At 47.2% G+C, this 239,025-nt stretch overlaps 1 protein-coding gene across 3 annotated transcripts; it reads left to right on the forward strand.

The window, feature by feature from the left end:
* Positions 1-8,974: 8,974 nt before the first annotated feature.
* On the forward strand, positions 8,975-231,448 carry PPARGC1B (PPARG coactivator 1 beta). Of its 3 annotated transcripts, XM_038772527.1 has the most exons (12): positions 8,975-9,052; positions 190,106-190,279; positions 200,235-200,447; positions 203,271-203,387; positions 207,124-208,219; positions 208,692-208,728; positions 209,081-209,145; positions 210,319-211,081; positions 217,295-217,370; positions 220,164-220,285; positions 222,346-222,500; positions 223,358-231,448. In XM_038772527.1, exons 1-12 carry the CDS (start codon positions 8,975-8,977, stop codon positions 223,459-223,461), a joined length of 3,000 nt encoding a protein of 999 aa, XP_038628455.1. In that variant the 3' UTR covers positions 223,462-231,448. The 3 variants fall into 3 exon arrangements, with proteins under 3 accessions (XP_038628455.1, XP_038628456.1, XP_038628457.1); XM_038772528.1 differs by lacking the exon at positions 203,271-203,387; XM_038772529.1 differs by lacking the exons at positions 8,975-9,052; positions 190,106-190,279; positions 200,235-200,447; positions 203,271-203,387 and adding an exon at positions 204,807-204,948.
* The last annotated feature ends 7,577 nt before the right edge of the window (positions 231,449-239,025 follow it).

The raw sequence follows: 239,025 nt of genomic DNA on the forward strand, positions 1-239,025 counted from the left end.
ATCAGCCCCACCGAGCGCTTCTGATCCTTGTCAGTAAGCGCTCAATGAATATGACTGAATGCATGAATCCTTGACTCCTCTCTATCAATCACGTATTTAATCTATCGCTGACTCCTGTTGGTTCCGCCTTTACAACACGGCTGAAATACGCCCCTTTCCTCTCCATCTAAACTGCGACTAAGTTCATCTCGATCCCGCCTGGATGACCGCGTCGGTCTATTACTCTATTTATTTATTTATTTTATTGTGACTCTATTTATTTCACTTGCACACGTTTATTTATTTATTTTATTATTACTCTATTTTACTTGCACACGTTTATTTATTTATTTTATTATTACTCTATTTACTTAGTTATTTTATTGTGACTATTTATTTATTTTACTTGCACATGTTTATTTATTTATTTTATTATTACTCTATTTACTTAGTTATTTTATTGTGACTATTTATTTATTTTACTTGCACATGTTTATTTATTTATTTTATTATTACTCTATTTATTTATTTTACTTGCACACGTTTATTTATTTATTTTATTATTACTCTATTTATTTATTTTACTTGCACACGTTTATTTATTTATTTTCTTACTACTCTATTTATTTATTTATTTTATTGTGGCTATTTATTTATTTATTTTACTTGCACATGTTTATTTATTTATTTTATTATGACTGTTTATTTATTTTACTTGCACACGTTTATTTATTTATTTTATGACTACTTATTTATTTATTTTACTCGCACACGTTTATTTATTCATTTTATTATTACTCTATTTATTTATTTATTTTACTTGCACACGTTTATTCTATTTATTTTATTCTGTTAATATGTCTTGTTTTGTTCTCTGCCTCCCCCTTCCAGACTGTGAGCCCACTGTTGGGTAGGGACCGTCTCTATATGTCGCCAACTTGTACTTCCCAAGCGCTTAGTCCAGTGCTCTGCCCACAGTAAGCGCTCACTAAATACGACTGAGTGAACGAACGCATACTATTAATAATCATAATGATGGTGTTTGTTAAGCGCTTACTATGTGCAAAGCACTGTTCTAAACGCTGGGGAGATACAAGGTGATCAGGTTGTCCCACGGGGGGGCTCACAGTCTTCATCCCCGTCTTCCAGATGAGGGAACTGAGGCCCGGAGAAGTGAAGCGACTTGCCCAGAGTCACCCAGCTGACAAGCGGCGGAGCCGGGATTTGAACCCATGACCTCTGACCCCGAAGCCCGGGCTCTTTCCACTGAGCCCCGCTGATCGATCGATTGACTTTTAGATCGATTTTTATCTATCCTATCAATCGTATTTATTGAGCGCTTACTATGTGCAGAGCACTGTACTAAGCGCTTGGGAAGTACAAATTGGCAACACATAGAGACAGTCCCTACCCAACAGTGGGCTCACAGTCTAAAAGGGGGAGACGGAGAACAGAACCAAACATACCAACAAAATAAAATAAATAGGATAGAAATGTACAAGTAAAATAAATAAATAAATAAATAAATAATCAATCAATCAATCAATCAATCAATCGTATTTATTGAGCGCTTACTATGTGCAGAGCACTGTACTAAGTGCTTGGGAAGTACAAATTGGCAACACATAGAGACAGTCCCTACCCAACAGTGGGCTCACAGTCTAAAAGGGGGAGACGGAGAACAGAACCAAACGTACCAACAAAATAAAATAAATAGGATAGAAATGCACAAGTAAAATAAATAAATAAATAAATAAATAATCAATCAATCAATCAATCAATCGTATTTATTCAGCGCTTACTATGTGCAGAGCACTGTACTAAGCGCTTGGGAAGTACAAATTGGCAACACATAGAGACAGTCCCTACCCAACAGTGGGTTCACAGTCTAAAAGGGGGAGACAGAGAACAGAACCAAACATACCAACAAAATAAAATAAATAGGATAGAAATGTACAAGTAAAATAAATAAATAAATAAATAAATAAATAAATAAATAAATAAATAAATAAGAGTAATAAATATGTACAACCATATATACATATATACAGGTGCTGTGGGGAAGGGAAGGGAAGGGAAGGAGGTAGACTGTGAACCCACTGTTGGGTAGGGACCGTCTCTATATGTTGCCAACTTGTACTTCCCAAGCGCTTAGTCCAGTGCTCTGCACACAGTAAGCGCTCAATAAATACGATTGATGATGATGATGATGATTGACCAAGCTGGAACACGGTAAATGGTTAAACGACCGGGTCAGCGGTGGAGTCCCTGCTCTTGACCATGAATGGCATCGAGGCCCGTGCTTTACTCTTTCCGTGTGTGCGATTTATAAATGGAACTTGGCGTCGCAGATATTTGCTGTCATCCTGCCAAGCGCGGAGAGTCACACGACAACCTGCATTTCGGGGGGAAAGGAGTTGGAAGTGATAAGGGCTGCTTTTCACTCTGGAAAATCCTGGAGTCCCAGCCCGGCCAGAGGGGAATGGATTGGGCAGGCTCAATCCAGTCCCCAGGCGCTTAGTACAGTGCTCTGCACACAGTAGGTGCTCAATAAATACGATTGAATTAATGAATATGTTCCCCTTCTCCTCCTCCCCATCCCCGCCGCTTTACCTCCTTCCCCTCCCCACACCACCTGTATATATGTTTGTACAGATTTATTGCTCTATTTATTTATTTTACTTGTACATATTTATTCTATTTATCTTATTTTGTTAATATGTTTTCTTTGTCCTCCCCTTCTAGACTGTGAGCCTAATGTTGGGTTGGGACTGTCTCTATATGTTGCCAACTTGTACTTCCCAAGCGCTTAGTACAGTGCTCTGCACACAGGAAGCGCTCAATAAATATGACTGACTGAATGAATGAATGAATTAATTAATCCCTGTGGAGATGACCTAGCGTGGCTCAGTGGAAAGGGCCCGGGCTTTGGAGTCAGAGGTTGTGGGTTCAAATCCCGCTCTGCCACTTGCCCACTGTATCATATCACTTCTCTGGGCCTCAGTTCCCTTATCTGTAAAATGGGGATAAAGACTGTGAACCCACGTGGGGCAACCTGATTACCTTGTATCCACCCCAGCGCTTAGAACAGTGCTTGGCACATAGTAAGCGCTTAACAAATACCAACATTATTATTCTTTTAGACTGTGAGCCCACTGTTGGGTAGGGACTGTCTCTATATGTTGCCAATTTGTACTTCCCAAGCGCTTAGTACAGTGCTCTGCTCATAGTAAGCGCTCAATAAATACGATTGATGATGATGACCTGTTCTCTATAGTCACCTCCTTGACCAGATTAATTATTCCTTAAGACCTCTACGGTTCTAGTTTTTAATAATAATCATCATAATAATGGCATTTATTAAGTGCTTACTATGTGCAAAGCACTGTTCTAAGCACTGGGGAGGTTACAAGGTGATGAGGTTGTCCCATAGGGGGGCTCACAGTCTTAATCCCCATTTTACAGCTGAGGCACAGAGAAGTTTCTAGACTGTGAGCCCGCTGTTGGGTAGGGACCGTCCCTATATGTTGCCAGCTTGTACTTCCCAAGCGCTTAGTACAGTGCTCTGCACACAGGAAGCGCTCAATAAATATGATTGATTGATTGATTAAGTGGCTTGCCCAACGTCACACAGCTGACAATGTGTGGAGCCGGGATTTGAACCCATGACCTCTGACTCCCAAGCCCGGGCTCTTTCCACTGAGCCACGCAGTGGAAAGAGCCCGGGCTTGGGAGTCTGAGGTCGTGGGTTCGAATCCCGGGTCTGCCACATGTCTGCTATGTGACCTCGGGTAAGTCACTTAACTTCTCTGAGCCTGTTACCTCGTCTGTAAAGTGGGGATTAGGACTGTGAGCCCCACGTGGGACAACCTGATCACCTTGTATCCCCCCAGCGCTTAGAACAGTGCTTTGCACAGAGTAAGCGCTTAACAAATGCCATCATCATTATTATTATTATTATTATTATTATTATTATTATTCTCTAGTTTTTGCTCTAGTTAGTGCACAAATATGTGTGTGATAGTAAAAATTGGCAATAATCATTCATTCATTCAATCGTATTTATTGAGCGCTTACTGTGTGCAGAGCACTGGACTAAGCGCTTGGGAAGTCCAAGTTGGCAACATATAGAGACGGTCCCTACCCAACAGCGGGCTCACAGTCTAGAAGGAGGAGACAGACAACAAAACAAAACATATTAACAAAATAAAATAAATAGAATAAATATGTACAAATAAAATAGAGTAATAAATACATACAAACATATATACATATATACAGGTGCTGTGGGGAGGGGAAGGAGGTAAGGCGGGGGGGATGGGGAGAGGGGAGGAGAATAATAATAATAATAATCATAATTGTGGTATTTGTTAAGCGCTTACTATGTGCCAAGCACTGTTCTAAGCCCTGGGGTAGATACAGAAGTAGCTTGGTTTCGTGGAAAGAGCCCGGGCTTGGGAGTCAGAGGTCACGGGTTCGAATCCCGGCTCCACCACTTGTCTGCTGTGTGACCTTGGGCAAGTCACTTCACTTCTCTGTGCCTCAGTTCCCTCATCTGGAAAAGGGGGATTAAGACGGTGAGCCCCCCGTGGGACAACCTGATTACCTTGTATCTACCCCAGCGCTTAGGACAGTGCTTGGGCACATAGTAAGCGCTTAACAAATACCATCATCATCCTCATCGCATGCATAACCCAGCCCACGTGTTGGACTTTCTTCCTGCTGCTCGTCTGCCCCAGTGACCTTGGGCAAGTCATGTCACTTCCCTGGGCCTCAGTGACCTCGTCTGTAAAATAGGGATTGAGACTGTGAGCCGTACATGGGACAGGGGCCCGATTTGCTTGCATCTGCCCCGGCGCTTAGAACAGGGCTTTGCACATAGTAAGCGCTTAACAAATACCATCATCATCAAATGCCATCATTATTAAAATGAAAAAATAACGCCTATGGAGATGAAAAGTCGGGTAATGGCTCTGAGCAATGGGATAAAGCCACGGCCATGGTTTTGAGGCACTTTGGCCTAAATACAAGAGCCCCCGACGGGGAAATAATAATAATGATGATGATGGCATCTATTAAGCGCTTACTATGTGCAAAGCACTATTCTAAGAGCTAGGGAGGTTACAAGGTGATCAGGTTGTCCCACGGGGGGCTCACGGTCTTAATCCGCATTTTAATAATAATAATAATAATGAGGGTATTTGTTAAGCGCTTACTATGTGCAAAGCACTGTTCTAAGCACTGGGGAGGTTACAAGGTGATCAGGTTGTCCCACGTGGGGCTCACAGTCTTAATCCCCAGTTTATTCATTCATTCATTCAATCGTATTTATTGAGCGCTTACTGTGAGCAGAGCACTGTACTAAGCGCTTGGGAAGTACAAGTTGGCAACATATGGAGATGGTCCTTACCCAAAACCGGGCTCACAGTCATTTCAAAGATAAGGGAACTGAGGCCCAGAGAAGTGAAGTGACTTGCCCAAAGTCACACAGCTGACAGTCGGCAGAGCTGGGATTTGAACCCATGACCTCTGACTCCCAAGCCCAGGCTCTTTCCACTGAGTCACGCTGCTTACCACTGGATAGTGATGGTATTTGTTCAGTCATTCATTCATTCAATTCAATCGTACTTATTGAGCGGATACTGTGTGCGTGGGAGCACTGTACTAAGCGCTTGGGAAGTACAAGTTTATTTATTACTCTATTTATTTTACTTGTACATACTTATTCTATCTATTTTATTTTGTTACTATGTTTTGTTTTGTTGTCTGTCTCCCCCTTCTAGACTGCGAGCCCGCTGTTGGGTAGGGACCGTCTCTAGATGTTGCCAACTTGGACTTCCCAAGCGCTTAGTCCAGTGCCCTGCACACAGTAAGCGCTCAATAAACACGATCGAATGAATGAAGCCGTCTGTTGGGTAGGGGCCGTCTCTCTATGTTGCCAACTTGGACTTCCCAAGCGCTTAGTGCAGTGCTCTGCACACAGTAAGCGCTCAATAAATACGATTGAATGACTGAATGAATGAAATACAAGTTGGCAACATACAAAGACGGTCCCTACCCAACAACGGGCTCACAGTCTAGCGTTCAACCCTTACTATTTCTTTAACCTGAAGACAACCCCCCGCCGCCTTAGTCCCTTACTCTTCTAAGTCACTGCCCCACCCAATCCTGAATAATAATAAGAATAAAGTTGGTATTTGTTAAGCGCTTACTATGTGCCAAGCACTGTTCTAAGCGCGGGGGAGATACAAGGTGATCAGGTTGCCCTACATGGGGCTCACGGCCTTCATCCCCATTTTACAGATGAGAGAACTGAGGCCCAGAGAACTTGCCCAAGGTCACACAGCTGGCAAGTGGCGGAGCCGGAATTAGAACCCATGACCTGTGGCTCCCCAGCCCGTGCTTTTTTCCCTGGAGAATCAGTTTAATGAGCACTTACTGTGTGCAGGGCACTATACTAAGCACCCGGGAGTAGATTTGGCAGAGCCGGGGATAGAAGCCAATTCCTTCTAATTCTCAGGCCTGCCCCAATAGATTTGGGAGTCATGATCCCTATACCTGCTCAGCTTTTATTATTTTTCCTCCCAAGAACATCTTTTCATTATTTCTAAATCAATCAGTGGCATTTATTAAGCACTTGCTGTGTGCCAAGCACCGTACAATACAATGCACATATCTGCAATTTTTCACTTATATTAATGCCTGTCTCTCCCTTTAGACTGTAAGCTGGTTGTGGGCAGGGTGTATATCAATCAATCAATCAATCAATCGTATTTATTGAATACGCCCTGTGCTAAACGCTTACTATGTGCCGAGCGCTGTTCTAAGCCTTGGGGCTCACGGCCTAAATCCCCATTTCCCAGATGAGGCAACTGAGGCTCAGCGAAGTGAAGTGACTTGCCCAAAGTTGTACTTCCCAAGCACTTAGTACAGTGCTCTGCACACAGTAAGCGCTCAATAAATACGATTGAGTGAATGAATGACTGAAGTCACCCAGCTGATGGGTGGCGGAGGTGGGATTCGAACCCACGACCTCTGACTGCCGAGGCCCCGGCTCTGTCCACTAAGCGGCGCTGCCTCCTCAGAGGCTCCGCCCAATCAGGCGTCAGGCCCCCGGACCGCGCCCAATCAGGATTCAGGCCACGCCCCCGGACCGCGCCCTATCAGGATTCTGGCCACGCCCCCCGGCCGCGCCCAATCAGACGTCAGGCCACGCCCCCGAACCGCGGGCCGCGCCCAATCAGGGATCAGGACACGCCCATCGATGACGCATGCCACGCCCCTCAGACACAAGCCACGCCCCCAAGGCGCAGGACACGCCCGCCCACCCGCCGCGCCCACCTCAGGCCACGCCCTCTCAGGCATCAGGCCACGCCCACCGGTGACGCGAGCTCCATTCAATCGGACACCAGGCCACGCCCCACCCAGGCCTCAGGACACGCCCACTCGGGCACCACGTCACTCTCATCAGCGACGCAAGCCACGCCCACCCAGGCGCGAGGGCAGCCCCCAAGTTCACAGGCCACGCCCTCCCAGCCCACGTGCCACGCCCCACGTCGCAGGCCACGCCCTCCCAGGCCACGTGCCACGCCCCATGTCGCAGGCCACGCCCTCCCAGGCCACGTGCCACGCCCCAGGTCGCAGACCACGTGCCACGCCCCAGACGCAGGCCACACCCCTAAAGCATCAGGCCACGCCCCTCAAGGAACAAGGCCACGCCCACCAACGGCATGTCAACCAGTCACCAGACCACACCCCCACGTCTCGGGCCACGCCCCTCAGACTTCAGACCACGCCCCTCAGGCAACTGGTCACGCCCACCAATGACGCACGTCACGCCCAATCAATCAGACTTCAGGCCACGCCCCCTCCAGGACCAGGTCACTCCCAACAACGAGGCCCCGCCCACCCATACGTCAGACCCCGCCCCCAGGGCCCAGGCCCCGCCCCCCGCCCCCCCCCCTGCTCCGAGACTCCGCCCCCGGGACATAGGCCCCGCCCTCTGGCGCCCCCACGCTGCGGCCGGGACCCCCGAAGCCCCGCCCCCGGACCGCGGGCCCCGCCCCTCCAGGGTGAGGACCCGGCCTCCGGGCCCCGCCCCCAGCCTCCCCGAAGCCCCGCCCCCTGCCCGCAGGCACCGCCCCCGCCGGCCCTCTACGCTCCGCCCCTCCGGTCCTGAGGCCCCGCCCCCTGCCGCAGCCAGCGCCCCTCCGAGGCTCCGCCCCGACCGCCAGGCCCCGCCCCCTGTCCCGAAGCCCCGCCCCGGATCGCAGGCCCCGCCCACTCTTGGCTCAAGCCCCGCCCCCCGCCGTACTCGGCGGCCCCGAGGCCCCGCCCCCTGCCGCAGCCAGCGCCCCCTCGAGGCCCCGCCCCCTGCCGCCCCCGGCGGGCCCCCGAGGCTCCGCCCCTGACCGCAGGCCCCGCCCCCTACGGTCCTCAGGCCCCGCCCCCTGCCTGCCCGAAGCCCCGCCCCCTGAGGCCCCCCCCGCCGAGGCTCCCCCGCACCGACCTACAGGATGAGGCCCCTCCCCCTACGGTCCTCAGGCCCCGCCCCCTGCCTGCCCGAAGCCCCGCCCCCTGAGCCCCCCCCCCGCCGAGGCTCCCCCGCACCGACCTGCAGGATGAGGCCCCGCCCCCGGTCCCGTAGCCCCCGCCCCCTGACCGTGGGCCCCGCCCCTCCGGTCCTCAGGCCCCGCCCCCTGCCGCAGCCAGCGGGGGAGGGGGGTCCCCCCGGGGCCCCGCCCCTCTCCCCGGGGCCCCGCCCCCGCGCCGCAGCCAGCCTCCCCCCGAGGCCCCGCCCCTTTCCCCGGGGCCCCGCCCCGTTTCCCGAGGCCCCGCCCCCTGCCGCAGCCGGCGCCCCCTTCTCCCGAGGCCCCGCCCCCTCCCCCCCCCCCCCCCCCCGGCCCCCGTGTGCCGGTCCCCGGGTCCCCGTGTCCCCGTGTGCCGGTCCGGTCCCCGTGTGCCGGTCCCCGTGTGCCGCCCCCGGCCGCCGATGATGGCGGGTCCGGACTGCGGCGCCCTGCTGGACGAGGAGCTGTCCTCCTTCTTCTCCCACTATCTGTCCGACGGACAGGTCAGAGCCCCGGGGGGACACCGGGGGGAGGGGGGGACACCGGGGGGAGGGAGACACGGGGGGACCCCCCCCCCCCCCGGAGGGCGAGCCGGCCGGACGGCCACGGTCGGGGGGCTCTGCTGCAGTCTCAGCCCGGGGGGTCTGGGGACCCGGGAGGCCGGGGGGCCGGGGGGCCGGGGGGCCGGAGCCCCAGGAGGCCGGGGACCCGGGGGGCCGGGGGGCCGGTGAGCCGGGGGCTTGGGGGGCTGGGGGGGCCGGGGACCCGGGGGGCCGGGGGGCCGGTGAGCCGGGGGCTTGGGGGGCTGGGGGGTCCGGAGGGCCGGGGGGCCGGGGACCCAGGGGGCCGGGGGCCTGGGGGTCTGGAGACCCAGGGGTCCGGGGGTCCGGGGGTCCTGGGCTCCCCCGGCCCCGCCCCCCCGTCCGGGCCCGGAGCGGGCGAGCCCCGGGGAAGGGGCGTCCTCCCCATCCCCCCTCCCCATCCCTCCTCCCCATCCCTCCTCCCCGTCCGTCCTCCCGCTGCTCCCCCCGCCCCGCCGGCGATGCCCCCCGCTCATCGATACTGCAACCGGTGCTGCCGCTCAGGCTGCACTGGAGGAGCCCAAACTACCGGACCCCCTTTCCGCTCCCACTTTGGGCGGCACGTTGCGCCCCGGGCCCCGTGTGGTCGCCCTCCCGCCCGCCCGCCCGCTCGGCCGAAAGTTGGCGGCGGCCCGGACACGTGGAGGCCCCCGGCGCGGCTTCGGGGGCCGATGCGGCGCCGCTCAATCAATCAATCAATCAATCAATCGTATTTATTGAGCGCTTACTGTGTGCAGAGCACTGGACTAAGCGCTTGGGAAGTACAAATTGGCATCACATAGAGACAGTCCCTACCCAACAGTGGGCTCACAGTCTGAAAGGGGGAGACGGAGAACAGAACCAAACATACCAACAAAATAAAATAAGTAGGATAGAAATGTACAAGTAAAATAAATAAATAAATAAATAAATAAATAGAGTCATAAATATGTACAACCATATATCCATATATACAGGTGCTGTGGGGAAGGGAAGGAGGTAAGACGGGGGGATGGAGAGGGGGACGAGGGGGAGAGGAAAGAAGGGGCTCAGTCTGGGAAGGCCTCCTGGAGGAGGTGAGCTCTCAGCAGGGCCTTGAAGGGAGGAAGAGAGCTGGCTTGGCGGATGGGCAGAGGGAGGGCATTCCAGGCCGCTCCTTCGTTTCCTCTTTTTTACGGTGTGGGGGGTTCAAATCCCGACCCCCCTCCCCCCCCAACCGTCAGCCGTGTGACCTTAGCCTGGTCGTTTCCCTTCCCCGAGCCTCGGCGACCTCGTCTGGAAAATGGGGGTGAAGAGGGGGAGCCCCACCTGGGACCCCCCCCCCCCCTTTTAGACTGTGAGCCCACTGTTGGGTAGGGACCGTCTCTATGGGATGCCAATTTGTACTTCCCAAGCGCTTAGTACAGTGCTCTGCACACAGTAAGCGCTCAATAGATACGATTGATTGATTGATTGATCACCCGGGATCTTCCCCGGCGCTTGGCGCCTAGGAATTGCTGGAGAAATGTCGTAATGATAATAATCGTGGCATTTATGAAGCGCTTACTGTGTGCAAAGCGCTGTTCTAAGCGCTGGGGAGGTTGCAAGGTGATAACGGTAATAATGATAATGATAATGATAGCATTTATTAACCGCTTACTGTATGCAAAGCGCTGTTCTAAGCGCTGGGGAGGGTACAAGGTGATAATAATAATAATAATGATAATAGCACTTATTAAGCGCTTACTATGTGCAAAGCGCTGTTCTAAGCGCTGGGGAGGTTACAAGGTGATAACAGTAGTAATGATAATGATAGCTTTTATTAAGCGCTTACTATGTGCAAAGCGCTGTTCTAAGCGCTGGGGAGGTTACAAGGTGATAACAGTAGTAATGATAATGATAGCTTTTATTAACCGCTTACTATGTGCAAAGCACTGTTCTAAGCGCTGGGGAGGTTACAAGGTGATAACAGTGATAATGATAATGATAGCATTTATTAACCGCTTACTGTATGCAAAGCGCTGTTCTAAGCGCTGGGGAGGGTACAAGGTGATAATAATAATAATAATAATAATAATGATAGCACTTATTAAGCGCTTACTATATGCAAAGCGCTGTTCTAAGCACTGGGGAGGGTACACGGTGATATAATAATAATAATAATAATGGTAGCACTTATTAAGCGCTTACTATATGCAAAGCACTGTTCTAGGCGCTGGGGAGGTTACAAGGTGATAGTAATAATGATGATGATAGCATTTATTAACCGCTTACTATATGCAAAGCGCTGTTCTAAGCGCTGGGGAGGGTACACGGTGATAATAATAATAATAATACCACTTATTAAGCGCTTACTATGTGCAAAGCGCTGTTCTAAGCACTGGGGAGGTTACAAGGTGATAACAGTAATAATGATAATGATAGCTTTTATTAACCGCTTACTATGTGCAAAGCGCTGTTCTAAGCGCTGGGGAGGGTACACGGTGATAATAATAATAATAGTGATGATAGCACTTATTAAGCTTTTACTATATGCAAAGCACTGTTCTAAGCGCTGGGGAGGGTACACGGTGATGATAATAATAATAATTAATAATAATAATAATGATAGCACTTATTAAGCGCTTACTATATGCAAAGCACTGTCCTAAGCGCTGGGGAGGTTGCAAGGAGATAATAATAATGATAAGATAGCTTTCATTAAGTGCTTACTATATGCGCTGGGGAGGTTGCAAGGTGATAATAATAATGATAAGATAGCTTTCATTAAGTGCTTACTATATGCGCTGGGGAGGTTACAAGGTGATAATAATAATAATGATAGCACTTATTAAGAACTTACTATATGCAAAGCACGGTTCTAAGCGCTGGGGAGGTTGCAAGGTGATAGTAATGATAAGATAGCTTTCATTAAGTGCTTACTATATGCGCTGGGGAGGTTACAAGGTGATAATAATAATAATAATGATAGCATTTATTAAGCGCTTACTATATGCAAAGCACTGTTCTAGGCTCTGGGGAGGTTACAAGGTGATAACAATAATAATAATGATAGCATTTATTAAGCGCTTACTATATGCAAAGCACTGTTCTAAGAGCTGGGGAGGTTACAGGGTAATAATAATAATAATAATAATAATAATACCACTTATTAAGCACTTACTATATGCAAAGCACTGTTCTAAACGCTGGGGAGGTTACAAGGTGATAATAATAATGATAGCGCTTATTAAACGCTTACTATATGCAAAACACTGTTCTAAACGCTGGGGAGGTTACAAGGTGATAATAATAATAATAGCATTTATTAAGCACTTACTATGTGCAACGCACTGTTCTAAGCTCTGGGGAAGTTACAAGTTGGTCAGGTTGTCCCACAGAGGGGCTCACAGTCTTCATCCCCATTTTCCAGATGAGGGCACTGAGGCCCAGAGAAGTGAAGGGACTTGCCCACAGTCACACAGCTGGCAATTGGCGGAGCCGGAATTTGAACCCGTGGCCTCTGACTCCCAAACCCCGGCTCTTTCCATCATGAATTCTCCTTTGGCGGATAAGGCCGCTGGGGCTCAGAGAGGTTGAGTGAGTGGGCCGAGGACCCCCAGCGGAAGGGCGGCCGAGGCGGGATTAGAACCCAGGACTCTCTGACTCGCAGGCCCGGGCTGGAGCCACTAGGCCGTGGCGCTAATACCGGCTCGTTGGGGGCAGGGAGTGCGTTTGATGTTGCAGTGTCCTCTCCCAAGCGCTTAGTACAGTGCTCTGCACACCCTAAGCGCTCCATAAATACAGTGAATAATTCAAATGACAGTAAGCGCTCCATAAATACAGTGAATAATTCAAATGACAGTGAGCGCTCCATATATACAGTGAATAATTGAAATGACAGTGAGCGCTCCATAAATACGATGAATAAATCATCATAATCGTGGTATTTGTTAAGCGCTCACCTTGTGCCGCTGTGCTAAGCGCCCGGGTGGGTACAAGCAAATTGGGTTGGACGCAGTCCCCATCCCACCCGGGGCCCACAGTCTACTTATTCATGTGTGGCCCAGTGGAAAGAGCCCGGGCTTTGGAGTCAGAGGTCGTGGGTTCAAATCCTGACTCCACCGGTTGTCAGCTGGGTGACTTTGGGCAAGTCGCTTCACTTCTCTGGGCCTCAGTTCCCTCATCTGGAAAATGGGGATGAAGGCTGCGAGCCGCCCGTGGGACAACCTTGTAACCTCCCTGGCGCTTAGAACAGGGCTTTGCACACAGTAAGCGCTTAATAAATGCCATCATTATTATTATTATTATTCATTCATTCCATCGTATTTATTGAGCGCCTACTTTGCGTTGCACACAGTAAGCGCTTAATAAATGCTATCATTATTATTACTGTTATTCATTCATTCCATCGTATTTATTGAGCACCTACTTTGCTTTGCACACAGTAAGCGCTTAATAAATGCCATTATTATTATTATTATTCATTCATTCATTCCATCGTATTTATTGAGTGCCTACTTTGCGTTGCACACAGTAAGCGCTTAATAAATGCCATCATTATTATTATTGTTATTCATTCGTTCATTCCATCGTATTTATTGAGCGCCTACTTTGCTTTGCACACAGTAAGCGCTTAATAAATGCCATTATTATTATTATTATTCATTTATTCATTCATTCCATAGTATTTATTGAGCGCCTACTTTGCGCAGAGCGCTGTACTAAGCGCTTGGGAAAGTACCATGTAGCAACAGAGACAATCCCTGCCCATAACGAGCTCAAAGTGTAGTTTATTGTTGTGCTGTCCTCGCCCAAGCGCTTAGTACAGTGCTCTGCGCACCTGTATATATGTATATATGTTTGTACATATTTATTACTCTATTTATTTATTTTCCTTGTACCTATCTATTCTATTTATTTTATTTTGCTAGTATGTTTGGTTTTGTTCTCTTGTCTCCCCCTTTTAGACTGTGAGCCCACTGCTGGGTAGGGACTGTCTCTATATGTTACCAACTTGTACTTCCCAAGCGCTTAGTACACTGCTCTGCACACAGTAAGCGCTCAATAAATACGATTGATGATGATGATGATAAGCGCTCAATAAATAGGAGGGAAAGGCCCCGAGCCCAGCGCTTAGAACAGTGCCTGGCACCTAGTAAGTGCTTCACAAATGCTATTATTATTATTATTCATTCAGTGATAGTTATTGAGCGCTTACTGTGTGCGGAGCACTGTACTAAGCGCTTGGGTAGTAGTAGTATTGTTATAACAAACAGGAAAGTTCCTGCGTGGAGCTGCGGGGGAGGGATTCAGGGTGGTGTTCCCACCCCCTCTCAGACCCCTGGGGGGGCTTTAATAATCAATAACGGTATTTCCGAAGTGCTTACTACGCACCAGGCACTGTACTGAGCGCTGGGGGTGGACACAAGCAAAGCGAGTGAGACCACGTGGGGCTCTCAGTCCCAACCCCCATTTTCCAGAGGAGGAAACTGAGGTCCAGAGAAGTGAAGTGCCTTGCCCAGGGTCCCACAGCAGGGAAGTGGCGGGGGCGGGATTAGAACCCAGGGCCCGCCGAGGCAGGGCACCGTGTCCATCCCTGGGGATCCGAATCCCTTTGGTGTCCCGGCTGGGAATAGCTGGGAATAGGGAGCGCCTCAGTTCTGCATAAATCCTGGAATAGGGAGGGAGGAGAAGGGAAGGGGATGGGTAGGGTGTGTAGACTAGGAAAGCCGGCCTGAGGGCTACTTCCATCCAAATTGTACTTCCCAAGCGCTTAGTACAGTGCTGTGCACACAGTAAGCGCTCAATAAATACGATTGAATGAATGAATGAATAGGGAGAGTCACAGTTCTGCATAAATCCTGGAATAAGGAGGGAGGAGAAGGGAAGGGGATGGGTAGGGTGTGTAGACTAGGAAAGCCGGCCTGAGGGCTACTTCCATCCAACTTGTACTTCCCAAGCGCTTAGTACAGTGCTGTGCACACAGTAAGCGCTCAATAAATACGATTGAATGAATGAATAGGGAGAGCCACAGTTCTGCTTAAATCCTGGAATAGGGAGGGAGGAGAAGGGAAGGGGATGGGTAGGGTGTGTAGACTAGGAAAGCCGGCCTGAGGGCTACTTCCATCCAACTTGTACTTCCCAAACGCTTAGTACAGTGCTCTGCACACAGTAAGCGCTCAATAAATACGATTGAATGAATGAATGAATGAATAGGGAGCGCCACAGTTCTGCATAAATCCTGGAATAGGGAGGGAGGAGAAGGGAAGGGGATGGGTAGGGTGTGTAGACTAGGAAAGCCGGCCTGAGGGCTACTTCCATCCAAATTGTACTTCCCAAGCGCTTAGTACAGTGCTCTGCACACAGTAAGCGCTCAATAAATACGATTGAATGAATGAATTAAAATCAGCCTTGGCGAACTGGAAATGGGAGCAGCCCGGGGATGGGGTGCCTGGGCTCAGAGTGGGGAAACTCATGGAAGTCGATGATTGCATCTGGGGACCGTCTCCATATATTGCCAACTTGTACTTCCCAAGTGCTTAGTACAGTGCTCTGCACACAGTAAGCGCTCAATAAATACGATTGAATGAATGAATTAAAATCAGCTTTGGCGAACTGGAAATGGGAGCAGCCAGGGGATGGGGTGCCTGGGCTCAGAGTGGGGAAACTCATGAAAGTCAATTGCATCTAGGGACTGTCTCTAGATGTTGCCAACTTGTACTTCCCAAGCGCTTAGTACAATGCTCTGCACACAGTAAGTGCTCAATAAATACGATCGAATGAATCTAATAATAATATCCGTTCATTCGATCGTTTTTCTTGAGCGCTTACTGTGAGCAGAGCACTGTACTAAGCGCTTGGAAAGCCACTTGTTTGGTTTTGTTGCCCTTCTCCCCCTTCTAGACTGCGAGCCCGTCGTTGGGTCGGGACCGTCTCTCTGTTGCTGATTTGTACTTCCCGAGCGCTCGGTATATTAATAATACTAATAATGATGATGATGGCATTTATTAAGCGCTTACTATGTGCAAAGCACTGTTCTAAGCGCTGCGGAGGTTACAAGGAGATCAGGTCGTCCCACAGGGGGATCACAGTCTTGATCCCCATTTTACAGATGAGGGAACTGGGGCACAGAGAAGTGAAGTGACTTGCCCAAAGTCACACAGCTGACAACTGGCGGAGCCGGGATTCGAACCCATGACCCCTGACTCCAAAGCCCAGGTTGTTTCCACTGAGCCACGCTGCTTCTCTAGTGCTCTGCACGCAGTAAGCGCTCAGTAAATACGATTGAATGAATGAATAATGGTAATAGTGACAATGATGTTGGCATTTGTTAGTGCCAAGCACTGTGCTAAGTGCTGGGGTAGGTACAGGGTAATCAGCTTGTCCCACATGGGGCTCACAGTCTTCATCCCCATTTTCTGGATGAGGGAACTGAGGCCCAGAGAAGTGAAGCGACTTGCCCAAGATCACCCAGCTGACAAGTGGCGGGGCCGGGATTAGAACCCATGACCTCTGACTCCAAAGCCCAGGCTTTTTCCACTGAGCCATTCAGCAATAAAGAGACACAATCCCTGCCCACACTGGGCTTCCAGTCTAGAGTGGGGAGGCAACAGACATAAAAACAAGTAAACGGGCATCAATGACGACGACGATGATGGCATTTATCAAGCGCTTACTATGTGCAAGACACTGTTCTAAGCGCTGGGGAAATTACAAGGTGATCAGGTTGTCCCACGGGGGGCTCACAGTCTTAATCCCCATTTTACAGATGAGGTCACTGAGGCTCAGAGAAGTGAAGTGACTTGCCCAAAGTCCCCCAGTTGACAAGTGGCAAAGCCGGGATTTGAACCCATGACCTCTGACTCCAAAGCCCGGGCTCTTTCCACTGAGCCACGCTGCTTCTCCAATAATAATAATATTATTATTATAACAATATAATAATAACGGTATTTCAGTCATTCATTCAATCGTATTTATTGAGCGCTCACTGTGTGCGGAGCACTGGACTAAGCACTGGGGGAGATACAAGGTAATCAGGTTGCCCGCCGTGGGGCTCACAGTCTGAATCCCCATTTTTTTAACAGACGAGGTCACTGAGGCCCAGAGAAGTGAAGTGACTCGCCTAAGGTCACACAGCAGATGAGCGGCGGAGCCGGGATTGGAACCCACGTCTTCCGGCCCCCCAGCCCGGGCTCTGCCCACTAGGCCATGCCGCTTCTCTGATAATATAATAAATAGATGGTATTTGCTGACTTCCCAAGCGCTTAGTACAGTGCTCTGCACACAGTAAGTGCTCAATAAATATGATTGAATGAATGAATGAATACTATATTACTATATTATATACACTATATATATATATACATATATATATATATATATATATATATATTTTTTTTTTTTAGACTGTGAGCCCACTGTTGGGTAGGGACTGTCTCTATATGTTACCAATTTGTACTTCCCAAGTGCTTAGTACAGTGCTCTGCACTCACGCTCAATAAATACGGTGATGATGATGATGATATACTATATATAGTATATTATATATTATGATATATAATATATATACTATAATATACTATATTATACTATACTATATTATATTATATTACTATACTATATTATTATACTATATAATTATATATATAGTATATATAGTATAATAAATAGAGTAATATAGTATAATATAGTATAATAGTATATATAATAGTATAGTATTATATTATACTATATTATACTATATTACTCTATTTATTTTACTTGTACATACCTATTCTACTCATTTTATTTTGTTAATATGTTTGGTTTTGTTGTCTGTCTCCCCCTTCTAGACTGTGAGCCCGCTGTTGGGTAGGGACCATCCCTATACGTTGCCAACTTGGACTTCCCAAGCGCCTAGTCCAGTGCTCTGCACACAGTAAGCGCTCAATAAACACGATTGAATGAATGAATGAATGCTAAGCGCTCACTACGCGCCAGACCCTGGACCGTGGAAAGCGATGGGTGCATTTCGGAGAGACGGGGGGCCCCGGATGGAACCGAGATGGCTGTGCGGATTTGGCCTGTTATTTTTCATCAGACTCTTTTAATCCAGCCGCGGCTCTCGTGCAAGGCTCCCTGGAAGCCCGCCAGCCCGGGAAAACGCTCCCGGCATCCCAGATGCCGCCGTCGTGACGGGTATCGGAGGAGCCGCGAATCGATCTTGGCAAGCTGGTGCCGGCCGGCTTGGTGGGGAGGAAAGGGACACCCCTGTCCTGTCCTGTGTGCGAAAGGGGTGAAGCCGGTGCGGAGGGGGCAGGAGAAATAAAAAAAAGCACTAGAGGCATGCGAGGGGTGAGCTTGTTGAAAAAGAAAAACGACGGAGATAATCGTGCGTGTGCCCGCGCTCCCGCTGTCTGTGCATTGCTGAACCTCTGACGAAATTGCAGTGAAAGCTACTGCCGTCACATGCTCCGCCGTCGCATCTGTAACGCAGCCAGGGTCGCCTCTGACGTCAATCCTCGTTACTACTGATGATGATAATCATAACGATGGCATTTATTAAGAGCTTACTATGTCCAGACGAGCCCCCCTCGGCCTACGGTGGACTCCATCCGCTTCTCAGTGGAGCCTTCAAAGCAGCTTCCGTCCGTTCCTTCGTTCATTCCGTCTTTATTTTCCGGTGCCGGGCGGGAGGAGAAATAAAAAAGCACTAGAGGCATGTGAGGGGTGAGCTTGTTTAAAAAGAAAAACGACGGAGATAATCGTGTGTGTGCCCGCGCTCCCGCTGTCTGTGCATTGCTGAACCTCTGACGAAATTGCAGTGAAAGCTACTGCCGTCACATGCTCCGCCGTCGCATCTGTAACACAGCCAGGGTCGCCTCTGACGTCAATCCTCGTTACTACTGATAATAATAATCATAATGATGGCATTTATTAAGCACTTCCTATGTTCAGACGAGCCCCCCTCGGCCTACGATGGCCTCCATCCATTTCTCAATGGAGCCTTCAAAGCAGCTTTCGGCCATTCGCTCATTCGTTCCGTCTTTATTTTGCTCATCTTCCACTCCCTTCTGCGTCACCCCGACTTGGATCATTCATTCAGTCATATTTATTGAGCGCTTACTGTGTGCAGAGCACTATGCTAAGCGCTTGGGAAGTCCAAGTTGGCAACCTATAGAGACGGTCCCTACCCAACAGCGGGCTTACAGTCTAGAAGGGGGAGGCAGAGAACAAAACAGAACATATTAACAGAATAAAATAAATAGAATGAATATGTACAAGTAAAATGGTTCCCAACCCTTCCCAGCCCCAAAGCACTCACGTACACATCTGTCATTTTATTTATCCCCTTGTCTTCCCCCGCCTCCCAGCCCCAAAGTACTGAGACATAGCTGTCATTTCATCTTCTAGACGGTGAGTCCGTTGTTGGATAGGGACCGTCCCTGTATGTTGCCAAATTGTACTTCCCTAGCGCTTAGTACAGTGCTCTGCACACAGTAAGCACTCAATAAATATGATTGGATGAATATACACATCTGTCATTTTATTTATCCCCTTGGTCTTCCCCCGCTTCCCAGCCCCAAAGTACTCAGACATAGCTGTCATTTCATCTTCTAGACGGTGAGTCCGTTGTTGGGTAGGGACCGTCCCTGCATGTTGCCGAATTGTACTTCCCTAGCGCTTAGTACAGTGCTCTGCACACAGTAAGCGCTCAATAAATATGATTGGATGAATATACACATCTGTCATTTTATTTATCCCCTTGGTTTCCCCCGCTTCCCAGCCCCAAAGTACTGAGACATAGCTGTCATTTCATCTTCTAGACGGTGAGTCCGTTGTTGGGTAGGGACCGTCCCTGTATGTTGCCGAATTGTTCTTCCCAAGCGCTCAGTACAGTGCTGTGCACACAGTAAGCGCTCAATAAATATGCTTGAATGAATGTACACATCTGTCATTTTATTTATGCCCTTGGTCTTCCCCCGCTTCCCAGCCCCAAAGTACTGAGACATAGCTGTCATTTCATCTTCTAGATGGTGAGTCCGTTGTTGGGTAGGGACCGTCCCTGTATGTTGCCGAATTGTACTTCCCAAGCGCTCAGTACAGTGCTCCACACACAGTGAGCGCTCAATAAATACCATTGGATGAATGAGTGAATTTATCCCTTTGCTCTCCTCGCCCCCTGCTTCCCAGCCCCAAAGCACTTTTGTACATATCTGTAATTTTATTTCACCCTTTGCTCTTTCCCCCCGACTTTCCAGCCCCAATGCACTTCTTTATGTCTGAATTTTATTTCTCCCTTTGCTCTTTCCCCCTTTCCCAGCCCCAAAGTACTTACGTACATATCTGCGATTTTATTTATCCCTCCGCCCTCCCCGCCCCCGCTTCCCAGCCCCAAAGTAATCAGTCAATCAGTCAATCAATCAATTGATGTACATATCTGCCAATTTGTACTTGCCAGTTTGTACTTCCCAAGCGCTTAGTACAGTGCTCTGCACATAGTAAGCGCTCAATCAATACGATTGATGATGATGATGATATCTGTAATTTTATTTATTTTCACCGACATCTGACTCTCCCACTGTAGAGGGTGAGCTTGTTGAGGGCAGGGAGTGTCACTGTTCGTTGTTGTATTGTACTTTCCCGAGGGCTTAGCATAGTGCTCGGCCTACGGTAAGTGCTCAATAAATACGATCGAATGAATGAATGAACTTTATTGAGCACTTACTGCGTGCAGCGCACCGTCCTAAGCGCTGACATTCCCTGCCCGCAGCGAGCTTACGGTCTAGAGGCGGGGAGACTGAGCTTTCTTTGGCTTGGGCCCAAGAGACGGACGTGTCTAGAGGTCATCGGTACTGTCCGTTTTGGGTTCTTAGAAATCAGGGGCCTCGCGCCGACTTTCCCCTCATCATCATCATCAATCGTATTTATTGAGCGCTTACTATGTGCAGAGCACTGTACTAAGCGCTTGGGAAGTCCAAATTGGCAACATCTAGAGACAGTCCCTACCCAACAGCGGGCTCACAGTCTAAAAGGGGGAGACGGAGAACAAAACCAAACACACTAACAAAATAAAATAAATAGAATAGATAGGTACAAATAAAATAGAGCAATAAATATGTACAAACATATAGGGGGAGAGGAAGGAAGGGGCTCAGTCAATGCAAAGAGACAGGAATCCGGCCCCTTTCCCCAACTTTCCCGAGCCCGACTCACTCTTTTTCTAGCAATCCCGCAGACATTACCCGCAGCGGATGTCATTCGGAAGAAGAGTGGCAAGTGACACGAGGCGGCTTAGGGAATGCTGCAGGGAAAGTTTGAAGTGCGGTTTGCCCGCTCTCTTCATGGGATTACGCGGAAGATTTGTGCTTTTTCTTATTGCCACCCACGGGTGAAATCGGAGCCAACGCTAACTGCAAAGCCACACTCGCCCTTGGGATGGTTCACCTTTCGGGGCCACGATTCAGAAGTAGGATTTTCAGCCTCCGAGTCCTAGGCCTAAACGGAAAAAGTTTAAGTAGGACATTTCTGTCGCTTCTCCTCTTGAGAGAGGGGCAGTTGGAACGTTCCCTTTTTCCAAGGGGTCCTGAGGGGGAATCATCATCAATCATCAATCGTATTTATTGAGCGCTTACTGTGTGCAGAGCACTGTGCTAAGCGCTTGGGAAGTACAAATTGGCAACATACAGAGACGGTCCCGACCCAACAGTGGGCTCACAGTCTAAAAGGGGGAGATGGAGAACAAAACCAAACGTACCAACAAAGTAAAATAAATAGAATAGATATGGACAAGTAGAATGAATCGATCGGGAGAGGAGGACAAATCCCTGTAGCCCACCGTTGGGTAGGGACCGTCTCTGTATGTTGCCAACTTGTACTTCCCAAGCGCTTAGTACAGTGCTCTGCACACAGTAGGCGCTCAATAAATACGATTGAATGAATGAATGAGGAAAAAAAAAACTAACTGATCAAAGATCACATGGATTGCCTTTCGATACTGTTTGCCTAGTTACTCAACATCCAAATGATAGTGAAAGCACTTTGAGATCTTTGGAGACAAGGCAAGGCATTATTGAATGGGTGGTTATGCCCTTAAATGGGACCATTTTGCCATTGCAAGTGCTGTTTCCATCTTGTGATGTTAATAAAATGAACTCCCTCCGGTTAAAAGAACTTCCTTCTATACACACACACTTTCTCTCTCTCCCTCTCTCCCCTCCATCCCAGTATGGCCTAGTGGGAAGAGCCCGGATCTGAGAGATACGATTGAATGAATGAATGAGAGTCAGAGGCCCTGGGTTCGAATCCTAACTCTGCCGCTCGTCTGTAAAAATGGGGATTAAATCCTTCTCAATCAATCAATCAATCATACATCGTATTTATTGAGTGCTTACTGTGTGCAGAGCACTGTACTAAGCGCTTGGGAAGTACAAGTTGGTACTACCTCCCTCCTACCTAGTCCATGAACCCCATGTGGGACAGCAACACATGTCCAGACTGACAACATTGTATCTGCCCAAGTGAATAATAACAATAATAATAGTTATGATACTTGTTATGCAGTTACTATGTGGATGTTCAACTGCTGAATTGAGAAGCAGCGTGGCTCGGTGGAAAGAGCCCGGGCTTTGGAGTCATAGGTCATGGGTTCGAATCCCGACTCTGCCACATGGCTGCTGGGTGACCTTGGGCTAGTCATTTCACTTCTCTGCACCTCGGTGACCTCATCTGTAAAATGGGGATGAAGCCTGTGAGCCCCCCGTGGGACACCCTGATCTCCTTGTAACCTCCCCAGCGCTTAGAACAGTGTTTTGCACATAGTAAGTGCTTAATAAATGCCATTATTATTATTATTATTTCACTTCTCTGCACCTAGGTGACCTCATCTGTAAAATGGGGATGAAGCCTGTGAGCCCCCCGTGGGACAACCTGATCACCTTGTAACCTCCCCAGTGCTTAGAACAGTGCTTTGCATATAGTAAGTGCTTAATAAATGCTATTATTATTATATTATGTGCCAAGCACTATTCTAAGCTCTGGGGTAGATACAAGTTAATCAGGTTGGACACAGTCCCTGTCCCACATGGGGCTCACACTCTTAATCCCCACTGTACGGATGAGGGAACTGAGGCACGAAGAAGTTAAGTGACTTGCCCACGGTCACACAGCCGACAAGCGCGGAGCTGGGATTAGAACCCAGGTCCTTTTGACTCTCAGGTCTGTGCTCTGTCCACTCAGCCTCACCGCTTCTATCGCTTGGCACGTCGTAAGGGTTTAACAAATGCCATAATTTTTATTGTTACAAATCGTAGTACCCCAAGGATTGGGCTAGGCAGTTATTGCGGAATTTGTTGAGTGCTTAGGATGTGCTACACACTGTGGTACGCAAAGTAGAGGCAGATCAGACACAGTCGGTGTTCCTCCGTCTGCGGGAAAGTGAACAGGGGTTTAATTCCCATTTTACAGATGAAGAAACTGAGGCCCACGGAAGTTGTGACCACACAACAGAGCAGGGATTCGAACCCTGTCCGCCGATTCCCGGGCCTGTGCTCCTTTCACTGGGCCACGCCGTTTCTCTGTGGGGGAAGAAGAAGGAGGCCGAGTTGTAGATCCAGGCCCGGTGAAAAAAACGTGACCAAGTGTATTGTTATCCAAACTCTTGTTCTCATCTGGTAGATTCCCTGATTGATGTACCCTGGTTCTGTTCATCGGTGCTTTACATTTATAAAAAATGTGGAGAAAGTAAATTTGTGGGGTCATTCAAAGAGGTGATTCAATCAGTGGTATTTTTTGACCTCTTATTACATACAGAGAACTGTAATAGGCTTTTGGAAGACTACAGTACATCAGAGTTGGTAGACAAAGTGCTACTATTTTACTATTCTATTTACTTTGTTAATGATGTGCACGTAGCTTTAATTCAATTTGTTCTGATGGTTTTGACACCTGTATACATGTTTTGTTGTCTGTCTCCCCCTTCTAGACTGCGAGCCCATTATTGGGTAGGGACTGTCTCTCTATGTTGCCGACTTGTACTTCCCAAGCGCTTAGTACAGTGCTCTGCACACAGTAAGCGCTCAATAAATACGATTGAATGAATGAATGAATGAATTAACCTCTCTGGGCTTCGGTTTCTTCTCAATATCTCTATCATAACAACAATTACTTCCCCACCGCCCCCCTCAACTCCAATGGGCTTTCAGAAAGATAAATGAGACCAGAGCCAAAGGACGTTTTTACACCCGGTAAGAAGGAAGGTGCTTAGTCAATCAATCAGTCAATCAATTTTATTTATTGATCACTTACTATCATCATCATCATCATCATCAATCGTATTTATCGTACTATGTGTGGAAGAGCACTGTATGAGTGGGAGAGTACAGTGCAACAGAATTAGTTTCCTGCCCTAGAGGAGCTTATGGTGTTCCTCAAAGGCACTGCTTTTCTGTCATTGCTGAACCATGTTGCCTGGAGACCTGAATTCTTGGTTTAAAGGCAGCTAATTAACAAATCTAAAAGAAAAGTTAACACTCATATAGAGACAGTCCCTACCCAACAGTGGGCTCACAGTCTAAAAGAGCCAAGTGCTTCGGACTGGGCAATAATTGGAAAATGTGCTGCAGAGTTGGCTCCTCCTTGGTGAGAAAGGAAGGTGCTTCCAGTAACGATGATGATGATGATTATAATAATAATTATAATTCATAATAATGATGATGATGGCATGTGTTAAGCGCTTACTACGTGCAAAGCACTGTTCTAAGCGCTGGGGAGGATACAAAGTGATCAGGTCGTCCCACGGGGGGCTCACCGTCTTCATCCCCATTTTACAGATGAGGGAACTGAGGCCCAGAGAAGCGAGGTGACTTGCCCAAAGTCACACAGCTGACAGTTGGTGGAGGCGGGATTTGAACTCATGACCCCTGACTCCCAAGCCCGGGCTCTTTCCATTGAGCCACGCTGCTTGTAATTGCTAAGCACTTACTGTGTGCTAAGTGTTGCACCAAGTGCTGGGATATGCGATAATCAGATCGGACACAGACTGTCCCACATAGGGGCTCATAGTCCCTCTAGACTAAAAGCTCCTTGAGGGTGGGATCATGTCTACCAACTCTATTGTTGGTTGGGGGAAGCAGCATGGCTCAGTGGAAAGAGCCCAGGCTTTGGAGTCAGAGGTCATGGGTTCAAATTCCGGCTCTGCCACTTGTCAGCTGTGTGACTTTGGGCAAGTCACTTCACTTCTCTGGGCCTCAGTTCCCTCATCTGTAAAATGGGGATGAAAACTGTGAGCCCCCTGGGGGACAACCTGTTCACCTTGTCATCTCCCCAGCGCTTAGAACAGTGCTTGGCACATAGTAAGCGCTTAATAAAAAAAAAAAAAATCCCGGCTCCGCCACTTGTCAGCTGTGTGACTTTGGGCAAGTCGCTTCACTTCTCTGGGCCTCAGTTCCCTCATCTGTAAAATGGGGATGAAGACTGTGAGCCCCCCGTAGGACAACCTGATCACCTTGTAAACTCCCCAGCGCTTAGAACAGTGCTTTGCACAGAGTAAGCGCTTAATAAATGCCATTATTATTATTATTGTATTGTACTTCCCCAAGTGCTTAATAAATGCCATTATTTATTTATTTATTTTACTTGTACATATCTATTCTATTTATTTTATTTTGATAGTATGTTTGGCTTTGTTCTCTGTCTCCCCCTTTTAGACTGTGAGCCCACTGTTGGGTAGGGACCGTCTCTATATGTTGCCAACTTGTACTTCTCAAGTGCTTAGTACAGTGCTCTGCACCCAGTAAGCGCTCAATAAATACGATTGATTGATTGATTATTATTATTGTATTGTACTTCCCCAAGTGCTTCTGTCAGTACTTTGCCCACAGTAACCGCTCAATAAATAGCACTGATTGATTGATGGGGGGGAGGGAGAACTTGTATTTTATCCCCATTTTACAGATGGAGAAAGAGACACAGAGAAATGAAATTGGTGGCTCCTGCCTACCATTTTATTTTCATTCTAGAGAAGCAGCGTAGCTCAGTGGAAAGAGCACGGACTTCGGAGTCAGAGATCATGGGTTCAAACCCCGGCTCTGCCAATTGTCCGCTGTGTGACTTTGGGCAAGTCACTTCTTCTCTGGGCCTCAGTGACCTCATCTGTAAAATGGGGATGAAGGCTGCGAGCCCCCTGAGGGACAACCTGATCACCTTGTAACCTCCCCAGCGCTTAGGACAGTGCTTGGCACATAGTAAGCGCTTCATCATCATCATCATCAATCGTATTTATTGAGCGCTTACTATGTGCAGAGCACTGTACTAAGCGCTTGGGAGGTACAAATTGGCAACATATAGAGACAGTCCCTACCCAACAGTGGGCTCACAGTCTAAAAGGGGGAGACAGAGAACAAAACCAAACATACTAACAAAATAAAATAAATAGAATAGATATGTACAAATAAATTAAGTAAATAAATAAATAGAGTAAAAAAATATGTACAAACATATATACATCATCATCAATCGTATTTATTAAGCGCTTACTATGTGCAGAGCACTGTACTAAGTGCTTGGGAAGTACAAATTGGCAACATATACATATATACAGGTGCTGTGGGGAAGGGATGGAGGTAAGATGGGGGGATGGAGAGGGGGGCGAGGGGGAGAGGAAGGAAGGGGCTCAGTCTGGGTCGGGGGGTCATCATTATTATTATTATTATTATTATTATTATTATTATTCTAAACCAAGGCTCGGTGGTAAATTCGAGTGGGAAGACTTTTCACTTGGGGTTGGTTTAGAGCTGGCTTGCCCATCCGTCAGACATGAGAGGGTGTGGGCAGTCATGCCCTCCTTGACTAGAGGAGCAGGTTTGTGGGCACATGGAAGGGAGTTCCGCAACGCAGGGGAATTCCCAGCTCCGAATGATTATTTCCTTCAAAGAATCTTACAAAGGAGACTCTTCAGGCCCTCTCCCCCACCCCATGTCACCCGCCCTGCAGGAGCCAGGCCCCACCTACCCAGTGTAGAAAGAGAAGCAGCGTGGTGTAATAATAATTATGATGGCATTTATTAAGCGCTTACTATATGCAAAGCACTGTCCTAAGCGCTGGGGAGGTTACAAGGTGATCAGGTTGTCCCACAGGGGGGCTCACAGGCTTCATCCCCATTTTCCAGATGAGGGAACTGAGGCCCAGAGAAGTGATGTGACTTGCCCAAAGTCGCACAGCTGACCAGCGGCGGGGCCGGGATTCGAACCCATGACCTCGGACCGGTCTTGGGACCGGGAGAGAGAGAATGAGTTCATTCATTCATACATTCACACATTCAGTCATATTTATTGAGCACTTACTGTGTGCCAAGCACTGTTTTAAGTGCTTGGGAGAGTACTTGGGAGACACATTCCCTGCCCTCAATGAGCTTACGGTCTAGAGGGGGAGGCAGACATTATTAGTAATCTCCGGGCATCCCGTCTTGCTCCACCTCCGGCTGTGGGGAAGAAGATTCAGGTTTTGTGGACTGAGGGGGGGTCTGAATCAATTTCAAATCGCATAGATCAGCCTCGATCAATCAGCGGTATTTACTGAGCGCTCACTGTGTCAGATCACTGTGCTAGAGAAGCAGCGTGGCTCAGTGGAAAGAGCGCGGCCTTTGGAGTCAGAGGTCATGGGTTCAAATCCCGGCTCCGCCACTTGTCAGCTGTGTGACTTTGGACAAGTCACTTCACTTCTCTGGGCCTCAGGTCCCTCATCTGTAAAATGGGGATGAAGACTGTGAGCCCCCCGTGGGACAACCGGATCACTTTGTAACCTCCCCGGCGCTTAGAACAGTGCTTTGCACATAGTTAGAGCTTAATAAATGCCATTATTATTATTATTACTATTACTAAGCACTTGGGAGAATAAAACGCAGGGTGTGTTGGTAGACGTGTTCCCTGTCCACAGGGAGCTCACGGTCTAGAGTGGGAGATGGACAGTGTAGAGCTAAGCAGTGTGGCCTTGTGGATAGAGCAGGGGCCTGCGAGTCAGGAGGATCTGGGTTCTAATTCTGGCCCGGCCACTTGTCTGCCCCGTGACCGTGGGCAAGTCTCTTAATTTCCGTGCCTCAGTTACCTCACCTGTAAAATGCCGATTAAGGCTGTGAGCCCCACTTAAGACGTGGTTTGTATCCAACCTGATTAGCTTGTATCTCCCTCAGCAATTAGCGCAGTGCCTGGCACATAGTGTGCACTCAACCAATACCATAAAGAAACATTAAAATAAATTATGGATATGTACATAAGTGCTGTGGGGCTGAGGGTGGGGTGAATATCAAGGGCTTAAAGGGGACAGTACCAAGTGCATAGGCGATGCAGAAGGAAGAGAGAGTAAGGGTAAAGAAGGCTTCATCATCATCATCATCAATCGTATTTATTGAGCGCTTACTATGTGCAGAGCACTGTACTAAGCGCTTGGGAAGTACAAATTGGCAACATATAGAGACACTCTTAATTGGGGAATATGCAATTTTAATAAGGCTGTTAAGCTGGGGAGAGTGGTGACACACAGTAACAGGGGAGGGTGGGTATTTTCCATAGTAGATATGAGTGAATATGAAAGGAGAAGGGTGGATAATAATAATAATAATAATAATAATAATGACATTTATTATGTGCTTCCTATGTGCAAAGCACTGTTCTAAGCTCTGGGGAGATTACAAGGTGATCAGGTTGTCCCATGGGGGGCTCACAGTGTTCATCCCCATTTTACAGATGAGGGAACTGAGGCACAGAGAAGTGAAGTGACTTGCCCAACGTCACCCAGCTGACAATTGGTGGAGCCGGGATTTGAACCCCTGACCTCTGACTCCACCGAGCCACACTGCTTCTGAAAAGTAGAAATAATAACCAGTGTGGTCCTCAGCCCCACCCCATATCAATCAATCAATCAATCGTATTTATTGAGCACTTACTGTGTGCAGAGCACTGTACTAAGCGCTTGGGAAGTACAAGTTGGCAACATATAGAGACAGTCCCTACCCAACAGCGGGCTCACAGTCTAGAAGGGGGTGACAGAGAACAAAACCAAACATATTAACAAAATAAAATAAATAGAATAGATATGTACAAATAAAATAGAGTAATATCACTCCTGACTTCATTCAGTCAATTAATCAATTAATCAATCAATCAATCAATCAGGTGTATTGAGTGCTTATTGTGTGCAGGGGACTATACCAAGAGCTTGGGAGAAAACGATACAACAATAGAACAGAGTTCGTAGACACATTCCCTGCCCACAGTGAGCTTGCAGTCTACCGTAATTCCAGTAATTAAAATCAGCCCACTCCATCCTCCTGCCAGTCACTTTCCGGCTCCGCCACATGTCTGCTGTGTGAGCTTGGGCAAGTCACTTAACTTCTCTGAGCCTCAGTTACCTCATCTGTAAAATGGGGATGATGACTGGGAGCCCCAAGTGGGGCAACCTGATCACCTTGTATCCTCCCCCAGTGCTTAGAAGAGTGCTTTGCACATAGTAAGCGCTTAATAAATACCAAAATGATTATTATTATTATTAGTTAAGCGCTTACTATGTGCAAAGCACTGTTCTAAGCACTGGGGGAGGATACAAGGTGATCAGGTTGTCCCACTTGGGGCTCCCCGTCTTCATCCCCTGGGGAAGCAGCATGGCTCAGTGGAAAGAGCACGGGCTTTGGAGTCAGAGGTCATGGGTTCAAATCCCAGCTCCGCCACATGTCTGCTGTGTGACCTTGGCAAGTCACTTAACTTCTCTGAGCCTCAGTTACCTCATCTGTAAAGTGGGGATTAAGACTGTGAGCCCCACGTGGGACAACCTGATCACCTTGTATCCACCCCAGCGCTTAGAACAGTGCTTTGCACATAGTAAGCGCTTAATAAATGCCATTATTATTATTATTATTATTATTATTATCCCCATTTTCCAGATGGGGTAACTGAGGCTCAGAGAAGTGAAGTGACTTGCCCAAGGTCACACAGCAGACAGGTGGCGGAGCCGGAATTAGAACCCATGACCTCTGACTCCCAAGCCGGGGCTCTTTCCACTGAGCCACGTAAGCTCTTTGTGGGCAGGGAATGTGCCTGTTTATTGTTGTGTCGTGCTCTCTCAAGCGCTCAGTTCAGTGCTCCGCTCACGGTGAACGCTCAGTACATACGATTAATTGACTGACTGGGATCGTCCCCACCGTTTTGCCATCATTATTATTATTATTATTATTATTATTATTATTATTGTGGGCAGGGACTGCATCTGTTTGTTGCTCTATTGTATTCTACCAAGTGTTTAATAGCATATTCTACCAAGCGTTGAGAAGCAGCGTGGCTCAGTGGAAAAGAGCCTGGGCTTTGGAGTCAGAGGTCATGGGTTCAAATTCTGGCTCCACCAATTGTCAGCTGTGTGACTTTGGGCCAGCCACTTCACTTCTCTGGGCCTCAGTTCCCTCATCTGTAAAATGAGGATTAAGGCTGTGAGCTCCCCGTGGGGCAGTCTGATTACCTTGTAACCTCCCCAGCGCTTAGAACAGTGCTTTGCTCATAGGAAGTGCTCAATAAATGCCATTATTATTATTATTATTATTATTATATATTATTACTATTATATATTATTATACAATTATTATTATATATAATATTGTTAATATTGTATTAATATTATATCGTTATTATTATATATTATTATTATACTATTATATATTATAATAATATATATTATTATAAGTGCTCAATAAATAGGATTGAATGATGATCTCATCTATTTCAGTGCTTAGAACAGTGCTCTGCACACAGTAAGAGCACACGCGTAGAAGTCAGAGGTCATGGGTTCTAATCCCGGCTCCACCACTTGTCAGCTGTGTGACTTTGGGCAAGTCACTTCACTTCTCTGGGCCTGGTACCTCATCTGTAAAATGGGGATGAAGACTGTGAGCCCCCCGTGGGACAAACCGATCACCTTGAAACCTCCCCAGTGCTTAGAACAGTGCTTTGCACGTAGCAAGTGCTTAATGAATGCCATCCGTAGAGTGGATGCCGTCATCAGGCCAATCGACCTTTCCCAAGGCGTTGGGCTCGGCTGGTTTAGCCGGAGGCTTCCGATTTTCCGTGTCTTTCCATCCCACTCTTTTGCGGGCATCTCCTCCAGGCATAGCTTTTATTAATCAGGGCAACACCTTTGTGAATCATTGGAAGGAGGTGCAGGCTGAGGGAATATTTTGGGGCAGCACCTTTCCTCCCTGAAGGATAAAAAAAAGTTCCTTCCATCAGGCCTGCTTCTCTTCCACCCCCCATGGGGCAGGCAGTCGCAGAAAATAGCAGGTCCGGGAGAGGCCGGAAGCGGTTGCAGTTATTAATTATTTTATCATTGCCGTTACGAGGGTGGCTCTTTCCACCCAGTATTTTCCGCGTTCAGTGCCGCCACTTCCTTGCCGCCTGCTAATGAGAATAACAACAACAATGATAGTAATAATGATGATAATTATGGCGTTTGTGGAGCGCTCTGTTGAGAACGTTTACTTGTACCTATCTATTCTATTTATTTTATTTTGTTCCTATGTTCGGTTTTGTTCTCTGTCTCCCCCTTTTAGAGTGTGAGCCCACTGTTGGGCAGGGACCGTCTCTATATGTTGCCAGTTTGTACTTCCCAAGCGCTTAGTACAGTGCTCTGCACACAGGAAGCACTCAGTAAATACGATTGATGATGAGAAGCAGCGTGGTTTAGAGCATGGGCCTGAGAGTTAGAAGGACCTAGGTTCTAATCCTGGCCGTCACATTTCAACGCTTACAACAGTGCTTGGCACTTAGTAAGTGCTTAATTATTATTATTCTGTGTGCTGTGGGACCTTGGGCAAGTCAATTCACTTCTTTGGGCCTCGGTTTCCTCATCTCTAAAATGGGGATTATGATAGGGCAGACTGTGTCCAACCTGAGACTGTCAACTTGTTAGAGAAGCAGCGTGGCTCAGTGGAAAAAGCCTGGGCTTTGGAGTCAGAGGTCATAGGTTCAAATCCCGGCTCCGCCACTGGTCAGCTGGGTGACTTTGGGCAAGTCGCTTCACTTCTCCGGGCCTCAGTTCCCTCATCTGTAAAATGGGGATGAAGACTGTGAGCCCCCCGTGGGACAACCTGATCACCTTGAAACCTCCCCAATGCTTAGAACAGTGCTTTGCACATAGCGCTTAATAAATGCCATTATTATTATTATTATTATCATTATTGTGGGCAGGGACTGCATCTGTTTGTTGCTCTATTGTAGTCTACCAAGTGTTTAATATAGTGCTCTGCACACAGTAAGTGCTCAATAAATAGGATTGAATGATGATCTCATCTATTTCTGTTCTTAGAACAGTTGCTTTGCCCACTGTAAGAGCACACGTTTCGAAGTCAGAGGTCATGGGTTCTAATCCCGGCTCCACAACTTGTCAGCTGTGTGACTTTGGGCAAGTCACTTCACTTCTCTAGGCCTGCTACCTCATCTGTAAAATGGGGATGAAGACTGTGAGCCCCCTGTGGGACAAATTGATCACCTTGAAACCTCCCCAGTGCTTATAACAGTGCTTTGCACATAGTAAGCCCTTAATAAATGCCATCATTATTATTATTATTATTATTGTGGGCAGGGACTGCATCTGTTTGTTTCTATATTGTACTTTACCAAACATTTAATATAGTGCTCTGCACACAGTAAGTGCTCAATAAATAGGATTGAATGATGATCTCATCTATTTCAGTGCTTAGAACAGTGCTTTGCACACAGTAAGAGCACACGCTTAGAAGTCAGAGGTCATGGGTTCTAATCCCGGCTCCGCCACTTGTCAGCTGTGTGACTTTGGGCAAGTCACTTCACTTCTCTAGGCCTGTTACCTCATCTGTAAAATGGGGATGAAGACTGTGAGCCCCCCGTGGGACAAACTGATCACCTTGAAACCTCCCCAGTGCTTATAACAGTGCTTTGCACATTGTAAGCGCTTAATAAATGCCATCATTATTATTATTATTATTGTGGGCAGGGACTGCATCTGTTTGTTTCTCTATTGTACTTAACCAAGCATTTAATATAGTGCTCTGCACACAGTAAGTGCTCAATAAATAGGATTGAATGATATCTCATCTATTTCAGTGCTTAGAACAGTGCTTTGCACACAATAAGAGCACACGCTTGGAAGTCAGAGGTCATGGGTTCTAATCCCGGCTCCGCCACTTGTCAGGTGTGTGACTTTGGGCAAGTCGCTTAACTTTTCTGTGCCTCAGTTATCTCATCTGTAAAATAGGGATTGAGACTGTGAGCCCCACGTGAGACAGGGACTGTGTCTAATCCGATCTGCTTATATCCACCCCAGTGCTTTGTACAGTGCCTGGGACATAGAGAGTGCTTAATAGATGCCATATTATTATTATTGTGGTTGTTACAAGTGATAGAGCCCAGACCTGGTGATTTCAGAACAGGCCATGCTCGAAGCAGGTAACCGAAATGTCGTTTGGTTGACCACAGCTGCCGGGAGGAGGGGTGACCGAAATGGCTGCTTCCTTCCGTGTTGTCTGGGCCGAAGAAACTTCAAGGCCCATCAGTCAGTGGCAGCCAGGGCGTGGAATCAATCCATCAGTCAATGAATCGTATTTATTGAGCGCTTACTGTGTGCAGAGCACTGTACTAAGTGCTTGGGAAGTACAAGTTGGCAACATATAGAGACGGTCCCTACCCAACAGTGGGCTCACAGTGTAAAAGGGGGGAGACAGAGAACAAAACCAAACATGCTAACAAAATAAAATAAATAGGATATGTACAAGTAAAATAAATAAATAGAGTAATAAATATGCACAAACATTTATACATATATACAGGTGCTGTGGGGAAGGGAAGGAGGTAAGATGGGGGGATGGAGAGGGGGACGAGGGGGAGAGGAAGGAAGGGGCTCAGTCTGGGAAGGCCTCCTGGAGGAGGTGAGCTCTCAGTAGGGCCTTGAAGGGAGGAAGAGAGCTAGCTTGGCGGATGGGCAGAGGGAGGGCATGAGGGCCCGGGGGATGACGTGGGCCGGGGGTCGATGGCGGGACAGGCGAGAACGAGGTACGGTGAGGAGATTAACGGCAGAGGAGCGGAGGGTGCGGGCTGGGCTGGAGAAGGACAGAAGGGAGGTGAGGTAGGAGGGGGTGAGGGGATGGACAGCCTTGAAGCCCAGGGTGAGGAGTTTCTGCCTGATGCGCAGATTGACTGGTAGCCACCGGAGATTTTTGAGGAGGGGAGTAACATGCCCGGAGCGTTTCTGGACAAAGACAATCCGGGCAGCAGCATGAAGTATGGATTGAAGTGGAGAGAGACACGAGGATGGGAGATCAGAGAGAAGGCTGATGCAGTAGTCCAGACGGGATAGGATGAGAGCTTGAATGAGCAGGGTAGCGGTTTGGATGGAGAGGAAAGGGCGGATCTTGGCAATGTTGCGGAGCTGAGACCGGCAGGTTTTGGTGACGGCTTGGATGTGAGGGGTTGAATGAGAGAGCGGAGTCGAGGATGACCCCAAGGTTGCGGGCTTGTGAGACGTGGAAGGACGGAGCCCAAGCTCCAGTGCCAACTATCGGGGCACGGGGCTTGAAGCTCCAGCCAGCAGTCCACAGGCTGGCACGGGGCCGACAGCTGTGATTGCTCTGAAGCTGGAAATCCTCTGTCTGACCCCGGAAGGGAGATGGCGGGTGGCCGGGTTTGGGGTGGGGAGATAAGCGACCGACCTGCAGCCTTCTGTCCTCATCAGGATGGGATCATTCATTCATTCATTCATGTAGTCGTATTTATTCAGGGGGTCTCATTTGGTGGCTCATTGGAAAGAGCACGGGCTTTGGAGTCAGAGGTTATGGGTTCAAATCCCGGCTCCTCCAATTGTCAGCTGTGTGACTTTGGGCAAGTCACTTCACTTCTCTGGGCCTCATCTGTAAAATGGGGATTAAGACTGTGACCCCCAAGTGGGACAACCTGATCACCTTGTCTCCTCCCCAGCGCTTAGAACAGTGCTTTGCACATAGTAAGCGCTTAACAAATGCCATCATTATTATTATTATTATTATTTATTGAGCACTTACTGTACGCAGAGAGCACTTGGGAGAGTACAATACAACAGTAAACAGATACATTCCCTGCCCACAACGAGCTTATAGTCTAAAGGTGGGGAGACAGACCCCAATCTAAATAAGTGAATGACAGATATGTACGTGAGTGCTGTGGGCTGGGAGGCGGGGAAGAATAAAGGGAGCAAGTCAGGACACGCGAAGAAGCAGCAGCAATCAATCAATCAATCAATCGTATTTATTGAGCGCTTACTGTGTGCAGAGCACTGTACTAAGCGCTTGGGAAGTACAAGTTGGCAACCTATAGAGATAGTCCCTACCCAACAGTGGGCTCACAGTCTAAAAGGGGGAGACGGAGAACAAAACCAAACATAAAGAGCCCGGACTTGGGAGTCAGAGGTCGTGGGTTCTAATCCCGGTTCCGCCACTCGTCAGCTTGTGTGACTTTGGGCAAGTCACTTCCCTGTGCCTCAGTTCCCTCATCTGTCGAACGGGGGTTAAGACTGTGAGCCCCACGTGGGACAACCTGATCACCTTGTATCCCCTCCACAGAGCTTAGAACAGTTCTTGGCACATAGTAAGTGCTTAACAAATACCATCATCCTTATTATTATTAAGGGAATGGGAGAAGAGGAAAGGGGGGCTTAGTCTGGGAAGGCCTCTTGGAGGAGATGTGCCTTGAATGAGGCTTTGAAGGGAGGGAGAGTCATTGTCTGTCGGATTTATACGTTGCCAACCTGTACTTCCCAAGCGCTTAGTACAGTGCTCTGCACACAGTAAGCGCTCAATAAATGCGATTGATTGATTTAAGGAGGGAGGGCGTTCCAGGCCAGAGGCAGGATGTGGCGAGATAGGCTTTCCCTGGGTTGGTCAGAAAGGTCAAAACAGTTCCTCTAGACTAAGGCCCTTGTGGACAGGTTTACGTTTCTACCAAGTCTGTTATATTTGGGGGGAGACAAAGCACTTAGTGCAGTGCTCTGCACACAGTAAATGCTCAGTAAATATGATTAATGGATTGACTGATCAAAATGCAGCGCTCTGCCTGGCTCAGTTGAAAGAGCCCAGGCTTGGGAGTCAGAGATCGTGGGTTCTAATCTCGGCTCCGCCTCTTGTCAGCTGTGTGACTTTGGGCAAGTCACTTCACTTCTCTGTGCCTCAGTGACCTCATCTGTAAGATGGGGATGAAGACTGTGAGCCCCACGTGGGGCAACCTGATTACCTTGGATCTACCCCAGCGCTTAGAACAGTGCTTTACACATAGTAAGCACTTCACAAATGCCATCATTATTATTATCATTATTAAATGCCAAGCCTGTCACTGGATCATCATCACTGTTTTTTTTAATGATACCATTAAGCGCTTACTATGTGCCAGGCACCTTACTAAAGCACCGGGGTAGATTGAGGTTAATCAGTTTAGACACCGTTCCTGTCCTGCATGGGGCTCACAATCTTAATCTTCTAGACTGTGAGCCCACTGTTGGGTAGGGACTGTCTCTATATGTTGCCAACTTGTACTTCCCAAGCGCTTAGTACAGTGCTCTGCACACAGTAAGCACTCAAGAAATGCGATTGATTGATTGATTGATTGATTGATTGATTAATCTCCATTTTTTTACAGAGGAGGTAACTGAGAAGTGAAGGGGTTTGCCCAGGGTCACAGACCAGACATGGGGCAGAGCTGGGATTAGAACCCAGGTCCTTCCGACTTCAGGCCCGTGCTCTCTCAATCAATCAATCAATCAATCAATCAATGGTATTTATTGAGCGCTTACTGTGTGCAGAGCACTGTACTAAGTGCTTGGGAAGTAAAAGTTGGCAACATATAGAGACGGTCCCTACCCAACAGTGGGCTCACAGTCTAGAAGGGGGGAGAGAACCAAACCAAACATATTAACAAAATAAAATAAATAGATATGTACAAGTAAAATAAATAAATAGAGTAATACCACCAGGCCATGCTGCTTCTCTTTGGCAAATACATCCAGTGAGCACTTTTTGGGCAACCTCTCTTCATCTCGTTTGGTTCAGAGCCCAGTCCGAGACCCTGCACGCCAGAGTGCTTAATGAATAGCCAGCAGGTAAATCTCCAGTGTTCTGTACCAAGCTAGAACTCCCTCTTCTGAAGGGTGACCCACTTAAAACAGACTCTATTTTAAAGTTGATTTCAAATGCGTTCTTTCAACAAGAGCATCCGGGCAGAAATTTGGTCTGCCTTCCGGCCAGCAGCATGGCTCAGTAGAAAAATCACGGGCTTTGGAGTCATATGTCATGGGTTCGAATCCCGGCTCCACCACATGTCTGCTGTGTGACCTTAGGCAAGTCACTTAACTTCTCTGAGCCTCAGTTACCTCATTTGTAAAATGGGGATTAAGACTGTGAGCCCCCCGTGGGACAACCCAATCACCTTGTAACCTCCCCAGCGCTTAAAACAGTGCTTTGCTCATAGTAAGCGCTTAACAAATGCCATTATTATTATTATTATTATTATTATTATTATTATTATTATTATTATCGGTGTGGCATTTAAATATTGACCCTGGTAGGCCTCATAAAGTGCTTGGTGTTGAGCTGCTTTCAAATCATGAATGACCTCCTGTAAGTCAGGATACCTCGGGAGGATGATCTTTTGGGAATTCATTAACAACTTCTTTCCTGCCACCTTCCTAGAGAATAGTATCAAACACCCTTGGGGATTCATTAGATATTAGACTACAACCTATCTATAATGACACTTAAGGGACCAATTTGTGGGGGTGTTCTTTACTTCTCTGGGCCTCAATTACTTCATCAGTAAAATGGGGATTCAGAGCGTGAGCCCCATGTGGGACAAGGACTGTGCCCTGACCAACCTGATTAACTTGTATCTACCGCAGTGCTTAGAGCAGTGCTTAACACAGAGTGAGTACTTAACAAATGCCATCATCATCATTATTTACTCTCCCCTTTGTCCCCCTCTCCATCCCCCCATCTTACCTCCTTCCCTTCCCCACAGCACCTGTATATATGTATATATGTTTGTACTTATTTATTACTCTATTTATTTTACCTGTACATATCTATTCTATTTATTTTATTTTGTTAGTATGTTTGGTTTTGTTCTCTGTCTACCCCTTTTAGACTGTGAGCCCACTGTTGGGTAGGGACTGTCTCTATATGTTGCCAACTTGTACTTCCCAAGCGCTTAGTACAGTGCTCTGCACACAGTAAGCGCTCAATAAATGTGATTGATTGATTGATTGATAGAGCCTGAGCTGGGAGTCAGAGGACCTGGGTTCTAATTCATTCATTCATTCAATTGTATTTATTTATTTATTTATTTATTCATTTTTAATGGCATTTATTAAGCGCTTACTACGTGCAAAGCACTGTTCTAAGTGCTGACAAATTGAGCGCTTAGTGTGTGCAGAGCACTGTACTAAGCACTTGGAAAGTACAAGCGTGGCTCAGTGGAAAGAGCCTGAGCTTTGGAGTCAGAGGTCATGGGTTCAAGTCCCGGCTCCGTCAATTGTCAGCTGTGTGACTTTGGGCAGGTCACCTAACTTCTCTGGGCCTCAGTTACCTTATCTGCAAAATGGGGATTAAGACTGTGAGCCCCTCGAGGGACAACCTGATCACCTTGTATTCTCCCCAGTGCTTAGAACAGTGCTTTGCACATAGTAAGTGCTTAATAAATGTCATTATTATTATTATTATTATTATTATTATTATTATCACAAGTCGGCAACAGCTAGAGACGGTCCCTACCCAACAACGGGCTCACAGTCTAGAAGCTTACAGTCTAGAAATCCTGGCTCTGCCATTTTTCTGCTGCGCGACATTGGGCAAATCACTTAATTTCTCTGTGCCTCAGTTACTTCATCTGCAAAATGGGGATTAAAACCTCCTCTCTCCCCCGATTTAGACCGTGAACTCCGGGTGGGATAATGATGACTGTCCAACCCGATCATCTCGTTATCTTCCCCAGCGCTTAGTACAGTTCCTGGCACATAGCAAGTGCTTAACAAGTACTGTTTTAAAAAAAGGGGAGTGGGGATAAGAGTCGTCTCCAAGGGAATCAGTATTAGGGCTTTGGACTCAGTTTAAATTTACGTTCCATGACAACCCTGTGATTGTATTTATTTCTTGGGATGGCTTGGCAGAATCAAATCGTTTAGAGGAAAGGAAGCTTTCTAAACCCCATCTGATGGATGCTGCCAACAATCTGGTCCGGGCCGACTCTCTGAACGATGTTACTATGGAAAACTTAACTTCTCTGAGCCTCCGTTACCTCATCTGTGAAATGGGGATTAAGACTGTGAGCCCCATGTGGGACAACCTGATCACTTTGTATCCCCCCAAGCGCTTAGAACAGTGCTTTGCACATAGTAAGCGCTTAACAAATGCCAACATTATTATTAAAACGGCCCTGTCAACCTTAGCCCGTCTCTTCTGTTCCTGGCTCACTTCCCCTCTGGAAATATGTCCATTGGACAGCGTGGCTTAGGGGAACGAGCCCGGCTTTGAGAGTCAGAGGACGTGGGTTCTAATCCCGGCTCTGCCACTTGTCTGCTGTGTGACCTTAGGCAAGCCACTTAACAAGTTAAGTTCCCTCATCTGTAAAATGGGGATGAAGACTGTGAGCCCCACGTGGGACAACCTGATTACCTTGTATCTACCCCAGTGCTTAGAACAGCATTAGGCACATCGCGCTTAACATGCCATTATTATTATATTGGGCATGTCTCTGGTGCAGTATGTGCTGGGAAAAAGGCACAGAGTCACGCTTAGTGATCTGAACTTGACATTCATCCCACCCTCAATCTCACAGCCCTTGTGTACATGTCCACCATTTAGTTTATTGTCTTTCTCCCCTGCTAGACTGTAACCTTTGTTCTCTGTCTCCCCCTTTTAGACTGTGAGCCCACTGTTGGGTAGGGACTGTCTCTATATGTTGCCAATTTGTACTTCCCAAGCGCTTAGTACAGTGCTCTGCACATAGTAAGCGCTCAATAAATACGATTGATGATAATGATGGTCAGGGAACATGTCCGCCAAGCCTTTTGTATTGTGTTTTCCCCTGGACTATCTCCTGTTGTGGCCCTGGGTCACTGCCTGATTAATCTTTGAAATGATGGATCAATGGTGGATTGTAGGGAAGCAGCGTGGCTCAGTGGAAAGAGCCCGGGCTTTGGAGTCAGAGGTCAGGGGTTCAAATCCCGGCTCCGCCACTTCAGCTGTGTGACTTTGGGCAAGTCACTTAACTTCTCTGCACCCGTTACCTCATCTGTAAAATGGGGATTAAGACTGTGAGCCCCCCGTGGGACAACCCAATCACCTTGTAACCTCCCCAGCGCTTAAAACCGTGCTTTGCACATAGTAAGCGCTTAATAAATGCCATCGTTATTATTATTATTATGGATCGAGAAGATGGAGACCCCTCTCCTTCCTCCCCCCGCATCTCTAGATTCTGTTAGATGAATATGAAGATATCTGGTCTTTCCCCAAATCCCTTCACAGTCTCCATTTTTCAAACGAATTTGTGAGGGGGAAAAAAACAAATCTTAAGATCCATCATCAGTTCAGCCTCAAGTCCCGACCCAGTAATCCCAATTTAATAGCTCCCTCATTGACAGATTGACTGTCTGCATTTTGGGCTTATCGTCTCAGGGCCTTTCCTCCAATCCTTGCCGCCATCTCGGGAGCCTCGTGACCCTCAGGGCAGGCTCCAGGATCTTGTTATCAAGGGAGCAGCACAGAGTTGTCATCACAACTAGGTCTGAAGTAATAATAATAACTATGGTATTTCTTCAGCGCCTACAATGTGCCAGGCACTGTACTAAGCTGGGGTGGATACAAGAAATCAGGTTGGACACAGTCCTTGTCCCACACGGGGCTCACAGTCTCAATCAATCAATCAATCGTATTTATTGAGCACTTACTGTGTGCAGAGCACTGTACTAAGCGCTTGGAAAGTACAAGTTAGCAACAATCCTCGATCCTCATTTTACGGATGAAGCAACCGAAGCAGAGAGATGTGAAGTGACTTGCTCAAGGTCACACAGCAGGTAAGTGGCAGAGACGGGATTAGAACCCGGGTCCTTCTGGCTCCCGGGCCCGTGCTCTATCCATTAGGCCAGGCTGCTGCGGAGGCGAAACCTTCGACGGAGAAGTAAAGAGGAAGGACAGTTAAGAAGGGGACAGGGAAAGGAAGAGGAAAGATGGAATTGGGGGGACTGCCCTGGGGCCACACAGCACTTGGAAATTGTACTCAATCAGTCAGTCGGTGTTATTCATGTCACTCCCCTCCTCAGAAATATCTAGTGGTTGCCTGTCAACCTACCAGTCAAGCAAAAACTCCTCGCTCTCGGCTTCAAGGCTGTCCATCCCCTCGCCCCCTCCTCCCTCACCTCCCTTCTGTCCTTCTCCAGCCCAGCCCGTACCCTCCACTCCTCTGCCGCCGCTAACCTCCTCACTGGGCCTCATTCTCACCTGTTCCATCGTCGACCCCCGGCCCACGTCCTTCCCCTGGCCTGGAATGCCCTCCCTCCACACATCCACCATGCTAGCTCTCTTCCTCCCTTCAAAGCTTTACTGAGAGCTCACCTCCTCCAGGAGGCCTTCCCACACTGAACCCCCTTTTTCCTCTCCTCCTCCCCATCACCCGCTCACCTCCGCCCTACCGCCTTCCCCTCCCCACAGCACTTGTATATATTTGTACAGATTTATTACTCTATTTATTTTACTTGTGCATATTTACTACTCTATTTATTTTACTAATGATGTGCATATAGCTATAATTCTATTTATTCTGACGGTTTTGACACCCGTGTATGTGTTTTGTTTTGTTATCTGTCTCCCCCGTCTAGATTGTGAGCCCATTGTTGGGTAGGGACCGTTTCTATATGTTGCCGACTTGTACTTCCCAAGCGTTTAGCTCTGCACACAGTAAGCACTCAATAAATACGATTGAATGAATGAATTTAGTGAGCACTAAGAGGCACAGAGAAATGCTCAGACTTGTCCAATTTACTGCTGTTTGTGTCTTATAATAATAATGATGGTGGTATTTGTTAAACACTTACTATGTGCCAGGCAGAGTTCTAAGTGCTGGGGAGGATACAAGCAAATCAGGTTGCGCACAGTCTGTGGCCCACGTGAGGCTCACAGTCTGAATACCTATTTTACAGATGAGGTAACTGAGGCCCAGAGAAGTGATGCGACTTGCCCAGGGTCCCAGAGCAGACAAGGGGTGGAGCTGGGATTAGAACTCAGGCCCTTCTGATTTTGTAAGCTCCTCCTCTAGACTGTAAGCTCTTTGTGTTCAGGTGTTTCCTTGCTCTGTTGTTATTGTACTCTCCCAGGTGCTTAGTACAGTGCTCTGTACACAGCAAATTCTCAATAAATGCCATTGACTGATGGTTAGAAGGTGGCCTCTGGTTTCCTCATCAGGGGGATGACTGGGCAGCGTGGCTCAGTGGAAAGAGCCCAGGCTTGGGAGCCAGAGATTGTGGGTTCAAATTCTGACTCTGCCATTTGTCAGCTGTGTGACTTTGGGCTAGTCACTTAACTTCTCTGTGCCTCAGTTACCTCATCTGTAAAATGGGGATGAAGACTGTGAGCCCCACGTGGGACAACCTGATCACCTTGTATCCTCCCCAGCGCTTTGAACAGTGCTTTGCACGTAGTAAGCGCTTAACAAATGCCATTATTACTATTATTATTACTAGATGATTAACTTGCCCTTGTATAGGACCTTAAAGTTACTTCTTTGGCAAGTCTGTGTTGTCCATCTGAACTTTTCATTAATAAAAATGAAAAAATCTTCAGTTGACATGAGAATGAGCCAGTTCAGATTACTAAGGAGGTGGAAGGAAATAAACTCATTTCTAGGCCATTTGGGTTAACACTGGTTTTATTTCTCTTGAGGGTAAATTAACGTGCTATAATCCAGGTTAGTCAAAATGACTGTTGGGATTGTTGGAGAGGGGGGGACTTTGGACATTTTTCACCATGGATAATAATGATGTTATTTGTTAAGGGCTTTCTATGTGCCAAGCACTGTTCTTGGGCCCCGGTTTTGGCTCGGTCACCAATGTAGTACTGTGTGGGCGATATTGGGCAAGTGACTTCCCTTTCATTCATTCAGTTGTATTTATTGAGCACCTAATGTGTGCAGAGCACTGTACTAAGCGCTTGGGAAGCCTTCTCAAACCCCCATTTTTCCAAGTAGAACACAGAAGGGAAAATGCTTTCCTTATACCATTATTATCATTCATTCACTCAGTTGTACTTTTTGATTTGAGTGCTTACTGTGTTCAAAGCACTGTACAAAGCTTAGGAGAGTACAGTATAACAATAAACAGAGCCATTCTCTGCCCACATTGAGCTTATCATTATCATCAGCATCATCACCATGTTTCTTTTAGAAATCCTGTTCCCCCTATCCTGTTCAGTTCTGCCTCTGCCAAACCATTCATTCATTCATTCAATCGTATTTAATAATAATGATAATAATAATAATAATGGCATTTTATTAAGCACTTACTATGTGCAAAGCACTGTCCTAAGCGCTGGGGAGGTTACAAGGTGATCAGGTTGTCCCACGGGGGGCTCACAGTCTTCATCCCCATTTTACAGATGAGGGAACTGAGGCGCAGAGGAGTGACCTGCCCAAAGTCACCCAGCTGACAATTGGCGGAGCCGGAATTTGAACCCATGACCTCCGACTCCAAAGCCCGGGCTCTTTTCCACGGAGCCACACTGCTTCTCTTATTGAGCGCTTACTGTTTGCAGAGCACTGTACTAAGCGCTTGGAAAGTATAATTTGGCCACAGATAGAGACAATCCCTACCCAACAGCGGGCAAAGGGTTAATGATTACACAGTGCTTTGAGTTCCTTAGAGAAAAAATGTCATGTGAATACAAATCTCAGCCCAAACAAACAATTAGAGATAAAGGGTTGTTCCCAAAACAGGGCATTCAAGCAGTAGCCGCTTAGTTGGAGTGCTGGAACCCAGCCTTTATTTAGGGAGGCCTGTGCAGCACTTTGGTGGAAGCCAAAAGATTTTCCCAGCTGTGTTTGCTGGAGTCCTCCTGACTGTCTCTTCAAAAGAGGGGGACTGTATATATGTTTGTACATATTTGTTACTCTATTTATTTATTTTACTTGTACATATCTATTCTATTTATTTTATTTTCTTAGTAATAATAATAATAATAATGATGGCATTTGTTAAGCACTTACTATGTGCAAAGCACTGTTCTAAGCGCTGGGGGGATATAACATGATCAAGTTGCCCCACGTGGGGCTCACAGTCAATCCCCATTTTACAGATGAGGTAACTGAGGCTCAGAGAAGTGAAGTGACTTGCCCAAGGTCACACAGCTGACAATTGGCAGAGCCGGGATTTGAACCCATGACCTCTGATTCCAAAGCCCGGGCTCTTTTCCACTGAGCCACGCAGCTTCTCTATGTTTGGTTTTGTTCTCCGTCTCCCCCTTTTAGACTGTGAGCCCACTGTTGGGTAGGGACTGTCCCTGTATGTTGCCAACTTGTACTTCCCAAGCGCTTAGTATAGTGCTCTGCACACAGTAAGCGCTCAATAAATACGACTGATGATGATGATGACTGAGGAATGGGAGTGGCAGACAGCTCTAGATTGTAAGCTGCTCAAGGGCAGGGATGGTGATTTTACTTTCACATACTCTGCAAATCCTAGCGCAGTGCTCCGCAGAGAGCAGGTGCTTGGTTACTACGGTTCAGTGATTGATTTTTCTATTCCTCACACCACAGAATCCCCCCATCGATTACCCCTTCCTCACTGTATGGAGCTGAAACTCCTGACCATCGACTTTAAGCACCGAATCAGTTCTCTCCCTCCTACTTATCCTCGCTTCTCTCCCACCGCACCTCAGTTTACACTTTTCACCCCCTTTCAAGCCAGCCTCCGCACTGTGCCTCTTTCTCATCTGTCTCACCGTTGACCTCTCGCTCAATCTTCCCCCTTCTGCCTGGAAAACCTTCCCCCTTCCCATAATAATAATAATAATGGCATTTATTAAGTGCTTACTATGTGCAAAGCCCTGCTCTAAGCGCTGGGAAGGTTGCAAAGTGATCAGGTTGTCCCACGGGGGGCTCACAGTCTTCATCCCCATTTTCAAGATGAGGTAACTGAGGCACGGAGAAGTGACTTGCCCAGAGTCACACAGCTGACACTTGGCGGAGCCAGGATTTGAACCCATGACCTCTGACTCCAAAGCCCGGGCTCTTCCCATCTGACAGACCACCTTCTCTCCATCTTCATAGTCTCCGGATCTTCCTTGATGAATTAATTTCTCATCTCCCCACCCTGTATCCCCCCTATTTCTACTTAATAATAATATAATAATAATGATGGCATTTTTAGACTGTGAGCCCACTGTTGGGTAGGGACTGTCTCTATATGTTGCCAACTTGTACTTCCCAAGCGCTTAGTACAGTGCTCTGCACACAGTAAGCGCTCAATAAATACGATTGATTGATTGATTAAGCGCTTACTATGTGCAGAGCACTGTTCTAAGCTCTGGGGGGGATACAAGGTGATCAAGTTGTCCCACGTGGGGCTCACAGTCTTAATCTCCTTTTTACAGATGAGGTAACTGAGGCTCAGAGAAGTTAAGTGACTTGCCCAAGGTCACACAGCAGACATGTGGTGGAGCCGGGATTTGAACCCATGACCTCTGACTCCAAAGCCCGGGCTCTTTCCACTGAGTCATTTGCCTGCCGTCTAAGCACTTTAGGTACTGCTATCCCTCCCTGTAGTACTTCTCTAGTATTTCCTCCTATCTGTAATTTATTTCAGCATCCGATCCCACCCTAGATTGTATACTCCTTGAGGGGAGGGATCTTGTCTGTTCAATCTATTGTACTGTCCCAAGTGTTTGGTTTCCTTTTTGATGTAAGCAGGAGGGATTGATGGCTTTGTGGATAAACAACATGCCACCACCCTGCCCCATGGCTCTTGGGATTGAAGGATGCATTCTTCACAGATTTTTACTTTTGTTTCTGAAATGAAACAAATGAAATGAAAAGTACCATAAAGGATCCAACTTCCATAGGAAAATGACTGTCCTACTCTTTCTAGGGTAGTGTTCTATGCTATCCTTTTTTTTTTTGCACTGGTATTTGTTGATTGCCTAATATCATTCAGTCACTTCACTTCTCTGGGCCTCAGTTACCTCATCTGGGAAACGGGGATGAACAATAATAATAATAATAATAATGATAATAGCATTTATTAAGCACTTACTATGTGCAAAGCACTGTTCTAAGCGCTGGAGAGGTTACAAGGTGATCAGGTTGTCCCACGGGGGACCATAATAGCATTTACTAAGCACTTACTATGTGCAAAGCACTGTTCTAAGCGCTGGAGAGGTTACAAGCTGATCAGGTTGTCCCGCGGGGGGCTCACAGTCTTCATCCCCATTTTACAGAGGAGGTAACTGAGGCCCAGAGAAGTTAAGTGACTTGCCCAAAGTCACACAGCTGGCAATTGGCAGAGCTGGGATTTGAACCCATGACCTCTGACTCCAAAGCCCGGGCTCGAGCCCCACCGTGGGACAACCTGATCACCTTGTAACCTCCCCAGCGCTTGGAACAGTGCTTTTCACATAGTAAGCACTTAATAAATGCTTTCATTATTATTATCATTATTATTAAGAAGCTGCTAGCACTGTAAGCCTCGTTAACAATTATTATCGTAGACTAGACTGTTAGCTCCTTGTGGGCAGGGAACACGTCTGTTAGCTCAGCCAATTGTCTGCTGTGTGACTTGGGGCAAGTCCCTTCACTTCTCTGGGCCTCAGTTCCCTCCTCTGTAAAATGGGGATGAAGACTATGAGCTCCCCGTGGGACAACCTGATTGCCTTGTAACTCCCCAGCGCTTAGAACTGTGCTTGGCACATAGTAAGCGCTTAATAATTGCCATTATTATTATTATTACTATGTGCCAGGCACTGAACTAAGTGCTGGGGTAGATAAAAGCTAACGAGGTTGAACACAGCCCGTGTCCCACATGGGGCTCACAGTGTTAACCCCCACTTTACAGATGAAGTAACTGAGGCACAGAGACGTGAAGTGACTTGCCCAAGGTCACACAGAGCTCACACAGAGAAGTAGCATGGCTTAGTGGAAAGAGCCCGGGCTTGGGAGTCAGAGGTCGTGGGTTCTAATCCTGACTCTGCCACTTATGAGCTGTGTGACTTTGGGCAAGTCACTTCTCTGGGCCTCAGTTCCCTCATCTGTAAAATGGGGATTAAGACTGTGAGCCCCATGTGGGGCAACTTGATTACCTTGTATCTACCCCAGTGGTTAGAAGCACTTAGTACAGTGCTCTTCACACAGCAAACGCTCAAATACTATTGAATGAATGAATGAACAATGTTTGGGACATATTAAGTGCTTAACACATACCATCATCATCATCATCATCCTGCTGGCCCATGCTCTATCCATTATGCCATGCTGCTTCTCTGTGCCTCAGTTCCCTCATCTGTAAAATGGGGATGAATACTGTGAGCCCCATGTGGGACATGGACTCTGTCCAACCTGATTAGCTTGTATCCCAATCAATCAATCAATCAATCAATCCCAGCAGAACAAAGTGCTTAATAATAATAATAATAATAATAATAATAATGGCATTTATTAAGCGCTTACTATGGGCAAAGCACTGTTCTAAGCACTGGGGAGGTCACAAGGTGATCAGGTTGTCCCATGTAGCCCACTGTTGGGTAGGGACTGTCTCTATATGTTGCCAATTTGTACTTCCCAAGCGCTTAGTACAGTGCTCTGCACATAGTACGTGCTCAATAAATACGATTGATGATTTATTAAGCACTTACTATGGGCAAAGCACTGTTCTAAGTGCTGGGGAGGTCACAAGGTGATCAGGTTGTCCCGTGTAGCCCACTGTTGGGTAGGGACTGTCTCTAGATGTTGCCAATTTGTACTTCCCAAGCGCTTAGTACAGTGCTCTGCACACAGTAAGCGCTCAATAAATACGATTGATGATGATGATGATGATGTGGGGCTTACAGTCTTCATCCCCATTTTACAGTTGAGGGAACTGAGGCACAGAGAAGTGATTTGCCCCAAGTCACACCGCTGACAACGTGATTTGAACCCATGACCTCTGACTCCAAATCCCAGGCTCTTTCCACTGAGCAACACTGCTTCTCATAGCTAAATCTTAAAATACCATTAATTTAATTTATTTATTACTGGAAGGGAATCATTGGCCCCGGGTAGGCAGACCTGTGTGATATGATGACCTCAAGTACTACTGCTTATTTTCTACCAAGCTATTAAATAATAGCAGTTCTCAGTGGGGTGGCTTTGGGGCTGCAGAGGGGGAATGTGAAGAGAAGGCTTTCACAGCCTGTGACCTATAGCCTTCAGCATTTTCTCTGTTGCCCTTTGACCAAGTTGAAGAATTAGTAGCACGGTAGTTAGTCATCTTGTTTTTACTTTCAAGCCCCCGGGAACCAGTCAGTCGCCCTGATGGTTGGGCTGGTTTGGAATGAGAGGTGATCAGAGCAGTCGTTGGGACATTGTTATGTACACAGCAGAGGAGCTGTGCCATATTAACACTGGAGCCTTAGGGTGGGTGCGGGGTGCAGGAAGATTAGACTTGGGAGGGCCCCGAGGACTCAGACTGTGGCTTACTTTTTTTAAAAATGGTATTTAAGTGCTTACTATGTGTCAAGCCCCGTTCTAAGCACTGGGGTAATTTAATAATAATAATAATAATAATAATAATGATGATGGTATTTGTTAGGTCCTTACTATATCATCATCATCAATCGTATTTACTGAGCGCTTACTGTGTGCAGAGCACTGTACTAAGCGCTTGGGAAGTACAAGTTGGCAACGTATCATCATCATCAATCGTATTTATTGAGCGCTTACTGGGTGCAGAGCACTGTACTAAGCGCTTGGGAAGTACAAGTTGGCAACATATCATCAATCGTATTTATTGAGCGCTTACTGGGTGCAGAGCACTGTACTAAGCGCTTGGGAAGTACAAGTTGGCAACATATAGAGACGGTCCCTACCCAACAGTGGGCTCACAGTCTAAAAGGTGCCAGGCACTGTACTAAGTGGCAGTGTACACAATCCCTTCTAGACTGTGAGCCCGCTGTTGGACAGGGACCGGCTCTATATGTTGCCAACTTGTACTTCCCAAGCGCTTAGTACAGTGCTCTGCACACAGTAAGCGCTCAATAAATACGATTGATTGATTGACTGATGGATGGATGAGAGTTCATAGGCTAACAAGTGGAGAACTGCACATTCAACATAAATGATTCAGAGAGGCAGAGTCTACCTGCTAATAGTGGAATCTGGCTGTATGGGTTCATTCATTCATTCATTCAATCGTATTTATTGAGCACTTACTGGGTGCAGAGCACTGTACTAAGCGCTTGGGAAGTACAAGTTGGCAACATATAGAGATGGTCCCTACCCAACAGTGGGCTCACAGTCTAGAAGGGGGAGACAGAGAACAAAATAAAATAAATAGAATAAATATGTACAAATAAAATAAATAAATAAATGGAGTAATAAATACATACAAACATACATACATGTATACAGGTGCTGTGGGTTAGCTATGGGTTAGCTTTGGCAAAAAAAAATGCACTGGGATTAATCAATCAATCAATTGTATTTATTGAGCGCTTACTGTGTGCAGAGCACTGTACTAAGCACTTGGGAAGTACAAGTTGGCAACATATAGAGACATTAAGAAAGACCAGAAATAGCCAGAGCCCCTTCGTGGTTCAGAAGCCCCCCCACTTTGCTCCTCCTCCCGTCCCCATCGCCCCGACACCTTCCCTCTGCTCTACCCCCGCCCCACCCCACATCACTTGTGTATACAAGTACATACATATTTATGTATGTAAAATGTGTAAAAATGTACATATTTATTATTCTATTTATTTTATTAATGATGCATATATATCTGTAATTATATTTATTTATATTGATGCTGTTGATGCCTGTTTACTTGTTTTGTTTTGTTACCCGTCTCCCCCCTTCTAGAGTGTGAGCCCATTGTTGGGAAGAGATTGTCTCTATTTGTTGCCGAATTGTACTTTCCAAGCACTTAGTACAGTTCTCTGCACACAGCAAGTGCTCAATAAATACGATTGAATGAATAGGCAGTCCGATTAATCAATTAGTAATGGTATTTGTACTTCCCAAGTGCTTAGTACAGTGCTCTGCACACAGTAAACGCTCAATAAATGTGATTGATTGATTGATTGATTGATTAAGCCCTTAGTATGTGCCAACCACTAATCCAAGCGCTGGAGCACAGTTCTTATTCATTTTACCTCAGCCTGGCCAGAGGATCGTTTCCAGTTTAGGCCTAGTGAAGCAGCATGGCCTAGTGGAACGAACAAGGCTGGGAGTCAGAAGGGCCTGGGTTCGAATCCTGGCCCTTCCACTTCAGCTGGACTGTAAGCTTCTTGTGGGTTGGGATAGTCCTATGGTACTGTATTTTACCAAGAGCTTAAAATCGAATTTATTCAATCGTATTCATTCAATCGGGCTTTTGAGTTAGAGGTCACGGGTTCAAACCCCGGCTCCGCCACTTGTCAACTGTGTGTCTTTGGGCAAGTCACTAAACTTCTCTGTGCCTCAGTTCCCTCATCTGTAAAATGGGAGTTAAGACTGTGAGCCCCTCATAGGACAACCTGATCACCTTGTAACCTCCCCAGCGCTTAGAACAGTGCTTTGCACATAGTATGCACTTAATAAATGCTATTCTTATTATTATTCAATCGTATTTATCGAGCACTTACGTTGTGCAGAGCACTGGACTAAGTGCTTGGAAAGTACAATTCAGCAACAGAGACAATCCCTCCCCAACAATGGGCTCACAGTCTAGACGTGGGGAGACCGACAGCAAAACTAGAAAACAGGCGATTGATTAATTGATTGTGTGAACCTGGGCAGGTCACTTCTGTGCCTCAGTTACCTCATCTGTAAAATGTGGTTTAAGACGGTGAGCTCCATGTGGGACAGGGACTGTGTTCCACCTGATTATCTTGTACCTATCCCAGTGTTTAGTACAGTGTCAGTGCTTAACAGAGTCATTCATTCATTGTCGTATTTGTTGAGCGCTTACTGTGTGCAGAGCACTGTACTAAGCGCTTGGGAAGTACAATTCAGCAATGGAGACAATCCCTGCCCACAACCGGCTAAGGCCATTCCCGCTGCAGTGTGAGGATTTTTCTTCTCCGGACCACGTCTTTCCCCTGGCCTGGAATGCCCACCCTCCACACACCCACCAAGCTAACTCTCTTCCTCCCTTCAAAGCCCTACTGAGAGCTCACCTCCTCCAGGAGGCCTTCCCACACTGAACCCCCTTTTTCCTCTCCTCCTCCCCATCCCCCCATCTGCCCCACCTCCTTCCCCTCCCCACAGCACTTGTATATATTTGTACAGATTTACTACTCTATTTAACTTGTACATATTTACTATTCTATTTATTTTGTTAACGATGTGCATCTTAGATTTAATTCTATTTGTTCCGACGACTTGACACCTGTCCACATGTTTTGTTTTGTCGTCTGTCTCCCCCTTCTAGACTGTGAGCCCGTTGTTGGGTAGGGACCGTCTCTATATGTTGCCGACTTTTCCTTCCCAAGCGCTTAGTACAGTGCTCTGCACACAGTAAGCGCTCAATAAATGATTAAACGAATGAATACTCCTGGTCATTTATCTATCAAGTTTAACCCACTTTAGAAGGATGCATAAACTGTTTTAGCCCCGGGGGCTGGTTGTGGTCAACTGTGAGCCCACTGTTGGGTAGGGACTGTCTCTATATGTTGCCAACTTGTACTTCCCAAGCGCTTAGTACAGTGCTGTGCACACAGTAAGCGCTCAATAAATACGATTGATTGATTGACTGAAACAATTCCTTGTCTGCCTCTCTTGAAAAATCCTGTGCATTCACATGGAGAGTTCCACCCTTCCAGCATCTCTGATAGGGAAATCAATCAGTCCTATTTATTGAGCTCTCACTATGTGCAGAGCACTGTACTAAGTACTTGGGAGAAGCAGCGTGGCTCAGTGGAAAGAGCCCGGGTTTTGGAGTCAGAGGTCATGGCTTCAAATCCTGGCTCCGCCAATTGTCTGCTGTGTGACTTGGGGCAAGTCCCTTCACTTCTCTGGGCCTCAGTTACCTCATCTGTAAAATAGGGATTAAGACTGTGAGCCCCCCGTGGAACAACCTGATCACCTTGTAACCTCCCCAGCGCTTAGAACAGTGCTTTGCACATAGTAAGTGCTTAATAAATGCTATCATTATTATTATGATTATTACAATTCAACAAAATTAAGAGGCACATTCCTCCTTCCTCCCTAGCTTACGGTCTAGAGGAGACAGACATTCATATGAATAAATAGGTAATTTATAGTATATAGTTTTAAGATATATACCGAAGTGCTGTGGGGTGGTGGGGAAGTCAGTCATTTGTGGTATTTACTGAGTGCTTACTATGTGCAGAGCACTGTGCTGAGCACTTTGGAAATTTACTATCACAAGGAGCCAACAATCTACAGGGGAAGACAGACATTAAAATAAATTACAGTTCAGGGAAATAGCAAAGTATATTCTAGACTGTTGTCTCCCCCTTCTAGACTGTGAGCCAGTTTTTGGGCAGGGACCGTCTTTATATGTTGCCAACTTGTACTTCCCAAGCGCTTAGTACAGTGCTCTGCACACAGTAAGCGCGTAATAAGTACGATTGAATGAATGAATGAAATATTTACCTAATTACTGTGGGTACCCAGACAAGTTCATAGTTAATGCAGGAGGAAGGGCAGATAGGGGGAATAAAGGGCATACTCTAGGAAGGCCTCTTGGAGGAGTGTGATGTTTAGGAGGAGGAAATGGAGGAAGTTGGTCCCATTCCTTTAGGAATTGCTTTGAAACAAAAAAAAATCCACTAATAGATGTGGCAGCCAACTGATGAAACTGTGTCTCATATAGTATATAGTCCCTGAGAACTGGCCCTCTCCAATATTTCTTCCAAAAACAAAATAAACTTCCCATCCGACACTTTTAGACTTTTAGACTGTGAGCCCACTGTTGGGTAGGGACTGTCTCTATATGTTGCCAATTTGTACTACCCAAGCGCTTAGTACAGTGCTCTGCACATAGTAAGCGCTCAATACGATTGATGACACTGCATTTCAGCATTACTAAGTAAACAACATCACCACTTCTTTTCTTTCTCTTTCGCCCGCCCCCCCCAATCTTTCGCCCAATTTCTCTCCTCATTCAAAAATGGTTTTACTGATGGCGAGATTTTATTTCTGTGGATGATGATGATGGCATTTTTTAAGCGCTTACTATGTGTGAAACACTGTTCTAAGCGCTGGGTTGAGTTGGCTGTCATTTAGATCCAGGACAAGCAATCCCATCGATGAAGAAATTTTCTCTTGCTCTACTGACTCCTCCAGGGTGTAAGCTATCTAGCCCAACTGTGTCTGCATTGCCTTTTTCATATCTGAGTCTGAAAGAGGACATCATCTTTCATACTGCTAAGCATCCAATTATGTATTCTACTTGGAAGGAAAAGAGTATATTCAATTTAGTGATGTTTGGGGATTTTTTTTCATTAAAAAATGTTGGGGATTTGCATGGCTCAGTGGAAAGAGCGTGGGCTTGGGAGTCAGAGGTCATGGGTTCTAATCCCGGCTCCTCCACATGTCTGCTGTGTGACTTTGGGCAAGTCACTTAACTTCTGAGCCTGTTACCTCATCTGTAAAATGGGGATTAAGACTGTGAGCCCCACGTGGGACAACCTGATGACCTCGTATCCCCCCCAGCGCTTTGAACAGTGCTTCATGCATAGTAAGCACTTAACAAATGCCATTATTATTATTATTATTGTTATTATTATTATTATTATTGTTATTGTTATTATTATTATTATTATTATTATTATTATTATTATTATAAGGTTATTATGGTAGTGAAAGTTGGCTCCAAAAATACTGGGCACGCAGGGCAGATTTTGGAGGCAAATTCCCTGCTAGCTACTGTAGACTGTGAGCCCACTGTTGAGTAGGGACTGTCTCTATTTGTTGCAAACTTGTACTTCTCAAGCGTTTAGTACAGTTCTCTGCACACAGTAAGTGCTCAATAAATACGATTGAATGAATGAAATGGGAGGGACGATGAGTTCAGTCTGTCTCCCGCTTCTAGACTGTGAGCCCGCTGTTGGGTAGGGACCGTCTCTAAATGTTGCCAACTTGTACTTCCCAAGCGCTTAGTCCAGTGCTCTGCACACAGTAAGCGCTCAATAAATACGATTGAATGAATGAATAAGTACAATTGAATGAATGAATGAATGACATATTGAGTTTTAGATGGTGGGCTTTATTCCAGTTTTAGATGGCGGGCTTCTATTCCAGCACTTTGTACAGTGCCTGCCACAGAGTAAGTGCTAAATAAGTACCATAAAAAAGTGCCTATTTTGCCTAAGACATGGTGCTTAGTACAATTCCCCCCTCAAGGGATCCCCTCCAAAGGAATTCCCCTGTAGTCTGTAAGATCCTTGTACCTAGAGCCCAGCTAGAGCCTTGTGGTTCTCATCCCGGCTCCGCCACTTTCCTGCTTTGTAACCTTGGGCGAGTCGCTTCACATCTCTGTGCCTCAGTGGTCTCATCTGTAAAATGCGGATTGAGACTGTGAGCCCCACGTGGGACAGGGACTGTGTCCAACCCTGTTTGCTTGTATCTACCCCAGTGCTTAGTACAGTGCCTCACACATAGCAGTCGCTTAACAAATGCCATCATCATTATTATTATTATTACTAAATCTGTTGTATTTTCCCAAGCACTTAATAAATACCATTGGCTGATTGAACGGAGACCTTACAAATTTAACTGAGACTGTGAGTTACATGTGGAACACAAGAACAGTGTCCAGCCTGCTTATTTTATACCTACCCCAGGGCTGAGCCCACTGTTGGGTAGGGACTGTCTCTATATGTTGCCAACTTGTACTTCCCAAGCGCTTAGTACAGTGCTCTGCACACAGTAAGTTCTCAATAAATGTGATTGATTGGTTCAGTGCTTGGCACACAGAAATGTAATGATAATAATAATAATCAGTGGTTTTTATTAAGGGCTTACTATGTGCCAAACCCTGTACAAGATTTGCATGGCTCAGTGGAAAGAGCCCGGGCTTTGTAGTCAGAGGTCATGGGTTCAAATCCCAGCTCTGCCAACTGTCAGCTGTGTGACTTTGGGCAAGTCACTTAACTTCCCTGTGCCTCAGTTCCCTCATCTGTAAAATGGGGATTAAAACTGTGAGCCCCCCGTGGGACAACCTGATCACCTTGTACCCTCCCAGCTCTTAGAACAGTGCTTTGCACATAGTAAGCGCTTAACAAATACCATTATTATTATTATTATTATTATTATTATTATTATTATTATTATTACTAAGCACTAGAGTAGGCAGAAGATAATCTGGTCCCACATGGAGCTCATAATCCAAGTAGGAGGGAAAACAAATATTGAATCCCCATTTAACACCGAGAAGTCACGTGGTTTCCCCCTTCTAGACTGTCCCCCTTCTAGACTGTGAGCCCACTGTTGGGTAGGGACCGTCTCTATATGTTGCCAACTTGTACTTCCCAAGCGCTTAGTCCAGTGCTCTGCACACAGTAAGCGCTCAATAAATACCATTGAATGAATGAATGCCTAAGATCACACAGCAGACGTGTGGCAGAGCTGTGATTAGAACCCAGGTCCCCTGACTCTGAAGCCATACTCTTTCCACTAGGCTACAACACATCTCTAGGATATCCTTGAGGATCATAATATCTAGTGGGCGATGGCTCTTTGGTGACCGTCCGTATTTCCCAGTGCATGTTGGTGTGTGACGTTTGTCTCCTTCAGGATTGTCATCCGTTTGAAATGCTACCTCAACTTGACAAAATGATCAACAACCAGCAACAAACTTCCCTGCACATCTGAAACAATCTGAAACAAGATTTTCAGATTGACGTAGTCTGTGCCAGGCAAAGAACAGACTGGGGTGAGGAGCAAATCTCCGCCCAGAGAAGCAGCGTGGCTCAGTGGAAAGAGCCCGGGCTTGGGAGTCCGAGGTCATGGGTTCAAATTCTGACTCTGCCAGCTGTCAGCTGTGTGGCTTTGGGCAAGTCACTTCACTTCTCTGGGCCTCAGTAACCTCATCTGTAAAATGGGGATGAAGACTGTGAGCCCTCCGAGGGACAACCTAATCACTTTGTATCCACCCCAGTGCTTAGAACACTGCTTGGCACATAGTAAGCGCTTAACAAATGACATTATTATTAAAAGCCCAGGAATCAGAAAACCTGCATTCTAATTCTGGCTCTACCAATTGATTGATTGATTCATTCATTCGTATTTATTGAGCGCTTACTGTGTGCAGAGCACTGTACTAAGTGCTTGGAAAGTACAGAGAAGCAGTGTGGCTCAGTGGAAAGAGCACGGGCTTTGGAGTTAGAGGACATGGGTTCAAATCCCGGCTCCGCCAATTGTCAGCTGTGTGACTCTGGGCAAGTCACTTCAGTTCTCTGGGCCTCAGTTACCTCATCTGTAAAATGGGGATTAAGACTGTGAGCCCCAAGTGGGACAACCTCATCACCTTGTATCCTCCCCAGCTCTTAGAACAGTGCTTTGCACATAGTAAGCGCTTAACAAATGCCATTATTATTATTATTATTATTATTATTATTATTATTATTACAAGTAGGCAACATATAGAGACAATCCCTACCCAACAACGGGCTCACAGTCCAGAAGATTGCTCGCCGTGTGTGACCCCGGGCAATTCACTTCTGTGCCTCAGTTTCTTCAACTGTAAAATGCTGATTAAATACTACCCCCTCCTACTTAGAATGTGAGCCTCATGTGGGACTGGGATTGTGTCCAACCTCATATCTCTGGGATTCCCAGGCTCAGGATTTTTTTTTTTTCCACCCCAGCTCTTGGAAAAGTGCTTGATCCATAGGAAGTGCTTAACAAATACCATTAAATAAAATACTGACCAGTCGATGGGTTCAAGTTTAAGATTTGGAGGGGTTCCCAAACATGCCTTTCTTTGCGTCCTTTGCACGTACTGTGAAGGTCGCGTTCACTGGGTCCTGGGGAAGACTGAATTTCGGGTGTGAACCCTTCGCTGGGTGACGCAGGAGGTGATTTGGTGGGACTCTGCCCAAGATCTTGCTTTTAGGGAGATGGGGAGAGTAAATTGTCCTGGCAGTGTTCTCCTGTGACTTTCATAGATAATAATGAGATTGGTGTCTAGGATGCCTCTGGCCCTACCACATAAAGAGAAATTATGCATCCATTTATTTTGAGTGCTACATCAGTAGGTTTTATTCTTGCAGCAGGGATGCCTTCAGGCCGTGGCACCTTGCCATTTTTCCTGGAGCGCTTCCTCTTGGGACTTCAGGCAGATACATCCTGGCAATCAGAGAAGCAGTGTGGCCTAGTGGATAGAGCTCAGGCCAGGGAGTCAGAATCAATCAATCAGTCGTGTTTATTGAGCGCTTACTGTGTGCAGAGCACTGTACTAAGCGCTTGGGAAGTACAAGTTGGCCCTATTGAGAGCTCACCTCCTCCAGGAGGCCTTCCCAGACTGAGCCCCTTCCTTCCTCTCCCCCTCGCCCCCCTCCATTCCCCACTTCTTACCTCCTTCCCTTCTCCACAGCTCCTGTATATATGTATATATGTTTGTACATATTTATTACTCTATTTATTTTACTTGTACATATCTATTCTATTTATTTTATTTTGTTAGTATGTTTGGTTTTGTTCTCTGTCTTGCCCTTTTAGACTGTGAGCCCACTGTTGGGTAGGGACTGTCTCTATATGTTGCCCATTTGTACTTCCCAAGCGCTTAGTACAGTGCTCTGCACATAGTAAGCGGTCAATAAATACGATTGATGATGATGATGATGATGATGATGATGATAACATAGAGAGACAGTCCCTACCCAACAGTGGGCTCACAGTCTAGAAGGGGGAGACAGAGAACAAAACCAAACATATTAACAAAATAAAATAAATAGAACAGATATAATAATAATAATTGGCATTTGGTAAGCGCTTACTATGTGCAAAGCACTGTTCTAAGCGCTGGGGAGGATGCAGGGTGATCAGGTTGTCCCACGTGGGGCTCACAGTCTTAATCCCCATTTTACAGATGAGGTAACCGAGGCCCAGAGAAGTTAAGTGACTTGCCCAAGATCACACAGCAGACATGTGGCGGAGTCGGGATATGTACAAGTAAAATAAATAAATAAGTAAATAGAGTAATAAATATGTACAAACATATATACAGGTGCCAGAAGACCTGGGTTCTAATTCCACCTCTGCCACTTGCCTGCTGATGACCTTGAGTGAGTCACCTGACTTCTTTGCCTCAGAGACCTCATCTGTAAAATGGGGATGAAGACGGTGAGCGTCACTCGGGGCATGGACTGTGTCCTACCTGATTAGCTTGGATCTAGCCCAGTGGTTAGAGCAGTGCCTGACACATAGTAAACACTTAACAAACACAGGGGAAAAAAAAATCCCTGGCCTAGGAGTCTAAAGTCCTGGGTTCTAGTACTGGCTCTGGCACTTGTCTGCTAGGTGACCTTGGGCAAGTCACTAAACTTTTGCATCTCAGTGAGCCCAATGCTTAGAGCGGTGCCTGACACATAGTAAACACTTAACAAATATAAGGGAAAAACAAATCCAGGGCCTGGGAATCTAAAGTCCTGGGTTCTAGTACTGGCTCTGGCACTTGTCTGCTAGGTGACCTTGGACAAGTCACTTAACTTCTGTGTCTCAGTGAGCCCAATGCTTAGAGCAGTGCCTGACACATAGTAAACACTTAAATACAGGGGAAAAAAAAATCCTGGGCCTGGGAGTCTAAAGTCCTGGGTTCTAATACTGGCTCTGGTACTTGCCTGCTAGGTGACCTTGGACAAGTCACTTAACTTCTGTGTCTCAGTGAGCCCAATGCTTAGAGCAGTGCCTGACACATAGTAAACACTTAAATACAGGGGAAAAAAAAATCCCGGGCCTGGGATTCTAAAGTCCTGGGTTCTAGTTCTGGCCCTGGCACTTGTCTGCTAGGTGACCTTGGGCAAGTCACTTAACTTTTGCTTCTCAGTGAGCCCAATGCTTAGAGCAGTGCCTGACACATAGTAAACACTTAACAAATACAGGGGGAAAAAAAAATCCCGGGCCTAGGAGTCTAAAGTCCTGGGTTCTAATACTGGCTCTGGCATTTGTCTGCTAGGTGACCTCGGACAAGTCACTTAACTTCTGTGTCTCAGTGACCTTATCTGTAAAATGGGGATTAAGTGCCTGTTCTTCTTCTTCCTTTCAGGCCATCAGGGTCAGAGACTGTTTGTGATATTCATTTATTTAGACTGTGAGTCCCATGTGGAACAGAGACTGTCGAACCCGACTGTCTTCGTATGTCATACAGCATTCAGTACAGTGCTTGGCATGTACCTGTATATATGTATATATGTTTGTACATATTTATTACTCTATTTATTTATTTATTTATTTTACTTGTACATATCTATTCTATTTATTTTATTTTGTTAATATGTTTGGTTTTGTTCTCTGTCTCCCCCTTCTAGACTGTGAGCCCACTATTGGGTAGGGACTGTCTCTATATGTTGCCAACTTGTACTTCCCAAGCGCTTAGTACAGTGCTCTGCACACAGTAAGCGCTCAATAAATACGATTGATTGATTCATTCATTCATTCAGTCAGTCATATTTATTGAGCGCTTACAGTGCAGAGCACTGTACTAAGTGCTTGGGAAGTACAAGTTGATATGATTACAGTGTATCTACCCCAGCGCTTAGTACAGTGCTTGGCATCGAGTACGGTGCTCTGCACACAGTAAGCGCTCAATAAATACGATTGAGTGAATTGAGAAGCAGTGTGGCTTAGTGGGAAGAGCCCAGGCTTGGGAGTCAGAGGTCGTGGGTTCAAATCCCGGCTCCGCCGCTTGTCAGCTGTGTGACTTTGGGCAAGTCACTTCACTTCTCTGGGCCTCGGTAACCTCATCTGTAAAATGGGGATTAAGACTGTGAACCCCACGTGGGACACCCTGATCACCTTGTATCTATCCCAGCGCTTAGAACAGTGCTTGGCATATAGTAAGCGCTTAACAAATACCATCATTATTATTATATAGGAGACTGTAGAGTGTAAGCTCGTCCCTCTAGATTGTGAGCTCATTGTGGGTTGGGAATGTGTCTGTTTATTGTTATAATGTACTTTCCCAAGTGCTTAGTGCTGTGCTCCGCAAACAGTTAAGCGCTCAATAAATATGATTGAATGAATGAAGAATAGTTGGGTGCTTAACATATACCATGCTTAATAGCATGGTGGGAGGCAACCAGCTAATATAAAGATCCAAGAGGAGATGAGAAGCAGCGTGGCTTAGTGGCAAGAGCCTGGGCTTGGGAGCCAGAGGCCATGGGTTCTAATTCCGGCTCTTCCACTTGTCTGCTGTGTGACTTTGGGCAAGTCACTTAACCTCTCAGTGCCTCAGTTACCTCATCTGTAAAATGGGAAGTGAGATTCTGAGCCCCACGTGGGATAATCCGATAACCTCATATTTACCCCAGAGCTTAGAACAGTGCTTGGCACATAGTAAGCACTTAACAAATACTGTTGTTAGCATTATTATCCTTGAAGCTGCTGCCTACCTTTAAAAGAATGGAAAATCATCTCCCATTTCCTTGTCAGAGGACTTTCCCTGCCCCTCAGTCCCAGTTTCATTTATTCATTCAATCGTATTTATTGAGTGCTTACTGTGTGCCGAGCACTGTACTAAGTGCTTGGGAGAGTATAATATAAGAACAGACACATCCCTGCCCATAGCAAGCTCACAGTCTAGAGGGGAAGACGGACATCAATATAAATAAGTAAATAAATGCCTGTCTACTTGTTTTGTTGTCTGTCTCCCCCTTCTAGACTGTGAGCCCGTTGTTGGGTAGGGATTATATCTAACTTGCCATATTGTACTTTACAGGCACTTAGTACAGTGCTCTGCACACAGTAAGCGCTCAATAAATACAATTGATTGATTCCAGGTGCTTAGTGCAGTGCTCTGCACACAGTAAGCGCTCAACAAATGCGATTGAATGAATGAATAAATAATAGATAGGGCAAAAGGTGAATTTTTCTCCACACGCCCATGGACAATCAGTATCTGCGTCTTTTGCGTGGAGCATAGTTTGATCAGAATGTCACGCTGTCATTCATTCATTCAATCGTATTTATTGAGCACTTACTGTGTGCAGAGCACTGCACTAAGTGCTTGGGAAGTCCAAGTTGGCAACATAAAGAGACGGTCCCTACCCAACGGCGGGCTCACAGTCTAGAAGGGAGAGACAGACAACAAAACAAAACGTATTAACGAAATCAAATAAATAGAAGAAATATGTACAACTAAAATAAAGAGTAATAACTACATACACACAAATATAAGTCCAAGTTGGCAACATAAAGAGACGGTCCCTACCCAACGGCGGGCTCACAGTCTAGAAGGGAGAGACAGACAACGAAACAAAACGTATTAACGAAATAAAATAAATAGAAGAAATATGTACAACTAAAATAAAGAGTAATAACTACATACACACAAATATAAGTCCAAGTTGGCAACATAAAGAGACGGTCCCTACCCAACGGCGGGCTCACAGTCTAGAAGGGAGAGACAGACAACAAAACAAAACGTATTAACGAAATAAAATAAATAGAATAAATATGTACAACTAAAATAAAGAGTAATAACTACATACATGCAAATATACATATATACACATCCGCCAAGCTAGCTTTCTTCCTCTCTTCATCATCATCATCAGTCGTATTTATTGAGCGCTTACTGCGTGCATCGTCTTATGCTCTGCTTCGAGTCTTGCCGGGGGATAACTCCAGGTGCTGCTGATGAAATGTAGGCTTTGCTGAGGCGTCTGAGTCGGAATAGCATTTTTCCTAGGATTGGAGCATTTGAACAGTCCTGCTGTCTACCCACCCGTAAACCCTGCCGAAATAGAGGCGCGGAGAGCAGGGGTGGTTGGGTGGTCCCTGATATTCACCTTAAACCGCTCGGCAGCGTTCAGACGAGTATTTGCCACCCTGGCAGCGGTGGAGGGGCCCGGCTCCGGCCTGCGATGCCACACTCCTCTGGCAGACGGGATTCACAATCGACGTTATCGAGGTTGATATGAGGCCAGAAGTGGATATTACTGGAGGGGATGTGACTAGAAAATGGGAGCCTTGCTTTGTTTTGACAACCTTCTGCTGCTGCAGGCTAGAGTAGATCTCAGATAATAATAATAATAATAATAATAATAATAATAATAATAATAATAATGGCATTTGTTAAGCGCTTACTATGTGCAAAGCACTGTTCTAAGCGCTGGGGGGGGGATACAAGGTGATCAGGGTGTCCCCCGTGGGGCTCACAGTCTTAATCCCCATTTTACAGATGAGGGAACTGAGGCTCAGAGAAGTGAAGTGACTTGCCCAAGGTCACACAGCAGACATGTGGCGGAGCCGGGATTCGAACCCATGGCCTCTGGCTCCAAAGCCCGGGCTCTTTCCACTGAGCCACGGTAGCGTCGCAAACAGTTCCATCTGATTTCCCCAGTGGGATACCAGCCCATCGGTCGGTTAATCAAGTCATTAATTCGTTCAGCCGTATTTATTGAGCTCTTACTGTGTGCAGAGCACTGTACTAAGTGCTTGGGAGAGACTGTGAGCCCACTGTTGGGTAGGGACTGTCTCTATATGTTGCCAACTTGTACTTCCCAAGCGCTTAGTCCAGTGCTCTGCACACAGTAAGCGCTCAATAAATACGATTGATTGATTGATTGAGAGTACAATATAAAAATAAACAGACACATTCCCCGCCCACAACGAGCTTACAGTCTAGAGGAGGAGACAGACATTAATATAAATAAATAAATTACGGATATGTATAGAAATTCTGTCAGGCTGGGAGGAGGGTGAGTAAAGGGGGTAAGTCAGGGCAACGCAGAAGAGAGTGGGAGAAGAGGAAAGGGGGGCTTCATCAGGGAAGATCTCTCGGAGGAGAAGTATCTTCAATAAGGCTTTGAAGTGGGGGAGAGTAATTATCTGTCAGATTTGAGGAGAGAGGGCATTCCAGGGCAGAAGGAGTGAGCGCCTACCCTGTGCAAGCGCTCTATTAAGCCCTTTGGGGAGTACGATGAAGATGGTGGTTTTTTGTAAGTCCGAGAATTAGAAGAGCCAACCTGTATCACTATGACATACGGCGTGGCTCAATGGAAAGAACACAGGCTTGGGAGTCAGAGGTCATGGGTTCAAATCCCAGCTCCACCAATTGTCAGCTGTGTGACTTTGGGAAAGTCACTTCACTTCTCTGTGCCTCAGTTCCCTCATCTGTCAAATGGGGATGAAGACGGTGAGCCCCACGTGGGACAACCTGATCACCTTGTATCCTCCCCAGCGCTTAGAACAGTGCCCAGGAGGCCTTCCCAGACTGAGCCCTTTTAGACTGTTGGGTAGGGACTGTCTCTATATGTTGCCAACTTGTACTTCCCAAGCGCTTAGTACAGTGCTCTGCGCACAGTAAGCGCTCAATAAATACGATTGATGATGATGATGATGATGATGAGCCCCCTCCTTTCTCTCCCCCTCCTCCCCCCTCCATCCCTCCCACCTTACCTCCTTCCCCTCCCCACAGCACCTGTATATATGTACGTATGTTTGTATGTGTTTATTACTCTATTTATTTTATTTGTACATATTTTTTCTATTTATTTTATTTTGTTAATAAGTTTTGTTTTGTTGCCTGTCTCCCCCTTCTAGACTGTGAGCCCACTGTTGGGTAGGGACCGTCTCTATATATTGCCAAATTGTACTTCCCAAGCGCTTAGTACAGTGCTTTGCACCCGGTAAGCGCTCAACAAATACGATTGAATGAATGAATCGGGTTGGACCCAATCTCTGTCCCACGTGGGGCTCACAGTCACAATCCCCATTTGACAGATGAGGTAACTGAGGCCCAGAGAAGTGAAGTGACTTGCCCGTGGTCACACGGCAGACAAGTGACGGAGCTGGGATTAGAACCCATGACCTTCTGACTTTCAGCCCCATGCTCTATCCACTACGCCATGCTGCTTCTCTAGGCCCAGGGTGCTAATCATCATCATCATCATCAATCATATTTATTGAGCACTTACTGTGTGCAGAGCACTGTACTAAGCACTTGGGAAGTACAAATTGGCAACATATAGAGACAGTCCCTGCCCAACAGTGGGCTCACAGTCTAAAAGACTGGCTCCTCTCCTTGTCTGCTGGGTGACTTTGGACAAATCACTTGACTTCTGTACCTCAGCTGCCTCATCTGTAAAATGGGTATTGACATTGTGAGGCCCATGTTCATCCATTCAATCGTATTTATTCATTCATTCATTCAATCATATTTATTGAGCGCTTACTGTGTGCAGAGCACTGTACTAAGCACTTGGGAAGTACAAGTTGGCAACATCTAGAGACGGTCCCTACCCAACAGCGGGCTCACAGTCTAGAAAGGGGAGACAGAGAACAAAACAAAACATATTAACAAAATACAATCAATAGAATAAATATGCACAAATAAAATAGAGTAATAAATTTGTACAAACATATATACATATATACAGGTGCAGATACCACACTAAACACTGATCTCAGTGTACAAATTTATTACTGAGATCAGTGTTTAGTGCAGTTTAGCATTTACTGCAGTGTCTAGCACATAGTAAGGACTTGACAAATACCAGTGGGGGGAAAAAAAAAAAGTAACTCGCCTTTGACCTGAAATCCGGGGGTGATTTTCAGAGAGACATTTTTCCCACGACTGAGATTTAGAAGTAAGGGAGAAATATTGTAGTTAAAGAGAATCTCAGATCTTTAGTCTATCTTCGGAGCCGCATTGACTCACTGTGGGTTGGTCACTCTTCTTTGCCCCGGGGCGGAAAAAATGGATAAAAAGCAGAACTTCAGCTTGGTGTCTTTGAGAGAACAGGGTTACTAAAAATCACCAGGTGATGGATGTAACAGTTTCTTCCTCTTTCCGCTCATTGCACTGAATTCTCTGAGATGAATCATCATCTATTTACAAAGCTCCATTTTCCTTTTTAATTGTTCTGCTCCACTCAAGGGGGTGAATTTTGGGAGGTTTCGGTTATAAGAGTCTGCCTCAGGTTTGGCTTTGGGGCCCAGAGGGCTTAAGTTTGGACTCCAAGTGGAGTCCTCTAGGTAGCAGCTTTTCTAGTGGTTGGGTCAAATCTGGAAGCTCTGTGGTTATTCAGAAAGTCCACATCTGGTGGAAAAGATTCATAAGTGGAAGCGCTTCTGCTTCCAGTGCCCTGAGTGACCACTCTGCAGACTCACCGTGAACCCAAAAAGATAACCTGTATATATGTATATATGTTTGTACATATTTATTACTCTATTTATTTATTTATTTTTATTTTATTTGCTCTGCACATAGTAAGCGCTCAATAAATGCGATTGATTGATTGATTGATTGATTTGTACATATCTATTCTATTTATTTTATTTTGTTAGTATGTTTGGTTTTGTTCTCTGTCTCCCCCTTTTAGACTGTGAGCCCACTGTTGGGTAGGGATTGTCTCTATATGTTGCCAATTTGTACTTCCCAAGCGCTTAGTACAGTGCTCTGCACATAGTAAGCGCTCAATAAATACGATTGATGATGATGATGATAACCGACTGGTATAAATAGACAGGGCAGAGTTTTCAAAGCCGGTCCGACCACCGCACCTTGTTTCTTTGCAGCGAGAGGTATGTTGCACTGTGAAATCATGTGCATACGTCTGGATAGTATTAAATTCCGTGGGTAATGCATCCGTCTATGATGCAGTAAACGCGTTTGCACTATTGTCGAGCTGGTATTTAAACCAAGGCCTGCCCAATTTAGAATCCGTTACTCAGCCCGTCGGTTTGAAGTGGAAACCGATCTCGGTAGTGATTTGACTGGTAATCGGGAAGAAGGAGAGAGGCCGGGATGCTGTGTGTCAGAGAAGCTGAGTACTTTTCAGCTAACCGTTTAACAAGTGTCCCTCCCCTCATCCCCAACCCCACAGCATTTACGTATAGGTCCGTAATTTTATTTATTTCAATTGATATCTGTCTCCCCGCCTCCGGACTGTGAGCTCCTTGTGGGCAGGGAATGTGTCCGTTGATTATTATATTGTATCATCATCATCATCATCATCAATCGTATTTATTGAGCGCTTACTATGTGCAGAGCACTGTACTAAGCGCTTGGGAAGTACAAATTGGCAACATATAGAGACAGTCCCTACCCAACAGTGGGCTCACAGTCTAAAAGGGGGAGACAGAGAACAAAACCAAACATACTAACAAAATAAAATAGAATAGATATGTAGAAATAAATTAAATAAATAAATGAATAGAGTAAAAAATATGTACATACATATATACAGGTGCTGTGGGGAAGGGAGGGAGGTAAGATGGGGGGATGGAGAGGGGGACGAGGGGGAGAGGAAGGAAGGGGCTCAGTCTGGGAAGGCCTCCTGGAGGAGGTGAGCTCTCAGCAGGTCTCTCAGCTTGTACTCTTGTACAAGCTGAGCTCTCAGCTTGTACTCTTCCAAGCGCTTAGTACCGAGCGCTGCCTAAAGTAAGCGCTCAATAAATACTAATGAATGAATTAGTGAATTGTACTTTCCCAAGTGCTTAGTACAGTGTTCTGCACCCAGTAAGCGCTTAAAAAATACGGTTGAATGAATGAATGGAAGTCTGTTTGGGGGCTGATTTTTAGCTTAAGATGTCATCCTAGGGAAAAGAAAGAGCCCTGTCAGAGCTCAGCTGTGCTTTATACAGATATACGTACATATATGTATATGTATATATATATGTGTGTGTGTGTGTGTATACATATACACATGTGTGTATATGTATATATGTGTGTGCATATATACACACATATGTGTATATGTGTGTATATATATGCACACGTGTGTATATGTATATATGTGTGTGTGTATATATACACACACATATATGTGTATATGTATGTGTGTATATATATACATACATATATGTGTATATGTATATGTGTGTGTATACACATACATACATACATACATACACACACACACATACATGTATATACATATATAGGGGAAGCAGCGTGGCTCAGTGAAAAGAGCCCGGGCTTTGGAGTCAGAGGTCATGGGTTCAAATCCTGACTCCACCAATTGTCAGCTATGTGACTTTGGGCAAGTCACTTCACTTCTCTGTGCCTCAGTTCCCTCATCTGTAAAATGGGGATTAAGACTGTGAGCACCCCCGTGGGACAACCTGATCACCTTGTAACCTCCCCAGTGCTTAGAACAATGATTTGCACTTAGTAAGTGCTTAATAAAAATGCCATTATATATATAATATATAATATATATCTATATATGTGTGTATGTATGTGTATGTATACACACACACACATTTATATATATATATATATATATATATATATATATATATATATATATATATATATATATATATATAAATGACTCCTCTTCACTCCCATCTCCTCTTCTTTCCTCTCCATCCACCAGAAGGGAAGTGTCATTACGCATAATTGTTCTAGGCTGACAAATGGGGGATTTCAGGCTGTGTCAGACTGTGCGGTAGAGCCGCTTTTGTTTTCTCAGTCTGCGAGAGGCAACCGATGCCGGTAAATCACATTTATCGATTTGGCGACAACTTATGCGGCACCTTCTGATCCCCCTTGGAAAGTTCTCTTCCTGTTGGCTTTCTTACAGGCTAAAAAGCCAACAAATCCAAAGTCTGGGAAAGCAGTCAACCTCAGATGCCCCACGTCGAGTAAGCCGGACTGTCGTCCATCTGCACGGCACTCTGCAAACGTAGCCTAGTGGAGAGAGCCGGGGCCTGAGAGTCAGAAGGACCCGAGTTCTAATTCCGCCTCCCCCATCTGTCTGCTGTGTAACCTTGGGCAAGTCGCTTCACTTCTCTGGGCCCCATGGACCTCATCTTTGAAACAAGGCTTAAAAAAATAATGATGGTGGTAACTGTTAAGCGCTCATTATGTGCCAAGCGCTGTTCTAAGCGCTGGGGTAGATACAAGGTCATCAAGTTGTCCCACGTGGGGCTCACAGTCTTAATCCCCATTTTGCAGGTGAGGTCACTGAAGCACCGAGAAGTGAAGTGACTTGCCCAAGGTCACACAGCAGACAGGTGGCAGAGCCGGGATTAGAACCCATGTCCTCTGGCTCCCAAGCCCAGGCTCTTTCTACTAAGACAACTGTGAGCCCTGTGTGGGGCAGGGACAGTTTACAACCTCATTACCTTGTATCTATCCCAGCATTTAGTAAAGTGCCTGGACCATAGTAAGCGCTTAACAAATCCATCAATCGTATTTATGGAGCGCTTACTGTGTGCAGAGCACTGTACTAAGCGCTTGGGAAGTACAAGTCGGCAGCACATAGAGACAGTCCCTACCCAACAGCGGGCTCACAGTCTAGAAGGGGGAGCATACCACGTTAGCGTTATTATAATGCTATTATTAATGATTAAGAAATAATCATAATAATGAAAGCTGGAGGATTAACTTGGGATTTTGCTCAGTACGTTGCTTGCCGTCCTGCCCAAGACGTAATAATGTTGGTATTTAAGTGCTTACTATGTGCCATGCACTGTTCTAAGCACTGTTTCGTTTATGGCTAAACCTCAAGGTACCTTGCTCCCTGAACATGGGAATATCGAACAATATCGATCAATCTAGGTTTGCTACAGGCGTACATGCAATTCCACGTTAACCACACATAGTATCGACAAAGAAAAGATACAAGTCCAAAGTTCTAGATTGTAAGTCAGGGCCAACGTTAGCCTTGTGGTCTACCGCAGAGGAAGAGAACCAAAGTGAAGCAGCATGGCCTGGGCTTGAGAGTCCGAGGACCTGGGTTCTGTTCCCTGCTCCTCCACTTGACCGCTGTGTGACCCTGGACAAGTCACTTCACCTCTCTGTGCCTCAGTTACCTCATCTGTAAAATGGGGATGAAGACTGTGGGCCCTACATGGGACAGGGACCGCATCCAACCTGACTGTCTTATATCTACCCCAGCACTTAGTACACAGGGTAAAGCTAAACAAGTAGAGAAGCAGCGTGGCTCAGTGGAAAGAGCCCGGGCTTTGGAGTCAGAGGTCGTGGGTTCAAATCCTGGCTCCGCCAATTAGCTGTGTGACTTTGGGCAAGTCACTTAACTTCTCTGTGCCTCAGTTCCCTCACCTGTAAAATGGGGATCAAGACTGTGAGCCCCACGTGGGACAACCTGATCACCCTGTATCCCCCCAATGCTTAGAACAGTGCTTTGCACATGGTAAGTGCTTAATAAATACCATCATTATTATTATTAACTATCATTAAAAAAAAAAACAGTGACTTCCATATACTTAATTCGGCACTGTACTCAGCTCTCTGTCCAGGGATTAATTCATTGAGTCATTCATTTAATTGTATTTATTGAGCACTTATTATGTGCAGAGCACTGTACTAAGCACTTGGAAGAGGGCAACACAACACTAAACAGTCTCATTCCCTGCCCACAATGTACTTCATTCAGTTGTATGTCTTGCACACTTACTACATGCAAAGCACTGTATCAACTGCATGGCGTAGTGGCTAGAGCCCAGACCTAGGGATCAGAAGGTCATAGGTTCGAATCCTGGCCCTGCCACTTGACTGCTGTGTGACCTTGGTCAAGTCACTTCACTTCTCTGTGCCTCAGTTACCTCAGCTGCAAAGCGGGAATTGAGACTGTGAGCCCCATGTGGGACAGGGACTGTGTTCATCCCGATTTGCTTGTATCCGTCCCAGTGCTTACTACAGTGCCTGGTACAATGCACGGGATACAAGAGAGGACATGGTGAGAGGCTGTTGTAGATTTTCAGGAAACTTTTCTCTCAAGGGGTTGTCCCCCCAAATCTCAGTGACTTCATCTGTAAAAATGGGGATGAAGACTATGAGCCCCCCGTGGGACAACATGATCACCTTGTAACCTCCCCAGCGCTTAGAACAGTGCTTTGCACAGAGTAAGCACTTAATAAATGCCATTATTATTATTATTATTATTATTATTAATCCCCATTTTCCAGATGAGGTAACAGAGGCACAGAGGAGTCAAGTGACACACCCAAGGTCACACAGCTGCCAAGTGGCAGAGCCGGGATTAGAGCCCACGACCTCTGACTCCCAAGCCTGTGCTCTTTCCACTGAGCCATGCTGCTTCCCAACCCCAGCGCTTAGTATAGTTTCTGGCACCTGGTAAGTGCTTAACAAATACCATTTAAAAAACAAAAACAAAAAAACCCACCGAAAACAAAAAAATGGTGGGAGCTAGCTGCACGGTGAACTCGAGAAGCCAAAGAAACACTGTAAACACATCTTTTAAGTGCTGGGAAAAGACTCAGTGTAGCTTGGGAGAAGCAGTGTGGCTCAGTGGAAAGAGCCCGGGCTTTGGAGTCATAGGTCGTGGGTTCAAATCCCGGCTCCGCCAATTGTCAGCTGGGTGACTTTGGGCAAGTCACTTCGCTTCTCTGGGCCTCAGTTCCCTCATCTGGAAAATGGGGGTGAAGACTGTGAGCCCCCAGAGGGACAACCTGATCACCTTGTAATGTCCCCAGTGCTTAGAGCAGTGCTTTGCACATAGTAAGCACTTAATAAATGCCATTATTATTATTATTCTTATTGTTATTATTATTATTATTATTGGAGCAAGAAGAGAAAAGGTGGGGGGGAGGGGGGAGAAGAGCATGATTTGAGCAGAGTTAATCAGTCTGCAAGTTGCAAATACCAATGGGACTGGCAAGAGGTGACCAGAGTCGAGACCCATCGGATGGTCTTCACGCATGTACGCACGGAAACAACCGATCACTCCCCCCATGGCTAGCAGTCATCGGCCCTGTCATCTCTGAGCAATGGTATATTTGCGTGTACACCCCCGGAACAGCCACAACCGGGCATGCACTCGTGGCCGAGTCCATGGTGCACAAAACGAAGGAGAGCCGGAGCTCCTTCGCGACGTCCGTTTCCATTCCTGGATCGAAGAATGGCAGCCGCAGCACTTAGAAAAACGGAAGATTTCAGAGGCCAGGCGGGCTGATTTGAAATGATGAAGTCAAATGGAATTGCTTTAAGGAGGAAGTCAGGGCCGCGGTGAGAAACTGGCAAGATACCCAGCACCGCCAACTTTTAGGACCAGCCTCATGAAGCAGGGTGGCCTAGTGGAAAGCTCACAGGACTGGGAGGCAAAGCGCTTCGAACGGTGCCAGCGCTTCGAACAGTGCTTTGCACATAATAATAATAATAATGATAATAATAATAATGATGGCATTTATTAAGCGCTTACTATGTACAAAGCACTGTTCTAAGTGCTGGGGAGGTTACAAGGCAATCAGGTTGTCCCACGGCGGGCTCACAGTCCTAATCCCCATTTTCCAGATGAGGTAGCTGAGGCCCAGAGAAGTGAAGTGACTTGCCCAAAGTCACCCAGTTGACAAGTGGCGGAGCCGGGATTTGAACCCATGACCTCTGACTCCAAAGCCCGGGCTCTTTCCACTGAGCCACGCAGCTTCTCTGAAGTAAGCGCTTAATAAATGCCATCATTAATTGGGTCCTAATCCTGGCTCTGCCACTTGTCTGCTGTGTGCGGGACCTTGGGCAAGACACTTCACTTCTCTGGCCTTTTACCTCATCTATAAAGTGGGCATTAAGACAAGGAGCCCCCTGAGGGGCATAGCCTGGGGCCAACTTGATTATCTTCTCTTCGTGGGTTCAAATCCCGACTCTCCCACTTGTCAGCTGTGTGACTTTGGGCAAGTCACTTCACTTCTCTGTGCCTCAGTTACCTCATCTGTAAAATGGGGATGGAGACTGAGCCCCACGTGGGACAACCTGATAATCTTGTATCTACCCCAGGGCTTAGAACAGTGCTTGGCACATAGTAAGTGCTTAACAAATACATTTACTATTATTAATTACTATTATTTACCCAGAGTGGCTCAGTGGAAAGAGCCACAAGAGTCAGAGGTCATGGGTTCAAATCCAGGCTCCACCAATTGTCAGCTGTGTGACTTTGGGCAAGTCACTTCACTTCTCTGGGCCTCAGTTCCCTCATCTGTAAAATGGGGATTAAGATTGTGAGCCCCACGTGGGACAACCTGATCCCCTTGTAACCGCCCCAGCGCTTAGAACAGTGCTTTGTACATAGTAAGCGCTTAATCAATCAATCATATTTATTGAGCACTTACTGTGTGCAGAGCACTGTACTAAGCGCTTGGGAAGTACAAGTTGGCAATAAATTTAATAAATGCCATCATTACTATTATTATTATTACCCCAGCACTTAGTACAGTGCCTGGCACATAATAAGCCCTTAACAACTACTATTTAAAAAGAAAACCAAACAGTAGGTCAGTGATAGCAGGGGGGTGGGGGGGGGCTGGCTAGGGAGGGGAAGACCTTAAAAATTTCCAGGCCAGAGGGTTCAGGGGAGCTGGGCCAGTTTTGGCTGTCATGTGATGAAAGGGGAAACTGATGTTTTCCATTCTCTCCTCCCTCCCCACTCCACCTCGGAGCCTACATGTGGCTCTGAATACAAATGTGATAGGGCATGGCAGGGACATTTGAACTTCAATTAACAAAAGACCTGTGTCTCCAACAGAACCTGACCACGTATGAAAAATCAGCCCTGGTTTTATTCTTTTCCGAAACTAGTAGCAGCGGTATTTATTAAGCGCTTACTGTGGGCAGAGCACTGTATTAAATGTTGGGAGAGGATACAGAGGGGGGAATTAGACAGGTTCAATCTAGGAAGTCAAGCTTCTCCTTGATCCCTTGGACACCAACGCCCAGCAGACTTTATGTGGCCCTGCTCTTTTGAATGGGTGTTTAAAACGCTGTCTTCAATTTGTTTAGAACAGTTAGGGCAGGGAGAAGGGCAGAGTTGAGAGTTGGGGTCGCTCTGATGTTCACCCATCAATGCTATGCATTGAATGCTTACTCGAAATAGAGCACTGTACTGAACAATTAATAATAATGATAATAACAACAATAATAATAATAATAATAATAATAATAATATCCCTTGGACACCAAAGCCCAGCAGACTTTATGTGGCCCTGCTCTTTTGAATGGGTGTTTAAAACGCTGTCTTCAATTTGTTTAGAACGGTTAGGGCAGGGAGAAGGGCAGAGTTGAGAGAGAGTTGGGGTCGCTCCGATGTTCACCCATCAATGCTATGCATTGAATGCTTACTCGACATAGAGCACTGTACTGAACACTTAATAATAATAATAATGATGATACTTGTGGATTCTTTGAGTACAATCACAAGTGTTTCTGAAGCAATCACCCAGAATCTGTTATATCAGGATGATGGTAATAATAATAACTAGTACTATCACAACTACTGCTATTACTACTACTACTGTTACTTCTATTACTACTACTACTACTACTACTACTATCATCAATCATCAATCGTATTTATTGAGAGCTTACTGTGTGCAGAGCACTGTACTAAGCGCTTGGGAAGTACAAGTTGGCAACACATAGAGACAGTCCCTACCCAACAGTGGGCTCACAGTCTAAAAGGGGGAGACAGAGAGCAAAACCAAACATACTAACAAAATAAAATAAATAGAATACATATGTACAAGTAAAATAAATAAATAAATAAATAGAGTAATAAATATGTACAAACATATAAACATATATACAGGTGCTGTGGGGAAGGGAAGGAGTTAAGATGGGGGGGATGGAGACGGGGACGAGGGGGAGAGGAAGGAAGGGGCTCAGTGTGGGAAGGCCTCCTGGAGGAGGTGAGCTCTCAGTAGGGCCTTGAAGGGAGGAAGAGAGCTAGCTTGGCGGATGGGCAGAGGGATATTTGTTAAGCGCTTACTATGTGCCCAAGCACTGTTCTAAGCGCTGGGGTAGATACAAGGTAATCAAGTTGTCCCAAGTGGGGCTAACAGTCTTAATCCCCATTTTACTGATGAGGTATCTGTGCCTGGTAACTGAGGCCCAGAGAAGTGAAGTGTCTTGCCCAAAGTCACCCAGCTGACAAGTGGTGGAGCTGGGATTCGAACCCACGACCTCTGATGGCCCAGCCCGTGCTCTGGGGTGGTCTTGATTGTAAGTTCCTTGGGGACAGGGATCATGAATGCTTAGTACAGGATTCTGCGTGGGGTGAGTGCTCATTGAATATTACTGATAGATTGAGTGATGTAATCTCCCAACTGGAGCAGCAAACTAGGAATAGAATCCCCTCTTCCCCTTCACTTCCTACTCCGATTTATTCTCTTATACTCTTCCAAGCGCTGTGTTCAGTGTTCAGTGTCCTGCATGCAGTAAGCGCTGAATCAATACCACTGATTGATTGATTGATTGGTCCTTGATCACATCCCTTATCTCTCCTTCTGCCTGAACCTGCCATCACTTCTGTGCTAGTAATAATAATAATAATAATAATAATAATAATAATAATAATAATGGCATTTGTTAAGCGCTTACTATGTGCAAAGCACTGTTCTAAGCGCTGGGGAGGATACAAGGTGATCAGGTTGTCCCACGTGGGGCTCACAGTCTTAATCCCCATTTTTACAGATGAGGTAACTGAGGCCCAGAGAAGTTAAGTGACTTGCCCAAAGTCACACAGCAGACAATTGGCAATTGGTAATAATAGTATTTATTAAGCACTTGCTGTGTGCAGAGCACTGCACTAAACACTGGGAAAGAAATGCCCTGGTGGGAATTAGGCTCCGTCCCTGGCCTTCAAGGACTTCTTCAGCCCTGAACCACTCTAATGAAACTTCCAGATGAGGGCCAGAAGCAGTGTGGTCTAATGAATAGAGCACAGGCTTGGGAGCCATAAGGACCTGGGTTCTAATCCTAGACCCGCACTTGTCTGCTGTGTGACCTTGGGCAAGGCACTTCACTTCTCTGTGCCTCAGTTACCTCATCTGGAAAATGGGGGTTAAGACTGTCAGCCCCATGTGGGACAGGGACTGTGCCCAACCTGATTATCCTGTATCTACCCCAGCGCTTAGTACAGCAGCGTGGCTCAGTGGAAAGAGCCCGGGCTTTGGAGTCAGAGTTCATGGGTTCAAATCCCGGCTCCTCCAATTGTCAGCTGTGTGACTTTGGGCAAGTCACTTCACTTCTCTGGGCCTCAGTTATCTCATCTGTAAAATGGGGATTACAACTGTGAGCCCCCATGGAACAACCTGATCACCTTGTAACCTCGCCAGCGCTTAGAACAGTGCTTTACATATAGTAAGCGCTTAATAAATGATATTATTATTATTATTATTTTTATTTTTATTATTATTATTACAGGGCCTGGCACTTAGCAAGTGCCTAGCAAATGCCATGAAATTAAAAAAAAAGTCCTGCTGAATAATTAAGGGGAAAACTAATAAACCTTTCACTCTTTGATAATACTTTTAATTAAAAGGCCTCATAAGATCTTCAGACATGAACCAATTAAAGTTGTGTTCAGAAGGGTAGATACACGATAATCAGGTTAGAGGCCGTCCCTATCCCACATGGGGTTCACGGATTAAGTAGGAGGGAGAACAGGGATGCAATCCCTATTTTACACATGGAGAAGCAAGGCACAGAGATAATAATAATAATAATAATAATAATAATAATAATAATAATAATAATAATAATGGCATATATTAAGCACTTATTATGTGCTAAGCACTGGAAGGCAAGGTGATCAAGTTGTCCCACGTGAAGCTCACAGTCTTAATCCCCATTTTACAGATGAGGTAACTGAGGCTCAGAGAAGTTGTGACATTCCCAAGGTCACAAAGCAGACAGGTGGTGGAACAGGATTAGAACTCAGAGCCTCTGACTCTCAGGTCCACGATGCACCCACTAGGCCATGCTGCTTCATTGCCTGAATTGAAGATTCCGGAGAATTAATTAGTAACAAAGCCACCTAGACTTGATGGTTAAGCATTGGAGGGAGGGAGCCAGGGGTTTTGCCTGGTCTCCAGGCGAAGAACCTAACCCCCTTCATCTTCTAATAATAATCATAATAATGATGGCACTTGTTAAGCGCTTACTCTGGGGTTGGCACAAGATAATCAAGTTAGAGACAGTCTAAGAAGGAGGAAGGACAGGTACTTAATCCCTAGGTCACACAGCAGCTTTATTTTAAGCACTTGGCAAAGCCAAGCAGAATAAGGAGATAATAATAATAATGATGATGGCAGTTATTAAGCACTTACTATGTGCAAAGCACTGTTCTAAGCGCTGGGGAGGTTACAAGGTGATCAGGTTGTCCCAAGGGGGGCTCACAGTCTTCATCCCCATTTTACAGATAAGGGAACTGAGGCCCAGAGAAGCGAAGTGACTTGCCCAAAGTCACCCAGCTGACAATTGGCGGAGAATCAAAGAGTGCTTGCTCTATGACACTCGCTGGAATTTTAGCTCCTCTAGTTCCAAGACCCTGCTGCTCTGGTTTACTGGTGTCCTGTTTGTTTTCTCCCTCTGCTTCTAGCCATCCAGCTCTTCTGCTGCTTTAGTGGTTTTATGTTTCAGACCTCTTTAGGTGTCAGTCCCCAGTCCCCTCTCCTCTTTTCTATACTTAGATTATCCGTCTTGGGAGGGCTAAGGACAACAGGACCAGGTCAAATTCCCACCCTTATATTCTTTCCCAGAGCTTATGACAGGGCTTTGCAGTAAGGTGTTTACACATACTTTTATTTCTACTACTACTACTACTACTACTATTCTGGCATTTTGTAAGCCTGTAACCTCCTTGGCCCTCTCAGGGTCACACCTGGAGAGTTCCCAGGACTCTACCAGTCTCGGCAAATTCCAGTATTCATCATCAATCGTATTTATTGAGCGCTTACTATGTGCAGAGCACTGTACTAAGCGCTTGGGAAGTACAAATTGGCAACATATAGAGACAGTCCCTACCCAACAGTGGGCTCACAGTCTAAAAGGGGGAGACAGAGAACAAAACCAAACATACTAACGAAATAAAATAACAGTATTATTACTGTTACTGGCCAAAGTGGCCCAAATAAGGAAAACACCCCTTAGTTGGAAACACACAGCCTGCTAGACCCGAAATCCATCTTTTTAAAGCAAGGAAGTGGGCAGAAGAACGACACAAATTGTAGAAGCAGCATGTAGAAGCAGCGGAAAGACCACAGGCCCGTGAGTCAGAGACCCTGGATTTCTAATCTCCACTCTGCCAGTTGCTTGCTGTGTGGCCGTGGGCATGTCACTGAACTTCTTGGTGCCTCATTTCTCCATAAAACAATAATAATAATGATGATGATATTTGTAAAGCGCTTACTATATGCCAAGCACTTTCTAAGCGCTGAGGTAGGTACAAGGCAATGAGGTTGTCCCACGTGGGGCTCACAGTCTTAACTCCCATTTTACAGACTCTTTGTCTTTGATTCCCTTGCTTTTGGGGGAAAACTGAGATGAACACATCCAAGGAGTCAGAAATCAGACTTCTTGGTGCAAAACGGAGTGGTGTTGAGAGAGGGGTTGGATCATGTGATCTGCCCATAGGGTTTCTGAGTAAAAAATTGTGAATAATAATGATAATAATAATAATAAATAATTAATAATAGTAATAATAAGCGCTTACTATGTGCCAGGCACTGTACTAAATGCTGGGGTAGATACAAGCTAATCAGGTCCCTTTTGATACTATTGATGCCTGTCTACTTGTTTTGTTTTGTTGGCTGTCACCCCCCTTCTAGACTGCGAGCCCGTTGTTGGGTAGGGACCGTCTCTATCTGTTGCCAACTTGTACTTCCCGAGCGCTTAATACAGTGCTCTGCGCACAGTAAGCGCTCAATAAATATGATTGAAAGAATGAATGAATGGGACTCATAGTCTTAATCCCCATTTTGCAACTGAGGTAACTGAGGCACAGAGAAGTGAAGTGACTTCCCCAGGGTCACAGAGCAGACAAGTGGCAGAGCCAAGATTAAAACCCATGACCTTCAGACTCCTAGGCCTGTGCTCCATCCATTACGCCCTTCTGCTTCTCAATAAAGTTATTAGGCAGAGGGGGCTGCAGGCTGGAACCAGAGGTCTGGGCTAGTGTCAACCATCAATCAAGGGTGTTTATTGAGCATTCACTCTGTGTAGAGCACTATACTGAGTGTTTGGGAAAGAGTAGTACACAAAAGTTGGTAGATACTTTCCCTACCTGCAAGGGGCTTACAGTTTAGACGGAAGACAGACATTAAAATAGCATCCGTAAGTGCTCTGGGTGTAAGGGTTGGGTGAATATCAAGCACTTAAAAGGGGACAGAGCCAATTGCGAGGGAGAAGGGGAAGGAGTAAGGGAAATGAGGATTTAGTTGGGGAAGTTTTCTTGGAGGGGAGGTGATTTTCATAAGGTTTTAAAGGTGGGGAGAGTGGCGGTCTGACAGATGTGAAGCGGGAGAGAGTTCCAGATCAGAGGCAAGATATGGGCAAGGAGTTGGCGGTGAGTTGGGTGAGATCACGGTACAGTTAAAAGTTGGCCGTGAATGAGTGAAGTCCAGAATGTAAGCTCATCAAGGGCAGGGAACATGTCTGCCCACTCTGTTGTACAGTACTCTCCCAAGTGCTCTGCACGTGGTAAGCACTCAATAAATACTGATGATGATTATTCATTCATTCAATCAATCATATTTATTGAGTGCTTTCTGTGTGCAGAGCACTGTGCTAAGCACTTGGGTAAGTACAGTACAACAATAAACAGACGCGTTCCCTTCCCACAGCGAGCTTACAGTCTAGAAACTCCTCACCCTCAGCTTCAAGGCTTTCCATCACCTCACCCCCTCCTACCTCACCTCCCTTCTTTCCTTCTCCAGCCCAGCCCGCACCCTCCGCTCCTCTGTCGCTGCTAATCTCCTCACCGGGCCTCGTTCTGGCCTGTCCCACTGTCAACCCCCGACCCACGTCCTCTCCCTGGCCTGGAATGCCCTCCCTCCGCACATCTGCCAAGCTAGCTCTCTTCCTCCCTTCAAAGCCCTACTGAGAGCTCACCTCCTCCAGAAGGCCTTCCCACACTCAGCCCCCTCCTTCCTCTCCCCCTCCTCCCCCTCCCCATCCCCCTGCCTTACCTCTTTCAATCAATCAATCAATCAATCGTATTTATTGAGCGCTTACTATGTGCAGAGCACTGTACTAAGCGCTTGGGAAGTACAAATTGGCATCACATAGAGACAGTCCCTACCCAACAGTGGGCTCACAGTCTAAAAGTCTTTCCCCTCCCCACATGCCTGTATATATGTATATATGTATATATGTTTGTACAAATTTATTACTCTATTTTACTTGTACATATTTACTACTCTATTCATTTTATTTTGTTAATATGTTTTGTTTCATTGTTTGTCTCCCCCTTCTAGACTGTGAGCCCGCTGTTGGGTAGGGACCGTTTCTCTATATAATAATAATAATAATAATGTTGGTATTTGTTAAGCGCTTACTATGTGCAAAGCACTGTTCTAAGCGCTGGGGGGGAATACAAGGAGATAAGGTTGTCCCATGTGGGGCTCACAGTCTTAATCCCCATTTGACAGATGAGGGAACTGAGGCACAGAGAAGTGAAGTGACTTGCCCAAGGTCACGTAGCAGACATGTGGGGGAGGCGGGATTTGAACCCATGACCTGTGACTCCCAAGCCCGCGCTTTTTCCACCGAGCCATGCTGCTTCTCTATATTGCCAACTTGTACTTCCCAGGCGCTTAGTACAGTGCTCTGCACACAGTAAGCGCTCAATAAATAGGATTGAATGAATGAATGAATGAATAGAAGGAGTCTGCAGTGGGAATGCTTGCAACCAGCATAATTTGAGGACACAGCAGGGAATCATTCGGCATGAACAACTTTCCGTGCTGATGCACGGAACTGTGAGCCCATAGTTGGGTAGGGACTGTCTCTATATGTTGCCAACTTGTACTTCATTTCACTGGGGTTCGCATTGGGAAGCTGACGGGTCCTTCCATGAGGATATCGTTTGAGGAAATTGAGTCTCTCCCAGTCAGGGAAGAACAAACAGGATGCTGGTGGTAATTGGCCATGGTCCTTAATTTCCCCAATATCCTCCACTTCTGAAGCCCTTCGAGAGAGAGGATCATAGACCTTGGGAGTCAAGGGAACCTGGGTTTTAGTCCCAGCTCTGCTCCTCCTTGCCTGCTGTGTGACTGTAGGACTCAGTTTCCTCATCTGTAAAATGAAGGTCAGAAACCCTCTCTTCCTGCCTCCTATGCACTTCACGATGTGATTCTCTATCCCAGCACTTGTCAGCTCTTAATAAATGCCGCAATTAAGGAGGTCATGAGGGTTAAACCCCAGAGAAGACTACCTAAACAAAGGGAAACAAGCTTAATTCGGATCAGTGGAAGTCTGGATAATGGAACAAAATTTGGTTTATCCCTTTAGGCTAGGGGCACATCTGATTTATTCCCATCACCTGCTGTGGAGATGTCCCAAGGCTGAGAGCATATCTATTTCCTGCCAATTGCAGAAAGTGGCCAAGCACGTAGGTATTTGCCTGGCAATGGGAGGATTTGAGGGCTGGATCCAGGTAATAATTTACAGGGAAGGAAGAGTGATACCCCCGTCTCCAAAGTGAGGAAAAAAACAAGAGGGAAAGAGGAAACCGACCCTCCTTCCTGCTGCTGTTAACTCTTCCTCTCTGCCTTCCCTTTCTTAGCTCCCTCAGCAATTTCAATCCCTACATGACCGCTTTCTAGGTTGATTCCTCATAAAGTAAGTGGTCGATGTAGCCAGAAACAGGAAGCGGAGCCACCCGGGAGCTTCCGCAACAGCCGAAGAGGCTCTGTGATGTTTAAGCAGGGCCGCCCCCAAGACCAGCACGCCAGGCCACAGGGGCAGATGTGGTGTGTTGGGAATCAATCAATCAATCGTATTTATTGAGCGCTTACTGCGTGCAGAGCACTGGACTAAGCGCTTGGGAAGTACAAGTTGGCAACATAGAGAGACAGTCATCATCATCAATCGTATTTATTGAACGCTTACTATGTGCAGAGCACTATACTAAGCGCTTGGGAAGTACAAGTTGGCAACATAGAGAGACAGTCCCTACCCAACAGTGGGCTTACAGTCTAAAAGAAGAGCACTTTCCACCTGTCAGAAGCTGGAGAACCACCACAGCCTCTCCAAGCTGAAGAGGGGTGACAGGAGCCACAGCAGCGGGAAGAATAACCTACTTCCTCTTTGAAGCTAATTCCTAGTTCACTGGGTTAAGTAGCAGAAGCCCTGGCAGCAGTACCGATAAATAATGATGGGGATAACAGAAATGTTTCACCTCTCAGGCCCCTCAACTTTGCAATAATAATTGCAATAATTATAATTAATTATAACAATAAACTATATTATATTATATCATATAATATATTACATTATATTATATTATGTTATGTTATGTTATATTATATAATAATAATTAATCAATCGTATTTATTGAGCACTTACTGTGTGCAGAGCACTGTACTAAGCGCTTGGGAAGTACAAGTCGGCAGCACATAGAGACAGTCCCTATCCATCAGCGGGCTCACAGTGTAGAAGGGGGAGACAGAGAACAAAACCAAACATAGTAACAAAATAAAATAAATAGAATAGATATGTACAAGATAAATAAATAAATAAATAGAGTAATAAATATGTACCAACATATATACATATATACAGGTGCTGTAGGGAAGGGAAGGAGGTAAGATGGGGGATGGAAGTGCTTACTATGTACCAGGCACAGTGCTAAGTACTGGGGAAGGAGAAGCAGGGTGTCCTAGTGGGTAGAGCACGAGCCTGGAAGCCAAAGGACCTGGGTTCAAATCCCGGCTCTGCCACTTGTCTGCTGTGTGACCTTTGTTGCCTGTCTCCCCCTTCTAGACTGTGAGCCCGTTGTTGGGTAGGGACAGTCTCTATATGTTGCTGACTTATACTTCCCAAGCACTTAGTACAGTGCTCTGCACACAGTAAGCGCTCAATAAATACGATTGAATGACTGAAAGAACTTAACTTTTCTGTGCCTCAGTTACCTCATCTTTAAAATGGGGATTAAGTCTGTGAGCCCCACGTGGGACAGGGACTGTGTGCAGCCTGATAACTTTGTATCTACCCCAGCAGTTAGAATGGTGTCCGGCGCATAGTAAGTGCACAACGAGTGTCATTTAAAAAAGAAAATAATCAGATTGGACAAAATCTCTGTCCCACATGGGGCTAATAAAGGAGAGGGATTTAACAGTAGTATTAACTCTGAGAAGTATTCTGACTCTTCTTAGACTGGAGAATTGAAGGGGAATCCTGATAGATGCATGCACGCGTGGGGGTACACATGCACACGTGTACACCGAAAGTTTGTCTTACACCGGAATAAGACTTGTGCTGCTCTGGTTGCCGTAGTAACCAGCGCTGCCATTGTCTCTCTTTCCCTCTCCCATGCATGTCACAGGAGTAATCTAAAAATACTTGGCAGTCTCTCACTTCTGAGGAAATGAACAGGCCACAGAGACAGGCTTCCTCTGGAGGAGGAGGAGAAGGAGGAGGGGAGCCGGGTCATCAGTCATTTCTAACTGATTTTCTCGGGAATTCTTTCAAAGTCCAGCTCTCTTGAATCCATCCTTCGGTCAAGGAAAGAGGGAGCAGGGGCAAGTCAACTTTCTGGCCCGCCACACTCCTACCTCTGATCTCCACTGGGTTCTGACGATTAGACGTTTGTGGCTTGAGAAAATGATCTGGAAAGCCAACTAACCAACCTCCCTCCTTTCACGGTGTGGGAAATAGATTCAGATTTCCAACTGCCGAGGGCTGTTTCTCCCGTGATCGTTAACCTCTGGGCCTCCCATCCTCCCCCACCTCAAACCGCCCAGAAAAACGTGTGGAGTCGGATCCTCCCGGACTTCTCGGTGGAGGAGTCTTTGAGGCAATCCAGGGTGTTGCTAGGACAGCTCTTTGCTTGGTCAAAGGAGGGACCTGCCTCCTTAGTTCAGTGTTGGCTCCACCAGGGTCTGGGACGATGCCAGCTGAGCATTTGAAAGAAGATTCTCGTGTTTTCTTTCCCCGACCTTTCAGCTTGCTTTCAAATAGGGCATGTAAAAGTTCTGTAGAGAAACCGCTTTTCCATGCAGCAGAATCTTTCCCCCGCTTTTGAAAGCAGGTTACAAGGTGCCACTAACGTTCAGCTTGTTGTTGTTCATCCCATTTGCTTTTTATCATTTTTTTTGCCTCCTTTGTTAATATGCCCACTGTCTTTTCCAGTCCTTTGGGGCAGGAACCAGGAAGCAGGGCCCATTTTCTGTGGAACTGAAATTCTTTAGGATTCAGAGAGTGCAATTGGCCCAGGACTGCCATCAACCTTAATTGAGTGACTTCCTTTCAGGCTCCCTTAATTACAGGGATCAGAAGTCATGGTATTCATTCATTCATTCAATCATATTTATGGAGCGCTTACTGTGTGCAAAGCACTGTGCTAAGCTCTTGGGAGAGTACAATATAACATCAGACACATTCCGGGTCCGTATGAGCTCACAGTCTAGAGGAGGAGACAGACATTAGTATAAATAAATAAATAGATAAATAAATAAGTAGCCTACAACTCTTTTTTCTAGCTAAGGGCATCCTCAACCTCTCATTTTGGCCTTTTGTTACCCTCAGCTTTTGATGAGTTGCCAAGGTAATGTTCTCTCCTTTTATTTAGGCAAAGCCTGAATGCTACAACTATTTCCCAAGTGCACAAATTTGTGGCCTCCACTCTCTTGCTCCTTTTAATAATAATAATGATGATATTTGTTAAGCGCTTACTATGTGCAAAGCTCTGTTCTAAGCGCTGGGGGGGTGCAAGGTGATCAAGTTGTCTCATGTGGGGTTCACAATCTTAATCCCCATTTTCCAGATGAGGTAACCGAGGCCCAGAGAAGTGAAGTGACATGCCCAAAGTCATACAGCTGACAAGTGGCGGAGCCGGGATTCGAACCCATGACCTCGGACACCCAAGCCCGGGCTCTTTCCACTGAGCCACACTGCTTCTCTGTCCCTAGTGCAAGGGTATTTGTTTTTTCTCCAAGGATTATTATGTCTGTAATTTATTTATTTGTACTGTTGTCTGTTTCCCCTCCTCCCCCAAACTGTAAGCTCATTGTGGACAGGGAATATGTCTGCTTATTGTTGTATTGTACTCTCCCAAGCTCTTAGTACAGTGCTCTACACACAGTAAGCACTAAATAAATGTGATTGAATGAGTGAATACTAGTAAAGCATGGCATAGACTGTGACTTCTAGACTGTGAGCCCACTGTTGGGTAGGGACCGTCTCTATATAGTAATAATAATAACAATAACAATAATAATAATAATAATAATAATAATAATAATAATAATGATAATGGCATTTATTAAGCACTTACTACATGCAAAGCACTGTTCTAAGCGCTGGGGAAGTTACAAGGTGATCAGGTTGTCCCACATGGGGCTCACAGTCTTAATCCCCATTTTTCAGATGAGGTAACTGAGGCACAGAGAAGTGAAGTGACTTGCCCGAAGTCACACAGCTGACAAATGGCAGAGCCGGGATTCGAACCCATGACCTCTGACTCCAAAGCCCGTGCTTTTTCCACTGAGCCACACTGCTTCTCATATGTTGCCAACTTATACTTCCCAAGCGCTTAGTACAGTGCTCTGCACACAGTAAGCACTCAATAAATACGATTGACTGATTGATTGAGGAGAGAAAAGGTGGACGAACAGAGTTGTCTGAACCCAAAACCCTGAAGTGAAGTAGTCGCAAGGAGAAGATAAAAAAATTTGTCTGGCAAAGAACCAGCGATATCTCTGTGAGAGATCTTTCTCTTTTCTATTCTTCTACTCAACTTCAAGGACAAATGAAAGAGCATGAGGGAAGTGACAATATATTGTCTTTTAACCAGTAGTTTTCCTACCAGACTGAGCAAAATGCACTGAGATTTTTGCAATTTTTTTTTGCGTGTTTAAACTCCTTGGCCTCCTTGCTTTGTTTAGCTTCTTAAAAAGCAACGTGACCTAGAGGATAGAGCACGGGCTTAGGAGTTAGAAAGACTTGGGTTCTAATCCTGGCTCCGCCCCTTGTGTGCTGTATGACCCTGGGCTAGTCACTACACTTCTGTGCCACAGTTCCCTCATCTGTAGAATGGGAATAAAGACTCGTGGGCCCCATGTGGGACAGGGACTGTGTTCAGACCGATCAGCCCGTACCTCCCCCAGTGCTTAGTACAGTGTCTGGCACACAGTAAGCGCTTAACAATGCCATTAAAACAATCTTTAAAACATTCGTAAGAACCATAAGAAGGGGGAAAAAAGGGAGGCCTGTGAAAAGGATTGGTGGATCTGTCAACTCATGAGTATTTGCCAATGGATTTTAATAATAATAATAATAATAATGGCATTTATTAAGCGCTTTCTATGTGCGAAGCACTGTTCTAAGCACTGGGGAGGTTACAAGGTGAGCAGGTGGTCCCATGGGGGGCTCACAATCTTCATCCCCATTTTCCAGATGAGGTAACTGAGGCCCAGAGAAGTGAAGTGACTTGCCCAAAGTCACCCAGCTGACAGTTGGCGGAGCCGGGATTTGAACCCATGACCTCTGACTCCAAAGCCCGGGCTCTCTCCACTGAGCCAGGCTGCTTCTTGCCTCTCGCTGCTCCGCACACAGTAAGCGCTTAATAAGTACGATTGAATGAATGCTCACAAAGCTTTTGCTCGAAGGGAACCCGTTCCTTTCCCCCGTTAGCGAGGACGGAGGTTTTTCCATCCTCATCCATTAGCGCCCAGTTTTCTGCTGGGCTGCGGCTTGGTCGGTGGCATTTATGCGGATGGTGTGAGGAAAACCGAGAGTCCGGATCTCTCCCATCTAAAATCAACCCAGGAATTGTCGGGATGTGCAGCTCTTCCCGGAATAAACCCAAGGTTTCCCTAGCAGCCTGCTGTGGTGGCTACAGCACGGGCTTGGAAGTCCAAAGGCAGCGTGGCTCAGTGGAAAGAGCCCCGGCTTTGGAGTCAGAGGTCATGGGTTCAAATGCCGGCTCCGCCAATTGTCAGCTGGGTGACTTTGGGCAAGTCATTTCATTCATCCATCCATTCATTCATTCAATCGTATTTATTGAGCGCTTACTGTGTGCAGAGCACTGGACTAAGCGTTTGGGAAGTACAAGTCGGTAACGTTTAGAGACGGTCCCTACCCAGCAACGGGCTCACGGTCTAGAAGGGGGAGACAGACAACAAAACAAAACATGTAAAAAACAAAACAAAACCTTGGGCAAGTCACTTCACTTCTCTGGGCCTCGGTTACCTCATCTGTAAAATGGGGATTGACTGTGAGCACCCCCGCGGGACAACCTGATCACCTTGTATCCCTCCAGCGCCTCAGTGACCTCACCTGTCAAATGGGGATTAAGACTGCGAGCCCCCCGTGGGACAACCTTGTAACCTCCCCAACGCTTAGAACATTGCTTTGCACATAGTAAGCGCTTAATAAATGCCATCATTGTGAGAAGCAGCGTGGCTCAGTGGAAAGGAGCCCGGGCTTTGGAGTCAGAGGTCAGGGGTTCAAATCCCGGCTCCGCCAATTGTGAGCTGTGTAACTCTGAGCAAGTCACTTCGCTTCTCTGGGCCTCAGTTCCCTCATCTGTAAAATGGGGATTAAGACTGTGAGCCCCCCGTGGGACAACCTGATCACCTTGTAACCTCCCCAGCGCTTAGAACAGTGCTTTGTACATAGTAAGCACTTAATATTATTATTATCATTATCTCAGCTCTGCCACTTGTCTGCTGTGTGACCTCGGGCGAATCCCTTAACTTCTCTGTCCCTCAGTTACCCTCATCTGTAGAATGGGGATTAAGACTGTGAGCCCTATATGGGACAGGGCGGATTAAAACTGTGAGCCCTATGTGGGACAGGGGCTGCATCAATCAATCAACCAATCAATCAATCGTATTTATTGAGTGCTTACTGTGTGCAGAGCACTGTACTAAGCGCTTGGGAAGCACAAGTTGGCAACATATAGAGACAGTCCCTACCCAACAGTGGGCTCATCCAACCCAATTATCTTGTATTTACCCCCAGTGCTTAGAACAGTGCCTGGCGCACAGTAAGTGCTTAACAAAGACCATTGTTATTATTATTATTATTATTATTATTATTATTATTATTATTATTATTATTATTAACCTCACCCTGAGCAGTGTCTCTTTCAAGTACTAAGAATGGTTAGACTGTGAATCCACTGTTGGGTAGGGCCCATCTCTATACGTTGCCAACTTGTACTTCCCAAGCGCTTAGTCCAGTGCTCTGCACACAGTAAGCGCTCAATAAATATGATTGAATGAATGAATGAAAGTGACTTGCCCAAGGTCAAACGGCTGACAAGGGGTGGAGCCGGGATTCGAACCCATGACCTCTGACTCCTAAGCCCGCGCTCTTTCCACTGAGCCACACTACTTCTCAGTTCAGTGACTTGCCCAAAGTCACCCAGCTGACAACTGGCGGAGCCGGGATTTGAACCCATGACCTCTGACTCCTAAGCCCGCGCTCTTTCCACCGAGCCACGCTACTTCTCAGTTCAGTGACTTGCCCAAAGTCACCCAGCTGACAACTGGCGGAGCCGGGATTCGAACCCATGACCTCTGACTCCAAAGCCCGGGCTCTTTCCACTGAGCCAAGCGTTCTCCACCGTACTCTCCCAAGTGCTTAGTACAGTACTGTACACACAGTAAACACTCCATAAATATGACTGACTGACTGAGAGATTAATGTCTGTCGCGTATGGCGTCATTCCCTCTTGCCTTCTTATAATAATAATAATAATAATAATAATAATAATAATAATGATAGCATTTATTAAGCGCTTACTATGTGCAAGGCACTGTTCTAAGCACCAGGGTGGTTACAAGGTGACCAGCTTGTCCCATGGGGGTCTCACAGTCTTAATCCCCATTTTCCAGATTGATTGATTGATTGATTGATATAAGTGGCGAAGGTCATCTTCAGCGGTGGCAGTGGTTGCAGCCTTGAGCTGGTGATTTCAGTCCCCCGGGCCTGAATCCGCAGTCGAAGGGCAAGTCAAGGCCCTGCTGAGAGCTCACCTCCTCCAGGAGGCCTTCCCAGACTGAGCCCCTTCCTTCCTCTCCCCCTCGTCCCCCTCTCCGTCCCCCCATCTTACCTCCTTCCCTTCCCCACAGCACCTGTATATATGTATATATGTTTGTACATATTTATTACTCTATTTATTTTACTTGTACATATCTATTCTATTTATTTTATTTTGTTAGTATGTTTGGTTTTGTTCTCTGTCTCCCCCCTTTTAGACTGTGAGCCCAATGTTGGGTAGGGACTGTCTCTATATGTTGCCAATTTGTACTTCCCAAGCACTTAGTACATCATCATCATCATCAATCATATTTATTGAGCGCTTACTATGTGCAGAGCACTGTACTAAGCGCTTGGGAAGTACAAGTTGGCAACATATAGAGACAGTCCCTACCCAACAGTGGGCTCACAGTCTAAAAGGGGGAGACAGAGAACAAAACCAAACATACTAACAAAATAATGCTCAGCACATAGTAAGCGCTCAATAAATACGATTGATGATGTTGATGAAGGGCAGAGTTACCTAGACGGCGCTCGGTTCCCAGAGGAAGCCGAGACCCGGGGCCTTCGAGTTCAACGGGCCGCCCTTTTCGCCGTCGCCGTCGTCCGTTCGGGGCCAGAAGTTCACGGAAGGGACAGGGAGCCGGGGGCATTCGGGGCGACGTTGGCACCGATGACGCCGTGGACCAGCTCCAGCAGGGGACTTGGCCCTGCTCTGGCCTTGGCTCCAAGTTTAGACAAGCGAGCGGGGGCACAGCCAAGCCTCCACGAGGAGGAGGGACCCAAGTCTGGGCTGTTGGGTAGGGACTGTCTCTATATGTTGCCAATTTGTACTTCCCAAGCGCTTAGTACAGTGCTGTGCACATAGGAAGCGCTCAATAAATACGATTGATGATGATGATGGGCTGCCTTAGGCTGAGTCTCAACCTGGGCCATGGGGAACTCCTGTAGTAGCGGCTCAGTGGAAAGAGCCCGGGCTTTGGAGTCGCAGGTCGTGGGTTCAAATCCTGCCACGTGCCAGCTGGGTGACTCTGGGCAAGTCACTTCACTTCTAGACCGTGAGCCCACTGGTGGGTAGGGACTGTCTCTATATGTTGCCAACTTGGACTTCCCAAGTGCTCTGCACACAGTAAGCGCTCAGTAAATACGATTGATTGATTCTCTGTGCCTCAGTTCCCTCATCGGTAAAATGGGGATTAATCGATCAATCAATCATATTTATTGAGCGCTTACTGTGTCAATCAATCAATTGATTGATTCTCTGTGCCTCAGTTCCCTCATCGGTAAAATGGGGATTAATCAATCAATCAACCATATTTATTGAGCGCTTACTGTGTCAATCAATCAATCACTTGATTGATTCTCTGTGCCTCAGTTCCCTCATCGGTAAAATGAGGATTAATCAATCAATCAATCGATCATATTTATTGAGCGCTTACTGTGTGCAGAGCACTGGACTAAGCGCTTGGGAAGTACAAGTTAGCAACATATAGAGACAGTCCCTACCCAACAGTGGGCTCACAGTCTAGAAGGGGGAGACAGAGAACAAAACAAAACATATTAACAAAACAAAATAGAATAGATATGTATGAGTAAAATAAATAAATAAATAGAGAGACTGTGAGCCCCCCGTGGGACAACCTGATCACCTTGTATCCCCCGGTGCTTAGAACAGTGCCTTGCACATAGTAAGCGCTTCTAGACTGTGAGCCCGTTGTTGGGTAGGGACTGTTTCTATGTGTTGCCGACTTGTACTTCCCAAGCGCTTAGTACAGTGCTCGGCAGGCGGTAAGCGCTCAATAAATACAATTGATTGATTGATTAACAAATACCATTATTATTAGTAGGAGGAGGAGGAAGAGGAGGAGTTATAGTAGTAGGGGTAGAAGCAATAATAATAATAATAATGATAGCATTTATTAAGCGCTTACTACATGCAAAGCACTGTTCTAAGCGCGGGGGAGGTTACAATCAGTCAATCAATCAATCGTATTTATTGAGTGCTTACTGTGTGCAGAGCACTGTACTAAGCGCTTGGGAAGTACAAGTTGGCAACATATAGAGACGGTCCCTACCCAACAGTGGTCGCACAGTCTAGAAGACTAGTAGATCTAGTGTACTAGATCACCTAGTACAAGGTGATCAGGTTGTCCTATGGGGGGCTCACAGTCTTAATCCCCATTTTACAGATGAGGTAACGGAGGCCCAATGAAGTTAAGTAATAATAATAATAATAATAATGGCATTTATTAAGCGCTTACTATGTTCAAAGCACTGTTCTAAGCACTGGGGTAGATACAAAATAATCAAGTTGTCTCACGTGGGGCTCATAGACTTAATCCCCATTATACAGATGAGGTAACGGAGGCCCAGAGAAGTTACGTGACTTGCCCAAAGTCACACAGCTGGTAATTGGCGGAGTGGGATTGGAACCCATGACCTCTGACTCCAAAGCCCGGGCTCTTTCCACTGAACCAAGCTGCTTCAAGTAGGAGTTGTAGAAGTAATCATAATTATGTTTTTTTGTTAAGCGCTTACCATGTGCCAGGCACAGTACTAAGCGCAGGGTTAGAGGCAAGCAGATGGGGTTGGACACAGTCCCTGTCCCACACAGGGCTCACAGTGTCAGTCCCCATTTTACTGATGAAGCAGCTGAGGCCCAGAGAAGTTAAGTGACTTGCCCAAAGTCACACAGCTGACAGTTGGCTTAGTAATAGTACTAAACTGTGAGCTCCTCGTGGGCAGCGAAATTGTCGACCAACTCTGTCGTACTCTCCCAGTCGTACAGTGCCCTGCCTAAGCACTCAATAAATAGGACTGATTGATAGTAGTAGTAGCGGCAGCAGCATTTATCGACTGTGTATTTGATGTGGGGCACGATACTGGGAGCTTGGGAAGTACACAATAAAGAAAGGACACCTTTTCGGATGAAGCAGCATGGCTCAGTGAGAAGAGCACGATTTTGGGAGTCAGAGGTCAAGGATTCTAATCCTGTCTCCCCCACTTATCAGCTGTGTGACTTTGGGCAAGTCACTCAACTTCTCTGTGCCTCAGTTACCTCATCTGTCAAATGGGGATTAAAGGTGTGAGCCCCACGTGGGGCAACCTGATCACCTTGTAACCTCCCCAGCACTTAGAACAGTGCTTTGCACATAGTAAGCGCTTAATAAATGCCATCATCATTATTATTATTATTATTATTATTACCACTCCCTGTAGTGGATAGAGCACAGGCCTGGGCATCAGAAGGTCATCGATTCTAATCCCGGCTCTGCCACTTGTCTGCTGTGCGACCAGGGCTAAGTCACTTCACTTCTCTGGGCCTCAGCTGCTTCATCTGTAAAATGGGGACTGAGACGGTGAGACTGAGACTTGCCTAAAAAAGTACCCCCCCACCCCCAGCGCTTAGGACAGTGCTTGGCACATAGTGAGCACGTAACAAATGCCACTGTGATTATTACTCAATTATAATGGAGAGAAATTTAGAAATACTTAAAAAGAGAATTAGAATGTGGGCTGATGGTGATTGATCCTCGGTCAAGATTCCTCGATTTTTGAGGGTGATGCTTTTATCAGGGTACGGCGAAACCCTCTTCGTTCTTCTCCCTCCTTCAGAATTCTCAATCCCTCAAAACCCTCATTTGGACCCCACTTAAAAATCCTCCCGGACAAGGTTTAGCCGGGGCGGTCTCGATCCCTGGCTTGACTCAAGCAGGGTCCCCAGAAAAGTTCCTGGGTCGCCCCAAATAGCCTGTTTGTCACAGCTGGGCAAAGCTCTCTTCCTCCCTCCATCTCTATCATCATCATCATCGTCATCCCGCCATAGCCCTGGAGGTCGACAACCCTTTGGGCTGTTTAGATAAGGGTTTTTCTGTTCCTAAGGGAATATCTTTGTAGAGGAGTGTCCTGTTTTCCTCGTTTACTCCTTCTGCGGCTGCTCTAAATAGAGGTCTCTGGGGCTCCATTTAGAGTTCCCCTGGGCCCTCTGCAGTCCTCGCTAGCTTCCTCTCCCTCCCGCCCCCCTCCCACACTCCCACACAAATCCAGGCCCCCAGGATGTGGGATAAAAACTGCTTTCCCCTGTCTCGGCCAATCCCGGAGAAGCTGCTCAGGGTTGGGAGAGACCCAGGCCCGCTGCTCCCACTGTCAGGCACCACCTTGTTTTTAAGAAGAATAATAAAAGCAAGCCCTAACCCCCAGGGACGGGGGCACGGGCATCGGCCGCCCGCTGCTGAGGACCCCTGGAACCTGCCGAGGCTGGAATGTCTTCTTCATCCCAAGATTCTCTTGGGAATTCTGTAAAGAGCAGGAGCCTGGGATTCAGAGGACCTCCGTTCTAATCCCAGGTCTGACTCGCCTGTCGGGTGACCTCAGGCAAGTCACTTAACATCTCCGAGCCTCAGTTTCCGTATCTGGAAAATAGTGATTCAATACCTGTTCTCCCTCTTACTTAAGACCCCGGGTGGGATAGGGACTGCGTATGACTTGATTATCCCGTGTCTGCTCCAGGGCTTAGCACATAGTTCGTGCTTAAGGAATACCACGATTATTACAATTAATAGTCTAATAATAATAGTAGTAATAATAATGATCATTCTGTTGGATTGTACTTACCCAAACACTCAGTAGGGTGTTCTGCATACAATAGCTGCTTAATAATAATAATAATGATGGCATTTATTAAGCGCTTACTATGTGCAAAGCACTGTGCTAAGCGCTGGGGAGGTTACAAGGTGATCAGGTTGCCCCACGGGGGGGCTCACGGTCTTAATCCCCATTTTCCAGATGAGGGAACGGAGGCCCAGAGAAGTGAAGTGACTTGCCCAAAGTCACACGGCTGACAGTTGGCAGAGCTGGGATTTGAACCCATGACCTCTGACTCCAGAACCCGTGCTCTTTTCCACTGAGCCCCGCTCAGTGCATTGACTGAATGACCAATTGATTGATTCAGATTATCCTCACCATGGGCTTCGGTGAAGCACATTCTTGAAGGGGCGGTTAGTTGATCTGTGGTTTCTGACTCATAGAAGCAGCGTGGCTTAGTGGAAAGAGCACCGGCTTGAGAGTCAGAGGTCGCGGGTTCTAACACCGGCTCCACCATTGAGCAGCTGTGCAACCTTGGGCAAGTCACTTAACTTCTCTGTACCTCAGTTACCTCATATGGAAAATGGGGGTTACGTCTGAGCCCCGCGTGGGACGACCTGATTACCTTGTATTCCCCCCCAGCTCTTAGAACAGTGCTTGGCACATAGTAAGTGCTTAACAAATACCACTATTATTATTATTATTTGAGATCTTCATGCCAATGCCCAGTGGAGTTTTTCATGGGGTAAAGGAGGTAAATGCAGAGACCAAGGTGTCTTAATATTTCAGCTGCGTCTCTTTCCTCTAACCCTAGACCTGCTTTGGGATTGCATTTCCTTTTTTTATGGTATTTGTTAAGCATTTACTATGTGTCAAACACTGTACTATGCCCCAGGGTAGAGACAGGCTTATCAGCTTGTTGCACATGGGATTTACAGTCTTAATCTCCATTTTTACAAATGAGGTAACAGGCACAGAGAAGTTAAATGATTTGCCCAAGTCACACAGCAGACAAGTAGGAGGTTAGTACTCAGGTCTGTCTGACACCCGGGTCCATGCTCTAGCCATTTGGCTTCACTGCCTCTCTGCACATTCTCATTGCAACAGGAGGAGGGACATGCTTATTTACAATAATTATCCTCTGCGGGCTACAGACAAGGCGGACCATTTCATTCCCACAAGAGAAGCTTCCCAGACTTTGTAGGAAGAAGGTTTCACTTTCCCCTACTCTCATTCCTCTCCAGTGTGATTTTTGCCCACTTCATTCATCCATCCATTCATTCATTCAATCGTATTTATTGAGCGCTTACTGCGTGCAGAGCACTGTACTAAGCGCTTGGGAAGTACAAGTCGGCAACATATAGAGACGGTCCCTACCCAACAGCGGGCTCACAGTCTAGAAGGGGGAGACAGACAACAGAACATATTAACAAAATAAAATAAATAGAATAAATATGTACAAGTAAGGGGGAGACAGACAAGAAAACATATTAACAAAATAAAATAAATAGAATAAATATGTACAAGTAAAATAAATAGAGTAATAAATACATACAAACATATATACTGGTGCTGTGGGGAGGGGAAGGAGGTAAGGCGGGGGGTGGGGAGGGGGAGAGGAAGGAGGGGGCTCAGTCTGGGAAGGCTCCTGGAGGAGGTGAGCTCTCAGTAGGGCTTTGAAGGGAGGAAGAGCTTGGCAGATGTGCGGAGGGAGGGCATTCCAGGCCCGGGGGATGATGTGGGCCGGGAGTCGACGGTGGGACAGGCGAGAACGAGGCCGGGTGAGGAGGTGAGCGGTGGCAGAGGAGCGGAGGGTGCGGGCTGGGCTGCAGAAGGAGAGAAGGAAGGTGAGTTAGGAGGGGGCGAGGTGATGGACAGCCTTGAAGCCGAGGGTGAGGAGTTTTTGCCTGATGCGTAGGTTGATTGGCAGTCACTGGAGATTTTTGAGGAGGGGAGTAACATGCCCAGAGTGTTTCTGCACAAAGACAATCCGGGCAGCGCCGTGAAGTATGGCCATACTTGCCACTTGCCATTCCAAAGGGTTGGGCAGCAAGTGGAAGATGGCTCTAGTGATAGAAGATGCTAGAAGACCGCCTGCTCTTTTCCCAAGGGCAGCCCAAAGAGGAAAGAAGACACAGGGCCCTGGAGAGTGCCATTAGGAGGAGGTTTGATCAGCTCTGTGGCACAACGGAGTGCTTGCGAATGCTATTTACTGAGCATCTGTTGAGGGGAATGCACTGTACTGAGCATTTGAGAAGTACCACAGAAACACAGAGAACTGATTTCTAGGCATGGCTCAGCCGTTGATAGGCTACTGTGTCTTCTGGGTCTCCAAATATAAGGCATTAATTAAGTAGGAAGGCAGTGGGGCCTAGTGGAAAGAGCACGGCCCTGGGTGTCTGGAGCAAGTCACCTCATTTCTGTGCATCAGTTTCCTCATCCAAAAATAAGGCATTAATTAAGTAGGGAGGCAGCAGGGCCTAGTGGAAAGAGCACGGCCCTGGTTGTCAGGAGCAAGTCACCTCATTTCTGTGCATCAGTTTCCTCATCCAAAAATAAGGCATTAATTAAGTAGGGAGGCAGCAGGGCCTACTGGAAAGAGCACAGCCCTGGGTGTCAGGAGCAAGTCACCTCATTTCTGTGCATCAGTTTCCTCATCCGTAAAATGCGGTTAAAATAGAGCGTGAACCCTATGTGGGACAAAGGCCGTGTCCAATCTGATTGTCTTGTAACTACCCTGGCGCTTAGCCTACAGTAATACCGTAATGATAATGCAGAAGTTTAGAATTAATGAAATAATGTCTTCCAAGTGCATTGGACTTCTTGGAAGAAGGTCAGTAGAGGTAGTGAAAATAAAAGTGATTTCTGGAATCCTGGGCATAGTTCTACAAAAAACGAGGAACCCGGTGTCACCCTGTTGTCTCCAGCTTTAACGGAGTCATTATGTTGTTGTCATTTCTTGATTTGTTTCCCTTCTTGTTTACTTCTTCTGCATTTATCCATCTTCCCTTAGGTCCCTGGGGAAAAGCCATGAAAGGTGAGAACGTGGGTGAGAGATGTGATAGAAGAACAGACCCTGGGGTGAGGGAGGGAGAGAGAGAATGTTTTTGCCCTTGCGCGAGCTGTTTCTGCTTTTTACTGCTCTTTCGGTTTTACCCTGCCAACGTTGGGAATGGAGCCCAGTACACTTGGGAGCCCAAACAGAGATTGGGGTGTAGTTTAGCCCCTTCCTGCAGGGCTGCCAGCACATATTCTTACCTCAAATTGGCTTTGCAACAGAAAAGACAGAACTGAACCGGAGAGCTATAAAATTGAGGTGATTAGAAAACCTAGGTGAGAAACTTTGCCCTTCCTTATCTGATAGTATTAGGGTTTCTTGCAACGTTTCCATTATCGGACAGAACCCGAGGCGCATTCTGCTGCTTGTCATCTCCAGGCAGGTGATCGAGAACTTCCTCCAAATCGTCCCCCAAGGAAAGTTCATGTGGATTTCTACAAAGAAACTGAGACATTCACCCGTTTGGGCCAGACCTCTGAACGGAAACAGGGCAAAATGCCCCCCAGTATTTTAACCGCCCCTCATACCCAGTATAATCCTCGGGATGAAGAAAAGTGCTGAACTCTGCCCCATTTATCTGTTATTTCAGGCTCAGGCTCCCGTTTTAGTACCGTAGATAAGACATTAGCCCAACTAATTGGTCAAAGATTGAATTCTGAAATCACATTTCCTCCAAGAGGCCTTTCCTGGGTAATCTCTCATCAGTTCACCCTACGTCCCCACCCCCTAACTGCCACTTTGGTGTCACCTAAACATTTGGGCACTCATACTGCAGCCCTCAGGCACCCTACCTTTATATCCTATTATTTCCTCCTACCTATAATTTAGTGTCTTTTTTCCCCACTAGATTGCAAACTTCATGAGGCAGGGCTGACATCTACTAATTCCGTTGCCCTCTCCCCAGTTCTTGGTGCTCAATGCCCTTGGGAAACATTATTTCATTAATTCTCATTCACACCTTTTGACAGAGAGAAGTGAAGTTTTAACCTGTTTTATAACTTCTAGACTGTGAGCCCGTTGTTAGGTAGGGATCATCTCTATTCGTTGCCGAGTTGTACTTCCCAAGTGCTTAGTACAGTGCTCTGCACACAGTAAGCGCTCAATAAATACAATTGAATGAATGAATTAGTCTTCACTCTGCTCTGCTACCCCTTCGCTGCCAGGGGCCAATTTAAAAATGTTTTCCTGTTCCTTTCTGCGGCTCTCAGGCACAGCTTAGAGCACAGGCATGGGAGTCAGAAGGACCTGGGTTCTAATCATCATCATCAATCGTATTTATTGAGCGCTTACTGTGTGCAGAGCACTGTACTAAGTGCTTGGGAAGTAATCCTGACTCCGCCACTTTTATGCTGTGTGACCCTGGGCAAATCACTTTACTTCTCTGGGCTTCATTTACCTCATCTGTAAAATGAGGGAAGCAGTGTGGCTCGGTGGAAAGAGCCCAAGCTTTGGAGTCAGAGGTCATGGGTTCAAATCCTGGCCCCACCACTTGTCAGCTGTGTGACTTTGGGCAAGTCACTTCACTTCTCTGCGCCTCAGTTATCTCATCTGTAAAATGGGGATGAAGACTGTGAGTCCCCTGTGGGACGACCTGATCACCTTGTATCCGCCCCAGTGCTTAGAACAGTGCTTTGCACATAGTAAGCGCTTAATAAATGCCATTATTATTATTATTATTATGTGTATCAACCCAAGCTCTTAGAACAGTGCATGGCACATAGTAAGCACTTAACAAATACTATTATTAGTAGTATTGTTATTATTGTTATTGTTATTAGCAGGAGTAGTGGGGTAAGGTGTACAGTGCAGGATTGGTTGGCTGAAGGACTGGATATCCCCAGGGTGGCCATGGTCGGGTTGACTGACTCATCTTTTAGGGAATTTTTCAGGGTCAGGGCCCCGGTCTCTCCTCTTATGGACTCTCACCTGTTCCCCACCATTTTTCCTCTCATTGCCCACCTCCCCAACTTTAGACTGTAAGCTCACTGTGGGCAAGAAACGTGTCTGCCAACTCTGTTATATCATATTCTCCCAAGACCTTAGTACAGTGCTCTGTGCACTGTAAGTGTTCAAGAAATATGATTGATTGGGTCTGGACAGTTGCCCTGGCCCTCTTGTTCTAGATAATAATAATAATTGTGGTATTTGTTAAGCACTTACTGCGTTCCAGGCACGGTACTAAGCACTGGGGTGTATACAGGCAAATGGCATAGAGAAGCAGTGTGGCTCAGTGGAAAGATCATGGGCTTTGGAGTCAGAGGTCATGGGATCAAATTCCGGGTCCGCCAATTGTCAGCTGTGTGACTTGGGCAAGTCACTTAACCTCTCTTTGGCTCGGTTACCTCATCTGTAAAATGGGGATTAAGACTGTGAGCCCCATGTAGGACAACCTGATCACCTTGTAACCTCCCCAGCGCTTAGAATAGTGCTTTGAACATAGTGAGCGCTTAATAAATGCCACCATTATTATTGTTGTTGGACAGAGTCCCTGTCCCACATAGGGGGGTCACAATTTTAATCCCCATTTTACAGATGAGATAACTGAGGCCCAGAGAAGTGAAGTGATTTAACAGGGGTCACCCAGCAGATAATAATAATAACAACAATAATAATAATAATAATAATAATAATAATAATAATAATAATAGCATTTATTAAGCACTTACTATGTGCAAAGCGCTGTTCTAAGCGCTGGGGAGGTTGTCCCATGGGGGGCTCCCAGTCTTCATCCCCATTTTCCAGATGAGGTCACTGAGGCCCAGAGAAGTGACTTGCCCAAAGTCACACAGCTGACAACTGGCGGAGCCGAGATTTGAACCCATGACCCCTGACTCCAAAGCCTGGGGTCTTTCCACTGAGCCACGAAGTGACAGAGCTGGAATTAGAACCCAGGTCCTTCTGCGGCCCGGGCCAGTGCTGGTTCCATTACGCCGCCCGGCTTCTCGTCTCTCTCACTGCAAGAGAGAAGCAGCCTGGCTCAGTGGAAAGAGCACGAGCTTTGGAGTCCAAGGTCACGGGTTCAAATCCCGGCTCCGCCAATTGCCTGCTGTGTGACTTTGGGCAAGTCCCTTCACTTCTCTGTGCCTCAGTTACCTCATCTGTAAAATGGGGATTAAGATTGGGAGCCCCCTGTGGGACAACCTTATCACCTTGTAACCTCCCCAGCGCTTAGAACAGTGCTTTGCACATAGTAAGCGCTTAATAAATGCCATATATATATAAAAAAAGAGAGGTGCCTGTTGCATTGCCTTAAAACCAGCTTTCAGAGCGGTTCCCCCACACACTAAATTAGCTCGCTGACAGTCTCCCTCCCCTCCCTCAGGAGGTAGGGTATTATTATTATTATTAACGCAGAGCGGAGGCATAACTACAGTTCAGTGGCTTTCCTGAGATTTGTTCCCAGAAGATCGAGCTTCCAGGCCCATGTGCCGATCACTGAGCCATCCCGCCTCTCACCCTGGGTCCTCAGCTACCATATTGATTAGATAAACTCCTAGCTCATTCATTCATTCAATCATATTTATTGAACGCTTACTGTGTGCAGAGCACTGTACTAAGCGCTTGGGAAGTCCAAGTTGGCAACATATAGAGACGGTCCCTACCCAACAGCGGGCTCACAGTCTAGAAGGGGGAGACAGAACAAAACATATTAACAAAACAAAACAAATAGACAAATAAAATAGTCATATTTAGTGAGTGCTTACTGTGTGCAGAGCCCTGTACTAACTGCTTGGGAAGTACAAGTCGGCAACAAATAGAGATGGTCCCTACCCAACAACGGGCTCACAGTCTAGAAGAAATTAGAAGGATTGTGCCCAACGTGGGGCTCGAACCCATGACCCTGGGATTATGAAGCAGCGTGGCTCAGTGGAAAGAGCCCGGGCTTTGGAGTGAGAGATCAGGGGTTCAAATCCCGGCTCTGCCAATTGTCAGCTGTGTGACTTTGGGCAAGTCACTTCACTTCTCTGTGCCTCAGTTACCTCATCTGTAAAATGGGGATGAAAACTGTGAGCCCCCTGTGGGACAACCTGATCATCTTGTAACCTCTCCAGTGCTTAGAACAGTGCTTTGCACATAGTAAGCACTTAATAAATATTATTATTATTATTATTATTATTATTATTATTATTAACCTCAGCCACCAGGTCTCAATCAGTGGTTTGCTCACACAATTGTTGTTTTTTAATGGTAGTAGTTAAGGACTTACTTTGCGCCAGTCACTGTACTAAGTGCTGAGGTGGTTACAAGCAAATCAGGTTGAGCATTGTTCCACATGGGGCTCACAGTCTTAATCCCCATTTTACAGATGAGGCAGCTGAGACCCAGAGAAGTGAAATGACTAGCACAAGGTCACACAGTGGGCAAGAGGCAGAGCCGGGATCAGAACCCAGGTCCTTCCGTCGCTCAGGTCCATGCACCATCAACTAGGTCACGCTGATTTCTGGAGGGGAGGGTAACTCACAGGCAAGCAAGTCTGGAGCTTGGTAACAATCAATCAATCGTATTTATTGAGCGCTTACTGTGTGCAGAGCACTGTACTAAGCGCTTGGGAAGTACAAGTTGGCAACATATACTGATTTCACAGTTACAGCCCTCCTCTCCCCTGTTTACCGTCATGGGGTATACATGTGGCTGTGGAGATGGTCTAAGAAGAGAGGGGGTGGCAGGTTACCCCAAGCCCGAGGCCAGTTGCCAACCTGTTACAACCCCATAAAACATTATAAAAGCCATTCGGGGCAACCTGCAGTGCTTGAACTCTCAGAAGTCCATGATTATCTGCCTGATTCCACACCAAGGGACTTTATAGAGGATTCTCAGGCTACAGCAGAAAGGAAAAGCTTTAGAACCCAAGGGCTTTGGGCTTTGGTCGGCTGGTTGGCTCAATACCCCCCCCTTTCCTCCCCTCGACTCCAGAGCTTGGGCCATGATTTCATGAGATGAGATTCAAGGCCCTGCTGAGAGCTCACCTCCTCCATGAGGCCTTCCCAGACTGAGCCCCTTCCTTCCTCTCCCCCTCGTCCCCCTCTCCATCCCCCCATCTTACCTCCTTCCCTTCCCCACAGCACCTGTATATATGTATATGTGTTTGTACATAGTTATTACTCTATTTATTTATTTATTTTACTTGTCCATATCTATTCTATTTATTTTATTATGTTAGTATGTTTGGTTTTGTTCTCTGTCTCCCCCTTTAAGACTGTGAGCCCACTGTTGGGTAGGGACTGTCTCTATATGTTGCCAACTTGTACTTCCCAAGTGCTTTGTACAGTGCTCTGCACACAGTAAGCGCTCAATAAATACGATTGATTGATTGATTGAGAGACTGGCTATAAGGGCAGGTGGCTGTGAGCCCCACGTGTATCTACCCCAGCGCTTAGGACAGTGCCTGGCACAGAGTAAGCGCTTACCCCACCTTAACCTGACCTGAAAGGAATGCTTAACCTGAAAGGAAGCTGGCAGCAGGAGTCATTTATCCAAATAACCCCCGCTGAAGTTCATTCCCAAATCACCCAGGCCTTGTCTAGCTCCTCTTTCACCAAAACTGAACTTGGATTCTGATGATCCCCAAATTGAACCTGTTGGGGTTGGAGGGGAAAAAGCTGGCCAAGAGGGAGTGTTCTGAGTGATCTTGGATAAGTCACAGAATAATAATAATAATGATGGTATTTGTTAAGCACTTACTATACTTCCCAAGCGCTTAGTACAGTGCTGTGCACACAGTAAGCGCTCAATAAATATGATTGAATGAATGAATGTGCCAAGCACTGTTCTAAGAGCTGGGGCAGAGACAATAATAATAATAATGGTATTTGTTAAGCGCTTACTATGTGCAAAGCACTGTTCTAAGCTCTGGGGAAGTTACAAGGTTATCAGGTTGTCCCACGTGGGTCTCTGAGTCTTAATCCCCATTTTACAGATGAGGTAACTGAGGCACAGAGAAGTTAAGTGACTTGCCCAAAGTCACACAGCTGACAAGTGGCGGAGCCGGGATTAGAACCCATGACCTCTGACTCCCAAGTCCGGGCTTTTTCCACTGAGTCACGCTGCTTCAAAATTAAGGCTATGGGTGCAGTTTAGAAAATAAAAGCACACTACGAACTCAAGATATGATCAGCAGCAGATGAAAGGCATCAATAAACCTGATATTCCACCTAGTCTGGGAATACTCCAGGAAGACCAGGCTCTTAGAAGTGTTCATTCATTTGATCGTATTTATTGAGCGCTTACTGTGTGCAGAGCACTGCACTAAGCAATTGGGAGAGTACAAAATAACAATATACAAATACATTCCCTTCCAGAACCAGTTTACAATTTGCTAACCTGGCTAGTATGTATTTATTTGGTGCAGTATGGAAGCATTTCCCTGCCTTTATTGTCCCATACTTATTCATTCATTCATTTGATCGTATTTATTGAGAGGAATGCCATGGGTTTGTGTGGCCAAGAGCCAGGCTTTGGATCTGCACCAAAGTTTAATGTATTTGAAGTCTTGCCGTACTCCGATAGCTAATTCAGAGAGTGGCTAAGCTTTTTTTTGTGTGTGCAAAGCATTGTACTAATCCTTTGGGAGAGTACATACAACATAAGCAGGCACATATCCTGCCCACAGTAATAATAATGATGGAATTTGTTAAGTGCTTACTATGTGCAAAGCACTGTTCTAATAATAATAATTGTGGTATTTGTTAAGCGCTTACTATGTGCCAAGCACTGCGTTAGATACAGGATAATCAGGTTGCCCCACGTGAGGCTCACACTTTTAATCCCCATTTTACCGATGAGGTAACTGAGGCATAGAGAAGTTAAGTGACTTGCCACGTGAGCTTTCAGTCTAGGGGGAGGAGACAGGCAGAAATATAAATAAATTACAGTTATGTACATACGTGCTGTGGGGCTGGGAGAGGGGAAGAACGGAGGGAGCAAGTCAGGGCGACGCAGAAGGGAGTGGAAGACGTGGAAAGGGGGGTTTAGTCAGGGAAGGCCTTGTCCTAGAGGAGATGTGCCGGCAATAAGGCTTTGAAACGGGAGAGAATTAACCGTCTGGTGGATTTGAGGAAGGAGGAAGTTCCTGGCCAGAGGCAGGATGTGGGCGAGGGGCCGGCGGTGAGATAGGCGAAATCGAGGCACAGTGAGAAGGATTTGAGATAGGAGAGAGCGAGTCACAGGGAGAAGGTTACCATCATGGGGGAAGCGAAGTGGGTGGGCTTGGTTGTTGTAGGAATGTAGAGAGGTGACGTACTTGTACATATCTATTCTATTTATTTTATTTTGTTAGTATGTTTGGTTCTGTTCTCTGCCTCCCCCTTTTAGACTGTGAGCCCACTGCTGGGTAGGGACTGTCTCTATATGTTGCCAACTTGGACTTCCCAAGCGCTTAGTCCAGTGCCCTGCACACAGTAAGCGCTCAATAAATGCGATTGATGATGATGATGATGATGAGGGGGCAAGGAGATGGAGTGCAATCTCAGGTCCTGGATCTTTGCCCCAGAGCTGGCCTGGCAGGGGCGTGAACTCGGGTAGAGGTAATAATGATCAATAGTAATAATAATAGTAATCATCATCATCATAATGATAGTGCTATTTGTTGAGCACTTACTTTACAAAGCACCGGGGTAGATTAAACATAAGCAGTCCCTATCCCACACAGGGCTCACCATCTGAGTAGGAGGGAGAAGAGATATTGAACCCCTCCCCCCATTTTTCTTACCTCCTTCCCTTCCCTACAGCCCCTGTATATATGTTTGTACATATTTATTACTCTATTTATTTTACTTGTACATATCTATTCTATTTATTTTATTTTGTTAGTATGTTTGGTTTTGTTCTCTGTCTCCCCCTTTTAGACTGTGAGCCCACTGCTGGGTAGGGACTGTCTCTATATGTTGCCAACTTGTACTTCCCAAGCGCTTAGTCCAGTGCTCTGCACACAGTAAGCGCTCAATAAATGTGATTTATGATGATGATGATGATGATGAGAGGGCAAGGAGATGGAGTGCAATCTCAGGTCCTGGATCTTTGCCCCAGAGCTGGCCTGGGAGGGGCGTGGACTCGGGTAGAGGTAATAATGATCAATAATAATAATAATAGTAATAGTGATCATCATCATCATAATGATAGTGCTATTTGTTGAGCACTTACTTTACAAAGCACCGGGGTAGATTCAACATAAGCAGTCCCTATCCCACACAGGGCTCACCATCTGAGTAGGAGGGAGAAGAGATATTGAACCCCTCCCCCCATTTTTCTTACCTCCTTCCCTTCCCCATAGCCCCTGTATATATGTTTGTACATATTTATTACTCTATTTATTTATTTTACTTGTACATATCTATTCTATTTCTTTTATTTTGTTAGTATGTTTGGTTTTGTTCTCTGTCTCCCCCTTTTAGACTGTGAGCCCACTGCTGGGTAGGGACTGTCTCTATATGTTGCCAACTTGGACTTCCCAAGCGCTTAGTACAGTGCTCTGCACACAGTAAGTGCTCAATAAATACGATTGATGATGATGATGATGATGAGAGGGCAAGGAGATGGAGTGCAATCTCAGGTCCTGGATCTTTGCCCCAGAGCTGGCCTGGGAGGGGCGTGGACTTGGGTAGAGGTAATAATGATCAATAATAATAATAATAGTAATCATCATCATCATAATGATAGTGCTATTTGTTGAGCACTTACTTTACAAAGCACCGGGGTAGATTCAACATAAGCAGTCCCTATCCCACACAGGGCTCACCATCTGAGTAGAAGGGAGAAGAGATATTGAACCCCTCCCCCCATTTTTCTTACCTCCTTCCCTTCCCCACAGCACCTGTATATATGTTTGTACATATTTATTACTCTATTGATTTATTTCTTTTACTTGTACATATCTATTCTATTTTATTTTGTTAGTATGTTTGGTTTTGTTCTGTCTCCCCCTTTTAGACTGTGAGCCCACTGTTGGGTAGGGACTGTCTCTATATGTTGCCAACTTGGACTTCCCAAGTGCTCAGTACAGTGCTCTGCACACAGTAAGCGCTCAATAAATACGATTGATTGATTGTTGGGTAGGGACCGTCTCTATATGTTGCCAACTTGGACTTCCCAAGCGCTTAGTACAGTGCTCTGCACACAGTAAGCGCTCAATAAATACGATTGATTGATTGACTGATTGCTTTTACAGTTGAGGAAACGGAGGTTCAGAATCAGTAAGAGACCTGCCCAAGGTCAAGCGGAAGGCAAGTGGCCAAGCGGGCAAACCAGAACCCAGGTCCTCTGATCCCTGCCCAGCTTTCTACCCATTTGGTCACGCTGCTTCTCGGTGTGGTAGGGTTAGGGATCTGATAAATCTCATGTTCTCTGGCATAGGCTCTCGGGGTGGCTTTTACTGTGTCCATGGTTTTCCTTTAGCGTGCCAACTGTGCCCAGGCTAAGTTTTTTGGGTTTTTTTTAATGCTGTTTGTTAAATACTTCCTATGTGTCAAGCACTGTTTTAAGCGCTGAGATAGATACAAGGTTGGACACGGTCCCTCGGTTACCTCATCTGTAAAGTGGGGATGAAGACTGTGAGCCCCACATGGGACAACCTGATCACCTTGTATCCTCCCCAGCGCTTAGAACAATGCTTTGCACATAGTAAGCGCTTAACAAATGCCATCATTATTATTATTATTATATAGGGCTCACAGTCTTAATCCCCATTTTAATAATAATAATGGCATTTATTAAGCACTTACTATGTGCAAAGCACTGTTCTAAGCACTGGGGAGGGTACAAGGTGATCGGGTTGTCCCACGGGGGGCTCACAGTCTGGTTCGAATCTCCGCTCCGCCATATGTCTGCTGTGTGACCTTGGGCAAGTCACTTAACTTCTCGGAGCCTCAGTTCCCTCATCTGGAAAATGGGGATGAAGACTGTGAGCCCCCCGTGGGACAACCTGATCACCTTGTATCCCCCCAGTGCTTAGAACAGTGCTTTGCACATAGTAAGCGCTTAACATGCCATCATTATTATTACTATTATTATTAATCCCCATGTGACAGATGAGGTAACTGAGGCACAGAGAAGTTAAGTGACTTGCCCAAAGGCACACAGCTGACAATTGGCAGAGCCGGGATGCGAACCCGTGACCTCTGACTCCAAAGCCCGGGCTCCTTCCACTGAGCCACGCTGCTTCTCCATTTTAAAGATGAGGTAACTGAGGCCCAAAGTCACACAGCAGACAAGTGGTGGAACTGGGATTCCCTCCTGCCAGCTCCACAGCGCTTATGTACATATCTGTAATTTGATTTATTTGTATTGATGTCTGTCTCCCGCCCACCCCCAGGCTGTTAGCTCGTTAAAGGCAGGGAATGTCAATGTTTATCGTTGTATTGTACTTTCCCAAGCGCACAGTACAGTGCTCTGCACACAGTAAGTGCTCAATAAATATGATTGATGAATGATTAGAACCCAGATCCATCTGACTTCCAGATTTGTGCTCTACCCACTAGGCCCTGCTGCTTCTCACAGTTGGCAGACTGAATGCCTCTCCCCAGGACCGTGGGCACTTTCTCCTTATTCCCTGGGCCAAATAGCGTGGATGACGTTGAGAGGCGGGGGCTGGATGGATGGGAGAGTTTTTCCTTTCTGCTCCAGGGAGAAGCAGTATGGTTTAGCAAGCACGGGCCTGGGAGTGAGGAGACCTGGGTTCAACTCCCAGTTCCACCGCTTGCCAGCAATGTGGCCATGACCAATAACAATAATAATAATAATAATAATAATAATAATAATAATAATAATAATGGCATTTGTTAAGCACTTAGTATGTGCAAAGCACTGTTCTAAGTGCAGGGGAGGATGCAATAATAATAATAATGGCATTTATTATGCGCTTACTATGTTCAAAGCACTGTTCTAAGCACTGGGGAGGTTGCAAGGTGATCAGGTTGCCCCACGGGGGGCTCACAGTCTTAATCCCCATTTTACAGATGAGGTAACTGAGACACAGAGAAGTTGGTTGTCCCACGTGGGGCTCACAGTCTTAATCTCCATTTTACAGATGAGGTAACTGAGGCACAGAGAAGTGAAGCGACTTGCCCAAAGTCACACAGCTGACAGTTGGCGGAGCCGGGATTTGAACCCATGACCTCTGACTCCCAAGCCCGGGCTCTCTCCACTGAGCCACGCTGCTTCAAGTCACTTAACGTATATGCCTCAGTTTCCTCATCTGTTGAATGGGGATGCAATATCTGTTCTCCCTCCTACTTGGACTCTGAGCCCCATGTGATACAGGGAACTGTGTCCGACCTGATTATCTCCTATCTACCCTAGTGCTTAGTACAGTCCTTGGCGCCTAGTAAGTGGGTAATAAATACAATTTTTTTTTTATTACGGAATACGTCTACCTGAGTGAAAAGGAGAATAGAGCCAGGACATCTCGGAGTAGGTCAGAAATCTAGGGGCGCACCTTATCCTGGTCTGAGAGCCCTCCCCATTTCCCACACCCCGAAAATGGGAAATCAGGGAGTGTCTACGTTCAGAATGGAATTAGGTTGTTCATTCAATCGTATTTATCGAGCGCTTATTGTGTGCAGAGCACTATACTAAGCCCTTAGGAGAGCACAATAGAACAATAATCAGATTCCCTGTCCACCACGAGAGCTTACAGTCTAGAAGGTCCGCAGGTTACAACAGGCCCTTAGTCATTAAAAGTTCTGTCACAGACATTCATTCATTCATTCATTCAATCAATCACATTTATTGAGCGCTTACTGTGTGCACAGCACTGTACTAAGCGCTTGGGAAGTACATGTTTTTGCAACATCTAGAGACGGTCCCTACCCAACAGCGGGCTCACGGTCTAGAAGGGGGGAGACAGACAATCAATCAACTAATCGTATTTATTCAGTCCCCCGGGTGCTGTCGTGGCTCCCAGGAGCCCCCAGATCTCTCCCAAGCTCCGACAATCCTGGCTTCTTCCCCTCAGGAAGTGATGGGTTAGCCTCCTTCTCCTCCTCCTCCTTCTCTTCCTCCTCCTCCTCTTTCTCCCAGTTTCCAAGCCTTGTTCCCTGTGAGCAGGCAGGGCCCCGTCGTGCTCCCGCTCCTTTTACAGTGTGGATAAGCCGGCCGAGGCGGCACAGTCGTCTCCTCCGGCCTCTGTTCTGCTCCTTTCCTTCTTTGGTCGTCTCTCCCGGCCCGTGGAACCGCTGCACCTCCCCGTTTGCCTCATTCCAGGCTCTTTGGCTTTTCCAGGAGAACATCTTTGGGGACTGAGGGCGGCTTTCCCTCCCAAAAAAGCCCACATGCCAACTGCATGGACACGCGCGCACACGCACACTCATGAGCACACCCAAAAGAAGAAAATGATGGGTAGATATTCTTCCAAAGCATGTATCCAAATAGATACTTTTGCTCGTGGGGAAGAGGAAGGAAGAAAGAAGATAGCTTATGTTTTTAGAGGGGTCTGGGATGTGCTTTGTGGATTTCTGTCTGACAGTTTTGCCTCTGACTCACTGCATGGCCTTATATAACACACACCCTCTGTGTCTCTTAAGAATCAACACACACACACACACACACACACCACACACAAACACACCCTCTTCCCCCCGCTCTAACTTGCACTAATGCACGTGTACAGGTATATTTACATACATACACTGTCCTTCAGATTCAGTGATAACACTGCTGGTGTGATTTAGAGAAGCAGTGTGGCTCAATGGAAAGAGCCCGGGCTTGGGAGTCAGAGGTCATGGGTTCAAATCCCGGCTCTGCCCGTTGTCAGCTGTGTGGCTTTGGGCAAGTCACTAGACTTCTCTGTGCCTCGGTGACCTCATCTGTAAAATGGGGACTGTGAGCCACATGTGGAACAACTTGATCACCTTGTATCCTCCCCAGTGCCTAGAACAGTGCTTTGGACATAGTAAACACTTAACAAATGCCATTATTATTATTATCATCATCTAAACTGTTGGGCAGACACACTTTGCCCCCCTACCCCATCTCGCTACTCCCCTACCCATACACTTTGCTTCTTCAGTGCCAACCTCCTCGCTTACCTTAACCCTATTTTTTGTTGTTTATCTTGCCACCGACCTCTGTCTTGCTCACGACCTGCCTCTTCATACCCGACAGACATTTACTCTCTCCACCTTCGAAGAGTTATTGAAGGCTCATCTCCTCCAAGAGGCCTTCCCTAAGTCCTCCTTTCTTCTTCTCCTACTCCCTTCTGCATCACCCTGAATTGCTCCCTTTATTCATCCCCTGCTCCCAGCCCCAGAGCACTATCCCCCTCTTTACTGAGAGCTCATTGCGGGCAGGGGATGTCTGTTATAGTGTTATATTGTATTCCCCCAAGCGCTTAATACAGTGCCGTAAGGGCTCAATAAATATGATCGACTGACACCCATGTACACAGCACCAGGCCTGACCCGTAAAGATCTCTCTCTTTGCTGTAATGTTGCATCTTCTTCCTCCTGCACCAGTTTTGATTTTGCCTCTTCATATCACAATCTTCCAACAACGTTACCTCACCTGAAAAATGGAGGGAAGTCATAGCATTGGTAATGATATTTATTAAACACTCATCCCGTGCAAAGCATCACACTAAGCACTGGGGAAAAGAAAACCACAGGTCCAAATTAGATATGGTCCTCGGGCATCGAGGAGCTCACAAATCTAAAAATCTGAGAGCAGAAGGGTGGGCCACAGGCACCTAAGGAAGGATGAAACAATAACAGCCGAAAAACAATCAGTCCATCAGTGAATGGTATTCAGCGCTTCACTGTTTGCAGAGCACTGTACTGAGCACTTGGGGAAGAGTGCAGATAGACCTAATTCTTGCCTTCAAGGAATTTACAGTCTAGAAGGGGAGGCAGGCACTAAAATAAATTAAACATAGGGAAAATGGCAGAGTAGAAGGGCTGTGGGGCTGGATTTTGGGTGAGTCCCAAAGCGTGCTCACAGTGTTATGGACAGCTGAGTGGTGGAGGAAGATTAGGATGGAGTGGAGGCTGTTGGATTTGGCAAGAAGGAGGTCATTGGTGACTTTGGAGAGGGCTGTTTCTGTGACAGTATGAAAGACGAAGATAGCGGGTAAACACAGTGAGAAATAGGAGTCCGTAGTGGCTAGAGGAGCAGAGTTCTAAGGCTCAGAGTCCAGCAATCCCATAAAATAGAGAGATTGAATCGTGTCCGGAGAAGCATAAATGAGGTTAAGGTTTTGAAGTCACCCTGTTCCCAATTGGTAGGAAGCGTAGAAGCCGTGAGGCCTAGTGGAAAGAGCACAGCCCCGGGAATCAGAAGTCCTGGGATCTAATCCTGGCTCTGCCACCTGTCTGTTGTATGGCCTTGGGCAAGTCTCTTAAATTCTCTGTACCTCAATTCACTCATCTCTAAAATGGGGAATAAGATTGTGAGCCATTCTTAGCTTTAATCTACCCCAGGGTTTACTACAGGGCTGGACATATAGTACGTGCTTAACAAATTATTATTATTATTATTAAGTGCTGTCGATTTGTTTCCAATTCAGCGTGACTCCATGGATGCATTTTCTCCAGAACGTGCTGTCCTCTGCCATAATCCACAAGCTTCCTAACGGTTCTTCGTTTTTATAGTCTCTAACCGGTATGCCAGTCTGCCTCTTCCACATTTTCCCTGGACTTTTCCTAGCATTAGTTGTCTTCTCCAGAAAATTAGTCCTCCTGATGATGTGTGATTTTAGACTGTGAGCCCACTGTTGGGTAGGGACTGTCTCTTTATGTTGTCAACTTGTACTTCCCAAGCGCTTAGTACAGTGCTCTGCACACAGTAAGCGCTCAATAAATGACTGAATGAATGAATGAATGTGTCCAAAATACGCTAATCTAAGTCGAGTCATTTGGCCTTCCAAAGACCACTTTGGTTTAATTTGCTCTAAAATCCATTTGTTTGTTTTTCTGGCAGTCCGTGGTAACCTCAGAAGCCTTCTCCAACACCATATTTCAAAAGAATCTATGTTCTTTGTATCCTGTTTTTTCACTGTCCAGCCTTCAGACCCATGCATTGTCACTGGAAACAACATAGAGTTGACAATTCGTATTTTTGTGGCAATTGTTACATCAGCACATTTCATGACTTTTCCCAAGCTCTTCATAGCAAGTCTTCTTAACATTAATCTTTGGCATATTTCTTGGCTACTAGTTCCTTTATTATTGATTATCGATCCCAGGAGAGAAAAATTGTCAACTATTTCAATCTTCTCTCCATCCACTGCAAATGTCTTAAAACGTCCAGTTGTCGTGATCTTTGTTTTCTTGACATTCAAATGTAGGCCCATCTTTTTGCTCTGTTTCTTAACTTTTAATATTAAGCCCTTCAGATCTTCTTCACTTTCTGCTAGTAGGATTGTACTTTTTTAAAAAATGGCTTAACAAATACCATTAAAAAGATACTTCATGACCCACATTTTAAGAATTTTGGAGCTTCTTCGATTTAGTATCTACCAACTCTGTGTACTGTACTTTCCCAAGCACTGAGTACAATGCTCTGCACACAGTGAGTGTTCAGCAAATACCATTGACTAATTGATTAGCAAGGAGCACGAGCCCTGCAGTTTGTTCCTGGATACAGAGCGAGAGAAACCTCAAGCGCTTAGTACAGTGCTCTGCACATAGTAAGCGCTCAATTAATACGATTGATGATGAAGTGTGTTTTTCCTCCAAGGGAGTGATGTGCCCTGCCTTCAGACTTGCCTGCCGTGGGTCTTTGCAAAGTAAACCACGAGGCTGGACGACTCTAGCCACTCTAGAAGCAGCGTGGCTCAGTGGAAAGAGCACGGGTTGGGAGTCAGAGGTATGGGTTCAAATCCCCGCTCCGCCGCGTGTCAGCTGTGTGACTTCGGGCAAGTCACTCAACTTCTCTGTGCCTCAGTTACCTCATCTGGAAAATGGGGATTAAGACCCAGTGCTTAGACCAGTGCTTTGCATATAGTAAGTGATTAACTTAACGGGGAGAAGGACAGGGGCCCCGCTGCCAACAGAAGCACCAGCTGGGGCGGGGGTGGTGACGGCACTGGTGGCCCTGCCCACGTCCCACCGCTCCCGGCTGTGGAGATGATCAGGTCGTTTTATTTACCTTACTTGTACCTATCTATTCTATTTATTTTATTTTGTTAGTCTGCTTGGTTTCGTCCTCTGTGTCCCCCTTCTAGACTGTGAGCCCACTGTTGGGTAGGGATTGTCTCTATATGCTGCCAACTTGGACTTCCCAAGCGCTTAGTACAGTGCTCTGCACACAGTAAGCGTTCAATAAATACGATTGATTGATTGATTAACAAATGCCATTATTATCATTGCAGCCAGACTTTCGCATTCAGCTCTTTGTTTCTCAACAGTTTCCGGCTGGCGGGGTTGGCCGCTCTGGGGTAGAAGACTTCCAGAAGTGAAAGGAGATCTCGGTGAAAGGGATTTCCACAGAGCGTGGCAGTGAGCACTCATAATTAATTAATTAATGATGGTATTTCTTAGGTGCTTACCATGTGCCAGACATTGTACTAAGCATCAGGGTGGATACATGCAAATCGGGTTGAACAAAGTCCCTGTCCCACATGGGGCTCACGGTCTCAATCCCCATTTTGCAGATGAGGGAACTGAGGCACAGAGAAGTGAAGTGACTTACCCAGGGTCACAAACTGATCACTGATAGCATGCCCAGATTGAGTGCCAGCTGGTTTCTGCTCTTATGGGCTCCCAACTGTTCCCCACCTTTTTACCTCTCATCCTTCCATCCCTAACATTTTAGACTGTAAGGTTGTTGTGGGCAAGGGATGTGTCTACCAACACTGTTATATTGTATTCTCTTAAAGGCTTCACACAGTGCTCTGCACATTGTGTTCAATAAATGTGATTGATTGGTCTGGAGAGTTGCTGTGGCCCTCTTCTTCTATATAATAATAATAATAATAATGGCATTTGTTAAGGCCCTCTTCTTCTATATAATAATAATAATAATAATAATAATAATGATGATGATGGCATTTGTTAAGTGCTTACTATGTGCAAAGCACTGTTCTAAGCGCTGGGGAGGATACAAGGTGATCAGGTTGTCCCACGTGGGGCTCACAGTCTTAATCCCCATTTAACAGATGACTCCACGGGCTTTGGAGTCAGAGGTCATCATCATCAATCGTATTTATTGAGCGCTTATTGTGTGCAGAGCACTGTACTAAGCGTTTAAGGTCACTAAGGTCATGGGTTCAAATGCCAGCTCCACCAATTGTCAGCTGTGTGACTTTGGGCGAGTCACTTCACTGTGCCTCAGTTCCCTCATCTGTCAAATGGGGATGAAGACTGTGAGCCCCACGTGGGACAACCTAATCACCTTGTATCCGCCCTAGTGCTTAAAACAGTGCTTTGCACATAGTAAGCACTTAATAAATGCCATTATTGTTATCAACAGATGAGGGAACTGAGGCACAGATAAATTAAGTGACTTGCCCAAAGTCACACAGCTGACAAATGGTGGAGCCGGGATTAGAACCCATAATAATAATAATGATGTTGGCATTTATTAAGCGCTTACTATGTGCAAAGCACTGTTGCAAGTGCTGGGGAGGTTACAAGGTGATCAGGTTGTCCCATGAGGGGGCTCGCAGTCTTAATCCCCATTTTACATATGAGGTAAATGAGGCACAGAGAAGTTAAGTGACTTGCCCAAAGCCACACAGCTGACAATTGGCAGAACCGGGATTTGAACCCCTGACTTTGGACTCCAAAGCCCGTGCTCTTTCCACTGAGCCATGCTGCTTCTCTTAACAGTAATCAATCAATCATATTTATTGATGATGATGATAATAATAATAATGGTAATAATAATGATTGTGGAATTTGTTAAGCGTTTACTATGTGCCAGGCACTGTACTAAACACTGGAGTGGATACAAGCAAATCGGGTTAGGCACAGTCCCCGGCCTACATGAGACTCACAGTCTGAATCCCCATTTTACAGATGAGGTCACTGAAGCCCAGAGATGTTAAGCGACTTGCCCAAGGTCACACACAGCAGACTAGTGGCAGAGGCAGGATTAGAACCCAGGGCCTTCTGATTCCCAGGCCTGTGCTCTATCCATTAGAGAAGCAGCGTGGCTCGGTGGAAAGAGCCCGGGCTTTGGAGTCAGAGGTCATGGGTTCGAATCCCGGCTCCACCAATTGTCACACGTGTGACTTTGGGCAAGTCACTTCCCTTCTCTGTGCCTCAGTTACCTCATCTGTCAAATGGGGAATAAGGCTGTGAGCCCCACGTGGGACAACCTGATCACCGTGTAACCTCCCCAGTGCTTTGCACATAGTAAGCGCTTAATAAATGCCATCATTATTATTATTATTATTATCCATTAGCCCGTGCAGCTTCTCCAAGCTCTGCAGGGACATCCCTTCCGACCTCCTGGTCCCTTTCCTTGTCCTTGAATTACCTCCTGTCTCCCAAAGCTTTCCATTGGCATTTCCATCCCGACCTACAGGGAGCTCAGCTATTCTGGTCCTGGGATGAATTTGAGTGGGGTCGCCCAATCATGCCAGACCCTATCGGATAGCAGGCGGAGCCCTTTGGTGTCAGAGGACCCCGTGACCCACCTCAAAATGTGACTCCATCGGCATCTGACCCCGAGTTTTCAGGGCGAAAGAATGATTCAGATCTGAACGATTCAGATTCAGATTAGAGAAGCAGCGTGGCTCAGTGGAAAGAGCCCGGGCTTTGGAGTCAGAGGTCATGGGTTCAAATCCCGGCTCCGCCACTTGTCAGCTGGGTGACTTTGGGCAGGTCCCTTCGCTTCTCTGGGCCTCAGTTCCCTCATCTGTAAAATGGGGATTAAGACTGTGAGCCCCCCGTGGGACAACCTGGTCACCTTGTATCCTCCCCAGCACTTAGAACAGTGCTTTGCACATAGTAAGCGCTCAGCAAATGGCATTTATTATTATTTGTCAGAGAAGCAGCATGGCTCAGTGGAAAGAGCACGGGCTTTGGAGTCAGAGGTCATGGGTTCGAATCCCGGCTCTGTCACAAGTCTGCTGTGTGACCTTGGGCAAGTCACTTAACTTCTCTGAGCCTCAGTTACCTCATCTGTAAAAATGGGGATTAAGACTGTGAGCCCCACGTGGGACAACTTGATCACATTGCATCCCCCCCCCCCAGCGCTTAGAACAGTTCTTTGCACATAGTAAGCGCTTAACATTGAGAAGCAGCGTGGCTCAATGGTAAAAACACGGGCTTGGGAGTCAGAGGTCATGGGTTCAAATCCCGGCTCTGCCAATTGTCAGCTGTGTGATCTTGGGCAAGTCACTTCACTTCTCTGTGCCTCAGTTCCCTCATCTGTAAAATGGGGATTGAAACTTGCGAGCCCCACGTGGGACGACCTGATCACCTTGTATCCCCCCAGCGCTTAGAACAGTGCTTTGCACATAGTAAGCGCTTAACAAATGCCATCATTATTATTATTATTATTATCTAGGGCATCCGTAGGTATTGTCCTTTCCATTTCAATTTCAAAAGCAGTTCCAAAGACCCGTTGAACTCGACCAAGAGGTTAGTACAGAGCATTGGGCCCAGTAGGTGCTCAGGAATTATCTTCGCTGCTGCCACAACTACTACGACTGCAGGAGGAAATGGTGCACAGAGAAACTGAAGGCTTCGTTGTGCGAGACTTCAATAATAAGAATCGGGGTACTCGTTAAGCGCTTACTATGTGCCAAGCACCATACTAAGCGCTGGGGTAAATACAAGCAAATCGAGTTGGGCACAGCCCCTGTCCCATGCGGGGCTCACGGTCTCAATCCCCATTTTCCAGATGAGGTAAGAGGGGCACAGAGAAGTGAAGCGACTTGCCCAAGGTCACACAGCAGACAAGTGGATTAGAACCCGTGACCTTCTGACACCCAGGTCTGTGCTCTCTTCACTACATCTTGCTGCTTCTCAAGGCCTTGGGCTGCCTGGTTTTCCAGCTGCTGAGCAGGCACTGAAGCAGCTACACCAAGAATGACATCATAAGCTTCCGAAACGCAGGAAAAATGGGGAGAGACCCATAGGAAGCAGCTTGGCCTAATGGATAGAGCCCAGGCCTGAGAGTCAGAAGGACCTAGGTTCCAATCCTGGCTCCACCACTTTTGTGTGACCTTGGGCAGATCACTAAATTTCTCCATGCCTCAATTACCTCATCTGTAAACGGGGATTAAGACTGTGAGCCCCGTGTGGAACGGGGACTGTGTCCAGCCTGATTATCTTCGAACAGTGCTAGGCACATAGTAAGTGGTAAATAAATACTGTTGTTATTATTACTAGTAATAAGAATAACAAATGATAATAAATGGAATTAGGTTTGGCTTCCGTTGCAGACTCTCCGTTTTGTAGGATCCTCAGTATCCTTGGGATTAGCAGTTCCAGCCCTCCACCTTCTTTTAATCTTGGAAAAATGCAGCAAATGATTGTAGCTTTTAGATTGTGAAAGGTTCTCACCTTGCTGGGTTTTCATTTTCAGCTTGGGGAGTTGAGGACAGGGAATGTGTCTACCGACTCTGATATATTGTTGCAGTGTACATTGTACTCTCCCAAGTGCTTAGTACAGTGCTCTGCACACAGAAAGCACTCAACAAATGCCATCAATTGACTGACTGAAGCTATGTTCTCCAAGTTAAGGAAAAGTCATTTCGTCGTACTGGTCATACTGGTCGTACTGGTCCCCTGTAAACATGCACAACTGTTTCTTCCAGGTTTCCTGGATCACCGCTGGCACAGAATTCCAGCACAATTTATGGCCTGGGAATCAGAGGACCTGGGTTCAAATCCCTGTCCCACAACTTGTCAGCTGGGTGACTTGGGGCAAATCATTTCACTTCTTTGTGCTTCAGTTACCTCGTCTGTAAAATAGGAATTAAGATCGTGAGCCCCATTGTTGGACATGAACGATGTCCAACCTGATTATCTTGTATCTACCCCAGTGTCTGGCATATAATAAGTGCTTAACAAATACCATTAAAAAAAAAATCAGGCACACTGGCATTGACTCTAATTCTGTGGTTCTGCTCTAGCCCAGAATAGATTACCCAATGGCGGGATATTGAAGACTAAGTGTTAATGACTTGAATCTGGGAGGAGCTCTCCTGGGGAGGAAGTGGATTTGTAGGACCTTTAGGAGAGCAAATATGTCTGGGGTTTTCGGAATTCCAAACCCCAAAGGTGCCAGGTATGTTAGTGTCATTCACTTTTCCCACATAAGCCAAATGCTTTGACCCGGATTGTGAAGTTTAAAGGTTCCCCTTTGGTCATCTGATGCGAAGGAGGGAGGGGAGACCGGTGGGAATGCTGGAGGGGGGGGGTTGGAAGGAACTGCTCAGCTATTCATAGCCAGGTCTCTGGGTCACATGGCCAGGGTATTCTGAGGGGAGGTGTCACCCCCCGGGGTTGCCAATCAGAGGACCGGCTCTCTCTTGCCTAGAGCGGAGCAGGTGCCCCAACTTGAACTGGAAAGGGCTGGCACTAGGAGACAGAATGCCTGAAATTCCCTTCTCACTTATATAGCCTGTCTCCACGGGATCCCATGCCAAGAGCCAAAAGGAAAAACGAAGAGGGGACCGTGGGGAGGCAGGAAGGGAAGGGGGAGAGAAGAAAAACCCCGTTTGAAAACAGCCAGCGGGGCCTGGTCCCATTCCTCCTGTCACTTGCTGGGCAGAGGTAATCCCTCTAAGGCTGTGGGAGTTCCTGGCATCTGGCCTGCCCTTCTAAGCTAGGCAGGAAACGGTGGGGAAGGGAAGCAGGAGGCAGCAGTCGGAAGACGAAACCCCAACCTTTCTGGCTTTTCTACCATGGGCCTCCTTTTCCCTCCAAATTCTGAACCTCCCCTAGCGGGAGTTTGGTGGGCCGGGGAGGAAAAGGCAACTGAGAAGGAGGAGGAGGAAGAGTCTGTAAGATAAGCCTCCATTTGTTCCCGAGCTTCAGCCCTGGGGATGCCTTCCCACAGCCTCGGATCCAAGCAGGGAAGTGTTGAGGGAGAGAGCAGCTGTTAGTTTCCAGACAAGCTCTCACATTTGGGTCACCCAGAGGACAGGGTGGAGAAGCAAGGCCTGGTTTAGCACTCGTTGGGCAGTTCCCTTCAGGAGAGAGGGGTATGTCCAGTTTAGACTCCCTTTCACAACCTCAGTGGACTTTTTTTTTTCCTCCCAGGTTGGCTGTCCCTCAACCTCTTCCCCTTAACTCCCCCCAAAAGAGAGTCAGACGCCTCTGATGGGTGAATCTGTGGGTTGTATCTTGATCATCATCATCAATCGTATTTATTGAGCGCTTACTGTGTGCAGAGCACTGTACTAAGCGCTTGGGAAGTACAAGTTGGCAACAGGGTTGATCCCACCCTGCTTCGCAGATGGAGGAAAATGGGCCAAGATGGCTCCATCTGTGTAGCACCCATTCACAGTCCTCAGGGTCACAACGGATCCGGCCATTAGAATTGGGTGTTGACCTCTCACCCAGCCTGCAATCAATCAATCAATCGTATTTATTGAGCGCTTACTGTGTGCAGAGCACTGTACTAAGCGCTTGGGAAGTACAAGTTGGCAACATATAGAGGCAGTCCCCCCCCCAACAGTGGGCTCACAGTCTAGAAGGGGGAGACAGAGAACAAAACCAAACATACTAACAAAATAAAATAAATAGAATAGATATGTACAAGTAAAATAAATAAATAAATAAATAGAGTAATAAATATGTACAAACATATATACAGGTGCTGTGGGGAAGGGAAGGAGGTAAGATGGGGGGGTGGAGAGGGGGACGAGCGGGCCTGCAGTCTCTCCTCTCTTTTTGCCTCCAGGACATCGCCACTTGGATGCCTGTCGGGCTTAGAACAGTGCTTTGCACATAGTAAGCGCTTAATAAATGCCATCATTATTATTACCTCACGCTTGGTGTGTTGAAAACCAAACTTAATGATTATAGTTATGATTATTGCACATGTTAAGCACTTTCTATGTGCCAAGCGCTGTGCTGAGGCTGGGGTAGATACAAGTTAAGCAGGTTGGACACAGTCCCTGTCCCCCATGGAGCGCACACTCTTAATTTCCATTTGGCAGATGAGGTAACTGAGGCCCAGAGAAGTTAAGTGACTTGCCCAAGGTCGCACAACAGACACGTGGCAAAGCCTGGGATTAGAACCCATGTCCTTCTGATTTCCAGGCCCGTGCTGTATCCACTAAGCCGTGCTGCTTCTCAGCATCCCTCCTACGTTCATTCATTCAATCGTATTTATTGAGCGCTTACTGTGTGCAGAGCACTGTACTAATCTGCTTCTAGGGTGGGCTCATGGACTTCTGCAGTTTAGGAGGCCAGGAGGTTAATCAGGAGAAATTTGCTGGAGGGAGTGGGCTTCTAGGAAGGCTTTGGGGAGAACAGTGGCCTGTCCAATTTGGGAAAGGAGGGAATTCCAAGATTTGGAAACATGTGAACGAGGGGACGGGGGTGGGGTAGATGAGAGCGAGCCTGTCCTAGTGGAAAGAGCTCAGGCCTGGGGGTCAGAAGACCTGAGTTCTAATCCCAGCTCTGCCATTCACTGGCTGTGTGATCATGGACAAATTGCTTCACATCTCTGTGCCTCAGTTCCCTCATCGGTAAAATGGGGATGAAATACTTGTTCGCCCTCCTACTTAGACTATGAGCCCCCTCCTTCCTCTCCCCCTCCTCCCCATCCCCCCGTTTTACCTCCTTCCCCTCCCCACAGCACCTGTATATATGTTTGTACGTATTTATTACTCTATTTTATTTGTACATATTTATTCTATTTATTTTATTTTGTTGATATGTTTTGTTTGTTCTCCGTCTCCCCCTTCTAGACTGTGAGCCCACTGTTGGGTAGGGACCGTCTCTATATGTTGCCAACTTGTACTTCCCAAGCGCTTAGTACAGTGCCCTGCGCACAGTAAGCGCTCAATAAATACGATTGAATGAATGAATGAATCCAAGAGGCAGGGGGAGATGCAGGATTGTGGATCACATGAGAGGTGAGGGCTAGAGAGAGAGATTTTGGAGTCATCCGCTTAGAAGTGGTCGCTGGAGCCGTGGGAGCGGATGAGCTCCCCGAGAGAGTGAGGGTAGAGCAAACAGATTTGGGGAGCCAAAACAGAGCCCTGGGGGACCCCCACAGTAAGAGGATGAGAACCAGAAGATGGGCCGATGAGCAAAACTGAGCCGGAGTGGTCAGAGAGGTAGCAGGAGGACCGGGTGACGACTCTTGCCCCAAACCAAGGACTCGAAACGACAGCAGCGTGAAGTCATCTCAATTTTTCGACTTTTGGGAAAACAAGAGCCACGAAGCGTGGCTTAGTGGCAAGGGCACGGGCTTGGGAGTCAGAGGTCATGGGTTCTAATCCCAGTTCTGCCACTTGTCTGCTGTGTGACCTTGGACAAGCCACCTAACTTCTCTGGGCCTCAGTTACCTCATCTGGAAAATGGGGATTAAGACTGTGAGCCCCACGTGGGACAACCTGCTTACCTTGGATCCACCCCAGTGCTTAAAACAGTGCTTGGCACATAGTAAGCGCTTAACAAATGCCATTATTATCGTTATATGAGGAGCCCAAAATCTTGCTGCTAATGTCATACTTCTTATCGTCCTTGCTTTTTTATTGTTGTTTCATCTTTTCTTATGTGTTTGTGCCAACCGCCTCTTCACGAGGGCCAAGAATCAGGTTAACAAATACCAGGCAAGGGATTGTCTCTATTTGTTGCTGAACTGTTCTTTCCAAGCGCTTAGTACAGTGAGTAAGCACTCACTAAATACGAATGAATGAATGAATGAATGAATGAATGATTATTATCCCTACCTAGAGGGAGGCCTTGGGAGGGCCAGGCTGGAGATTGGGTAGGAGGTGGAGGCGAGCACTTTAAGCTTGTTGTGGGCAGGGAATGTGTCTGTTGTATTGTTATATTGTACTCTCCAGGGTGCTTAGTACAGTGCTCTGCACATAGTAAGTGCTTAATAAATGCGATTGACTGACTGACCCCGGACCAGAAGAATTGCGCTGGGCTGGGAGCAGGAGAATGATGGTGTATTTATCTTGAGTGGCCTCCGGGAGCTTGGGGAACTTGTCAGATCAGCTCCTTGCATCATCCTTGGACTCCGGCCAAAGATGTGCCGATATCCTCACATTTTTTAGGGGGCGAAGCAGGGTGTGGCCCTTGGCGTCCTGTCAGTTTTCTCATCCTGCTCCTTGTGCGCTGCTGCTGAGCGTGCTGCCGGCCGCTTGAACACGCTCCTGTTGCTCAAGAGCAGAGAAACCCAGGACGCTCTTCTACCTCCTCTCCGATTCCTGAAGGTTTTCCATTAAGCGGCATTTCAGCGGGAACCCAAGGGGATCCCGTCTGCCTAACCGAAGGCCTTCTGGGCCTCCGCTGGACAGAGGGAAAGCCTTAATGAATGCCTTAATGCTCCCAGCGCTCACTGCCCCTCGGGGCCCTCTGCGGGAGAGCCTTTCAGACAAGTTATCGGAATAACAATTTCCATTTTAACCGTTCTTCCTCCAAGCAGGGGAATTTCAGCGTACTTGGATGCTTTGAATTTCCAGGAAAGGCGTCACTGGGCCTTTCTCCAGGTAGACTCGTGGGGCGGGAGAGCAGCTCTGGGGACCAACTTCACTTTTGCACATTCTTGGGGTGTCCCCCTCTAGACTGGAAGCTCGTTGTAGGCAGGGGATATGTCTGTTTATTGTTATATTGTACTCTCCCAAGAGCTTAGTACGGTGCTCTGCACACAGTAAACGCTCAATAAATTAGACTGAATGGAAGAATGTTGCACTGACACACAAAGCCTCCGCCACTTGTCAGCTGTGTGGCCTTGGGCAAGTCACTTAACTTCTCTGTGCCTCAGTTCCCTCATCTGTAAAATGGGGATTAAGATTGTGAGCCCCACATGGGGCAACCTGATCACCTTGTATCCTCCCCAGCGCTTAGAACAGTGCTTTGCACATAACATTTAACAAATACCGAAATTATTATTATTATAAATTAATAATGATAAGCATGGTGTAGTGGGAATCAGAAGGTCATGGGTTCTAATCCTAGCTCTGCCGCTTACGTGCTGTGTGACCTTGGGCAAGTCACTTCACTTCTCTGGGACTCAGTTACCTCATCTGTACAATGGAAATGGAGAGAGTGAAAGGACCTGGTCCAACCTGATTTACTTGTATCCACCCCAGCGCTTAGCGCAGTGCCCGACACATAATAAGCGCTTAACAGATATTATTATTATTATTATTTTGGCTCTTGTTAAGTGCTTACTATGTGCTAAGCCCTCAGCGCTCTGGTAGATACAAGACAGTCACATCGGGCACAGTCCTTGTCCCACACAGGAGTCACAGTCTAAGAGGGAGGGAAAACAGATATCGAAGGCCCGCTTTACAGATGAGGAAACTGAAGTGACTTGCCTAAGGTCACACAGTAGGTGAGTTGCAGAGGCGGGATGAGAACCCAGATCCTCTGATTCCCAAGCCCATAGTCTTCCTTTTAGGCCAAGCTGCTGCTATTCCACCCATCCGCTGCCCATATTGCTTCATAGTTTCGTTCACATTGCAATCTGGGGCGGCACAGAGATATATTCCCTCACCCTCTGGCGCTGCCTCTGATCAGACCTAAATCATTCTGGAGGGCTGAATGCCAGCCGGACTCGCCACTAAGGTGATGGGGAATTTCTTTGAAAGAAACGGGGAGGTCCGCCCGTAGCTCTCCTCTCTACTGGGGAGCAGAGGTCTTGGGTGTCTCTGCATCTAGTCCTCTGGACTGGAGGAGCAGTAGGAGTAATAGTAATAATAATGATAATAGTAATAATAATAATGGCATTTATTAAGCACTTACTATGTGCAAAGCACTGTTCTTGTACTTCCCAAGTGCTTAGTACAGTGCTCTGCACACAGTAAGCGCTCAATAAATACGATTGAATGAATGAATGAATGTTCTAAGCGCTGGGGGGGTTACAAGGTGATCAGGTTGTCCCACAAACCCCCGTTTTCCAGATGAGGGAACTGAGGCCCAGAGAAGTGAAGTGACTTGCCCAAAGTCACCCAGCTGACAAGTGGCGGAGCCGGGATTTGAACCCCTGACCTCTGACTCCAAAGCCCAGGCTCTTTCCACTGAGCCATGCTGCTTCTCTAATATTACTTGTTAAGCACTTACTGTATGGAGGAACAGCATGGCATAGTGGATAGAACGTGGGCCTCGGAGTCAGAAGGGCATGGGTTCTAATCCCGGCTCTGCCACTTGTCTGCTGTGTGTGACCCTGGGCAAGTCACTTCACTTCTCTGGACCTCAGTTACCTCTTCTGTCCAATGGAGATTAAGACTGTCAGCCCCACGTGGGACAGGGACTGTGTCCAGCCCTATTTGCTTGTGTCTATCCCAGCGCGTAGTACAGTGCCTGGAACATAGTAAGCGCTTAAAAAATGCCACCATTATTATTATATGCCAAGCACTGTACTAAGCTTCTTGTGGACGGGGAATGCGCCTACCAACTCTATAGAAGCAGCGTGGCTTAGTGGAAAGAGCACGGGCTTGGGCGTCAGAGGCTGTGGGTTCTAATCCCACCTCCGCCACTTGTCTGCTGTGTGACCTTGGGCAAATCACTTAACTCCTCTGTGCCTCAGTTCCCTCATCTGTAAAATGGGGATTAAGACCGTGAGGCCCCACGTGGGACAACCTGATGACCTTGTTTCTACCATAGCGCTTAAGACAGTGCCTGGCACATGTAAGTTGTTAACAAATACCATGGTTATTATCATTATTGTACTATCCCAACCACTTACAGTGCTCTTCACAAGTAAGTGCTCTATTAATTTGATGAATTGATTGATCTTAGGTGTCGCTGAAGAAGTCCGCTGTCAGTAATTAGTACTGAACTCCATTTTTAAGGCCGTGTATTTTTTGGTTTGAGGAACCATCTTAACCGCAGGTCTTCTAGACTGTGAGCCCACTGTTGGGTAGGGACCGTCTCTATATGTTGCCAACTTGTACTTCCCAAGCGCTTAGTACAGTGCTCTGCACACAGTAAGCGCTCAGTAAATACTATTGAACGAATGAATGAAAGGTAGAGCAAAGGCGCCCTTCATGCTAACCGCCCCACCTCCCCTGATTCTCCGACCCCCTCTCTTCCATTTCAGGGGTGAAGAGCAACTTATTTCTGACCTTCTGATGAGGCGGCATGAACGGTCAAGGTGTGTATAAGGAAGGGCGAGGGTGGGTTTGGAGGAATTCTGTGCCACTGGGAAACCCAGTCCGTCCCTGGATGAGGGCGGAGAATCCTCCCTCTCTTTCTGGGCGACTTCCTCCGTCGTTCACAGCAAACGCTCGGGCGCTCTTCAAATATACTCTTTCTTTATAGTGTTTGGAAGGTCAACCGAAGGGAAGTTGAGGATCGTCGGAGAGATAGGTTTACCCTTGATGCTACGGGTCCAAATAATAATAAAATAATAATAATAATAATAATAATAATAATAATAATAATAATAATAATAACAATAATAATAAACTGTGGTGTTTAAGTGCATACTATGTGCCAGGCACTGTAATAAGCACTGGGGTGAGAAGCAGTGTGGCTCAGTAGAAAGAGCCTGGGCTTTGGAGTCAGAGAGTATGGGTTCCAATCCCGGCTCTGCCAATTGCCAGCTGTGTGACCTTGGGCAAGTCACTTCACTTCTCTGGGCCTCAGTTCCCTCATCTGTAAAATGGGGATTAAGACTGTGAGCCCCCCTGTGGGACAACCTGATCACCCTGTCACCTCCCCAGCGCTTAGAACAGTCTTTGCACAGAGTAAGCCCTTAATAAATGCCATCATTATTATTATTATTACAAGCAAATCAGGTTAGACACAGTCCTTGCCCCGCATGGGGCTCATAGTCTTAATCCCCCTTTTACAGATAATAATAATAATAATAATAATAATAATAATAATAATAATAATAATAATGGCATTTGTTAAGCGCTTACTATGTGCAAAACACTGTTCTAAGCACTGGGGAGGTTACAAGGTGATCAGGTTGTCCCACAGAGGGCTTACAGTCTTTATCCCCATTTTACAGATGAGGTAAGTGAGGCCCAGAGTAGTGAAGCGATTTGCCCAAAGCCACACAGCAGACCAGTGGCGGAATCAGGATTGGAACCCATGACCTTACGACTCTCAGGCTCATGTTCTGTCCACTACAGGAGCCGGAGAGAAACAGGAAACCTTTTTGCTTGGGCTGAGGGGCAGAGGTAACCTCGCTGGCCTTTTGCTCGTTAGGAATGCCTTGTTGGATTGTATAAAGTACAGGACTGCCAAAACTCATTAGCAGGAAATTGACATTAAGGGGAAATGATGGGGTTGTAAAAGAGATTAATAGATCCCTGTCCCTTCCAGAGCCAGGCTTCCTTCTTTTCTCGGGCCATCCTAGTGAGGACTATGTAACCACTCTCTTCTCTCACAAAGCGCTAGGTCTATGAGGCCTCGCCCTCAGGAGAATGTAATAATAATAATAATAATAATAATAATGATAATAATAATAATAATAATAATTAATAATGGCATTTGTTAAGCACTTACTATATGCAAAGCACTGTTCTATGCGCTGGGGAGGTTACAAGTTGATTAGGCTGTCCCACGGGGGCTCACGGTTTTAATCCCCATTTTACAGATGAGGTAACCGAGGTACAGAGAAGTGAAGTGACCTGCCCAAAGTCACACAGCTGACAAGTGGCGGAGCCGCAATTTGAACCCACGACCTCGGACTCCAAAGCCCGGGCTCTTTCCACTGAGCCACACTGAATGTAGAGAGACAGGAAGGAAGTTGTCACTGAGATGCTTAAGGGGACAGTGCCCCACTGCCTCATCAGCTCCCCACTGGAAATATTGTAATAATAATAATTGTGGTATTTGTTAATCGCTTACTATGTACTAAGCACTGAGGTAGTTACAAGCAAGTAGGATTGGACACAGCCCGCGTCCCACGTTGGACCCACAGTCTCCATTCCCGTTTTACAGATGAGGTAACTGAGACCCAGAGAAGTGAAGTGACTTGCCCGGGATCACACAGCAGACGAGTGGTGGAGCCGGAATTAGAACCCGTGACCTCCTCACTCCTGGGCCCATGCTCTGTCCGATACACCGCGCTACTGTGAGTAGCTAGGTGGTTCGGCTCCCCCTGCCCGTCTTCCCAATTTTCCCCTCCCGGCTTACTGCCGGCATTTGGACAATCCGAGGGAAAATCCGCCGAGGCCGGGGCCGCTGAACCTGCAGGAGCAGCTCTGTAGTTCCCTTTTCAAGATGATTCCTTCCTCATGTGATGGTGGCAGCGGGTGGGATGGAGGCGGCGACAACCCCCCACGCCGGAGGAGCGGGAAGAACGGGGTGGGCGTGTGGGATTGGAGGCCCAGTTGCCCCAGACGAGGGAAGCAAACGTCCGTACCCACATTCGCGTCGTCATCATCATCATCAGTCGTATTTATTGAGCGCTTACTGTGTGCAGAGCACTGTACTAAGCGCTTGGGAAGTACAAGTTGGCAACATATAGAGACAGTCCCTACCCAACAGTCCAGAACTCAGTGCCAGGCACACTGCCATCCTTGTTTGCCATGAGAAGGATTTCTACTGTAGTAGTAATAATAATAATGATGGCATTTATTAAGCGCTTACTATGTGCAAAGCACTCTTCTAAATGCTGGGGCGGTTACAAGGTGATCGGGTTGTCCCAAGGGGGCTCGCAGTTTTAATCCCCGTTTTACAGATGAGGTAACTGAGGCCCAGAGAAGTGAAGTGACTTGCCCAGTGTCACACAGCTGACAAGTGGCGGAGCTGAGATTTGAACCCATAATAATAATAATGATGATGGCATTTATTAAGCGCTTACTATGTGCAAAGCACTGTTCTAAGCGCTGTGGAGGTTACAAGGTGATCAGGTTGTTCCACAGGGGGCTCGCAGTTTTAATCCCCATTTTACAGATGAGGTAACTGAGGCCCAGAGAAGTGAAGTGACTTGCCCAAAGTCACACAGCTGACAAGTGGTGGAGCTGGGATTTGAACCCAGAATAATAATAATAATAACAATAATAATAATAATGGCATTTATTAAGCACTTACTATGTGCAAAGCACTGTTCTAAGTGCTGTGGAGGTTACAAGGTGATCAGGTTGTTCCACAGGGGGCTCACAGTCTTAATCACTATTTCACAGATGAGGTAACTGAGGCACAGAGAAATCAAGTGACTTGCCCAAAGTCACACAGCTGACAAGTGGCGGAGCTGGGATTTGAACACATAATAATAATAATGATGATGGCATTGATTAAGCACTTACTATGTGCAAAGCACTATTCTAAGCGCTGTGGAGGTTACAAGGTGATCAGGTTGTTCCACAGGGGTCTCACAGTCTTAATCCCCATTTTACAGATGAGGTAACTGAGGCCCAGAGAAGTTAAGTGACTTGCCCAAAGTCACACGGCTGACAATTGGCGGATCTGGGATTTGAACCCATGACCTCTGACTCCAAAGCCCGGGCTCTTTCCAGTGAGCCACGCTGCTTCTTTAGTAGTCACTGGCACCGTGGTGGCACAAACGCCGTTTCTTCTGATGCCAAGGCACAATATAGAGGAGGAGTGTGGCCTAGTGGATTGAACCCGGGTATGGGAGTTAGGACTTGGAGTGATTTAGTGGCTAGACCCCGGGCTTGGGACTCAGAAGGATCTGGGTTCTAATCCTGGCTCTGCCACTTGTCTGCTGGGTGACCTCGGGCAAGTCACTTCCCTTCTCTGGGCCTCAGTCACCTCGTCTGTAAAATGGGGATTGAGACTGTGAGCCCCACGTGGGACAGGGATTGGGTCCAACCTGATTAACTCTCACCTACCCCCGTGCTAAGAACTGTGCTTGGCACTTAGCAGGTACCATAATTATTAATCCCAGTTCTGCCAATTGCTTGCTGCTTTGTGACTGGGCCGAGTCACTTCACTTCTCTGTGCCTCAGATTCCTCCTCTGTAACGTGGGGATTCAATACCTGGTCTCCCTCTGACTTAGACTGGGAACAATCTGATGATCTTATATATACCCCTACGCTTAGAACAGTAAATGGTACAAAGTAAGCATTTGACAAATTCTGTAATAATAATAATAATGCAAGCAGGTTTGCATACTTGGACAGATGTTCCAGCACAAATTTATAGTGGAGTCTTGTGTTGTGGCAGAACTGAATAAATTGGGATTCTGGGCTCCTATCTCGGAGTGAAAATTAGGGAGAGGCCTAGCTGACCGACAGCCGACCTGCCTTTCGTTCATTCTGACTCTTGTTTCCCCTAATGACGCATACTCTAATCGTTGTCCCCTGCTGAAAATCGGTGGGTGTTTTTCTTTTATTTCATTTTATTCTTGTATCGGAGGGCATTTCTTAAGTGCTTACGTAGTGCCAGCCACTGTGAAGTGGAGGGGTAGATGCAAGATAATCAGGTTGGACGCAGTCCGTGTCCCAAGTGGGGTTCACGGTCTTAATCCCCATTTTGCAGATGAGGGAACTGAGGCCCAGAGAATTTAAGAGACGTGTCACAGCAGACAAGTGGTGGAGCTGGGATTAGAACCCGGGTCCTTCTGGGCCCGAGCTCTATCCACTAGGCCTTGCTGTTGTTGGTGTTTTCGTTGTCCTCTCTGTTTGCTCGCCTGAAAAACCTAATCACTTTGATCCTCTTTGGGAACTGGGGAGTTATTTTTATTCTCATGGATAGTGGGTTTGCTTCGATGGGTTGCTGTCCATACACATCGCTGGCCGTTACTACCTGTCTAAATTTACATGCACTGTGAATTAATTACATGTGCTTGATAGTAGAGATCAAAGATTGGGTGTGGGGGGTATTTATTTATCACATGTGTTTTTGTGTGTGTGTATGAATATAATCCGTGGACAGTTCAGCGTGATCTTTAGGCCTGAGAGAGGTGAGACCAAACCTAGATGTCAGACTGAAACAAGCAATAAATATTGAAAACACTAACGTGCACTGCAGATACACAGTCATTTTGTTATGGGCGAGAAGATCTGATAGAGAGTGTGCAGGACAATAGATTTTAATCTATCCATAATAGGAATTGTTTTGTTTGCGTGTATGTGGACAATAGATTTTAATCTATCCGCAATAGGAATTTTTTTGTGTGCGTGTGTGCGTTCTAACGTCCCAGAAGAAGTCACTGATGGAGGGAAAATTAGAAGTGACTACTTTTCAGACTTGCTTAACAGAAAGTGGGTTATAGATTAAAGATATCTTGAAGCTGAGATCTACCTTAAATAACCGAGCAAAACTCTGCAAACGCGGATGAGTCACATGGCTTATTCAAGCCTTTTCTCAACATAATATCTGTGGTATTTATTAAGTGCTTACTATGTCCCAGGCAGTGTTCTAAGTGTTGGGGTGGATACAAATAAATCGGGTTTGACACACACCCCCGTCCCATATAAGGCTCAAAGCCCGAGTCCCCATTTTACAGATGCGCTAACTGAGGCACAGAAAAGTCCCAAGGTCACACAGCAGATAAGCGCTGGAGCCAGGATTCGAACCCCTCGCATGTGGACCAGTGAGGCGATGCCGTGGGATCTCAAAGATGTCTCTATCACCACCATCTTCGATCACTCAATCAGTAGTATTTACTGAGTGCTTACTATGTGGGTTCAAATCCCGGCTCCAGCAATTGTCAGCTGTGTGACTTTGGGCAAGTCACTTCATCATCATCAATCATCAATCGTATTTATTGAGCGCTTACTATGTGCAGAGCACTGTACTAAGCGCTTGGCACTGTACTAAGCGCTTGTACTTCACTTCTCTGGGCCTCAGTTACCTCATCTGTAAAATGGGGATTAAGACTGCGAGCCCCCCGTGGGACAGCCCGATCACCTTGTAACCTCCCCAGCGCTCAGAACAGTGCTTTGCACATATTATTTTTGGTTTTATTTTATTTTACTTGTACATATCTATTCTATTTATTTTATTTTGTTAGTATGTTTGGTTTTGTTCTCTGTCTCCCCCTTCTAGACTGTGAGCCCACTGTTGGGTAGGGACTGTCTCTATATGTTGCCAACTGGTACTTCCCAAGCGCTTAGTAGAGTGCTCTGCACACAGTAAGCACTCAATAAATACGATTGATGATGATGATGATATTATTTGCACATATATTTATTCATTTTACTTGTACATATTGATTCTATTTTTTTTTGTTAATATGTTTTGTTTTGTTCTCTGTCTCCCCCGTCTAGACTGTGAGCCCACTGTTGGGTAGGGACTGTCTCTATATGTCGCCAACTTGGACTTCCCAAGCGCTTAGTACAGTGCTCTGCACACAGTGAGCGCTCAATAAATACGATTGAATGAATGAATCGTAAGTGCTTAATAAATGCCATTATTATTATTATGTGCGGAGCACTGCCTTAAATTCTTGGGAGAGTACAAGGCAATAGAGATTGAAGTCAATCAATCAATCAATCGTATTTATTGAGCGCTTACTGTGTGCAGAGCACTGTACTAAGTGCTTGGGAAGTGCAAGTTGGCAACATATAGAGACAGTCCCTGCCCAACAGTGGGCTGACAGTCTAAAAGACCCCTGCCCACAAGCAGCTTACAGTCGGACATTAAAATAAATTACCGATAGAGGAAATCATCATCATCATCATCAATCATATTTATTGAGCACTTACTATGTGCAGAGCACTGTACTAAGCGCTTGGGAAGTACAAATTGGCAACATATAAAGACAGTCCCTACCCAACAGTGGGCTCACAGTCTGAAAGGAAATGGGAGAACATTGGGATACGTACACAAGTGCTATGGGGCTAGAGATGTGGAGAGTCACAAATGGTTTATATCCAAGGGTAAATGCAACATAAATGAGGGCTTAGTCTGGGAGGGCCTCTTGGAGGAGAAACCATTAAAGCAAGGTTTTGAAGGTGGGGATGATGGTGGGCAGCTGTTTATGAAGTTTATGTTGGAGAAACAGCATGGTTCAGAGGAAAGAGGTCATGGCTTTGGAGTCAGAGGTCATGGGTTCAAATCCTGGCCATGCCAATGGTCAGCTGTGTGACTTCGGGCAAGCCACTTCACTTCTCAGGGCCTCAGTGACCTCATCTGTAAGATGGGGATGAAGACTGTGAGCCCCACGTGGGACAACCTGATCACCTTGTAACCTTCCCAGCGCTTAGAACAGTGCTTGGCACATAGTAAGCGCTTAACAAATACCATTATGATGATGATGATGATGAAGTGGGAGGGAGTTCTACGCCAGAGGGGTCAGGTGGGGAGATAGACAAGATCGAGGTACATTAATTCATTCAATCGTATTTATTGAGCGCTTACTGTGTGCAGAGCACTGTACTAAGCGCATGAAGTGGATGGTTCATTCATTCAGTCATATTTATTGAGCATTTACTGTGTGCAGAGCAGTGTACTAAGCACTTGGAAAGTACAGTTCAGCAACAAATAGAGACAATCGCTGCCCAACAATGTGTTCACAGTCTAGAAGGGGTTGGAATTAGAGGAACGAAGGGTGCAGATTGGGTGGTGCTAAGGAGGGGAGAGCTGCTTGAGTGTCTTAAAGTAATTCAATCATGTGGAGCACTGTATTAAGTGGTTGGGAAAGTACAGCATGGCTCAGTGGAAAGAGCCCAGGCTTTGGAGTCAGAGGTCATGGGTTCGAATTCCGGCTCCGCCAACGTGTCTGCTGTGTGACCTTGGGCAAGTCACTTAACTTCTCAGAGCCTCAGTTCCCTCATCGGTAAAATGGGGATGATGACTGTGGGCCCCATGTGGGACAACCTGATCACTTTGTATCCCCCCCAGCACTTAGAACAGTGCTTTGCACATAGTAAGCACTTAACAAAAGCCATTATTATTATTATTATTATTATTATTAATATTATTATTACAATACAATAATAAACGGTGACATTCCCTGCCCACATTGAGCTTTCAGTCTAGGGGTGCGAAAGACAGACATCAATACGAATAAATAAAGTTATAGATAAAAGCCGTGGGGCTGGGAGGGGACGAGCACGTCGATGGTGAGGAGTTTCTATTTGGCGTTAAGATCTTGAGGAAGAAAGGTAAAAAATGTGACTAGTTTCAAGACGTGTCTCTACTCTCCGGTACCGGCCCGATGGTAGCCAGAGTCCTCCTGGACCGGCTACTAAAGAATATCATTGGCCTCCTACACCCCCAGAATCACAATAAGGCTTCAGGCTACAGAGTGGCGCAGGGAACGCATAAAAGAGATGTGGGAAGCAGCTCTAAGGCTGCTTTACGGGCCGCACGGACCTCGTGAAAGCGTTTGACACCATCGGTAAATCTAGACCCTCGAAATTGCCTCATAAATCTGGCTGTCCCGAGTCGTTCAGTAAGATTCCCAAATTGCCTCATGACCTCTGGGCTGTCTGGGCCGCAGCCAGATATGCCCCGTCAAATCTCTTCCTTGATGGCCGCACAGTCGCCCGCAGCTGGACTTCCAATTTGAAAGACAGCTCTTTGTACGTATACGTAGAGAGGCGAAAATCACTGTAGTGGACGTCCTCGTCGATGGTACTTAGTGAGCACTTACAGCGTACAGAGCACTGTTCTAAGCGCTTGGGAGACATGATTCCTGACCATAATGAGTGTACGGTCGACAAAGAAAGAATTCTCACCCCCAAATTCTGTCGTAACTTGGGATTGAACCGAGGTCACTGTGATCAGAACGTGGAGTAACAGCTACTATATCATCCCGGCCTGCCAAGGAGGACCTCGAGGAAGAGAATCAATCAATCAATCAATCAATTGTATTTATTGAGCGCTTACTGTGTGCAGAGCACTGTACTAAGCGCTTGGGAAGTACAAGTTGGCAACATATAGAGACAGCCCCTACCCAACAGTGGACTCACAGCCCCCCGCACAGATGAATGGTCCAGGAATCTTCCAAATGGCTAGAAATGATCTTTTCCGGAGAAGTTGAGTCTCACCTCTTTTGTGGCCTAAGGGTTGCTGATGATTTCTATTGTATTTCGGGTATATTTTACTCTCCAAGCACTTAGTGCAATGCGCGGTACACAGCATGCACTCAATAAATACGATTGACTGACCAAGTTGGTACACGTTCTTTGCCCACCACGAGCTTACAGTCTAGAGCAAAAGAGAGAGGGGAAAAGTTGGGAGCCCATGGGAGAAGGCATTGGGTACACCGAAAAGGGGATATGGATAGAGAGCCTGGATCAGAGAAGCAGCGTGGCTCAGTGGCAAGAGCCCGGGCTTTGGAGTCAGAGGTCATGGGTTCGAATCCCGGCTCCACCATATGTCTGCGGTGTGACCTTGGGCAAGTCACTTAACTTCTCGGAACCTCAGTTCCCTCATCTGTAAAATGGGGATGATGACTGTGAGCAACCTGATCACCTTGTATCCCACCAGCACTTAGAACAGTGCTTTGCACATAGTAAGCTCTTAACAAATGCTATTATTATTATTATTATTATTATTATTATTATTATTATTATTATTATTATTATTATCATTATCAGCAAAGAGCAGGGGATGGCGAATTGCATGTGCGTAGGTGATGCCAGAGGGAAGGCGAATAGAGTATATGGATGAGTTAGTCAGGGAAGGCCTCTAGGATTTTTGTAATAATAATAATAATAATAATATTGGTATTTTTAAGCACTTACTATGTGCCAAGCACTGTTCTAAGCGATGGGCGGATACAAGGTTATCAAGGTTGTCCCACGTAGGGCTCACAGCCTTAATTCCCACTTCCAGATGAGGGAACTGAGGCACAGATAAGTGAAGTGACTTGCCCAAAGTCACACAGCTGACAAGTGGCAGAGCCAGGATTAGAACCCGTGACCTCTGACTCCCAAGGCCGTGCTCTTTCCACTGAGCCACGTTGCTTCTCAATAAGTCTTTATAAGGCTTTGAAGATGGCGTGAGCAGTGGTCCGTTGGAAATGAAGGGGAGGAGGTGGCCAGATGGGTAGGAAAATGTGATTAGGCCTCAGGGTCTTTTGAGGCGGGGGCTGCTCTAGAGTTAGGTCTGGGCCCCACTTCTTTCACCTTTCCCTCCTGAAACCATTAGGAAACTCAGTCCCTGAATAAAAAAGAGGACCGCTTCTTCATTCTTCACCCCTTCTCACTCATTTCTTGTCCTGATTCACCAAGTGGACCCCCTCCATTCATTCATTCAATCGTATTGATTGAGCGCTTACTGTGTGCAGAGCACTGGACTAAGTGCTTGGGAAGTACAAGTCGGCAACACATAGAGACGTTCCCTACCCAACAGCGGGCTCACAGTCTAGAAGGGGGAGACAGACAACAAAACAAAACATGCTAACAAAATAAAATAAAGAGAATAAATATGTACAAATAAAATAAATAGAGTAATAAATACGTACAAACATATATACATATATACAGGTGCTGTGGGGAGGGGAAGGAGGTAAGGCGGGGGGATGGAGAGGGAGAGGAAGGAGGGGTTGTAAACTCCCTGTGGGCAGGGAACATGACTACTGACTGGTATATTGTAGTTTCTCAAGTGCTTAGTACAGTGCTCTGTCCATGGTAAGCGCTCAACAAATACAGCGTGGCTCAGTGGAAAAAGCACAGGCTTTGGAGTCAGAGGTCATGGGTTCGAGTCCCGGCTCTGCCGTATGTCTGCTGTGTGACCTTGGGCAAGTCACTTAAATTCTCGGAGCCTCAGTTACCTCATCTGTAAAATGGGGATGATGACTGTAAGCCCCACGTGGGACAACCTGATCACCTTGTATCCTCCCCAGCGCTTAGAACAATGCTTTGCACATAGTAAGCGCTTAACAAATGCCATCATCATCATCACCACTGATTGAGTCTGGCCTTTTTTAAGAGCTTATTATGTGCAAACCACTCTAAGAAGTACGAGAAGACACCAGATAGTTGGGTTAGACACAGCCCCAGTCCCACATCTGAGCAATCAATCAATCAATCAATCAATCAGTCATATTTATTGAGCACTTACTGTGTGCAGAGCACTGTACTAAGCACTTGGGAAGTACAAGTTGGCAACATATAGAGACAGTCCCTACCCTACAGTGGGCTCACAGTCTAGAAGGGGGAGACAGAGAACAAAACCAAACATATTAACAAAATAAATAGAATAGATATGTACAAGTAAAATAAATAAATAGCATAATAAATATGTACAAACATATATACAGGTAGGAGTAGGAGGGAGAGCAAGCATTGACTCCCCATTTTATAGATGCAGAAACTAAGGTCCGAAGAAATGAAATGACTTCCCCAAGTTCACCCAGCAGGCAAATGGCAGAGGTGGGATTAGAACCCAGGGCCCCTGACTTCGAGGCCTGTTCTTTTTCCAGGCCTCGCTGTTTCCCACCCCACGCTGTTCTATCACCCCGCTTCTCTCTCGGTTTCCTTCCTCCAGTTCTCTTCCTCCGCATCCCCGATTTAGCCCAAGCTCTGCCGCCTCCTTATTCATCCGTGCCCCTTGCAGCCATTTGGCTGGGAAGCAGAGCCACGTTCCCTGCCCTGCTTTAGAGACGCTCCTTGCTCGTCTTCTCCCTGACACTCCCTTTCCAGAAGGGCTCCGGCGGACCCTCTGGGATTCCCCGCAGAGGCTCGGAGAGAATGAGCATCCGGGTTCAGGGGAGGAAACCCTTCCCCTTCGCCAACTACCCTCCCGTCGCCCGGCAGCCCAGACAACCTGGCTGGTTGGATGCTGACTCCGTTACCGGCAGCGCGATAACAAATTAGGGTGCTATGTTTAGCCGTGCAGCCTGTAACCCCGTCACAGTGTTGTTTGCACATCTTACTACACAATGTGGCCAGGTTTCCCCCAATCCCATGGGCTCTGGCGTCATCGTTTGCATCAACACAGAGTTCCTGCTAGACCCTAAAAGAGCTCTTTGGCTCACGTGGAGTTGAGGGAAGGCGAAGGCTTGGAATTGGCCACAAAGCAGCGTTTTCTGAGGACAGAGCCATCTCCTGGGTCCCACCCACCTGGAGTCATGCCTTCCTTTCATTCATTTTGTTCATTTATTCAGCAGTATTTATTGAGTGCTTACTGTGTGCAAAGCACTGTCCTAACTGCTCGGCAGAGTACAATATATCAATAAACAAACAAAACACCATCCCTGTCCACAACAAGCTTACGGTCTAAAGTTTTGTCCCGCCGGGGTCACCAGTCCACTCTGACCGCCCCACTGGGGCATTCCTGGGACTTTTGGAATCAGCCCTCAACCTCCCTCCTGTCATTTCAGCAGTTCTTCTACCCCATGAGAGTCGCTTCTAATATAGAAGAGACTGAGATGTGCAGTTTCTAGGTGAGAGCAATGGCCCTCTCAGGCTAGAATCCCGTTTCCAGGAATGTTTCACGTTTGAGCTGTGGTGGTTCCTGCCTTTAAACCGAATTGGGGACGGATGGATGGCGTTGGGATGGGGAAAAAGGAGAAGCTGTGTCACATCTGGCAGGACGGAAGCAGTTCTTGCCACCCAGAAGCCTCTAAGGGCCACGAGCAACAGAATGTCTTTGGATTTGGGCTAATTAGTGCCGGAAAAGTAGGCGGGATTGGGAATCAGGATTCCTCGTTTCTACTCCATGCTCATCATATTTGCCCCGGCTCCACAGCACTTATTATCCATATCCTTATAAATTACTTATTCAAACCAATATCCGTCTCCCCTTCTAGACTACAAGCTCGTTAAGGACAGGGAACGTGTTGCTACTTCTGTTGTATTGTACTCTTCTAAGCATTTAGTACAGTGCTCTGCACATAGTAGGGAAGCAGTGTGGCTGGGGAAGCAGCATGGCTCAGTGGAAAGAGCACGGGGTTTGGAGTCAGAGGTCATCGGTTCAAATCCCGGCTCCGCCACTTGTCAGCTGTGTGACTTGGGGCAAGTCACTTAACTTCTCTGTGCCTCAGTGACCTCATCTGTACAATGGGGATTGACTGTGAACCCCAGGTGGGACAGCCTGATCACCTTGTAAACTCCCCAGTGCTTAGAACAGTGCTTTGCACGTAGTAAGCGCTTAATAAATGCCGTTATTATTATTATTATCATTATCATTATTATTATTATAGTCAGCTGTGTGACTTGGGGCAAGTCACTTAACTTCTCTGTGCCTCAGTTACCTCATCTGTAAAATGGGGATTGACTGTGAACCCCACATGGGACAACCTGATCACCTTGTAAACTCCCCAGCACTTAGAGCAGTGCTTTGCACGTAGTAAGTGCTTAATAAATGCCATCATTATTATTATTATTATAGCAAGTGCTCAGTAAGTACCATTGATCGACTGATTGGTTGGTTTCGAAACCTTGGGCACCAATTGCTTCTTTCTTTGATCCCTGATTTTCCCAGCTTCTGAATTCCAGGGAAAATGGAGCGATCTGAGTCTCCGGAAGCCGGGACCATTCTGGGGTCAGGACACCCATGAGTTTTCCTGTCTGAGGTATTCAGGAGGGGTAGGCAGGGCTGAGTCTGCCCGCGTTGTGCCTCCGGCTATCAAAAACTAGCCAGCCAAGGATTAATTGGCATGTGTTTCTTCAGCCAAGGTAGCCATCGCCAGGCTTCCCCGAGGCTCTGTTTTGGCTGCTGAGGCACTCTGGGCTGCTCTTTGCAAATCCAGTGCTTAACAATGACCAGGCACCTGTTTTTTTCCACAAGCTTCCACTCTGGCCTAGCACAGAAAATAGGGGTTCAAGCCAATGAAATATAATAATAATAATAATAATAATAATAATAATGATAATAATAAATAACATTGAGTCAGCACTTACTATGTGTGAAGCACTGTTCTAAGCACTGCGGTAGATATACGTTAATCAGGTTGGACGCAGTCCCTGTCAGGGGATCGTAATCTAGGTAGGAGGAAGGATAGGTATTGAATCCCCATTTTACAGGTGGGGAAACTGTGGCACAGGGAAGTTAAGAGACTTGCCCAAGGTCACACAGCAGACAAACGGCAGAGCCAGGATTAGAGCCCGGGACCTCTGACTTCCCAGGCCCCTGCTCTTTCAATGGGCCACGCTGCTTCTCACAGGGACATCGGAAGAGAGGAGGAGAGTTGAATGAAGTGGAGTAGAGCTAGGGCATCTCCATTTCTGTCCCCCATCACGGAGTCAGGCTCCAAAACAGCATTTTGTCCCCAAACCTGAGGGCCACCATAAAACCTGTTCGCCTGCTTCTGGGGAATCAGGTCAGATAAGAAGCTAAGGGCCAACGTTTGTGGCTACTACCTATCATTCCGGCCTAGTTTGTGGCCCCCTCTGCCCCTTTATCCATTCATTCAATCGTATTTATTGAGCGCTTTCTGTGTTCAGAGCACTGTACTAAAGCGCTTGGGAAGTACAAGTACAATTGGCTCCGCCAATAGCCAGCTGTGTGACTTTGGGCAAATCACTTAACTTCTCTGTGCCTCAGTTACCTCATCTGTAAAATGGGGATTAAGACTGTGAGCCCCCTGTGGGACAACCTGATCACCTTGTAACCTCCGCAGCGCTTGGAACAGTGCTTTGCACATAGTAAGCGCTTAATAAATGCCATCATTATTATTACAAGTTGGCAACATATTCCGGTTCCAAGTTCTTATCCCACAGTAGCAGTTCTTTCATCTTACCTTGAGGTTAGGCCTCAATCACAGGCCAATACATACTACTGTCCTGGGTCTCCCCCCGTCTCCCTAATCCTGAAATGTCTCGGGATTTGAAATACACCTTTCGGCCCGTTCCCTGTTACGGCTCAGCGCTCTCTCGGGCCGAGCACTCAGACGACAAGAATCCACATGCTCGGCCGGATCCAAGACCCATCTTGTCTCCTCATGTTTCTCTGTATCCAGATTTTATGAGGGAGAGGTAGCCAAATGGAAAGTGCAAGGGACCAGAAGCTCTAGTCTCCGCTCCGCCACTGGCCTGCTGGGTGGCCTCGGGCAAACCACCTAACTTCCATACCTCCGTTGCTCATCTGTCAAATGAGAATAAAACACCTCTTTTTTTTTGATGGCATTTATTAAGCGCTTACTATGTGCAAAGCACTGTTCTAAGCGCTGGGGAGGTTACAAAGTGATCAGGTTGTCCCACGGGGGGCTCACAGTCTTCATCCCCAGTTTACAGATGAGGTCACTGAGGCCCAGAGAAGCTAAGTGACTTGCCCAAAGTCACACAGCTGACAGTGGGCGGAGCTGGGATTTGAACCCATGACCTCTGACTCCAAAGCCCGGGCTCTTTTCCACTGAGACACGCTGCTTCTCTTCTGCCTCCCTCTTAGATGGCGAGCCCTGTGAGGGGGCAGGTTATGTCCACTCCGGTCTTCTAGACTGTGAGCCCGCTGTTGGGTAGGGACCGTCTCTATATGGTGCCAACTTGTACTTCCCAAGCGCTTAGCACAGTGCTCTGCACACAGTAAGTGCTCAAGAAATACGATTGAATAAATGAATGAACCGTGTATCAACTTCACTGCTTAGCACAGCGCCTCACACAGAAGAAGCACCTAATAGATTCCATTTTAATTTTCCTTTTAGTATTTTGATGATTATTCTTGCCCTTAGGTGATCCTTATGGGCCTAATGCTGGGGTAGGGGAGGGGAGCGACTAGGATTGCCCGAAGGAAGCAGCGTGGCCTAGTGGTTAGAGCACAGGCCTAGGAGTAAGAAGGACCCGAGTTCCAATTCCAACTCCGCCACTTGTCTGCTGTGTGACCTTGGGTAAGTCCCTTCACTCCCCTCCGCCTCCGTTACCTCATCAGTAAAATGGGGATTAAGACTGTGTTCTCCATGTGGGACAGGGACTGTGTCCAACCTGATTAGCTTGTGTGTACCCCGGGCCTTAGAACAATGCTTAACACATTGGAAGGGCTTAGCAAATACCATCGTTGTTATTATTATTTATAACTTGTGATAATGGAGACCAGCTGCTCATTCTAGTCCGGTTGGTTTTACCACTCGGGGCAATCGGAGCATTTGCTTCCCGCTCTCAGTCCAGTGAAAAAGTCAAGTGGAGATAGGTGGGCACGGGAGAAGAGAACCGCCCCCCAGCAACCGGCTCACTAAAAAAGGCAGCACCCCAAATTCTCGATAGATTGTCCGCTTAGCTCTGGAGGGGCTCAAAGGGAAAAAAGAATGAAGCCATTTCTGACTCCCCAAGTGACTTTCGCCCATTTCCCCTCATGGAGGAGGAGCGTGTTGGGGAAGGGGTCAAGAAGATGCCCCTAGAACCCTGCTGCTTGGGCTTTAATAATAATAATAATAATAATAATAGCATTTATTAAGCGCTTACTATGTGCAAAGCACTGTTCTAAGCACTGAGGAGCTTACAAGGTGATCAGGTTGTCCCACGGGCGGCTCACAGTCTTCATCCCCATTTTCCAGATGAGGTCACTGAGGCCCAGAGAAGTGAAGCGACTTGCCCAAAGTCACCCAGCTGACAAGTGGCCGAGCCGGAACTTGAACCCATGACCTCGGACTCCAAAGCCCGGGCTCTTTCCACTGAGCCACGCAGGTGCCTGGATCTCGGCTGGGCTGACTTCCAGGCTCCGAGTCCGGTCCCGGGTGACCTTCTGGAGCCTTCGGTGGTATCAAAAAGGAGGGAGTGTTACTGGGTTAGAGGGAGCCTGAGTCACGAGTGAGCGGGCATTCCAGGCCTGGCATTGATTGGCAGAGTGTCCTTGGCTAAGTCACTCGCTGTCTTTGCACTTCCTTCTCCAAGCTCACTGTGCCTCGTTCTTGCCCGTCCCGCTGTCGACCCCAGGCCCACGTCCTCCTGGAATACCCTCCCTCCACACATCTGCCAAGCTAGCTCTCTTCCTCCCTTCAAAGCCCTACTGAGAGCTCACCTCCTCCAGGAGGCCTTCCCACACTGAGCCCCCTTTTTCCTCTCCTCCTCCTACCTCCTTCTCCTCCCCACAGCACCTGTAGATATGTTTGTACAGATTTATTACTCTATTTTACTTGGACATATTTACTATTCTTTTTATTTTGTGAATGATCATCATCAATCGTATTTATTGAGCGCTTACTGTGTGCAGAGCACTGTACTAAGCGCTTGAATGATGTGTTAATGATGTGCATCTAGCTTTACTTCTATTTATTCTGATGACTTGACACCTTTCCACGTGTTTTGTTGTCCGTCTCCCCCCTCTAGACTGTGAGCCCGTTGTTGGGTACGGACCGTCTCTATACGTTGCCAACTTGTACTTCCCAAGCGTTTAGTACAGTGCCCTGCACACAGTAAGCACTCAATAAATACGATTGAATGAATGAATGAATGAATGAACGAACGAACTGGAATCAGGGTGCCGGGAAGAGAGGCGAACCTGAGGCTGCTGGCCAGAAGGGATGATATTAAGCGCTTACTATGTGCCAGGCTGTATTAAGTACTGGGATATTTATTACTCTATTTATTTATTTTACTTGTACATATTCTATTCATTTTATTTTGTTAATATGTTTGGTTTTGTTCTCTGTCTCCCCCTTCTAGACTGGGAGCCCGCTGTTGGGTAGGGACCGTCTCTAGATGTTGCCAACTTTTACTTCCCAAGCGCTTAGTATAGTGCTCTGCACACAGTAAGCACTCAATAAATACAACTGAATGAATGAATACAAGCTAATCAGGTAGGACACAGTGCATGTTCTACCCCGTGTCCACAGTCCATGTCCTAGAGAAGCAGCGTGGCTCAGTGGAAAGAGCCCGGGCTTGGGAGACAGAGGTCATGGGTTCTAATCCCACCTCCGCCACTTGTGACGCTGGGCAAGTCACTTCACTTCTCAGGGCCTCAGTTCCCTCATCTGGAAAATGGGGATTAAGACTGTGAGCCCCACGTGGGACAACCTGATTATCTTGTATCCCCCCCCAATGCTTAGAACGGTGCTTGGCACCTAGTAAGCGCTTAACAAATGCCATCATTATTATTATTATTACTAAGCGTTTATTAGGTGCCAGACTGTACTAAGTACTGGGATAGATACCAGCTAATCAGGTAGGACACAGTCCACGTCCCACGTGGGGCTCATAGTCTTAATCCCCATTTTACAGATAAGGTAACTGTGGCCCAGAGAAGTTATGTGACTTGACCAGGATCACACAACAGACAAGTGGCGGGGCTGGGATTCGAACCCAGGTCCTTCGAACTTCCAGGCCAAGCTGCTTTTGAGAAAAACAACAGAGGAAAGGCCTCCCCCTCTAGACTGAGCTCATTGTGGACAGGGAATGTGTCTGTTTCTTGTTGAATTGTATTCTCCCAAGTGCTTAGTACAGTGCTTGGCACACAATAAGCACTCATTAAATATGAATGAATGAAAGGAAATCCAGTGGCCCGCAAGCCTCCTTTCCTCTTTTTGGGCTCTTTCTGGGGGAGCCCAAACAGACTCAAACATTACCCCACTGTTGGGTAGGGACCGTCTCTATATGTTGCCAACTTGTACTTCCCAAGCGCTTAGTACAGTGCTCTGCACACAGTAAGCGCTCAATAAATACGATTGATGATGATGATGATGATAGACTCCCTGTGCTCCCCAGATCTCTGTCCCGACTTTCCCTCCCCACCCCTTCCCTCCCAGGTTGGTGCGACAGTGCTTCAATCCATCGTATTTATTGAGCGCTTACTGTGTGCAGAGCACTGTACTAAGCGCTTGGGAAGTACAAGTCGGCAACATATAGAGACGGTCCCTACCCAACAGTGGGCTCACAGCCAAGGTGACCTTGGAGGCAGAGCTGCAGGCCCAAGTGTGTCAGTCAGTGGTATTTATTGAACGCTTCCTGGGCGCAGAGCACTGTACTGAGTGGCTGGGAGAGAAGCAGCGTGGCTCAGTGGAAAGAGCCCGGGCCTTGGAGCCAGAGGTCATGGGTTCAAATCCCGGCTCCTCCAGTTGTCAGCTGGGTGACTTTGGGCAAGTCACTTCACTTCTCTGGGCCTCAGTTCCCTCATCTGTAAAATGGGGATTGACTGTGAGCCCCCTGTGGGACAACCTGATCACCTTGTAGCTTCCCCAGTGCTTAGAACGGTGCTTTGCACATAGTAAGCGCTTAATAAATGCCATTATTATTATTATCATTATTATTATTCCCACCCCATCGCTTAGTACAGTGCCTGGTACATAATAAGCGCTTAACAAACAAATGCAATTATTATTACTATCATTATTACTGAGCAGTGAGGGAGAATACAAGCAAATCGGGTTGGGCACAGTCCCGGTCTCACATGAGGCTCACAGTCTTAATCCTCATTTTACAGATGAGGTAACTGAGGCCCAGAGAAGTGAAGTGATTTGCCCCAGGACACACAGCAGACAAGTGGCACAGCTGGGATTAGAACCCATGACCTTCTTACTCCCAGGCCCGTGCTGGAGCCACTTCTTCTTGGGACTAAAGAAGTCGTTCATCCCACAGGGCCGGAAGGGCCCCGATGTGTGTGGTGGCTACTATGTCTGAGTATTGACTGAATGTCCAGGGGCCCTCAGGACAGGGCTGACAGGGAGGGGGACTGTAAGCACGTTGTGGGCAGGGAATATGCCAACCAACTCTGTTATAGTGTACTTTGCCAAGTGCTTAGTACAGTGCTCTGCACACAGTAAGCGTCCAATAAATATGATTAATTGAATTGACAGGGGAACAGCGTAGTGACCTTTCCCAGATCTCCCTCCCATTTCAGCCATATCAGCAGGGAATATGTCTACCGACTCTGTTATATTGTACTTTGCCAAGTGCTTAGTACAGTGCTCTGCACACAGTAAGCGTCCAATACATATGATTAATTGAATTGACAGGGGAACAGGCTAGTTACCTTTCCCAAATCTCCCTCCCATTTCAGCCATATCAGCAAGCACACTGGGAAGCTATCGTTCTTCCCTCAGACTTGGCGGGAGCGCTCGGCCTTTTTGGGGTGGATCGGAGGAGCTCCGATCTCTTCATCTCCTTAATGATATTTCTTAAGCGCTTACTATGTGCCAGGCACTGTACTGAGCACTCGGGTGGACACAAGCTAATCAGGTCTGACACAGTCCCTGTCCCACATAGGGCTCACAGCCTAAATAATAATAGTAATGATAATAATAATTCATTCATTCATTCGATCGTAATTATTGAGCGCTTACTGTGTGCAGAGCACTGTACAAGCCGTTGGGAAGTACAAATCGGTAATAAACCAAGCGGTTAGTACAGTGCTCTGCACACAGTAAGCTTCAATAAATACGATTGAATGAATAATGGTATTTGTTAAGCACGTACTATATGCCAAGCACCGTTCTAAGCACTGGGGTAGATACAAGGTAATCAGGTTGTCCCACGTGGGGCTCACAAGTCTTAATCCCCATTTTCCAGATGAGGTAATGAGGCCCAGAGAATAATAATAATAATAATAATGATAGCATTTATTAAGCGCTTACTATGTGCAAAGCACTGTTCTAAGCCCCGGGGAGGTTACAAGGTGATCGGATTGTCCCACGGAGGGGCTCACCGTCTTAATCCCCATTTTACAGATGAGGTCACTGAGGCCCAGAGAAGTTAGGTGGCTTGCCTAAGGTCACACAGCTGACAAGTGGCGGAGCCGGGATTAGAACCCATGACCTCGGGCTCCCAAGCCCGAGCTCTTTCCACTTCAGTCACACGAGCACACCTGGAATATGGTCTGCCAGCACCTGCTTGATTGACAGCTGCCACTCACAGGTGCCGTCAATCAATCAATCAATCAATCGTATTTATTGAGCGCTCACTGTGTGCAGAGCACTGTACTAAGCGCTTGGGAAGTCATTCGCTTCCCCAGAGATTTGCCTCTTCCTGCATGCGTTAGCTTTCCTGTGCTCTGCGAGACCGGTGGCTAAGCAACAACAAGCGCTTGAGTCGATAAGCATCTTTTGAGACCTCTCCGAAGGCAAGAGGCAAAAAAATGATTGTACCGTTTACGGTGTTTCTGATTCGGTCAATTCAGGGGCATCTTCTGGAGTCCCTACGGACCAGAGCCCTAAGAAGTCGAGAAATTTATGCCCATTACCTCCCGTGGCATAGCTGGGGTTTAGAGGGGAGGTGAGGAGAAGCGGAGACTTCTCTCCCTCATCCATCTAGGACACATCCCCCTGCCCCGCCTCCGTTTCCTTCTCCCGCAAGGTGAAATTTCCGGACCGGGCTCCTCTCCACCGACTTGACAACCGAGAGCCGCACCAAGCCGATATTCCCTGGCTGTGCGGCTGCAGCAGAAATCCGGCTCTGGCCAGAGCGAACTGGTCTCTTTCTTTTGTGCCTTTGAAGGTTTACAGAGGAAAAATAAGTGGAGGGATTTGAATTCTCGTGTGGGGACAGTGCTGTGCACATAGCAAGCGCTTAATAAATGCCGTTATTATTATTATCTGTTTGTGCCGCAACAATGGAAATGAACCGTGTTGCGTTCACTCGATTCTTCCGATAACTGTCCCAGTAATTGCTCCAGTTGACGTTGTCCCCTTCCGTCAATTCCCTCATCGCCTTCCCCTCCGCCCACGCGCTCCATGCCTCCTGTTTATCCATCTGTAGAGAAGCCCGGGGTCTGCCTCCCTTGGATGTATAGATAAATGGACACACTTGCTTGTTTGAATGCTCACTCCTCTCTCTGAAATAGTCATTTCCATCAATCATCATCATCATCATCAATCGTATTTATTGAGCACTTACTGTGTGCAGAGCACTGGACTAAGCGCTTGGGAAGTACAAGTTGGCAACATATAGAGACAGTCCCTACCCAACGTGATCCAGGGATTGAAGGAAGGATGAATAAGGAGAAGCAACATGGCCTGGTGGATTGATAATGGGCCCAGGGCTAATCAATCAATCAATCAATAGTATTTATTGAGCACCTGTCTATATGTTTGTACATCATCATCATCATCATCATCAATCGTATTTATTGAGTGCTTACTATGTGCAGAGCACTGTACTAAGCGCTTGGGAAGTACAAACTGGCAACATATATTTATACATATTTGTACATATTTATTACTCTATCTATTTATTTATTTTACTTGTACATACCTATTCTATTTATTTTATTTTGTTAGTATGTTTGGTTTTGTTCTCTGTCTCCCCCTTTTAGACTGTGAGCCCACTGTTGGGTAAGGACCGTCTCTAGATGTTGCCAACTTGTACTTCCCAAGTGCTTAGTACAGTGCTCTGCACACAGTAAGCGCTCAATAAATACGATTGATTGATTGATTGAGCGCTATGTGCAGAGCACTGTGCTAAGCACTTGGGGCAGTACAATTCATTCATTCATTCAGTCGTATTATTGAGCGCTTACTGTGTGCAAAGCACTGGACTAAGCGCTTGGGAAGTACAAGTTGGCAACATATAGAGACGGTCCCTACCCAACAGTGGGCTCAGTCTAGAAATATAACAGAATTAGCAGACATGGTCCCTGTCCATAACTAGCTCATTAGAAAGACGTGGGTTCTAATCCCGGCTCCGCCACTTGTCTGCTGTGTGACTTTGAGCAAGGGATTTAATGTCTCTGTGCCTCACTTACCTCATCTCTAAAATGGGGATTACGGCTGTGAGCCCCATGTGGGACAGGGTCTGTGTCCAACCGGATTGGATTACATTGCGGTATTGACACCTGTCTACTTGTTTTGTTTTGTTGTCTGTCTCCCCGCTTCTAGACTGTGAGCCCGTCGCCGGGTAGGGACCGTCTCTCTATGTTGCCGATTTGTACTTCCCAAGCGCTTAGTCCAGTGCTCTGCACACAGTAAGCGCTCAATAAATACGATTGAATGAATGAATTAGCTTGTATTGTAATAATAATAATGATTGCATTTGTTAAGCGCCTACTGTGTGCTAAGCGCTAGGGTAGATGCAAGGTTATTAGGTTGTCCCACGTGGGGCTCACAGTCTTAAATCCCCATTTCCAGATGAGGTAACTGAGGCACAGAAAAGTGAAGCGGCTTGCCCAAAATCGCACAGGTGACAAGTGGTGGAGCAGGGATTGGAACCCACGACCTCTGACTCCCAAATCCATGGCTCTTTATAATGGCATTTATTAAGCACTTACTATGTGCAAAGCACTGTTCTAAGTGCTGGGGGATACAAGGTGATCAGGTTGTCCCACCGGGGGCTCACAGTCTTAATCCCCATTTTCCAGATGAGGTAACTGAGGCACAGAGAAGTGAAGTGCCTTGCCCAAAGTCACACAGCTGACAAGTGGCAGAGCTGGGATTTGAACCCACGACCTCTGACTCCCAAATCCATGCCCTTTCCAGTAAGCCACGCTGCTTCTCACCAGGGCTTAGTATTCATTCAATTGTATTAATTGAGCACTTGCTGTGTGCAGAGCACTGTACTAAGCGCTTAGTACAGTGCCTGGCCCATAATAAGCACTTTAAAAATGCCGTTTAAACCATTTGAATCACCTACAAACCCCTGCCATAGCGTCTGTCCCCCTCCACCCCTCTCATCCGCCCCCCGGCAATGAGTCGTGAGGCCTGAATCCAATCCTTCCCAATTCTCATGAAGTTACTCAATTTTTTCCCGCCTCCTTGTACCGCAGTGAGTTCTGAGTTTTGCAGTGCTGCAATAGAAACCATAACGGGGTGGGGCGAGCTGGAGGAGGAAAGGGCGCGACGGAAGAGCGGTTGCGTGTGGGTTGTTTCAAGCAGAGTGCAGAAGTGCATCCTCATTGCCTTCGGGGGAGCGGAAAAAACGATTTTGGATAGGTGTCTTGTATGGAACACCCTTGTAGGATTTCAACTACATTTCTCTGGTTCCCAGGGGCTTGTCTTGGGAAAGGTAGAGGGGTGACTGTAAGTTGGCTGGTGAGAAAGAGTCCAGAAGGAAATTATGTTTTGTCAAAGCGTCTCTCGTTTTCCAGGTATCTCTGGGTGCTCTAAATTACAATTGAGAAGTAGCCTGGCCTAGTGGAAAGAGCACAGGCCTGGGAGATAATAATAATAATAATGGCATTTATTAAGCGCTTACTATGTGCAAAGCACTGTTCTAAGCTCTGGGGAGGTTACAGGGTGATCAGGTTGTCCCACGGGGGCGCTCACAGTCTTAATCCCCATTTTGCAGATGAGGTAACTGAGGCCCAGAGAAGTTGGGGAGCTGGACAGGTGGGACAAGGCGTTGAATGAATGAAAAAGGTTGTATCTTCAGAAACTGTAGTGTGGCTCACCTGCATTTTCCAGCGCTTAGAACAGTGCTTTGCACATAGTAAGCGCTTAACAAGTACCATCATTATTATTATTAAGTGACTTGCCCAAAGTCACACAGCTGACAATTGGCGGAGCCGGGATTTGAACCCCTGACCTCTGACTCCAAAGCCCGGGCTCCTTCCACTGAGCCATGCTGCTTCCCCAATAGAGATCTAATCCCAGCTCCGCTACTTGCCTGCCATGTGACTTTGGGCAAGTCACTTCACTTCTTTGGGCCGCAGTTCCCTCATCTGTAAAATGGGGATGAAGACTGTTAGCCCCACGTGGGGACAACCTGATGACCTGGTATTGGGATGAAGACTGTCAGCCCCACGTGGGACAACCTGATGACCTTGTATCTATCCCAGCACTTAGGACAGTGCTTGGCACATAGCAAGTGCTTAACAAATACCATCATATATTGTTATTATTATTCTCGGTGCCCCAGCCCTCGTCCTCCCCCTGGCCTGGAATGCCCTCCCTCCGTGCATCCGCCAAGCTCGCTGTCTTCCTCCCTTCAAAGCCCTACTGAGAGCTCACCTCCTCCAGGAAGCCTTCCCACACTGAGCCCCACTTTTCCTCTCCTCCTCCCCATCCCCCCCGCCCTACCTCCTTCCCCTCCCCACAGCACCTGTATCTATGTTTGTACAGATTTAATACTCTATTTATTTTACTTGTACATATTTACTATTCTATTTATTTTGTTAATGATGTGCATCTAGCTTTACTTCCATTTATTCTGATGACTTGACACCTGTCCACATGTTTTGTTTTGTTGTCCATCTCCCCCTTCTAGACTGGGAGCCCGTTGTTGGGTAGGGATTGTCTCGACATGTTGCCAACGTGTACTTCCCAAGCACTTAGTACAGTGCTTTGCACACAGTAAGCGCTCAATAAATACGATGGAATGAAATGAATGAATGAATGAATCTGTAGTGTGGGGTTGAAGTACCTGTTGTCCCTTCCACAAGATTGTGAGCCCTTTGTGGGATAGACACTTTGTCCAAGCTGCATATTCTGTATCTATTTTAGGATTTTCATTCATTCACTCAATCTGAGCGCTCATATATACGTGTATATATATATATATATATATATATATATATATATATATATATATATTTGTGTGTGTGTGTGTGTGTGTGTGTGTGTATGTATTTAAGGAACTCTACACTCTCAGACTTAGTATCCAATCCTTTCTTACCATGCCAATCTGTCCGAGACCTAGGTTCCCCACCAGTGGCATGGGAGTAGTAGAGACCGGTTTAGAACTCAGCTCCCCTTTTTTATGGTATTTGTTAAGTACTTACTAAGTATCAAACACTGTTCTATTAACTGGGGTAGATGCACGTTAATTAGGTTGGACACAGCCCCTGTCCCACAGGGACAGTCCAAGTAGGAGGGAGAACAGTAATTTAGTCCCCATTTCACAGTCGAGGAAACTGAGGCCTAGAGAAGTTAAGTGACTTGCTCAAGGTCACACAGCAAACAGTTGGCAGGAATTGGGATTAGAACCCACATCCCCCTGACTCTCAGGCTCATGCTCTTTCCACTAGGCCACACTCAATCTGCTTCCCAATCCGATGCAGAATCTTTGTCATTTTATGAGTTTCAGCTGAACAAGAGACTGTTGGGTTCTTACGTTATTTCAAGGAAATTCCTGGGCTTTCCTGAACTTCCCACCTCTGTTTTTTCTGATCCCTGTTTTGCCCAGGTTGGGACAGATTGATTTTGACCATCATGTTCATCAGAAGGGGGATAAGCGAGTGGAATCAAAATGAAAAATCTAGATGCCGTATGAAGGTGACAGAAGCATTTGACATACGATCAGTTAGCCTGGGAATGGTAGGCAAGTGAAGCTTTCTCTTTTGATATTAGGACATCCTGAAAGCAATAGTGATCTAGGTTCATTTGTTTTCACGGGACCACTTCTCATGGCTTTTTCTCATATGGGTTACTAACAAACGACTGCCCGTCTAGGGGTAAGGGGCTCGTGGCTCGGAAGAAATTGGTCATGGCATTTGAAAATATTGTTCTTGTCTGACCTGGACCAGTGCGGATATTGGCATTCATTTGATGCTTCAGAGGAAATGCGGGGCTGGGAAGACTCTGAAACGGAACTGTGAAGAACTGCACAGGAGTGACATGATGATGAGTTCACATGCTTGAGGAGGAGGCTTGATTACATTGAGCTCAATGCATAATTCAAGATGCCGGTACTTACTTTAGGCAAATGATACTTACCTCTCTCACATTCATTCAATCATGTTTATTGAGTGCTTACCGCGTTCAGAACTGTACTAAGTGCTTAGGAGAGTACAATATAAAAATAGAAAGACCTATTTCCTGCCCTCAGCATGATTTATCTGCAGCATGTTTTCTTTCCCCTGGGCCAGGAACAGTCCAATATCCAAACGTGTAAACAGAGACAGAAATCTTCACTCCTGAAGAGACTTATGATCACTTACAGCATTTTGCCTAGTTGCGGCATTACTGTTGCTCTGGCTTTTTTTTTTTAAGTATTTGTAAAGTGCTTACTATGCGGCAGTCACTGTACTAAGCACTGGAGTAGATGCAAGTTAATCGGGTTGGACACAGTCCCTGTCCCATATGGGGCTCACAGTCTTAATCCCCATTTTACAGATGAGGTAACTGAGGTACAGAGAATAATAATAATAATAATGATAGCATTTATTAAGCACTTACTATGTGCAAAGCACCATTCTAAGCGCTGGGGAGGTTACAAGGTGATCAGGTTGTCCCTCGTGGGGCTCACAGTCCTAATTCCCATTTTACAGATGAGGTAACTGAGGCACAGAGAAGTGAAGCGACTTGACCAAAGTCACCCAGCTGACAAGTGGGGGAGCCGGGATTTGAACCCTTGACCTTCTGTCTCCCAGACTTACGTTCTATCCGCTAGACCACACTGCTTCTCTAGGGTTTAAGTCCCTAATGCCATTAAATACTAATAATAATAATGGCATTCGTTAAGCGCTTACTGTGTGCAAAGCACTGTTCTAAGCACTGGGGAGGTTACAAGGTGATCAGGTTGCCCCGCGAGGGGCTCACAGTCTTCATCCCCATTTTACAGATGAGGTAACTGAGGCACAGAGAAGTGAAGTGGCTTGCCCAAAATCACACAGCTGACAATTGGCAGAGCCAGAATTTGAACCCATGACCTCCGACTCCAAAGCCCGGGCTCTTTCCACTGAGCCACGCTGCTTCTCCAAGTGTCATGAAGTGTCATTGTCATTAAATGTCATTAAGTGTCTCCCCCTTCTAGACTGTGAGCCCACTGTTGGGTAGGGACCGTCTCTATATGTTGCAAACTTGTACTTCCCAAGCGCTTAGTCCAGTGCTCTGCACACAGTAAGTGCTCAATAAATACGATTCAATGAATGAATGAATGAATAAAAGGCCAGTTCTGAAACAGGCCCAAACCTTCAACTTAGAACCGGGCACAAAATGAACACATTAAGAAGCAGGATGGCCTGATGGATAGAGCATGAACTTGGGAGTCAGAAGACCTGGGTTCTAATCCCGGCTCCACCACCTGCCTGCTGTGTGCTCTTGGGCAAGTCACTTTCTGTCTCTATGCCTCAGATACCTCATCTGTAAAGTGATGATCCGATACATATTCTGTTTCCTACATAGATTGTGAGCCCTGTGTGGGACAGGGGCTGCGTCTGACCTGATTATCCTCTCTCTTCCCCAGGGCTTAGAACAGTACTTGACACATAGTAGTGCTTAACAAATGCCACCACGGTCATGTTTAGGAGAGCCTGGCAGGTGTTGTGGAGAATAAATGAGTCCTTTGGTGATGTTTCGATGGGCCGTGCTAAGTCTATGCTTAAGAAGCGGCAGCAAACTCTTTACTTGATAAGCTTTTTATCTTGTCTCCCCCTTCTAGACTGTGAGCCCGCTGTTGGGTAGGGACTGTCTCCATATGTTGCCAACTTGTACTTCCCAAGCGCTTAGTACAGTGCTCTGCACACAGTAAGCGCTCAATAAATACAATTGATTGATTGATTGATTGATTGATCCAATGGTGCTCTGCAAAAATCATGCTTCAGTTGAATAATAATCTCTAAGGCTGAACCGTGAGGCCGTCTGACCTAGTGGAAAGCGCGCAAGGTAGAGAGTCAGGACACTCACATTTTAATCTTGATTCTGCCACACTGTGATTTGGCACAAAATAAAAATAATAGAACTAATAATAATGGCATTTATTAAGCGCTTACTATGTGCAAAGCCCTGTTCTAAGCACTGGGGAGGTTACAAGGTGATGAGGTTGTCCCACGGGGGGCTCACAGGCTTCATCCCCGTTTTACAGATGAGGTAACCGAGGCCCAGAGAAGTGGAGTGACTTGCCCAAAGTCACACAGCTAAGTGGCAGAGCTGGGATTTGAACCCATGACTTCTGACTCCAAAGCCCGGGCTCTTTCCAGTGAGCCACACTGCTTCACAAAAGCATCCTGGCCTGTGGTAAGACACAGTAGTCAATGCCTCTCGTGCTTCCAGGTGACGTCATGGGGTGCAGTGAAAAGACCGATGCCACAATACTTTCTCTTCTCTCTTCAGTGAAAAAATTGATGCCAAGATGCTTTAGAAAATTAAAGTGCTCTTTAAATTCACGATAGTGTACGTTAAGGCACAGTTAGAACCAAAGGGATGTGAGTGATGTCCGAGCTGTGAAAGGCAGGGCAGCCCAAATGGTTTTAGGCTGGACACTTGGGAAACTCCTGGTGAAAGAACACGCATCATTACTTTTGCTTTTCTTTCTCTGGAACAGGAAGTGTGCATGATCTGTGTGGTTGCCACTGAAGTGGGCTAGTCTCGCACCAGGAAGCCGAGCTCTAAAACCCCCATGTGTTAAAGCTCATGATGAGAGGATCATTTACTCTTTATTTCTGCTATTCCTCAGCAACAGCAGTGCAATGAAAATGTGTTGCTCAGAAGAAAGGCGGAGTGATGCACTGTAACCTGCCCGCAGCCAAGCATAGAGCAACTTGGCACCTGTCATGCCCATACATTAGGGTAAGCAGAGCCCAAGAGAGAAAAATGAGACAATTAGGCCCCCAGCTGTTCTACCAGGAAGGCAAATTTGCTTTTTTTAATTTTTCTTTAAGAGTTTTTGTGCTCAAAGCGCGTGGGCCTGGTGCCTTTATCTTCGGGTGCAGCGTGGCTCAGTGGAAAGAACCCGGGCTTTGGAGTCAGAAATCATAGGTTCAAATCCCGGCTCCGCCAATTGTCAGCTGGGTGACTTTGGGCAAGTCACTTCACTTCTCTGTCCCTCAGTTCCCTCATCTGGAAAATGGGGATGAAGACTGTGAGCCCCCCGTGGGACAACCTGATCACCTTGTAACCTCCCCAGCGCTTAGAACAGTGCTTTGCACATAGTAAGCGCTTAATAAATGTCATTATTATTATTATTATTTTTATTATTATTATTCTACGGTGATCCCCAAACACTGAACATATCATTCCTGGAACACAGAAAGGGCAGGAGCCCCAATGCCTAGAATGAAATTCATAATTGGAAGGTCCAATTCCCACTTTGAAAATCTGTCCTGCTTTCGCAGTTGTCTTCCAACAGCACCTGCTGTGCTACCACCTCCAACTTGCTTCTGAAAGTCCCATTATTCTCTTTCAGGGATGGGTGTGGGTTGTACTTCCCAAGCGCTTAGTACAGTGCTCTGCACACAGTAAGCGCTCAATAAATACGATTGAATGAATGAATGAATGAATGGGAGTGTGAGAGGCGGAGAGAATGAGGTCCAGTCACCCATCCTGCCTTAGCTAGAAAAAGAGACAGACAGACAAGCAGAATCTAGGATTGCTTCTATTCGTGTTGGAAGTGTCCATAAGTGAGAATAAATTTGGGAAACACCCTTCTCACTGGATTATCATCTTGGAGGAGCGTGGCTGTGTTTGAGCTTTGAAAATGCGCTTCTCGAGAGAATTTGGATAGGGAATGGTCTCCCTCACCTTCAGAGGGGATGGGATTGTTGCTGGGATCCCGGAGGAAGGATTTTACTCAATAGTTAGTCCTTCAAAGGATGCGGGACGGAGGATCGTTCTTATTACTTCTTTCCTCGGTGATTGGTCCCTGCGGAATCTTCATGGAGGCGTGATGTTCAGAAGGTAGTTTAAGAAATCACCGGCTGGTTGGTGCTGCTCTCTAGCCAGTGTCATTTGGTAAAGAAATCCGACTTTGCTTCCCAGAAAACAACCCTGAACCGTCGCTCAGCCTATGTTCTCTCCACTAATCGAAAACCTCCAGTGGTTGTCCATCTCCCTCGGCCTCTTCATCACACCAGAACTCTTCACTGTTGGCATCATGGCTCTCCACCACCTCTTTCTGTTTTCTTCCATTTCCACTGTCTTCATCAGCCCTCTCCAGTTCCCACTCTTCCCTGCTTCTAAATTTCCCCACCATCAGTTTCCTGCTCCCGTCTTGCCTGGCACTGACCATTGGCTTCTGCTCTCTCCCTGGTCTGGAATTTCCTTCCCTTCCAAAAAGCCCCCAATCATCAGGCCTATCCCTCCTCTAAGCCCTCCTACAACCCCCTCCACCCCACTCCAGCAAGTCTTCTTCGATTAGTCTTCTGCCCGCCAAATCTCGTTATCCCGACAGCCACCTATGAAGCTACCCTCGGCACTTATGAATATTCAATTGCACGTTCAATTATTTATTCGGCTATTTCACACTGGCATTCATTTTCCTCCCTATCTGTTGCGTATTCTTTCTCCTCTCCCTCTAATTCGAATGTCTGCCTCTCCCATTAGATTTTAACTCCTTTTGGAAAGGCAGTGTGCTTTTTGCTTCTCCTCCATTTTCCCGAATACTCAGTACAGTGCGTGGGAAGCAGCATGGCCTAAGAGTCAGAGGACCTGGGTTCTAATGCCGGCTCTGCCACCTTTTCGCTGTGTGACAATGGGCAAGTCACTTAACTTCTCTGTGCTTCAGTTCCCTCATCTGCAAAATGGGTATTCAATACGTGTTCTCCTTCCTACGTAGAGTCTGAACCCTCTAGACTATATAAGCTCATTGCGGGCGGGGAATGTGCCTGTTATACTATCCTAAGCACTTAGTACAGTGCTCTCCACCCAGTAAGCGCTCAATAAATTCAATTTACTGACTGACTGAACCCTATGGGGAACTGCTTGGCGTACAGTAAGCGCTCAACGAATACCGCAGTTATTATTGCAACAGCCCACTGAACAAATACGATTACTATTAAACCGCTGGGGATTTTCTTTTTCTTTCATGAGGAAATGAGAGAGGCCAGATCCTCCCTTCATCTTCTCTCCCACACGCCCTTCCAGGGAGAAAAGCAGATTCTAGGGAAGTGGTACATCTGACAGAGAAACTGCAAGTAAGAGGTCACAGACAACTCCCCCACTAGCCCGGCTGAGCTGGCCGAGGGAGCTGAAGTGGGACTTTCCATTCTGCCGAAGGATGGGCCTGATCCACGGAGTGTAGCCTCGGGGAGCCAGGAAGGCTGAGCTTCCTTGGGGTGCCACAGGAAGGGCAGGTCTGAACAGGACCGCGGATTACGAGGGGATGTCGTAGAGGAGTCACGCGTTCCCAAAAGCCGAGCCAATCGCACCCTCGACCGCTCCCTTTCGTGAGGCAATTCACTTCTCTCGTAACTTTCAGTTTTCCTTTTACCACCCCGGTTGACGGTCATGCGGTTTTGTGTTTTTTATAGGTCCCACCACGACAAACATTTGATCTTCTATTTCAGAATATCGTTCACGGGGAGGGCGGGCAGTCCCTCTCTTTCTGGTCCCCCCACCAAGGGAGCTGAGCCAGTTAAAGAGGTTAAAAGTCACCCTGGCTGTGAGAGAGACCATGGCCCTCCAGCGTCCAGAAGCTGCTCCTGAGCTGGGGGGGCGTCCGCTAAGTGACAGGACTTTCGTGGCCTCCCAGAAAGCGTGCAAAGTGAAGGCCTGACACCAAGCCACAGCTCCCCTCTTGCTGCAAGTGAGCGCCCCAGGAATGGCGGCCCACACCCCGAGCTCCACCCTGCTTGGAGTCAGAGGATCATCAATCATATTTATTGAGCGCTTACTGTGTGCAGAGCACTGTACTAAGCGCTTGGGAAGTACAAGTTGGCAACATCTAGAGACAGTCCCTACCCAACAGTGGGCTCACAGTCTAAAAGGGGGAGACAGAGAACAAAACCAAGCATACTAACAAAATAAAATAGATAGTATAGATATGTACAAGTAAAATAGAGTAACAAATATGTACAAATATATATACATATATACAGGTGCAGTGGGGAAGGGAAGGAGGTAAGATGAGGGGGATGGAGAGGGCGACGAGGGGGAGAGGAAGGAAGGAGCTCAGTCTGGGAAGGCCTCCTGGAGGAGGCGAGCTCTCAGTAGGGCCTTGAAGGGAGGAAGAGAGCTAGCTTGGCGGATGGGCAGAGGGAGGGCATTCCAGGCCCGGGGGATGACGTGGGCCGGGGGTCGATGGCGGGACAGGCAAGAACGAGGTACGGTGAGGAGATTAGCGGCGGAGGAGCGGAGAAAGAGGATGTGGGTTCTAATCCCGTCTACGCCACCTGTCAGCTGTGTGACCTTGGGCAAGTCGCTTCAATTCTCTGTGCCTCAGTCCCCTCATCTGTAAAACGGGGATGAAGACTGTGAGCCCCCCCGTGGGACAACCTGATCACCTTGTATCTGATCACCCCAGCACTTAGAACAGTGCTTGGCACATAGTAAGCACTTAACAAATACCAACATTACTATTCCAGCACCACAGGTCACATCCTTATTCCAAGAGGGATAAAGGAGACTGTCTCCATTGGCCTCCTTAACAGGAACTTAACCCTCCTCTGTTCCCGGGTAGCTAGAGGAGCTGGTGCCCCATTTCCATAGGAATCAGTCAGGGGGATGGAATGGGAGCAGGAATATCGGAAGTTCAGTCAAGGCCCTCTTTGCCTAGTTGAAGAGCCTGAAGAATTTTAATTATTGCCACCCTTCCCTTGCAGTGGCCTTTTAAACACTGCCTTTCTACACAGCCGGTAGCCAATTATCATCAATCGTATTTATTGAGCGCTTACTGTGTGCAGAGCACTGTACTAAGCACTTGAATTATCAGTTCAAGGTATAGCTTAGGCAGAGCTCTTGCTAACCTTTATATTAATAATAATGGTGATATTTGTTAAGTAAAAATAATAATCATTTTCATGTTTGTCAAGCCCTTACTATGTGCCAGGCACTGTACTAAGCGCTGGTTACACGCAAATCAGATTGGACACAGTCCCTGTCCCACACAGGGCTCACAGTCTTAATCCCCATTTCACAGATAAGGTAACTGTGGCAAGGAGCAGTTTACTGTCCAAGGTCACACAGTACACAAGTGGTGGAGCCAGGATTAGAACCCAAGTCCTTCTGACTTCCAATCCTGTGCTCTATCCTCTAGGCCAAGCTGCTTACTATGTGTCCGGCACTGAGGTAGACGCAATGTAATCAGATTGGACAATGATCCCTCTCCTATACAGGGCTGCCAGTTTAAGGGGGAGGTAGGACAGATGAGGAAATTGAGGCCCAGAAAAGTTAAAGTGACTTGCCCAAGGTCACAAAGCAGGCAAGACTAGAACCCAACTCTCCTGATTCCCAGTCCCATGCTCTTTCCACGGGGTCCCGCTGCGACTCATTCATTCACTAGGAGAAGCAGCGTGGCTCAGTGGAAAGAGCCCGGGCTTTGGTGCCAGAGGTCATGGGTTCAAATCTCGGCTCCACCAATTGTCAGCTGTGTGACTTTGGGCAAGTCACTTCGCTTCTCTGGGCCTCAGTGACCTCATCTGTAAAATGGGGATTAAAACCGTGAGCCCCCCGTGGGACAACCTGATCGCCTTGTAACCTCCCCAGCACTTAGAACAGTGCTTTGAACATAGTAAGCGCTTAATAAATGCCATCATTATTATTATTCCTAGGAGAAGCAGCATGGCAAAGCGGCTAGAGCACGGGCCTGGGAATCAGAAGGTCATGGGTTCTAATCCCAGCTCCGCCATTTGTCTGCTGTGTGATCTTGGGCAAATCACTTCACTTCTCTGGGCCTCAGTTACCTCATCTGGAAAATCGGGATTGAGATTGTGAGCCCCACGGGGGACAGGGACTGTGTCCAACTTGATTTGCTTGTATCCACCCCAGCGCTTGGTACGGTACCTGATGCGTAGCAAGTGCTTAACAAATATCATCATTACTATTATTATTGAGCACCGTTGAGTGCTGACCACTGTAGTAGACCCCGGGAAGAGTACACAAAATGTAAAAAGGCTGTCAAGGTGCTTACAATCAAATGGGAGAGTTGGGTAGGCAGTTTATTTACTACTAATAATAGCATTTATTAAGCACTTACTATGTTCTAAGCGCTGAGGAGTTTACAAGGTGATCAGGTTGTCCCACGTGGGGCTCACAGTCTTAATCCCCATTTTACAGATGAGGGAACTGAGGCCCAGATAAGTGACTTGCCCAAGGTCACACAGCTGACAAGTGGCAGAGCGGGGATTTGAACCGATGACCTCTGACTCCAAAGCCCAGGCTCTTTCCACTAAGCCTCACTGCTTACATTGGTAGCAGCAGGAAAGGTACAGAGGCAACTGGAAACAGTGAGAATGTGGAAGAATGAAAAATATATAAATGATTCCCCAGGCCCTTGGGACATTGGGAATTGTTGAAATAGATACAAGATCTCAGAGATCTCACAGTTTTTTGTTACTGTGTTTGAAGGGAAAGAGTGATAGGCATGAAGAATTACTTGGTCGTTAAATAGAGTACCGGGCCTCGTTCTCACCTATCTCGCCGCCGACCCCTGGCCCACATCCTGCCTCTCGCCTGGAATGTCATCCCTATTACTCTATTTATCTATTTATTTTATTTGTACATGTTTATTCTATTTATTTTATTTTGTTAATATGTTTTGTTTTGTTGTCTGTCTCCCCCTTCTAGACTGTGAGCCCACTGTTGGGTAGGGACCGTCTCTATATGTTGCCAACTTGTACTTCCCAAGCGCTTAGTACAGTGCTCTGCACACAGTAAGTGCTCAATAAATACGAATGAATGAATGAATGAATGAATGAATGAGGTTGCCCGGGAATATTCAAACTCCTGAACTAGAGAACCAGAGGCAATGAAGGGGATGTGGGATTGTCGCATCTTCCGCACATGGCCTTGATAGAGTCAGGAATCCTGGGTTCTAGCCCCAGCTCCGCCACTTGTTTGCTATATTATCTTGGGCAAGTCATTAACTTTCTCTATACCTCAATTTCCTCATCTGTAACATGGGGTTGAACACCTGTTCTCCCTCCCCCTTCGACTGTGAGCCTTGGTAGATCGAAGACAGTGTCCAATCTGATCCTATTGTATCTACCGCCATGCTTTGTGGAGTACTTAGAACAGTGCTGGGCACATAGTAACCGCTTAACAAATACCATCATCATCGGCATTACTTAATTCCCATTTCATGGCTACAAATAATAATAATAATAATAATAGTAATAAGTGCTTACTATGCGCGAAGCACTGTTCTAAGCACTGGGGGGATACAAGGTAATCAGATTGTCCCACGTGGGGCTCACAGTCTTAATCCCCATTTTACAGATGAGGTAACTGAGGCACAGAGAAGTTGTGAGTTGCCCAAAGTCACACAGCTGACAAGTGGTGGAACTGGGATATGAAGAGGGAGGGTGTTCCACGCCAGAGGCAGGACGTGGACAAGAGCTTAGCGGTGAGATAGACTATACTGAAATCTCAAAGAACAATTCCCATGTCATCCCATCAGCCAATTTAGCACTCGTATTTTCATCCGTATGGCACATTTCTTATTCATTCATTTCTACATTTCAGATAGGTTTTATGTATGCTTTGACTCCTGTTCCTATGGTGCAAATTCAATTTGTATCTGCCTCCCTAACTAGCTTATGAACTTCCAAGGCTAGGGGTGACTTCTGTTGCTCCCAGCTTCCTCCCAGTGGGAGAGAGAGAGAGTTAAATGAGAGTTAAATCATCATCATCATCATCAATCATATTTATTGAGCGCTTACTATGTGCAGAGCACTGTACTAAGCGCTTGGGAAGTACAAATTGGCAACATATAGAGACAGTCCCTACCCAACAGTGGGCTCACAGTCTAAAAGGGGGAGACAGAGAACAAAACCAAACATACTAACAAAATAAAATAAATAGAATAGATATGTACTAGTAAAATAAATAAATAAATAAATAAATAGAGTAATAAATATGTACAAACATATATACATATATACAGGTGCTGTGGAGAAGGGAAGGAGGTAAGATGGGGGGGATGGAGAGGGGGACGAGGGGGAGAGGAAGGAAGGGGCTCAGTCTGGGAAGGCCTCCTGGAGGAGGTGAGCTCTCAGCAGGGCATTGAAGGGAGGAAGAGAGCTAGCTTGGCTATCTTATTTGCTTTAGATAACTGGTAGAACTCAGTAAAGAGGCTAATTATCCCAGTTCTGGATGTGCAGGCCAGGGGCGAAGTACTGTCCGAGCAGGACTTTTCAGAAAACAGACTGAAAAAGCACCGACCTTAAATGAGAGTTAAAATGGTCTTAAAAAGATCAGACTGTGGTAATGGGTTTACTGTCAATGCAGTTTCTTTTTTAACACCCTTTTTCACTTTTGTATTGGGCTACCTTCTGTCCTTGGCTTCTCACATCCTGCCTCAGTGGCCTCTGGCTGACTTTTTAACCTAGGCTGATCCGGAACAGTAATAATAATAATGATGGTACTTGTTAAGCACGTACTACATTCCAAACACTGTTGTAAGCACTAAGGTAGATACAAGCTAATCGGATTGGACCCGGTCCCTGTCCCAGTTTGGGCTCAAAGTCTTTATCCCCATTTTTTACAGAGGAGGTAACTGAGGCGCAGAGAAGTGAAGTGACTTGTCCAAGGTCACACAGCAGACAAGTACAGTGTTCTGCACACAGTAAGCACTCAGTAAATACGATTGAATGAAAGCGGTGGATCCGGGATTAGGACCCATGACCTTCCAACTCCCAAGCCCGTGTTTTATCCATCATCATCATCAATCGTATTTATTGAGCGCTTACTATGTGCAGAGCACTGTACTAAGCGCTTGGGAAGTACAAATTGGCAACATATGCATATTCACTTATCCACTGCACCGTGCTGCTTTTAGTTGAATCAGTGATTCTAGGACCACTCCTGGTTAGTCACTGCAGCGCTTGCTGTAGCGCCTGCAGGATATGGGGAATCATCATCATCATCATCATCATCAATCGTATTTATTGAGCGCTTACTATGTGCAGAGCACTGTACTTAGCGCTTGGGAAGTACAAATTGGCAACACATAGAGACAGTCCCTACCCAAAAGTGGGCTCACAGTCTAAAAGGGGGAATCATTTTGCTTACTTGTTTGCTTTAGATAACCGGTAGAACTCAGTAAAGAGGCTAATTATCCCAGTTCTGGATGTGCAGGCCAGGGACGAAGTACTGTCCGAGCAGGACTTTTCAGAAAACAGACTGAAAAAGCACTGACCTTAAGCCTTCTGATTTTTATTTCCCCCCAGCATGTATCCCTGCAATTATTTATGCCGTAAATGCCCCCAGTTTGGAGGTTAAAGGGAAGAGTTGGGCCTCCATAGCCATGTCCACGTTATTCCATACTCAACGGGGCCTGGAGGATTATAGGAAGTTGGTCGGAGAATCCCAGCCTCACCCCCACACTACCCTCTTGGCCCACAGTTATGGTCAATCGGTCGACCAATCAATCAGTCGTATTTATTGAGCGCTTACTGTGTTACTACGCGCTTGGGAAGTACAAATCGGCAACCTGTTGAGACGGTCCCTACTCAACAACGGGCTCACAGTCTAGAGGGGGGACACAGCCAAAAAAAAAAAAAAAGAAAACCAAAACCAATCAATCAATCAATCGTATTTATTGAGCGCTTACTGTGTGCAGAGCACTGTACTAAGTGCTTGGGAAGTACAAGATGGCAACATATAGAGACAGTCCCTACCCAACAGTGGGCTCACATCTAAAAGGGGGAGACAGAGAACAAAACCAAACATACTAACAAAATAGAATAGATAGGTACAAGTAAAATAAATAGAGTAATAAATATGTACAGGCATATATACACATGTATATATGTATATGTATATTGTATATTGTATATTGTATATACATATACAATCCTGTTCCTTACCCCAGATACTTAGCACAGTGTTTTGTTTTTTGGTCATCATTTGTTGGTTGGCTTTTTTTTTTGGTGTTTGTTAAGCGCTTACTATGTGCTAGGCACTGTTCTAAGCACTGAGATAGATACAAGCTCATCAGGTTGGACATGGATCTCACAGTCTTAATCCACATTTTACTGAGCCCTTACTGTGTTCAGAGCACTATACTAAGTGCTTGGTACTTAGTAGTACCAAGAGAAGCAGTGTGGCTCAGTGGAAAGAGCCCGGGCTTCGGAGTCAGAGGTCATGGGTTCAAATCCTGGCTCCTGTGTGACTTTGGGGAAGTCACTTAACTTCTCCGTGCCTCAGTTACCTCATCTGTAAAATGGGGATGAAGACTGTGAGCCCCCCGTGGGGCAACCTGATCACCTTGTAACCTCCCCAGCGCTTAGAACAGTGCTTTAAACATAGTAAGCGCTTAATAAATGCCTTCAAAAAAAAAGTGCTTGGGGGGTACAATTATAACAGAGTTAGTAGACATGTTTCCTGCCCACAGTGAGCTTACAGTCAAGAGGACAGAGGAAAGCCCAGCTCCCAACCCACCTCGTGGAGTTTCATTTGCCTCTGCAAGTGGGAGGTCCAGGGTCCCTGACCCTCCCTCCCCCTGACCCTCCAGGGTATAATAATAATAATAATGATGGCATTTATTAAACACTTACTATGTGCAGAGCACTGTTCTAAGTGCTGGGGAGGATACAAGGTGATCAGATTGTCCCACGGGGGGCTCACAATCTTCATCCCCATTTTACAGATGAGGGAACTGGGGCCCAGAGAAGTGAAATGACTTGCCCAAAGTCACACCGCTGACAGGTGGCGGAGCTGGGATTTGAACCCATGACCTCTGACTCCAAAGCCCGGGCTCTTTCCACTGAGCCACGTTGCCTTGTCATAGCCAGAGCTCTTTTCCCGGTGGTGGGGGGAGGGGGATATGGGATTCAGTGGGAGACAAGCAGCGTGGTGTGGTGGATAGAGCACAGGCTGGGAGTCAAAAGAAGGTCATGGGTTCTAATCCCGGCCCTGCCACTTTCATTCATTCATTCATTCAGTTGTATTTATTGAGCACTTACTGTGTGCAGGGCACTTGGGAAGCGCTTGGGAAGTACAAGTCGGCAACATATAGAGACGGTCCCTACCCAACAACGGGCTCACAGTCTAGAGGGGGGAGACTGACAACAAAACAAAACATGTGGACAGGTGTCAAGTCATCAGAGTAAATAGAAGTAAAGCTAGATGCACATCATTAACAAAATAAATAGAAAAGTAACTATGTACAGGTAAAATAAATAGAGTAATAAATCTGTACAAACAGAGTAATAAATCTGTACAAACAGGTGCTGTGGGGAGGGGAAGGAGGTAGGGCGGGGGGGATGGGGAGGAGGAGAGGAAAAAGGGGGCTCAGTGTGGGAAGGCCTCCTGGAGGAGGTGAGCTCTCAGTAGGGCTTTGAAGGGAGGAAGAGAGCTGGTTTGGCGGATGTGCAGAGGGAGGGCATTCCAGGCCCGGGGGAGGACATGGGCTGGGGCACAGAGAATAATAATAACAATAATGATGGTATTTGTTAAGCGCTTGCTATGTGCCGAGCACTGTTCCAAGCGCTGGGATAGATACAAGGTCATCAGGTTGTCCCACGTGGGGCTGACAGTCTTCATCCCCATTTCACTTATCTGCTGTGTGACCGTGGGCCAGTCTCTGTACCTCAGTTTCCTCATCTGTAAAATGGGAATTGAGACTGCGAGTCCCACATGTGTCCAGCTCAATTTGCTTCTGGCCACCCCAGGGCTTAGTACAGTGGCTGGCACATAGTAAGCGCCTAACGAATACCATCTCATCCCGGCCCCACCACATGGCTGCTGTGTGACCTTGGGCGAGCCACTTAGCTTCTCTGGGCCTCGATTCCCTCATCTGTAAAATGGGGATTAGGACTGTGAGCCTCACGTGGGACAAGCTGGTCACCTTGTATCCCCTCCAGCGCTTAGAACAGTGCTTTGCACATAGTAAGCGCTTAACAAATGTTGTTATTATTATTATTATTATTATTATTATTATTATTATCTCATTATTCAGGAAGGGGTAAAGGAAGAGAGGGAAGGAGGGAGAATGCCTTTGCTTCCCTGTGCCTCTAGGTGGCAGGAGAGGTCTGGAATTCCCCTGCAGGCGCCCTCTTCATTCAATCATTCATTCCACTGTACTTATTGAGCGCCTACTGTGTGCAGAGCACTGTACTAAGCGCTTGGGAGAGTGCAATACAACACTAAATGGACACATTCCCTGCCTTCAGTGAGCTTGCACCCTCACCATTCCGTGGGTGACTTATTGAGCATTCCAGGAAGTCCCAGGACTAGAAACCAGGGAAAAGTAGGCAGACCCCATCCCTGCTCTCAAGGGGATTCCTTCATTCAGTCATATTTATTGAGCGCCTACTGTGTGCAGAGCACTGTACTAAGCGCTTGGGAGAGTGCAATACAACACTAAATGGACACATTCCCTGCCTTCAGGGAGCTTGCATCCTCACCATTCTGTGGGTGACTTATTGAGCATTCCAGGAAGTCCCAGGACTAGAAACCAGGGAAGATCAGCAGACCCAATCCCTGCTCTCAAGGGGATTCCTTCATTCAGTCATATTTATTGAGCGCCTACTGTTTGCAGAGCACTGTACTAAGCGCTTGGGAGAGTGCAATACAACACTAAATGGACACATTCCCTGCCGTCAGTGAGCTTGCACCCTCACCATTCCATGGGTGACTTATTGAGCATTCCAGGAAGTCCCAGGACTAGAAATCAGGGAAAATCATTAGACCCAATCCCTGCTCTCAAGGGGATTCCTTCATTCAGTCGTATTTATTGAGCGCCTACTATGTGCAGACCACTGTACTAAGCGCTTGGGAGAGTACAGTACAACACTGGATGGACACATTCCCTGCCTTCAGTGAGCTTGCACGTTCACCATTCCTTGGGTGATTTACTGAGCATTCCAGGAAGTCCCAGGACTAGAAACCAGGGAAAATCAGCAGACCCAATCCCTGCTCTCAAGGGGATTCCTTCAGTATTTATTGAGTGCCTACTGTGTGCAGAGCACTGTACTAAGCGCTTGGGAGAGTACAATACAACACTAAATGGACACATTCCCTGCCTTCAGGGAGCTTGCACCCTCACCATTCCGTGGGTGACTTATTGAGCATTCCAGGAAGTCCCAGGACTAGAAACCAGGGAAAAATAGGCAGACCCCATCCCTGCTCTCAAGGGGATTCCTTCATTAAGTCGTATTTATTGAGCGCCTACTGTGTGCAGAGCACTGTACTAAGCGCTTGGGAGAGTGCAATACAACACTAAATGGACACATTCCCTGCCTTCAGTGAGCTTGCACCCTCACCATTCCATGGGTGACTTGTTGAGCATTCCAGGAAGTCCCAGGACTAGAAACCAGGGAAAAATAGGCAGACCCCATCCCTGCTCTCAAGGGGATTCCTTCATTCAGTCATATTTATTGAGCGCCTACTGTGTGCAGACCACTGTACTAAGGGCTTCGGAGAGTACAATACAACACTAAATGGACACATTCCCTGCCTTCAATGAGCTTGCACCCTCACCATTCCGTGGGTGACTTATTGAGCATTCCAGGAAGTCCCAGGACTAGAAACCAGGGAAAAATAGGCAGACCCCATCCCTGCTCTCAAGGAAATTCCTTCATTCAATTGTATTTATTGAGCACCTACTGTGTGCAAAGCACTGTACTAAGCGCTTGGAAAGTACAATTCAGCAACAAAGAGATAATCCCTGCTCACAACGGGCTCACAGTCTAGATGGAGGGAGACAGACATCAAAAGAAGTAAACAGGCATCAGTAGCAACAATATAAATGAATAGGTTTGTAGATAAATACACATCATTAATAAAAATAAATAGAATGATAAATATGTGCGTATATATACACACCAGTGCTGTGGGGTGGTGGGGTAGAACAGAGGAAGCAAGTCGGGGTGATGGGGAGGGGAGGGGGGGCAGATGAAAAGGGATCACAATCTATCTCCAGGGAGAATAGGAAGGACAGCCTCAAAAAGGCTGTTCGTGTTGTCCTTTAGACTATAAGCTCATTAGGGGCTGGGAACATAATAATAATAATAATAATAATAATAATAATAATAATAATAATAATAGCATTTATTAAACACTTACTATGTGCAGAGCACTGTTCTAAGCGCTGGGGAGGTTACAAGGTGATCAGGTATCCCACGTGGGGCTCACAGTCTTAATCCCCATTTTACAGATGAGGTAACCGAGGCCCAGAGAAGTCAAGTGACTTGCCCAAAGTCACACAGCTGACAATTGGTGGAGCCGGGGTTCAAACCCATGACCTCTGACTCCAAAGACCGGGCTCTTTTCCACTGAGCCACGCTGCTTAATACTGTTGTCAGCCGTGTGACCCTGGGGAAGTCACTTCACTTCTCTGTGCCTCAGTTACCCCATCTGTAAAATGGGGATGGAGACTGTGAGCCCCACGTGGGACAACCTGATTACCTTGTATCTCCCCCAGCGCTTAGAGCAGTGCTTGGCCCATAGTAAGCGCTTAACAAATACCATTATTATTATTATTTTATTATTATTATTATTATTATTATTATTACTCTCCAAGTACTAGAAAGAAAGGTTTCACTGTGTGTTTTGGTAAGAATGCTGTTCAGCCCATCAGGATTACGGCCCTTCGATCAAGTGAGAGTCACCTCCTCCAGGAGGCCTTCCCAGATTAAGCCCCCCTTTTCCTCAGCTCCCCGTCCCCCCCATCTCCCCGACTCACTCCCTTTACCCTCCTCCCACCCCACAGCTCCTGTGTATATACGTTCAAATCTATAATTCTATTTATTTATATTAATGTCCGTTTACTTGTTTTAATGTATGCATGTATATATATACATGCATACATGTTATATATATATATATTTACTTATCTATATATAATTCTATTTATTTATATTGATATATATATTATATATATATATTTACTTATATATATATAACATGTATGCATGTATATATATACATGCATACATGTTATATATATATATATATATATATTTACTTATCTATATATAATTCTATTTATTTATATTGATATATATATTATATATATATATATTTACTTATATATATATATATAATTCTATTTATTTATATTGATGCTATTGATGCCTGTTCACTTGTTTGGATGTCTGTCTCCCCCCTTCTAGACTGTGAGCCCGCTGTAGACAGGGATTGTCTCTCTTTGTTGCGGCATTGTAATTTCCAAGCGCTTAGTACAGTGTTCGGCACACAGTAAGAGCTCAATAAATGCGACCGAATGAATGAAATGATTGAGTGAAAAGCGAGTCCGCTTGGGTACACGACATGAGATGCTGTGAGTCTGCAGAATGAGGTCTTTCTAATTCTGCACACAGTAAGCGCTCAATAAATACAATTGAATGAATGAACCCCTTCCCCCCACGCACTTTAGGAGTACTTGATGATCGCTAAAGGATAATATCAACATAACAGCTAAAGACCTCTGAACCCTTCCAAACTCTCAACAGTTATTTTAACGGTGAATTGCCCCCAAGGCCCTAAAATACCTTTTTCTAGTATTCTAGTACTATTATCATTATATTTGTTAAATGCGTACTATGTACTGTTTTAAGCACTGGGGTAGATACCGATCAATAGTAATAATAATAATGATGGTATTTGTTAAGCGCTTACTATGTGCAAAGCACTGTTCTAAGCGCTTGGGGGGGATACAAGGTGATCAGGTTGTCCCACGTGGGGCTCACAGTCTTAATCCCCATTTTCCAGAGGAGGGAACTGAGTCCCAGAGAAGTTAAGTGGCTTGCCCAAGGTCACACAGCTGACAAGTGGCAACCTGATTAATCAGATTGGACACAGTCCCTGTCCCACATGGGGCTTACAATCTAACTAGGAGGGAGAATAGGGATTGAATTCCCATTTTACAGTGGAGGAAACTGAGGCCCAGAGAACTTTGGTGCCTAGCCTGAGAGCTCACCTCCTCCAGGAGGCCTTCCCAGACTGAGCTCCCTCCTTCCTCTCTGCCTCCTCCCCATCCCCCCGCCTTTACCTCCTTCCCCTCCCCACAGCACCTGTACAGATGTATATATGTTTGTATGTATTTATTACTCTATTTACTTAATTTGTACATATTTATTCTATTTATTTTATTTTGTTAGTACGTTTTGTTTTGTTCTCTGTCTCCCCCTTCTAGACTGTGAGCCCCCTGTTGGGTAGGGATCGTCTCTCTATGTGGCCAACTTGTACTTCCCAAGCGCTGAGTACACTGCTCTGCACCCAGTAAGCGCTCAATAAATACGATTGATTGATTGATTGATTGATTACTCTATTTATTTACTTATTTTATTTGTACATATTCATTCTATTTATTTTATTTTGTTGATATGTTTTGTTTTGTTCTCTGTCTCCCCCTTCTAGACTGTGAGCCCACTGTTGGGTAGGGACCGTCTCTCTGTGTGGCCAACTTGTACTTCCCAAGCGCTGAGTACAGTGCCCTGCACCCAGTAAGCGCTCAATAAAATACAATTGATTGATTGATTGATTGATTACTCTATTTACTTATTTTATTTGTACATATTCATTCTACTTATTTCATTTTGTTGATATGTTTTGTTTTGTTCTCTGTCTCCCCCTTCTAGACTGTGAGCCCCCTGTTCGGTAGGGACCGTCTCTCTATGTGGCCAACTTGTACTTCCCAAGCGCTGAGTACAGTGCTCTGCACCCAGTAAGCGCTCAATAAATATGATTAAATGAATGAATGAGGTTAGAGAGCAAACAATTGGCAGAATGAATGAATGAATGAATGAGGTCAGAGAGCAAACAACTGGCAGAGCCGGGATTAGAACCCAGGCCCGTGCTGTTTTCCACTCGGCTAAGCGCTCAATAAATACGATTGATTGATTGATTGATTGATTGATTGATTGATGCTGCTTCTCAGTTGGTTAAGGATTCCTGCTTTCTGTGATTCCTCAGTTGCAGGCTCCTTCTCGTCTGTATCCTGCTAGGGGCGGAGGGCTGTTTGGGCTGCTTGGTTTACTTGGTTTCCCCTCCATGTGACTGGGGACGAGATGGGCTGCGCCCTCGGCCGCTGTGATCCTGCCTTGTCCCGTTCATTCCAACTCCCAAAGGGCTCGTAACGCACCCCGCTCCACGGCTCCGGGGACAAGCCAGCCAGCCTCAGCCCTTCCCGTCTCCTGGGGGGGAGAACCATAATAATAATCGTATTAGTTAAGTGCTTACTATGTGCAGAGCACCATTCTAAGAGCTGGGGGGAATACAAGGAGATCAGGTCATCCCATGTAGGGCCCAGTCTTCATCCCTTCATTTATTAGAGAAGCAGCGTGGTTCAGTGGGTAGAGCATGGGCTTTGGAGTCAGAGGTCATGGGTTCAAATCCCGGCTCCGCCAATTGTCAGCTGTGTGATTTTGAGCAAGTCACTTAACTTCTCTGTGCCTCAGTTCCCTCATCTGTAAAATAGGGATTAAGACTGTGAGCCCCACGTGGGACAACCTGATCAGCTTGTATCCCCCCAGCACTTAGAACAGTGCCTTCATCATCATCATCATCATCATCAGTCGTATTTATTGAGCGCTTACTGTGTGCAGAGCACTGTACTAAGCGCTTGGGAAGTACACATTGGCAACATATAGAGACAGTCCCTACCCAACAGTGGGATCACAATCTAAAAGGGGAAGTGCCTTGCACGTAGTAAGCGCTTAACAAATATTATTATTATTATTATTATTATTATTATTATTATTATTATTATTAGAGAAGCAGCGTGGCTCAGTGGAAAGAGCCCGGGCTTTGGAGTCAGAGATCATGGGTTCAAATCCCGGCTCCACCACTTAGCTGTGTGTCTTTGGGCAAGACACTTAACTTGTCTGGGTCTCAGTTCCCTCATCTGTAAAATGGGGATTAAGACTGTGAGCCCCACATGGGACAACCTGATCACCTTGTATCCCCCCAGCGCTTAGAACAGTGCTTTGCACATAGTCAGTGCTTAACAAATACTATTATTATTATTATTATTATTATTATTATTATTATTATTATTATTATAGAAGCAGCGTGGCTCAGTGGAAAGAGCCCAGGCTTTGGAGTCAGAGATCATGGGTTCAAATCCCAGCTCCGCCACTTAGCTGTGTGTCTTTGGGCAAGACACTTAACTTCTCTGGGTCTCAGTTCCCTCACCTGTAAAATGGGGATGAAGACTGTGAGCCCCACATGGGACAACCTGATCACCTTGTATCCCCCCAGCACTTAGAACAATGCTTTGCATGTAGTAAGCGCTTAACAAATACCATCATTATTATTATTATTATTATTATTATTATTAGAGAAGCAGCGTGGCTCAGTGGAAAGAGCCCGGGCTTTGGAGTCAGAAAACATGGGTTCAAATCCCGGCTCCGCCACTTAGCTGTGTGTCTTTGGGCAAGACACTTAACTTGTCTGGGTCTCAGTTCCCTCATCTGTAAAATGGGGATTAAGACTGTGAGCCCCCCGTGGGACAACCTGATCACCTTGTATCCCCCCAGTGCTTAGAACAGTGCTTTGCACATAGTAAGCACTTAACAAATACCATCATCATTATTATTATTATTATTATTATTATTATTATTATTATTATTATTATATTAGAGAAGCAGCGTGGCTCAGTGGAAAGAGCCCGGGCTTTGGAGTCAGAGATCATGGGTTCAAATCCCGGCTCCGCCACTTAGCTGTGTGTCTTTGGTCAAGACACTTAACTTGTTTGGGTCTCAGTTCCCTCATCTGTAAAATGGGGATTAAGACTGTGAGCCCCATGTGGGACAACCTGATCACCTTGTATCCCCCCAGCACTTAGAACAGTGCTTTGCATGTAGTAAGCGCTTAACAAATACCATCATTATTATTATTATTATTATTAGAGAAGCAGCATGGCTCAGTGGAAAGAGCCCGGGCTTTGGAGTCAGAGAGCATGGGTTCAAATCCCGGCTCCGCCACTTAGCTGTGTGTCTTTGGGCAAGACACTTAACTTCTCTGGGTCTCAGTTCCCTCACCTGTAAAATGGGGAATCAAGACTGTGAGCCCCACGTGGGACAACCTGATCACGTTGTATCCCCCCAGCGCTTAGAACAGTGCTTGGCACGTAGTAAGCGCTGAACAAATACCATCCTTATTATTATTATTATCCCCATTTTACAGATGAGGGAACTGAGGCACAGAGAAGTGAAGTGGCTTGCCTGAGCGAGGTCACACAGCTGATAAGTGGATGAGCAGGGATTTGAACCCATGGCTTCTGACTCAAGCCCGCGCTCTTTCCACTGAGCCACGATGCTTCTCTAAATGTCCATCATTCCTGCGTCCTGGATTAGATGGGGCAGAGAGGGCAGCGGCAGATCGTCAGCCTGGCCCTTCATTTTTACATTGCCCAGTCATCGTTTTCAGATGGTTTTCCCTTGGGGCTAAGCAATCGTTTAGGAGTTCAAGATGGATCAGTATTGCCGACGAAGGGGAATTTTGGCAAGCTAAAGGAGCTAATTTCTTCCATCATCAGCTTGGCAAGGAGACCCCTGACGGGGCGGAGAGAAACCCAAACCTGTCTATTTTAAATCATGTTACCGGGTGGACAGCGTGCAAGTAAGAGAAGCTGCGGGCTCAGTGGAAAGAGCCCGGGCTTTGGAGTCAGAGGTCATGAGTTCCAATCCCGGCTCCGCCACTTGTCAGCTGTGTGACTTTGAGCGAGTCACTTCACTTCTCTGGGCCTCAGTTCCCTCATCTGTCAAAGGGGGATTAAGACTGTGAGCCCCCCGTGCACAACCTGATCACCTTGTAACCTCCCCAGTGCTTAGAGCAGTGCTTTGCACATAGTAAGCGCTTAATAAATGCCATTATTATTATTATTATTATTAAGTGAGGCAATTGCTTTATTCTTGGGCAGAAGCAGGATGACCTGGTGTGTTCGATCAGTTGGAACAATTGATCATTAATCAATGATCAATTGATCAATGATTCAAAAAATTGAATCACACTGCATAATTATTGTCTTGGCGAGAGGAGCGCCAAAATACCTGACAGAATAGGGGAATATTCAGGTGTGTTAGCAACCAACCATTATTGTAGTTCACCACCTGGATTAAATCTAAAAACCCAGGCAGCTATGTTGGGCAATGGTGGATGGCATGAGGTGTGACAAGTATAAAGGTAATCGATCAATTGAACAGCTCTTAATTGTGCGAAGGTCTGGGCCAAGATAGGCCGGATAGAACACTTCCTCTAGCCTGTAAGCTCACTGTGGGCAGAGGAATGTGTCTGCTTATTGTTAGGTTGTAGTCTCCCAAGTGTTGAATACAGTGCTCTACACACAGTAAATGCTCAAAAAATGCAGTGGAATAAATGAATGAGTAGCACACCTGGCAAGAGAAACCTTTAAAATCCACAGGACAGCCCCCCGGGTGGTGTAGTAAATAGAGCCCAGGCCTGGGAATCAGAAGGTCATGGGTTCTAATTCTGGCTCCACCACTTATCTGCTCCCGGACGAGCCCCCTTGGCCTATGATGGATTCCATCGATTTCTCAATGGAGCCTTAAAAGCAGCTTTCATCCATTCAGTCATTCATTCCATCTTTATTTTTTTTTCTCATCTTCCAATCAATCAATCAATCGTATTTATTGAGCGCTTACTGTGTGCAGAGCACTGTACTAAGCGCTTGGGAAGTACAAGTTGGCAACATACTCCCTTCTGCATCACCCTGACTTGCTTCCTTTGTTCTTCACCACTCCGCCCCCCCCCCCCCCCCGGCTTCCCAGCCCCAAAGCATTTCTGTACACATCTGTCATTTTATTTCTCCTTTTGGTCTTCCCCAGCCTCCCAGCCCCAAAGTACTTAGACATAGCTGTCATTTTATCTTCTAGACGGTGAACCATCTTTGTTGCCAACTTGTACTTCCCAAGCGCTTAGTCCAGTGCTCTGCACACAATAAGCGCTCAATAAATACGATTGAATGAATGAACCCATTCTTGGGTAGGGACCGTCCCTATATGTTGCCGAATTGTACTTCCCTAAGCACTTAATACAGTGGTCCGCACACAGTAAGCACTCAATAAATATGATTGAATGAATGTGCACATCTTTCATTGTATTTATCCCTTTGGTCTTCCCCCTCCTCCCAGCCCCAAAGTACTGAGACTTAGCTGTCATTTTATCTTCTACACGGTGAGCCTGTTGTTGGGTAGGGATTGTCCCTATATGTTGCTGAATTGTACTTCCCAAGCGCTTAGTACAGTGCTCTGCACACAGTAAGCGCTCAATAAACACGATTGAATGAATGAATGAATGAATGCTGTGTGACCTTGGACAAGTCACTTCACTTCTGTGTCTCAATTACCTCATTTGTACATATTTATTACTCTATTTATTTTACTTGTACATATCCATTCTATTTTATTTTGTAGTATGTTTGGTTTTGTCTCCCCCTTTTAGACTGTGAGCCCACTGTTGGGTAGGGACTGTCTCTATATGTTGCCAATTTGTACTTCCCAAGCGCTTAGTACAGTGCTCTGCACACAGTAAGGGCTCAATAAATACGATTGATGATGATGATGATGTGAGACAGGGACTGTGTCCATCTTGATTTGCCTGTATCTACCCCAGCGTTTACTACAGTGCCTGACACATAATAAGCACCTAACAACTACCATTATCATTATTATTATTATTAATTATCCCTCTGAGCCAAGCCACCTGACCGGCTCATGGTCCCAGGCTGGGACCGGAACAGAAATCAGACTTGTTGTGTCCTCACACCAAGCCCCATGCTCAGGTCCACTTTCCAGCAGCGAGAGAGGCTTACTTTATTTTGTCCTCCCTTTCATTTAATAAACAGCAACGTGATGAAGTTTGGAGACCCCTAAGGGCACAGAATCTGCTTTCTCCTGATGTGATTTGCACTCCGGTTCATTTCCCAGCCTAAAGGAAGCAAGGCCCGGGCAGGATTCCAAGAGTTGCATTTCGGCTTTGGTTCCGTCTCTTCACTTCCCAGTGCAGCCAGGACTCGCTTTACTGGGAAGCAAGACAGGATGGGAATATGCTTTGTGAGGTGGTTAGAGGGAGGCGGGGGGACAGAGACAACCCTGAGATTTTAAATCCCCTGGAAGGGAAGGGAAAGGCGCACCGTGAGAAGCAGCATGGCATGGTGGATAAAGGGGCCTTGGAATCAGGAGGTCATGGATTCCAATCCCGGCTCCACCGCTTGTCTGCTGTGTGACCTAGGGCAAGTCACTTCACTTCTCTGGGCCTCAGTTCCCTCGTCTGTAAAATGGGGATCGAGACTGTGAGCCCCACGTAAGACAGGGGCTCACAGTACAGTACAACCTGATTTGCTTGTATCCACCCCAGAGCTTAGTACAGTGCCTGGCTTAGCAAATACCACCATAATTATGATTATTACCACTACACAAACAGAAAATAGGTTTGCTCATCTGTGATTTCCGATGCTTTGTATACTTTCTGGAACTCCCTGGTTTTGTCTGCTCGGGCGCTAGAACCAGTTTCAAAGCAGGCTACTAAGGTGTGGACAGTTCCATGGACCTCTGAATCTGGGGACCCCCCAAAAAATCTCCCCTGCCTCTCTCGCGCCCAAGGCTCCTGGCAGAAAGAGGATGTAGAAAGGCACCTGTTTGTTTCCTTTGCCAAATGAGGGAAGGGAAATTTTATCTGTGAAAAGACATGGTTAACGATCGGCTTCTCAGAGACTCTTGTCAGAACCCTTCCCTGTTCCTCCCAACTGCTGTCTCCATATGTTGCCAACTTGTACTTCCCAAGCGCTTAGTACAGTGCTCTGCACACAGTAAGCACTCAATAAATACGATTGATTGATTGATTGATTGCTCAGAAGCCTCGGCTGGCGTGTGGCTGATTTTCAGAAGCGAGATGAAATCTCTCTCCCGGGTCTGCCGCGTAGTACACTGGTGTTCCTGTTTATCCCTCTTTCCCTTCCCCATTCCCCTTGAGCTGCCCTAGTGGGAGTGTGATTGCCACAGCCTCTGGACGTTGCGGGGACACCGCTGAGTGGGAACGGAGTCATCCATCAATCGGACAGGTGCTAGGAGGGGGTTTGGGCAGGCCGGGGTGAGCTGGCTTCAACCTGCCGGAAGATTGCAGGCAAACTGGGAGAAAGAACAATCCGGCACCTCCCCTCCCTGTCGTGTGTTCCCAGTTCTTCGCGGAACAAGAGCAACGTGCCGGGTGAGGTCCCAGGCTCTGTCTGGGCTCTGGGGAATGGCGGGATTGGGAATTAGCGCCGACAGTTGGATGCTGAGAATGTTGCTAGCTACGATGGGTTGGGCTTGAAGATACGGGGTTGCTAGGAGGGAAAAGAGGCTCCTAAGCCACCCTCAAGGAGGGGACAGGAATCTCAGACAGTGAGGGAAATAACCGCAAAATCATAGGACTAGCAGGGTGTGCTTGGGGTTTTTTTAAATCGTATTTAAGTTCAATCATATTTATTGAGCACTTACAGTGTGCAGAGCACTGTACTAAGCGCTTGGCAAGCACAATTCGGCAACATATAGAGACGGTCCCTACCCAACAACGGGTTAAGTGCTTACTGTGTGTTGAGCACTGGGGTAGATGCAAGTTAATCAGGTCGGAGGCAGTCCCTGTCCCACAGAGGACTCACGGTCTAAGTAGGAGGGAGAACCATTCACAGTCAAAGTAGGAAGAGAACAGGAATTGGATCCCCATTTTCTGGAGGAGGTCCCTGAGGCCCAGAGAAGTTAAGTGACTCACCCTAGGTCCCCCAGCAGACAAGCAGTAGAGCCGGGAATCAATCAATCAATCAATCAATCAATCAATCGTATTTATTTAGCGCTTACTATGTGCAGAGCACTGTACTAAGCGCTTGGGAAGTACAAATTGGCAACACATAGAGACTACAATTTATATTAATTGTAGTCTCTAAATATACAATTTATATTAATGTCTGTAGACTGTAAGCCCATTGTGAACAGGGAACATGTCTGCCAACTCTCTTGCATTGTACTCTCCCAAGCACTTAGTACAGTGCTCTCTGCGCGTGATAAGCGTTCAATAAATTCCGATGATGATGATGAGGAGGAGGACGAGCCCCTACTCTTTCCACTAGACCACACTGTTTCTTTTTTACCTCATTCGTCCCCCTGCCTCCGGCTCTCTCCATCTCCCTTTTTCTTTGATCTCTCTCTCTTTCTACTGCAGTGCTCGGAGGCAGCAAGTGCTTAATACAGTACAATCCCAATGGGAGTTCAGTAGATACCCTCTCAATACGATCAAGAGGTGGAGAATGCCCCCATCTGACAGGGATAGCATGACCCCGGTAGAGAAGGATCACTTCCTGGGCCTGCTCAACCTGCCCAGTCAGTCAGATTCATTCATTCATTCAGTCCTATTGAGCGCTTACTGTGTGCAGAGCACTGTACTAAGCGCTTGGGAAGTACGAGGTGGCAACATCTAGAGACGGTCCCTACCCAACAACGGGCTCACAGTCGAGAAGGGGGAGACAGATAACAAAACAAAGCATGTGGACGGGCGTCAAGTCGTCAGAACAAATAGAATTAAAGCTAAATCAATCAATCAATCAATCGTATTTATTGAGTGCTTACTGTGTGCAGAGCACTGTACTAAGCGCTTGAGAAATACAAGTTGGCAACATATAGAGACAGTCCCTACCCAACTAAGTGCACATCATTAACAAAATAAATAGAATAGTAAGTATGTACAAGTAAAACAGAGTAATAAATCTGTACAAATATATCTATGGGTGCTGTGGAGAGGGGAAGGAGGTAGGGCGGGGGGGATGGGGAGGAGGAGAGGAAAAAGGGGGCTCAGTCTGGGAAGGCCTCTTGGAGGAGGTGAGCTCTCAGATCGAGTCAGTAACCCGGAAATGTGACTAGAAACAGTATGGCCTAGTGGAAAGAGCACGGGGCTGGGAGTCAGAAGGACCAGGGTTGTAATCCCAGCTCTGCCACCTGTCTGCTGTGTGACCTTGGATAAGTCACTTCACTTCTCTGTGCCTAAGTTACCTCATCTGCAAAATGGGGATTGAGACAGTGAGCCCCACGTGGGACTGTGTCCTATCCGATCTGCTTGTAACCACCCCAGGGCCTGGTACATAGTAAGCGCTTGACAAATACAGCACTTATTATTATTAGTAGTAGTAGTAGTAATAATAAATGTTAGTGAAGTTGTGGTGGGAAGTGTTGCGTTCCCTTCTCCTTATCCATTCACCTGAGTGATGGGTTGCCTCTTGAGGGGATTGGTGGGTTTTTGTCAGTGCTCTGGGGAACAGATGGCATGGCACGGTTGCAACTGTGAGGATAACCAGGCCACCCTCGTTATACTTCCCTCGTTCATTCATTCATTCATTCAGTCATGTTTATTGAGCGCTTACTGTGTGCAGAGCACTGGACTAAGCGCTTGGGAAGTCCAAGTTGGCAACATCTAGAGACGGTCCCTACCCAACAGCGGGCTCACGGTCTAGAAGGGAGAGACAGACAACAAAACAAAACATATTGACAAAATAAAATAACCATTCTAGACTGTGAGCCTGCTGTTGGGTAGGGACCGTCTCTAGGTGTTGCCAATTTGGACTTCCCAAGCGCTTAGTACAGTGCTCTGCACACAGTAAGCGCTCAATAAATGCGATTGAATGAATGAATGAATGAAAATAGAGTAATAAATACGTACAAACATATATACATATATACAGGTGCTGTGGGGAGGGGAAGGAGGTAAGGCGGGGGGGGGATGGGGAGGGAGAGGACAAAGGGGAAGGAGGGGGCTCAGTATGGGAAGGCCTCCTGGAGGAGGTGAGCTCTCAGTAGGGCTTTGAAGGGAGGAAGAGAGCTAGCTTGGTGGATGTGCAGAGGGAAGGCATTCCAGGTTAGGGGGAGGACATGGGCTGGGGGTCGATGGCGGGACAGGCGAGAACAAGGCACGGTGTGGAGATTAGTGGCAGAGGAGCAGAGGGTGCGGGCTGGGCTGGAGAAGGAGAGAAGGGAGGTGAGGTAGGAGGGGGCGAGGGGATGGACAGCCTTGAAGCCCAGGGTGAGGAGTTTTTGCCTGATGCATAGGTTGATTGGTAGCCACTGGAAATTTTTGAGGAGGGGAGTAAGGAAGTATCCAGTTCTGGGAAGACAGTCACCTCAGCTCCTGTCACGTGTGGCCCTAGCCAAAAATGGTTGACTCCAAATACCTCCATCTGCTCCAGGCCTGTATTCCTCACCTTCTGAAAACCTCAGGGAATGATGTGGAGTTTCTTTAAGGGACTAGAGAAGGGGAGAGGAGGGGCTGGCTCTCGCTGATGAAGGGCGGGAGGGAGAGAGCAGGTGGGTGACGCTGGGATGGGGAAAGAGGCACCATTTGCCGAGTCGATCCCTCTCGACCTCGAGCTCCCCTCAGTTGAGGCCTGACGGCTGGGGCCCTGGGTGATGCGCTGGTGGTCTCCCTCTGTCAAGAAGTGACCAGTGTCCTTCCCCTTATCCATTCACCTAACGATGGGTTACTTCTCGAGGGGATCGGGTGCTTTGCTCGCTGGGGAGGACGACAAGCGTTGGCTGATGCTTTCCAGGAGAGTCCATCAGTGGGTGGCACAGCAGGTGGCAGGGAGTTCCCCCTCGCCGGGAACTTTGGCGGCTCTGCCCTCCTTCCTTCCCGACCTAACGGGGGGCTGCGCTACTCATTTCCCAGTCTGAATATTGGCGGGCGGGAAGAGCCTGGGCTCTTCGTGGTGCCGCCCCAGGGGTGGGAAGGGAGATGGAGGGGGGACCCGCTGGCTCTGGCTTTGAGGCTGCAGCTATATAAATATCACCCCACCACCAGCACCAGCCTGACAAAGGCCATGAGTTGATACCACGCTGACCCATCCAGTGTGACATTTCTTCAAATGCCAAGGCAGAGAGGTTTTTGTGTTTCCTGCTCCATGGGACTCTGACCTTCAGTCCCCGAGCCAGGACCCTTCTTCCTGAATCTGTTTATTTATGGCTGAATAATTCTGACCCGGCTTTCTCAGCACTCACCCACCCACCCACCCCCGACCCCGGAGATAACGGGCACTGCCACCTGGAAAGCTGCTCCTCCATGGGGGTTCGAAAGAGCCAGAAGATTGAATGCTTTTGTGCCATCCTGATGGACATCAGTTTACAACAGGGGAAGCAGCGTGGCCCAGGGGTCAGAAGGACCCGGGTTCTAATCCCGGGTCCGCCACTTTTCTGCTGGGTGACCTTGAACAGGTTGCTTTATTTCCCTGTGCCTCAGTTACCTCATCTGTAAAATGGGGATTAAGACTGTGACCCCTATAATAATAATAGTAATGATGATGGCATTTATTAATCACTTACAAGGTGCAAAGCACTGTTCTAAGTGCTGGGGAGGTTACAAGGTGATCAGATTGTCCCACGGGGGGCTCACAGTCTTCATCCCCATTTTACAGATGGGGACCCAGAGAAGTGAAGTGACTTGCCTAAAGTCACACAGCTGACAAGTGGCGGAGCTGGGATTAGAACCCATGACCTCTGACTCCAAAGCCCGGGCTCTTTCCACTGAGCCACACTGCTTCTTTATGAGAGACTGGGACTGTGTCCAACCTGATTAGCTTGTATCTCCCCCGGCACTTGGAACAGTTGATCAGGTTGGACACAATCCATGTCTCACATGGGGCCCACAGCTTTAATTCCCATTTTACAGATGAGGTAACTGAGGCCCAGAGAAGTTGCCTCATCTGCAAAATGACTGTTTGCACTGAAATGACTCACCTGAGAAAGGGACAACCCATCCCCTATTCTGTCCTGGCGCTCAGATACCATTTCGGGTTGCAGTCTCTGGCTCGGTGTTCTCTGGAGAGTTAACGGAGCAGATTCAAACAGCATAGGATGGCAGGAGTTCATTTTTATCCGTGTCCCTCCGCAATCAGTTGACGTGGCCACCCTTAAAGATGAGCAGAAGGGCTCGGAAGTAGTAATGTTGGGTACCAGTCTCGACTTAAGGGAGGGAGAGTCAAGCAGAGGCCTACCCGTTCCATTTCTAGCTTGGGCAGTGGCTAGCGAGTGGAAGGCCATCTACTACAAGTCAAAACTCACCTGTGCTGGGCAGCAGCAGCCCGGGAAGGAGTCAAGGGTGGAGACTCAGGTTCACTGCGCGGAAGGAGGCGATGATAAACCACTTCCATATTTTTACAAAGAAAACTATGGATACACTACCAGAATGATTGCAACTAGAGGTGGGGTGTTCTGGGAGAGTTGCATCCATGGTGTTGCTATATATAGGTCAGATTCGACTTGACAGAGTAAGACAATAACAACAACAACAACAACAAGTGCTTAGTACAGTGCTCTGCACACAGTAAGCGCTCAATAAGAACAATTGAATGAACAGCAACTGTTGTGATGAAGTATTTCTTCCCGGAGTGCCTAAGTAGGGTACAGAATAAGGAAAGGTAAAATCAGTCAATCGATGGTATTTGCTGAGCGCTGCACTGTACTAAACGCTTGGGAGAGGGCAATACAATAGAGTGGGCAGACTCGATTCCTGCCCGCAAGGTGCTTGTTGTCTCTGGAGTCAGTCTCAAGGCGTTCTAAAGCCAGAAAGAGTCGATGCCGTAGAAACCAGATTTTATTCCCAATTTCCATCATCCCTGACATTAATTTGCGTATTGAGGTCAAGAGGCCCTAAATCCCTAATATGTAAATTAAATCAGTGCAGCCTCCTGCAATTATAATCAAACCCAACACTCCGAGGAGGTCACACCGAAGAGAATTTAAAAATCAGTTTGATCTCACGCAGGATTAGGGGAAAGAGAGATTTCCAGATCGTGGCCAGTTAAAAAGCCAAGCCCGAATGACTTTGGGTCAGGCAGAATTTAAAAATCAGTTTGATCTCAAGCAGGATTAGGAGAAAGAGAGATTTACAGATCATGGCCAGTTAAAAAGCCAAGCCCGAATGACTTTGGGTCAGTCGGGGCAATGAGGAGACTGGGGTTGACCAGGGCGGAGGGGGAAGGCAAGGAGGGCAGAGGGCATCTGCAAGAAAAGGAAAAAATCTCTCAATTTGGTCACGAGGATGGTGATCTGGGCAGAATCAGAAGCAGGAGAAAAAGAAAATGGAGGTCTTGACCAGGCTGTGGGAAGACCCTTGCTTGACTTATTTGGAAATATTTTTTTTAAACGGTATTTGCTAAGTGCTCACTATTGCACTGTACTTTTCCAAACTCTTAGCACACTGCTCTGCACACTGTAAGCGCTCAATAAGTACGATTGAATGAATGACTATGCCAGGCACTGTACTAAGCAGTGGGGTAAATATAAGCTAATCAAGTTAGGCACAGCCTGTCCCACATGGGGCTCACAGTCTTAATCCCCATTTTACAGATGAGGTAACTGAGGCCCGAGAAGTGAAGTGACTTGCCCAAGGTCACCCAGCAGAAAAGGGGTGGAGCCGAGATTAGAACCCGTGACCTCTGACTCCAAAGCCCGGGCTTTTTCCACTGAGCCACGCTGCTTCCTTTTGACTCTCCATCTTTAACATCGGTAGCTTCCGAGTAGGTTGGGCTTCCTCAGTTGAAGAAGTGATTTCATTCATTCGTTAATTCAATCGTATTTATTGAGCGCTTACTCTGTGCAAAACACTGTATTAAGCACTTGGGGTAACAATAATACGAATAATGATAATGATGGCATTCGCGAAGCGCTTACTATGTGCAAAGCACTGTTCTGAGCGCTGCGGAGGATACAAGGTGATCAGATTGTCCCACGTGGGGCTCACAGTCTTCATCCCCATTTTACAGATGAGGTCACTGAGGCCCAGAGAAGTGAAGTGACTTGCCCAAAGTCACACAGCTGACAAGGGGCGGAGCCGGGATTTGAACCCGTGACCTCTGACTCCCAAGTCCAGGCTCTTTCCATTGAACCACACTGCTTAGGAGAGTAGGATATAACAATAAACACATTCCTTGCCCACAACGAGCTTACAGTCTAGAAGATTTAAGTGTGGAGAGTGAAAACCAAACTTGTTCATAAGAAAAGAAAATGCAGTATGCATTATCATTTATTATTGTATATTTCATCTATCCTTAAATGACATAATAATAGATGACAAGATATGGATAATTAGGGCCTAAAATGCAGTCTGGCCTCGTTTTTTTAATGGCATTTGTTAGGCGCTTACTATGTGCCAGGCACTGTACTAAATACTGGGGTAGATACAAGCTAATCAGGTGTGCACAGTCTATTTTCCACATGGGGCTCACTGTCTTAATTCCCATTTTACAGATGAGGTAACTGAGGCACAGAGAAATTAAGTGACTTGCCCAAGGTTACACAGCAAACCAGAGACAGAAATAATAACAGTAATAATAATGATGGCATTTGTTAAGCACTTACTATGTGCAAAGCACGGTTCTAAGCGCTGGGGACGGCTACAAGGTGATCAGGTTGTCCCAAGTGGGACTCACAGTCTTCATCCCCATTTTAAAGATGAGGTAACTGAGGCTCAGAGAAGTGAAGGGACTTGCCCAAAGTCACACAGCTGACAAGTGGCGGAGCTGGAATTCGAACCCATGACCTCTGACTCCCAAGCCCGGGCTCTTTCCACTGAGCCACGCTGCTTCTCTGAGTAGAAGCTAGGTCCTTCTGACCCACAAGTCCATGTTCTTTCCGTGTTCTTTTCATCCAAATATCCAAATAATTCAGATTGTAAAACGCCACCTTCCTGGAATATCCAGGTAATTCTAAAACGAGTGCATCATTTGAGATGGAATAATCCAAATAATTAGCAGGTGTAGACCCAGCCTCATGTATTGGAGGGGAGGAGGGGTATTTCCCCCCCCCCCCAAAATTCAGGATCATATGAGTAGCCCGAGGCTTGATTTTTGGAAATATGTGCTCCTTTGGGGAATTCCAGGTCACATTTCCAAGGGCAATTAGGACGATTGCCTAAAGCTCATGTTTTCTCCTGAAAAAAATCTTCATTTCTGCAAAGAACCAAATACTCGTACTCTCACCCTGATCATTATCATCAACTGTAGTTATCGAACACTGCAGAACACTGGGTGCCGAGAGCGGGAGGAGCAAGTAGGTCTAGGAACACGAACGTCTAATTAGATCAAGTGCAGGTGCATAAATAACAAAAATAGATCAACGGAGTTACAGATAAGCACCCAGTGGCATCGTGACAGCCCAAGGTGGAGTGGGAAAGACATTCCAAGAGGGAAATGCATCCATTATCCAGAGAAAGGAACGCATCATGCCCATTGATTTGCTTCTGGTTGCTTCTCGAGGCCTGCCATTGGTCCCGACCAGGAAATGTCCCTATGAATGGGAGATAACTGATGTGCGCGGTGGAGTGAACTGGCAGAGAGCCGAAAGTCGAGGTGGACGGTCCCGGGAGTCGGTGGAATGTTGGGAGTCCAGGATTTTTCAAGTCTCACTTCCAAACCTTCCAGTTGGCTCCACCAGTTGTCAGCTGTGTGACTTTGGACAAGTCACTTCACTTCTCTGGGCCTCAGTTACCTCATCTGTAAAATGGGGATTTAGACTGTGAGCCCCCCGTGGGACAACCTGCTCACCTTGTAACCTCCCCAGTGCTTAGAACAGTGCTTTGCACATAGTAAGCGCTTAATAAATGCTATTATTATTATTATTATTATTATTACTATTATTATTATTATTATTATTATTATTATACAAGCTAATCAGATTGGACACAGTCCCTGTCCCACATGGGTCTCACACTCTTAATCCCCATTTTACGGATGAAGTAACTGAATCTCAGAGAATAATAATAATGATAGCATGTTAAGTGCTTACTATGTGCAAAGCACTGTTCTAAGCGCTGGGGGATACAAGGTGATCAGGTTGTCCCACAGGGGGCTCACAGTATTAATCCCCATTTTACAGATGAGGTAACTGAGGCTCAGAGAAGTTAAGTGACTTGCCCGAGGTCATACAGAAGACATGTGGCGGAGCCGGGATTAGAACCCAAGACCTCTGACTCCCAAGCCCGGGCTCTTTCCACTGAGCCACACTGCTTCTCTATGTGGTGGGGTGAAATTATAACCTGGGTCATTCTGCTTCCCAAGCCTGTGCTCTGTCCATTAAGTCATGCTGCTTCTCTGCTGGCTCAGGCTTTGGACCCTGGGAAAGGAGAGAATGTAGCTCTGGAATTTTTCCTTCTCTCAAGAGTAAAGATCATCTCATCTGGAATATTTTCCCCCTTCCGCCACCACGCGCTTTTCCCTGGTGCTCCCGGTGTCTTCCGGCACCCTCCAATTCACAGGGCGCCTTCTCTTTCGGCGCTCCTCTGTCTCTTTCCTGTCTCCCTACAGGAGTGCTTTGAGCACTCTAGAATGTGAGCCCGTTGTTGGTTAGGGACCATCTCTATATGTTGCCTATTTGTACTTTCCAAGTGCTTAGTACAGTGCTCTGCACACAGTAAGTGCTCAATAAATACGATTGAATGAATGAATGCTGGACAGAGGAGGTTAGTGAAACTAGAAGCTTTGCGACGTCCCCAGGTACCCTCTTGGTGAGCAGAGGATGAAGGTAGAATCGCTCTGGAAATTGTACAGTGGGGTCCGGGGCCCCTTGAGTGAAATAAATGTTGAAAATGACAAGCTGTGAATTCTACAGACCCCAGGAAAAGCTTGTCTATTTAAAACGACGGGAATCAGTTCTGAGCCTTAGACATGTACAGCCCACTATTGTTTCCGAGACATTGCATACAGGGGAAACGGTGATCAATCAATCAATCAATCGTATTTATTGAGTGCTTACTGTGTGCAGAGCACTGTACTAAGCGCTTAGGAAGTACAAGTTGGCAACATATAGAGACGGTCCCTACCCAACAGTGGGCTCACAGTCTAGAAGGGGGAGACAGAGAACAAAACCAAACATACTAACAAAATAAAATAAATAGAATAGATATGTACAAGTAAAATAAATAAATAAATAGAGTAATAAATATGTACAAACATATATACATATGCAGGTGCTGTGGGGAAGGGAAGGAGGTAAGATGAGGGGGATGGAGAAGGGGACGAGGGAGAGAGGAAGGAAGGGGCTCAGTCTGGGAAGGCCTCCTGGAGGAGGTGAGCTCTCAGTAGGGCCTTGAAGGGAGGAAGAGAGCTAGCTTGGCGGATGGGCAGAGGGAGGGCATTCCAGGCCCGGGGGATGACGTGGGCCGGGGGTCGATGGTGGGACAGGTGAGAACAAGGCACAGTGAGGAGATTAGCGGCAGAGGAGCGGAGGGTGCGGACTGGGCTGTAGAAGGAGAGAAGGGAGGTGAGGTAGGAGGGGGCGAGGGGATGGACAGCCTTGAAGCCGAGGGTGAGGAGTTTCTGCCTGATGCGCAGATTGATTGGTAGCCACTGGAGCTTTTTGAGGAGGGGAGTAACGTGCCCAAAGCGTTTCTGGACAAAGACAATCCGGGCAGCCGCATGAAGTATGGATTGAAGTGGGGAGAGACACGAGGATGGGAGATCAGAGAGAAGGCTGGTGCAGTAGTCCAGACGGGATAGGATGAGAACTTGAACAAGCAGGGTAGCGGTTTGGATGGAGAGGAAAGGGCAGATCTTGGCAATGTTGCGGAGCTGAGACTGGCAGGTTTTGGTGATGCCTTGGATGTGATGTGGTGATATACTTAGTAGGGCCTCCAGGGCACCAATATGGCCAGTTGATTTCCATTGGACCCTTGGTGATGGTAAACAGCCCCAGACCTGGTGGTTCTGGTGGATCACATGAACCCCCACCACTTTCCTTTCTGCATGCAGCAGCTACAGGGACGTGGACCAATGTGAACTGAAGCGGAGCATCAGTGGGTCTGCTATGGTCCTGGAGTTTTCTGGGATTTTAGTTAGCTTGGGAGACGTCTTCCTCTCTGTTCTGGTATTTTCTAGCTTCCCTTCTCTATCTCTCTATCCCCTCCCTAAGCAGAACTCCAGGTTGGTGTGAGGGCTCAGCCACAGCCAAGAAGGGCAGCCTAGCCCAAGGGCTACAACTGGCCAGTTTTTCCCCCTCTAGACTGTAAGGTCGTTGTGGGTAGGGACTGTGTCTGTTTATTCTTACATTGTACTCTTCCAAGTACTTCGTTCAGTTGTCTGCACACAGTAAGCGCTCAATAAATGCAGTTGACTTCCTGACACACTGACTTTCCAGCTGTCATTCATGGGACAATTGTGAAATATCTGGGGAGAATAGGCCACCAGATCCCTTGGTGGAGATCGGGACAAGACTAGGGCCGTAGGTGCCTCCTCAGCCGAGGAGATGAGGACAGTTACCCCTTGAAATTCTGGAAATAGCTACCCTCAGATGACACCAGGATCCTCAACTTCCAAGACTGTGAAACAAGCTGATTTGACAGGCCCAGCTTTTAATGAAAATGTTTTCGCGCTTCTCCAATTGTGCCCACAAAACATTTTATCCAATTTTGGATGAAAGGCATCTGTGGGATAGTATGGGCTAAAAATACATCTTTCCCAGACAGCCTTAATGTATGCGGTCCGGTAAGTGGATACAATTAAGGAAATTGACTAATCTAACCGATGAGGCTAAGTGAACTGTAATCTCAGAACAATTACTTTTAAGTTGCTTGTGTTCTTTAAAACAACCACGAGGGAAAAAAGGGTTAGCGGCGCCTGCTCTGTGTAGACCTTGCTGTTTTGGTACTGATGCTTTGATGATGGGAGAGAGGTACCCACTTCAGGGTGCCCATGGGCATTATTGGTTTCGGCATATGTAAGTGGGACCACAAGTGTCTGTTGATTAACCTAGTTTTGTGAGTAACCCCCAGGACCCAGCACAATAGAGCGATTCGGTGACCGGTGCGACCGAAGAGGTAGATGGGATCTTTTGAGTGGCAGAAACTGGGGGGCCTTAGATGGGGACAATCCCTGGGAATTTGACTCTCCCTAAGCATCATGAGAGTTCCTGTCAGATTTCATCTCCTCCCAATCAGCACAGGAGGATCCACTCCTTTTTTTTTATGGTATTTGTTAAGCGCTTACTATATGTCAAATTATATAATAATAATAATTGATGATGGCATTTATTAAGTGCTTACTATGTGCAAAGCACTGTTCTAAGTGCTGGGGGGGAGTTATAAAGTGATCAGGTTGTCCCATGGGGGCTCACAGTTTTAATCCCCATTTTACAGATGAGGGAACTGAGGCCCAGAGAAGTGAAGTGACTTGCCCAGAGTCACACAGCAGACAAGTGGCGGAGCCGGGATTAGAACCCACGACCTCTGACTCCCAAGCCCAGGCTCTTTCCACCGAGCCAAGCTGCTTATATGTAAGCGCTGGAGTAGATGCAAATAAATTAGTTAAGAAACGGTCCCTATCCCACCAGGGGCTCACGGTCTAATTCGCACGGAGAACAGGTATCCCCATTTTACAGTTGAGGAAACTGAGGTGCAATCAATCAATCAATCAATCGTATTTATTGAGCACTTACTGTGTGCAGAGCACTGTACTAAGCGCTTGGGAAGTACAAGCTGGCAACATATAGAGACAGTCCCTACCCAACAGTGGGCTCACAGTCTAAAAGGGGGAGACAGAGAACAAAACCAAACATACTAACAAAATAAAATAAATAGAATAGATATGTACAAGTAAAATAAATAAATAGAGTAATAAATCTGTACAAACATATATACATATATACAGGTGCTGTGGGGAAGGGAAGGAGGGGGATGGAGAAAGGGAGAGAGGTGCAGAGAAGTTAAATGATTTGAAGCAAGCAAGTGGCAGAGCCAGGATGAGAACCCTGGGCCTTGTGACTCTCAAGCCCCTAAAAATTAAGTGCTTACTACTGGGGTGGACATAAATAGGTTGGGTTGGACTCAGTCCTTGTGCCACGTAGGGCTCATGGCCTCAACCCCCATTTTCCAGATGAGGTAACTGAGGCACAGAGAAGTAAAGTGATTTGCCCAAAGTCACACGGCAGACAAGCACCATGGCTTAGTGCTGGGCTCTAATCACTAGTCCATGCTTGAAGGACTCACACGAGGGGATTCAGGAGAAAGTGCTCTTGAGGAAGAGCCTGGTTTCAGTCTGGTGCCACAAAGATGTAGTCTATCGTCATTTTTATTATAGAAGGCAGGCCCGTGTCAGAGGCTAATGTGGGAGGCAGGGCTGGGTTGAGAAGCCCCCTTTCTGCTGGGAGTTCTAGCCTCTGTAGCCCTCTAACCCCTTGGGGACATAATAATGATGGTATTTGTTAAGCGCTTACTATGTGCCAAGCACTGTTCTAAGCGCTGGGCGGGATACAAGGTGATCAGGTTGTCCCACGTGGGGCTCACAGTCTTAATCCCCATTTAACAGATGAGGGAACTGAGGCCCAGAGAAGTGAAGTGACTTGCCCAAAGTCACACAGCTGACAAGCGGCGGAGCCGGGATTAGAACCCATGACTTCTGACTCCCAAGCCCGGGCTCTTTTCACTGAGCCACGCTGCTTGTCATAAGCAGTGAGCAGTGTGTGCGAAGCCTTAAACACTGCCATCAGGAATCGACTTTCTACCCAGCAGCGAGCGGAAGCGGGGGAAAGGGAGTGGAACTGATTTCCTGGAGGGCGGGATCCAGTCTTCTACCTGCAGTTTGAATTTCCAGTCGGTCAGTTAATCGTCTTTATTGAGTGCTTACTGTGTGCAGAGCACTGTACTAAGCGCTTGGGAGAGTACAATATAACAGACACATTCCCTGCCCATGACGAGCTGACAGTCTAGAGGGGGTCTTAGCGCTGTGCCAGAGGCCCTGTGGGGACTTCAAAAACAATCCATGAGAGGGGTCGCGTTGTCACTGAGGAATCGAGGAGCAACACGGTGTCCTGAAAGAGCTGCGGGACCGCGAGGTCCCACAGGGAGGATCCGGAATCCCGTTGGATCGGGAGCCGTAGGGAGCGCTCCTCCCGGAAGTCTTGTCCTTCCCTCTGGAGATGGCCAATGGCTCGGCTGTTGATCACTCAGTTGGCCATTTCATTCATTCAATCATTTATTGAGCACTTACTGTGTGCAGAGCACTGTACTAAGCGCTTAAAAAAATATTTGTTAAGCGCTTACTATGTGCAGTGCATTGTTCTAAGCGCTGGGGGAATACAAGGTGATCAGGTTGTCCCACGGGGGGCTCACAGTCTTAATCCCCATTTTGCAGATGAGGGAACTGAGGCCCAGAGAAGTGAAGTGACTTGCCCAAAGTCACACAGCTGACAGTTGGCGGAGCTGGGATTTGAACCCATGACCTCTGACTCCAAAGCCCAGGCCCTTTCCACTGCGCCACGCTGCTTCTGGAGAGCTTGCTGTGTGCAAGTGCACTGTACTAAGCGCTTGGGAGAGTCACTTCTCTGTGCCTCTGTTACCTCATCTGTAAAATGGGGAGGAAGACTGTGAGCCCCCTGGGGGACAATCCGGTCACCTTGTAACCTCCCCAGCGCTTAGAACAGTGCTTTGCACATAATAAGCGCTTAATAAATGCCATTATCATTATTATTATTATAATAACAAAATAACGGCCAAATTCCTGATGGTCTTAAGGAAGGCGTGTCTGCGAACCCTCCCCGGAGATTAGCACAGTGCTGTGCCCACTGTAGGCACCCAGGAAATGGTTGATAGTGACAGATCTGGTGAATCCATGTTTTACAGAGGCCGCTGTGTCTCTCTCTCTGTCTCCCTCCTGTCTGCGCAGTATGGAGTGTCTGGCGAGGAGCAGCTTTACTCCGACTTCCCTGAGATTGACTTATCCCAGCTGGACGCCGGCGACTTTGACACCGCCGGCTGCTTCAACGAGCTGCAGTGGGGCCCCGACCACTCGGACAATGAGTCCAGCCAGTACAGCACCGAGGACTTGGAACTTTTCCAGGTACATCCATTCCCTCCTCTTCCTCTCCTAGCAGGTCATCGCCTCACCGAAAGGGCTCAGGCCATGAGAGCCTCCCTCAATCAATCAATCAATCGTATTTATTGAGCGCTTACTGTGTACAGAGCAGTGGACTAAGCGCTTGGGAAGTACAAGTTGGCAACATATAGAGACGGTCCCTACCCAACAGTGGGCTCACCGTCTAGAAGAGGGAGGCAGAGAACAAAACCAAACATATTAACAAAATAAAATAAATAGAATAGATATGTACAAGTAAATTAGAGTAATAAATATGTACAAGTAAATTAAATAAATAGAGGAATAAATATGTACAAACATATAAGTTCTCCTCTTATCTCTCCGGTCTTTCATTCTCAGTCTCTTTTGCAGGCTCGTCCTCCCCCTCACTGTGGGGGTTCCTCAAGGTTCCTCAAGAAGGAGAGAAGGGAGGTGAGGTAGGGAGGAGAGGGAGGGAGGCCCTCAAGATGGCCCTGGCCACGGCTCTGCTAGCCTTCTTAATAATAACAGTAATAATAATAATAATAATATCAATCAATCGTATTTATTGAGCACTTACTGTGTGCAGAGCACTGGACTAAGCGCTTGGGAAGTACAAGTTGGCAACATATAGAGACAGTCCCTACCCAACAGTGGGCTTACAGTCTAGAAGGGGGAGACAGAGAACAAAACCAAACATATTAACAAAAATAAAATAAATAGAATAGATATGTACAAGTAAATTAAATAGAGTAATAAATATGTACAAGCATATAAGTTCTCCTCTTATCTCTCCAGTCGTTCATTCTCAGTCTCTTTTGCAGGCTCCTCCTCCCCCTCACTGTGGGGGTTCCTCAAGGTTCCTCAAGAAGGAGAGAAGGGAGGTGAGGTAGGGAGGAGAGGGAGGAAGGCCCTCAAGATGGCCCCGGCCCCGCTAGCCTTCTTAATAATAGCAGTAATAATAATAATAATAATAATAATAATAATAATAATAATAATAATATCAATCAATCGTATTTATTGAGCGCTTACTGTGTGCAGAGCACTGGACTAAGCGCTTGGGAAGTACAAGTTGGCAACATATAGAGATGGTCCCTACCCAACAGTGGGCTCACAGTCTAGAAGGGGGAGACAGAGAACAAAACCAAACATATTAACAAATTAAAATAAATAGAATAGATATGTACAAGTAAAATAAATAGAGTAATAAATATGTACAAACATATATACAGGTGCTGTGGGGAAGGGAAGGAGGTAGAGCGGAAGGGATGGAGAGGGGGAGGAGGGGGAGATAATAGTATCTGTTTAGCACTTACTGCGTGTCAGGCACTGTACTAAGCGCCAGGGTGGGTACAAGCAAATCGGGTTGGACACAGTCCTTGTCCCACATAAGGTTCCCAGCCTCAATCCCCATTTTACAGATGAGGGAACTGAGCCATAGAGAAGCAGTTTGGCTCAGTGGAAAGAGCACGGGCTTTGGAGTCAGTGGTCATGGGTTCAAATCCCAGCTCCGCCAATTGTCAGCTGTGTGACCTTGGTCAAGTCACTTCACTTCTCTGTGCTTCAGTTCCCTCATCTGTAAAATGGGGATTAGGACTGTGAGCCCCCTGTGGGGCAACCTGATCACCTTGAGCCTCTTCAGCGCCTTAGAACAGTGCTTTGCACATAGTAAGCGCTTAATAAATGCCATCTTTATTATTATTATTATTACTTACCCAAGGTCACACAGCAGATAAGTGGCAGAGCCGGGATTAGAACCCAGGTCCTTTTGACTCCCGGGCCCGTGGTCTTCCACTAGGCCACACTGCTTCTTGGCCACCACTGGACCGGCTCCTTTCCGTAGACTCCCTAGGCTCCTTTCTAGACTGTGAGCCCACTGTTGGGTAGGGACCGTCTCTATATGTTGCCAACTTGTACTTCCCAAGCGCTTAGTCCAGTGCTCTGCACACAGTAAGCGCTCAATAAATACGACTGATTGATTGATTTCCCTATCTACGAGCTGAGGGACAACAGAAGAGATCCCCTCTGCTGGCTCTGTGCCTGGTTTTCCGGGCCAATCCATGGCTCCTCAGGTAGCCCAGGAGCCTTTCCTGCCGTCTTGAAAATCAGCCCGGAGAAGAGGAGGAACAAGAGAATGAGGGAGGCTCCAAATCTATTAATAGCTGATTCCCAGCTGATTAGCACTCCATTAATTTGCACTCAGCTTTTAAGGGGAACAAGTGGAATCGGGCTGTAATGGGGAGCTGAAAGAATAGGGCTGTTCTGCAGCTCCTCTTGCGATGCATTATTAAAGGAAATTACAGGCTAGAGTAGTGTCGCGCTCTGTTATATTTTGCTTCGTGAAAGGTTACGGGGACCAAAGTGAGCAGCCTCCGGAAGGCCAGCGCCGCGCATGAGAGTGAACTTGAATGCCCTGCTTGCCCATGAAAGCTCATTTAAGTTGCATTGGTGGTCATCTCTCGGCTCGCTCCGAGTGCCTGCTGGCCTCTCAGTTTAATAATAATAATAATAATAATAATAATAATGACATTTGTTAAGCGCTTACTATGTGCCCGGCGCCATGGCTTAGTTGGTTAAAGTGCCTGTCTAGTAAACAGGAGATTCATTCATTCACTCACTCAATCGTATTTATTGAGCACTTACTGTGTGCAGAGCACTGTACTAAGCGCTTGGGAAGTACAGGTCGGCAACATCTAGAGACGGTCCCTACCCAATAATGGGCTCACAGTCTAGAAGGGGGAGACAGACAACAAAACATGTATACAGGTGTCAAAATCATCAGAACAAATAGAATTAAAGCTATGTGCACATCAACAAAATAAATAGGAGATCCTGGGTTCGTATCCCAGCGGTGCCTCAGGTGGGTCTCCTCCCCTTTTTCCAGCTCCAAAACCCTTTCATTTTTCAACTTGTACTTCCCAAGCGCTTAGTACAGTGCTCTGCACACAGTAAGCGCTCAATAAATACGATTGATTGATTGATTGATTGCAAAGCACTGTTCTAAGCGCTGATTTGGGGGGCAACCATTTCAAGCATCCTGAATAGTGGGGCCGCTAGTGACCTTAAAGAATTACAGGTACCTCTCTGCCCAACGTGTAACATAATGCAGTGTGGCTCAGTGGAAAGAGCCCGGGCTTGGGAGCCAGAGGTCATGGGTTCAAATCCCCGCTCTGCCGCATGTCAGCTGTGTGACTTTGGGCAAGTCACTTCACTTCTCTGGGCCTCAGTTCCCTCATCTGTAAAATGGGGATTAAGACTGTGAGCCCCACATGGGACGACCTGATCACCTTGTAACTTCCCCAGTGCTTAGAACAGTGCTTTGCACATAGTAAGCCCCCTCCTTCCTCTCCCCCTCCCCATCTCCCCCACCCTACCTCCTTCCCCTCCCCACAGCACCTGTATATATGTTTGAACAGATTTAGTACTCTGTTTATTTTACTTGTACATATACTATTCTATTTATTTTATTTTAATATGTTTTGTTTTGTTGTCTGTCTCCCCCTTCTACACTGTGAGCCCGCTGTTGGGTAGGGACCGTCTGTATATGTTGCCAACTTGTACTTCCCTAGCGCTTAGTACAGTGCTCTGCACACAGTAAGCGCTCAATAAATACGATTGTATGGATGAATGAAAGTAAGCTCATAACAAATACCATCGGTATTATTATTATAGCTGACGTTGCCTTGTGTAAGTGAAGGCGTTGTTAAGTCTAGCTCTCCCTCTAGACTGTAAAATCATTCATTCATTTCTGTTGAATAACACTGTGCAGAACACTGGCCTAAGCGCTTGGGAAAGTACAGGCGCTGGGGAGAGTGCCATTCGAAGCAGTATGGTTTTGTGGATAGAGCCTGGGAGTTGGACCACCACTTGTCTGCTGTGTGACCTTGGACAAGTCACTTCACTTCTCTCGGCTTCAGTTACCGCATCTGTAAAATGGGAATTGAGACTATGAGCCCCGTGTGGGGCAGGGACTGTCCCCAACCTGATTTGCTCATATCTACCCCAGCGCTTAGTACAGTGCCTGGCACATAGTAAGCACTTCACAAATACCATAATTATTATTCTTACAATATTCATTCATTCATTCATTCAATCGTATTTCTTGAGCCTTTACTGTGTGCAGAGCACTGTACTAAGCACTTGGGAAGTACAAGTTGGCAACATATAGAGACGGTCCCTACCCAACAGTGGGCTCACAGTCTAGAAGGGGGAGACAGAGAAAAAAACAAAACATATTAACAAAATAAAATAGAGTAAATATGTACAAATAAAATAGAGTAATAAATACGTACAAACATATATACATATATACAGGTGCTGTGGGGAGGGGAAGGAGGTAAGGTGGGGGGATAGGGAGGAGGGGGAGAGGAAGGAATGGGATCACATTCTCAATTCCCACTTTACAGACGAGATTGATGCCTGTCTACTTGTTTTGTTTTGTTGGCTGTCTCCCCACCTTCTAGACTGTGAGCCCATTGTTGGGTAGGGATTGTCTCTTTCTGTTGCCAAATTGTACTTTCCAAGAGCTTAGTACAGTGCTCTGCACACAGTAAGAGCTCAATAAATACAACTGAATGAATGAGATAAGTGAGGCACAGAGAAGTGTGCTTCAGAGAAGCAGCATGGCTCAGTGGAAAGAGCCCGGGATTTGGAGTCAGAGTCCATGGGTTCAAATCCCGGCTCCGCCAATTGTCAGCTATGTGACTTTGGGTAAATCACTTCACTTCTCTGTGCCTCAGTTCCCTCATCTGTAAAATGGGGATTAAGACTGTGAGCCCCCCGTGGGACAACCCGATTACCTTGTAACCTCCCCAGTGCTTAGAACAGTGCTTGGCACATAGTAAGCACTTAATAAATGCCATTAGGATTATTATTATTATTATTAAGTGAATCAAGTTGGCCAAGGTTACACAGCAGACATATGGCAGAGTCAGAATTAGAACCCATGATCTTCTGACCCCTAGGCCCGTGGTCTAGCCACTACGCCATGCTGCTTCTCTGAAGAAAAGCTTTGGACTTTTGTGTGTGCTGGACTGGTCGTCATTCATTCATTCATTCATTCATTCAATTATATTTATTGAGCACTTACTGTGTGCAGAGCACTGTACTAAGCGCTTGGGAAGTACAAGTTGGCAAGATATAGAGACGGTCCCTACCCAACAGTGGGCTCACAGTCTAGAAGGGGAAGACAGAGAACAAAACAAAATGTATTAACAAAATAAAATAAGTAGAATATATATGTACAAGTAAAATAAATAGAGTAATAAATACGTACAAACATATATCCATATATACAGGTGCTGTGGGGAAGGGAAGGAGGTCAGGTGGGGGGGAAGGAGGGGGGAGGAGGGGGAGAGGAAGGAGGGGGCTCAGTGTGGGAAGGCCTCCTGGAGGAGGTGAGCTCTCAGTAGGGCCTTGAAGGGAGGAAGAGAGCTAGCTTGGCGGATGGGCAGAGGGAGGGCATTCCAGGCCAGGGGGAGGACGTGGGCTGGGGGTTGACGGCAGGACAGGCGAGAACGAGGCATGGTGAGGAGGTTAGCGGTGGCAGAGGAGCGGAGGGTGCGGGCTGGGCTGGAGAAGGAGAGAAGGAAGGTGAGGTAGGAGGGGGTGAGGGGATGGAGAGCCTTGAACCCGAGGGTGAGGAGTTTCTGCCTGATGTGTAGGTTGATTGGTAGCCACTGGAGATTTTTGAGGAAAAAATTGGAAAAAATTGCTTCATTGGAAGCAGTGTGGCCCAGTGGATAGAGCCCGGGCCCAGGAGTCAGAAGGAATTAGGTTCTAATCCTGGCTTCACCACTTGACTGCTGTGGGATCTTAGCTTCTCTGGGCCTCAGTTACCTCATCTGCAAAATAAGGATTAGGACTGTGGACAGGGACTGTGTCCAACCTAATTAACTGTATCTACCTCAGCATTTGGCACATTGTAAGTGCTTAACAAATATCCTTAAAAAAAAACCCAAAAACCCTCTTCCCCTCAGGCCTGGGATTTACTTAATCTCCTCGGATAGTGCCTTCAGAGCTTCATTTTCCCTCCACTCCGTGACGTTAGTGTTGCAGAGGCTCTGGGTGAAGGGCAGACGTGTTTTCAAATGGAAAAAAACCCGGTGCCAGCGGTTTGGCGGTCGAGTTTTCTTTTCGGCAGCCAACAGTGCCCTGCCAGATTAAAGCAAAGCAGCTGAGCAGCGTCCAGTGACCAATCGGCAGCTGGGATCAGGGATCCACTTGTCCTTGTCCTAAAGAGTTGGGGGCGTAAGGGGAGGGGGTCCCAACAGTCTTCTCGACTGTGAGCCCACTGTTGGGTAGGGACCGTCTCTATATGTTGCCAACTTGTACTTCCCAAGCGCTTAGTACAGTGCTCTGTTCTCCATAAATACGATTGAATGAATGAATGAACAGAACGTGTGTCTGGGATTATGAGTGAGGAGGCTCCGTTCTCATCCCATCTGCCCTTCCACCCACCCGTCTCCTCTCCACATTAATTCAGTGCCAGCCCCTGCCAATTCCAGGCTGGGTCCTGTGTCCTGTGGCTCACCCATCCCTGGGTTGTGAGGAGTCACAGAACCAAGCCAATCCTCCTTCTTCCAGGTCTGGAAGTCCTCCAAAGCCCCTCCAGACCCCACAGGACTGGAAGGCCGGTACAGCCGAACTTTCCCGCTGATGGCACTTGGCATCAGGTCTCCCCTCGGCCCCTCCCCACCAGCTGAATAATAATAATAATGATGGTATTTGTTAAGCGCTTACTCTGTGCAAAGCACTGTTCTAAGCGCTGGGGAGGTTACAAGGTGATCAGGTTGTCCCACTGGGGGCTCACAGTTTTAATCCCCATTTTACAGATGAGGCACAGAGACGTTAAGTGACTTGCCCAAAGTCACACAGCTGGCGGAGCCGGGATTTGAACTCATGACCTCTGACTCCAAAGCCCGGGCTCTTTCCACTGAGCCACGCTGCTTCTCTGCTTCTCAGCTCAGCAGCAGCTGGCAATGTGGCTCAGTGGAAAGAGCCCAGGCTTTGGAGTCAGAGGTCATGGGTTCGAATCCCGGCTCCGCCTCATGTCTGCTGTGTGACCTTGGGCAAGTCACTTCACTTCTCTGAGCCTCAGTTACCTCATCTGTAAAATGGGGATGATGACGGTGAGCCCCGCGTGGGACAACCTGATCACCTTGTATCCCCCTCCCCAGCGCTTAGAACAGTGCTTGGCACATAGTAAGTGCTTGACAAATGCCATCATTATTATTATTAATACCCATCAAACAGCTTCCATGGCCCTCCTGATCAATACAGGTCACTGCTGCCCGACCCAGAGACACTTGCTTTGACCTTTCATTTTTAAATCCTGTAACAGAAATAACATACTTTCCTCCCCCTCTGCTTTTTTTTTTCCTTCGAACACTGCTGTTTCTGCACTGTTGGGAAGAAATCCAAATTGTACTTTCCAAGCACTTAGTCCAGTGCTCTGCACACAGTTAAGCACTCAATAAACGCGATTGAATGAATGAATGAAGTCCAGTTGTGCCCACAAGCCATCATGAGGTGCATATTTCAGATGAACTTCCTCAAGATAGGTTAGACAGGACAGGAATTTTAAAGAAAGGCCATCTGAAAGGGAGGGAGGGAGGAGAATCATGTGATGAGATGCCTCTCCTGCCAAATCTCCAAGCGCTGGGGACATTGGCCGGATTTCAGCACAGGGAAGAAGTCAGCCAGAAAAATTCTAGCTAGAAGGCCAGGAGCCTTTTGTTTGATTCCAGGCCTTTTTTTATTGCTCTCTGGAGTAAATTCTTCAGGTAATACTTAGGACATTTATTGGGCCATTACTAAGGGCAGTACGTAGGGTAGATTCACATTTTCAGAGCCAATGCAGTCCCTGCCCTGCTCTGGGCTCACAATCGATCGATCGTGCCGTTTTTACAGATGAGGAAAACCAAACGCCAGGGCAATTTAAGTGACTTGCCTCAGGCGATGCGGTCCATAAGGGAAGAAGAGCTGGGCCTGGAATCCAGGTGCCCCAATTCCTGGCTCTTTCCACTAGGTCATGCCGGTTTTCCAGGTCCTTGCAAATGATCCCTTGATTCTTTGGCCTTATTCCTTGATGTTTTAGAGTCCAGTTTACTTCAGTCCCTCACACCAACGTGCTGCCTTCCTTCTCTGCCTCTCCTCCAACCCCGAACACATGCTGCCCTGGGATCTTGAGCCCCTGAACCTGCAGTCTGGAAATAAACCCTTTCCCCTAGGCCCCAACGTGGAGCATGGCTCAACGTCACTTTTCTACGGACATTGTGCCTGCCCACAGTGAGCTTACAGACTAGAAGGGGAGGCAGGCATTAATATAAATACATAATAATAATGATGATGGCATTTATTAAGCGCTTACTATGTGCAAAGCACTGTTCTAAGTGCTGGGGAGGCTTCAAGGTGATCAGGTAGTCCCCCGGGGGCTCACAGTCTTAATCCCCATTTTACAGATGAGGTAACTGAGGCCCAGAGAAGTGAAGTGACTTGCACTAAGTCACACAGCTGACAACTCATGACCACTGACTCCAAAGCCTGTGCTCTTTCCACTGAGCCACGCTGCTTCTCGTGGCTCGTAGTCATACATAATTCATGCTGTATAACTTATAGATATGTACATAAAGGCCGTGAGGCTGAAGGTGAGGCGAATATCAATCATCCTCACAGTCAGAATGTTTCTCCGTATTAGTCACTTTTTTCAGTAGGAGGTGAAATCCTTCTCATCGGGGCTTCTTTCCTGTCTGTGTGAGGAAAGGGCAGCTGGGACCTTGTAGGAATCAAGAGGTTTGGGGTTCTGGTTCCATTTCTAGACTGTGAGCTCATTGTGGGCAGGGAACGTGTATATCAACTCTGTTGGCACTATCCCAAGCACATAGTATGGTGCTCTGCACACAGATACAATTGATTGTACATACAATTGACTGATCCCTGTTAGGGGATCGACTCTGAGCTCTTGTCATGGTTGGCACATAGTAAGCGCATAACAAATACCATCATTATTATTTGCATCATCTGCCTGGCCTCCAGATAATAATAATAAGAAGAGTGGCATTTATTAAGCGCTTACTATGTGCAAAACACTGTTCTAAGTACTGGGGAGGTTACAAGGGGATCAGGTTGTCCCACGGGGGGCTCACAGTCTTAATCCCCATTTTGCAGATGAGGTAACTGAGGCACAGAGAAGTGAAGTGACTTGCCCAAAGTCACACAGCTGACAAGTGGCAGAGCTGGCATTTGAACCCATGACCTCTGACTCCAAAGCCCATGCACTGAGTAAACACTGAGCCACGCTGCTTCTCACTTGCAAGATGACAGTTGCCAGTGATTTATTCTGCTAAACTTTCCTCCTCAGTGTCATTCAATCCATCAATCGATCGATGGTTCGTATTGAGAGTGTACCGTGTGCAGTGCACTGTACTGAGCACCTGGGACAGTACGATCGAACAACAGAATGGAGTTGGAGGCACATAACAAACTGACAGTCCAGAGGGGAGCTTCATGCTGGTTGCAGTGTCGTTAAGTTCTGAGGGGAACAGCAGAAGCATTAGGGCGTGGTAGATTAGAACAGTGCTTGGCACATAGTAAGTGCTTAACACATACCATCATCATTATTATTATTAGATCTGGCTGTCTTGTGGGTCGACAAAGCCAGCGATGCCTTCGACACCCCTCGGAGAGTTCCCTTGAGCTAGCTCCCCAGGTGAATCCTGACTTCCTCCTCTCCCTTCCAACTTCGAAATGGGTTTCCTCCTCTGGGACCAGGCTGCCATAGCCCACCCCAGAACTAGCTGCATTTCAAGGATCCATCAGGAGGAGCCCGGGACCGGGGGGATGCAGGACTTCAGGGGGAAATGCCCCATGGTGGGAAGAAGTGGCCGAACGGCCGGCTGTGGTTTCCTGCCGTCTGATTTCAGTTCTCTTTCCCGTGCTCCCGTTTGCTTCCCGATCCCAGATCATAGGCGGGGAAAACGAAGCCTTCCTGGCGGCTCTGACCAAGACGTTGGACGACATCCAGGAAGATATCAGCCTGGCTGTCTTGGGCGCTCTGGAAGACGGGGACCCCACCTGCCTGGCCTCCGACTCGGACTCCCCTTCGCACGCTCCCGCCTCCCCGATTCCCGCGGGTACCCTGCTCCCGGCCCCCGAGCTCGATGACCTGTCTCTAGTAAGAATTCACTTCCCACTGTTTAAAGTCGGGGGTGGAAGAGCCCCCGGTAAGCTGGCCGCATGGGTATGATAGGCAACCAGGTCTGAATTTTTTCATTTTCGTGATAATGATAATCGATAAATAATTATGGTGTTTATTAAGCGCTTACTGTGTGCCCAGCACTGTTGGATAGCTTATCTCACGGCTCCTCAAATATCTCCAGTGGTTGCCGACTCCAGTCCATGTTGAGCGGAAAGTCCTGACCACTGATAATGATGATAATGATAGGAGTGATCATGATGATAGTAATAATAGTTGTTGGAGCGCTTACTATGTGCTGAACACTGTACCAAGTGCTGGGGTAGACTGAGTATTGAGGAAGAGTCCAAGTTCATCAGGTCAGACACAGGTCCAACAGTGCTTTGCAAATATTAAGCACTTAACAAATACCATCAAAAAAAAAAAAAAAAGAGGACTCACAGTCTAAATCGGAGGGAGTAGGATTGAATCCACATTTTACAGGTGTGGTAACTGAAGGACGGAGGAATAATAATTAATAATTATTATTATGATTATTACCATTCCAAATGCTGGGGTAGGTACAAAGTAATCGGGTTGGACCGGTCCCTATCCCCCATGGGGCTCACACTCTTAATCCCGATTTTACAGATGAGGTAACTGAGGCCCAGAGAAGTGAAATGACTTGCCCAAGGTCACACAGCAGGCAAGTGGTGGAGACGGGATTAGAACCCCGGTTCTGTGACTCCCACGCCTGGGCTCTTTCCATTAGGCCACGCTGCTAAAATCATGTAAATCGAATTAAAACCAATACCGAGGCTGAACAGATGTCCGTGCTCTTGGCATCTCCTTTACCAGGATCTAGTAGGCCCGTGGCCAGGTTTCAGGCAGGCTTGTTACCACTCTCCCATCCCCTTCACTCCCTCCTCGTTGCCGGACATTAGCCTGCAAAGCTGGAGGGAGAGAAAGATGTGTGTGTCTGGCCAAAAAAGCCCTGCCTCGATAGCTTAGTGATCTGGTCTGGCTCTCAGCTCGGATCGAATTAACAGGATAATGGACAACGTGCCAGCTGACCTCTTCCTCATCCCGCATGCATCCTCTGGCCACCTGTAGTCCGAATATCCCTCCCCATTCCAAAGCCCCGCGTGTGGCCTGTGTCTGTGTGTGCGGATTTGGGGGGAGAGGAGGGAGTTGTTATGCTTGTAGTGCATGACTCTGGTTGGTGACTCACTGAAATGCCGTCTGTTGCTTCCCGTGTCTGTGGCTAGAACGTGGAGCCTTTTCAGGACATCTGAGTCCCCTAGCTGAGCCTGGGGTGTGGGCTAAGATGAGAGACACCCGCCCCCCCATCAATCAATCGATGGTATTCACTGAGCATTTACTGTGTACAGAGCACTGTAATAATAATCATAATGATGGTATTGCTAAGCGCTTACTATGTGCCAAGCACTGTTCTAAGCAGTGGGGTAGATACAGGGTAAACAGATTGTCCCACTTGGGGCTCACAGTTTTAATCCCCATTTTATCATCATCATCATCAATCATATTTATTGAGCGCTTACTGTGTGCAGAGCACTGTACTAAGCGCTTGGGAAGTACAAGTTGGCAACATATAGAGACAGTCCCTACCCAACAGTGGGCTCACAGTCATTCATTTTACAGATGAGGTAACTGAGGCACAGAGAAGTTAAGTATCTTGCCCAAAGTTACACAGCTGAGAAGTGGCAGAGTTGGGATTAGAACCCACGACTCCTGACTCCCAAGCCCGGGCTCTTTCCACTATGCCACGCTGCTTCTCTAACCACTTGGGAGAGTACAATAAAACAGAGTTGGTAGACACATTCCCTGCCCATTTGCACACAGTAAGTGCTCAATATATATGAACTGAATTGAAAAAACGAGCTTATGGTCCCCCTCATCCCTTCCTAAGTGCACTTTATGTCCAGGTTTCCACCACCTTCCAGAATGCTCTCCTTCACCCCCCAACCTCCAGCCCAGTTTTTGGAGTCTCCAGGAAATGCACTGTTTCTTCCCAAATTCCATCCCTTTGTGCCCTACCAGGCTGCAGGATAAAGGAGCTACTTGGTGCAATGTGACCAGGTTTGGGTGCATAGGAAAGAGGGACACTCGACGAAGCCTTTCTGGGGGTCGGGGCCCTGAATTAAGCACTCATGTCCCACCTCCAGCCCTCAGCCCCTCTGAGAGTGAGTGAATGAGTGAGTGAGTGAGTCTTGTACTTTCTGAGGGCCTACGATACTTCCCAGTGGCCCGTGGTAGAAGTCACAACCCAATTTTGGGCCCAAATGTACATGGAAAGAGGAAGAAAGTGTGGATAGCGACTCTAAGACCGTTCCTTGTACACCCCCAATACGTATACACAAACTGAGACAGCTTCACCATGAGAGAAAACGCAGTGCAGTATAAATGATGTTCATTTTTCTCGGCTTTTCTCCACCAACACCTCAACCGAAGCCCTGGGTGTGCATTTCAGAGGCCGTGACCACCCTGTATTTTCACAACTTCTAATAGTCCCCATGAAACAGCCCACTGGAAAGCCATGCTGTTCTCCTGTGGCGTTGTCATCGAGCGCAATATGTTTAAAAAGACCATTTGCAGAGAACTGTCGACTGCCCACTCATCCCTCTTGACCAGCCCCTAGATTATGGATTCCCTCTCGCTTTCTGGTGCTAAACAATTTTCCAAGAATCCTCTTGAAGGTGATGATTTCCTCATCGCTTCGAGGTTGCTTCTCTACTCAGGGGATTGTGTTAGGATGTTGCTGAGAGCCAAGTCACACCTTTCTCCTCTCACTTCTCCCGACAGCTACAGAAGTTACTCCTCTCTCCGTCCCAAACAGCTCCGAGCTGCGAAGGTCAAAGGGAGGGGAGCTCCCGGCGGCAGGGAAGTCTTAAATCCAAATCCCAAAGACTTTGCACGAAGGTATGTCGGAGCTGAGGCAAGAGATCCCGTCAGGGGCACTGGAGTGGCCTGGTGGTTTCAAGTCTCTTCTTAAAGCCCCCGTAGAAGCCCGCTTGGGAGTAATTGTGGTATTTGTGAAGAGTCAGCTGTGGGCCAGGGTAGATGTAAGGCGATCAGGTCAGACACGGGGAGCTTACAGTCTATGGGGGAGGGAAAACCCATTTTTCAGATGAGGAAACGGAGACCCAGAGAAATAAAGTGACTTGCCCAGGGTCATAGAGCAGGTAAGTGGCAGGACTAGAATCCAGGTGCCTTGACTCCCAAGTCCCCTTCCTCCGAGGCAAGCCGCTGGCGTAGCTTAAAGAGTACGGGCTTGGGAGCAGCTCTGCCACTTGTCTGCTGTGTGATCTTGGGCGAGTCACTTAACTTCTCTGTGCCTCAGTTCCCTCATGTGTAAAATGAGGATTAAGACTGTGAGCCCCCCGTGGGACAACCTGATCACCTTGTATCTACCCCAGTGTTTAAAACGGTGCTTGGCACATAGTAAGCGCTTAACAAATACCATTATTATTATTATTATTATCATTATTATTATTATTACCCTTCTGTCCTGCTTAGGCACCCACAATCCAACAGCAGTTTCCACAGCTGTTCTCCCTCTGAAGGTCTAGGCTTATTGCTCTGATGGGAGGAGAGAGGAAAGAGAGGGGCACAGAGGGAGGAAGAGAGAGAGAGAAAGCACTCCTTGCCCACAGAGATGCCCAGAGTGCCTTCGAGCTGAGGATTGAGGCTGCTCAGCAAAGAGATGCATGTCTTAATCCGGGCCTCTACATCTGCAGGTCAGTCATTTAGGGATTTCCCTGAAAATTCACCAAAGAAACCATCCTAGATTTTCCATTTACGTGATGAACACTTTTTGCAGCAGGGAAGCAGCATAGCCTAATAAAAGAACGCAGGATTGAGATCCAGGAAACACGGGCCCTAGTCTCACCTCCGCCAATTAGCTGCTGTGTATGACATTATAATTATTATTATGATAATAACAAGTATTATCACTTATTAATGATAATAATAATAATAACGATGGTATTTGTTAAGCACTTACTATGTGCCAAGCACTGTTCTAAGTGCTGGAACCTCTGCGCCTCAGTCTTCCTCATCTGTAAAGTGGGAATTAAATGCCTGCTCTCCTTCCCTCTTAGGCAGTGAACCCTATCTGGGACAGACATTGGGTCCAATCTGATAATCTTGTAACCACCCCAGTGCTCGGGGCAGGGCTTGACACATAGTAAGCTCTTATTATTACATCATCATTTCCACTGTGATTATTATTATTCTAGAATTTAGGTGTCAGACAACTCCTCGGGAGGCCATTTCCTTAGTTAGCTTAACCTAGGAAGAGCGTTTAGGCCAGAGACCACCGCTGAGCCAGCACGAGGCTCAGATTCACCTCGGGTGGACTTGGCCAAAGGGGCCAGTGGCCAACCTCGCCCCAACGGACCATCCTTCCGTGTGGAAAATGTAGTCGTGAGGCGGCCGAGGGTGACTCCAACCGTGTCAACTGTACTATTTGAGCATGAGGGTGAGGTTGGACTCTGAGGGGATTGAAGGGACGGTGGGGAGGTAAAGATGGAGCAGGAGAGGAGGGAGAGGAAGGAGAAACAACTCGGCTGGTGATCCCTTAGTCCTCCTCTGTCCCCTACTGCTTTTCCGGTTCTTACCAGGCTCCTGGAATGAGGGTGAGAGCTGCTCATCAGTTCCCACCCCACCCACCCCCTGTTCGTTCATTCATTCATTCAACCATATTTATTGAGCGCTTACTGTGTGCAGAGCACTGTACTAAGCGCTTGGGAAGTACAAGTTGGCAAGATATGCAGATAGTCCCTATCCAACAGCGGGCTCACAGTCTAGAAGGGGGAGACAGACAACAAAACAAAACATATTAACAAAATAAAATAAACAGAATAAATATGGACAAATAAAATAAATAAATAGAGTAATAAATACGTACAAACATATATCCAGGTGCAGTGGGGTGGGGAAGGAGGTAAGGCGGGGGGGATGGGGAGTAAAATAGAGTAATAAATCTGTACAAATATATATACAAGTGCTGTGGGGAGGGGAAGGAGGTAGGGTGGGGGGGATGGGGAGGAGGAGAGGAAAAAGGGGGCTCAGTCTGGGAAGGCCTCCTGGAGGAAGTGAGCTCTCAGTAGGGCTTTGAAGCGAAAAAGGCTGTTCATGCCCTGATCCACCTGGGGTTCCTCAGGAAGACACGGGAGTGAGAGCCCCGGGCCTCAGGAACCTACCGGTGCCCTGCTTTCCGCTTGGACCCCTTGGCCACGGCTGAGCCTCCAACAACCCGACTCCAGGGCCAACATAATAATAATACTTAGAATAATTACAGAATTTGTTTGGTGCTTACTGTGTGCCAGGCACTGTACTAAGAGCTGGGGTGGATACAAGCAAATAAGGTTGGACACAGTCCTTGTCCCACATGGGGCTCTCGGTCTCAACCCCCATTTTACAGATAAGAGAACTGAGGCCTAGATAATTGAAGTGACTTGCCCAGGCAGTTAAGTGGGAGAGCCAGGATTAGAGCTCATGACCTTCTGACTCCCAAGCCCGTGCTCTATTCACTGCACCATGTCCAACGGGCGAGAAAGTGGTGCGGTGACTAGTCCCTACTGTGGGAAGTGGCCTGGGCCGCCTGGAGGATGAGGGGCAGATGGCTCCTGTAGACAGGATGCCAGGCTGGGGCTAGAGGAACCCCAACTCTGCCCCAAGCCCCAACAAAGACCAGTGTAGTGGCATCATTCGCACTGCCTGCTACAGAATGGCACTGGAGTTGATGCCTCCATCTTGGGTCCACCTCAGCCTCCTCTCCAGCCTCAATGCATCAAGCAAAAACTCCTCACTCTCTGCTTCAAGGCTGTCCATCACCTCACCCCCTCCTCCCTCCCCTCCCTTCTCTCCTCCTCCAGCCCAGCCCGCACCCTCTGCTCCTCTGCCGCTAACCACCTCACCATGCCTCATTCCCGCCTGTCCCGCCGTCGACCCCCGGCCCACATCCTTCTCCTGGCCTGGAATGCCCTCCCTCCACACATCCGCCAAGCTAGCTCTCTTCCCCCCTTCAGAGCCCTGCTGAGAGCTCACCTCCTCCAGGAGGCCTTCCCACACTGAGCCCCCTTTTTCCTCTCCTCCTCCCCGTCCCCTCCACCCTACCTCCTTCCCCTCCCCACAGCACTTGTAAATATATATCTATATATATATTTATATAGCGATATATAGATATATAGAGAGAAATATATAGATATATATATAGATATATAGATCTATATATACAATATATAGATATATATTTAGTACAGATTTATTACTCTATTTTACTTGTACATATTTACTATTCTATTTATTTTGTTAATGATTTGCATTTAGCTTTAATTCTATTTGTTCTGACGACTTTGACACCCGTCTACGTGTTTTGTTTCGTTGTCTGTCTCCCCCTTCTAGACTGTGAGCCCGTCGATGGGTAGGGACCGTCTCTCTATATGTTGCCGACTTGTACTTCCCAAGCGCTTAGCACAGTGCCCTGCACACAGTAAGCCCTCAATAAATACGACTGAATGAATGAAAGGGGCAGAGCACGGAGGGCTAGCCAAGGCAGGCACAGAAACCGTGGCTCCCCCCTCTCAGGGCCGGGAGTCTCCACCGCCGGGTTTCACCTCATCCAGCATCTCTCTGTCTCTGTTTTCTGCAGGCGGACAGTAACCCGGACAGGAAGCCCACTTTCCTCCCGCCTCAGAGTCGGAGCTGCACTGAGCTGCACAAGCATCTGACTTCAGCTCCGTGCTGTCCCCAGGCCAAGGCTAAATCCCCGGATAGGGACAGGCAGAAGAGGCAGCAGCCCCCTCCACCGCCGCCACCGCCCCCGCCGCTGAGCCCCAAGGAAGAGAGCGATGCCAGTGAGGACTGTCCGAGCCCCAGCCCCCAGTTCGGGTGTGAGCAGGAGATGCGTGCTGTGGTGGAGTTGATCCGCTACATGCACACCTACTGCCTCCCACCTCGGAAGCTGCCCTCCCACGACAGCCCTTTCAAGAGAGCCAAGTCGGACTGTCCCCTGCAGCGGGCGGCCTGCGGCGGCCAGGAGAGTCAGCCGGCCTGCCCGGCTCAGGAGGCCCGGGGCGGGCAGCGGCCTAAGCCCACCTGGTCGGAGTTCTCCATCCTGAGGGAGCTTCTGGCCAAGGACCTCTTCTGCGATGTCAGCAAGCCCTACCGACTAGCCAAGCCCATCTACGCCTCCCTGGCTTCCGGCCCCCGGCCCCTCCAGACCGCCGGCCAGGACGGCGAGGGGCCCGCCGGGGACGGGGCCTGTGGGGGGAGAGCTCGGGCCTCGGCGGTGGAGGAGGAAGAGGAAGACAATGAGGAGGAGGAGGAAGGGGAGGAGGAGGAGGAAGAGGAGGACAGAGAGGAGGAGGAGGAAGCTGTGACAAGGAAGCCCACAAAGGGTGCCCCGCTGCCGGTGGGACCCAAGCTGGGGAGAAAGCGGGAGCGCTCCATCTTTGCCGTCCGGCGTTCCAAGAGGCTGAACCCCGAGCTGAGCCAGTGGCTGTCCTTCCAGGACGAGGGCCCCTCCGAACTGTCCTCCCCAGGCCGGGAGGAGCCCCCCGCGGCACCGGGCCTGGTCCCCTCCAGCTACGACGCGGAGGTGGAGGTGGACGGCGGGGAGGAGGCGAACGGCGGGAGCCTCCGGCTCCACCTCGGAGGACTCCGGATTCCGGCTCTGGAGAGCCCCAGTGAGAGCGGGGGCGGGGAGACCGACGAGGACCTGATCTGCAGTCGGTTTCACCCCAGGGGTACGTTGGGGGGTGCGGGCTGGGGGCAGGAAGGGAGAGCAGGGTGAAGCTGGTCAGGGGAATAGTCTTCCCCTGCCTTTCTGCTCATCGCCCCTCCTTGCCAAGAGGGATTTTGGGTTTGCTGCTGGTCCCGATCTATTTTAATGCAAGCTGAGCCCCTCTTCCTCTCTGCTGGAGGCGGGCAGCACCGGGGATAGCCTCCCCTCTGGGTGGGGAAGAGTTGGGCATTGCCAGCTGCCCCTTATCCTCCTCCCCGGCTTCCCTGGAAGTCACACCAGCCTGGCCCATCTAGAAAGATGCCCGGGCTGGGAATCCAACCTGTCGTGCTCTGAGTTACCAATATCCCCTGCCATCGACCTCTGACCTTCCTGAGCTTGGAAATGTTGGGGTGCTGGTTTGGTAGGAGCTCCCGGAATGTGTTTGAGGAGCCTGGCCCTGTCTGAAAAATCTCTCCCGTCTTTTTCCTTTTCAGAAAACCCCAGATGTCTCACGCTGGCCCTGTCCCAAAAGTAAGTTCAGAACACCTCTTTGAACGACTTCAGTAAACCTCGGCCCTCCCCAGCCTTCCTCAGACTGGCTCCACTCCCGAGCCAGGGTCCCTTTTGTGAAGAGCTGGAGGGATGTGAGGCTTTCTGGTGTCCCGGAGGAAGGGCTGGAAAAAGTTTCCCTTGCTTTTCTCCTCTCCATTCTCCTCTTCCTCCCAAGACACCTGTCTTCTCCAGGAAACCCTTTCGGCTTTCAATTCGGTGAATGGTTAGGGGCTGGGGAAATTCTGGAAAATCTCCCTAGTTCCTTCCCGAGGGAATTAGATTAATCCTGTGCTTATGGGCAATCTTCTTTCTACCCTCCCATCCTTTCCAGTGACCCTTCTTTCGGGAAGAAGAGCTTCGAGCAGGTGTTGACTGTGGAGCTGTGTGGCACAGCAGGTGAGCTGTCTGTTATCAGGAAAATTGTATTACTTATTGACCCATCCCCTGACTCTTCCTCTGGGAGGAGGAGGGCTTGAGACAGGCTGCTGGGGCCAGTCTGGCTTCTCCTCCCGTACATAAGGTGGAAGTTTTTGGAAACTTCAGGACAAACCCCTCCTTCGTTATTTACAGAGCATGGCATTCACTCACCCGACGTCATCAGCCCAAGCACAGCCATTTCCAGGGGACGACTTGGGCAAAGAGGCGGGTGGGGGACAAGAAAAGTTACAAAAAAACCCAGGGACGGGATGGGAGGGGCTTTCCTACCAGCAGGTGAGAGAAACCCTGCTCTACTTTTGAAAATAAAGCGAGAAAACTCAACTCTAGCAGTATTTCAGGATGATGGGAACTCCAGGTTAAAGTTAGAACAAGTTCAAGGCTCGGGAATCATCTGTGTTGATTCCAGGGTTTGATTTAGTGTTTAGAACAGTGCTTGGCACATAGTAAGCACTTAACAGATGCTATCATTATCATTATTATTATTAAATAGACCGCTGTTCCAAGTTCCTGTTGAAACCTCTGTACCATTCATTCATTCAATCATATTTATTGAGTGCTTACAGCGTGCAGAGCACTGCACTAAGCTCTTGGGCGAGTACAATATAACAATCAACAGACACATTCCCTTCCCCATAACAAGCTATACCAAATACTATGCCTCACCTATAAGCTCAACATTTACTGACACCTTCATATACCAAGTATATACAGGCTATCAGTGCAGCCCCTAAGAGGTTGCTTGCACGTGGGGAACTGTGGTAATTTGGAAATAATAGTAATACTAATAAGGGTATTTTTTAAGCAGTTACTACGTGCCAGGCACTGTACTAAGCACTGGAGTGGATGAACGCAAATTGAGTTGGACACAGTCCCTGTCATTCATTCATTCATTCTGGGAAGCGCCAGAGCTGGAATTAGAACCCGGGTCCTTTGACCGCCATACCTGTGCGTTTTCCGCTAAGCCAATAAGAAGTTGGATAACTTCCTATTAGCACACTACAGTGGAGACAGTGCTAGAGAGGGAAGACCTGGGGGTCTTCCTGGAGGAGAAGGCCTCTCGGGCCGGGGTCTCCAGAGTCCTGCGCAAACTCACGTGGCCTGTCTGTTTTTTCTCTATGTGCCGGGCGGAAGGTCTCACGCCCCCGACCACACCACCGTACAAGCCCACGGAGGAGGACCCGTTCAAGCCGGATATCAACCACAGGCCCATCAAGGAAGAGGGTCCCACCGTCCCTCCCCCGGGGGAGCCAGCCAGAGGGAAGCCCGGCGCCGCAGCCGCCCCCGCGAAGCCCCCGAAGAAGCACCCAGAACGTTGCGAGCTCCTGGCCCACCTGACCCGAGCCCCCCTGCACCCGTCCCAGGTGGGCCAGAAGAGGCCCTTCTCCCGCTCCTTCGGGGACCACGACTACTGCCAGGTCGTCAGACCCGAGGGCTCCTTTCAGCGGAAGGTGCTGCGGTCCTGGGAGCCGTCCCCGGAGGCCCCCCGGGCTCGGGGCGGCCGCGGCGCGACGGAGGGCAGCAAGCAGCTGAGAGACCACGAGATCCGAGCCAGCTTGACCAAACACTTTGGCTTCTTGGATAGAGCCCTAGAGGACGAGGACCTGGCCTGCTGCAAGAGCCCAGAGTACGACACGGCCTTCGAGGACAGCAGCAGCGACAGCGGCTTCCTCCTGGAGGAAGGGGAGGACGACGACGACGACGACGAGGAGGACGACGACGAGGAAGAGGAGGAGGACGAGGACCAAGACATGTACGCGAGCCCCCCTCAGTCTCAGCACTGCCCGCGCCGGAGCCCCGCGAGCAGAGCCGCTCTGCATCACTGCCCCCGCAGCCGATCCAGTTCCGGATCTCCGTGCTGCAGGTCAAGGTCTCCCACAAACCGGAGGGCTTTCAGGTAGAGGCGGCGGACACGGCGGCGGACGGGGGCGGGGGCCGGGGCGGACGGGAGGGAGCAGAGGCGAGCCATTGGAGCCCCAGACTTTCCATTCAATCAATCAATCAATCAATCAATCGTATTTATTGAGCGCTTACTATGTGCAGAGCACTGTACTAAGCGCTTGGGAAGTACAAATTGGCAACGTATAGAGACAGTCCCTACCCAGCAGTGGGCTCACAGTCTAAAAGGGGGAGACAGAGAACAAAACCAAACATACTAACAAAATAAAATAAATAGAATAGATATGTACAAGTCAAATAAATAAATAAATAAATAGAGTAATAAATATGTACAAACATATATACAGGTGCTGTGGGGAAGGGAAGGAGGTAAGATGGGGGGATGGAGAGGGGGACGAGGGGGAGAGGAAGGAAGGGGCTCAGTCTGGGAAGGCCTCTATGAATAATCATATTCATTAGTAGTAGTAGTAGTAGTAGTAATAATGATAATTTTGGTATTTGTTAAGTGCTTACTATGTGCCAAGCACTGTTCTAAGCACTGGGGTAAATCCAGGGTAATCAGGTTGTCCCACTTGGGGCTCGCAGGCTCAATCCCCATTTTACAGATGAGGTAACTGACGCACAGAGAAGTGAAGTGACTTGCCCAAGGTCACGTAAGCAGATAAGTGGCAGAGCTGGGATTAGAACCCACGACCTCTGACTCCCAAGCCTGTGCTCTTCTCTGTAAGCCACACTGCTTCTCTATTAATAATAATAATTATTAATTATAATTAATTACACTGTACTAAGCGCTTAGTACAGTGCTCTGCACACAGTAAGCGCTCAATAAATACGATTGATGATAATAATAATATAATTATGGTATTTGTTAAGTGCTTATTCTGTGCCAGGCTCTACACTGAGTATTGGGGTGGATACAAGCAAATCAGGTTGGACACAGTCCCTGTCCCACATAGAGTTCACAGTCTCCATCCCCATTTTCCAGATGAGGTAACTGAGGCACAGAGAAGCAAAGCGACTTGCCCAAGGTCACACGGCAGACAAGTGGCGGAGCCGGGATTATTCATTCATTCATTCAACCGTATTTATTGAGCGCTTACTGGGCGCAGAGCACTGTACTAAGCGCTTGGGAAGTACAAGTCGGCAACATATAGAGACGGTCCGCTTTTACAATCCTAATCATTCATTCAGTCGTATTTATTGAGCGCTTACTGGGTGCAGAGCACTGTACTAAGCGCTTGGGAAGTACAAGTCGGCAACATATAGAGACGGTCCCTATCCAACAACAGGCTCACAGTCTAGAAGGGGGAGACAGGCAACAAAACAAAACATGTGGACAGGTGTCAAGTCGTCAGAATAAATAGAAGTAAAGCTAGATGCACATCATTGACAAAATAAATAGAATAATAAATATATACAAGAGAATAGGAAATATGTACAAGAATCTATGACCCGCTGACACCCGGGCCCGTGCTGTCATTCATTCATTCGATCGTATTTATTGAGCCCTTACTGTTTACAGAGCACTGTACTACGTTCTTGGGGAAGTACAATGCGACACCGCTCTACGCTGTGTCCATCAGGCCATGCCGCTTATTTATTGAGCGCTCGCTGTGTTCAGAGCACTGTAATCAGTGCTTGAGAGAGTTTGGTATGTTAGGGTTGGTAGACATCATCATCATCAATCATCATCAATCGTATTTATTGAGCGCTTACTGTGTGCAGAGCACTGTACTAAGCGCTTGGGAAGTACAAGTTGGCAACATCTAGAGACAGTCCCTACCCAACAGTGGGCTCCCAGTCTAAAAGTCTAGACATCATCCCTGCCCGCAAGGAACGCGTGGCTCAGTGGAAAGAGCCCGGGCTTGGGATTCAGAGGTCGTGGGTTCTAATCCCGCCTCCGCCACTTGTCAGCGGTGTGACTTTGGGCAGGTCATTTCACTTCTCTGGACCTCAGTTACCTCATCTGTAAAATAGAGATTAAGACTGTGAGCCCGACGTGGGACAACCTGATCACCTCCCCAGTGCTTAGAACAGTGCTTTGCACATAGTAAGTGCTTAACAAATACCATCATTATTATCATTATTACAACTGCCACTGCCTGCCATTAGAAGAACACATCTAGAGCATGTGGGTAGCTGGGTTGGGTAGGGACTGTCTCTATATGTTGCCAACTTGTACTTCCCAAGCGCTTAGTACAGTGCTCTGCACACAGTAAGCCCTCAATAAATGCGATTGATTGATTGATTGATTGGGTAGCCCAGTACCTAACAGGTGATAAGAAGAAAAATAACAATTGTGGTATATATCTACCCCAAGGCTTAGAACAGTGTTTAGTACATAGTAAATTCTTAACAAATACCAAAATTATTATTAGGTACTTACTATAGGTCAGAAGCTGTGCTAAACACTGGGGTAGATACTAGATGACTAGGTTGGAAACAGTCCCTTTCCCACAGAGGAATCACAGTCTGTTAAGTGGGAGGGAGAACTGGTATTTTATCCCCATTTTACAAATGAGGTAACTGAGGCACAAAGAAGTGAAGTGGCTTGCCCCAGGTCTTACCCAGCAGACAATGGCAGAGTCAGGATTAGAATAATAATGATGGTATTTGGTAAGCGCTTACTATGTGCCAAGCACTGTTCTAAGCGCTGGGGTAGATACAAGGTAATCAGGTTGTCCCACGTGGGGCTCACAGTCTTAATCCTCATTTTACAGATAAGGTAAATGAGGCGTGGAGAAGTTCTGCAGCGTGGGAAGTTATGCAGGGAAGCAGCGTGGCTCAGTGGAAAGAGCCCGGGCTTTGGAGTCAGAGGTCATGGGTTCAAATCCCGGCTCTGCCAACTTTTAGCTGTGTGACTTTGGGCAAGTCGCTTCACTTCTCTGGGCCTCAGTTACCTCATCTGGAAAATGGGGATGAAGGCTGTGAGCCCCCCGGGGGACAACCTGATCACCTTGTAACCTCCCCAGCACTTATAGAACAGTGCTTTGCACATAGTAAACGCTTAATAAATGCCATTATTATTATGTGACTTGCCTAAGGTCATACAGCAGACAAGTGGCCGAGCTGGGATTCGAACCCGGGTCCTGTGACCCCCAGGCTGTTGCTCTTTCCCCTTGGCCGTGCTGTTCTCCGAAAGGGACTAAACGGGAGCCTGTGCACCAAACTAGGATTGTTTCCCTGGCTCCAGAGCCAGCCCTGTCCCCTGGAGTCATCTCTGGTCCTCCGGGGAGTCTGGCTTACAAGGGGAGAATCTCAGCCCTGCCTTGCTGGGCCCTCTTCATTTAAAACAGAAAAATCCAAGAGGAAACGGGCTGGGTCAGGCCAATGTCCATCCACATGGTGGCAGCAGCCACTTATTAATAATAATAATAATAACTATTATTATTATTATGGTCCCTGTTAAACGCTTACAATGTGCCAAGCCCTGTTCTAAGTGTTTGAGGTAGATACAAGTCCGTCAGGTTGGACACAGTTCCTGTCGCACATGGGGCTCACACTCTTAATCCCCATTTTCCCGATGAGGTCATTGAGACTCACAGATGTAAGCGCTTAGTACAGTGCTCTGCACACAGTAAGCGTTCAATAAATACGATTGAATGAATGAATGAATGTGAAGTGATTTGCCCAAGGTCACACAGCAGACAAGTGGCAAAGCCGGGATTAGAACCCAGGTCCTTCTGTCTCCCGGGCCTGGGCTCTATTGACTCTAGTCCACACTGCTTGTACTCGTTTCAGACTTTGGGGTTCGACGCTCCACAGCCTAAAAAGGACGGTCCTCTCACAGCTCCTTTCCCTAGCCGGGCCGTGCCGGGGCTTGGAAGCAGCGTGGTTCAGTGGAAAGAGCCCGGGCTTTGGAGTCAGAGGTCATGGGTTCAAATCCCGGCTCCGCCACTTGTCAGCTGTGTGACTTTGGGCAAGTCACTTCACTTCTCTGGGCCTCAGTTCCCTCATCTGGAAAATGGGGATTAAGACTGTGAGCCCCACGTGGGACAACCTGATCACCTTGTAAATGCCCCAGCGCTTAGAACAGTGCTTTGCACATAGTAAGCGCTTAATAAATCCATCATCATTATTATTATTATTCCTTCCAAGGGGGGGAAACCATTTTGCCTGCTTGAAAGCAATGAGGAGTCCTCAGAATCGACCCTCGTTCACCAAACAGGCTCCACGGCGACTTTTACCGGGTCCGGTGACTGGACACTCCCCTCAGCTGGAGAAATCTCTCCACTGTCCCTAACAGCCCGCTGCCCCAGCTAGCCAAGCGTCACCTTTCCTACCCACCTCCCAGGCCGGTGAACGACTGAATCCGGGAAAACATTCTGTTTAAAGAGCATCCTCTCTTCCTCTGCGGGTGCAGGAAATGGGGGAACGGGCAGCCTGGGGACAAACTTCTGGATTTAAGGTCACCCCCCAGAGACTTTCAGCACACTTAAAATTAGTCCTTAATGACTAATGGAATATCTGGGGAGGTCTAAGTGAAAACTGGAGTGGCCACTCACCCGCTTTAATGCCAGGTTTTCAGCTGGTCCCGTACTGGTCCGACACAGATTGATTTATATCCGACAGGTTTATTTGAAACGTCACTACTCGGTAGTGAGTCTCGAATTCACCAGGACCTGGGAGAGGAACCAACTGGCTCTGGAGTTGGGGGGGTTACCAGGAGACCCCCTGCAGTGGAGTACCCCCTAAAACAACAAGGGGTTTCCATGCCAGTGGCGGCCACTCTGTGGAGAACTCATACGTGGGTTCCTAAGCACTGCACATAGAGAAGTAGCCTAGTTGCCTAGTGGATTGAGCCCACTGTTGGGTAGGGACCGTCTCTATGTTGCCAACTTGTACTTCCCAAGCGCTTAGTACAGTGCTCTGCACACAGTAAGCACTCTATAAGTACGATTGATTGATTGATAGAGCACTGGCCTGCGAGTCAGAAGTTCCTGGGTTCTAATCCCGGCCTTACCCCTTGTCTGCTGCGTGACCCTAGGCAAGTCACTTCACTTCTCCGGGCCTCAGTTATCTCATCTGTAAAATGGGGATTAAGACTGTGAGCCCCACGTGGGACAGGGACTGTGTCCGACCCAATTCGCTTGTAACCACCCCAACGCTTAGTACAGCGCCTGGCACATGGCAAGCACTTACCAGTACCACAATTATTGTTATTACCATTATTAGGTCCGAGTCCATGGGGCTACTGGCTCACATTGGGGTGGTCCAAGCTGCAACAGCTCTGCCCCGTTGCCTTCTTTTCCCTACCGAGAGGATGCTGGGAACAGAGAAAAGGCACCCTTGGCCCACTATCCGGACGTTTGTTCCTCCAGGCCGTTCTGTGGTGTTAAGGAAGGTGAACCCCATGGGGCCAGATGAACAATTAGGACAGGCCGGCATTCAGGCTTCTGGCTTCAGCCCCCCTGAGCCCTTGAGCACCCCAAGCCCAGAGAGCCATACACCTTCCCTTCCAATCAATCAATCAATCGTATTTATTGAGCGCTTACTGTGTGCAGAGCACTGTACTAAGTGCTTGGGAAGTACAAGTTGGCAACATATGGAGACAGTCCCTACCCAACAGTGGGCTCACAGTCTAAAAGAATCTCTGGGGTGACCGACAGCCCAATCCACCTCTGTTACAGTTCCTGAATGAACCGATCTGTTTGAGCCAGTTCCACCTCTGTTACAGTTCCTGAATGAACCCATCTGTTTGAGCGGGTTGTCGGGGGTGGCTTTCGATGGGGAGGGCTTCAAAAGAGAGAGGAGACAGGGAGGATGCCCCAGGCAAACCCGAGAGCTTCTGTGGTTTTGCCTGCTGGAGCAGGGGGTGTTGGGAGCTGGTAGGAAGAAGCAGAGACAAGAGGCAAGAAGGACCAAGGCCCACAGATCCCATATTTTTGAGCCCCCTTTGGGGAATGGAGCTCTTGTTTTGAGGAAAACTTTGGTAGTCACTTTTTAAAAGCATCTACTTTCAGTGGAGTCTTGATCTAGTCTTGATCTTTTAGACTGTGAGCCCACTGTTGGGTAGGGACTGTCTCTATATGTTGCCAACTTGTACTTTCCAAGCGCTTAGTACAGTGCTGTGCACACAGTAAGCGCTCAATAAATATGATTGATGATGATGATGATGATGATCTAGTGATAAGATCACCAGCGGCCCTTGCCCCTCGCATCTTACCCACTTCCGAAGGTGAACTCCTCCGCCTTCCTTGTTCACAAACAGGTGTGAGAACCAAGAACCGTGTCCAGACAGAAACGGAAGCCAAAGGCAGGCCGAGAAGAGGAGAGAAAAGGCCATCGTAAGTGACCCGGGGCTTCCACGAGAAGCACCCGGCGCCAACTGGGGAACGAGGGGGTGGAAATCACCGCAAAGGCTCAAACGGGATCGTTCTCCGGTCACCCCTGAGATCGTAAGCCCCGGGAGGGCAGGGATCACGTCTCCCAGCTCTCTCCCAAGCACTTAGTTCAGTGGCCCGCCCATGGTAGGCGCTCAGCAAATACCACCAACTGATGGATTCAGGCTCCAGAGTCTGCACGGAGCAGGCAGAGGTGACATTGCTGGAGCTAACGTGAGGCCAGTTCAAACAGACACATGGTAAAGGTTAATGAAGGCAAATGGAAAGAGCAGACATAGGCAAGACAGAAAGTCCTCTTTACCCCCGAAACCAGGGCAGGAGTGGGAGGGGACAAGGCGTAGAAGCATTCCAGCTCATCACACAGACCAAAAAAGCCTTCTAATTTCACAGGTGCCCATCTCCCTTCCCCAGCATCATTTGAAACCAATCTTGTTTCCTTTCTTCCTGCCATTTACCTGCTCAGTGGAGGCCTTCGTGGTTGCTTTCTCATTCATTCATTCAATCAATCGTATTTATTGAGCACTTACTGTGTGCAGAGCACTGTACTAAGCGCTTGGGAAGTACAAGTTGGCGACATATAGAGACGGTCCCTACCCAACAGCGGGCTCACAGTCTGGTGTGGGGCATTAAACTGTCTCAACGTTTTCACTCCTCTCTCACTTATGATGACTATCAGCCGGCAGGACTGTCAACAGGAAGAATAATAATCCCTCCCAATAATAGTAGTAGTAGTAGTAGTAGTAATTATGGTATTTGTTAAGAGCTTACTATGTACCAATCACTATTCTAAGCACTGGGATAGATACAAGGTAATCAGGTTGTCCCACGTGGGGCTCACAGTCTTAATCCCCATTTTACAGATGAGGGAACTCATGTTCAGAGAAGTTAAGTGACTTCCCTGCAGTAGTAATAATAGTGGTAGGATTAATATTAGTTTTAAGAAACAACGTGGCTTAGTGGAAAGAGCCCCGGCTTGGGAGTCAGAGGTTGTGGGTTCTAATCCCGGCTCCACCACTTGTCAGCCGTGTGACTCTGGGCAAGGCACTTAACTTTTCTGGGCCTCAGTTACCTCATCTGTAAAATGGGGATGAATATTGTGAGCCCCACGTGGGGCAACCTGATTACCTCATATCTACCCCAGTGCTTAGAACAGTGCTTGACACATATTAAGTGCTTAACATGTTTTGTTTTGTTGTCTGTCTCCTCCTTCTAGACTGTGAGCCTGTTGTTGGGTAGGGACTGTCTCTATATGTTTCCAACTTGTACTTCCCAAGCGCTTAGTACAGTGCTCTGCACACAGTAAGCGCCTAATAAATACGAATGAATGAATGAATGAATATTATTAATAGTAATGGTAATAGTAATAACATTAGTAGTAATAATAGCAGTAGTTGCGATGGTACTAGTCATTAATAATAATAATAATGGCATTTATTAAGCGCTTACTGTGTGCAAAGCACTGTTCTAAGTTATTATTACCATCATCCTGATACAACAGATTCTGGGTGATAGCTTCAGAGACACTCATGATTGTACTCAAAGAATCCACAATGAGGTCCTGGATTTCATTCAATTCCCCACCTTGGAGTCAGTAAGCTACAGCAATTCAGATTTATCAGATTCAGATCCGTTGCTATATTGTAGTCTCCCAAGTGCTTAGTACTGTGCTCTGCACATAGTAAGCGCTCAATACATACGATTGACTGACTGACTAGTAATGGTATTTATTGAGGACCTACTGCTAAGCGTATGGCAGAATACAACAGAAGCACAAAGACACATCCCTCACCCACAGGGAACTTATAAAATAAGGGAGGAAACAGTCAGATTGTTTCCAAATAGTGGAATTAATTGAATGGACAGTTGACTATGTATGTACATACATGAGCTAAGGGAGGATTGTTATTTTTATTATTAATATAATGGTATTTATTAAGCACTCACTATTTGTTAAGCACTGTCCTTAGCACTGGGGTAGATACAGGATCATCAGGTTGGACGCAGTTCCTGTCCCCCCCCCCCCCACCGATGAGACTCATAAATGCATGAATACTAAAGGTATTTATTGGATGATGATTTCTCAAGGCTTTGGAAATTTTTCGAGGAAGACCTGCTGATAATAATAATAATAATAATAATAATAATTCTGGTATTTGTTAAGCCCTTGCTTTGTGTCAAGGACTGTACTAAGTGCTGGGACAGAGGCACGATAATTGGGTCAACCAGTCAATCAATCAGTGGTATCTAAGTGCTTATTATGTGCAGAATATTGTTCTAAGAGCTTGGGAGAGTATAATACACATTCCCTGCCCATCAGGCACTTAGTGCAGATATTTAGGACGGACATTTGCTGGAGGAGGTGAGACATTTAGGAGGGGTTTGTAAGTGGGGAGAGCTTAGGTCTAGCCTACGTGTGTTGGGAGGGAGTCCCCGTCTGAAAAAGCAGTTTCGGCCAGGGGTCGACGAGACAGTCAGGAGGTGAGCTTGGATGCTAGTTGGGAAGGCGTGGATGAAGAGAACTGATGTCTAAAATGGCGGGGGGAGGCAGAGAGCCTCAAAACCAATGGTAAGGACTTAGTGCCGGCTGCGCGAAGGGCGACGGGAAGCCTTCGGATGTTTCCGAGGCGCAAAGGGGCTTGTGCTGAGCAGTATTTGAGGAAGATGGCCCAGGCAGCCCCAGAGGTGGGAGGGAGGGGGAGAGCACCGGATAAGCGTGCGTCCACCTTGCTCGAACAGGGAGAAGGCCGGGTGGTGTTTGTTAGGAACCTGTCCAGCAGCATGAGCTCAAGTGAGTTGAAGAGGCGCTTCGAAGTGTTTGGGGAGATCGTGGAGTGTCAAGTGCTGACCAGAAATAACAGGTGAGTCCCATTTAATAATAATAATGGTATTTGTTAAGCTGTGCTAAGCGTTAGTGTGGATACCAGCAAATCGGGTTGGGCACAGCCCCTGTCCCACGTGGGGCTCACAGTCTCTCCCCGTTTTACAGATGAGGGAACTGAAGCCCAGAGAAGTGAAGTGACTTTCCCAAGGTCACACAGCAGGCAAGTGGCGGAGTCAGGACTAGAACCCATGACCTATGCTATGCTGCTTTGTCTGCTTGCCCCTGTCCCATGTGGGGCTCACAGTCTCTCCCCATTTTACAGATGAGGGAACTGAAGCCCAGAGAAGTGAAGTGACTTTCCCAAGGTCACACAGCAGGCAAGTGGCAGAGTCAGGACTAGAACCCATGACCTATGCCGTGCTGCTTTGTCTGCTTGTCTTCTCTGGCCCTGGACATGTGCCAGAAAGAGGTCAAGGGGAGCCGGGGGACTCTAAGCCTTCTGAGGAGGGGAAGTGGGCCTGAAACCTGCTCCTGTGCCAGTGGGATACCTGGTGGCACGTTGCCCCGTGAGAGGCAGCATCGGGTTGGCACCCAGGGCTGCTGAGAATCTGAACAGGGATCGAGTCTTCGTCATCCCCTCACGCGATCTTTAATAATCATAATAATAACGATGGCATTTATTAAGTGCTTACTATGTGCAAAGCACTGTTCTAAGCGCTGGGGAGGTTCAAGGTGATCAGGTTGTCCCATTTTCCAGATGAGGTAACTGAGGCCCAGAGAAGTGAAGTGACTTGCCCGAAGTCACACAGCTGACAATTGGCGGAGCCGGAATTGGAACCCATGACCTCTGACTCCAAAGCCCGGGCTCTTTCCACTGAGCCATGCTGCTTCTCTCTATCTTTGCCACAGATAGGTTTATACCCCAGCCATGAGTAATGCCAGCTCGACGCTTTGAGCTCCCGGAATCGGAGGTCCGAGGGAAGTAGGAAATTTTGCAGTGCCTGGGAGGATTACGAACCTGAATGACGCGACTGTTTATTCTTTAAAGGCAAACAGCGCCCTGGCTTCACTCGAGAGCAGGCCAGAAGAGCTATGTGATGCCAACAATTTATTGAGGGTCGGAGGCTCCGTTCAGGCAAAATAGGTTTCCCCGTCGGGAAATAGAACGGGTTGATGTTTTTGCAAAACTTCCCTGAGTGGGGTCTCCCCCAGAGCCTGGCATGGCAGTAGGAGGAGGCTGGCAGGGCTCGAATGGCCAGGGCAGGGCCCTGCCAGATATCACTGCCCTTCAGGCTGGAGGATTTGCGCGTCCACAGATGAGTCATCATCATCATCATCATCAATCGTATTTATTGAGCGCTTACTATGTGCAGAGCACTGTACTAAGCCCTTGGGTAGTACAAATTGGCAACATATAGAGACAGTCCCTACCCAACAGTGGGCTCACAGTCTAAAAGGGGGAGACAGAGAACAAAACCAAACATACTAACAAAATAAAATAGAATAGATATGTACAAATAAATTAAATAGAGTAAAAAAATATGTACAAACATATATACATATATACAGGTGCTGTGGGGAAGGGAGGGAGGTAAGATGGGGGGATGGAGAGGGGGACGAGGGGGAGAGGAAGGAAGGGGCTCAGTCTGGGAAGGCCTCCTGGAGGAGGTGAGCTCTCAGCAGGGCCTTGAAGGGAGGAAGAGAGCTAGCTTGGCGGATGGGCAGAGGGAGGGCATTCCAGGCCCGGGGGATGACGTGGGCCGGGGGTCGATGGCGGGACAGGCGAGAGCGAGGTACGGTGAGGAGATCAGCGGTGGAGGAGCGGAGGGTGCGGACTGGGCTGGAGAAGGAGAGAAGGGAGGTGAGGTAGGAGGGGGCGAGGGGATGGACAGCCTTGAAGCCCAGGGTGAGGAGTTTCTGCCTGATGCGCAGATTGATTGGTAGCCACTGGAGATTTTTGAGTCCTGGCCGCCTGCCTGTCCTGGACCAGCCCAAGACGAGCAGCCAGGGCCTGGAGCTGCAGGGGGGCACTGCCCCTCAGACGGTCCCCGGGTACTCTGCCCACTGGTCATCTGAGCCCTCTCATTTGTCCCGCAGCAGGGAGAAGTGGGGCTTCATCACCTACCGCTGTCCAGAACACGCCGCCCTGTCCCTGAAGAACGGCGCCTCGCTGAGGAAGCGGAATGAGCCCTCCTTCCAGTTGAGCTACGGTGGGCTCAGGCACTTCTTTTGGACCAGATGCACTGAGTTGGGTAAGACCCCAGGCATTTTGCGCCACGTCTTTAGGGGATAGGGTCTCCCACCCGGAGTACATTAGAAACGCAAACAGCTCCGTCTGCCAGTCAGCGTGAGAAGACGAAAGTGATCTGTCTCTCTCAGTCTGCCTGGAGCGGCTGAAGTCTCTCTCCAGGTAGGATCTCATCTGGAGGTGGAGTGTTAAGATGGGGCTCTGAGGGAGCAGCAAGGATGGAGGGACCCCAAAGGGAAACCCTCCAAGGTGATTTAGCACTTGGGGTCACATAACTGGGGGACGTAGTGTCCATCCGCTACCCTCTAGACTGTAAGCTCATTCGCTAGACTGAAAGCTCATTTTGGGCAGGGGCTTTGTCTGTTTTTTGTTCTATTGTACTCTCCTAAGCGCTTAGTACAGTGCTTTGCACACAGTAAACGTTCAAATAGCCACCGCTGATTGATTGATTCTTCAGGAAGGGCCTAGCTCAGTGGGCTGTGTTGGCGTTTCTTTGGAAGAGGGACCAGACTTTAGTGAATGGGGCTGGGCTCTTTAAAACCATCCTATTTGAAGCTTCCCAAACGGGATAGTTTGAAGAGGTCAGGACTAGGCCTGGGCCACTTGTATCTAACCAGGCGTTCAGCACAGCGCTTGGCACGTAGCAAGCACTTAACAAACACCTCCGTTCCTGGTCCGAGTCATGTCTATTCAAAGTCAGGCTCCTCTTCCGAAGGAACTGAACTTTTCATTACCACATTTTTCCATCAGTGGCCCCGATGGAGTCAGTGTCTCTCGTCCTCCCTCTCTCTCTCCCTCTCTCTGTCTCTCTGTCTCCGCTCTCTCTCTGACACTGTATCCTCTTGTCCCTGCCCTCCGCAGATTCCAATGCAGAAGAGCCCTCCCCAGCATCTGTAAAAAACAAGTATGAGGCCATGGATTTCGACAGCTTACTAAAGGAGGCCCAACGCAGCCTGCATCGATAACAGCCTTAACCTTCGAGGAATACCTCAATACCTCAGTCAAGGCCCTTCCAATATGTTTACGTTTTCAAAGAAATTATCGAGTATATGAAAAGAAAACAAAAGAGACTGCTGTCCCTTTAAATCAATGTTTACATTGAACAAAGCTGCTTCTGTCTGTGAGTTCCCATGGTGTTAATATTCCACTGCCACACTTTAGTACCCTTGCTTCTGATTGGTTGTTTGGGGGCGTACACTGTAAGCATTGTCACCCTATTCTTGCTCCTCCCGGGTCCCTCCTTCACGACACCCCTTCCCTCCCTTCCCTTCCCCTCCCGTGCCGTCCCTCCCGTCACCGCCCTCCGATCCCCACTTCCGTCGTGGAGCTGCAGCCGTGTTCACCATCCCATTTTTTTTTTTTTGTCCGTAGCGTGTGATGATGAAATTGTCAATTGTGAATAGAATCGGGATTATAAACTAATTTTTCATAGAAGAAAAAAGTATATACTTAAAGATAATGTATTTATGGCTCAGATGTACTGTACTTCAGATTTATTGTACTGCTTCCTTGATTTTTAACTATGCACTGTAATGAGGTGTTTGCCACTGCGCAGATAGCATCCGCCTAGTAGGGTGTCCTCAGATCATCAGGAAGCTGCTTTTATCCCTTTAGTGCTCGGTGATGGAGCATTTCAGGCCTCCTCGGGGAGCAGGTGGGCCCTCTTGCCAAAGCCATGCTCCCTGCCGATCTGCCAGGGTCGCCCCGTGTCCGCCGTAGGAATCGACCACCGGGCCGGCCCACGCCAACCTCCCCTAATGACCCCTACTTGGGGGTGGTTTCCCCCCAGGAATCCCCCCCATGGCTGAGGAGAAGGCCAGAGGAGAGTGAAATTGAGGAAGGCCTCCCGAGGCCTTGCCGACGACAGGGTGTCGGCGCTTCCTGCGGTGACGGTTGGGTGTTTTAACGGTCGGTTGCTCTGTAAAGAATTTGTTTGGGACAAGAGAGGCCGCCCCAGGCAGCGGTGACCCCCAGACGGTTGGCCGTCGGGGCCCTCCCCGGATTCTCAGTTGGGAGCTACCGTCGTCTGGCTGTTCCCGGCTCCTCGTGTGCCCTACTGCCCGTAGTCGGGGAGGCGAGGAGAGATGTCCGAAAATGGGATTGGGCACAGGGAAGGCCGCCTCCCTGCCGCAAATCGGACACTGGGGCTCCTGAAGCGTCCAAAGGTGGGATGCTGCCCTCGGCCAACTCTGTCCCCTTTCCTCTAGTTTTTGCTCCCGGAATAAAAACAACACAGCCTGGATCTGTAGCTCTTCTCCGAGCCTCACGGTGTCGAGGGTGCTAGTAGCTCTTCTTTCTATTTCTGTTCATCAGAGGGCCCCCTCTTCATTTCTTCTTCAACTTCCCCCTCATTCTTTCTGAAATCTCGGGTCTCTCAGAAACAGCGGCAAATCCCAAATGGCCACAGCAGTGCCGTTGGCTCGAGCCCCTCAGGAAAGCCTTGTCGCTAATTCCGCTGATCCGAAGGAAGGGGCGCCTTGTATAGGGACAGCTTAGACTTAGGTTTAAGCGAAAGGAAAAAGCGGGAGGCTCTTGAGGGATTTCAACCCCTCAACTATCCCAACCTCCAAGGGAGCTAAACTCACAGATATCAGCTCCAACCCTTTCTGGCATAGAGAGATGATTTTGGGAGTGTTTTTGGTGGCTTAGAGGGTGCAGGGGGCTAATTGGCTCAGAGTGTGAAGCCAAACCCCTGTGATTATGCAGCCACATGGAGCCTCCGGCCCCACGGGAAAAAGCGATGGAGTTTGTTTGGTTCCTAGGTCACAGGGGCAACCCGGGACCTTAGTTAGCAGCAGTATCCCTTTCAGCCATAGGAAGATGCCAAGGCACGGAAGGTACACTGCTCCAGTGTTTACGCGGTAGGGGTGAAGAGGTGCCAGAGCCGGAGGGAAAATTATCAGACCCGTCAAAGAAGTCTGATGACCAACATTTAGCTTGCTTAATTATCAGACCCTGGGCTGTGGCACTCTGACGTTCCCCGGGCGGGTATCGGAGCACGTTCTTTGCTAAGCGATCGGGCGCCTGCTCCGCAGTTACCGTTTTACCCGGGATCGTTCTTGGGTGGAGGTTTCTGTTAACACCGGTCTTACAGATGAGGCTCCCCTTCTGCCCTCCAATGTCATGGGGGGCAGCTGGGATCTCAGACAGCCCCACAACCTGACGTTTCCAAGAGCTGCCCCCTCCCTCAGACCACTGGTTGGCAAAGCCTAGAGGTCTGCTGGGTGCCACGCACCTATCCCCTCTGAGGTTTGCACATTTAGGCCCCCTCATCTCGTACACTTCTGCCTCCGGTTGCGTTCACAGTTAGCCGTAGGCGCTTCCAGGTCCTCCCCATTGGGAATGGTCCCCCTCCTCTCCCTGAGCCCCAGGACGACAGTGTGGGTGGGAGTCATTCTCTGGGATCCCGGGTCTCACCCAGACAGACGGTTGGGCCTCGGCTTCCCAACACTGGTGGAGAACCTCCAGGTTTCATCCGCCGATGGCTTCCCTCAGTCACAAGGCCACAGCGGGGTCTGGAACAGTTGGATATTTTAGCACCGATATACCCGGCCTCTCTAATTCCCATGTAATACAGCCGAGAAAAGCAGGAAGATCGGAAGCCTTTGCCAGACAGGAAGTTTGGCAGCCTAGTCTCCCGAATGCTTAGTTCAGTGCCCTGCAAACAGTAAGCACTCAATAGATACGATGGATTGATTGATCGATGGCCCGGAACAGAGCGTCACCGGGACGTTGTGTTGGCAGGTGGATCGGAGGCAGGGAAAGAGCCAAGGAAAGATTCCTGTCAAGTAGGAATTGTACCGACTCGTTGCTAACCGCCCTAGTCGCCACTGCAATCTTGTTTTTACCTAGAGATTCAGCCACTCAGAAGCAATAGTCTAGAGTAGCCTTAAGCCTGCTATGGAGGCTCACCTGGTCATGGTTGAGGCAGTGTATCTGCTGGACACCAGGTGATTATCCCTAGGGCATCCCTTTAATTCCATTCTGTGTCCTCTCTCCTGGTTCTGGAAGCAGAATCCCCAAAGCAAGTAGTCCTCGGGGACGGGATACAGGGAGGTGTTCGAATCTGAATCCTGAGTCTGTTCACCTGCCATGGTGAAAAGCCATACCGGAATTTCAGTGGGAGGGAGGTGGGAGGAAGCCCAGCTGATACCCAAAGGAAGACAAAAGGAATCTTTTGCTCCATGGCTACCACCTGTTGGGTTTGACCTAGATTGACTGGGGAAGGTTCAACCTGAGCCTGGAGCTCTGCCCTGGATCATCGCAGGTGCCTCTGGTGTCTCATCGCCACACGCCAAATAGCCCCATTGGGGGCCCGGTGTATCCGGCCCTGTCCACAACTTTCAGAGAAAGAGGAGGGCATCCTGACATCTGCTTGGGCCTCCATTCCCCGATCCTGGCAATGTTCGCTGCCCATACCGTACCTGGTACCTAGTAAGTGCTTAACAAATACCATAATTAGTATTATTATTAGAGAAGTGCCTGGATCCTGGGAAGGTAGATCAATTCCAAAGCATTTGGAAACCCACTAGAGGGGCAGGTTTGGAAAACCCCGTCCCGGGTGGCACCTGGAGTCTAAAGAAGAGAATACTATAGCAGTACCTGGAGACCCGGAGAATCGTTTCTCCCCGTACCCAGCCTTGGCGGGTGGAAATGCTGGAAGCATTATGATTGTTTTAGCGCCGTTCAGAGCAGAGGAGCTCAAATCCCAGTTTTAAGGTGACTTTATTTCTCCCATTTAACCCGTTGGGCTCTAGATCCGGAATGCATGCGCCCTTCCCCGCCCTCCGCCAACCATCTTATGGAGTGTATTTCCATTTTTTTACTGCTTGACTGTGTAGGGCACGTGAGCTCGTAGCATGGTAGCTACCGCTTAGTATCCGTTCACTTTGTGGTGATGGACGATTTATCAAGTTATAAGGGTGGGGCCCTCGGGCCTTTCCGTCGACCAGCCATAGAATCATTGGTCTCCAAATGGTGTCCTCCCAAATAACTCCTCAGTCTGTACGAGAATATTGTCACGTGTTTTAACCAAGCTGTGCGAATTGAGTTACAACACAATGACCATATCTAGATCCTCCAGTTGGAAAGCCATGATCTCTGCTACAGGCTTCCTTGTCCTGTAAACCAAGATGCCCTGAGAGTAACTGCTAACCCCGTGTGAGAAACTGACATTGGCAATCACCTCATCGTAGCTTTGCCTTTTTCGGTCCTAGTGTTTCCTCACGACAATGATGTTTACATGTGATTGCTATAAAGCTATACCGTAGAATGTGTATATAGCGACACAATTAGGGTGGGTTGTACTGTCTGTGCTGTGCTGATGTTTTCAGAAAAACGATCAAATTGCTAAGTGGAATTCTTCCATCTCCTTCCTCAATACCAGGCTGAATCAAAGCTCTCGCTTGGGCTTTGGTTGCAGAAGGAAAATGCATCAAAACGCTTAAGGATGTGAGTGGGTTGAATGCAGCTCAGGATCCTGGTCCCTAGAAGATCTCCTTTGGTCTGAATTGCTCATTCACTTCAGAAACACCGGTCCTCTATACGGGCTTTTTCCATCTCACCCTGCTTTTTGGAGGCTGGACTTTTCGCTGTGGCCCAAGGTTATCAGCGGACCGACCGTCCTTCACGCCAGGGGAAAGGACGTCCCGTAATCCCGAGAGCCAATCAGTACTGGAATCCTAGGATAGGAAGAGATGCAATAAGTGGTCTTTATATTGCCCGACGCCTATAAAATATTAGGGGGAGAGATTTCTCCGAGACTTATGCAATACGCACGGGGTGTCCGAGACGCGGTCACGCCAGGTTTTCCCGAGGGAGGGGCGTTGTGGCCGGCGGGTTGCAGAGGGGGTGGCTCGGTGGCCAAAACTCTGGGACTGCTGAATTTTTACGGGAAGGTCGGTGGTTTGGAATGTAATTTGCATTCAGCCGTGGCCGGTACTCGAGGCTCGACTCGCTGGCTTTCGAGAACGGGATATTATTAAAACTGTGAAGCGCATTCGCCCATATTTACTTCCATCGTATCTTTCGTGTGGGACGGAGAAGCTCCTCGCTCTATTTTTGTAAGATAGCTTTGAGATTCAGTCCTTGGCTCGAAGGACTCCGTTACCGGGTGACCCCGGAGAAGGGACGGGAGGTGGATTCGGAAAAAAATATTTGAACGGTTCCCTTGGCCAAAGAGCTGTCTGTCTCTGTCCCTGTTGTGAAAAAGATAGATTTGATAAGGTTGGTGCGATAGTCCGGGCTCTTGGCGGTGGTGCCCCAGACTCACGTGCAGTCTGTTAAACGGAATTACGTTTTAGCCCTGGGGAGATTATTAAGGGTTGGTCTAAAAGACAGTAAGAGAATTGCAAATCGTGCCGGCGTCAGCCAAATATTTTACAGTTTGGACTCAGGATCCCCACCCCTTGATTTAGTCCTTTCAGTCGAGGATTAACGTTCGTGGGAAAACAGTTGGGGCCAGATGAGCTCTTTTTCCTCACGCTAAAGTAAGTAAGAAGGCTCTCACAGGGGCACACTACCCAGGAGTGGTGGGGGGCAACTGCCCACGCAAACTGTACTTCTGGAAGGCCCCGCTCAACCCAGGGCTCTCACAAGACTGGAGAGTTGGTGTTGGTAAGACTGAAAATGGCAGCTTCCTGGCGTGTTTGCCCTCTGGAGCCTGTCCCCTCCGAAGTCCCACCCCGACTAAAATCAGGGCTCGAAATGGAACATTTGGCCCTTATATCGCACCTCCAGCCTGCGTTTGTCATTTACAAAAGCGAAAACTCCCTCCAACCCCTGTTGGAGTGATTCTGGCGGGAGGAGATCAGAAAGGGGACTCGTGTTTATTGAGCGCTTACTGCATGCAAAGCACTGCACTAAGCACTCGGGAGAGTATAATGGAGTTCGTAAGCACGTTCCCTGCCCACCATGAGTGTACAGTCTACAGAAAGAGGATTCAGGGTGAGGAAGCAGGAGTTGGAATGTTTTATTTTGAGGTGATCTTTTAGAAAAGAAATCCAAGTGCGGCACTTTATACGACCCCATATGGAACTCTAGAATCGGATAGCAGGGAATTTTGTGAAATAATCTAATCCCGATGCCTCATAGTGCCAATAGCGTGGATGCGTTGAAAAGGCGGTTGGCACGTACTCAGCTCGCTTTGAAACAAACTAGTTCCTCCTACTTTGTTGATTGACCTTTCAAGCCATAGTGAGAGGGTAAAAACTTGAACCCATTTTTCTTGAATCCGTTCACCTTCATTTCCCGGGAGGAGGCCCAAGTGAGTTAGCTGAAGCCGGACAGGAGGAACCCGACTGAAAAAATCACCTTGGCAATTTTACAGATGTGCCGAGAAGACCTCATCGGGGAAGATCCTGGACACGGCCTACGGCATATTTTGGAAACTTGGAATTCACTTCTGTGAAGGAGGTGGAAACCCATGATTGTTTACCAATCTGAATATTATGTGCACCTGCCCTTGTGTTTGACACACCTCTCCTGAAGAGGACTAGAGGTGTTCTCTGGGGAGATTTTTCAGTTTTTTAACCACTTGCCTGAAAGATGGAACTTCATGTTTTTTGTAGGAGTAGGTCTGAGCTTGACTTACTTTCCTCCTAGCACTCTTAGAGGAAGCCTTGAAGGGAATTGAAATTAAGGGAAGGGTTTGACAGTTCCCGGACCCAAAGCCTTTCCCATGTTAAGCCCCGCACCTCACGGTTGCTTAATAAAGATGCCGCCGATCTGCTGCGATGCGGGAGGAATAAAGCTTTTATAGTGAACTAGATTTCAAATGCTTTGCCTATCAGGAATTAAGTCATAAAAACCCCATGCTCGCCAGCCTGGGCTGCTCGAGTATTTGTTTTGTTCGAAAAGGAGTCTGTCCTTGGGAATCTGAGGATGTTTTAGGTGGGCTGGGGAGCTGGTTTGCTGTGGAGTTTATTCCAAGAAGGGATATATCCATCCAAAACGCCAGCTGAGACACCCCAAACCCACTTCTGCCTGGGTGGAGCACCACTGGCAGTGAACACTCGCTCAAGGATGCAACTCTTCTTTACAGACCCTGCTCTCCTTAGCACCTTTGTTTCTTCATTGCTCTGAAATCCGAATGAAGCGTCCTCTGTAGACGGGCCTTGATCCTCGGTTCTGGCCGCGGTAGCCCGACCTTGACAATCTTGAGCAATACGGAGCCGAGGTTAGCCGTCCGGTTTCCGAGTGTTACTTGCTGTTCACCAAAATCCTGGAATCTGGCCCTGGCTAAGGAAGAACAGCTTTTACTTCCTCAAGTGGTACTGTAAGGGGCATTATTTATTAGGGAGCTAAACAAGGTAAATACAGCATGGGGGGTGTGTGTATGTGTGCGTGTGTGAGAGTGTGCGTACGTGTGAGCACGTGAAAAATTCAATTGATGCATTTCTTGAGAAAGGTGCAAGAATTTCACCTATAAAAGGGACACATCCGCTTTGTTATTTATACGAAAAAAAAAGCTCAATTTAAATTTTCTAAGGACACCACTAATAATCGAGAATCGACTTTTTAGTTTTGCTTTTTTTTTTAATTGGTAGAGGGTTTTTTTTATATTTTACTTAATTTTTTCCATATGTTCCGTTGTGTCCTTATTTATATGCTACACTTTAACCTTGAACGGCACAGGTGGTTTATGCCGGTTTCTTTCTGTTATTATTTTTATTTTATTTCTGGTGTGATTTACCTGTCTACCTTCGATACGAGAAGATGTTTTCTTGTATTTTTACATTGTCAGATTCTATAGTTTCGTAGATAATTTAACCAAATCGCTCTGTGTATTATCCCGTGAGCATAAAGTTCTATTTTAACTTCTGTAAATACTTCGGAACTGGCTTCTCTTTTCAGACTCCCGCCTGGAGTTACTTGTTTACATCACAAAGACTGTAGAATCTCTACGCTCATGTACTGTAAATAGTGAAGTGATCTGCCTAAAAATAAACTATAACAAATATACTATAAAGTAAAAAGGAAAACTCTACGCCTCCTCTGGCAAACTTTGTGTTCATTAGTAGCCACGCGTTGCATTCGGATTACGGTGCATTCATTCATTCAATCGTATTTATTGAGCACTTATCAAAACAAGCGGGGTTATTTGGGTGAAGGCTGTGTGATGGAGCTGTGAATTGAACCGTAATTGTTCCCTCTTTCTTTTTTTCTTATTTTTTTATGGCATTGGTTAAGTTCTATGTGCCAGGAACTGTTCTAAGTACTGGGGTAGATACAAGGTAATCAAGTAGGACCCAATCCCTGTTTAATAGTAATAATAATAATAATAATGGTATTTGTTAAGCGCTTACTATGTGCAAAGCACTGTTCTAAGCACTGGGGAGGTTACACGGTGATCAGGTTGTCCCATGGGGGGGCTCACGGTTTTCATCCCCATTTTACAGATGAGGTAGCTGAGGCACAGAGAAGTTGTGACTTGCAGTCCGGATTTGAACCCATGACCTCTGGCGCCAAAGCCCGTGCTCTTTCCACTGAGCCACGCTGCTTCTCCATGTGGATTAGTCTTCATCCCCATTTTACAGATGAGGTAACTGAGGCACAGACCGCCATAGTGACTAGCCCAACGTCACACACAGCGGACAAGTGGCGGAGCCGGGATTAGAACCCAGGTTCTAGAGAAACAGCGGGGCTCAGTGGAAAGAGCCCGGGCTTGGGAGTCAGAGGTCCTGGGTTCAAATCCCAGCTCTGCCACTTGCCAGCTGTGTGAGTTTGGGCAAGTCACTTGACTTCTCTATGCCTCAGTTCCCTCATCTGTAAAATGTCCCCGTGGGACAACCTGATCACCTTGTATCCTCCCCAGCGCTTAGAACAGTGCTTTGCACATAGTAAGTGCTTAACAAATGCCATTATTATTATTTTTTGATTCCCAGATTTGTGCTCTACCCACTAGGGCACTTTGCTTCTCTAAGGCCACGCTGCTTCCCTCCTGCCTCTCCCCTGTGACACAGAAAGCTTGGTGTACACTCTCTTCCGGCTCAAGGCGGACCCTCCCACCATCCTAAAAGCGTCTCTGCCTCCAATAAAAACGACAGTAATAATAATTGTGCCACTTGTTAAGCGCTTACTCTGTACCAGACACTGGACTGAGCCCTGCAGTGGATACAAGCAAATTGGGTTAGACACGGTCCCCGTCCCAGGTGGGGCTCACAGTCTGGATCCCCATTTTCCAGATCATCATCAATCGTATTTATTGAGCGCTTACTGTGTGCAGAGCACTGTACTAAGCGCTTAAGTTACAGATGAGGTAACTGAGGCACAGAGAAGTGATTTGCCCAAGACCACACAGCAGGCAAGTGGCGGAGCAGGGATTAGAACCCATGATCTTTTAACTCCCAGGCCGTTGCTTTATCCACCACTCCACACGGCTTCCAGATTTCTCTTTTGTGTGATAGAAGTATGTGCAGGTAGGAGATGGGAGTGGGAGGCCAGAGACTGTCAGTGGGATGATAATAATGGCCTTTATTAAGCACTTACTATGTGCCAAGCACTGTTCTAAGCGCTGGGGAGGTTCCAAGGTGATCAAGTTGTCCCACGGGGGGCTCACATTAATTCCCATTTTTCAGATGAGGGAACTGAGGCCCAGATAAGTGAAGAGACTTGCCCAAAGTCACACAGCTGACAACTGGCAGAGCCGGGATTTGAACCCATTACCTCTGACTCCAAAGCCTGGGCTCTTTCCACTGAGCCACGCTGCTTCTCTGATAGAGGTAAGCTTTCACTGAGAAATTGTCTAGGCCCAACAAAAAATTGGATGAAGGAAGGAGGGACTAGAGGAATCAATCGTATTTATTGAGCGCTGACTGTGTGCAGAGCACTGTACTAAGCTCTTGGGAAGTACTAGTTGGCAACATATAGAGACAGTCCCTACCCAACAGAGGGCTCACAGTCTAAAAGGGGGAGACAGAGAACAAAACCAAACATACTAACAAAATAAATAGAGTAGATATAAGTAAAATAAATAAATAGAGTAATAAATATGTACAAACATATATACATGTGTATATGTATACATATACACGTCTTTATTCACGTCTTTATTTTTGGACATCCTGTGTTCCCTCTCCCCTTCCCCACCTGCCCTCCGCCTTAAAGTGGGGCAGAGGTAGGATTCAACTCCTTGACTCTCCCAATCCAAACTGGCAGGGAGGGAGGACCTTTAACAGACCAGATTAGGTTGTTGATCCAAGGCAGAGCTTTTCATCTGCTCTGCGGATTCACGTGCCCTTCCTATTCATTCATTCATTCATCCATTCATTCATTTGTATTTATTGAGCACTTACTGTGTGCAGAGCACTGTACTAAGCACTTGGGAAGTACAAGTTGGCAACATATAGAGACGGTCCCTACCCAACAGTGGGCTCACAGTCTTCTAGACTGAGCACTTACCCTGTGCACAGTTAGTACTGATAACCTACAGATAATAATAATAATAGCATTTATTAAGCGCTTAATATGTGCAAAGCACTGTTCTAAGCGCTGGGGAGGTTATAAGGAGCTGTTTTCAAGCCGGAGGACCATACGAGCAAATGCATTCTGAAGGAGAAAGTGTAAACTGCTCTTTTAAAAATTATTTTCACAGCAATTCCAACCACTTGACCCATTCACCAAAAACCTTAGGATCAAAAAAAAACTACAAAAAAAACCCCTATTCAATTGCAATGGTTAACAGCAGACAGCTTCTCCCCTCGCCCTGTTCTCTGGGGTATAATTAGGGTGGGGCAGCCATTGCGGATCAGCCCAGAATTGGGTGCAGAGTTGCATTTTCCCCAAATGATTTGGCTTTGTTTCTGGGCATTTGAAGGGGTGCTGTTTGCTGGATGTGTCCTGGGGGATAAATACGACCAGTCACACCCCTGCTCTGCCCAGTCAACGGCATCGCGTGGGATGGACCAGAATAAAACATCAGAACCCATCATCACACAGTCCTCAGCTGGGGTCGGAGAGGGCATTGGCCAACTAACTCTTCCTCCTCGCCCAGCAGAAAAGAAGGTGATTCTAGACTGTGAGCCTGTTGTTGGGTAAGGTTTGTCTCTATTTTGTTGCTGAATTGTACAGTGCTCTGTGCCCGGTAAGTGCTCAATAAATACGACTGAATTATTCCAGAGTTGAAGCTCCTGAGGGAAAGGGGCCTTATCAACCGACTTGGGGACGCAGCCAGTCCCAGAACAGATTCATTAATTCATTTGATTGTATTTATTGAGCGCTTACTGTGTGCAGAGCACCGTACTAAGCACTTGACTTGTTTTATGCCATCCAGTCGTCTCTCTGACCCATAGCGATGCCGTGGGCACATCTCTCCCAGAACGGCCCATCATTCCGGTAGTGGATCCATAGAGTTCTCTTGGTAAAAATCCAGAAGTGGTTTACCACTGCCTCCTTCCACTCGGTAAAATTGAGTCTCCACCCTCGACTCTCTCCCGTGCTGCTGCTGCCCAACATAGGGAAGTCGTGACTTGTAGCTGATGGTTTTCCACTTGCTAGCCACCGGCCAACCTAGGAATGGAATGGGTAGGCCTCTGCTTGACTCTTCCTGCCGTAGTTGAGACTGGTAGAGGACTGGAAACTCTCCAGGTGCCACCCTGAGAGGGTACTAAGCACTTGGGAGAGTACAATATAACAATCAACAGTCACATTCGCTGCCAATCCTTCTTAGGACAGCACGGAAATGCCCCAGACAGTGCATTCAAAGAAAACAGTCACTGTCTCCATTCATTCATTCAATCGTTATTTACTGAGCGCTTACTATGAGCAGAGCATTGAACTAAGCACTCGGGAAGTACAAGTTGGCAACATATAGAAACGGTCCCTGTTTGATTACATCTTGGGAGGAGAAGCTGTTCCCGCAGGACATGCAGCTTTGAAAGAATGCAGAATGGAACCAAATTCTACCCTTCCTCCAGAATCTCAAAAGGTTAACAAATCATGTATTCATTGTTAATCACAGCAAAATAGTATTGGTTAGGCATGTAGTACGTACCAATCGCTACGGTAGACCCAGGGAGAATGGGCTCAGCTCCAGCTCCTGTCCCTTCTAGGGCTTCACAGACTAAGTGGGAAGGAAAACAGGTATTTTACCACTGTTTTAAAAATGAGGAAACGGGCCCAGAGAAGCTAAGTGACTTGTCCAAGGTCACACGGTAGACAGGTGGCAGAGCCGGGATTAGAGCTCAGGTCTCACAACTCCCAATCCCACCAGACCGTACTGCTTCCCTTTCTTTCTTCCCCTATCTGTCCAGTTTTCAGTAGCATTTATAAAGGAGGGAAAGGAAGGGGAAATATATCGATACAGATCCCAAAACAAGCCTATTGGAAGACCATGGAACACCAGAATTCTGTGGGCTCTTCTAAATGCCATATCTTAGCAGCGATAGCCCACTGTTGGGTAGGGACTGTCTCTATATGTTGCCAACTTGTACTTCCCAAGCGCTTAGTACAGTGCTCTGCACACAGTAAGTGCTCAATAAATACAATTGATGATGATAGCACAGTGGAAACAGACTAAAAGCTAGTTCTGGGCAGCAGATGTATCTACCAACTCTGCTGTAGTGTACAAATGCACAGTGTAGTGCTCTGCACACAGTAAACGTTCAATAAGTACCACTGATGGACAGACCAAAGGCCACTTGGATGGTGGCTCTGTTCAGTGTCATCCTTGGCATGTGCCACCTAACATCCCTAATCCTTCCCACAAGTGACCCATTATGGATCTCTCACTCATGAATTTAGCTTACCGTTTCTTGAAGACATTGCTCGTCTGTGGTATTTTTTTTCCAGTGGCATTTGTTAAGCTTTTACTACGTGTCAGGCAATGTCCTAAGCATTGGGGTAGATACAAGCTAAGCAGGTTGGACACAGTCCCTACCCCACAAGGATCTCACAGTCTTAATCCCCATTTTCCAGATGAGGTAACTGAGGCCCAGAGAAGTGAAGTAACTTGCCCAGAGTCACACAGCATATAAGTGGTGGAGTCAGGATTAGAATCTAGGTCCTTCTGACTGCCAGGCTTATGATCTATCCACTAGGTCACGCTACTTCTCTGGTAATGGTGTTGTCTTTTCTTACTTGAGTCGTTTCTGACCCATAGCATCACCACGGACATATCCAACTTGTACTTCCCAAGCGCCAACTTGTACTTCCCAAGCGCTTAGTACAGTGCCCTGCACACAGTAAGCGCTCAATAAATGCAATTGATTGATCGATTGATCTCTCCCAGAACGCCCCACCTCTAGTTGCAATCATTCTGGTAGTGTATCCATAGTTTCCTTGGTCAAAATCCAGAAGTGGTTTACCATTGCTCTGCACACAGTAAGCGCTCAATAAATACCATTGATTGATTGATTACCTCCTTCCGCAAAGTAAACCTGAGTCTCCACCCTCGACTCCCTCCCGGGCTGCTGCTGCCCAGCACAGGTGAGTTTTGACTTGTAGCAGATGGCTTTCCACTCCTTAGCCACTGCCCAAGCTGGGAATGGAATGGGTAGGCCTCTGCTTGACTCTCCCTCCTGTATCTGAGACTAGTAAAGTACAGGAAACTCTTCAGGTGCAGCCTTGAGAGGGGACTGGTAATGGTAATACAAGCTATTTATCATCAAATTCATTTATGAGGTGGGATTTTTTATGGTGTTTGTTAAGCAGTTACTATGTGCCAGGCACTGTACTAAGCACTGGAGTAGATACAAGGTAATCAGGTGTGTTTAGCTATTGTGAGGTTTGGCTACTGCAATCTGAAGTTCTCGGTATTTGCACTTTGGAGCTTGCATTTACCTCTTTGATTATTTTCCTCAAAAGAATCAGCATGCAGTCTTTTAAGACTTTCTTTTTTTCTGCCTAAGAAATTACAGTTGCCAGTGAGGTCCTCCTGAGTTGGGATTTCCTCTTCAGTGAATAGTTTTTCTGCTTAAAATTAAGAAAAACAGCAGCAGAACAACTTCTGCCGGGGCCCCAGGGCACAGTTAGGGGTGGGATGCCTTCCCCAGTGGGGAAGGTGAGAACTTGGGAAGGAGAGAAGCAGCGTGGCTCAGTTGAAAGAGCATGGGCTTTGGAGTCAGAGGTCATGGGTTCAAATTCCGGCTCTGCCAATTGTCAGCTGTGTGACTTTGGGCAAGTCACTTAACTTCTCTGTGCCTCAGTTACCTCATCTGTAAAATGAGGATTAAGACTGTGAGCCCCCTGTGGGACAACCTGATTGCTTTGTAACCTCCCCAGAGCTTAGAACAGTGCTCTGCACATAGTAAGCACTTAATAAATGCCATTATTATTATTATTATTAACTGAAAATGCTTGGGGAAGTGAAGCCTGAGGCCTTCTGTAGTCCCAGAAGATCTTGGGAGGGGGCACGTACCACCCTGAACAGAAGAACCATTGTGACCCGGGAGGTTAGAAACGGCCTGAGGCCAGGGGGAAGGTGATACTGCCTTATTCTCGCCTGTCCCGCCTTCAACCCCCGGCCCACCTCATCCCCCTGGCCTGGAATGCCCTCCCTCCCAACATCCGCCAAGCTAGCTCTCTTTCTCCCTTCAAGGCCCTACTGAGAGCTCACCTCCTCCAGGAGGCCTTCCCACACTGAGCCCCCTCCTTCCTCTCCCCCTCGTCCCCCCTTCCATCCTCCCCTTACCTCCTTCCCTTCCCCACAGCACCTGTTTATATGTATATGTTTGCACATATTTATTACTCTAATTTATTTATTTATTTTACTTGTACATATCTATTCTATTTATTTTATTTTGTTAATATGTTTGGTTTTGTTCTCTGTCTCCCCCTTCTAGACTGTGAGCTTACTGTTGGGTAGGGACTGTCTCTCTATGTTGCCAACTTGTACTTCTCAAGCGCTTAGTACACTGCTCTGCACACAGTAAGCGCTCAATAAATACAACTGATTGATTGATACTCGGTGAACAGCCTTTCAAGGGCATAGGGTTAAAGGATCTGATCTCACTAAACTCCTAATATAACCCCTCCTGCACCTTCCCCCCTATTAACACCAACCTCATCTATCCTGTCACCGACGCCTTGCTCACGTCTTCCTTTCATTAACCAACATTTCACCGCTCTACAGTCTTTTCTAGACAGTAAGCTCGCTGTGGACAGGGACTGTGTCTGATACATTGTTCTCTCCCAAACACTACAGTGCTCTGCATAGAGCAAGCGCTCAATAAATACGATCGATTGATGAACTGACCGACAGTCTCCTATTCTTCAAAAAACTACCCAAACCACATCTCCTCCAAGAAGCCTTCCCAGATTAAGTATTTTTCCCTCATCTGCCCTCCCCTCTTTGTTGAGTATGACCTTGGCCGTGTGCCCCCTTAAGCACTGTGATCCTTACCCCAGCCCCATAGCACTTACGTACATTTCCTTATCCTCTATTATTTCCCCTTTCTGGCATTTATCCGTCAGCTCCTCGAGGACAGGGCTCACGTCTACCCATTCTATTGTATTGTACTTTCCTGAGTGCTTAGTACATTGGTCTGCACAAAGTAAGCACTCAGTGAACACCAGTGATTACAGGAATGAAG

This window comes from Tachyglossus aculeatus, chromosome X1 (genome assembly GCF_015852505.1).
Source record: "Tachyglossus aculeatus isolate mTacAcu1 chromosome X1, mTacAcu1.pri, whole genome shotgun sequence".
Taxonomy (NCBI): Eukaryota; Metazoa; Chordata; class Mammalia; order Monotremata; family Tachyglossidae; genus Tachyglossus; species Tachyglossus aculeatus.

What these genes read in the sequence shown, in the direction of transcription:
- PPARGC1B (XM_038772527.1), top strand. Translation starts at nt 8,975, where the DNA reads ATGGCGGGTCCGGACTGCGGCGCCCTGCTGGACGAGGAGCTGTCCTCC. An exon ending in CCCAAAGACTTTGCACGAAG is followed by an intron (nt 203,388 to 207,123) that starts GTATGTCGGAGC and finishes TGTTTTCTGCAG; the next exon opens with GCGGACAGTAACCCGGACAG. An exon ending in CAGTCGGTTTCACCCCAGGG is followed by an intron (nt 208,220 to 208,691) that starts GTACGTTGGGGG and finishes TTTCCTTTTCAG; the next exon opens with AAAACCCCAGATGTCTCACG.